The 288,358-nt window shown below is 36.6% G+C and overlaps 8 protein-coding genes and 2 pseudogenes across 15 annotated transcripts; 7 read left to right on the plus strand and 3 right to left on the minus strand.

Annotated features, from left to right (window-relative positions):
- Positions 1–15,528: 15,528 nt before the first annotated feature.
- On the minus strand, positions 15,529–17,041 carry LOC122011146. Its single transcript, XM_042567571.1, has 3 exons — positions 16,993–17,041; positions 16,238–16,669; positions 15,529–16,073 (listed from the first exon to the last, which is right to left on the minus strand). The coding sequence occupies exons 1-3, from the start codon at positions 17,039–17,041 to the stop codon at positions 15,529–15,531; spliced, it is 1,026 nt and encodes a 341-aa protein (XP_042423505.1).
- A 556-nt stretch (positions 17,042–17,597) lies between these two features.
- On the plus strand, positions 17,598–30,898 carry LOC122011147 (annotated as a pseudogene).
- Positions 30,899–33,215: 2,317 nt separating this feature from the next.
- LOC122012551 lies at positions 33,216–33,994 on the plus strand. The gene has a single exon (XM_042569125.1). It carries the CDS (start codon positions 33,274–33,276, stop codon positions 33,796–33,798), a length of 525 nt encoding a protein of 174 aa, XP_042425059.1. The 5' UTR covers positions 33,216–33,273; the 3' UTR covers positions 33,799–33,994.
- A 7,228-nt stretch (positions 33,995–41,222) lies between these two features.
- On the minus strand, positions 41,223–44,596 carry LOC122010014 (proteasome subunit beta type-4-like). Its single transcript, XM_042566357.1, has 7 exons — positions 44,513–44,596; positions 44,386–44,441; positions 43,452–43,528; positions 42,590–42,719; positions 42,241–42,400; positions 41,987–42,172; positions 41,223–41,540 (listed from the first exon to the last, which is right to left on the minus strand). The coding sequence occupies exons 2-7, from the start codon at positions 44,430–44,432 to the stop codon at positions 41,427–41,429; spliced, it is 714 nt and encodes a 237-aa protein (XP_042422291.1). The 5' UTR covers positions 44,433–44,441; positions 44,513–44,596; the 3' UTR covers positions 41,223–41,426.
- Positions 44,597–101,910: 57,314 nt separating this feature from the next.
- Positions 101,911–184,319, plus strand: LOC122010015 (protein CHROMATIN REMODELING 20-like). 8 transcript variants are annotated; one of them, XR_006119768.1, is made up of 28 exons: positions 101,911–102,197; positions 104,507–104,567; positions 105,341–105,766; positions 108,313–108,375; positions 108,453–108,548; positions 108,633–108,725; positions 119,975–120,165; positions 120,236–120,476; positions 121,523–121,627; positions 131,109–131,180; positions 131,386–131,916; positions 134,239–134,513; positions 134,899–134,989; positions 135,060–135,257; positions 136,949–137,068; positions 139,126–139,292; positions 144,327–144,468; positions 146,857–147,006; positions 147,092–147,147; positions 147,237–147,543; positions 147,657–147,792; positions 173,450–173,511; positions 179,376–179,608; positions 181,850–182,053; positions 182,134–182,212; positions 182,325–182,569; positions 183,486–183,937; positions 184,030–184,319. XR_006119768.1 is itself a non-coding variant. In XM_042566361.1 (28 exons), the coding sequence occupies exons 4-28, from the start codon at positions 105,428–105,430 to the stop codon at positions 183,865–183,867; spliced, it is 4,578 nt and encodes a 1,525-aa protein (XP_042422295.1). In that variant the 5' UTR covers positions 101,911–102,197; positions 103,058–103,196; positions 104,507–104,617; positions 105,341–105,427; the 3' UTR covers positions 183,868–184,319. The 8 variants fall into 8 exon arrangements, 7 of the variants coding, with proteins under 7 accessions (XP_042422295.1, XP_042422292.1, XP_042422296.1 ...); XM_042566361.1 differs by adding an exon at positions 103,058–103,196 and having other exon boundaries at positions 104,507–104,617; positions 183,486–184,319; XM_042566358.1 differs by adding an exon at positions 103,058–103,196 and having other exon boundaries at positions 183,486–184,319.
- Positions 184,320–185,775: 1,456 nt separating this feature from the next.
- LOC122011148 lies at positions 185,776–186,360 on the plus strand (annotated as a pseudogene).
- Positions 186,361–197,863: 11,503 nt separating this feature from the next.
- LOC122012552 (ras-related protein RABA5c-like) lies at positions 197,864–200,176 on the plus strand. Its single transcript, XM_042569126.1, has 2 exons — positions 197,864–198,326; positions 199,663–200,176. Exons 1-2 carry the CDS (start codon positions 197,993–197,995, stop codon positions 199,977–199,979), a joined length of 651 nt encoding a protein of 216 aa, XP_042425060.1. The 5' UTR covers positions 197,864–197,992; the 3' UTR covers positions 199,980–200,176.
- A 63,307-nt stretch (positions 200,177–263,483) lies between these two features.
- Positions 263,484–264,324, plus strand: LOC122011149 (auxin-induced in root cultures protein 12-like). The gene is made up of 2 exons (XM_042567572.1): positions 263,484–264,158; positions 264,259–264,324. Exons 1-2 carry the CDS (start codon positions 263,484–263,486, stop codon positions 264,322–264,324), a joined length of 741 nt encoding a protein of 246 aa, XP_042423506.1.
- A 5,974-nt stretch (positions 264,325–270,298) lies between these two features.
- On the minus strand, positions 270,299–277,620 carry LOC122010016 (RGG repeats nuclear RNA binding protein A-like). The gene is made up of 6 exons (XM_042566366.1): positions 277,272–277,620; positions 276,533–277,166; positions 272,497–272,611; positions 271,957–272,109; positions 271,805–271,864; positions 270,299–270,718 (listed from the first exon to the last, which is right to left on the minus strand). The coding sequence occupies exons 1-6, from the start codon at positions 277,453–277,455 to the stop codon at positions 270,503–270,505; spliced, it is 1,362 nt and encodes a 453-aa protein (XP_042422300.1). The 5' UTR covers positions 277,456–277,620; the 3' UTR covers positions 270,299–270,502.
- Positions 277,621–279,647: 2,027 nt separating this feature from the next.
- LOC122010017 (pentatricopeptide repeat-containing protein At5g18390, mitochondrial-like) lies at positions 279,648–281,193 on the plus strand. The gene has a single exon (XM_042566367.1). It carries the CDS (start codon positions 279,674–279,676, stop codon positions 281,012–281,014), a length of 1,341 nt encoding a protein of 446 aa, XP_042422301.1. The 5' UTR covers positions 279,648–279,673; the 3' UTR covers positions 281,015–281,193.
- Positions 281,194–288,358: the final 7,165 nt, after the last annotated feature.

Below are 288,358 nucleotides of genomic sequence, written 5' to 3' on the forward strand. Positions count from 1 at the left end.
CTTGCAATCTTAAGATGTTGATGCAGTGTATTAGCATAACATGTGTTGTTTGGGCAGTAACTTTGTGATCCCCAGCAGCGGCTCTGATCTTGTTTCAGCAGCCAACATCTTTGATTTTGGATCAACAGTGATACATACGAATTGAGGTAAGGAGTAGGGATTTGATGCATGATATAGAGGATTGTTAGATTTGGTAAATACATTGAATTAGGTTGGAATTGGATTATTATGATGATGAATATGAAATAGGTTTATGGGTTGATATTGGAATTAAGGATGAACTTATTACTTAATTGGATTAGAATTTAATTTGGCTAATTTTGTGGCATGATAGAATTAACTAAATTAAATATTGTGACACAGGATTTTGACATGAGACGAGTATCTCGGAGTCAGATTGGACCTTTCTATTTTCGGAGGCGGGTACTTTTGACTTATGTTATTTAATATACATAGTAGTGAATTTAACAAGTTGCATTAATTATGTCCTTTATTTGTTTCGGTTAGTCACTACCCAATATCTGATACATGATTGATTGATTGCTTGATTTGCATCCCATGTATACTTTATTTGTTATACATGCTTATAGGGGGTAGTGATATACCATGCTTCACCATGTTCAGGACCTAGGTTTTTATACCTTCTGTGTACCATTGATTCGATATGATTCGTTGACCTAGGGTGCACTTTTCTATACATATGGATTAGGTCAGGATGTTTTTATGGTTATTGCCATGCACCATTTGCATGATTCCATGATGTGCGATAGTCCGCTCCATTATTGTTGAGCACATCGCCAGTTACATGGATCTGCACATACCACCACTCATGGGTTAGTGGTCGATTCAGGCAGAGTGTGTTGCAGCAGGGACTCTGTTAGGCACCGTTGGTCCGCTCATGGGTAGTGTGACACAACGTGTTATCCGGCAGGGATTCCTCCCCGTCATCGTGTACCGGGAGTTGAGAGCATTGCGCTCCCCCATTTATGATTTGGGGTAGGAGGATAGGTGTACTCCGACAGCATCCCGTCCACTCGGTCACTCATCAGGAGTAGTGACGACAGAGTGCACGGTTGTCACAGCCCTACCCACTCGGCCTCACTATTGTGTGAGATGATCGACTGACGTCAGGGGTGACCAGGACGCATCATTGGCATCATATGCATGATGCATTTATTGCTTGTGTTTGCTGCATTTATATGCTGCATATTGTTTGGATACCTATGTTTGACATGCATACATGATTTCCCTATCCCTCGGACTGTTTGACCTTATACTCAGGTCCTGGTTAGTACAGTATCTCTCCTATTTACTTCATATGCATTTTTATCTTTCTTATATCAGGAGACTGTACGCATGATTAGTGCTAGGTGTTATTTCCCTACTTTGTATATCAATTGTACCTGCTGAGTGTTGGACTCACCCCGCCTCCATTGTTGATATTTTCAGGTTGATGCTGTCAGGAGAGAGTTCCAATTGCTGGTCCCTACAAACCTCGAGGATATGATTGGTTTTCTTTTGGTTTCTTTTCTGTTCTAGACTGTTTTGAACTTGATATGTTTTGGATTATTTTACTTATGGACATTGTATGGATTTTATTATGTCGATGGATTTGGATTTGGATTTATTCTACTACATGCCTGCCTGGACGGCAGAAGAGGTGAGTTCATCGGATTTGAGCTTTACGAGTGTAGTGGAGTAGGGTTGATTTCGAGTCAGGGTATTATCTTTCTGTTTACTTGTTATATAAACTGCGTGGAATGTGTGGTTGTATTTTTTATTATTTTTATTATTCCAGCCGCCTGTGGCTGAGGTATGTGAGGATGTAGAAAAGTTTCAGATTGTCCATCGTACAGGGGAGATGCTGCCGAAATTTTCTCGGGCAGGGACTCCTCTGGGGCGTGACAATTTATTTTTCGGGAATTTTTCCGAAAAATTCCCGAAAAATTTCCAAAAATTCCGGAAAAATTCCCTTATTAATATTCGCCTATTTCCGGTATTTTACAGCTGATATCGGGACGTGTACACAATATAGTGTACATTAAACTACCAATAGCACTGACATATGGTTTTTTATTCATCTCAGCTATTTCCTCTAGAGTTTTAGGACACATACTCTTGCTCAAAACAGTACCTTTCACAATAGGTGTATGTTCTACGTTGCAATTTGACATGCTGAAATGATGTAACATCTTATTTATATAAGACTCTTGCGATAGACCCAAAAGTCTTTTAGGACGATCTCTTATGATCTTCACTCCTAAGATGTATTCAGCTTCTCCCATATCCGTTGTATCAAATTGTGATGACAGTCACTTCTTGACTTCATTCACATCTCCTATGTTATTTCCAGCTATCAGCATATCATCAACATATAATGATAAAATGACATACTTTCCTTTTTCCCTTTTCAGGAAAACACAATAATCCTCATTGATCATCTTGAAACCATAATATAAAATGACTTTGTTAAATCTTATGTTTCATTGTTTTGACGCTTGCTTTAGCCCATATATAGAATTTCTAAGTCTATATACTTTCAGCTCTTGGCCTTCAGCAATGAAACCTTCTAGCTGAACCATATAAATTTCTTTATCAAGATCACCATTTAGGAAAGCAGTTTTTACATCCATTTGATGTAATTCTAAGTCATAATGTGCCACAAAGGCCAAAATAACTCGTATTGACACAAATTTTACTATGGGAGAAAATGTCTCTTTAAAGTCAATACCCTCCATTTGAGTATATCCTTTTGCAACTAAATAAGCTTTGTATCTATTAATCGATCCATTAGCTTTCCTCTTTATTTTGATAATTCACTTATTCCCAATAGCCCTTCGGCCCGGAGGAAGATCGACTAAGTCCCAAAACATGATTCTGAATCATGGACTCTATCTCTTCAACCATTGCAGCTTTCTATTTTTCTCTAACTCTACATCCCAATGCTTCCTCAATGGATTGAGGTTCGTCATTGTCAATTAGAAGTATAAGCAATGCCTTATTCTCAATATCAAACCTCTTCTTAGGTTTGATCTTACGAACACTTCTCCATAAATTGGATTGTTGAAAAGTCAACTCATGACTCGGCATATCATTCCCACTCGATTGACTAGACTCAGGTATCCCTTTTGACACCTCTCTTGTTGATAATATCTCATCCTCCTCAAATAGAGGAACATTTTTATCAACATCACCTCTAATTGGAAACTCTGTTTCGAGAAAAGTTGCATCTCTCGAATCTATTTCGGAGATGGTTCCATCCAGTTGCTCACCTATGAAAACATAACCTTTGGAGGTCTCATGATATCTTATAAAGATACATTTCTTACCCCTAGGTCTCAGTTTTCCATACTTGTGAGAACTATCATGAACATAAGCAGCTGACACCTAGGGTCTCAGATTACTTAAATTTGGTTTCCTGCCTATCCAACGTTCATATGGGGTAGATGGAACTAACTTTGAAGACACTTTATTAAGTATATAGGCTGCAGTTAATAATGCATCTCCCCGATAGGAGATTGGCAAATTAACCTACGCCATTATATACCTAACCATTTCAAGAAGAGTCCTATTTTTTCTTTCAGCTACCCCATTTTGCTGTGGAGTTCCAGGGATTGTCAGTTGTCTTATAATCCCTCTATCATTACATATTATTTTAAACATATCAGCCAAATATTCTCCTCCATGGTCAGTGCGTAAAGTCTTAACTTTACATTCCGTTTGATTCTCAACTTCGTTCATATAACGAATGAAGCAATCCAATGCTTCAGATTTGTGAGAAATCAAATACACATGACCGAACCGAGAGAAATCATCAATAAATGTAATGAAATAGGAAGCTCCATGTCTAGCCTTCACATTCATTGGACCACAAATATTCGAATGAATTAACTGCAATATTAATTCAGATCTAATAGCCTTACCAAATGATTTCCTAGTTGCTTTTCAAACAAGACAATGCTCACATATAGACAATTGAATCTTAGCCCGAGTGCCCAATAGATCCTCTCTAGCCAACCGATTTATACGTTCTTGTCCTATATGTCCTAATCTAGCGTGTCAAACCTCATCAGTTATATCTGTATCACTAGTTAGAGCAATGTTTGAAAAACAATCATCAATAGCATAATTGACATCTGGTTCTATATCAAGAATCATAAAATCATTTGTTAAAAAACCATGTCCGATTGACACTGAGTCAATCTTAAGTTCAACACACCGACTGTAAAAATTAATACAATACCCTAAATCAAGAAGACACGTAATGGAAATAAGATTGCGTCAAATTTCAGGAGCATACAGGACATCATGTAGAAACAAAACTCTACCACCATGGAGGTTGAGTTTGCAAGTGACGACTCCTTTGACTTCAACTCTTGTATTGTTTCCTACATAGATCCATTTGTTGCTAGTTGGTACCCGACGGTACTCTACAAATGTAACTCACTCTCGAGCTACATGGTTCGTTGCTCCCGAATCTATAATCCACAAAGGATAAGAATCAGCTAATAACACTGAGTTAGCAACAAAATGCTCAGAAAAAGAAGACATACTTGTATTTACCTTTTTTTCAGCTCAATGCACTCCCGAGCGAAGTGACCCTTCTTGTCGCAGTTAAAACAAGTCAATTTATTTTTAGGTTTCTTTTTAGTCTTCTTTACTATCTTCTTGATTGGGCTCTGGCCCACAGCAGCAACTTCCCTCTTCTTTCCCTTCCTTTTCTTGAACCATTTCTTTTCATGGATTCAGATGATCCAGCAGAACCTACAGCCATATAGGCTTATCCAAAAATCCTTGCAGATTCAACTCTCTCCGCCTCCAATTCTAGATAGCGTGAGACGTCAATGAAAGTCTTGATACTCTCACTATGAGTTAGGGTATGCTTCATAGTCTCCCAAGAATCTGGAAGTGAACAAATAACTGCTTGAACCTGTTATTCATCGATCAACTCATGACCAGTAGTTTTAAGCTCCCGAATCATGTTCAACATCTCCTTGAGGTGTTGAACCATTGATATATTCGAGCGCTTCTTGTAGCTATCAAATTTGATTGTCAGCTATCGAAGCTTGCTCAGACTTACTCCATTGTATTTTTCTTTAAGGGCTACCCAGACTGCATGAGCCGAAAGATACAACTCATACTCAAAAGCTAGGTCGTCTACCATTGAACTAATCAATATGCCTTCGTAGTGGAGTCCTTTTTCTTTCATGCCTTATAGACATCAAGATCTCGTCTGTGTTGTGCAGTGAGACCATCTACAGGTTCTATCATAACCTGATTTACAACCTCTAGAACTTCTTATTCCTCAAGTACATATTGTATCTTGAGGTGCTAGATCTTATAGTTATCCCCATTAAGTTTTTCACCCTTGTTGAGTTCAGCTATAATATTTTTGGTTGCCATAATTTATCATAAATAAACACATTATTTAGTATTCAATGTCATTCATACGCATGTAATTTATGATTGACTTAATATTAATTTCAGTTGGTTTACAAAATCAAGTGACAATAATATTTTCACTCATCATTTGTATGATCAATCAAATCAATATTGATCAATTCTATTATATACATCCCAACCATTGAACTAATCATTTAAAAAATCATAATTTCTTTAATTAAATGAACTAATCATTTAATAAATCATGATTATTTTAATTAAATGAACTGATCATTTAATAAAAGTGAACTAATCATGCATCATGTCAAATAAACAATATAAATAAATGAACATATCATTAATATAAAATTATGCTGCATATTGTTAACATATAACTGACTGACATGAACGAAATAGACTAAAATTGTTCACGCATAATGAAAATAACAATAACAGAACTCTAGTAAACTAGATAAGCTACCACCACTCCCACTAGGACAGATACTAGTGTAGTGGCCAACATTATCCCTTTCAGCCTGGACTCATTAGGGGTAATATCAGGCAGGACAACTTCAGGATTCTCTATAGGATCCTCAATTGGATCCTCTTATGGATCCTCCTCGATCATTTTCGGGTCCTCTTTGAACTCTTCTGGGTCCTCTTCAGTCATGTGGTGAAGCAGTTCCTCACATAATACTGAATATGTGACGCGTCCTTGATGACACCCCTAAATATAGTCTGCTATCATCCTAGGATTTTCTGGCAATGAACGCATCAAAGCACAGATCCTATAACTGTCCAGGACTGGAAACTCTTCTCGCACAAGTTTCCAAAATAGATCATCAAGTCGTCCAATGTGTTCGTCAACTCCATAAGTAGAGTTATACTCTATCTCCTGAATTTCCTCGCCTGAGTTGATTTCATCGTACTTCACGACGAGTCAATGTGGTAATCGTCCGTGCCATCTAAAAAATTGAAATTAAATAAGTCAGTACAAAACCGACTGACTAGTACAAAATCAGCTTAATTCAATTTATATAGGCATAGTACCAACATAATAAATCAAGAAAAATAAATCTTCTCGATTTTCAGGAATCTAAGTCGACTGATCCATTGGATCGCTTGATTTGGAATCCAGATCCTAAGCTTGGTCCATTATCCACAATTAGAACTGATCTAATTGGATAAGGATTTTCTGTACCTATGTTTTGTTATTTTACAATCTAAGTCTATTTTGGCCAATTTCAAACTTATTGATCAAAATCAGGTTCATTTGATCAAACCAATGCCCATTAGTTTAAGTCTAACTAATTAGAATAAATCTAATCAATTGATTAAATCTGACTCGATAGAACAAATCTGATCATTTGATCATATTTGATCCATGCCCAATATAATTAATGAACCCAAATTGATTCAGGTTTGGATCAAATTGGTTCGATTAAACTAACTAATAGTTTAATTTAAACCTGGTCTAATTGGATCAAAATTGGTCTCTATTTAATCGATTAAATTTAAAATTTAATCGATGGTGTAAAAAGTTTAATCGATTGAAGAAAAAAGAGCTTTAATCGATTAAATCCAGATTTAATCGACTAACTCAAAACCTTTAATCGATTAAAGTTTATATTTTTTTATTTGATTTTCTAAAATCAAACTTTTTCTCACGGAGACTGTGCTTCGTCATTTCACGTTTTCTTCGTTGATTTCTCCGTCGCACGCTGCCTACGTCCGCATGTTGCACCGCACGCTGCGCCGAACTCAATCGTCGGCCACATAGGTCGATCTCTAGCCTACTCGGACGACCGCTGATCCTCTTTGGCACTGGACGTCGGTCAACTTTAGGCCTGATGACTTCCCCAGTGCTTGTTCTGCCTCTCCCTAGTGCTTGTTCTACCTCTCCCAGCCACCAGCACATCGCCGGCTAACCAAGACATCATCGCAAGCCACGGAATGCCGTCGCGCGACATATCCCTGCGACCGAGCCTTGCTCCGATGGAAATCTCTATACTGTCGTGATTTTTCAAACTTGGCACAGTGCGTTGTCAAGCAACAACGCTAACGTCGACGGTGACTTTTACCAGCGACCCTACCGCTGGTGAGCGATGTTGTATGCTACGACACATTAGTCGTGCAAAACAGTGACGAGAAATGGCAAAGCGAAACAGAAAATATCCGAACAGCGGTTTCATAATTCGTCTTAAGCATTTAGAAATAACATCACTCTGATACATTGTTGATAATTCTAAATGCATGAATTAAAATGAATTAATACGGTAAAGACTTACAGGGATCTCCTGCAGATCTGTAATTGACGACGGCAAGACTCGTTGTCAGAAGAACGATCATAGGATCGGAAAGCTCTTCGCAATTCCACGAAACAAATCCCACTGCCTCATATGTTCTCTTTCTTATCTTTTTTCTTATCCTCAGAATGATCCTTGGACGCACCCTTTATAAAGGGAAATAACCTAGGGGTATAATGGACTTTTCCATTAAGAGTAGCGTAGAACGTGGGCATATTCCCATATTATCACTTTCCCCATTTCTTGCCCACTGCTTTTAATATATTAGGTCAAATTGATGTTTGATAATATTTTTACAATTAGGAGAACTAGACAAACATATAGAAACTGATTTCATGTCATTTCGAGATTTCTAAGTCCATCAGTCAGTTTTGACCAAAATCGGTTGATGAAATTTTTTAAACAGAAAGAAAAATATTTTAGATTTGGAGATGAGGATAAAGACAAAAATATTTAATAATTTTAAAATTATGATATGTGATTTGACTATTTTAGAAACTTATTTAATGGTTACTTTAAAAAAAAAAGTTGAAAAAATTTATAAGATATCATACACGTATAAGAATGATAAAAAGTTTACAAATATGCAATAGTCAAGAGAGGTTAAGAAAATAATGAACGAAGAGATGAAATTTTTAACAGTTTATATAAAATTGGATAAAAAAATTCATACAGAATAGTTAAAATGAGAACGAAAGAAAAAAAAATTATTTCAAATCTTATCAAAATAAGAGATAAAAGACGAAGATAATATGGTATTACAAAATGATGAGAAATAAATAAGTGATGGAAAATATATTATTTTATCAACTTTTAACGGGTATTTAGATATTCAATTTAATTTAATTTAGATAATTTAAATGGATAAAAATAAGTATATAAATTTAAATTTTTATTATAGAATTTAAACATTAGAAGTAAAATAAATTTTAAATTGGATGAATAATGAAAAAATAGTTAGATTAGATGATATTCCGATAGAGATATGAAAATATCAAGAAAAATAAAATATTAAATGATTTATAAAGTTATTCAATCTAAAAATCTATGAAGGGTAAGTAATTTAGTTCCATCGTATTTAGTTCACTCATATAAGAATAAAGAGGATTAGGAGTATTAAATTAATCAATTATATCATAAAATTTTAAAAAAGAGTAATAGAGAAAAAAAGGACAAGGAAGGAGAAAAGTGGTCAAAATCAATTTGAATTTATACCTAAAAGGTCGACAATAGAAGTTATATATATATCTTCTTAGACAATTAATTGAAAAAGTACGAGGAACAGAAGTAAAACTTACACATAGTATTCGTCGACCTAGAAAAAATTTATAATAGAATCTCAAAGAAAATTATATGAAGAATTCTAAAAAAGAGAGATGTTAGCATAGCGTATATTGAACTAATTAAGGATATATATAAGAATATAATGACAAAAATGAAGACTTTGGGTTGATTAACTGAAGTGATTCCCATAAGAATAGAATTACATCAAGGATCAGTTGTAAGTCTTTATTTTTTTATACTAATCATGGACGAATTTATTAGACACATCTAAAATACGATATCATGTTGTATGTTATTTGCAAATGATATTATTTTGATAGATGAGACATGTGAAGGATTAAATGCTAAACTCGAATCTTAGCTGAAAACGTTAGAGATGATTAAGATTTTAGACTTATTAGCGTAAAAACAGAATATATAAAATTTGAGTTTAGAAATATTAGACAATTGTTAAGATAAGAGATGACGAGTTGTGTAACTGATATTTAGTTCATTTTTGCAAAAAGATGAAGGAATTTAGAAAGATATCTTATATAGAATACAAGTAGGAATGTTGAAATGGAGGAGAATGTAAGTGTTTTTTGTGATCATAAAGTATCTTTAAAATTTAAAGAAAAGTTTTACAAAATGATAGTTAGACTGCTATATTATATGGAGCTAAATGTTGAGTTATGACTCAAGTACATGAGCAGAAAATACGAGTTGCAGAAATGACAATGTTAAAGTTAATATAAGAACATATATAGATAGACAGGATAAGAAATGTAAATATTAGAAAAAATTGAAAAAAAACTCTGAAAGATATATTTAAGATGGTATAAACATGTACTCATACAATTAATACATGCTCAAGTTAGGCAATGTCTGACAAATATGAACAACAAACGAAAAATAGAAATAACAAAAAGGACTTAATTAATAATAATAAAATAAGATAAAATTTATTTAAATATAAATAATGATATAATAAAAGATAAACTCAATGGTGTAAAAAAATTCATATTGTCAACTTCATCCCATGGAATAAGATTTAGTAGTTATCTTTGTATAAATATAAGAGGGGCTCATGTTAAAAAAATATATTAAAAAGCACTCGATCTGTTTTTTATTTTTAAAATAATTTTTTTTTCAATATTGTTGTTGTAATTTTTACTAAAATTATAAATGGCTACAAATGATTTTGATCAAAATTATCTTAATATTAGTTGAAACTATTTAAATAGTAATTAAAATTGGTTCTACTTGTCAAAGTTAGTTTAGTTCGGTTTAAATGCTGGAGTTAAAATTAGTCCCATGTTAAAATTGCTTCAATTTTATTTTTTTAATAAAGGTGATGAAAAATAAAATATTTTTTAAAAAAAAATCCTTTCTTATAAAAAATTTTATTTCCATTCCGTTTTGCATTAAAGTTAACAATTTTATTATAATTAAGAGATCAATTTTTGACCGACACATATTCTAAAAAAAAATTCTCCCATCTTTTAACCAATAAGAAATATCTGATATGAGCATAATAACTATTTTATTGAACTGATAAATAAAAAAAAGATTGTCTATCTCTATGATTAATAGGCAGTACAACTAAAATTTATTTTTTTTAAAAGAAAATTGAAACTCTTTTAATGTTTTAGAATCCTAACCATCTTTTGTTTAGAAATTTTTTTAAGTTAATTAAAATTTAAAAATATATCTATTTTTTATTTTATATTTATAATCATCAAGTTTTATATTTTTGTTAATTAACTTTTAGAAATTCATAAAAATTATATAAAAAAAATAAAACTCTCCATGAACTAAAATATTTTTTTTTTTTAAAAAAAAACATCTTTAAGAAATTGTATCATTTTTTTTTAGTGTTTAATGAAAAATATGGTCAAGATAAAATGTTCACTTAATTAATTCATCGGATTTGATTGACCTAGTAGATTTGTCTTGCCCACTCAACATGCTCAATTTAAGGTTAATTCAAATTAATTGACCTCTCTACATACAATAAATGAAAAAAAAAATTGAGTTTGACAAATATATCAGAGCACAAAATATAAATAGATAAAATAAGTTTTAGAAAACACGAATAACAAAAGTAATTTAATTAACTTTATTATTAATAATAGTATATAAATCTCAAAAAAAATTAGAGTAAAAAACAAAAAAAAACTCCCTTAATTATCCTTTCATCATTTTAAAAATAATAATAATAAAAACAATGGTATAATTTTTATCTCAAAATATTCTTTATTTTAGTATTATTGTAAATTTTTTTATCATCATCATTTTTCACCGAATTAAAATTGCTTTGCTTATATAATAATATTAAAATAAAAACATTTTTTGAATGAAAATTTTGTTGAGGTTTTTGCTCGTGACCCGCGAATCGCTGAATTGATTTGAATCCCTGCCGTCCAATCGTAATCAGACGGACCAGATAAAGCATAAAAAATAGTGCAACTCACCTCTTCCGAACCTTTTTGGCGTCTCCAACTAGAACAGGCAGCCTATTTCAGCGAGGACGACGAGAGCAAGGAGAGAAGGTCGCCTCTCGCCGTATCTGAATCCCGGGGGCAGAAGGTGTTTCTATGATGAGTAGCGGAGAGGAAGAACCCACACGGAACGACGTGGCCACCACCGTCGGCGGCAGTAGTGGCGGAGGAGGGATCCCCAGTTCTAATCCTGAATGGAGGTTCAACCAAACCCTCCGAAATGTTCAAGGGTTGGTGGCTGTTTTTACTCTCGATCCCCATTTTGTTAGGTCCCTTAACCAATTCTTGATCTTAGGTGCCAATGTTAATGGTGTATGGAATTTGGTACAGTTTTACTGTTGAATAGTGTGGTTACTCGAAAATTCTGAATCTTGAATGACTATTGTGCTTTATTCTCTTTATTTTTGATGGTGGGAGTGGGGAATTAATTTGGTTTGTGAATAATATTTTCCCTTGCTACGAAGATATTGAGATAGAGATTAGCTTCCACATCTGTTCATTTTAGTGGCTAGGTTTATGAGAATAAAGTTGCTTGATTGTTCCAATGTTGTTATTGTTTTGAACTTAGGACTTTGGACACAACATTAGGGTGGCAATTCTCCATTTAATAAAATCTACTATATCCCTACTAGGGGAGGGTGAATAGACGGCACACCCAAATCGTCGAATTCCTTCCACAAAACACAAAGAGCGACAATTTTAGTATCACAAGTGTTTGTGTGTGTTCGGTTGGTCGTGTCAAGTGTATAGACAATGGAAATAAAATGATAACTTGGGCCAATCCAAAGAGATTTCCACAAGGTTTAACAAGCTTGACCCTATATGGAAGTTTACTAAAACTAATTCTCACCTCTTCCTTCAGATGAAAATGAAAGGGAAGAGGTAAATTGCGAAGAGGTTGATACCTTCTTTAAGCTCTTGGATCCTTTTGGATACTCGTATCACTTGAGCAAGAGATTAAGAGAAGTATTCATGGTACTAAGTGCTCAAAAGCTTGCCAACAGCTTATATTCAAAGCACCTTTCAGCTGCTTATAGTTGATTGAAAAAGGACTCCACTTGAGACAGGAGTGCCAAAAGTAATTGTCAAAAGCTAACAACTCTATTGCTAGCTGTCTGCTAGAAGGATAGTCCACTGGCCAATATATACAGCTTATGTTCTGTTGAAAATCATATAAACCACCTAGGCAACTGATAAGATTCAGTCAACAGGAAACTGGGTAGTTCTTCATTTTACACCCAAATGTAAGCTTATACAAAGGTCTGAACTTGAGTGGGTCGACAAAACACAACTTGGGAAAATATCCCACAACCATTGAAGTCTCAAGCGCACATTTATGGTGTCCACAGCTTGATTTCATAGTCCATTGAGCTTCTTGCCCCACTCAACACAGGCCTCCAGCCCTTGAACACACAAATTTTCATGATCACCACATGCACAACTTAATTCCCTTGAGGCCATCGAGCTCCTTGCTCCACTTAATCCAAGCATCTACCCCTCAAACACACTGTTTCTACGATTGCATGTGCACTGTCCGAGTACCCACACACTTGATGCACTATATTAAATCATAATTTAGTACATAAACCATATTGTTAACACATAAAAAAAAACTTGGTGTAACCCAACCACAATGTAGGAGTCATTTCCCCAACACATTTTACTTGGAAATTTCTTGGCATTAGTGTTTCTAGGGCTTGGTCACTTAGTTTCGGCATTTGGTGCATGAAGAATGCATTTTATCTGTGGGTTTAGTGTTGTGATACTAGCTCAGATATAATGGGTTAACAATCATGTTTCAATAACATGTCTTTGTTAATTTCCTCCATGATATGTTAAAGATCTGATCTATTTTTTTTTTTAAAAAAAATAAATAAATAAACAAATAAAATGTTCCTCAAAATTTAAATATTAGGAATCTTGTAAAGATAACTGTGATGCTTTTAAAACAATGCGACCTCCGTATTGCTATAACTTTCGAACAGTATATATGTCAAAGACCTATGTGCCAATCTCATGGACAGAAATGATATTTGGCTTTATAAATTTATCTTGCAAATCTCCTTCATTCAGTTTGCTTAAAGGTCACAGTTTTCCTGGCAGTTTTGCTGACTAGGAAATCTGAGCCTCCAAATGTTCATGCGACTCACTCAAGAAATGGAAAGAAGCTACTCCCAAAATGATCCTGGAAATGAACACACAAGCAGTTTGTTTGAAGTAATTGTGAATATTGTATATGGATGTTCTAGAAGGACTTATCTCTTTACAGCTCCATCAAGGTAACAATAAAAGCTCCTTACTCCACAGACAGAGGTTAGAAGTTATGGAAGAACAGCAGACAATGCAAATCTACAGAAGACAAATATCTCGTTGTCAACTACTTCAAGTGCACCATCTGATGCTCAAGGTTCTATTTCTGGAGCTTGAGCCACAGATTCTGCAAGAGTTGCAAAGTTTACAAAGGAACTTTCTAGACAAGTTGGGTATAAAGATTTTTTTTTTCTCGGTCTTTGCACCCCTTTTGTTTTGATTTTGCCAATTTAAAAAGAACATCCCGATGTACGAAGCTCCCGTCAATGCGAGGTCCTGGAAAGGGTCTATTTTGGTTCTGCCAATTTCCTTATAAAAATTTATCTTACTAGCTCTTATTTTGTGTTAATAATTATTGAATTTTTCCCTTTTCACTCCTTAATTGTATTTTACTTGCTCAATGTTTAACCTTGTATTTGTTGAGAGCAATTGCAAGCATTTTTTATTAAAAAAAATATGTAAGCTAAGCATTTTAATTTTAAAGATTTGTGATGCATGTGCCAAGGTAAAAATTTCCTTGATTGTGTCAATTTTAATGAGTTATGACAGAATAGTAAACTAGAAGGGGAGAATTGACGCAACGGTAAAAGTCGGGGGGTTGGGGGGGGGGGGGCGAATTTAATAAATTAAAAAAACTAATACAACACAAAATGTATAATAAAAGTCATATATTAACTTCATATGTTTTTACAATATCACTCTCCGAGATTTCATACTTTGAAAATGCTGATTAATAGCTTCATTATCAACGTTATCAAACACATCTCGCTTAATATATGATATCAAACAATCATTTACCATATCATCTTCCAACCGATTTTGAAGTGAGGTTTTAATTATTTTCATTGTTGAAAACACTCTCTACAGTTGCAGTTGCAACTGGTAATAGCAATGCTAACTTTAAAAGTAAATATATCAAAGGATACAATTGATGTTTCTTCAATTGAGCCATCCTTTTAGCAAGTTGGCTAATCCCCACAACCTCAGAGAATTGATTGCTACTCCGCATATCAAAAATAAAGTTATCAAGTTGGTGCCAAGATGCATTAACTCTATCTGGGAAACATCAATTGGATAAAATTGAGCAAACTAAAGAAATTTTCTCTTATCATAAGTAGATAATGAATTTGATGGATCAAGACAAGTCATACATAACAACAACTCCGTGTTTATCTCGTTAAAGCGACTGTTCAACTCTTGAAGTTGCAAATCTATCATTTCATAAAACGTTTTTCAGCACAATAATAGTGAAGATTTGTCTTTCCTTCATTATTTCGTCGTGAACTTCCATAAAAGACGAACAAATCTTTCATGTGTGGAGTGACTACCTCATATTTAACATAAAATAAAAAAACTTCATTCAATAACAAATCCCAACCATCATAGTTTACAATTGATGTTTGCTGATCTTACAAGAATCATGGCATTTACGATGTCTTGATCTTTTCTTTGCAAAGCTTGCGACAAATCATTCGTGACTCCCAAGATATTCTTCATTAAGTGTATTTGAATATAAATTCATACTTTCCAATCAATTCCAACAGATTGTTTGCTTGCGCCCTTTGCTTGTGATCTTTTCCCTCCTCTTCAACAAATAAAAGGACATTAATAACGGAAGGATACAAGCATATCAAACTCAACAATGTATTTTAATGTAAACCCAACATGTGCTCCCAGCTGTTTTTAATGTCTTATCTTGATTCATACCTCGTCCAGTGAAGATACCACCATTACAAATTCCTTTAATTACTTTTTCAAATTGTTTTTCACGAAGTATGTCTCTTCGCTTGCATGACGCTCCAACAATATTGTTCAAAACAATGAACATAATAAGCAAACTTATTCTCCATCATAATTAAACTTTTTAAGCCATTGGGTTCTCCTCTCATATTGCTAGCTCCATTGTATCCTTGCCCTCGTAAATTAGATATAGATAATCCATATTGGCACAACAAAGAATCAATAGCAGTCTTAAGTGATAAGGCAGTAGTGTTGCTTACATGTATAATGCCTAGAAAGCGTTCAACAATATTTCCCCTTTCATCTACAAATCGTAAAGCAACTGTCATTTGTTCTTTAACAGATACATCACGAGCTTCATCAACTAATATAGTAAATAATTCATCACCAAGATCTTCAAGAATAGAATTTGTGGTTAAATATGCAATGGATCTGATAATATCTTGTTGAATATCAGGCGATGACATTTTGAGATTTGAGGGAGCATTGTCCAGTGCAACTTTATTGATATCCTCATTATGATCAGCCAGAAATCTTAACAGTTCAAGAAAATTACCATGATTGAGTAAGTCTGTTGATTCACAAAATGATAATCATTGCCACATAAGAAATCTTATGCAATCAATTGATGTTGTCAACGAACACAATAATTGGCAGCTATTTGACTAGACTAATTGACCAAACAAGTTTCAATATGTTGTTTTTGATTCATTAAGTCATAAGCTGTCATCATACACTTGTTGTGAAAACCACTTTGATTTCCAACATGTTTATGAAATTTTTCTTTCTTTCTCCAATTTTTAAATTTCTCAGTAACAAAAGAATCACCATCTGTTTGACTACCACGATCCACTTTGAATAAATAGCAATAAAGACAGAAGGTCGCATCTTTTGCAATGTTGTATTCTAGCCAATTAGGATAAAGACTAAACCATATAGCTCGAAATCTTCGTTTCTCCTTTGGATAAGAACGCCAAGGAAATTCATATTTCTTAGGCTGAAACGGATCTTTTTGCAAATAGTAACGTCGAACAATCTCTCTTTCATTCACATTATACTCGAGGATGTTCTTTCTTAGCCTAGGATCACTAGGATACTCATTTGAGTCAGCATAAGAAGGAGGTGGTGGAGGAGGCGGAGAAGGAGTAGGTGGTGGAGGGGAGATGCCTTTTTTGAAGTAGGTTCATCTTGTATTTTCTTAAAATACCTCAACATTGTTATTTCACCTAATTTATCATCAACATAATATTTTAGAAACATGATCACCTAATTTAATGACTATTTTTTTCCAACAATTCAAAAACAAATAACAAACGAAATTGATAGAACTTACTTGAGAGTTAATGATCTCTTATTTTTCACACATATTGGTAGAGGTACTAAGTCAAATGTTTACATTATAAAGGCATACTTTTCTAGTTATATGACTATCCAATTTTAATTCTTATTCTAAAGATGATTCGTTCCATATTGGTCCATAAGTTATTTACATATCTGCAGAAAAGTTGCCAGAGTTTTCTTGGAGTGGTGTACCGCCATCTATGAGACATAATATATGGAGACTTCTTCTGGTATTTGTTTACCCTTTTCAAGTTTTATCATAACTTTGCGTAATTATTTGTAGTATAATTTGAAATAGAATTCTGATTTTATCGGGGGAATACATATTTTTTAGTCAACAGAATAGGCAGGTTAACTTTTTTGAACAGCTAAAAAGACTATTCTGTTCCTTCAACTATTTATCATGGCTCATACCTGTTATTTGAACATTGTTCTTCTGATAAAAGGTGACTAAGCTATTGTTAAATTAGCATTCCTTAAGGATCACTTCTTGTTAATTCCTGATCATTGGTATGCAACATATTGTACTAGCCATCTCCTGCTTATTTAGTTTTATTGTAAGATTTTGCCACCGTCAACTTTGTCCCCAATGAATTTCATTTTAACCTTATTCTTGGACCTTGCATAATCAACCCATTATAGCTTGATCCTTCTGAAGTAGAAAATCTCAGGTGTATAATGTTTATCAGACTAGAATGTAGAATTGCACTAATCAAGAACATCTGCCATCTATAAACTTTTGTGTCTCGTGTAAATGATGTTCAATGAACATGCTGAACATGTAGATGTAATTTATGATAAGTAAAGGAAATCTCAAGATAATGCCAAGATGTTTAGCACTATATGTGCTTCTAATCTCTAATAAATAATTAAAATGAATAAAATAAGAAAATTTAGACAACCAAAAATGTTATGCAAGAAATTAAGCTTTGCACACAATCCCATGTGACAATAGGAGACAAGAGAGGAATGCAAGCTCGAGAATAGTTTTTAGTGATGTGTCTTCTGATTTATCCGCAACCTATTGGCTATTACAACAATTTTGAGGAGGGTCTCATTATATAATCCCTCAGCATGAAATAGATTAATAGTATTGTAAGGTACTCACTTTTAGATTAGTAGTATTGCGAGGTAATCATTTTCAGGAGCTCAAATTTAAACCTTTGTAATGCCTTCTGGCCTTAGGGGCATCTCTATTATAATCCCACATGGAATAAGCGTCCAAGGGATTAAGATAAACTCAACCATATGGATTTGGAGCAATCCTTTAAGGGTTAGTCTTGTAAGAATTCATCTTTTATTTATTCCTTGCTCTTATTCTGCCTTGCCCCTTGCAAGCCATGCCCCTGTAGGTCAGTGAACTTTCCACCCCTCTTCTTTTTCCTCCTCTTCCTCTTCTTTCCTTCTTGCTCTTTGTTGCAGTGACGAACACCATTTGTTGGCACTATATGAAATGACATGAAATTATTTCGTTTTGGCTGGGGACTGAAATTTCAACTCAAAACAAGATTTTAAACCTTGGCTTGGTCCCTAAAGATTGAAAGAAATTACTCATTTTCATAGAACTCTGTGATGCCTACTTTGAGCCTTGAATATTGAAAGGGATTATCAACCTTATTGTAAGAAGCCTACTAAGAACTCTAGCTAGTCAAGTTACGCTAAACATGCTCAATCAAGAAGTATTTCAGAGAGTTTAAAAAACTCTTCGCCTGTGCAATAACCTTGACCGTCACCTATGAGGTATATCATTTTATCTTCCAAGTTTCTGTTGGTGCAATCGATCTAGATTTTGATCGGTACGATCATAGTTTTGATGTGTGTGTTAAAAAGTTTAAGTTAGGTTCACCCTTGTATTTGATATGTGTATTTGAGTTGTGCAGGTTTGTAGGATACACATGCGACTCAGGTTGATGGCTTTGGGTCCGGTGAAGGATGAAGCATCCGAGGGACCGTGGACAAGGCATCGAGGACAAGGGCCGAGGGAAGTGACTTCGAGGCATACGCGAAGGATGACATTGGGGACGAGCCGCGGACTTAAATGCATCCAAGGGACGAGAGCCAAAGGAAGTAGGCTTGAAGGCAAGAGGTTAAAGCTACAAAGGAAGCGTCAAATGAGTCGTAAGGGTGAGAGTACGAGTGCATGAGAAATTGTACTCGAAGTAAAATCCTAGTTTTAGGGTTTTACTGTAGCAGTACTGTAGCAGTCGACTGCATGTTTTAGCAGTCGACTGGTAAATGACCGTTGGCATACTGTTGGTGCTCCGAAGTAGTCGTTGGCTACCTCCAACGGTAACACCAATCGACTGATGGTTTTGCCAGTCGACTGGTGCCGAGATGAGTTGATATGATGATCAACTCTCTCCTCTTATTTATAAGAAGCTTTGGGGCTTGAAGGAGGTTACTCATGCTTGTTGAATAACTCCTTAGCAATTGTCCAAAGCTTCCAAACCATTCTCTTCCTCCTAATCTAAGTCTTCATCTTGTAAGAGGAAGAGAGCTTTGTGAGAGGTTGTACTCCACCGAGAAGGAGTAAGAGCTAGCCGGAGATTGCCAGGGATTGATCCACCGAAGGATCAAGGGTTCGTCCACCTCAAGGACACGCCGTGGAGTAGGAGCAAGCAATCTCCGAACCACGTAAAGGATTTGTGTTAGTGTTTGTGCTTTCTTGCTTGTTTTTATTGTTTTTGTTTAGTATATTCCGCTACGCACTAACACCTTGTAGAGAAGAAAGTAAATTGGGGGTGACCTAGCTATCCAACCCCCCTTCTAGCCGGCCACCGATCCCTTACAATTCCAACTACTTGGACCCCGTGCTTAGAGTGCATTTAGAGATAAGGACACACTACCGAGAGTATCTACCAAGTGCAGCCCCATTGACATGTATATATATGCCCAAGACATGGGAACCTCAAATACCTCAGTTGTGATAGCCAACCAATAATTGAAGCTCACCACTAACTATTTAATGTTTAACCAACACGGAGATGGCCGAATGATGCACAAGGGGCCTCACCTTCGACTATGACAAATTGTTTTCACTTGGCTATGAGTGCAAGCAATTTTTTATGCTGGATTAAGTGGATAAAGATAAGGAGACAAAAGAATCTCCTAAATACTTGCTAATGGTCATCTAGGGACTAGGAATTCCGAGTCTCAAATATTTTAAGTTTTTGCCACTATCCACACACGTTTTAAAGCCTACATCGACTTAGGAAATATACAACTTCTTCAGTGAACAATTCGTCATCAACTAAAGCTAAGCTAACAGGAGATAAGGAGCTCAAATTCTCAGTTTTAATCGCTAATGAGAAATGACTACAAAGGATCACAAACTGCCCAAGTGTCCACACTACTATTAGATACTTCGATTTCCTTATTTTTCTTCATATAAAATTTGAAATTGTATTAGGAACTAGATGGCGAGCATATTGGGTCTCATCCTCTTCGATTTCAACACCATGACTGCTGCTAAAATTAATATCACAAGGAAGTCAAGATAAACTGAGGGACCCCGACAATGGCTAAAATCACTTTATGGAAGAGAAACAAAAATATATGCAACAAATGAAGACGTCTAATTACCTACTTCGAGAACCAAAGGGATCAATGTCAACCAAAGACATATCAAAGGAAGAAGGTAAGAAATCAAAATGGGAAGACAAACCTTGTGCTTAGGACAAGCAGAATCTCACAGGGAAGGAAATGTTATGATCCCATATATAAGTCTCCAAGGGATCAAGATAGATACAACAAGATAGACGTGGAATGATCTTCTAAGGGACCAATCCTAGGAGAATAAATCAAATAATGAATCACTGAATGATGAATTAGCCAATAAGTAGATTGAACCATTAGAGAAACTCCAGTTGAGAGTTTCTAAAAAGAGAGCAATTGCACCTTATAATCCGTATCAAATAGTAACAAGATTCTCTTCCCTCTTTTGCTTAATCTACCTCCCATGCCTTCTATCTTTTTCTCTGCGACTTTGATTCACTCCGACATTGCTCCACTGTTGCACCATTGTTTGTTGCTGAATCTTCCCTTCTTTCTCAGTACAGTTACTTTTCCTTGCAGTAGGTGTCTCCTGGAGGGAAAAAGAGAGCTCTCATAATCAACTTTAAACTAGACCTAAAGACATCTTGCCTTGGGACTCAATTCCTCACATATGCCCATAACTGTCTCCTCTTGAGATTACACTGTTAATCAATAGAGAAATCAACTCATCACTGTGCTGTGTTCTTTACCTTGATTTATAATGGATTATGCCAGGATTCACTTGGTTCCTTAATGGATACCGTGCACTTATAGGCAATTAGCATTCCTTAGCTTTCTCACATCATCATCCTGAAAATCCCTGGTTTTGCTATATGAGTCTTTTTCTATTGCATTTATCTATGAGATATCTATAATCATTCTCTGAAATATGTGAAATTTACACATCAGCTGAAAACAGGGATATGCACCGCCTAATTCTGATAGAAGGGATGGGATTTTGGCTAGAAAGGGACTTGAGTATGTTGAATGTGTCGCTCAATATTATGACATTCCTGACACTGAGAGGTCAGATGATGAGATCAACATGCTTCGCTAGGTTTTACATTCATTTTTTTTTTTTTCATATTTTTGGACATGGTTATCATGCTGTTTGCATTTGTAGTCTCAATCTTCATATTCTTTATTAACAGATCTATGTTGACTGCCCGAGAACGGTACCCAATTTTAGTTTCTTCCACCATGCTCAAATTCAGAAATCCTTGGAACGCATTCTTTATACATGGTTAGATTTAATGGTTGATTCTTTGTCAGAGTGGGACTTAAATTCCACATTCTTTCCTTTTATGTGATCATACCATTTATGATTCCCTGTGAATGTGCACATTTCTCCCGTGTTAAGTTGTAATAATTGTTTATGATCAACAATTTTTATTTGCTTCATGGTACACATTAACCTACCACTTTAGATGAACCTTGTTGACCAGTACTATCATACTTCATGGTAATATCTCTTGAATATGCTGCTAGGTTCATCTAATATCAGGATTAATTCTGACTCTTTATTGAAAAAATCTTTATTCACCAAGAAAATCATACTCGATGGTATGTCTTGAACATGTTTAGTTCATCTAATACTATGTGAATTTTATTGCTGTCACTTAAATTCTCTATATATACTTTAACCTTCCATGAAGCTAGTAGCTAGACTAGGATATGTATCAATTTGTCATATCACTTTCAACAACTTGATGCTCCTTTTGATATTCCACCAAAAAATCTAAGGTGACTACACTCTCCAATGGATCATATGTTTGTGGGGAATTATGAGGCCATTATAATAACAACTAATGAAACTCAGTGCTCATCACAAGCAGGGGTTGTGTGCCTCTGTGAGTGTTCTTCCATGCTTGCATGAATCACTTGGTTGTCACATAAGTTATTTGGATAACTAAAAATTTTATCAATTCATCAATGTTTAAAATAATAGGAGGGAAGTCTTTGTATATAGGTCGTACAATAACTCTTCTCCTAAGATACATGTCAAACTTTCAACAATGCTTTATTCAGACAGCCGGACTCTAAGACCAGATACCAACCTCTTAACTTATGGCTTGTCTACTTGAGAGGAAGGGAGCCAAAGTAAAGTTATGTTGAAAAGACTGATATAACCCTCCATCTCATAATAACAAAATCAAATGGCTAATTTTTCAATTTTCCTCATTTTCCCTCATTTCCTCTCTTATCAAGTAGACAAACAAGGGAAACTTCTCTCCTCTTCATTCCTTTCTGACGTAGCACAAACTATTGAATCCATTGATTTGTGCCCAAATACCGAAAGTAATCTTTTACAACCTATTAATTCGAAGAGGAATTCTAGGAAATAGGAAAAACTCGACGTTCCAAGTAGGAAACGACAGCTCAAAATAGTAATAATCAAAACAACTAAACAGGATGCTTATATAAACCCAAAAGCCTAATTGCAAGGCGAAAATCCCAAAAATATCCTAAAACCCAAAAATACAAAAATGACTAAAAATAGTAAAAAAGATGTTTGGAGCCTCCGAAAAGGCCCAAAACGATGTTTTTTGGATCCGAAAGTTGGCCAGTTATGGGTTCCACCCGATAACAAATCTAAGGTGGCGTTTGCTTTAGAGGTTTGGGAATGAAGGAATGGATTCATTCCCAAACCTTGTGTTTGGTTGATGGGAATTGAATCAAGATTTTTGAATGAAACCCAAAAACTTGGGTATGGATGAAACCCACCCCCTCCCTTGGGTTTTGATGGAATGAGAATGAGAATTAAGTTTTGGACGAAAATACCCTTAGTATATTTGTTCAATTTTTCTTTCATTTCACTCTCTCCTTATTCTCTCTCATCATACTTTCTCTCTCATTCTATCATCATATTTTCTCTCTCAATATGCTTTCTTTCTCCTCATTCTTTCTCATCACACATTCTCTACCATTTTCTCTCTCATCACCCACACTCTCTCATCATTTTCTTTCTCTTCATTCTCTCCTCATTTTTTTCATTATACTTTCTCTCTCATCGTACTTTCTCTCTCCTCATTTTCTCTCATCACAAATTCTCTACTATTTTCTCTCTGTATTCTCTCTCATCACACACACTCTCTTATCATTTTCTCTCTCTTCATTCTCTCCTCATTTTTTTCATCATACTTTCTCTCTCCTCAATCTCTCTTACCATACTCTCTCTACATTTTCTCTCATCATACTTTCTCTCTCTTCATTATCTTTCATCACACCATAGTTAGCAAAAGCGCTCGCTTCGTTCGCTTAAGCACAAAGCGAAGCGAGGCGCAGCCCTTGCGCTTCCGAGAACGTGGAAGCGCAGCAGGTTGAAGAAGCGCGTGCGTCGCTGCGCTTCGCGCAGAAACGAGCGAAGCGCAGCTCTTCTGCGCGACCCTAAGATTTCTTTTTTGTTTTACATTTTATTTAAAGCCCTAATTAATCTCTTTAAACCTGTCTCTTCGTCTCCCACGGCTGTTTGTTGCGTTCGCTGCTGCTGCAACTAGACGGATTTGCCGTGGCTGCTTCGCTGCTGCTTCTTCACGCGTTGCCTGCAGGTAAGTTTTCAATTTCTGTTACTTAAATTCAGTTTGAAGCATCCTGGCCATTCTGCGATCGCCTCCGGCGGCGTCGCGGGATGCCTTCGGCGGCGTCGGAGGCGTCGCGGGAGGCCTCCGACGCCTCCAGCTGCGTCGCGGGAGGGCCCCGACGCCTCCAGCGGCGTCGCGAGAGGGACCCGACGCCTCCAGCGGCGTCGCGGGAGTTCTCCGACGCCGGAGGCTTCTTGCGACGCCGTCGAAGGCATCCCGCGACGCCTCTGGTGACGTCGGTGGCCTCCGGCGACGGCTCTGGCGGCGTCGCGGGCATTGCGATGGCATCGCGGTCGGACTCGCGTGAAACAGTGGAGGAGAAAAAGTTTGATTTTATTAAATCAAATTTAAATATATAAACGAAATAAAAAAATTGATAAAGTTTATTAATTCATATAAATTTAATTTAAAGATATAAAAAATAAATTAAAAATTTAAAAAATTTAATAAATTGCATTAATTTATATAAATCAGATTTAAATATATAAAAATTATTTAAAATAAACAAAAATCTAATAAATATTATTAATTCTAATTTCTAAATCAGATTTAATTATTTAAATTTTAATTAAATGTATCAAAAATATTTTAAAAATCTAATAATCTTATTAATTTTAAACTAGATTTAATTATTTAAAATTTAACCTTAATATTTAAAAAAAAATCTAATAAACTTTATTAATTATAAATCAGATTTAATTATTTAAACATATAAAAAAATATATTTAAAATAAAAAATCTAATAAATTCAATTAATACATATAAATCAGATTTAAATATATAAAATATATATATAAAATAAAAATCTAATAAATATTATTAGCACATATACATCAGATTTAATCATTTAAAATTTAAATATATAAAAAATATATGTAAAATAAAAAATCTAATAAATTTTATTAAGACATATAAATCAGATTTAAATATATATATATTTAAAATTTAAAATTGTAATTAATTCGTATAAATCAGATTTATATTTTGATATTTTTTACTGTTTTATATTGTTTTACTTATTGATTGTTTATTACTAATTGCAGTGCTCTTGGCTCTTGATTCTTGAGTTAACCATGTCAAATATAACAATTTCATCCACTCGAAAAGATATTGCTTGGAATTATGCAACATGTTTAGATTCTAAAAATCCAAATGTTGTCAGTTGTATTTTTTGTGGTAAAATAACAAACGGTGGAATTTATCGACACAAGTTACATTTAGTCGGGGGCAATAGAAATGTGAAAGCTTGCCCGAAATGTCCTGAGCATGTTAAAGAAGAAATTAGAGAGTTTATGCAAAAAAAGAATAATTTGAAGAATCAAATGGATGAAATTCCTCATTCTGATAATGTTGATAATTTGGAAGATTTGGAAGAAGATGAAGAAGATGATCATCAAACTAAAGTGAAAGGGAAACGACCAATATCAGATTCAAGCAACCATCCTACGACCCAAGGTAAAAAGTGTAAACAAACCGGGCCTATTAATCTTTATTTTATGAAAGATGTCGATGAATTGTCAAACAAAGACGTGCAAAAAGCAAAGGACAATTTGATGAAAATAAAAAGAAGTTAAGAGATATTGCAGTTGAGAAATTTGCAAGATGGATGTATGATGCTGGGATTCCCTTCAATGCTGTTAAATATGATTCTTTTGAGCCTTTTATTGAAGCTATTGGACAATTTGGATCTGGGATGAAATCTCCATCATATCATGAAGTGAGGATTAAGTATTTGAAGAAGGAGTTGGCAAATACGAACTCACTTCTCAAATCCCATGAAGAAGATCATGCTAAGTTTGGGTGCACAATCATGGCAGATGGATGGACAGATAAAAAGGGTAGGACTCTTATAAATTTTTTGGTGAATGGTCCCAAAGGAAGTGTATTTGTCGAATTAGTTGATGCTTCAGGCTATTCTCACACAGCGGACAAAATGTTTGAGTTGCTTTCTAAATTTGTGTATCGCATTGGAGAAAAAAATGTGGTTCAAATTGTAACAGATAATGCAAGCTGCAATGTCAGTGCAGGTAATATTTTAAATTTTTGTTAAATATTAGTCTGTTATTTCCAAGTTCCAATTAATAATTGAATTATATTTTTAATTTTTTTGATTAAATATTTTTTTTTAGGTCGTCTTTTGGAAAACCGATTTCCACACTTATACTGGACTCCCTGTGCAGCTCATTGTTTAGATTTGTTGCTTGAGGATATATTCAAAATTCCTCATCTTAGAAAATTACATGAACGAGCATTGATGGTGAATGGTTATATTTACAACAGACCACAAGTATTGAGCATGATGAGAGAGTTTACTGGACAGAGAGACATGGTAAGAACCGCAAAGACACGTTTCGTAACCGCTTTTTTGACTTTAAAGCGGTTTCATGTACAACAAGCAAATCTGAGAAAAATGTTTACATATGAAAAGTGGGCAAATAGTCGATTTTTTAAAGAGGTTGCTGGAAAACGTGTAGCAGAAGTGATATTGATGCTTTCTTTTTGAAAAAATATGATTTTTGCATTAAAAGTTGGTTGTTTGTAAAAGTATTATGGATGGTAGACGGTTAAAAAAAGTCTCCTTTGAGTTATATTTGTGAGTCAATAGACAGAGCTAAAGAAGGTATTGCTGCGTCATTTAAAAATAAGGAAGAAAAATGTCGTAGCATTGACAAAAGATGGAATGTTTAACTCCATTGACCTTTGCATGGAGCCGGATATTTTTTGAATCTAGAGTGTTTTTATTCAAACCTTGATATAGAAAATGATATAGAAGTGATGGAGGGTTTGTACAAGTGCATATCTAGATTGGTGAGAGGTAAGGATTTACAGGATAAGATCACAAATCAATTAAAAAAATATAAGAAAACATAAGGACTTTTTGGTTTGCCAATGACTATTAGACAAAGAACTTCAAAATCACCAAGTAAATTCATAAATAATATATTATGCATTATAAATATTGGATGGTAATAAAGTTAATCTTATAATTTATATGTTTTGTTTTTCAGCTGATTGGTGGTCTTCTTATGGTGCATCAACGCCTGAATTAAAAACATTTGCAATGAAGATTTTAAACCTCACGTGCTCTTCTTCAGGATGTGAACGTAATTGGAGTGTTTTTGAACATGTAAGTTGAATTTTTTTTAATACATATTAAAATTTATATTATGAACTTAACCTTTTACTTTTTAATTTTTTTGTAGATACATTCTACGAAAAGAAATAGGTTGTCTCAACAACGATTGAATGATTTGGTATATATCAAGTACAATAGAGCTTTGAGGAGAAGATATGACATGCGAGATAAGATTGATCCTATTACTTTGTCAGAGATAGATGATAGTAATGAATGGTTGTTGGGAAAATTGGATGACAGTGATAAAGATGATGATAATGATTTTGTCTTTGAAGGTGAAGATTTGCGTTGGAGTGATGTAACACAAGCATCTGGGGTTGGTGAAAGTGCATATGACTTTCGATCTCGAAATGCGTCTTCTTCAAAAGGGACATCATCATCTGCATTAGCAAAAAGAAAGCAGTCTTCAGCTCAAACTAGTCTTGTAAATGAAGAAGAAACTAATCTTGATAATGAAACTGAAGAAGAAGATACTGATGGATACAAATCAAGCGATGGAGCTGATGACATAGATTTGGACAATGAAGATGAAGAAGATGATTATTTTGATATTTGATATTTCATGTATCATATTTTCAAAGACTTTTAATTTTCAGTAATCTGCAACTTCATCAAAGAATATTTTGTTTATGGTTATTTCGATTTTCAAAGACATTTTGAAAGTTTTTTTAATAGATATAATAGTCCTTTTGTTTATTATGTTCTTTTTCGTAAAGCTCGCGCTTCGCCTTGTGCTTTGCGCTTTAAGCCCCAAGACCCTTGAGCGCTTTTTTGCGCTTTTGACAACTATGCATCACACTCCCTCTCCTTATTTTCTCTCATCACACTTTCCCTCTCTTTATTTTTTCCCATCACACTTTCTCTCTCATCATACTTTCTCTCCTCAATCTCTCATTTTCTCTCATCATACTTTCTCTCTTTTCATTTCTTTCTCATCATTCTTTCTCTCTTAGCACACTTTCTCTTTCATCATACTTTTTCTCTTTTCAATCTCTCCTATCACGTTCTCTCATCACACGTTCTCTCTCTTCATTTTTTCTTATCACACTTTCTCTCTCATCATATGTTTCTCTCACATTCAACTTTCTCTTCCATCTAATTTTTTCTCTTATAAATATTATTTTTTAAGAATGATACCCAAGCTCATACACATTCCCATTCCACAATACTATGATACTCATTCCCATTTCGATTCCTAGGAGAGAACCAAACGCTACCTAAGTCTCTAAACGAGCTTCGATTCAAGCCAAATATCGCCTTGTTACCGAGTCAAAAGTTATGGCCTTCGCTTCCCTTCCTCCCTTCCCCACCACTGTTCTTTCCTTTCTCTGCTTCTTCGGCTCAAGCAGACATGTTGTTAGACTAGATTTGCTTGAAATAGTTCAACTACAAATAGTAAATATTATTATGTTTAATTTTTAGGTCATGTACCAGATTATTTTACCGGACCGTTTTATTTTTCTGAAACAAGTAAAAAGTCTTTAAACTACTTTTAATATTATCTGCATGATTGTCATTCCAAATTCTAAAATTTGTCACTCAAAAAGTTGTGATGTTATTTTTTCTCTTGGAAATTGTATCCAAATGGTGAAAGTGAGTGGCTTTATGGGCTTTTTTAACATTCCTTGTATTTCTTATATATTATTTTGTCAGAAGTGCACTAAAATTTAGTTTATTTGATTTATTTCTTTCCAGGGCTATTCGTCACCCAACAAGTGGATATGTTCAAGGAATAAATGATCTTCTCACACCATTTTTGATAGTGTTCTTATCTGAATATCTAAATGGCAGCATGGAGAGAGTTGGTCAATTTCAGATCTCTCTCCTCAGATAATATCTAACACTGAAGCTGATTGTTACTGGTGCCTCTCAAAATTGCTTGATGGCATGCAGGATCATTACACGTTTGCTCAACCAGGAATTCAGCACCTTGTTTTCAGATTGTGTGAACTGGTTTGTCGGATTGATGGTAATTCTAATCTTTTGTGATATTTCTTTTTTTTTATTATTATTCCACTAGATTAGTTTTATATCTTATGCTGATCTGTTTTCTGCATGAAGCTTTCTTCCTTTGTTCTTTGTATTAAGTCCTAATCACAGGTTGCTACACTGGAGCAATTGCTCTTTTCCCTCATACCAACTTTATATAATCTAATTCTAATCATACTCCTGCACCTATCAGGCAAATATGCACATGTTTCTTGTTTAATTGGAATCTAGTTTGATCTTTTAATGCTTCTTGTTTCAACTTCTCACATCTCTTGATAGGTGGTAATGTTGACCTGCAAATATGTTTAAATCAGTATGTAGATTTTTCTTCTATCATTCTATTACAGCACTAAAAGTTATAGTTGATTTATCAATTGTTATGGCCAACTAAATGAGTGGTTTTTTGGCCAGCAGTGTCATGCTTTTTTAGGCACTCCATTGACAAATTTGTTGTTTCCTTGCCACTCAACTATCTGATTCTTGAATCATGAATTTCTCTTATTAACATTTTGTGGTTGTAGGATTTGCCAATGAGCTTGCATGGTATGTAGAATCAGAACATATATATTGGACATATCATGTAATTATCATTATGTATGATACCAAAGACATTCACAAATAGTATTTTAGAATTTTGATGTCTCAGCTTAGTTGTCATAGCGCATCAAACCATTGTCTTTAGGGACTACTTAAATTTCAGTAATTTCTTTTGACAAATAATCTTGCAAATAGAAATAGTATTGTTAAATTGATCAGTGGCTATATGCTTTTTGGAGTGTGCTTCAGTTAATCTCAGAGAAGTTTTTTTACTTCCACTGTAGTTAGTTTTGTCATCATTTTTGGATTCAGAATTTTCCATCCTGATGGTTGACCTTCCTTTTTTGGTTCTAGAGCCTGTATCAAGACACATGGAAGAGCAAGGGCTTGAGTTCCTTCAATTTGCTTTTCGATGGTTCAATTGTCTCCTAATTCGTGAGGTTCGCTTTGTATTAAAGTTGTGTCCTTGATGAATATGATCATTTGAGTTGCAAATTAAGATTCATAACTTTCTAGATCCCTTTCCACCTTGTTACTCTTTTGCGGGATACTTATCTTGCTGAAGCAGATTCATTGCCAGATTTTCTGTGTATATGTGTATCTGCGAGTTTGCTACTCACAGTAAGTTTAAGTTCGTCAGTCACTATGCTGGATTCAGCTGAATGTTAACTAAATCTGTTTATTTTATTTTCATAATAATCATCCGAGAACCATCGTTCAAGTGGCAATAATTCTCTCCTTGACCATCCATTACTCTCGTTGTTTTAATACTCATCATCACTAGTAGAACAAAGCAGAAACATACACTAAAGCTAGACTCCACTAAGAATAATTCTGAGATAAAATGTTTTCACTTTCAGATATTAAAGTTTGTTTATCAAAAAATAGCAACTTCCATTTAGATTATAACCTGATAAGTTGATATGGCTGTCCTCCTGCTCGTCAGATTGTCAACTGTCATGAAAGAGAATTCCTTGATTGTGTTGGAAACAATTTGACAATGGCATACATGAACTCTGTTATCCTCTTTATTATTGTTGTACTTTGGATGTAATTTTTCTACTACATCTGTAACCTTCACGGTAACTAAAGGAGGAAACAGGAAATGACCAGATCCTGCATCTTCAACTAAGAAATGTCTCATGCTCCATCAAACATCATGCTAATTTTGTTTTTCTAATATGATTGCCTCTGATACCGCTTTCAATTTGATGTACCAACTTCTGAACTGTTGCTGGATAGCATATAACAGCTAATTCTAAAAGCATGATTTGAATGTTGTAGTGGTCGGATAAGCTTCAAAAGTTTGACTTCCAAGAAATGGTGATGTTCCTTCAACACCTTCCCACGGAGGACTGGAATCACCACGAGCTCGAGATGGTGCTCTCTTGGGCATTCATGTGGCACACCATTTCAGCAGCTCCCCGAGTCATTTAGCCAGCTAGAGTGAATTCTTTCCACTTTCAGGAATAGTCAATGAGGATAATTGAGATTATCATATTTTTTTTTCCCTCACCTCACTTTAAATCTCCCTCCATTTGTTTTATTACAGAATTGTTTTTTTTCCTAATTCTTTCTTTTCCTCTATCTTCCTTTGCTTCATGTTTCAATTGCTATTGAGTTTTAATCTGCGTTGCTGCTTGCATTTTTAATGTTCTAAACCTGTAAATTTTCTAATCACAATTACATGTATGTAAAATTTGACAAATCCATAAGTTAGAAGATTAAGTAGCATCCTGTCTTTTCCTGTTTATTATTGCATTATCCTTTGTACATAATGAAGTTAATAAGTTTCGATTTACTTTTTTTCCTTTTCGAACATCATAAAATATCAATAACAAGGCTTTTTAGCTCCCATTGTGCGAATAATTAAAAAGATTAAAGTTCCAATTCTACTATGGACAAATATTTTAGAGATTAATTTCTGATTGTACATAAATTGTGTTCTGGATTAATCTGGTAACTAAATCAGGAAATCGGAGGTAATGGTGTAATGATTCGGTCCTTCAAACGGTTAATCAAGTATTTAAAAGTTGAATTTTAATTGCGGCATACTATAGGGATTTTCCTCTAGTAGTATGATAACTTTAGTTGTTTGGATGCGCCTCTATAAGTGCTCAACGATTTATCCTAATTATTGGTGGAAATTTTTCACAAGATCAGATCGGTAATTAGTCGATTATCTATGTGTTAGTAATAATAATAATAATAATAATGCCCGAGAGATTGGTTGTTACATGACTTGTCTCGTCTCCTTTTCCCCTTAATTAAAATGTCTTTGTGATCCTTCATCAAGAAATTTTGTTGTCTTTTTTTCCTTAATTTCTCAATTGTAATTAATAGCCAGAGGCATACATCACAATCAACATTTGAAACCCATAAAAATATACCACTTACCACAAATATATCTAAACAATTCAACTAGTTCAAATCCATGATATAATGCAAACCCCTACTGATTGAAGTAAAGCTTAATTTCACACACAGATAGCACATGTATATATACAAAGACCACTCATGTAAAAAAACAATCAACTATAATTAATCAGATAACAAACTAATAATTTTACATGAATTCTTCTCTCGGACCATTGCGCTTGATTCCCCATAACACCACCACCTCTTTCAGCTGTTGCTTATCACATTTCAAAACCAGGAACAGAACAAGAAGAACAAGAATAAACAGCAACAGCCGCCGCCGCCGCCGCCGCCATGGCCAGGTGTGTTTTAAGAGCAAGAATGCAAGGCAAACCTAATTATGCCTTCTCTTCTGTATTTATATCCACGGATATCAAGTGCAATAACTCTTTTTCTTTTGTCTTTGAAAGAAGGCAAAAAAAAAAAAAGAGGGTGGTTGCCTAGTCAAAGCAAGGTTTAGCAAGTGACAATCATGCAGTTTAGAGATAGACTTCTTCTTTGTTTGCATTACAGAGAACAGTGGCCTAGAAGATACACAGCAACATTTCCAAAGTCAAATCAGGTCGGTTCAGTTGGTTCGATTTGTCTAAACTAGAACAGATTGCGAGTTCAATCAGCTTTCTCTAAAAAAAAGGATTGGATTTCAAGTTCTTTGCTATCAATTAGCTTGCTTGGTTCTTACTGCATCTTAATTATTAGTTAGTTAGCTTCCAGGTTTAAGATGGTACTTAGTCGACATATTGTTCTGATGATTAAAGGTTAGTACACGCTTGACATGGAAGGGACAGAGAGTGATGCTTGCATTCGAAGCTACAGCCGACCGTTAAAATGTCTCCAGCAACAAACTAGTTGATAAATATATAAATAGATAAATAATAAAGAAAATTTTATCATCGCATAACGATTGTTTACAACGATGTTCGTCTATTATTTATCTTTTTCGTGTTGATCCTGTGACGAATTAATAGGAGCACTGAGGATGAAGATATTCATCTTTTACCACAACGAAGATGTTACCTGTACGATCCAAAATGATATCCCGACAATAACCGGTGAGTCCGAGGCAAGTTGGTTGGACGAGTCGGGTCGCCCGGTCTGCTTGTTTTGGATTTCGAATCCTTATGATCGAACAGAATAATCCGATCCGTTAAGAACCGACTACATGTGATGTGACCCCACAGCGATCGCACTCCCCCCTCATTTCCCGATCTCGACGAGTTTGGGAAGCCCTAGAAATGGCGTTTGCGGCCCTTCGCCGGATACCTATCCACCTCGGCCGAACAAGCCCCTCCCACCTCCGACAGCCTCTTTCCCGCACCTTCGCGTCTTCGGCGCTCGTTGACGCCGTCTCGCCGCCCTCGGCTACTGGATCCAATAAGATTGCCGACCGGATCGTGAAGCTTTCCGCCATCGATCACCATGAGAACAAGCACGCGATCATCGGACTGGTCGGGCATACGCTCCTCCGTGCTCTGATCAACGGCGGCCTGATCGACCCGGCGTCCCATCGGCTTGAGGAAATCGACGCCTGCTCTGGTGAATGCGAGGTCCATATCGCCCAGGAGTGGCTTGACAAGCTTCCCCCCATGTCCTACGATGAGCGGTACATCCTCACCCATGAGCATTTAGTCCGCACCGCGAGACCCCAGAAACGTGTGTTTAACAAGCACGCAAGGCTTGCGTGTCAGATTGTTCTTCAGCACGAACTGCAAGGTATGGTCGTCGTTGTCCCTAAACCCAAGCCTTGGGACATCCCATAGGTGGGAAAAAAAACTCATCGTGCTCGTCGTTCTGTCGCTGGATCAAAGGCATTTGATGTTTTTCTGGTTTATTCGAATAATAATCTTCAATGATACTGTTTTGCATAATTCAACGCTTATGTTATTTGAAGAATGATGTAATCTGCGTGCAGTTGGTTTCCTATAATACTAGAGTTCTTGTTTCCTTATAATATTATTTATGGTGATTCATTTTTCTTGGATAATATCATGTAAGAAGAAAGTGCACATTCAAAGTCAGTTTTTTGTTGTTGTTGTTGTTAGAATTACTCTAATGAGTTACAGCATGATTTATTGTTTTTTTAAAAAAAAAACATATCATATAAGAATATGCTTATGATCAGTTTTCCTCATTTTCAGAAATTCATTGAAACTTTAAGGATTTAGATTAATTTGTAGTTGACATTAAATGTTTGCTCACATCTTTGACAGTGTGAGGTCAATATTTAGATCTTAATGTAGTATGGATAAACGTATATAGCAACTATGTATGAGTCAGATATTGAGGTATTGTTCAATACTGTTACTCAAAATGTTTAAGTCTAAGAGATCTTTGGTATGCATAATATCCTTACTAGATGTTAAAGTGAAAGAAGTATTAATGTTATGACTATAACATGATTGGAGGAAGACTTTCAGTGCATTGTTTTAGAATTAGTCCATACAGTCACATTCAATGGGTTCACTATATCACTACAATCGTGCTTCTGTATTGAGTGTGTATTTGGATGAGATTTTGTGAGACGGTGCAAATCATGTCTCAAAAAAGTAACCTAGGTGGCCGTCTGGTCGGTCTTGTTAGGGGACCACTTCACCTAGTGAATAAGTGATTCCTTTAGATGGATTTTTCAAAAGTAGTTCAAGAGACCCTCCTAATCTCCTAAGTGGTCCAGGTATCTTATCCAAATAAGATGTATTAAAGATGAATATAATATGATACTAATAAATGATGAGAAAATAAAAGAGTGATAGAAGAACTATTTTCTTCAACTTTTTATCGTAGAATTAAACTTCAATCTTAAGAAGTAGAAGAATCTTTAAAGGGAATGCAAAATAAAATAGTTGGACCAAATGATTATTCTGATAGAAGTATGGAAGCACCTAGGGAAACAAGGTATTAAATGACTTACAAAGTTATTCAACCTGATATTAAATATTTTAAAAAATATCTGATCAATATAGGGTATTTTAATTCTTTTATAAAAGAATAAAAGAGACGTATAAAATTGTGCAAACTATAAGGATATTAAACTAATGAGTTATACCATAAAATTTTGGAAAAGAGTGATAGAAAAAAGACTAAAGAAGAAGACCATGGCAGTCTAAAATCAATTTAGATTTATGTCGGGAAGGTCGACAATAAAAGTTATACATCTACTAATTGAAAAGTATCGAGAACAGAAGCAAGACTTACATATGATATTCGTCGACCTAGAAAAGGCTTATCATAATGTCCTAGAGGAAATTATATGGAGAATTCTAGAAAAGAGAAGTGTTAGCATAACATATATTGAACTAATTACGGATGTGTATGAGGATGTAACGACAAAACTAACCAAAGTGTTTCCTATAAATATAGGATTACATCAAGGATAGACTCTAAGTCTATCGTTGACCAATTCATTGGACACATCTAAGATAAAATACCGTGATGCATGTTGTTTACTGATGATATTATTTTGATAGATGAGATATGTGAAGAAGTAAATGCGAAACTCGAATTTTGGCGGGAAATATTAGAAGTGAAAAGTTTTAGATTTAGTAGAGTAAAGACGGAATATATGAAACTTAAGTTTAGCAATATTAAATATAATGAGACAATTGTTAAAATAGGAGATGGTGAGCTGCCTCTAATTGAAAACTTTATATATGTAGAATTATTTTTTAAAAAAATGGAGAGATTGAGAGAGAAGTTTTACATAGAATACAAGCAGGATGGTTGAAATGGAAAAAAGCGTCGGTGTTCTTTGTGATCGTAAAGTACTTCTAAGACTTAAAAGTAAAGTTTTACAAAATGATAGTTAAATCTGCTATGTTATATGGAGTTGAATGTTGAGTTATGACTTTTACACATAGTAGAAAATGAGAGTTGCAGAGATGAAGATATTAAAGTAGATGTACGGACATACAAGGATGGATAGGATAAGAAATAAAAAAAATTAGAAAGAAAGTGAAGTTGCATCTATTGAACAAAAACTCTTAGAGATATGATTAAGATGGTACAAACATATACTTAGACGATCAATAACTGCTCCAGTTAGGCGATGTGAAACTATGACAAATATGCAAATCAAATGAGGAAGACCAAAAAAGATTTGATTAGTAACAGTAAAATAAAATTTATTTAAATATAAATAATAATATAGTAGGGGATAGAGCCTAATGACATAGAAGAATTTATATAGCTGACTCCACCTACTAGGATAAGAGTTGGTTGTTGTTGTTAATTACTTATAATTGATTTGATGCGCATTGTTTTTCTTATGTGTTTTTGATGAGTTATGTGTTCTATGATTCAATGTGGAATAAGTTTGTTTTGTTGTTGTTAGGAGTTTGCCTGTCAATTATCACTTGTTTACTGGTGATAGTAATATTGTTTTAATTAATTCATATGCTTTGTTGGATATATAGGGTGGTAGGCATGTTTTAATATTAATATCAATCTATTTTATTTTAATATTATCTTAATATCAACTGCCTAAGCTTTCACTTTCTGCCTAGGTGGCTATACAGTGGGTTGATTGCCTATCTCCTAAAATGGCTTTTTAAAACATTAGCGCATATGCATACTCTATATTGGTTTATTTAATCTTTAATTGGCATATCTAGATTTTTATTAAGGGCTAATGCATACTGAGTCCACTACTAAAGGCTAGACACTGCCTCCTAGAGCAATTAGCAGTGGTAGACAGAGGTAGACCCCTGTGACTTCACCATTTATTTTTCCTACTTCCTGACCGTTCATTTTCCTATTTCCTCGTGTCCTGTAGCAGGAATGTGAGAAATTTAATGAAATTATGTTTTTCTATTTATGAAAAAACGCAATGAGTTCAAAGACGATGCTACTTTGTAACAATATTTTTTTGCTCACCTATATAAAATGTTTATATATGATCTGTATTTTTTACTTAATGACCGTTATTAAACATAAATACTTAGATTGCTTTTAGTCTGACTAAAGATAATATCAACCTGTACAGATTTTGATGATAGTAAATGATCCAAGTAATTACCATAAGTGTTCGGGACATTGTAATTCATTTTGTTGGGAGGCTGAGTCAGTTTAGTGTAAGTTGAAGCAATGCATAGATTTGTTTAGTTGTTTGGGAGCTTCTTAGCTTTTTCTATAACTATTTCGAAGGAAAATTATCCTATAAGTTCTCTTGTCAGTTGTTCACTTATCTGATAATGTGGTTTCTAGTCTGCTGGCATCCATTCTGAGATCTGTTTCTGCCTCCACAGGGTAGAACCTTATCTACTTTATGCAACTTTATGATCCTTGTGTTTGTTTAACTAAAAACATTCCTGAAATCATGGATCTCTCATACACTTTGGAACAGTTATTTATAGATTCAGGTTCTCTGTCTTGAAAAAAGATCTATAGGATTTTGCCATGTTCTTATAATGAAACAGAGCTACAAACTTCTCATATCTCTAGCACTGCCCTTCAACTTGTTTTTTATGATCGCAAAGTGTTTCAGTTTCTTTAAGTTTGAATCAAGGAATCCCTAGAAAAAGTATGCCTCGTACAACAGGGCTAGAGATGGATTTTTACTTGTCAAACTTGTGATTACCTATGTTACTCAGTATTGCAAATTGTTTAAACTGTGCACATAGTTCTATCCATTGAACTGGGTTTAGTACTCTATATGGAGCAAATTTCACAAAATCAATGCTAGGCATGAATATTTTTTAAAAAATTTCTATGAATTCGTCTTGACAAGGCTGTTTCTTGTTTGTTATTTTGGCATCTACAGGTGTCTCCATAACCTGTACTGCTTTCTATTGTTTTGTTGTGCGAAGTTTCTCCACAAACTCCATTTTTTTGCTGTTCTTACAAAGCTGAAACCATGCACATGCTATATATGTTCGGTTCCAGTGAAAATGCCATCCTTCGAGGTTTTTAATTTCTGTGGAAGATATTGTATAGGAATTTGGCTTTAATCAGCTTAAAGTTTACAATTTCCCTTTGTATTGGTTCTATGAATGTTTTGCATTTCTAGTATTTATCATGGCTGCACCTTTGTTCACGGGAGCAGGATCTCCTAGTCCACATTTTTGTGGAACAGGGGATGGATCACATGGAATTACGATCGGATCATGGTCGTAATCCGGCCACAATTGGTTGCGATCCCTCCTTGGGTTTACTGTCCCTCTCATGTTATAATTTGGTTCGAAGCGGGCGACCAAAGGCCGCCCAAAAGTCGCCTCCCGTTCGATGTCCAGAAATCTGGTCACTTGCCCACCACCGATGGCCTCTGAGCGACCTCTGATCGTTTGTTTCGAACTAAATTATAATATGGGAGGGACGATGAACTCAGGGAGGGATCGCAGTCAATTGCGGTCGGATCGCAACCATAATCCGATCATAATTTCATGTGGTCCATCTCCTGATTCATAAAAATATGGACCAAGAGATCCTTGCTCTGTTCATGGCCCCTTGATTTACTCCAATATGGTTGGAGGGTCTTGCATAGGACTTGAATTGAGAAAGGTTAGATCCAATTAAATAATTGGATATTTATTCTATATTTGTATGAGGTGAGGGAAGGTTTATTAACGAAAAGGAAGTAAAGTATTTAGTTTTCCCTTGTTTGGGAGGGAGGGAAGGTTAATTAACTTAACATTTATCTTGTTTAGGATAAAAGCGAAGAGAATGAAGGTTAAACATATAAAATTATCACGCTAATAAATCATCATAAATTTATTTTAGAATAAATTAAATTAAATTAATAATAATATTATTAATGATATTAATAATAATATAAAAATAATAAATATTTTCTTTATAATTTTAAAATAAATTTATATATCTCATTCAAATTAGAAATCAATTGAAATGTTAATCAAAGTTTTAATTCAAAATTTAATTTTGTCCTGCTTTTCTCTTCCCTCGCGCACGACACACTCCTCTAGCTTGCGTGATCCACTCGTCGCCTACTCCCATCTTCCCCATTGAGTAGAGAAAAGTCATCGTTGACATCTCCTCACCATTAACATCGGCTCCTCAAACATGCTCATGTCGCCATGAGTATGTTGCTACCCTTCTTTTTCATCAAGCAGTCGAAGAACAGTAGGTAGCGGTGTCTTCTCATCACCATCGTCGCCTCCTCAAGCACACTCTCACCGTCACACATCATCTCTACGGTTGCTACTTGTTGAAAGAGCCTCGGTCATCTCCTCCTCTCAAGCTCTGGCAGAGGATTATATTGAAAGAAATTTTAGTTGTGTTCTCCTTTCCCTTACACTCCGATTTGGGGTGTAAGAAATTCAGCTTCTTTGCCCTCTCACAAGGTTAAAGCTTACCTTTACTTCCCCTTCATCTATGAAACTCATTCATTCTCAAACGAGGTTAAAAGTTCTCCTTCCTTTCCCTCACCTCCCAAACAGAGTATTAGGTATAAGTATTTTTGGATTTGGATATGGAGGTGCATGTGATAAAATTCTACCTATATCCTACCCTATATATATATATTGTTTGGAAAGAAAAAACTTTAGTTTGCTTACTGCGAAAAAAAATTATTTTACCTCTTTCTAGGTTACCAACACGTATCTCATCTTCTTTTTCATGAGAAATCCTCATCTAATCGAAGGAGTGCAAGGAATATAAGAATTTAATAAATATTCATAAATTTATTAAAATAATTTATTTATTTTTTAAAAAAATAATTATATATAGTAATAGAATCATGGGTAAAATATGGATATCTGATCTTCCGATGGATATGAAGATGAATATAGGGATGTATTTAATAAATAGGGATGAGTACGAAATATATGAAATCCAATCCAAATCCTACTCGCTGTCATCCCTACCCATGGTGAGAGTTATCTCCTTTTGCAACAATCAATTTAAAATACAACGTTGTGGGGTCGACGGTGAAAGACAGTTAGGATGAGTGAGTTTTCCATAAGTATAGCCGAGTTGATACTTGAGTAGTAGATTGCCACATGAGAGCAGAGATCGAATTCCTGTGAGAATGATCTCTTAGGGAATAAAATTTCTCTCACGTAGAGAGGTCGCTTGGTCATCGTCAATTTAAAATATAACATTGTGGGACCAACGATGAGGAGTGCTTGGAATATGGGAGTTATTTTTTGTCATGTCAATTAAAATAGAAGCTCTCGGGGCTACAGTGAAGTGGTTAGACCTCCAGGGTGGATCTCAGGAATCTTAGGTTCGAGACTCAGCTATGGTAAACTACAAGAGAGATTTCTCTCTAGTGAGTAGCGGGTCTGAGAAAATGGACCGTCTGAATAGACCATCACAAACATCTTCCGATTGATCTTGTGGACCGGTGGGATTTTTATGGGATTGAATCGGTCATCTTCAGGATTAGTCAAATGTTGATCATCTCCAGGATTAGCCGATTCGAATAGCTAGATACATTGTGTCAACTAAAAAAATTAATTTTAAATGCAAACCCCTAGGGCTATGATATAATAGTTAGACCTTTCAAGTGGTTAACTAAATATCTAAGGTTTGAATCTCAATTGCGATACATTGTAGGAATTTTCCTCTAGTAGATGACAAATCTAAAAAGTTGACCGCTTGGTTGGCCTCTATGAACGTTTCTTAATTTATTCTGATAATCGATAAAAAATTTCATAACGCCGAGTCAGTCGGGATTAGACAGTTGAATACCTAGATTATTTTTTAAAAAAAATCAATTTAAAATAACACCCCCAACACACAATGTGATGAATGTTTTGCAAGGCATATTATATACCCACCGTATTAAAACCACTGAATCTATATGTACTTTCCGAATTTGGGTCGGTGGGACACTTTGGATCAATGGGATTAACGATCTAGATTTTTTTTAAAATAATTTAAAATATAATAAGCTTCGTTTCAAGGGATCTTTTTGAGGGAAAATAGTGACGTGACATGAATCAATTTTTTTTTTTTGGGTTCGTTCTCTTTGGTGAAAATAGAGACAAGGGAAGAAATGCCTTAGCCCTTTTTCAATTTCACCAAAATTTATTTGCATCTGATTCGACGGGGAAAAAACAATGATCAATAGCTCTGGCTAAAATAAACTAAACTTATTTTTTAAAACTTATTCTAGAAATAAATAAGTTTCGAAAGTTTATACTTTTCCTCCAAATGAAGCATAAGACAAAATAAATAACTCTATTTTTTCTCTTGCATTCAAGACATAAATTGGCAGGCAAAACATAAATTGGAACGAAGGACAAATTAAAATTTCTAAAACAAACTCCGGGGTGAGGCACAAAATAAATCTTTGGAACAAGTTCGCCAAAGTCAATCACAATGCATCCACATACAGTTTAACAAGTGCACGACATTGTCTCCATAATTTTAGATTTCTGCCCAAGAAACTAGAACGATATCATCACACCACTCCTTCGGTGCATAGCAATTTTTACCATGATCCCTCAGCTCCCTTGCTTGGGTTTTGGAAGGCAGAGAAACCCCAGTTGGTCTTCAGAGCATATGGCTGAGAGATGGTCACTCCTTCCTCTGTTATCTTGGCAATCTGCAATGTAATTGAAGTGTTAAGAAACCATGCTTTCCAAGTTTGACGGGGAGAATTATCGCACTTATTAAATAAGATCAACAATCATCACAGATCTTGCTGCATGGTAGAATACAAAGGAAATCATTGAGCTAGACAATGCAACACCCATTTGAGATTTTTTGAAGATTGCCATTAATAGGTATGCTAAGGTGAATGTCTTGTGCATTACGACAATTGTTTTAATCTCACTAAAATCCACATCCTTCTCCACCCATTTATTGTCAGGTAAACCCTTTTCTTTTTCGTTTGTCTATTTACTATCATTAAAGTGAATGGAGAATATATGTATCAACACATAACTGGAAGCTGAACATTACTCATTTAACATTACTCATTTTCCCCCTGTGTTTGTGTTGCATATCAATAATGACGAAAGGCAATCTAGGCCAGTTGGGAGATTATACCTGAAACTTGTTAATTGCTGATCTATCACGATATAAGAGCACAAGCAGGCACTTCTCCATCAGCTTAACAGCCTCTTCAAAGCTCAGGTCTTCACGCCATTCAGCACGAAGTAATGGCCTTGCAAGATGATTTCCAAATCCAGTGGCCACATGATTGTCCTCAAAATGTGTGCCAATCATACTCACCTATAATATGGGCATTCCATTCTTTAGTTAATTCAAACACAAACAAAGACAAGAAGGTATTTACATACCATCCCAAGATACTTTTGTCCGTTCTTCACTCCGCCAACAACAAGTGAGTTAAAAAGAGGGTCGAACTTATTGCGCCGATTGTACATAACTCGAGTTAGATAGTTGTGGATCTCCTTGGGACCAAGTGAATTCCCATCATCCCACATGTTGTCATTCAAGCTAGGGGAAAATAAATAATGCTTCTTGTTAATACATGAAAAGGTAAAAGAAAGATACATGAAATTCCAACACTACATGAGGTTAGCTCAACTTAAATTCAACCAGATATTCACCAACTAAGACTTGCTGACTATTTCAAAAGTAATAGGTGTAGCAACCCATACTTGAATATGCAAGCAAATTTCTTACATGAGCTCATCGAGATAGCGCAGGATCTCTTGAAAATCACTGATTTCACCACTTGCACCTAGGATAGAGTGTTTCCCAATAGGTTTTATACGTTCCACACTCTTGTATCTCAAAGTCGAACCATAGGAACCTGCAGATTTCCAATCAACAAATGTTGGCGAGAAAAAACATAGCAGCAATAGAACAATAAACTATATTTCTTATTTCATTTTCATCTTTCTGTTTTTTTTTTAAAAGTAATTCTTTATTGACACTGCTACTGCAAGAACTCAAATTTTTTTTTGTTCGTATTTGAGTTTCATCTCTTTCACTGTTGTCTCATTATCATTTGCATCTGCAAAGATTTCCAAGAGTTTAGTGTATCAGCTGTTTTCTAATTTTCCATCAAATTTAGATGGATTCCTCTGTTATTTCTGGTAATAAATTATATCCATCCTCTCATTTAGTGTGGTTACGACAATCCTTAGGCTTTGCTCACCTTTGAGCAAAGACAAAAAGGGGAGGGGAAGAAAAGGATCACAAAGTTAAAGGCCAATAGATCAAAAATTAATTAAACCAATTTCAGTTCTATGACCTTGTCTGCATATTTTACGTGTGTATAAATACATGCACAACCACTAGTTTGGTTATAAATTTGTTCAACTTCTGTTTATGCCTTCTTTAATTCCATCTAGACAAGTCACTGAGAAATATATTAAACCCAGTGTTAGCATTTTCGTAGAGAACAATCTACATCATATCAAAGTAACATCATCAGGAGGCTTCTTCAACTACTTTCTTGGTAAGGTTTTTCACTATGATATAATAGTGAAAACTGAAAAATACTACAAATAAAATAAAATAAAATCTCAAAGAAAACAACCTCCAGTATCAGCCGCAAAGATAACACCATCTTTATATTTCATTCCTATCACTGATGTTCCAGTCACATATGGATTCCTGTCAAAATATTTGACAAGTTTAATATTATGTTAGTTGGTATGAACAAATAAGATACTATTATTCAAAATTATAGAAAGTTGGGAAGACACTAAAAAGAATAGATTGAACACAATTACCATATAGATAATTATCTACAACACGGAATACTGATGAATCATAAATAATTACTAATGAAATTGAATAAACTTTCATATCAAAGACTGAGAAGTGTCATCCTATATGCGAGAATAGCAAGTGATACAGTTCAGTTTCAAATGAAATTCAGGTTAACCTATTTGCTTTAATGTTAGACTTGGTTCTCTTGTTTCTTATTGTTAGAAGCAAATTGTTGTCAGGTGTGCACAAAATGTTTGATAAACTTGGAGCAAAGATTTCCTCTGCCACAAGCTTTCTAGATGTGCATGATCTCTCAATTACATGCCTTGTTGGAAATTATCCAAGTGATTTCTACTAGCAAGTGATGCTATAGAGATAAACGACCTTAATCCCAGCACCTAGAAGTCCATGCGTAAAGGTACTTTCAAACGACATATTTACGCTCAAATTCAATCATCTGTTGCTATGGTACCCGAGCCCACATAAGCTTCCAGCATCTATAAATCAAACCGGTAAAAAACTGGACGAATTATTGCATTATAGTGTCAGCCTAAATTGCAGAAATCATCACATGAATTCTTGCTGCCCCAGATTCTAAAATAGCTAAATAAGAACTTCTTCGATAGTTTGATAGAATAAACCGCTAGATCGACGCTCGGAATCTCGAGATTAAATTGAAAGTGAGATCATTTCACTGAGGAACCAATCATGATCGTCAAAAAGTTACGAAAACGAGGAAGATACTACGAGATCCATACAAGGTCCTTTCAGTAGCACCATTATCTACGATTAGCGAAGCTTCCATGGCCAATGTCTGCAAACAAAAAGAAAACAAAGAATTGGTTTAACGAATTCCAAGAATCGAGTAAGCAGCAAACAACTAACCAGAAATTGTGAATCAAAGAGGAAGTCTCTAGGGTTCGTCGATAAGCAAGAAAAGCTCGATGCGGAAGAAACAAATACGCTAGCAATTCCGTTCTGACTTGTAGCCCAAGAAATACTATTTGGGCTGAATTGGTAGGGCCTAGGCCCAGATTCCTTTGTACTTTTACTGTATTAGAAGAATTAGGCTCATGACTCACGTCAATGAAAAGAGGAGATCCTCTAGACCGCTTTTACGGTCCCGAGGATGTTCCTTTTCTATGTATTGGTGGAGATGTATGGTCCCCATTTATTTTACAAGTGGGGACCATGTATCCCCATCAATATATACAAATGAAACATCCTCTAGACTACAAAACGGTTTAGAGGATCCGGCCTGATAACAAATCGAGTTACTTATTCCAAGTGATCAGAAAGAAAATATCATTATTTGACAGTTAGATCTAAGAACATCTTTTGATCAAGTTTTTGAAATTATCAAACCTTCTAGGTTAATTTTAAAATTATTAAATCTAGTAGTCTCTTGAATCGATTTGTTTTTATTTCAAAGTTGATTTTGGATAAAATTAATTGATGAATCATATGACTTAGAATTGGCATGAGCTAGTTACTATCTATTTGACTAATTCTCTTGATTATATTCATATCCTCAAACATTGACCTAATATATTGAGAGTAGTGATTGTGTTGAAAAAATTCAATTCATAATCTATAGTCAATTTTGGATAAAATCGACTGATGGAGCAAACGTTCTCGGATTGACATAAAACTAACTCCTATGCGTTTAACTAGTTCTTCTGATTATATTCATCCACTCAAACATCAATTTGACCTAACATATTGAGAGCAATAATTTTTTTAACACAAATATGTTCAAAAAATCTAATTCATATTTAAAAAATTATTGCTCTCAATATATTAAGTCAAATTAATATTTAAGATATGGATATAATAAGGATAACTAAATGAATACACAGGAACTAATTTCATGTCAATCCGAGGATATTTGGTCCATAAGCTAGTTTTGTCCAAACCCGGTTGATGGACCACGAATTGAATTCTTCGAATATATTCATGTCAAAAAATTACTACTCTCAATATATTTGGTCAAATTAATATTTGAGAGCATGAAGAAAATCAGGAGAATTACATGAACATATAGAAGCTAGTTTCATATGAATCTGAGGTCATTTGGTATATCAACCGATTTTGGACAAAATCAGTTGATAGACCAAACGACCTTGAATTCTTATAAAACTATCTTGTATGTGTTTGTCTGCTTCTTCTAACTGTATCTATGCTCTCAAATATTAATTTGACCAAATATATCAAGAGCAATAATTTTTTAAACACTAATTAAAATTTTTTAATAAATGTATATTTAAAAAATTATTGCTCTCAATATATTAAGTCAAATTAATGTTTAAGAATATAGATATAATTAGGAGAACTAGCTGAACAAATATGAATTAATTTTATGTCAATTCAAGATCATTTAGTTTATAAATCAATTTTGTCCAAAATTAACTTTAATACATAAACAAATCAATTCGATTGATTTTCAATCGATTGATTTGCTCAAAACTTCGTTACAGAGAGAAATTAATTAGGCTAGTGTTAAAAATCAATCGATTAATTATCAAATAGAAATCGATTCGATTGATTTTTTTTATCAATCTATTTATTAGGGGCAAAATGGAAAGTGTGTAATTTGATAATGTTGAAACTAACTTATACGATTTGGTAATTTCATGAACTTAGCTATGTGGTTCGCTAAAAAATTGAATTGAAGAGTTACTTGTTACAAGAGCTAATTTATTCCAGTGACTATGAAAAACATTTATACATTGGATTGATCACATGCAAAATTAATCGGCATAATAAAGATATGATCTCAACTAAAATAAATAAATAAATAATAATAAAATGAAACATCAATTATTCAAACCCAATCAATAGCATACAATTATTTATGTATACTTGATTAAATCAAATAACTCAATTTGAATGCCGGATATAATTTGGATATGATGTCATGTTTCGAGTTCAGACCGTTCTAATATTTTAATCTGCGCACATCAATTAAATAAAAAAACACTCCGAGAAAAAAAAATGATTGCATTTATCTTGTAGTATATTGATGGCTAACAACTTGTAATTAACTTCAGAATATAATGAAAAGTATTTTGAAAGTCTGGTTGTCTCTCTTCCAACTGTTGGTGCAAGAAACAATATATGATCGAACCTAAGTTTTGATATTAGTAAAAGGTCAAAGTTAAATCTTGTGGTATTCTAATATATTGATCAAGCTTACAGGAAAGTTTTATTTGGGGTTAGGCAAGGAAATCTTAATCAGTGGGACTAGGTAAGGAAATCCTAGTCTATGGGACTAGGTAAGAAAGTCCTAGTCTATGGAACTAGGCAAAAAGCCTTAGTGGATCGAGGACATCAAGCGGGAAATCCTAAGGTCATGGACACCAGGCGAAAAGTATAAACTAGTCGAGTGTTAGAGATTGAGTGGAAAGTTTCTAGGTCAATATCAACTAAGCCAAAGTCAAAAGAGCTTGGGGTGTACCAAGATTTAACATCAGGTAAACTCTCCCGAAAGGAGTGATGATGATACCCTCTTAGAAAGAGAGCAGTAAGTATCGGTCCAATTGAAGGCTTTACAGAAAACTTATCTTGAGATCTAATAGCTCGGAGCTATCAATCACACTTATTATTTTTGCTTGTGCTAACATTGTGTTCGAGGAAATTAAATATAAGAGCGGTCGGAAAAGGGACTCCAGGCGCCCAGAGGCCCAGATGTCGAAGTGGGTCCAAGTACGCGAAGGTCTAGACACCCTTATTGGCTTTAGGTGTCTGGAGTGGTTATAGATGCCCGAAGGTCCAGGCGCCCTATTGGTTCTCGAAGTATAGCTCCGCGTCTAGATGAGGTAGCACATTCTTATTGGTTAGCACACGTCAGCTTCAAGTGCCTTGAAAGATCCAAGCACTTGGGAAGAGATAAACTCACCACGATAAAAGCTAGATAAAGCTTTGACTAGAATTTGCCACGTCAACTACTAGGTGCCTTAAAGCGATCCAAGTGCCCTGAGTAGCTGAATCAGTGGATCAGATAGAGTTCGCTGAAGGCGCCCAAACTATGCTATAAAAGGAGGTCACAACTAGAGGCTTCAAGGTATTGATTCACACTCAATACTACCCTTCTGCAACTACGAGAAGTTGTTCCGCTCACGCTTCATCGACACAACAATTCCACGACGCCGCCACGAGTTTAAATGAGTAGCATCTTAGTGACGCTAGTTGTTTGCTTACTTTTCATTTCATTTCTTTGTATGCTTCATATTAAGGGTCAATAAAATTGTTACTAAACCCAATTTTTGTAAAAGAAACAGATTGATAGTGACTGCCTATGAAAGTGGTCAAACTAACTATGGGCCTTAGAGTAGTAGCCACTGAGTTGTGAACAAAGTAAAGTCATCGTGTATTCTGTCTTTGTTATTTTTGCTACACGACTTTGTGGTTCAAACAATTTTTAAAACGTGCATAAAGTGTGTTATTCACCCCCTCTAACACTTTCTCGATCCATCACTGGCGCCTTAGTAGCTTAGCGTATTGATGAAAGATTCATTCGTCATTGATTGATTCAAGGGAAATTCTCCACTTGGACCTATCAAGAGGTGGCGTCGAGAGATATGAATCCCACCACCTGGAGAGGGAATCAAGAAATTGACCTTGAGAAGATAAACATTCATCCCTGGCTAGGGGGAATGTTGAACCTTGAATTAGGCATGAGTCTTGTCCTGTTCTCTACAAGTTTACGCGTCATAATAAATATCACACAAACTTTTCCATATGCTCCCTCCCATGACTTGAGAAAAAGCTAGACACCAAAGTCATAGATCTCGACCCCGACTATATATGAGTCAGGAGAGTTTGGGTTTTGAAAAGGGCATTATCAATAGAGATATGATATGTGCTCAACCGTTGTATGCAGGGGAGGTTGACATCGTCGAGTTTAGGATCTCGACCCCAGCTATGCCTGAGTCGGGAGAGTTTGAATCTTAAAAAGGATGTAAGCTGCGATATGTGCTTGACCCTTTTATGAAAAAAAAGTTAATATTGTAACATAGATCTCGACCCCTACTATATTTGAGTTGAGAGAATTTGAGCCCTAAAAAGGAAGAGGACGATACAACATATGCTTGACCCTTATAGGAATGAGAGATTGATATTATAGTCTGGATCTTGACCCCAACTATATCCAAATTAAGAGATTTTGTGTCTTAAAGAGGACACTAGCGATATGATATCCACTTAATCCTTGTACGAAAGGGAGATTGATATTGCAGCTTAGATATTGACCTAATTATGTTCGAGTTAGAAAAGTTTTGGTCCTAAAATGAACATTGGTGATATAATATGAGCTTGACCCTTTTACAAAAGGGAAGTTGATATAATAGCCTAGATTTTAACCTCAACTATGTCAAAGTTGAAGGAGTTTGAGCTTTAAAAAGAACATTAGAGATGCGATATAGACTCGGCCCTTATATGAAGGAGAAGTTGATATCGCAGCCTAGATCTTAACCCCAACGATATTTGAGTCAGGAAAGTTTAGGTCCTGAAAAAGATATTGGCGATATGATATGCACCTGATCCTTACATGAAGGGGAGGTTGATATCGCAACCTAGATCTCTCCTTCGAATATACCCAAGTTGGGAGAGTTTGAGCTCGAAAAGGAGATGAGCGATATAATATGCTCTCGACCCATATATGAAGGGGAGGTAGATATCGCAACTTGGATCCAAACCCTGACTATGTTCGAGTCAGGAAGTTTGGGCCTTGAAAAGGACATTGACGATATGATATGTTCTTGACCCTTGTATAAAAGGGTGGTTGATATCACAGCTTGAATCTCAACCTTGATTATGCTTGAGTCGGGGAGTTCAGGCTTTTGAAATAGACACAGGTGATACGATATACACTCAACCCTTGTACCAAGAGTGGGTTGATATCACAACCTAGATCTTGACTTTGACTATATTTGAGTTGGAAGAGTTTGGGAGACAAGACCCAAGTTTGATGGAAATTCTCTTTCATTGATAATAAAAGGGAAATACAAAGCTTAGATAATGCTCAAAAGATAACCGAAGGATATGAGAGTTGCTTAGGAAGAATATGACAAAGTGATTGACGCTCCATGATCGGTCGAGTTTCTTGCTATTTGAGTCTTGCAAGTGATATATTCCAAAATTTAGCTTGCGAATCACCCAATAAGGCCCCCCCCAATCACATTTCCAATTTATTGACGTCTCTGATAGACTAACCTTCTTCCAGACCAAGTCTCTGACTTGGAAGGCATAAGAGATGACTTGCTTATTATAGATATGACACATCCTTTGCCGGTAGGTGATGTGTCAAGCGATTGCTTTTTTCTTGGTTTCCATAATCAAATCGAGGTCAAGGAGTCTTTGATCGGAGTTGTTCTGACCATATGTGCTTCTTCGAGTAGATTCTTCGCCAACTTCCATAGGAATAACTACTTCTCGAGCATAAACAAGATGAAAGTGTTGGTTGGTCCTAAGAAGATCGTACCGGTTCCACTGTACAAAAATATTGTACAAGTGTCAAACATTTCCTAACAACCTATTGTGTTCTTTAGAAATTAAATTCGGAATCACAAACGGAATTTAACATTATTGATTCCAAATTTAACTTATCTGATCTTAGTGATTTAGACTTGGATCGCAAACGATATTTAACATTATAGATCCAAATCCACCTAGGTTACAAATTTAATTAAATATTTATTTCAGAAATCGGCTCCCATGTCAAACATGGCGAGGTACTTGGCCTTCTTGGGTATGGAAACATCCACCACCGCCTCGACAAAGCCTCTTAACGAAATTCAATATTTAATTTTCTTATATAACTTTAGGTTTAACCAAAAAGAATAATCGAATCACAAGATCGACAAATAAAATAAAAGAAACAAAACTTCAAACTACAAATCCGAAAATCTAAAATCTCTAGCCTCTTGTGTTTGATATTTCAAAACTATACAAAGAAAACTAGTATGATGCGGAAAACAATTACTAGTTATACCTTTCTTTATAAACAACAACCTCTTGATCTTCTATCGTATTCCTCTTTTTATCTCGGACGTTGTGTGGGCAATGATCTACCGAGGTGAGAATCCACCAAGCCAGTTTCGGCCAAGCACCTTTCTCCAAGAGATAGCAATTCTCGGCCACCAACCAAGCTCCAAGAGATGCAAGAGCAAAGCCTCCTTTCTCTCCTCCTAACAAGAACCGACCACCAACAAGAACTCCAAGAGGGGGATGCACCGACCACTAAAGAAGAAGAGAAGAAGAGAAGAGGAGAAGAATAGGGTCGGCCACACAGCAAGGAAGAGCGGAGAAACTATAGAAGATATGTCGTGAGGTGAGGCACCTTTACCCTCTCTTTTATATTCCTTGGTCTTGGCAAATAAGGAAATTTAATTATAATTAAAATCTCCTTATATTCCTTGCCATTGGTTAATAAGGAAAATTTAATTAATTATTCCTTTTAACCCATGCTATGGTCGGCCACCACATGTGCTTCAAATAAAGCAAGTTTTAAACACAAAATTAAAACTTCCTTATTTGTTTCCGAAAATTTTAAAATAAAATTTCTCTAATAATTTTTTCCTTCATGGTTGGTTATAAAAGGAAATTTTATAAATTAAAATCTCTCTATTAAAACATGTGAATAAAATTTTATAAATATTAAGTATATGTGCTTGTTATTATATTAGGATTAAGAGCACACACTTCCATAATAACAGAGGTATTATTCTTTTATTTAGCCAGTATAAAAAGAAACTACCTCAAATATATTGGTCGGTCCTAGAAAGATCGTACCGGTTCCACTGTACAAAAATTTTGTACAAGTGTCGAACCTTTCCTAACAACCTATTGTGTTCTTTAGAAATTAAATTTGGAATCGCAAACGGAACTTAACATTATTAATTCCAAATTTAACTTATCTATTCTTAATGGTTTAGACTTGGACCGCAAGCGGAACTTAACACTATTGATCCAAATCTACCTATGTTACAAATTCAATTAAATATTTATTTCGAAAATCGGCTCCCAGGTCAAACATGGCGAGGCACATGACCTTCTTGGGTATGGGAGCATCCACCACTGCCTCGACAAAGCCTCTTAATGAAATTCAATATTTAATTTCCTAAAATAACATTAGGTTTAACCAAAAAGAACAATCGATTCACAAATTCGAAAAATAAAAAAAATACAAACTCGAATCACAAATTCGAAACTCTAAAATCATATGTCTTTTGTGTTTGGAATTCATATAAAGAAAAACTAGTATGATGCAGAAAATAATTACTAGTTATACCTTTCTTTGTATGCAACGACCTCTTGATCTTCTACCGTATTCCTCTTCTTATCTCGGACGTTGTGTGGGCAACGATCTACCGAGACGAGAACCACCCAAGCTCCTTCTTCTCCAAGCTAGTTTCAGCCACCACCAAGTCTTCAAGAGATGTAGAGGTTCGGCCACCACCACCAAGCTCCAAGGGATGCTAGAAACAAAGCCTCTTTTTCCTCCTTCTCCAAGCAAGATCTGGCCACCTTCCAAGCTCCAAAAGATGAAGAGGTTCGGCCAAGGATAAGAAAGAAAAGGAGAAGGGAAAACTAGAAGGGTCGGCCACACCACTAAGGAAGAGAGGGAGGAAAAATAAAATAGAGTTGTTAGCCATGAAGGCACCCCTACCCCCTCTTTTATAATCCTTGGTATTGGCAAATAAGGAAAATTTAAATAAAAAACTTCCTTATTACTTTGCCATGAAAAGGAAAATTTAGTTAATTAAAACCAATTTCCTTTTCTTAAATCAAGTGGTCGGCCACCTCATAGCTCCTAAGCAAGGAAAGTTTTAACACAAAATTAAAGCTTCATAATTTGTTTCCAGAAATTTTAAAATAAAAATTTCTCTAATAATTTTTTCCTTCAAGGTTAGTTATAAAAGGAATTTTATAAATTAAAATTTTTCTATTAAAACATGTGAATGATTTCCAAAAAGGAAAGTTATCTTTAAAATTAAAATCTTCTTACAATCTACAAATACGGAAAGATATCAAATCTTTTCTTAATCTTTTATAGAAACTTATAAAAGGGAATATTTAATTTTAAACTCTCTTTTTAAATCATGAACATGGTTACAAAAAAGGAAAGTTTTATCAAAATTAAAATCTTCCTTTCAATCTACAAATAAGGAAAGATATCAAATCTTTTCTTAATCTTTTGTAGAAAGCTATAAAAGGAAAGATTTAAATTTTAAACTCTTTTAAAACCATGAAATCCATATAAGAAAAATTAAAAAAAAATAAAATCCTTTTAATTTTATTGTGGTCAACCACCTAAGCTTGGACTCAAGCTACGGCCGGCCACCACTTGGTTCATCTAAGGATTAACTTGGTCTGTTAGGATGTATACTAAAAGCCTAGCTTTTGGTATAAAACATTTATCTAGAAATAAGAATCACATTGGTCAAATGTCTACATTTGTGATAAATGTAGTTGTTCAATTAATTTATATTGTAGATAACATGGTGTGTGGTGTCACACACAGAAGATCATGTTATCAGTACCTTATAAATTATAAACAGTAGCTCACGACCATGATGGAAAGGAACAAACCATTGGAAGGTCATAGTGTAATTAAGTGTTAGTTTATCTTAACTATATAATTACACTAGTACACTAAGAGTGTATTGAGTAGGACCATTAGAGGTCGTTTCTTTTATACTGACTTTATAAAGAAACAAAGACCTCAGTTATTATGGAAGTGTGTGCTCTTAATCCTAATATAATAACAAGCACATATATTTGATATTTATTTCTTTAATTTATCAATGGGTGAGATTTAGTTCGATAAATCAATAAGCCCGATAAGTTGGGAAATGATATCATTTATAGTGTGTGTTGTTGATTATAGAAGGAAACTGTGTCCTAGTAATCTAGGTTGAGAATGTCCCCAAGAGGAGCTCATAAGGATTGTCATGTTAAACCCTGCAGGTGGACTTAATCTGACATGACGATGAAGTTGAGTGGTACTACTCTTGGAGATAGATATTAATTAAGTGAGTTGTCAGTAACTTACTTAATTAATAGACATTTATTATCTTAAACACAAGGATACTAACACACTCATGATAAGAAGGAGCCCAAAATATAATTTGGGATTGGTGCGGTAGTTCAATAATAGTTCTCTAGTGGAATGAATTATTATTGATAAAATTAAGTTGTGTGTTCGGGGCGAGAACGGGATGCTTAATTTTATCGGGAGACCAAAACCAATTCCTCCTCTCGGTCCCTATCGTAGCCTCTAGTATATAGAGATTTATACTCACCGCATACCCACCTTCTTACCCATCCAATGGGGCCGGCCAAGCTAGCTTGGAACCCAAGCTAGGGCCGGCCAAGACCAAGTGGATGGGCCATGTAGGTGGCCGGCCACTAGAATATTAAAAAGGATTTTTATTAAAATTATTTCTTATGTGGATATCATGATTTTAAAAGAGAGTTTAAAAATTAAAAATTTCCTTTTATAGCTTTCTACAAAAGATTAAGAGAAGAGATTAATCTCTTTCCTTATTTGTAGTTTAAAAGGATGGTTTTAATTTTTGGTAAAAACTTTCCTAATTTGTAAATCATCTATATGTTTAAAAGAGAGTTTAAAATTTGAAATCTTTCCTTATTTGTGGATTAAAGGAGGATTTTAAATTTTAAGAAAACTTTCCTTTTTTAACCATGTTCATGATTTAAAAGAGAGTTTGAAATTAAATATTCTCTTTTATAAGTTTCTACAAAAGATTAAGAAAAGATTTGATATCTTTCCTTATTTGTAGATTAAAAGAGTTTTTAATTTATAGAGATAACTTTCTTTTTATCCACATGTTTAAAAGAAAGATTTTAATTTATTAAATTTTCTTTTTATAAACCAATCATGAAGGGATAAAAATTATTGGAGAAATTTTTATAAATTTCCGGAAGCAAATAAGGAAGTTTTAATTGGTGTTTAAAATTTTATTTGCTTGGAGATTTTATTTGTTATGGCCGGCCATTGTAATTTGAAAAGAGAAAATTATTTTAATTAAATAAATTTTCCTTTTCAATGGCAAAAGAATTAAGGAAGTTTTTATTAAATTTTCCTTATTTGCGAAGACCAAAGATTATAAAAGAGGGGGTAGAGGAGGCTTCAAGGCTAAGGACTCTATTCTATTTTTCTCCCTCTTTTCCTTGGTGTGGTGGCCGGCCCTTCCCTTTCTCTTCTTTCCTCTTGTTGTGGCCGAAATCTATCATCTCTTGGAGCTTGGAGGATGTGGCCGGATCAAGGAAGGAGAAGAAGGAGAGAAAGCATGCATCCCTTGGAGCTTGGCTGGTGGAAAATTCTTCATCCTTTGAAAGTTCTTGTGCTTGGCCGAAACTTGAAGGAAGAAGGAAGAAGGTGCCTAGGTGGTTTTCATCTCGGAAGATTGTTGCCCACACAACATCCGAGGTTAGAAGAGGAATACGGTAGAAGATCAAGAGGTCTTTTTAAAAGGTATAACTAGTAATTTTTCTTTCCGCATCATACTAGTTATTTTTGGAAATAATACTAAATACAAGAGGCATACGATTCTAGTGTTTCGAATTTGTTTTCGATATAGTGTTCTTTTGTTTTTCTTTTCCTTGTGATTTGATTGTTCTTTTCGGTTGACCTAAAGTTATTTTAGAAAATTAAATATTAGCTTTCCTTAAAAGGTTTTGTCTAGTCGGTGGTGGTTGCTCCCATATCCAAGAAGGTCATGTGCCTCGCCACGTCAGTACTGGGAACCAATTTTGGAAATTAATATTTAATAGAATTAATAACTTAGGTGATTTGGATCAAACGTGTTAAGTTCCACAGGAGATCCAAGTCAAAACCTAAAAGAACAAATAGATTAAGTTTTGGATCAAACGTGTTAAGTTCCGCAGGCGATCCAAAATTTAATTTAAAAGAACATATGGTAGCTAGGAAAAGGTTCAGACCTTTGTACAAAATTTTTGTACAGTGGAACCTCTAGGTTTTTCGAGTAGCAACCAACAATGGCCCCTTGCTTGGGCTCCAAGCAAGGCTGGGTCGGCCAACTTAGGATGGGTATAAAGGTGGGTATAGGTGAGTATAATACTTTATAAATAAGAGGCTATGATAGGGACCGAGAGGAGGAATTGGTTTTGATCTTCCGATGAAATTAAGCCTTCCGTGTTCGCCCCGAACACCCAACTTAATTTCATCAATAATAATTCATACCACTAAAGAATTATTATTGAACTACCGCACCAATCCCAAATTATATTTTGGGTTTCTTCTTATCATGAGTGTGTTAGTCTCCCTGCGTTTAAGATGTCGAATGTCCCTTAATTAAATGAGTTACTGACAACTCTCTTTAATCAATATCTTAGTCCAAGGGTAGTACCACTTAACTTTATCGTCATGTTGGACTAAGTCCATCTGCAGGGTTTAACATGACAATCCTTATGAGCTCCTCTTGGGGACATTATCAACCTAGATTACTAGGACACAGTTTCCTTCTATAATCAACAACACACACTATAAGTAATATCATTTCCCAACTTATCGGACCTATTGATTTATCGAGCTAAATCTCACCCTTTGATAAGTCAAAGAAACAAATACTAAATATATGTGCTTGTTATTATATTAGGATTAAGAGCACACACTTCCATAATAACTAAGGTCTTGTTCTTTTATTAAATCAGTATAAAAAGAACTTACCTTAAATGGTCATGCTCAATACATTTAGAGTGTACTAGTGTAATTTATTAGTCAAGATAAACTAATACCTAATTACACTACAACTATTCCAATGGTTTGTTCCTTTCCATCTCAGTCGTGAGCTACTGTTTATAATTTATAAGGAATTGATAACATGATCTTCTGTGTGTGACCCCACACACCATGTTATCTATAATATAAATTAATCGAACAACTATACTTAACTTATAAATGTAGATATTTAACCAATATGATTCTTATTTCTAAGTAAATATTTATACAAAAAGCTAGGCTTTTAGTATACATTCCAACAATCTCCCACTTATAATAAAAGTCTATGCTGCCATATATCCTGCTATACATTTGATTCCCAACCCTTCAACATGCCCATCAAAAGCTCTTGCCTTAAGGCCTTAGTGAAAGGATCTCTCAGGTTATCATCTGATGCAATCTAGGCGGCAACAACTTCTCCTCGTTATACGATGTCTCGTAGTGGGTGGTACTTGCGCTCTATTTTGTTTACTTGCCTTATGGACTTATGGTTTCTTTGAGTTTGCAACTGCACCACTATTATTACAATAAATTTTAATAATTTTTGGAGAAATCATATATAAGTCTATCATGAAGTTTCTGAGCCATTTAGCTTCTATGGTTGCCTCAGAGGCTGTCACATACTCAACTTCTATGATGGAGTCCGAAAAACATCTATGCTTAACACTTCTCCATTGTTATGGCTTTACTTCCTAAGGTAAACACAAAACTCTGAGGTCGACTTACTATTTTCCCTATCTGATTGAAAGTCACAATCTGTGTAACCCACAGGGATCAAATTATCTGTCTTGTAAACTAGCATATAATCTCTAGTCCCTCTGAGGTACTTTAATATATGCTTTACGGCAGTCTAGTGTCCCGGTCCTAGATTAATTTGGTATTTGCTAACTATGCCCTGGCCAAAACAGATATCTAGTCTCGTACACAGCATTACATACATTAGGCTTACGATAGCCGAAGCATAAGGAACTGTCTTCATGTCCTCTATCTATTTTGATGTCTTCGAAAACATCTCTTTAGATAAAGATTCTCCATGCCCAAAAGATAGAAAAACCTTTCATAGAGTCTTGCATGCTAAAAGGAGCTAGGATAGTATGAAGCTTGAGATAAGCACAACATTCTTTTCTAGTGATCCCTTTGATCCCGAGAATATGTGTGCATTCTCCCAAGTCCATCATATCGAATTTCTTGGACAACCATACCCTTACTTCCGACAACACTTTGATATTATTTCCAACTACCAAAAATGTCATCTACGTATAGTACAAGAAATATCACCACATTTCCATCACACTTCTTGTATACGCAAGACTTATCCGGTCACTGAATAAATCCATAGGTCTAGATTACTTCATTAAACCAGATGTTCCAAGACCTTGAAGCTTTGCTTCAGTCCATAAATAGACCGATTTAGCTTACATACTAAATGCTCTTTACCTTTTGCAATGAACCCCTCTGGTTACTTTATATGGATGCTTTCTTCAAGATTTCCATTAAGGAAAGCTGTCTCGACATCCACTTGTCAAATCTCATAATCCATATGAGCAACAATAGATAAAAGAATCTGGATAGACTTAAGCATGACTACCGGTAAAAGATTTTCCTTTTTCAACAAGTCTTGCTTTGAAAGTTTCCACTTTCCCGTCTGTCCCTCTTTTTCTATTGTAGACCTATTTTCACCCAATGACTTTTACACCATTTGGTGGTTCTATAAGCTCCTAGATTCTATTAGAATACATATATTCTAATTCTGTATTCATTGCTCTTTGCAAAGATGCTGGATCTTTATCTTGGAGCGCTTCGTCATATGTCCTGGAATTAGGTTCATATTCACCAGGGATCAAGTCCAAAGACTCTCCCAAAATATGAATATTTCAGGTTGCCTAACAACCCTCCTACTACGACGATGCACTTTCTATAATTATGTATCATCTGTGATACATGTTACAGTTTCTTGTGATATTTCATCTTGTACAGTTGGTACTAGATCAGATGTGTCCTTTATTATTTCCTTAAGAATAAATGAGCTTATGGTTTATTACATAGTCCACTTCTAAAAGTCAGTCATTGGTGCTAACAATGACCTTCTGATTTTTAGGACTATAAACCTCCTTTTGTTTCTCTGGGATAACCCATAAACAAGTGAACTCCTGTTTCAACTTATCAGTATCTCCCTTCAGCACATGTGCTAGACTACCCCAAATTCGAATATACTTTAGACTAGGCTTACACACATTCTACAATTCTATGGGAGTAGAGGGTTCTGACTTAGAAGGTACTATGTTTACTACCGTTTCCAAAGTATATCCTCAAAATTATTTTGGTAATTCTGAATAACTCATTATTGATCTAACTATTTCCATAAGAATCATATTCCTTCATTTTACTACACCATTCTGTTGGGGTATACCAGGTGTAGTCAGTTGGGATTGAATCCCGACTTCTGATAAGTGACTCCTAAACTCTCCTAAGAGGTACTCGCCACTACGATCTCACCATAGTGTCTTGATATTTTTACCTTGACATTTGTCCACATCAGCCTTGTACTCTTTGAACTTATCAAAGCACTTAGACTTGTGGCACATCAAGCAAATATACTCGTATCTCAAATAGTTATCTATAAAAGAGACGAAATATTCAAAATCACCTCTTGCCTAGATAGTCATAGGTCTACACAAATCAGAATGACCTTTGCTACGCTAGATACGAGAGTTTTTCCCTTAAGAGAGTCCTATGTGGAGTCTCTCTCGAAGATTCCCAGGAAGACTCCCTCACCGTCAATGTACAAATCTGAGTGGGGAATGCAACCTGAGGTAAACTATCCAGGTAGACCTATGATGATGTGCCTGCGACACAATTGTCTATCGGGATAGTATCTTAGTTGAAGGGTTGGGCGTAGGCGATGTTAATTATTGGGGTTATCCTTGCAAAACTGCCTGCACCTTCACAACAACCAACTCATCGAAATCCTCCGTTGCCATAGTAATGATGTTAGGTCTTCCGGTTGTAGGAAATGGAGAAAGTGGGGGTGTGGGAACATGCCCACGTTCTCCACTACTCTCGATGGAAAAGACCATTATACCCATAGGTTATTTTCCTTTATAAATAATCCGTCCAAGGATCATCAGGGGTGGAGAAACGCACAGGGAGGAAGGAGAATATTTGAGGCGGTGAGATTTGGTTTGTGGAATTGTTGAGAGCTTTCCGATCTTGTGATCTCTCTTCCGACAGTGAGTTTCGCCATTGCCGATTGCGGATCTGCAGGAGATCGTTGTAAGTTTTTACCGTTTTAATTAATTCATCTTTTATGCATTTAAAATAATCTACAATGTTATCAGAGCCAGGTTATTTATAAATGCTTAGAGACGAATTATGAAATCTCTGTTTGGAAATTTTCTGTATCGCTTTGTCTTTTCTCGTCGTTGTTTTGTACGACTAATGTGTCGTAGCATACACACTGTGCCAAATTTATAAAATCAAGATCGCTGGATTTGCAGACGACGACAGTCTGTGGTCGTCGATGGCGTCCTGGCTGGCTGACTATGTGTTGGTAGCTAGGACGGGCAGAACTACTGTCGGCGATCTCGTTGAGCCTAAAGATGACTGGTTTATGGTACCGGAAAGGATCGACTACCACGGGCAGAAGGCTGGCATAACCGGCCACCGTGTCCGTCGTGGCGTGGGTGGCTTGCGCGGTGTGTGCGATATGATTGAAGAAGGCAGCGTGGCAGCATGTGCGGCGTGCGCAGTGTGCACGATGTGCACGACGTGCCGATTTGGGGTAAGGCGGAGAAAACGGAGGCACGGTGTTCGTTTTTTTTAATAGGATAAGTTCTATTTAAAAAAAATGAAAACGAAATTTTTTGATTTCGAACAGAACAAAGAATTAGTTTCATGCATATATTTTAAAGCTTACGTGTTTTTAAAAAAGAAAATTATTTTTATATATTAATATATAAAATATGCATGATGGAATTAATTAAAATTATGATTATTAGTCTAATTTTAATTAATTAAGTGTGTTTAAACTGGTTAATCTAATTAGACCCAATTTAGATTAAATCATTAGTTGGATTAATCAAATTAATTTGATTCAAACCCGAATCAATTTGGGTTGATTAATTGGACTTGGACCAAATATGATCAAATGACCAGATTTGTTCTAATGGGTCAGATTTAATCAAAATGATTAGATTTGTTCTAATCAGTCAAACTTAAACCAATGGACATTGGTTTGATCAAACGGACCTGAGTTTGATCAATAAGTCTGAAATTGATAGAAATGGACTTAGATCAAATAGTAACAGAACATAGGTACAAAAATCTCTGTCCAATTAGATTAGTTCTCTAATTAAGAACAATGGACCGAGCTTAAGATCTGGATTCCTAATCAACCGATCCAATGGGTCTGACCAATTAGATCAGTTTTAATTGTCGACTTGAACTCCTAAAAATCGAGAAGATTTGTTTTTCTTGATTTATTATGTTGGTGATATGCCTATTTAAATTGAAATAAGCCGGTTTTATATTGGTTAGTCGATTTTGTACTGACTTATTTTAATTTCAATTTTTTAGATGGCTAGTTGTGATTTACGACAACATGAGCTTTGGGAGGAGATCAAGGAGCTTGATTTTGACCCGGTTCAAGGGCTCGGATGGCTTATTGGTAGGCTTGATCGGTTGTTCTGGAAACTCAAGTGAGAAGAGTTTCCAGTCCAAGACACACACACAAGATGGGCTCTAGTCTATTCACTGCCGGAAAATCTTAGGCAGATAGAATTCCAACTTTGGGATGACTATGATGGGCACTTCTCGTATTCAGAGATGTGCAGACAGTTACTTCATCTCTATTGGGGTCTTGAAGATCCAGAGGAGGATCCAGATGAATCTGAGGAGGATTCAGAAGATCCTGAAGAGGATTCAGAAGACCCTGAAGATCCAAAGGATGATCCAGATGAATCTAAAGAGGATCTGGGAGAGTGTGTGTGGGATCCAATTGAGGATCCTATAGAGAATCTTGAAGCTGCCATGCCTGAGATTACCCCAAATGAGTCCAGGATGAAAGGGATAATATTGGTCACTGCACTAATGTCTGTCCTAGTGGGAGTAGTAGTAGCCTATCTATTTTACTAGAGTTCTATTATTGCTATTGTCGTTATGTATGAACAATATTTAGTCCATTTTCATTCATATCAGTTAGTTATATGTTAACATTATGCAGCATAATTTTATGATATCTTCATTTATTTATGTTGTTTACTTGACATGATGCATGATTAGTTCATGATGTATTAAATGATTAATTCATTTAATTAAAGAAATCATGATATATTAAATGATTAGTTCATTAATTAAAGAATTCATGATATTAAAAATGATCAGTTCATTTGTTGGGATGTATGTAATGGAATTGATTAATATTAATTTGATTGGTCATACGAATGATGAGTGAAAACATAGTTGTCACTTGATTTTGTAAACCAACTCAAAGTAATATTGAGTCAATCATAAATTGCATGCATATGATTTACACTAAATACTAAATAATGTGTTTATTTATGATATATTATGGTAACCAAAAACATAATAGCTGAACTCAACAAGATGAAAAACTTAATGGGAATAACTATGAGATCTGGCACCACTACAAGAAAAAAAGCTAATAGACAACGCTTTTAAAGCGTTGTCTATATATCTGAAAAAGTGTTGTTAAAAGCAATGTTGTTAAAAGTCCGCTCAACGACAATGCTTTAAAAACGTTGTCATTTTTTGCAAAGACAATATTTTTTGCAACGTTTTAAAAGCATTGTCGTTGATAGCAAAGACAACACTTTTACAACGTTTTAAAAACGTTGTCGTTTTTTTGCAAAGATAATACTATTGCAACGCTTTTAAAGCGTTGTTGTTTTTTTTCCATAGATAACACTTTTTCAACATTTTTAAAGTGTTGTCTTTTTAAAATAAAAAAGTAAAAAAAAAATCTATTTACAAAATCAATTTTTTATATTTACAAAACCTTTTTTTCTTTTACCATGTTCAAATTTGAATTTGATATATACTAGCAATTAATCAGCTCAGCTAATGATTTCAAACTTATATCAAAACAATATAATTCAACTATAACAATAGAATTCACTACAAAGTATATATTAATATTTACAGGAGAAGCAAATATCAAATTAAAACCTAGCTATTTCAAAGTAGATAGTGACATTCAAATTTAAAACAAAAGAGTACAAAATAGTTAACCGACCTCAAAGCCAACAATTTGTTTACTTCTATTAGCTACACTAAAAAATGATTGTCAGCTTCAGACTGGAACAACAATTTGTCAACAGTTTGTTTAGGATCTTTGTGAGCTCCGAACAAATTGAACAGTTGACCTGAAATATAAAAAAAAAATTAGTCAACAGTTTGAATCAAAAAATTACTTCTACTAGCTATTGTCTATAAATAAACCAATACTCATTGCTCATAAATAGAGATTGTTGTTTTAACTACATGTCTACTTGTTGCCAGGTACCACCAATACATCTAGTCTTGTTGGAGAGAAAAAAACAAATGCTACATAAATAAGTAGAAATAGTAAAAATCAATTATATTACCAATACAATTGTCAATTTATGTTTCCAACCTACTGGATAATCCACTACTTTCATTTAGAGGATGCCCAGTTCAACAGCTTCTAACATCTAGCTAGTTTGCATGCTATTGTCAATTTTTTGATGGAAATAGTTTGCATGCTATTGTCAATTTTTTGATGTGTTTCCATTTACTGTTATATATAAATTTTATAAATAAACCTTTTATGTTTACCTAAAAAGAATCTGCAGTCCCAATTTGAACAAGCATGTGAGCAGTAGTATTCCACAGATATCTAAAATGTACAAGTCAAAAATCTCACTAACAGCATTAATAGGATATAAATCCGACACTAAAAAAATAAGAGAGGATTGCAATGTACAGCTACTTGAAATCCATAATTGAAATGTTAACCATCTTAAAGAAACATAAAGTAACTTATTACAGCTATCTAATGTGCTAGAGATTGCTTATGGGAATATAAGGTGAAAGTGAAGTACCATTAAGGAAAAAAGGGCAAGCAATGAAAACAATTTCTGAAAAAGGACCTTGATCTGACACTTTTAAGTTAAAACGTTAGAACATGAAGTACAAAAGTATTGATAAAAAAATGCAGTTTAGAAGAGTTCAGCATCATAATATCACTAGAACAAAGATGGAGCAAGCATGTACTAATAAATGCCTACAAACTAAAATAAGATGTTAATCAGAAATTAAAAGTGGGCAATGCCACAGTGAATAAAGCAGACCAGAGGTTTCAAAGTAGGCATACACCCATGATATTGATGTTTTCCAAGATCCACGATCCAAGATTTTGCCACCTCTGACTACCATCTTCAACATTTGAATGAAGACCAACAATGAAAATGGGTTCATATAATGACATAGGTTCTTTTTTTCCTATGATCCTATATCACAATTGTCAACTTCAAAAGACAAAGACTAGATGTATGAAATAAGTAATTCAAACAAAATAAGTCATTAGATCTGAAAGAAAATTGATGTTTTAATTTTTACTTACCCGATATTACATGGCACCAATACTAGTTGATCTACTAATGCACCACTCAGCCTGCATGCTAAATGACTTGCCCTTTGGTTCAACCTTTCAAACTTATCTTTTTTGTTGTGTGTAGTGTTTGTCATATGGGATATTGTGCGGATTCACAAATCTGAATTTATCTTTCTTGTTATATTTCAGCAATTTTTTATAAAGATGCCTGCCGTTGCAAGCACATCATGACTACAATCACTATCTTAGTATGAGCATAAATTGCTAAATCTAATTACTTATCATATGTAGCCAACTACACAATTGTCTGAAAATGGCTCCAAATGATACAAAGGGATGATGACCTCAAGGTGTAGAAGAAGTTCATAATCATCGTCAAACACATCATTATATAAACTCACTGATATATATCTGCCATCATCTAAAGCACGCTTACTATAACAATATAACATATGTACGGATCTTGGGACACTTGTTGACAAAGTATGTTTCTTTTTTGGTTGTTCAAAGTTCTTCCTTCGAGGCTTCTAATAATTTCAAATGTAAACAAGTTAGATAGGATGATTAATAAAAAAAGTTAAATTTAAATTAAAATATAATATAAGAAATACCTCATCTTGCGTCACTATCAAGTGTTTTGGCCAAGCTACATGGGTTCCTGCAGCATCACCAATTACTTCAAACTCGCTTGGAATTGGATATGGCAAAGGTGCTGATTTTTCCACTGCTTCATCAATGGAGACTCACATACAATTATTGGGAAATGGAACACCATGAAGTTTTTTATCAAGTCCATTGACACTAACAATTGTACCATGTGCAACAATATTTGTGCTAGATTCCAATGTCAATGCAACTGGTTTACCCTAAAATACAAAAGTTGCAAGTCACAAAATCTACAGGTCACAATTAATATAACTAAAACTAGTGTTATACTTGTAAAGCATTAGCTTGACACAAAATCTGTGGATCATCATCATCGATCTTCATGTCATCTTCAATCATAGGATGCAACTTCATTGAGCAACTGCCTTTGTCATCAATCAAGATGTTGCTTGCACCCTTTTTATAGACAATTACTTCAAGGTTTTGTATACGTGCATCTTATTCTAAAATTTTCTTCCTGGCCTCCATCAACTCCCTTTTATGCTCAACGATTACATCTTGGGCAACATCAGCACACTTCCATCTTCTACCAAAATTGAAATATATTGTTGGAGTGATATGACCTCCAATACCCCTCACACAACCATTATATTCTCCAGTCTCAAGTGCTTTGGTAAGTATATCCTCTTTGGTCCCTTCAATTTTCAGCTTACCCTCCCTCTTTTGTTGTATATAATCATCATGTCATGCACATTAAAAAGCATTATTATCAAAAAAGTTATTATTTCAATAAAATTGTTGATTTTATGTATTGTTATTTCGCTTACAATCTGATGTATTTTTTTCATCAAGTCCTCGCCTTTGAAGTCACCTTCTTTGGTGACTCGTCCTTTCTTCCACAAAATAGCTCTATTAATGTCATCATCATCACATAATTGTGTTGCCTACAATAAGAAAATTTCAATACCATATGTGAAATAATTTTACGTGAATAAATTGAAGGGTTCATAAGGAACTATGCAAAAAAAAAATACTTACTATTTCTTCTGTAAATCGTGCATATCCTTTACGTGAAAGTCGATGAGGATATATGTGTTGTTTTCTTCTCTCTTTTTGCTGATCACTTAGTTTCTAGTTATTTCAAACTTGAATATAAATAAACTAATTTTAAAAAATTAAATTAAGAATCTTACAATGAAATCTTCAGACATGCGACTAATCACAAACAACCTCCACGTATCTCTTGTAATACTATAGCCAGTAGGTGGATCATCCAACTCCTCTGGTTTATCAAGCTTACTTAAAATGAATGTCTTAGTCAGATGAGTTTTGTATTGACGCCGCTTATTATTTGCAGATTTCAAACAACCCTTCTTCCACTTTGTGTCAACATTGTACGTCAACTGTAAATCACAAAAGTGGAAATACGTTAAAAAGATTATCACGAACAATAAATGTCATAATAATTGTTAAAACATGCAAATTTACTTACATTAACTGATTCCCATATCAGTTCTTTAACATCACTTGGAACATATTTCCAAGTCTTGTAAGTAATTTTAACCTTTTCTCGAGCAAGCACACCAATATAACTTTGTATTGCAACAACTGCTTCTCCTATTGGCTGTCCAAGTTTATTGAATGCAACATCCATTCTAACTCCTTGAACCCTTTGCTTAGCTAGCTTATCTAGGTGTGTATGACCTCTAGACATTCTTGTGGTTTGGGTGTTTGTAGAATCCTCTATGTTACCATCCCAACTCTCGATAGTGACAGGAGTTGCAATTTTTTTCTTACCCTTACCTTTTTTCGTAGGCTTTCTATAGTCTTCCATAGAGTCCACACACCTTCTATTGATCACAGCAATATGATATATAAGCTTTCTAAATACCAAGTGATATAATAGCAACATGATAAACAAACTCACAGTAACATGAAAAAAGTTTACAGAAAAAGTGAACTGACAACAAAGTGATAAAAACTAACAACAACATGATTAAAAAAAACTCACAGCATATCAATAACTGACAGCAAAGTGATATTAACTGATAGCAACGTGACAACAACGTATTAAACAGATAGCAAAGTGATAAACTAACAACAAACTGATAAAAAACACCATAACATATCAATATTGTCCACAATATATCAATTTTCAAAGGTAAATAACTTATCAATTTAAATTGTTTACAAACTCATCTTGAAATGCAAAAAGAGTTTAGCAGTTAAATATTATCAACCCAATTCCCATCATAGTTGATCCTGTCGGAAAGCTGAGAAGACGAACCTACCGGAATGACGTGTCTGGAAGGTTGACCGCATCCCCATGACCCGGTTGATGAGCTGTCTCCTGTGTTGACCAAGTCGTCCGATGTCTTCTGGTCAACAACACCTGCAACTAGTGATTGGGTTGCCCCGATCCTTGGCACCTCGATGCTCGAGGTGGGTCCCGCGCACAGATAAGCATCCACATAATAACAGGACAATAAAATATGTACAAAGTGAATACGGCGACGTACCCTGGCCCCGGGGGGGCACCCTCAGATGGATGGATAAGCTGGTTGGGATATTGACCGCATCGTCGCAACCCTGAATAGTAGGTGAACGTCCGCCTGGTGAGTAGCTAGCTCCAGTGGCTCAGAGCCGGACGCGATATGGACTCATAGGATGATGCACTGTCCGACTACAACCTCGGCTCGCAGGCCGTAATGCAACAACGGCACGAAGGCCGAACACTCTACTGGCTTGCAGACCGGGATACAACAACGTCACGAAGGCCGGGCACTCTCTCGACTCGCAGGCCGGAATATAAGCATAATACGATACCTGAACCCTCGGACGATGGCTGCTCGGAGGGCGATGACAGTTGCTCGGAGGTGTCGACGGTGCTGGCCGCCAAAGGCGGCTGCGGCAGTCGGAGGTGACGGCGCTAGATGCCGGGTACGCTGGCCACCGAAGGCGGCTGCGACAGTGGCTGCCCGAGGTGGCGGTGGTGAACACTGAAGGCAGCGTCAAGAGGCGCTGGCTGTCGAGGGCAGCAGCGGGAGGCTCTGGTGGCCGCTGTAGGGAGGCGACGACATCCACCTGAGGCCGCGGCCGCCAGGCAAGGCGGCGGCGGCGGCTGAACTCAGCGGCAACGGCTGGACTCGATGACGGCTGGCGAAGGCAACAATGCTCATAGAGGAGGGCAACGTGCCTCACCCGTGGCTGTGTCTGCAAGGAGAATGGAGAGGAGGTGACGGCAGAAAAACACGAAGGTAGCCCCCTCTGTGCCTGGCGGTGGGTGGCGCCGGCTGGTAGGGGCGTCTACCGGCAGGAGGAGAGGTGGGAGGAAGAGGTAGCTCGTCGGCGGTCATCCTCGGAGGCGGCGGCGAGAGTTGAAGAATCGGAGCATGGCCCTCGCAGCAATGGGCTAAAGCCCGAACCAAAAACCTCCCCTCTTTCCCTGGGCAGAGATTCAACATCAACAAGCTGCTCTACGAAGGGGTACTATATATATTAGGACTGAGCCCGATCAGAACGAAGCTCCCGAGCAGCATGGGTAAGCATTTTCCTTGTCCCCCTTCCTTTTGGTCTAACTGATTTATTCTTCTTTTATGCAGCTGACATCATGTGACGCGCCAAGGTTGCCGATCGGCTAAAGTTGAAAGTTGCCGCAAGCATGGCATTATGTGAGAGGTTCAGCGATTTGACTTTGTTATCAAGAGTGATTCAGCCTTGGCAAATAGACTGTCTAGTCAGTCGGGCTCATGCCTCCTTCGACTAGACTTGAAGGGGAGGCTTGTGATCCAGTTAAGAGATGAATGGGAAGGGCATTTTCGTTTTGATAGGGTTTGTCTTAATATATATTGTACCCCATCGTGGAGCAGCTTGTTGTTTTGTTTCTGCCAGGGAAAGAGGGGAGGTTTTTGGTTCGGGCTTTAGCCCATTGCTGCGAGGGCCATGCTCCGATTCTTCGACTCTCGCCGCCGCCTCCGAGGATGACCGCCGACGAGCTACCTCTTCCTCCCACCTCTCCTCCTGCCGGCAGACGCCCCAAGCAGCCGGCGCCACCCGCCGCCAGGCACAGAGGGGGCTACCTTCGTGTTTTTCCGCCGTCACCTCCTCTCCGTTCTCCTTACAGACACAGCCACGGGTGAGGCACGTTGCCCTCCTCTATGAGCACTATTGCCTTCGCCAGCCGTCACCGAGTCCAGCCGTTGCCACTGAGTTCAGCCGCCGCCGCCGCCTAGCCTAGCGGCCGTGGCCTCCGGTGGATGCCGTCGCCTCCCTACAGCGGCCACCAGAGCCTCCCGCTGCTGCCCTCGACAGCCAGTGCCTCCTGACGCTGCCTCCGGCGTTCACCACCACCACCTTGGGCAGCCACTGTCGCAGCCGCCTTCGGTGGCTAGCGTACACGGCATCTAGCGCCGTCAACTCCAACTACCGCAGCCACCTTTGGCAGCCAGCGCCGTCGACACCTCCGAGCAACCGTCATCGCCCTCCGAGCAGCCACCGTCCGAGGATTCAGGTATCGTATTATGCTTATATTCCGGCCTGCGAGTCGAGAGAGTGCCCGGCCTTCGTGACGTTGTTGTATCCCGGTCTGCAAGCCAGTAGAGTGTTCGGCCTTCGTGCCGTTGTTGCATTACGGCCTGCGAGCCGAGGTTGTAGTCGGACAGTGCATCATCCTATGAGTCCATATCGCGTCCGGCTCTGAGCCACTGGAGCTAGCTACTCACCAGGCGGACGTTCACCTACTATTCAGGGTTGCGACGATGCGGTCAGTATCCCAACCAGCTTATCCATCCATCTGAGGGTGCCCCCCGGGGCCAGGGTACGTCGCCGTATTCACTTTGTACATATTTTATTGTCCTGTTATTATGTGGATGCTTATCTGTGTGCGGGACCTACCTCGAGCATCGAGGTGCCAGGGATCGGGGCAACCCGATCACTGGTTACAGGTGTTGTTGACCAGAAGACATCGGACGACTTGGTCAACACAGGAGACAGCTCATCAACCGGGTCATGGGGATGCGGTCAACCTTCCAAACACGTCATTTCGGCAAGTTCATCTTCTCAGCTTCCGGACAGGATCAACAGTCATCTCGAATGCATGGTGGTTCATTATCATCTTCTCCGTCAACATCCATTGATGGTAACCCTCTGCTAAAATATTGATAGAAGATTGCAGTTTCTTCAAACTCTTTACTATTTATATATTCAAAGTAGTCTCTACTTGGAGTTGCAAGTACAACACTCCATAAAGGATCTTCAGGATCTTCAATATAAAATACTTGCTTTGCTTGACTAGCCAAGATAAAAGTGTCAGATTTGAATCCAATTCGATTGAGGTTTACCAATGTGAAACCAAGATCATCTACTTTAATACCATTATTATTCTTCACCCAATTACATTTGAACATTGGAATTTGAAATTTGTGATAATCAACTGCCCATATTTCTTCTATAACTCCATAAAAAATCATATCTGACATAATAGGTTTTTTATCCTTTGCACTAGCAACCTGCATTGTCTTTGTGACTATGCTGACTCCGGAGTTTTGTACAACTCGTATATCATCACGCTCTTTTGTAGCATAAGTAACCCCATCAATCAAATAACTAGAGTACTTTAAGACTTGTTTATTGGGTCCGCGCGCTATCCACTTCAATCTTTCTGATACTTCATGAGTGGAATGGTCAACTACACGTGCAACCTATATTTTTTATGTGATAAATATTTAATTATGCATAAATATGATAATGAATGTATGTCAATACATAATACTAAAGGAACTTACATGATCATGTAACCAAGTAGTAATGTTCGGTTATGCTCATCTTGTAACCACTTCTTGGACTTAGCCCTATAAGGAAATCTTGCATCCAAATACGCCATATGTTCCCTAATCAAATTATTAGGAATAAATAATTTTAAATAGAATATAAGTAACGACATGAAAGTATTAAGTTAGAGAAATTACTCGATATAGGGATCAATCTCAGCATCATTTGCTAATACGTAACGATGTGCTTGCTGCAACTCATCGTGACTAGCAGAGTGCACCACAGCACCCGATAATGGCTTAGTAAGTTCTATTTGTCGATGACTTGATGGGATCCCAATTGTGTGCACATTACAAAGATAATCTGAGCAAAATTCAATAGTCTCTTCAGCAATATAACATTCGGTTATACACCCTTTAGGACGCTTGCGATTTCGCACATAACCTTTCAAAATCTTCATGTATCTTTCAAATGGGTACATGTACCTATACCAAATCGGTCCATATAATTTCACCTCTCGCACAAGATGAACAGTTAAATGAATCATGATATCAAAAAATGATGGGGGGAAATACTTTTCAAGTAAACACAATATTGTCACAATCTCTCTTTGCATATCATCCAACTTTGAGACATCTATCACTTTCTTATATAACCCATTGAAGAAGAAACACAAGCGAGTGATAGTCTGTTTGACATGTTTGGGCAAGACACCACGGATGGCCACTGGAAGTAATTGTTGTATTAAAGTATGGTAGTCGTGTGACTTAAGGCCAATGAGTTTCAAATCTTTCATCGACATAAGATTTTTAACATGGGATGAGTAACATGTCGAAAGTTGTATTCTAAACAAAGAATTCAATTTTTTTCTTTTCTCATCCTTACTAAGTGTATAACAAGCTGCTGGCAAAAACGTTCTCTTCTCCCCCATCCTTGGTGCTAAATTTGTCCTCACATTCATTTCCAAAAGGTCTAATCTCGCTGCTACTCCATCCTTTGTTTTTCCTGGAATGTCAAGTAACGTACTGAGGAGACTTTCACAGACGTTCTTTTCAATATGCATCACATCAAGAACATGTTGAACGTGTAGATGTTTCTAATATTGAAGTTCAAAGAATATTGATTTCTTTTTCCAGCATGATTTTACATCATCCTTCTTCGACCGAATCTTCCCACTGATTTTTCCCCAATGACAATTAATTCTTTTAACTCTTTCAAAAACTTCATCGCCACTCAATGGTTTTAGTGCAGGGGTAAACTCTTGATTACCATTAAATGCCTTCCTTTGCCTTCGATAAGGATGAGTTGCAGGTAGAAACCTTCTATGACCTGTATATGACATTTTCCTACTATGTTTCAACCTTGTTGAACAGGTTTCTTCACCACAAATAGGACATGCATGATATCCTTTTACAATACATCCTGACATGTTCCCATATGCAGGAAAATCATTAATGATCCATAGTAAGATAGCTCTAAGTGAGAACGTTTCTTGACGATATGCATCATATGTTTCAACACCTACATCCCATAAGTATTTTAAGTCATCAATTAGAGGTGTTAAGTAAACATCAATATCATTTCCCGGCTATTTGGGACCAGAAATCAACAATGTGAGTATCATAAATTTTCTCTTCATACACAACCATGGAGGAAGATTGTAAGTGATCATTAAAATTGGCCAACAACTATATGCAGAACTCATTGAACCATGGGGATTCATCCCGTCAGCTGATATGGTCAATCTAAGATTTCTCGCCTCAGTAGCAAAATCTGGCCACTTGCAATCAACTATTTTCCAAGATGGTGCATCAGCTGGATGACGTAAGTATCCATCATGAAGTCTTTTATCAGCATGTCAAGTCAACCCCTTGGATATCTCCTTATTTTGAAACATTCTTTGAAATCTTAGAATAGGGGGGAAGTACCATAAAACCTTTACAGGAACTCCTTCCTTTATCGTATTTGTTTGACCCAACTTCCACCTTGACATCCAGCAAGTAGGGAAATTGGTAAAATCCTCATACCTTTTCTGATATAAGATACAATCATTAGGGCAAGCATGAATTTCATGTAATCCATCCCTAATGCATATAAGCTTTTCTTTGCATCATAAGAAGATAAAGACAATTCATTGTCATCTGGAAGTATTTCTCTTAACAAACTGAGTAAGTCAGTGAAACTTTTATCGCTCCAATTATATTTGGCCTTCAAGTTGAATAGTGTTACAACTACAGATAACCTTGTAAATTTAGTACATCCAGAATATAAAGGTTTCTCGGTATCTTCAAGTAGCTTATTGAATTGGGTTGGATTCTCAGCATAACTATCATATGCAGCATGTACCATATCTATTGATTCCTCGGCAACATATTTTTGTTCATCTGTCCCTACTTGATCACTATCATTCTTTGTGTTCCCTATTGTAGCTCTTTCACCGTAACATATCCATGTATGATATGTCACATCAATACCATTATAATACATATGTGCCCTGATAGTTTGTACATTTTTCTTCTTTAGATTATCACATTTTGCATATGGGCAAGGTATTGCATTCAGATCATTAGCATTTTTCATTGCAAATTGCGAGAAAGACTCTACTCCAAACTCATATTCACGTGATAGTCTATCATTTGACATCCATTCTTTGTCCATTCTTGTAACAACTAAACAACCAACAATGAGCTAACACCTTCAAAATAGTTGTAAATAATATACCAAAATATTAATATAAACACAAGTTTAAAAATAGGATATAACAAAGGAAAAGTAGATAACAAAAAAAATTAGCAAATAACAACATATGTTAATTACAAATATTTTAGAATAACAAAAATAAAGGAAAATAACAAAAACAAAAACAAAATAAAATAGCAAATAACAACATATGTTAATTGTAAATATTTTAGAATAACAAAAATAAAGGGAAACAACAAATGATAGCAGATAACATAAGAAACTATTATAAGTAGAATAAAACTATCTATGTCTAGCTTATCACATGAACTGTAGAAACTTGCACATGCTAACTAAAATTAGACACACCAATAATGTAATAAGACATGCTATTCACATGTAGGAAAAGCACAAACAAAACTTATACAGTCAATGGGAAGTTCCTTTTGACCAAAATCAACAAAGTTTTAGAGAGAGTTGATGGAATATATAAATAATGATCCCCTTGTATTTAGATTGGCATGTCTTTAACCTAAAATCAACATCAATAAAGACCAAAAGATCTACAACTATATCATAAATAACAAAGCAAATCCTACATAAGGACACCAACTTGAACTAAGCAGGAAGAAGAAAAAGGATCAAAAGGATCAAAAGATGATCCCCTTGAACTAAGCAGGAATAAGCAAAAGGATAAAAAAATCTACGACTTTATCATAATTAACGAAGCAAATCCTACTAACATAAGAGATAATTACTTGGATTAAGATGATTGGTCCAACACAAGATCCTAATGAAGATCAATTCGGCGGAGATAGCTTCGACGGAGATGGTGTCGGCGGAGAGGGCTTCATCGGAGAGAGAATGAGATGAGATGTTGACGAAGACAGAGTTTAGGGTTGGTGTTTTCGGCGGAACACCGAGGGTGTTCGCGTGAGGAGATCGCGAGTCTAAGAGGAGCTCGTGATTTAGATTTGCGTCGTGAGAGTTTTCTGGTTTCTGTGCGCTCGCGACTTTATGATTTGTGGCGTGATGAGTTTGGCGGAATTAGTTCGCGGTTTGATGGAAGTGAAAAGTTTTAGTGTGATTTTTAATTTCGGTAAAAAAATATTTTAAGAGTTTGAAGGCTAATAAAATTGTTAATAGACAATGCTTTTAAAAAAATATTGTCTTTAGCCCATAAAACTCACTAATAGACAACGCTTTTTAAAAAAACGTTGTCTATTAGAAAGAAAATAATTTGATAGACAACGCTTTTCACTAAAAGCGTTGTTAAAAAAAGGCAACGTTTTTTTTTTTAAAACGTCGTCTTTTAAGTGTTGTAAAATCCCATTTTTCTTATAGTGCACCTCAGGATATAGTATGTACTTGAGGAATAAGAAGTTCTAGACACTGTAAATCAGGTTATGGAAGAACCTATAGATGGTCCTACTGCACAACAAATACGAGATCTTGATGCCTATAAGGCATGGAAGAAAAAGAACTCCACTGCAAAGGACATATTGATTAGTTCAATAGTAGATGACCTAACTTTTGAGTATGAGTCATATCTTACAGCTCATGCAGTCTGGGTAGCCCTTAAAGAAAAATACAGTGAAGTAAGTCTGAGTAAGCTTCGACAGCTGACAATCAAGTTTGACAGCTACAAAAAACGTCCAAATGTATCAATAGTTCAACACCTCAGGGAGATGTCGAACATGATTCGGGAGCTGAAAACTGCTGGTCATGAGTTGACTGATGAACAACAGGTTCAAGCAGTTATTCGTTCACTTCCAGACTCTTGGGAGACTATAAAGCAGACCCTAACTCACAGTGAGAGTATCAAGACTTTCACTGACATCTTACGCCATGTAGAATTAGAGGCAGAGAGAGTTGAATCCGCAAGGATTTCTAGACAAGCCTATGTGGCTATAGGTTCTGCTGGATCACAGGGATCCAAGAAAAAGAAATAGTTCAAGAAAGGGAAGGGCAAGAAGTTGGAAGCTGCTGCTATAGGGCAGGGCCTAATCAAGAAGACAGTACAGAAGACTGGAAAGAAACCTAAAAACAAGTTGACTTGTTTTAACTGCGGCAAGAAGGGTCACTTCACTCGGGAGTGCACGGAGCCGAAAAAGGTAAATCCAAGTGTGTCTTCTTTTCAAGAGCATTTTGTTGCTAGTTCAGTGTTGTTAGCTGATTCTTATCCTTTGTGGATTATAGATTCGGGAGCAACCAACCATGTAGCTCGGGAACGAGTTACATTTGTTGAGTATCGTCGGGTACCAGCTGGCAACAAGTGGATCTTTGTGGGAAACAATGCAAGAGTTAAAGTCAAAGGAGTCGGCACTTGCAAACTCAACCTCCGTGATGGTAGAGTTTTGTTTCTACATAATGTCCTGTGTGCTCCTGAAATTCGACGGAATCTTGTTTCCGTTACATGTCTTCTTGATTTAGGGTATTGTATTAATTTTTACAGTCAGTCTATTGAACTTAAGATTGACTCAGTGTCAATCGGATATGATTTTTTGATAAATAATTTTATGGTTCTTGATGTAGAACCAGATGTCAATTGTGCTATTGATGGTTATTTTTCAAACACTGCTCTAACTAGTGATGCAGATATAACTCATGAGATTTGGCATGCTAGATTAGACACATAGGACAAGAACGTATGAATCGGTTAGCTAGAGAGGGTCTATTGGGCACTCGGGCTAAGATTCAATTGTCTATATGTGAGCATTGTCTTACTGGAAAAGTAACTATAAAACCATTTGGTAAGGCTATTAGATCTGAATCAACATTACAGTTAATTCATTTAGATATTTGTGGTCCAATGAATATGAAGGCTAGACATGGAGTTTCCTATTTCATTATATTTATTGATGATTTCTTTAGGTTCGGTCATGTGTATTTGATTTCTCACAAATTTGAAGTATTGGATTGTTTCATTCGTTATATGAATGAAGTTGAGAATCAAACAGAACGTAAAGTTAAGACTTTACGCACTCACCATGGAGGGGAGTATTTGTCTGATATGTTCAAGATAATATGTAATGATAGAGGGATTATTAGACAGCTGACAATCCCTGGAACTCCACAGCAAAATGGGGTAGCTGAAAGAAGAAATAAGACTCTTCTTGAAATGGTTAGGTCTATGATGGTGTAAGCTAATTTGTCAATCTCCTATTGGGGAGATACATTACTAACTGCAGCATATATACTTAACAAAGTGCCTTTAAAGTCAGTTCCATCTACCCCATATGAACGTTGGATAGGCAAAAAACCATATTTGAGTAATCTAAGACCCTGGGGGTCAGCTGCTTATGCTCATGATAGTTCTCACAAATATAGAAAACTAGGGCCTAGAGGTAAGAAATGTATCTTTATAAGATATCATGAGACCTCCAAAGGTTATGTTTTCATAGGTGAGCAACTAAATGGAATCTGTAGGACCGTGATCGTTCGATAGAGGGGGGGGTGAATATCGATTCGAAAAGTCGAGTAAAAATACGCGGCGGAAAAGTAAATGAACACAGTTGTTTTTACTTCTTTCGGAGCCTGTGACGACTCCTACTCGAAGGCCCGTACTCCGTGAGTACTTTCGTTGGGCAATTCACTAGCAGTTCGAAATAATGATTACAAAAAATAGTACAATGAATGCTAATGAAAATAAAAAGCAAATACCGACAATAAAGACAAGAAAGGAGCGTAGTGTCGGAGCTTTGTTAGCGTCGCAGAAGTGCAGAGCAGTGGAAGACTTTTCTTTTTGTTGTTGTTCTGAAGCTCTCCTCTGACCCTTCTTTTATATGAGGCTCGGGCACCCTGAATGCCTTCCGGGCGCCCTGGTGAGACGTGGCAAGTCTAACCAGCGAGCTCCACGTGGCGACGCGTGATCAGGATGAAATTTCCCTCCCGGGCGCCCGGACCCTGTTTTCCCGCAGAATCCATCCTGCAAGACAAACGTTAGTCCGGAGGCAAATTTATCCTGCAACACAGATTGTTAGCAAAAGCAAAGTGAGTATGAATTAGCAAAAATGAGTATGAGTTAGATTCCGTTTTTCCGAGACCGGAATCTAGTCACGATCTCGACTTAGATATCCGAAATGGATCTAAGCCGGATCGACGCCTAATGTTCCCTTCCCGGGAACGCGTCCTCGCAGTCACTCCCCTCCAGTGACTTACCTTACTTACCTGCCAGACGTCCGGTCAGCCCTTCGACCCGTCTGGACTTCTCGCCAGCTATCCGGTCAGCCCGTCGACCTAGCTGGACTTCTCGCCAAGCGTCCGGTCAGCCCGTCGACCCGCTTGGACTTCTCGCCAGCTATCCGGTCAACCCGTCGACCTAGCTGGACTTCGTGCCAGATATCCGGTCAGCCCGTCGACCTGTCTGGACTTCTCCTGTACATTCGATCAAAGTGTCAGACAAAACAAACTAACTTAACCTGATTTGTTATTCATCAAAACCTGGGTTAAATCGTTAGTGCTAACCACACCAACAATCTCCCCGTTTTTGATGGAATGACAACTTGGTTAAGTTAGTGAAAACATATGCAAGAACCATGCATTTATGTGGTTTTTAAGTTAGTTAGAATTTTCAGTTTGGTTCAGCTAACTTAACCTAACTTAATCACCTAACCCTCCCCCTTTGGCATTCATCAAAAATAAGCATGGATTAAGTAATTATAGACTTCAGACAAAGTAAAAAAATGTCAAGTTAATCTGGGGGAGTTTAAGCTTTTGAAAATTTGTTTAAAGCATTAGCTTTTAGCTTTTAGAAAGCTAGCTAAGTTTAGATAGTTTCATTTTCAAACATAAGTTTTCAAAAACCAAAATTCCAAAACTAAGTTTGAAAATTTTATTTTTCCAAAAACTGATTTATTTTTCAACACTAAGTTTGTAAACGATTTAATTTAAAACTTAAGTTTTGACAATGATTTAAGTTTGAAAAATCTAACTTTCATAATTTTCAACACTGAGTTTTTGCAAATCAAATTTCAGTTTGCAAATATTGATTTTGAACTTTACTTTTAGTTTTCAAAGGAGTTTGGTAGAACTAATTTTGATAAAGTAAAATAATTAAATCTAATTTTCAAGAATCAAAGTACTAGTTTCAAAACCATGGTTTAAAATACTTGAAAAGTTGAGTTTTCAAAGATTAAGTAAAAAGGATAAAAAGTTTGTGATTTAAAACAAACAATTTTGAGTTGATTTAAAAAATTTTCACAATTTTAAGCAAGTTGATTTTGAAGATTGATTTTTAAACTTTGATTTTCAAAATTAGGGAAAATGATTTTGAGAAGCTTAGTTTGTAAACTTAAGTTTTGAAAAATCTAATTTCCATAATTTTCAAAACTAAGTTAAATCAATTTTCAATAAAAATTAAAACCCAATTCTTAAAAACAACTTAATTTTATAAGAGTTAGTTTTCAAAAGTAGGTTTAAGAAAATATTTTTCAAACAAAATTTAAAATATTTTATATAAAGGGAAACTTTTAATTAATTCCTCCCCCTGAACCTGACATAAAATTTGAGAATATTGCTAAAAATATTCAAAGTATAAATTTTTTTTTAAAAAAAATTGAGGTAGAATTTTTTAGAGAGATTTTAAAGAGAAGATTAAAAAATAATACTTAAGGAAATAATTAAAAAATAAACCTCCCCCTTAATTTGATACTCCTTTAATTTATTAATCCTCCTTATTTATTACTTCCCCTTAATATAAAATTTTACAACCGTAACATATTTTCGTACCTAAGTGTTTTAGACGATTGTATAATTATCTTTATTAAATTGTTCATTTAAATTTGACTAACCGTAATTAATGTTAGATTAAGTTGAAATAAATTAACCTTTAGTGTAATGTTAAGTAAGATAAGTTGTTATTAATTCAATAATTGATCAATATTAATAATTTATTGATTAAATTTTGCTATAATCTAAATTTTGTAATAATTGATGAAGGTGTTAGTTATAACTTAACTTTTCATTTACTTCCTTTTAAGTTGGATTGACTTAGTTTAAAGTTGGTGGTAATTTGAAGTTAAACTCGTTATTAAACAAGGTTAAGTAAGGTTCAATTTAAGTCAAACTTTAATTATGTTTTAATAAAAATAATTAATATTTTAAAGGTTGATTAAGAAAAATGACTTAGAGTAATTTTAATATTTTTAATAAGATTAAACTTAGGTTCTAATCAAATCAAGCTTAGTTCTCAAATAAGGTTAGATTTAAGGAATTAGTTATTTACTTATTAATTACTTGATTAAGTTTAAAGTCAAAATTTTAGTTTTAAGTTTTATCTTAGGTATGAATTTAAAGTTTTAATTCTAAGTTATATTAAGTCTTAAATTTAAGTTTTAAATGGATTTAAAAGAATTATTATTATTATTATTTTTAAGGGATTTCTAACAAAATTTCTAAAATAGCGTTTAAAAGGATTTTAAAATGATTTTTATAACTATTTAATGACAATTAACATACGTTCAATTCAGTTTTGATTTCAGATTTAAATTAATATTAGTGATTAATTTAGGTTTAAGTTTTAAGTTTAAGTTAAATTTTTTAAATTTTAATTGTAATTTCAATATTAAGTTTTAATATTCAGTTAGGTTAAATTAAGTTTTAAAATAATTTTAAGAAAAATAATGTTTAAGAAAAAAGTTTAAAATCTAAATAATTCTTTTTAAAGTTTAAGAAAAAAATTTACAATGGTTTAAAAGAAGTTTTAAATGGTTTTTTAAAAGATTTTTAAAAGAGTTTTTAAAATAATTTTTAAAATGTTTTAAAATAATTTTTAAAAGAATGTTTAAAGTTTTGAAAATGATTTTTAAGAGAGTTTTTAAAATAATTTTTAAAAGAATTTTTAAAGTTTTGAAAATGACTTTTAAAAGAGTCTTTTAAAATAATTTTTAAAAGGTTTTAAAATATTTTTTTTTTTTAAAAGAATTTTTTTTTAAGTTTTGAAAATGATTTTTAATAGAGTTTTTAAAATAATTTTTAAAAGAATTTTTAAAGTTTTGAAAACGACTTTTAAAAGAGTCTTTTAAAATAATTTTTAAAATGTTTTAAAAGAATTTTTTAAAAGAATTTTTTTTTTAAAGTTTTGAAAATGATTTTTAAGAGAGTTTTTAAAATAATTTTTAAAAGAATTTTTAAAGTTTTGAAAATGACTTTTAAAAGAGTTTTTAAAATAATTTTTAAAATGTTTTAAAAGAATATTTTAAAAGAATTTTTAAAATGCTTTTTAAGAGAGTTTTTAAAATGATTTTTAAAATGTTTTTTAAAAATAATTTTTAAAGGAATTTCATTTTTAAAATAATATTTGTAGTTAATTTCATTTTTGAAATAATTTTTTTTAAAGTTAATTTAATTTTTAAAAAATAATTTAGTTTGAATTCAAAATTTAATTAATTCGAAATTTAATTTTAATTTGAAATTCAATTTGAAATTTGAAATTTAATTTTAATTTGAAATTTGAAATTTAATTTTAATTTGAAATTCGAAATTTAATTTTAATTAATTTTAATTTGATTTGAAAATTAATTAATTTAATTCTTATTCATCTCACCCGATCTAGTTTATCAATCAGGGAATCCTATAATTTTGTGAGATGAAGTAGATTTAATTACAGAGTTTGGTTTAACTTGTGTTAGATTCAGGTTTAGCTTTGATCTCAACAAATAGGCATTTTTCGGATAAACTTCTAAGCTTGGTGAGTCACCTGGACATCATTAGAAGCAACCAACCCTTCGAGGTTTTCCGAATAGTCCTATCCATGGAGCTTAGTACTAAATCTTGGTCTAACCGGTTAGGATTCATTAAGGGTAGCTTCGGTCAGTTCCACTTAGCCAGATGCACCAGGTCGAAGTCATATCTTCCTAGACATGCATAGACTAAGCTTCCCTAACGTAGCATCATCCAAAACTTCACCAGTACCATTTTTCAAGTTAAACTTGAACCCTCTTTAACTAGTCCTAATTACCCTGTCAGGTAGGTTGGTTTGGGTTACCCTTTCGGGTAGGTTAGTTTTGGAGGTGCCAGCTATTCTGGAGCCTCCCCCTGAATTATTAGTCATTAATTTAGTTTTTTGGTTATGGGTTTATTATAGTTAAGTTTTGATTAAAATTTATAATTTAAATTTAAGTTTTTAATTTTGAATTAATTAAATTGGTCAAATTATCTTTCTTTAAGAGAGTGTATTTAATATTTGAATTTTCTTTCAATTTCAATTTTATTGAGTTAATTGAATTATCTTTCTTTAATAGCTTATTTTTAAAGTTTGTATTTATTTTTAAATTTGAATTAACTAAACTGTTTGAATTATATTTTCTTAACGGTTTATCTTTTAGCTTTTTATTAATTGTTAATTTTGAAATTTCTAGATTATTTTTGTTTAATATGTTATCTTTAACATTTAATTTTAAGTTTGTTAAATTTCGTTTTGATTTTATCAAAGTGCTTGATTTTATCCTTATATTTTCTTTGCCTTTTAAATTGATATGGTTAATTGAATTTATTAGATTAGTTTTATCTTTAAAGTTTAATTTTTTATTAATTAACTTATCTTGGTTTTGGATAGCATTTTCTAGACTAATTTTATCTTGATTATTAATATTTTATCAAGGTATTTATTGATTTTATCCATTTTCTTATTTTTAGCATTTAAATTCAAATTTATTTTAATGTTTGACTTATTTATGTCTAAATGCTCACCTAATTTTAAGTTTTCTAAATTAATTAAATTATTTGAATTGATTTGGTCATTGTTCTGTTTGACCAAGTCAAGATTGATGTCAAATTGATCAGAGTCTTGATTGACTTGATCAGAGTCTAGATTATTTTGTGATTTTGAATTTAAATCATTTAAATCTAGATTATCATGCACCATACTTGGACTAATTTCATATTTATCATCATGCTGATTATTTAAGCTACTATTAGCAGGGGTATTTTGGTAAATATTACTCACCTTGAGCGCAACCCCTAATTCAGTAGCCTTCTCCATTGGATTTGACTCGAACCCATATTTAACTTTAACTTGATCTTCTAGCTCCATCGACGTCTCGTGAAGCTTGATCAACTGGGTCCACAGCTCATATGCATTCTTGTACTTTTCTAATCTGCATAAAATATTGTTAGGTAAAACATTACAAATAATGCTACTTACCTTTTTGTTCAGTTCCGAGTTTTGAGAAGGTTTCCTCAAAATTAACATATAATCGATGTCTATGCTTCCTAAGAAGCATTCCATTAATCGCTTCCAGTAGTTGAAGTCTTCATGATCGTATGGTGGTGGTTCGCAGGGGTTCCGTCCTTCTAGAAGAGTCATTATTCTTGCACACAGAGAAACAGAAAAAAAATCCCAAGACTTGGTCTTCGATTAGCAGTGCTGAAAAAAATAATATTTCACGATTTTCAGAAAAAATAATAAAATATTATTAAAATATTAATAAAATATTTGAAAAAAATATTATTTAAAAATTTTGAAAATGTAATATTTTTTAAATACTAAACAATGGTGAAAAGATGGCGATGTATTTTTCAAAAATCGTTTTGGAGGGAAAAAACGAAAGGCGTAAGGTTTTATTTTAAAGACAAACGATATTTAATTTTTTCTTTAAAACGACCCCCCTTTGCTTGATTGGTGGTTGCACCAACTCAGAGCGGTACCTGCTCTGATACCACTTGTAGGACCGTGATCGTTCGATAGAGGGGGGGTGAATATCGATTCGAAAAGTTGAGTAAAAATACGCGACGGAAAAGTAAATGAACACAGTTGTTTTTACTTCGTTCGGAGCCTGTGACGACTCCTACTCGAAGGCCCGTACTCCGTGAGTACTTTCGTTGGGCAATTCACTAGCAGTTCGAAATAATGATTACAAAAAATAGTACAATGAATGCTAATGAAAATGAAAAGCAAATACCGACAATAAAGACAAGAAAGGAGCGTAGTGTCGGAGCTTTGTTAGCGTCGCAGAAGTGCAGAGCAGTGGAAGACTTTTCTTTTTGTTGTTGTTCTGAAGCTCTCCTCTGACCCTTCTTTTATATGAGGCTCGGGCACCCTGAATGCCTTCCGGGCGCCCTGGTGAGACGTGGCAAGTCCAACCAGCGAGCTCCACGTGGCGACGCGTGATCAGGATGAAATTTCCCACCCGGGCGCCCGGATCCCATACGGCCGCCCGGACCTCCGGGCTCCCGGACCCTGTTTTCCCGCAGAATCCGTCCTGCAAGACAAACGTTAGTCCGGAGGCAAATTTACCCTGCAACACATATTGTTAGCAAAAGCAAAGTGAGTATGAATTAGCAAAAATGAGTATAAGTTAGATTCCGTCTTTCCGAGACCGAAATCTAGTCACGATCTCGACTTAGATATCCGAAATGGATCTAAGCCGGATCAACGCCTAATGTTCCCTTCCCGGGAACGCGTCCTCGCAGTCACTCCCCTCCAGTGACTTACCTTACTTACCTGCCAGACGTCCGGTCAGCCCTTCGACCCGTTTGGACTTCTCGCCAGCTATCCGGTCAGCCCGTCGACCTAGCTGGACTTCTCGCCAAGCGTCCGGTCAGCCCGTCGACCCGCTTGGACTTCTCGCCAGCTATCCGGTCAGCCCGTCGACCTAGCTGGACTTCGTGCCAGACATCCGGTCAACCCGTCGACCTGTCTGGACTTCTCCTGTACACTCGATTAAAGTGTCAGACAAAAATAAACTAACTTAACCTGATTTGTCATTCATCAAAACCTGGGTTAAATCGTTAGTGCTAACCGCACCAACAGAATCATCTCCGAAATAGATTCCAGAGATGTAACTTTTCTTGAAATAGAGTTCTCAATCAGAGGTGATGTTGATAAAAATGTTCCTCAATTTGAGGAGGATGAGATATTATCAACTAGAGAGGTGTCAAAAGGAACACCTGAGTCAACCAAGTGGGAGTGATATGTCGAGTCATGAGTTGACTTCTCAACAACCCAACTTACGAAGAAGTGTTCGTAAGATCAAATCTAAGAAGAGGTTTGATATTGAGAATGAGGCATTGGTTACACTTCCAATTGACGATGACGAACCTCAATCCATTGAGGAAGTATTGGGATGTAGAGTTAGAGAAAAATGGAAAATTGCAATGGTTGAAGAGATGTAGTCCATGATTCATAATCATGTTTGGGACTTAGTCGATCTTCCTCCGGGCCGAAGGGCTATTGGGAATAAGTGGATTCTTAAAATAAAGAGGAAAGCTGATAGATCGATTAACAGATACAAAGCTCGTTTAGTTGCAAAAGGATATACCCAAATGGAGGGTATTGACTTTGAAGAGACCTTTTCTCCCGTAATGAAATTCGTGTCAATACGAGTTATTTTAGCCTTTGTGGCACATTATGACTTGGAATTACATCAAATAAATGTAAAAATTGCTTTCCTTAACGGTGATCTAGATGAAGAAATCTATATGGTTCAACCAGAAGGTTTCATTGTTGAAGGCCAAGAGCAGAAGGTATGTAGACTTAGAAAGTATATATATGGGCTAAAGCAAACGTCAAGACAATGGAACATAAGATTTAACGAAGTTATTTTATCTTATGGTTTCGAGATGATCAATGAGGATCATTATGTTTTCCTGAAAAGAGAAAAAGGAAAGTATGTCATTTTATCATTATATGTTGATGATATGCTGATAGCTGGAAATGACATAGGATATGTGAATGAAGTCAAGAAGTGGCGGTCATCACAATTTGATACAACTGATATGGGAGAAGCTGAATATATCTTAGGAGTAAAGGTCATAAGAGATCATCCTAAAAGACTTTTGGGTATGTCACAAGAGTCTTATATAAATAAGATGTTACATCATTTCAGCATGTCTAATTGCAACATAGAACATACACTTATTGTGAAAGATACTGTGCTGAGCAAGTGTATGTGTCCTAAAACTCCAGAGGAAATAGCTAAGATGAATAAAAAGTCATATGCCAGTGTTATTGGTAGTTTGATGTACACTATGTTGTGTACACGTCCCGATATCGGCTATGTTGTGGGCTTGGTCAGTCGCTTCCAGTCAAACCCAGGACCGAGACACTGGAAGATGGTAAAAAGGATATTTAGATATCTGAAGATGACAACAAATTATTATCTCTGTTTTCAAGGATCAGATATGAGTCTGAAAGGTATTCAGATGCAGATCGGGCTGGGGACCTGGATGATAGAAAATCCACATCAGGCTATGCATTCTTACTGAATGGTGGCGCCATCTCTTGGAACGACAAGAAACAAGCTTGTGTAGCTTTGTCAATTATGGAAGCTGAATATGTGGTATGTTCAGTGGTTGTACAAAAAGCAGTCTGGTTGAGAAGGTTCCTGAAGCATCTGAAAATTACTGAGGATAGTGGGAGTCCAGGAACTATCTACTGTGATAGTTAAGCTGCAATAGCTTTTTCTAAGGATCTCAAATATCATAGTAAAAGCAGCCATATAGAAATTAAATATAATTTTGTGAGGGATATTGTGACTAAAAGAAAAGTAATTCTTGAGTATGCCCCTACATATGCTATGCTTGCAGATCCTTTTACTAAGCCAACGACTAAAGAGTTATTTAAAGAACATGTAAAGTCTTTGGGACTTCGTAGAATGTAACAATATTGAAATAATAATCAAACTTTGTGTTATGATTGTGTCATTTGCCATAATTTATTCAGTGTATATGTTGTATTTGTTACATTCATATAAGATCTCGGTGAGCATGTTGGCAGGTGGAGATTGGTCCACTCACATGGACAATCATCTCTATTTGTTAAGTACAAATAGGGGGTAAGACCGTTACTTATGGAACAGCTTATATAGCTGAAATTAAAGACAGATCCATAAGTTAAGGTCACCTTGATAATTGTGTCAAAATGATATCATTTATGTGTTAATAATGATTGAAGTAAATGAACCCATCATTTACTGAACTTGTTGAAGGCCAGATTGGAATTTATATGTTGAATTCAAGATTAGACATTAGGTATGTCTAGATCAAAATTTGTATGATGTTAAATTTGAAGACAACATGCACTCTTTTTAGTAAAGAGAATAACATCGTAGCATGTGATTCATACCACATGTGCTATTGCGACAATAAAGGTAGTAGGAGAATGAATCTATGTTTCTCTACTATGTGAGACCTTTGAGATTATAAGTTAATCTCAATTTTTACCTTAGTGACTATCTAGTTGTTTACTTGAAGTTTTAATCAGTGTCTGTTACTTTAGTGTGTATCCTATGACTATGTATGATTCGGTCTATGGAGCATAACTAGGAAAGCGACTGATTAAAATAAATAAATTCTAGCTAAAAAGGAAAATTAAATGTATTTACATCTTTTGATGTTATTCACTGGTCGACCCATTTCTGTTATGTATAGAAATGAATGTGAATATTTGATATGGAACATGCTCTTGACATAATGGTCATTATAAGGGATTAAAGATGTTAATATTGATGTAAATAAAAATTATTTAATCTGGGTAAATAGCAAGACATGAATATCTTCAAGATAATAGCAGTGTGTCACTTGAAGATTGGATGAATCCTGGATAAAGGCTATGTGCCACCAGGAAAGAGGCTATGTGCCATGAAGAGTGAGTCTCTAATTTATTTGAGCAGCTAAGTAAAGTGTAACAGCTTTGTTAGTATTGATTGCTCAGAGAGCGGTTAAGTAAAGGTGTAACAATCATCTTAGTAACTATCGCTTAGTATGCTTGCTGTCACACGAATCATTTTCTGTAAGTATGGATCGGATGTTCTAATATGGTTTATGTGACCAAACTCTCAAATAGTCTATGTGGCTTATTAAGTCTTTGTGACTTACCTGAATAAACTAGTCTTAGTGACTTACCTTGGACAAGTGGGAGATGTAGGAAATGGAGAAAGTGGAGACGTGAGAACATGCCCACGTTCCCCACTACTCTTGATGGAAAAGACCATTATACCCGTAGGTCATTTCCCTTTATAAATAATGCGTCCAAGGATCATCAGGGGTGGAGAAACGCATAGAGAGGAATGAGAATATCTGAGGCAATCAGATTTGGTTTGTGAAATTGCAGAGAGCTTTCCGATCCTGTGATCGCTCTTCCGACAGTGAGTTTCGCCGCCATTGCCGATTGCGAATCTACGGGAGATCGTTGTAAGTTTTTACTGCTTTAATTAATTCATCTTTTATGCATTTAGAATAATCTACACTGGTATCATTCATCTCAACATATTAGTTCAGGTCTTAACTTAGTGTTCTCATAGACGACACTAATTTGATCCTGAGAATAATGACGAACAAGTCACCAGTGAGTTAGCGTGGATGCTAACTTTGTCGTCGTTCACCTTGGCACAACAAGGACTAGTGGAGAGATCCGCTAGAGCTTAGAGACAAAGTGCTAGAAAGAGAGAGTTAGAATGACGGTTGATGGTTCCCCAACGTAGCCGCTCCAACGCTCAAGCAAGTTTCCAATAGGGGAGAATAAAGAAGGGGAAGATAAACAGTGGTCTAGGGTTTTAGATGTGTGAGTGCACGTATTCACACCTGTAGGATCGAGCTACTTGTTATAGAGTTATGACTATACTCCACATGCTCTGAGTTCCACACTGGCGTTATCCACATTTTTTTGAAATAAATTACTACATTATCTAAGGGTGGATTTAAGATTTTAGATATGGAAAGACCATATATTAAGTAACGAAAATAATTATTATACATTAGATATAACTTTCAATAATAAAAGTATGATAATTAAAAAAAATAAATAGAATACTTAAAGTTAATATTAATATATTACCAAAACAGAAAAGTTAAAAGTTCTTTAAAAGATATATCTAACTATCAAATACAATTCTCTAACTAAAAGGAATTCGATGATCTTTTAAATTTTCGAAGTCTTCAATAATATCTTCTACACTCACATTTCTAGTAATTTATCTCTTAATATATATCATTAATGAGTCTAAGAGAAACACGTCCTCCATTTTCTCCGAAGTCTTGTTTTCATGATATTTATCGCATAAAATGATCGTTTTGTAGTAGCAGTGGAAACCATAAGAGTAAGCACAAGTACAATCACTCTAAAAAAAAAGTTCTGTGTAAGATACTTGTTAGTTTTCACCAACCATTGACATAACTTTGAAATGGCTGAAAGATTTTTGTAATCAGACCCTTTGACTATATTATACTCGTAATACTTCAATTGCATCTTCAATTGCTCTTTTTCAGCTCTTGTAAAATCTTGTGCATAAAACTTTTTAACTAATTTACATATATCCACAACTCTGAAAGGCTCTACTGCATTTTGAGGATTTAATGCATTACTAAAAATAAGCAATTCCATAGCATCATCACTAAAATGCCCGTTAATTTCTTTCAACTGTGAATCTATCGATGTATAAAAGAGGTCTACCTAATAATGAAGCTCAATGGTGAAATTATCTTGACGGGGTGGACTCGACCTCGTCTATTAATATATGGATCACTGAAATTAGGGATGTCAATATTTCAAAGTTCACAAAAAGAAACTCATCTCACTCATTATCGCTCATCTATTGAAGTAAATTCTCGGTAGATAATACAAGCTCTATTGCATTTATAATATTCTGAAACTTACTTTATAAATTATGACAAAGAATATCTGTGATCCCCATAATCTCTTTTATAAGATGCAAGATGAATATAAAATCAAAAGAAGTCATTTCATCATAAACTGATGTTGTATCTACTCGTTGAGAAGGAAGCTCATCCTCTATAACCTTGAGCAATAATATACACAATGTACTAAATATCTTAATTAGGCCTACTAACAATCTTAAATGAGAATTCCAGCACGTATTAGTAGCACGTTGTAAAGTATCTATCTGATTAAGTCCACGCCCTGTCTCGAGTTTATTAATAGTAATCAAATGTGCAATGTCATTCGCATGAGCATTCTTCAATACATCATAACGCTTATAAGAATAACCAACAATATTAACTATAAAAGTTAATCTATCAAAAAATTAATGAATAGGTGTGACATTTTTTTATGCTACAACAAAGATAATTGTGACTGATGAGCAAAACAATGAACATAATAAGTGTTAGTGTGTATTCTAAAAGTCTAGCTTTTGTAAACATTTATTTTGAAATAAAAGAATCATGTTAGTTAAATGTCTACATTTATTTGCAAAGTGTAGTTGTTCAATTAATTTATATTATAAATAATATGGTGTGTGGTGTCACACACAGAAGATCATGTTATCAGTTTTTTATAAATTATAAACAGTTGCTCATGACTAAGATGGAAAGGAACAAACCATTGGAATAGTCGAAGTGTAATTAGATATTAGTTTATCTTGACTAATAAATTACACTAGTACACTCTAAGTGTATTGAGTAGGACCACTTTAGGTAAGTTCTTTTTATAATGACTTAATAAAAGAACTAGACCTTAGTCATTATGGAAGTATGTGCTCTTAATCCTAATATAATAACAAACACATATATTTAGTATTTATTTCTTTAATTTATCAAAGGGTGAGATTTAGCTCGATAAATCAATAGGCCCGATAAGTTGGGAAATAATATTACTTATAGTGTGTTGTTGATTATAGAAAGAAACTGTGTCCTAGTAATCTAGGTTGAGAATGCCCCCAATAGGAGCTCATAAAGATTGTCATGTTAAACCCTGCAGGTGGACTTAGTCCGACATGACAATGAGGTTGAGTGGTACTACTCTTGGACTAAGACATTAATTAAAGTGAGTTATCAATAACTCAATTAAATTAATGGACATTCGATATCTTAAACACAGGGAGACTAACACACTCATGATAAGAAGGAGCCCATAATATAATTTGGGATTGGTGCGGTAGTGCAATAATAACTCTCTAGTGGAATGAGTTATTATTGATGAACTTGAGTTGTGTGTTCGGGGCGAACACATGATACTCGAGCTCATCGGGAGGCCAAAACCAATTTATCCTTTAGGTCCCTGTCGTAGCCTCATTAATGCCTCAAGTCCACTTGAGAAAACCCCTTCTTGGTGTCCAAGAGGGGGCCGACCCATGACTTGGTGACCAAGCCATAGGGGTCGGCCACAACCTTCTCTATAGGGGTCAGCCCTTTGCTTGGTGCCCAAGCATGAAGGGGTCAACCACACACATAATTCAAACTAGGAAGGGTGTTTTGAATTTTTAAAATCTTCTCTTTGTAGATATCTATAAGTTTTAAAAGAGAGTTTTTAAAATTATAAAACTTTCCTTATTTGAATTAGGTCACATGGTTTAAAAGAGAGTTTTAAAAGTTTTTAAAACTTTCCTTATTTAACCATCCTCATGGTTTTTTAAAAGAGAGTTTTAAATTTAAAACTTTCCTTTTTTGTAACCATATTTAAAAAAGAAAATTTTATAAGAGAAGTTTTAAATTTTAAAACTTGGTTTTAATTTTTAAAAAAACTTTCCTTTTTTAACATCCACAAAAGAAAAGAGAGCATGTAAAATTTTATAAGAGGATTTCTTCTTTTATAAAATTTTATAAAAAATTATTTCTCTTGATGATGATGTGGCCGGTCACCCTTGCTTGGTGTCCAAGCAAGGGGCTAGCCATTAAAAGCATCCAATCATCCATGATTCAATCAATTGAATCAATGATTGATGATTGAATCAATCAAGAGGAAAGAAAAGGGAAAATAAAAGGGAAAAAGGAAAACAAGAGGAAAATTTTAATTTTTGTAAAAATCTTTTCCTTATTTGCCTTGGGCAAGTAATATAAAAGAAGGGGAGGAGAGGTTATTGGTTAGTCCTAGGAAAACGTACCGGTTCCACTATACAAATTTTTTTTGTACAAGCGTCGAACCTTTCCTTAAATAACCTATTGTGTTCTTTAGAAGTTAAATTAGGAATCGCAGACGGAACTTAACATCATTGATTCCAAATTTAACTTATCTGTTCTTAATGGTTTAGACTTGAATCGCAAGCGGAACTTAACACTATTGATTCAAATCCACCTATGTTATTAATTCCATTAAATATTAATTTCTAAAATTGGCTTCCAGGACTGCATGGCGAGACACATGGCCTTCTTGGATATGGGAGCAACCACCACCGCCCAGACAAAGCCTTTTAAGGAAAGCTAATATTTAATTTCCTAAAATAACTCTAGGTTAACCAAAAAGAACAATCGAATCACAAATTCGAAAAAGAAGAAAACACAAACTCGAAAAACTAATTCAAAAAACTAGATCTAATTGCCTCTTATGTTTGGAATTCTTACAAAGAAAATAACTAGTATGATGCGGAAGAAAATTACTAGTTATACCTTCTCTTTACAAGCTGATGACCTCGAGATCTTCTGTCATATTCCTCACCTCGCCTTGGACGTCGTGTGGGCGACGATCTTCCAAGATGAACACCATCCAAAAGCTTCCTTCTCTTCTTCTAAAAATCGGCCACCAACACCACCAACGAGAAGAGAGCAAAAGGGAAAAGAGAAGGGAGAGGGAGGGTCGACCACTTGATGATCTCCAAACAAGAGAATAAGAATTGTATTTAATGAAGTCTCCTCATCCCTTCTTTTATATTAGTTTCCCAAGGCAAATAAGGGAATAATTTTTACAAAAATTAAAATCTTCCTCTAGTTTTTCCTTTTCCCTTTTAATTTCCCTTTTCTTTCCTCTTGATTGAATCAATCACCAAAAATAAATTTGATGATTTTATTTTTCATAATATGGCTGGCCACCTTGCTTGGGCACCAAGCAAGGGTGGGCAGCCCCCATAAGAGGAAAAGAATACTTTTTTTTATAAAATTTTACAAGAAGAAAAACTCTTATAAAATTTTACAAACTCTCTTTTCTAAAAGGAAAGTTCTAAAAATTAAAATCATATTTTAAAATTTAAAACTTCTCTTATAAAATTTCCTTTTTAAACATGGTGATAGAAAATTTAAATTTTAAAATTTATCCTCCTTTTTTTCTTAAACCATGAGGATGGTTAAAAAAGGAAAGTTTTAAAAACTTTTAAACTTTCTTTTAAAACATGTGACCTAATTCAAATAAGGAAAGTTTTAAAAATTAAAATCTCTCATTTAAAACTTATAGTTTTCTACAAAGAGAAGATTTTAAAAATTCAAAACAACCCTCCTTGTATGAATTATTGTGGTCGGCCCCTATAGAAGAGGATGTGGCCGGCCCTTGCTTGGTTACCAAGCATTGGACTAGCCCCCTTCTTGGACACCAAGAAGAGCCTTACATTTGGATGGACTTGAGGTTATAATGAGGCTATGACAGGGACCTAGAGGAGAAATTAGTTTTGACCTTCCGATGAGCTTGAGTATCTTGTGTTCGCCCTGAACACACAACTCAAGTTCATTGATAATAACTCATTCCACTAGAGAGTTATTATCGCACTACCGCATCAATCCCAAATTACATTATGGGCTCCTTCTTATCATGAGTGTGTTAGTCTCTCTGTATTTAAGATAACGAATGCCCACTAATTAAGTAAGTTACTGACAACTCACATAATTAATATCTAGCTCCAAGAGTAATACCACTCAACTTCATTGTCATGTCAGACTAAGTCCACCTGCAGGGTTTAACATGACAATCCTTATGAGCTCCTCTTGGGGACATTCTCAACCTAGATAACTAGGACACAGATTCCTTCTATAATCAACAACACACACTATAAGTAATATCATTTCCCAACTTATCGGGCCTATTGATTTATCGAGCTAAACCTCACCCTTTTATAAGTCAAAGAAATAAATATTAAATATATGTGCTTGTTATTATATTAGGATTAAGAGCACACACTTCCATAATAACTAAGGTCTAGTTCTTTTACTAAGTTAGTACAAAAAAAACTTACCTAAAGTGGTCTTACTCAATATACTTAGATTGTACCAGTGTAATTTATTAGTCAAGATAAACTAATACTTAATTACACTTCAACTATTCTAATGGTTTGTTCCTTTCCATCTTAGTTGTGAGTAACTATTTATAATTTATAAAGAACTGACAACATGATCTTCTGAGTGTGACACCACACTCTATGTTATCTACTATATAAATTAATTGAACTATTACATTTAACAAATAAATGTAGATATTAACCAAATGTGATTCTTTTATTTCAAAAATAAATATTTACAAAAGCTAGGCTTTTAGTATACACTCTAACAAAGGTCTCATGGTATATCAATTCTTATTCTCTTGTTGGTGCTCTGTATTGTGGTCAGCCCTCTCTCCCTTCCCTTTCCCCTTGTTCTCTTTGGTTCCTTGGTGGCGGTGGTGGTCGAATTCTAGAGAAGGAGGAAGAAGACTCTTGGGTGGTGTTCATCTTGGAGGATCATCGCCCACACGACGTCCAAGGCGAGGCAAGGAATGCGGCAGAAGATCTCGAGGTTATTAGCATACAAGGAAAATATATAACTAGTAATTATTTTCCACATCATGCTAGTTATTTTTCTTTGTATGAATTCCAAAATACAAGAGCCATTAGATTCTAGTTTTTCGAATTTGTAATTCGAGTTTGTGTTTTTTTTTTCAAATTTGTGATTTGATTGTTTCTTTTGGTTAAACCTAGAGTTATATAAGGAAATTAAATATTAGCTTTCTTTAAAAGGCTTTGTCTAGGCGGTGGTAGATGCTCCCATACCCAAGAAGGTCATGTGCCTCGCCATGCAGTCTTGGAAGTTAATTTTGGAAATTAATATTTAATTGAATTTATAACATAGGTGGATTCGGATCAATAGTGTTAAATTCCACTTACGATCCAAGTTTAAACCATTAAAAATAGATAAGTTAAATTTGGAATCAATAATATTAAGTTTCGTTTGCGATTCCTAATTTAACTTCTAAAGAACACAATAAGTTGTTTAGGAAAGACTCGACACTTGTAAAAAAAAATTTTTTACAGTGGAACCGGTACGATCTTCCTAGGACCAACCAACAATAAGCACTTTTATAATCTTTTATAACTAAAGCTTGTGATCCATTAAACTCGTCCCTCATATTACTAGCACCGTCATAATCTTGATCTCTAATATTTTGAACATCCAAATTATAGTGAGTCAAAGTAGAATATATAGCATCCTTTAAAGTCAAAGTCGCAATATCAAATACATGAACAAGAAATTTTTTTTTTGAATGAATCCATTAATATCCACAAACATCAATACTATAGACATTTCCTATCTTTTTGACTCATCTCAAGGTTCATCAACAATTATGCAATACTTGACAATTCTAATTTCTTCACGAATTGTATTTTTATTCTCAATAAAAGCATATGAAGTATTTGTTTCTGAATATCGTGACCTGTATATTTGTCATTTTTTGGAGATTTTGCAATTGCGCACCTTTGAAAGTTTATCAATTTATATGATTAATATATCAAAAAGTTCAAGAAAATTGCCATGATTAGATGAACTAGATTTCTCATCATGACCTCTAAATGGAATTTCTTGAAGTGCAAGCAATAACACCACATATATGTGAGCCTTTAACCGAAGATGACTAGTTGTGACTCGTTCATCATTAAAGTAAAATTGTCGAATCTCCTTGTTATATATTGTGGTTGGTTCATCAAACCCTCACATGCCTTTTCAACATTACGATAGGTGAAAATATATTATCTTTCCCTATATAGCCTAGGAAAGCACAAGCATTTTCCTTTCAAACTTTCTTCCAATTATCAAATCCATCAATGACAGATGTAGTTTGATTTGAACATCTTGATGGCTTATTGAAGATTAAATATGGAAAGGAATGTACTTTATCTTTACTCCAACCAAGAAAAATTGATCATATCAAGCATACTAAAATCTTCGAGGGTGCTTAATATTTTTATTTAATGGATATTCTTGAATAATAGGTTGTTATACCTTTAGATTCAAATAAGCTAAACAAATCTCCTCTTGTTGGTTAGGATGATATTCCTAAATTTATCGATGTAATCTTAGATCACGCTCTAAAGAATTCAGATAAACCTCTTCTGTTTTTGTATTTTTGATCTTTTAGGAGGAATTTCAGATGTAAGATTATTGTTATTTGATCTTGACGATGGGTTATAGGAGTAGTTGAATCTTGTTCATTTGTTCTCTTCCTTTGAAAAAATTTATCAATCATAACATATTTATTCATTTGAAAATATATGAAGCATGTAACAATGAAAAACTCAAATTAATTTAAATAAGTGAATAATAATAATAATAAACTAAACATTAAGTCACAAAAAATAATAATAATAATAACATCATAATTCATAAAAATACACCAAGATTGCAAAATAGGTGCCGACGGCTAGTCTCAAGATCGCGATATTATTTCAAAATTTTGATATCAAATTGCCAATAGAAAGCTTAGGTCATTGATTCTTCAAATATATAATAAATTTCAAATTTCGGCAATTAACGGTGGCACAATTAATGGTGAAAAAAAACTAAAGTTTAGAGATGAATTGGGTAAAATTTAGTTGGAGAATGTGAAAAGAGGAAAAATATAATCACACAAACCTAAATATTAATGTTATTAAACTTAATATTATTAAATGAATAAATCATACAGTACAGATCCTCTAAATCTAAATTCTAATAACATTTAATTAATAAATCTGGTCTGTAATCAACGATAATCTATGGAGGGAATAAATCCTATATTTACAGCTCCACGGATGGAGGGGGTCGTGACCCATCCATATATAAATCTGTCTCTGACGTTGTCTATCTTTTTCGGACTAAACAATTGTTAGAATGTATACTAAAAGCCTAACTTTTTGTAATCATTTATTTTGAAATAAACAATCATATTGGTCAAATGTCTACATTTATATGCTAAGTATAGGTGTTCAATTAATTTATATTATAGATAACATGGTGTGATTTGGTTATCTATTGTCAAATGTCTACACACAAAAGATCGTGTTATCAATTCCTTATAAATTATAAACAGTAGCTCACGACTAAGATGGAAAGGAACAAATCATTGGAAGAGTCGTAGTGTAATTTGGTATTAGCTTATCTTAACTATAAAATTACACTAGTACACTCTGAGTGTATTGAGTATGACCATTTGATGTAATTTTTTTTTATACTGACTAAATAAAAGAATAAGATCTCTGTTATTATGGAAGTGTATGCTCTTAATCCTAATATAATAACAATCACATATACTTAATATCTATTTCTTTAATTTATCAAAGGGTGCGATTTAGTTCGATAAATCAATAGGTCCGATAAGTTGGGAAATGATAGTATTTATAGTGTGTGTTGTTGATTATAGAAGAAAACTGTGTCATAGTAATCTAGGTTGATAATGTCCCCAAGAGGAGCTCATAAGAATTGTCATGTAAATCCTGCAGGTGGACTCAGTCCGACATGACGATAAAATTGAGTGGTATTACTCTTGAAGCTAAATATTAATTAAGTGAGTTGTCAGTAACTAATTAATTAGTGGACATTCGATATCTTAAATACAGGGAGACTAATACACTCATGATAAAAAGGATCTCATATAGTAATATGAGATTGGTGCAGTAGTTCAATAATAACTCTTTAGTGGTATGAGTTATTATTGATGAACTCAAGTTAGGTGTTTGGGGCGAACACGGGAAGCTCAAGTTCATCGGGAGACCAAAACCAATTCCTCCTCTCGGTCTCTGTAGTAGCCTCTTATTTATAAAGTGTTATACCCACTCATACCCACCTTCTTATTTACCTTAAGGTGGTCAGCCAAGCCTAGCTTGGAGCCCAAGCTAGGGCCGACCAAACCAAGGTGAGATGGTTTAAAGAGGTGGCTGGCCCTAGCTTGAACCCAAACTTAGGTGGCCGACCACAATAAAATAAAAGGAATTTTATTTTTTAAATATTTCCATATGTGGAAGCCATGATTTAAAAGAAATTTTTAAAATTAAATCTGTCCTTTTATAGCTTTCTACAAAAGATTAAAATAAAGATTTAATATCTTTCCTTATTTGTAGATTGAAAGGAAGATTTTAATTTTGGATAAAACTTTCCTTATTGTAATCATCCACATGTTTTAATAGAGAGATTTTAATTTATAAAAGTTCCATTTTATAGCCAACCATGAAGGGATTTTTTTAAAGAGAAATTTTTATTTTAAAAATTTCCGGAAACAAAATAGGAAGTTTTAATTTTGTGTTTAAAACTTTTCTTGTACGGAGGATTTGAGGTGGCCAGCCAATAGAAATAAGAAAAGGAAATTTTAATTAATTGTTCCTTTCATTGGCAAGGAAAATAAAGAAGTTTTTATTAAAACTTTCCTTATTTGCCAAGACTAAGGAATATAAAAGAGAGGGTAGAGGTGTCTCACCTCACAAGAATACTTCTATTATTCCTCTCTTCTCTTCCTTGGTGGTGCCCGACCCTCATCCCTCTTCTTCCTTCTATTCTTTTTCCTTGGTGGCCAGCGACATCTCATCTCAAGGAGTTCAAGGTGGTCGGATCTTGTTAGAGGAAGAAGGAGAGATAGGAGGCTTTGTTTCTTAACATCCCTCGGAGCTTGGTTGGTGGCCGAAAGTTCTTCATTCCTTGAAGATTGTTGGTGGCCGAAACTTGCTTGGAGAAAAAGGAAGTTTAGGTGGATTTTCATCTCGATAGATCGTCCCCCACACGACGTCCGAGATAAGAAGAGGCATACGACAAAAGATCGTGAGGTTTATAAGCTATAAAAGGTATAACTAGTTATTAGTTTTCGCATCATAACTAGTTCATCTTTTATTTAGATCTTGAAATATCAAACACAAGAGGCTAATGAATCTAGGTAATCAAATTTATGTTTTCGATTTTGTTTTTCGAACTTGTGATTCGATTGTTTTTTTTTTTTAAACCTAGGGTTAATATAAGGAAATTAAATATTAAATTTCGTTGAAAGGCTTTGTCTAGGAAGTAGTGGATGCTCTCATACCCAAGAAGGCCTAGTGCCTCGCCATATTTAACCTGGAAGCCAATCTCTGAAATTAATATTTAATTGAATTTATAACATGGGTAAATTTTGATCAATAATGTTAAGCATCGTTTGCGATCCAAGTCTAAACCACTAAGAACAGATAAATTGAATTTGGAATCAATAATATTAAGTTCCGTTTGTGATTCCAAATTTAATTTCTAAAGAACACAATATGTTATTAGGAAAGGTTCAGGACTTGTACAAAATTTTGTACAGGGGAACCGGTATGATATTCTGAATAGTAACCAACAATAATGATATTTTTTTCATTTTTCAAGAATAACGAGCAATAACTTATCGTCTTGGTTGTTCGCCATTAAAGGTGCCGCTCCAGTTGTCGGGGTGATCTGGAATGGAGAATGACATGAAATCAAATTCAACATAGAGTTAGGGTTGCACAGAGTCAGGATGATCTCCTGTTGACTTTGACCACCAGCTCTACTAGAGTGTTAACTTTTTTCTAATCATATTAGAGTATCTACATTCGCGTTCAATGGTGAATATTATAATTGCATGTTGACGTTAAAACCAATGTGATGTAGCGTTAATGCTGTCGTGGCATTGAACACGCTCAATTCAATGCTATATGCTAGTGGATTAAAAAAAAACAAAAAATATCACCAGCGCACCCGGTGAGAAACATGGGAGGGTCACATGGGTGTCTTTTCATGCATTTTTTATTTAAAAAATTTAAAATTTAAAATTTAAAATTAATAAATAAAATAAAATTAGTGGTGTATTTTTTATGAGATTAAAATAAAAAAATAAAATGGGTAGTTAACTGTTAGTAAATCTACACAAGGACTTGTAAACTTATATAACGGCTAATTAATAACTATCTTAATAAAAAAAAAATCAAATATTCATCTTATAAATACCCATCAATGAGTATGTGATATATGAACCCCATAATAATAAGTGTTGATGTTAAAATGAATACGAACAATCTGAATCTTCTGGACCGTAATCCTAGTCCACTCTTGGGTAGTTAGGGTCCATAGAAACCCACCTATAAGTGAGTTGGTCCATCCTTTGGACCATATTTTCATGCTATATATACTTTATATTTTTTTAGGAGATGATGATATTAAAACACCCATTAATACAGATATTGTGAGACTCTCTAATTACTTTTCGTAGCATCTAATTTGCTAACTGTGCAAATAACAAATCAAACATTAATAAAATTGATCACTTTATCAGAGTTACTCGTGTATATCGCATAAAAAGTTCTATAATAATTAAAAATAACTAAAATATTATGGACAATATCACTGAACAAAATCGTTCACTAAAAAATTTATTTTCACTCCTGTTTCTTTTTTCATTGATGTTATTTAAATTAAAGCTATAGATGGTATTCCAACACTTGAATTAGTCCTATTTTTGCTCTTAATCAACCTTTTGATCCAAGAAACAATGTGTGAGATGTCCCTTTCCATGTCATGCAATCTTATTAAAGTTTATTGTCTACTAAAAATCAGGGTGGTCAATGGATTGGTTGCCCTTCTTTACATATTTGTCTTCCATTTTCATTCATTTTTAAATTGCATCTATTTCGGGAAAAAAAAAAGAAAAATTCATCATGGCAGACATCAAGTCTTTATTTTTAGCTTTGTTTTGATCTTGATTATTGCATATGCATTGGCGGACTCTGCTCCTCTTCGTGGAGTGTTAGTAGTTCCGTGCCTAATGCCCTAATCCTGATCGCTAAATCACCTTTTTCGCTCGATGCTTATGTTCCTTCTAATGACAAGATCACCGACAATGATGCGTGAGGTGTCGGTGCTCCTCTACTTCCTTAAATAGAACAATTTACATGGCAACAGTTGTATTTTTTTTCTATTGTTAGTTATTTTGTGTTCTAAGTTCTTTCATTTAATTGAAAATGGTGTAATTTCAAATTAACATTTTACCGATCTCTTTTAATATTATCTTTAGTCCTCAGGAACGTGATACATTGATAAAATACTTAAAAAATAACAAAAGAAACAATATTTAAAGATCAATCTCTAGATATATATAAATTGTAGATCGAATTTATGAATTAAGAGAAGACTATCTCTCCCAGATTAATATCTGAATTTATTATTTTTTTTAATATTATCTCTATCATAATTTATTAACATAACTATAAAAATTTAAACGGTGAAAAGAAAATAATTAATACATACAAATATATATTTTATGAGGCTAGAGGAATCCAGAATTTTCTGGATCAGAAAAGACCCTATTTATTCATTGGATGGGTGGACTGGACTCCACCTATTAAATATGTGGGATTCAACCTATCTACTTAATGAATGAACAAGGGACCAAGATTGATTCAGGATCCGGGACCAGAAGATTTCTGTCTCTATTTTATGCATAGATGAATTGTAATCCTATAATCTCATCACATGTGTAACGAGTGACTCCAATGGAAATAGGTCGACATACGGATGAATATCCGATTAAAATTAAATTAAGTCGAATTAAATTTTTTTAATAAATTGAACCGAATATTCGATAAAAAATTAAATAGGTTGAACAAAATTTTTAATAAAATAAAACAAATTGAATTGAACAAATAGAATAAATCATTTTTTTTAAAAAAAATTAGTCGACTTAATAAAAATTCGGTTTAATCTAAATTTTAAAATTAGAAATTATTTTTAATTAAAAAATTCAGTCTATTTAATTTAACTAAATAAAAAATTTGAAATTTAAATCTAAATTAAATTAATCGATTTTTTTAAAACTAAATTTCTAAATAAATCAAATCAATTTTAAATTCGATCATATGATCCATTTAGTATAAAACTTTTGCAGCGAAGCGTAGTTCTGTAGTGTCATATACACGAGACAGGATTTAGTGTCATATACACGAGGCAGGATTTTTTTGACTATTTTTTATGGTTTAAGGGATGAACCATTTATATTTATGGCCGGATCGTGATTGCGATCCGGTCGTAATTGGTTGCGATCTCTTTTTTGGGTTTACCGTCTTCATCAGATTATAGTTTGGTTTGGAGCGGGCAGCCGAAGGCCACCGGTGGTCAGATTATTAGGCGTCGAGCGAGAGTGTCCTTCGAGCGGCCTCCGGCCGCCCGCCCGCTCCGAATTAAACTATAACTTGATAGGGACGATGAATCCAAGAAGGAATCACAACCAATTACGATCGAATCGCGATCACGATCCGACCGTAAATACGAATGATCCATCCCCTGGGCTAGGGCTGTAAATGAACCAAACGTTCATGAACAAGCTTGGTGTTCGGCTTGGTAAGAGCTTGTTTATGTTCGTTCAATATACATAAGATTAATTAAACAAATAAGATTGAACAGCTTGTTAAGGTAAACAAACAAGCTTGAACACATATGTGTTCAACTCGTTAACGTTTGTGAACAATATTGACGAACCATATTTATAAATAAAACTCTTTTCAATATCATAAATAAACAATAAAATAAATAAATAAATAAATAAATAAATAAACTTAAATTATCAATTTTAATAACCAATCAAACAATTAAAAGTTTCAAACAATCAAACAAACTTGAATTGAGACTTTGGTAACATCTAAACGAACCAAGCTCGAATCAAGCTTGAACCAAACTCAAGCCAAGTTGAACCAAGCTCAAGCCAAGCTTGAATTGAGAGCTTGATAACATCTAAATGAACCAAGCTCAAGCCAAGCTTCAAACAAGGTCAAGCTCATAAAAAATAAACTAAGTCAAGCTCATAAAAAATAAACTTAGTCAAGCTTGAACACTCATTTCAAAAGCTTGATTTATTTTAAGCTCGACTTAATTATCTTATTAAATAAGTTTGAATATCTCAAAATTCGATTCGACTCGATTCATTTACCATCCTACCCTGGACCACAAAAAAAAAAAATGGTACAGTAAATCTGCAAAAGTGGTGCAGTAAATCTGCTCTCCATATAGACACTTTGATATAGGCCGGAAAATATGGTAAAGAGATAGTAGAAGGCGACGACAAAATAAACCCTAGTTCGCGCGAAATTTGCTCGCCTGTTGGAGGAATCCGTCGGGCGACTGCAGATCGGCAGGGACCGTGCTGAAGTCCGATCCATCCGCCACGTTCTCCGCTCTGTTAGGGTTTGCATTCGCTACATTCTCTCGATCGTCCTCCATTTGTCTCGGAGCAACACGATTTAGGGCACAGCGACGGTGGAAGTTGGAGTAACGGGCAATTCCTCCATACTCGTACATCAATTTCTAAGGTGCTTCTTGTTATTTCTTATTATTGCTTCTTTTTTCCTCCCTCTCGTAGGCCATTTATTCAATTTAACAAACTAATCAAACATATGATACTGGTCTTCTTGAAGAAAAGCCCATACCCATGAGGTTGCGATGAACAAATAACAGGATGCTTCCTTCGCTAACCAATCTGCAGTGGAGTCGGCACAGCGTGGACAATGGGATGCTTTCACGCTCCGCTCCTTCTGGAGATTTTCCCCCAATATCCAGGATACTCTTGTAGGTTTGTAGGGAATTGCTTCTAAGATTAGGTGTTCCGAGCAAGATACAAGCCCATTTGGACTTCGCTGGTTCTGCTTCCAGAACCATCATCGGACTCATTGAGCGCCCGATTCTGCTCACCTATCACTCTCGCTGTCTCTTATAATGTCCTGAAAGGAGGAGAGGAAGCGTCTGTGTTGTGCCTGAGGATACCCGCTCTTGGCGGAGAACAACAGGCCAGTTCCCTTTCAGGCAGCTCTTGTGATAAAGTCGTGATACAAAGGAATTGGGTTCCACATTACTTTTGGAAATTGACCCACATCGATTTTACTAGTGAGCTGTTTCTAAGAACATGTAGGATGTCTTCATCATGGTCCTTGCAAAATCTACAAAGACCTTTGTCTGTTAAGTTGCTTTTGACCTTTTGCATCCCTGTTAGCAATCCATCATGAGCATCTTTCCAGAGAAAAACACAAACTTTTGAGGGGCCTAGAATGTACCAATTATCTTCTAGATAGCAGCGATTGGCGTGAACGTGGAGTACGGGGAAAATTAGTCAAGAAATTATAGGGCATATTGGTATTAAACATTATGAGAAAGCACTCATATTCCTTGTCTCCAGTGCAAGGTACCGAAAGCTGGGAGGATGCGAGTTGCGGCAATGCTGAGCTAGAGACACCGACATTAAATCTAGAATCTCCATGAAGAGCCACTTGAAGAAGCTCTGGCCATCGATTAATGCTGCAAGGCATTACAAATGAGTAAGAAAATTATCCAGATTTTGCTGTGTATTCATCTAGGTGTCTTACCAAAGGTTGGAGTGATGCCCATTCTCACCTTGAAGCGAAATCGTCTTTAATAGAATGCCATGTTTGGCATATTACTCGCCTTACATGAGAATCAGATGCCTTGTAAGTATAAGAAAGCTTGTTATGACCTACTTTCCTATATTTATCCTCAAGAAGTTTTACCCATAGAGGTTTTGCCCCAGGAAATAAAACTTGCTCATAGTTTGCCAAGAAGAGGCTAGTTTGCAGCTTCTATTTTCTGAATCACAAGGGTGCCTAAAATTTTTAGCATAGTAAGCTCATCCCACTGTATTAGATGGATTTTTCTTCCCCAGATTAAGGATCTGCATAATTTCTCCAATTCATCAAATACATATGTAGGAAATTTGAACACCTGAAAGTGATATGTCAGAATAGCAGTAAGGAATGGTTGTGTTAGATGTGACTCGCCATTGAAAGTGTACACCCAATCCAACCTGAGAGTTTCCTCTTTGTTTTTTTTCCAATAACTTCTAAGAGGTATTCCTTAGTACCTGCTAACAACCAGTTTGAACCCTAGATATTTACCAATGCAAGCCGTAGCTTTGAAACCTAAAGCCACTTCAATTCTTTACTGGATGGAGGTGAGGCATTTCTAGAGAAGAGTATTGCAGATTTCTTCTTGCCCAACTTCTGCTCCGTTGATGCAGAAAATAACCCGAGCACCTTAATGATGATGTTCATTTGGGATCATGTAGCCTTGGCAAAAACCAACAACAAAAAGATTGTCTGTGAAAAAAATGAGAGATAGTATGGCTACATTTCCTAAGCTTAATGCCATGCCATTCCAACTTTCTCTTTAAGATTTGGGAAAGCTTTTCAATACATAAAATGAAGATGTAAGGTGAAACGGGCAACCATTGCTCAACCTTGATTTAGATAAGGTTTATCATCTAGTACAAATCATTCTAGTTTGTTATATTCCATTGTATCCCAAACTTTGTGTTACGTTGCCTTCACTTATACATTACCAATGATAGTAATTTTTGAAATATTCTCTAATAGAATTAGAACCTTTTTGGTCTGGTTTATTATTCTTTCAACTTTTTGGACTTATGGATTCCTTGAGAATAATAATATCTACAACACAATTGGAAGTATATGCTAATCACTTATCTTTAGAAATCTTGTCTACTTTGTTGTATAAATACTTAACATGATTAATCAGATTACCATCGCTATCATTGAATCCATGATTTGCCATTTTTGCATTTAAGTAGGCTCACTGGTATTATCTCTGACAGGTACTAGCGTCTGAGATTAGAAGCTGATAAGCTATCTTAGGAGTATTTGTAATGACATGAGGTGTGTGTCTTAGTCCTCTATCCAATGAGCAAGTGATTGTATGAAGAATGGTATGAAATTGAAATCAATAGAAATGATTGCATGGATGTTTTTTTTTTGCCGATACATGCATTCCTAAATGTTTAAAAAGTTATGGACACAAAAGATTGCTCCCTAACCTCATAACAATTTTTGATCGATCTTATATAGCAATGTTGCACAGTTTTCCTCCCATTTGCTTGATTCTTTTTCATTTGATTTTATTTTCCAATTTCCCCTTCAGTAAGTGCAATAAGAACACCAGAAGCAAATATATTTAGCAAGATTGGCAAAGTTGCATGTATTTTACTGACAGTAGAATTTGTTTTGGGGAAGCTTCGTGCATCTTTGGCTATGCTAAAATTTACATATCTATTAAATGTTTACATAAATATAATATTTGATTCTTATATGTACGGAAATTGAGAATATTACACTGTTTCTTTTGATGCAGTTTAGATGAGTTAACTCACTAATTGAGTTGATTTTTGTTGATATCTTGTTTTCATGTTATATTTTGCATGATGTTCAACTGAATTGGGCTTAATATCACTTTAATCAAAGTTTAGATTTTGCATAGTGAAACTGTATCAACATGTTAGAACTATATACTTATGAATTGTAGCTTATTATTATTATTATTTTTCAAATTTAGGTTTCTGGTATATTATTGAAAGTTTGTGTTGATAGGATTATAGTTCTAATATCCATAGCTTTGTCTGAGAGTTATTAATTTATCATTTTGTATTTTGTAGCATGGTGCACATTTTTTTAGGTAAAATAAGGATGAATTACCAGAATGAATGATTAATGCCATACTGAAGTGAAAGTAAAATACGAAGATGGATGACCTTATAGAAAAAGAAACAGAACTGAGGAAAGTGGAAGTAATAATAATAGAAGAAAATGATCCAGAAGACATAATCAATGAACATGAGGAAAAGGCAAAAGATGACAATATTCATCAAGGAGAGAAAGGAAAGGGAGGTCTTGATGCTGTGAAACATGGAAAAGATGATAATAGCATTGAGTCAAAAGTTCATATTGAACCAGAGGCAGATGTGATTGCTGAGGACTACAGTGATGAGGATGATGAAAATGTCTCCTTTGAAATGCTTCTTGATGGCTCAGATAATGAGATAACATCAGCCTCTGACAATGATTGTGAACCAAAATCTGAGGTGAGTGATGTTGCTTACTGCCAATCACTAGTTCATTTTATCTTATCTTAGATTTCTTTTTTCTGCATTTACATTCTGACTTAAAACAACACTACACTTTGACTTTTTCCACATGCACGTATAAATATTTTTTTTCTTGCATGCACTATGAACAATAAATATTGTAAAATTTCAAACCTTTTCACTCTTCTTTTACTGTCTCTCTTATTTTCTTTTACACTCTTGTCTAATCTATTATAACCATTCTGTCAGTTCAATTTGGTCGGGATATGTTGGTTCAATAACTTTTTTTTACTCAGCTAAATTTTGACAATTCCTTTTCATTCTCAATAACAACTTTCTAAGTATGAGTTGGCCTTGTGATGATACTTGGTTATGCAGTTATTCCAATCTGGATTTTCTTGCAAGATGGATTGATATAAAGGGCAATATGATAGTGATTGTTCCAGATAAGCTAATTCTTGTGCATTAGTTATGATTAAGCTGAGTGATTGTTATTTATGTTGAGGAATGTAATCATGTTCGTAGGCTCTAACAAGTTGGAACATATATTAAAACTACACATTTGTCCCCAAATCAATCCCTCAACAAATCAGTACAGTACGATATGTAGGACTGAAAGGTGGGGCTAGAGGGGGTGGGTGAATAGTTGAATGTTTGTTTGTCTACACTTATTGTTAGTCGTGGAAAAAAAAATACAAAATAAAGATGATGAGGAATGTTGAGATGGAAAACTTTATTGCATTGGAATCCCTAACTTTTATTCCATAGCCAATTATTTTTGGGTGAGTCACTCCTCGAGAACCACTATATTTTCTTTTTCTCAACACCTTTGGAGGTGGAGAAACCTCTTATAATCTCCTCTTACAAAAGAAAACTGACACAAAGGAAAGACAAAAATAGAACAAGTGAAATCACAAGATAGCTGAGACAAAATAAAGACTCTGAGCATTTTTTGTTAGACTCTCGTTGCTCCTTTTCCCATATTTATTAGCCATTAACTGACCTTCATTCAAACTTCATTTTGTTTTCCCAGTGTGAATATAGTTGACTACTTCAAGCTTCTAGTCGATTATTATTGTGTTCATACCAATTCTACTGGTAGCTCTAATGATTGAGTCTGCCATCAGTCATGTTTATACCACCTTCAACTGGAGCTCCAATTGATTGAGTTTGCTATAGCCAACTAAATTTTTTGAAGCTTTTAGACCAAAAATTGTTGTAGCAAAATAATCATTTCGTTGTGTTTTTTTTAGTCTACTTAATCTGCCATCAGTTGTTGACTAGACTTGCAAAAGCTTTGAAATCATCAACCTTGTAACAAAGTAGGCATTCTTTAGTTTGCAGAAGCTTTGAGATCATCAACCTTGTAACAAAGTAAGCATGCTTTAGTTGGATGAATCCACTATTAGTCAACTGCTCATGCACTAGTCGATTGACTAGTTGGCTGTACTTTTTTCAAACAGAGACGAACACAGACATTTTATTCTCTTTTCAACTTAGACCACTTCTAAGGTCTAATCCGTGCGTAAGTCTAGTTTCACAAATAACCTTTTATACAAGTACACTCAACTTCACCTTTACCAAAGTTAAATGCCATGAGGATCCTCCTCTAGGGCATGTACTAAAAAGTTTTGCTTCCAAGTCTTCTTTGTTTGTCAAGCAACTTGCCACCCTCGATATGCTGGGACTTCAATTTGCCAAGCATCTACCTGGATTTTCTTTATTGTACCTGAAATATCTATGAGTAATCTGCAGTTACAAACTTAATACATCATATCGGTATTCACAATAACCTCTAACTTAAATCTTTTCTCAAACAACAAAACTACAAACTTAAGGAGGGCATTGATTACACCAACACAGATGTTTTTAAACCTCCTACTGTATATCCCTTGTACAATTGTGATTGACTAGTCGAAATGTGGACTTGTAGGGAGTCAATCCATTTATGTGTTCTTTAATGAACATTAATATAATGTCTATACATTACAGTATAAAACTGATTTTATTTATCTTTTTATTTGTTTTTATCAGTTTTTTTTTGTTGCAGGAATGAGATCTACAATATGATACCAGTATTGTATTTGTTTAATGAATCCTTGAGTTCTGCAGTAGATTAAAATTTCAAACACTAGACATTGTACGAGCCAATACAATCACAAACACAAACTGGCTGGTTAGTTGTTGGTCCATGCAATTTTCCCCTGTTTCATCACAAATTGTCTCTTTGACATCACAATGTAACAGATACATGCTTATACTAAAAGTTTTCATATTCATAGGTCCAGATAATACTTACCATGTAGTTTATTGACCCTTTCAATGCATCCTGTTCCTTTGGTTCCTCTTGTCGTCTAGAAAGACCAATCACCTATTTTGTTGCATCCTTTAAATTGTCAAGAAGCTCAAATTACTAAAAAAAACTATCCTTTTTGTGTCTGATTAGTTCATATCTATTCATTTCTCATATTAAGATCGTTTGCCAATATGATTTTTTTTTGTTTTTCTTCAACAAATAATCAGATGATGGAAATGTTTTATAGGCACCTTTAACTGATGCTGAAATTGAAGAACTTATTGCAGAGTTTCTTGAAGTTGAGAGTAAGGTATGCATTGTTTGCCTACTTTTCCTAATGTTCTTTTCCATCCTATCAGGTCTGGTACCAACCAATGCTTTTTTTAGGCTGCAGAAGCACAAGAATCACTTGAACATGAGTCACTAGCTAATGTGGAAAGTGAAGTAAGAGCTGAGCTAGCTGAAAATCTCCATGGAGATGAGGTAGTTTCCTTTTTGCTTCTTGTTTGGAATTGCACTAAGTCTCTTGTTTTTTTAGCAGTTAATGATGTTTCTCTTTCTCTTCAGTTAGAATTGGCTGTATCAAAGGAAATGAAAGTACTTGTAGAAATGTGGACAGATACTCTTGACAATTTAGAGACTCAAAGTGCTATATTGTTGGTAAGTTCTCCCTATACGTTACACTGCTTAGGGAGGTGCTGTAAACTCTTCATCATACTTGATTAGCAGTTATCATCTTTATATAGGATGTTTATTTTAACTGACAATATCTTCTTCCCAAAGATTGAATAATTTATTCTTCTCTCTTCTTTGTTATTCCATGCTCCCTAAGGATGACTTCTACCTGCTATAATATTAGTCACCTCAATGTTTGAGGTTTCCATTTGGTGCTAGTTTTGGTGCCTGGCTGGACTAAAACCATTTCTATGTTGTTCATACTGTGGTTGCTATGAGATTGTGCTGATCAACACCAAGGGAGAATAAGGAATACTAAGAAGAATTAGGGGAGGTGGATAGCTATGGGTCCTTTTGAAGTTCCTCCACATTTGCTGCTTTTAAAATTCAATAATTTTACTCTTAAGGGTCCACGCACCCAAGTTGCTAGGATTGCACACTCAACCTTTGTCCATTTTCCAAGGTTTGAAATCTCATTGTACATTCAACCTTCGTATTTTTCAATGTTTGAAATTTCATTTCATACTGGAGATTCTAGTCCTTGTATGAAACAAGATGTGCCAGACATGCTATTGTTGGTGCATGCCATTATTGGTGGGTGTACTGAATATTAGAAGAGGAGAAGAAGGGTAAATGAGCAGAGGAGAGGGAAAGAGTGAGCTTCCTAGGTTAAACACAACAGCATTGATCATGGAAACTTCACATATAGCAAACCATGCATCAATCATGAAAAACTTTGCTTGTTGACGTATAGACGGAAGAAATACCTTAGATGAGTTTATGTACCAATTCTCTAGGCTTAGCACAAATGAAATGCATCACATAAAACACCTTACATCATCGCCAACGCCTCTATGGGGCGTAATCAAGCATCCTGCCTTTATCGCCCACCTGGCTGTGCCTTGCTGAAGCTTTGTGGCCTCTTACCATGTCAAGGAAGCTTTACTGATTTCTCACCACATCGTGGAAGCTTCATTGACCTCTCACCACATCACAATAACTTGGCTGACCTGTCACCACGTCTCACAAACTTTGTTGGCCTCTCACCATGTCACAGAAGTTTTACTGACTGTAGAGGACTTGTGTCATTTGTGGTCTTCTGAAATAGCTCGCCTCGATCAAGCCATAGAAGCTTTGCTGATCTCGCATCACATAGTGGAAGCTTGCTGAGACTTTGCATCGTTGAAGTTTCACTAACTCTGGTAGAATCTTTTGCTGTGTTGGATTTGATGTTCTTGTTGTCTCGAGCAATTTTGCATGCTAGTTGGCTGATGGGATGAGAATTTTTGCTCATGACAACTGACTCAAAATGAGATTTTAATCCATGCCATTTTCCTCTACTCAGTTATACAATTGCCACATCTGGTCTACTACTTACATCTCAACATGGTTTTACTTTTATTTCTGTGAGTGCTGCTTGTTTCAGGTGCAGGGACTGAAACTTTAAACCTCAAATATTGTCATCGAGTTTAATATTAGATGTGTAGTGATTTACTGAAATTTGCACATATGTTGTTCTAGCTTTTGTTGAATGTCATTTTAAAGTTCATTGTGCCAACCAGTGTTGTAAAAGGCGGTAGATGGTGGCGGGACGATGACCGCCTACCGCCTTGGCCGCCTAGGCGGTTGAATTTTTTTTTAGAGTTCCTACAATACAAAAAACTTCCTACATGGCTATTTTTTATGATATTTATGCATAAATAAGTTCCTACAATATAATACAATTTATATAAAGTACAAACAAATATATAAGGTGAGGTTTGGTTTAGGTGTTTGAGAATGAGAGAATGGATTCATTTTCAAATCTTGTGTTTGGTTGATAGGAATGAATTTAAAATTTTGGAATGAAATCCAAAAACTTGGGTATTGATGAAACCCACCTCCTCCCTTGGGTTTTGATGAGAATGAGAATGAGAATTAAGTTTTGGATGAAAATACTCTTAATATATTTGTTCAATTTTTCTTTCATATCATTTTCTCTTTTCTTATTCTCTCTCATCATACTTTCTCTCTCCTCATTCTATCATTACACATTATCTTTTATCATATTTTCTCTCTCCTCAATCTCTCCCATCATAGACTTTCTCTCCTTATTTTCTCTCATCACACTCTCTCTTCATTCTTTCTCATCACACGTTCTCCCTTATCACACTTTCTTTCTCCTCATCCTCTCTCATCATGCTTTCTCTTCCATCACTCTCTTTATTTTTCTCTCATTACACTTTCTCTCTCATAATGTTCTCTCTCAATCTCTCCCATCACACACTCTCTCTCCTCATTTTCTCTTATCATACTTTCTCTCTCTTCATTCTCTCCCATCGCGCTCTCATCACATTTTCTCTCTCCTTATCCTCTCTCATCATACTCTTTTTTTTTATTTTCTCATATCACATTTTCTCTCTCATTCTTTTACATCACATTTTCTCTTTCATCATATGTTTCTCTCACATCCAACTTTCTCTCACATTTATTTTTTTCTCTAAGGTAAATTTTTTTTTTTTAGTTTATTCCGATAGAAAATATTTAACTAACCAAACACAGGGTTTAATAGTGATATCCATGCTTATACCCATTTTCATTTCACAATTCTATGATTCCTATTCCGATTCCTAGGAAAGAACCAAACATCACCTAAATGTAACTAACAAGATAATTAATAAAAATTTATACCATGTTAATAATAAAAAAAGTAGTATCACTATTTATACCAAAAGTCAAGTTTAAAATTCAAAGTTTCAATCCAATATAATAAGTCAGCAATGACTAGACTAAACAGAACTAATCTTTTAATTCATCTACACATGCACATCATTTGTGAACTTTAACTTATTGCATCATTTATGTTTTGTTGTCTTGTCTTTGTTGGATCGATTGCGGATGTCCACTTTTCAATAGACCCGGGGTGCTTTGACTTCTTTTTAGAAGAATCTCCTTCCACTTGAGAGTCTTCATTCCTTACATCAACACCTATATTTACTTCCACCCTCTCTTCTTTTATTTCTTCCACCTTTTCTCTTCTTATTCTAGTTATTTTCAAGATAAGCTCTTATTCTTTTTTGTCTTCATCAGATGCTTTAGGATATGCTTCAACTTGTCCTACAATACTTGCAATATGATGCTTCATCCGATAAACTCCCCCCGTAATAAGCCTCTTACATAATTTACATTTGATCCAATCTCTTTTTCTTTGCAATACAAAACCTCATAATCCCAATCAATATCACTAGACTTCCGCTTCAATTCTACCTCCGGTTGTTTATCATTTTCCATCATTAATCTTCAATAATTAAATAAAAGATAAAAAATTAGAAGCTAGGACAAAAATTTACTATAAAATATATAACTTATAATAAAAAATTTAATATAAATATTTAAATATATATATATATATATATATATATATTAAATAAATAAGATAATTTAATTAAGTTTTAATTAAGTCTATTTAAATTATCCCAATCATAATTAGAAGTTTAAATTATTAATATAAAGTATTTGATTAAACCTAAGTTTAAAAAAAGGAAAAACCTAGTTTTGATTTCGAAGGCTTTGTTTCTTTGGAGGCTCGCGCGACGGACGCCTTGCAAGACCCGTTGTCGGGCTTGGGTGATGCGTTGGGCCCATCGCCATGCTGGGGTGACATGTCGCAGTGCCCGGGTCAGGTGAGGCGTCCGTCGCGCGAACCTCTAAAAGAAGTCGAAACTTCAAAATCGAAATTAGGTTTTTTGAAAGGCTGACCTAATGACGGCAACAGACGATGATCGATGACGACATGGCGGCAGCTGTTGCAAGACGGAAGGGGAAGGAGGTGAGTTTTTTTGATATCAAAGTAACGAAGGTTTTTTTAACCTACATGTTTGACCTTGCCTTAAAAGGCCGCCTCCGACAAAAGCGAGACGGGTGAGGTCTGCCTCCTGCCTAGGTGCCTTAAGCGCCATTTATAACATTGTTGCCAATTTAGTCTCGATTTATTTTAAGATTTGCTATCTTGCCAATAGCTCCCAATAAATTTTCGCTTAAAAGAGAGATTATTCATAATTATCAATAATTAGAAAAGGATATTCTATGGACATTATAAATATGTGCACATATATATCAATTGCCTATAAGAGGACCAGAGTTCGAATCTCAATAGGAATGATTCTAGAGGTTGGCTTCTGAGTATGCGTAAGCGATGCTTCAGATTTACTCGGCAAGCAGTAATTAGAAAAGGATATTCTATGGACATTATAAATATGTGCACATATATATCAATTGCCTACAAGAGGACCAGAGTTCGAATCTCAATGGTAATGATTCTAGAGGTTGGCTTCTGAGTATGCATAAGCGATGCTTCGGATTTACCCGGCAAGCAATAATTAGAAAAGGATATTCTATGGACATTATAAATATGTACACATATATATCAATTGCCTATAAGATGTCCAGAGTTCGAATCTCAATGGGAATGATTCTAGAGGTTGGCTTCTGATTATGCGTAAGCGATGCTTCGGATTTACCCGACAAGCGAATGGGGGGAAGGCTGGTCAGGCGAAGCCCAGATACCTGGATTACTCTAAAAAATTATAGCATACCAACCAGATGGCTTTTGAGGCATTCTTGTTCAAAAGATATCGATGATTTTAGTAGAAACATTGTTGTTTCCAAGGATATTAATCTTTTTCTAGTGTGCCTAGAGGATACAAGTAGTGAGGGACTAGACGACACGTGGAGACGCATGGAGTCGTGCAACTATAGTTTGGAAGTGAGAATACATGTGGTGCAAATTTGGAATGAAATATGGGTTTTAATTTTGTTCTACAGTTATTTGATAATCTCTTCAATTTAGGAGAAACTTTTAGTGTTAGGGTTGTTTTGGAAGTATTTTATATGCCTAAATTTGTTTCCTAAGTTATTTGAGTTGTATTAGGTAAGCGGACATTTCTTACCCATTTAGTTATGAAATGTGGAATGAACCGACCAGTTAGATTGGGAAAGATGAGACCTAGCTCCTTATTCGTCTAGTTGCATGAGTGGATCAGATGTGCAATTGAACGGGTAAACTAATTATTTTTTTTTTTCAAAATGACACATTGACTAGGTTGGCAAAACTCTTAAAGCTACATTTTTTTTGAAGAATATCCTTCAATTGCCATTTGATACTAAAGGGCAAAACCACCTTTATATAATTAAAATCATAAATCCTTAACATACATTCTCTTTGCAGAATCGAAACATCCAAGCCCTAAGTCAGTCTTCGTCGCTTCGTGTTTATTCTCTTGCTAATCAGTGCAACATTCACGGCTTAGCCAAAGTGCTATCAATATGTATCATTTCGACCGCAATATTTTAATAGAATTTATAAACCAAAGTGCTTGGTGTTTCATGTTCATTTTCTTGTGCTATGTAAAGTGGTAGTAGAGTGAAAGCCAAATGGTTCAATTTTGATATAGTTTTTGCTCATCCTTGTTGCCTTGATTTGTCTCCTTATAGCCTTGGATCATCTCTTTATAGCCTCTACTCATCTCCTTATAGCCTTGACTCGCCTCCTTCAACTTTGCTCTTGAGAAGCTGTAGTTGTGCTTATTCCTCCATGTCCCTGCAAACTCACTAATTGCTACTGCTGCATCCCACCATGTGACTTCACCATCAACTATCACTGCTCGCCTCATAACCACTGCGCCAATCACTGATTGATGCCAACGATTGCAATCATAACTGATGTCGACCTCATGACAGGACACCCAACAACATCCCAACTCCAACTAAGCCCCGTGATCAACATGGTTTGATCGCTCTCCCTATTACATCAACATCCAACGATGCAACCTCACCATCAACCTTTGCTGCTTATCTTGTGACCATTGCATTCATCACCAATTGATGCAGACCGTTGCGATCATAGACACCCAACAATATCCTCCAACACCAATCATGTTCCACAATCTACGTCGTTGACCACCCTCGTAGCATCAACATCTGATGATGTGACCTACAAAATTGCCTATTATTGTTTCTTGCTCTCATGTTGTCTGTAGTGTTTGCTTCCTCTGGATGCCCGACATCAGCTAACACCACCAACCAAGCATCATATTCTCCACTTACATGGATTATTGTGACTTTGTGACCTCACCTTGCGACCTCCATTTCCGCTTGATTTTGCTTGTTGTCACCATTTTTGGCTCCCTACACTAAACGCATTGTCCTTATCCTCTGTCTGCTGTTGCGATGCTGGATAGCTATGCAATGACGCCTTGCCCTTTTGATCTCCAATGCCTGTTGGCTAGTGCGAACTGTGGCTTTACCGGCTTTGTCCACATGAAGATTGAGTTTGGATCGCAATTAGGGATCAATTTATTTAGTCCATGTAAGAAGGGGCAAAAGCTTTTTTTGTTACACTAATGAGTAAGGAGTGTCTGAGCAGATTGTACAATGAGACTCTGCTTCTTTGAGGACCATGTTTTGCAAATTCTTTGGGGAAAAAGCTCACATCAATTTGGTAATATTCATTCCTCACTTGAAATTTACTTTGTTTAACTTGGTTTGTTAATTTGCACATAGACCTAGCTTTCTCACAATTCTACTTTTGTCCACGCATGCTTGCCCTAATTGTTTTGGTTATTGTGTTTCCTTGTTATATGATCCTTTATTTTAATTAATTACTTAATTCAAGTTCATTATTCTGTGTTATATTCTTCTTTACTTGATGACTTACATTAGTCACGACAAGAGGAATTCCTGTTGTAAAATATGTAGATTCTTGGTGTGATAGCATGGAAGACGAGTTTGAGATCTTACAAATGAAGATCTCGAACAATTCAAACAATATGCCATGGAAATACTTAGAAAATTGACCAAAGAAAAGAGTCTTGAAATAGTGGAGCCATCATCTCATTTAACTCCACCAACTTCACCTATGAATAATATTCAACGTGATCAATATTTTACTTTTGAAGAGGATCTCCTCCCTTAGCATGATACCCACTTTAGACTTATGCATGAGTTGGGAGATGTTATTTGTCTGGTCAAAATTGAAGCACCTAACTTTATGGTGTACCCTACTGCATTTCCAATTGGTTAACTGAGATAGAAGACTACTTTGATTAGTTTAACCTGACTCCAACCGATTTAGCACAACCTTTTGAAGTCAAGTTTGTAGGAGCTGCCAAGAAGTATTGTTCAAAATCACTATAATACCATAGGGGCAACACTCATACTCATCACGGAAAGGTGAGTATCTTCTTATTCATATTTGTCTGAATGTTGCCTTAAAAATTCGTTTAAGAAACTTCACTCATGATCCACTGATTTTGATCCTCTGATTCTTTCTATAGTGTGAGAAAGATTGATACCAATGCTCATGAAATTTATTGACTTGTTTTTTAAGCATTACTAAAATTTTCAATTAATTATATTGAGTGACATTCAAACCTTTTATTGTTTGTTGATTTAGTTATAGGCCATGCTCTAGTGGCTTCAGTACCTACACTTTCTTCTACAGTTAGTTGTCCCCTTGGATTAAAGGCATTGTTGATACACAAACAATCATAGCTCCACATAGAAGTAACTGAAGATACCTAACTTTTGAAAGGGCTTCTAGATATTAATGATGCTTGGATCACAAAGGATGAACTTCAAAACTTGCTCTTGACTTCAGATGCACTACAAATCACTGCTATGTACCTATTCTTGATGACTTAAAGCTTAATTGAGCCTTTAATCTCCCGCTCGAATGAGTATGAGTTGAAATCTTCTTGGTGGGTGAGAATCTGTGGGGGAGAATGATGCAATTTTGGAATTAATTATGGGTGTTAATTTGTTTCTAGAGTCATTAATAGTCGGAGAAAGAGTTTTTGTATTAGGGTTGTTTTGATAGTATCTTATATCTGCAAGATGTGTAGACAATTTGTTTCCTAAGTTATCAAGTCAGATTAGGTAAGTGGGTATTTCTTACGTCATTGACTTTATTTTGTTTTCTAAGTTTACTTGGATAAAACCTTTAAAAAACCTTAACTCTCCCTTTGTAATTTATCTTTTGAATTAATAAATTTTCTATTTGGTAATTTATTCGTTGAGAAGTCCATTGTATCAACATGTAGATCTGTCCTAGAAGAACATGTTGTGGTCACAAATCTGGGATCAAGCTAGAAGAAGACTCATTTATTACTTTGTGCTAGATTTTGAGTTGAGAAAGCGTGGAAGAATGTGCAATTTTCTGTTGGTAGAATAATCACAAACCAACTAAGGAGATGAGCACATGCGACAATGTCTTTAGCTAGATCTGGAGGACGATGATCCTGAACTCCTTGTTTCTCAAATGAACCAGACACACAGGCTGAACTTGCTAGACAAAGACAAGTCATGGCAAGAGAAAGAGGCACAAGTGGTTGAGACATAGATGATTCATGATGCTCTCTATGGCCTTTCTCCAATAAGCAAGGAGATAGCACCCTTCTACAGAATGAAGTAGTTCGCCTATATGGCATACAATTTGGTGGAAGATCTGAGCAAAAGTTAGACAAACAGCAAACTACTGAATTGGGCAAGAATGAGCAGAAGTAGGAAAGAAACATGACTGGATGGAAAGGCTGTCTCGATCACTTTGAAATCGACGGTTCCCTCCAAGGGGATTACTTTTTAAAACTCCTATGCTAAACCAGTGTTCTACATACCATGGTAAGTCTGGAGAATTATATTAAATTGATTGTTCTCTTGAGGAACAATTGTTTCATGGTATATATAAGGCACAACATAAACAATAAATCTAAAACATCCGAATGTGAGACTAAACCCACCACATATAGCTACTCCATTAACTTAATGACTCATAATAGCTCCAATAGGAAGCATGCCAACCTTAGTGAGTTTCAAATTCTATTAATTGATCAGAGTTAGGCCAATATGGCTTTAATTTCAACTGGTATAATGATCTAACAAAGGATAGGTATGTAACAATTTGTTATGTTCCCCTACCTTTGAGCAGATCTATTATCTTTATAAATATTTCTCTGACTCTATTAGGCATGTTGAAGTGAAAAATGAAGAGTATGATAGGGTGCATAGGGGTGTTATGGGTTTGAAACAAGAAATGAAGAAAGGAAAATTATATTGGATTTTGTGATAGCATACGACCTTATACTAATAAGCAAATACGCTTTTTCAAGAAAAGAGAACACTTGGTCACGTTCAAAAGTGGAAATAATAAATTACAAATTAACTTTCTTATGGTTAGGAAGTAGGACAAAGATTTGTAAAGATCGTAAGGTCATTCTCGGAGAAAACTTATCTACCCAACATAGATAGTAGTGTTAGATATGAGTCTCAAATATAGTACTAATAGAAGACAAATGTGCATGACTCCTAAAATTAAATGATGGAAGTTAAAGGATGAAAAACAAAATATATTTAAGAAAATGGCAGAAGAACATGTATTAGGAGAAATACACGATGACTTGAATATGACATGGGATAAAATTAGAAACAAAAGAAGGATAAAAGGATATTTATAGAATAGCTAAAGTGAGAGAGAGGAAGATAAGAGATATCATCCAAATAAAATATATTAAAGATGAATACAACATGGTACTATTGAATAATGAGGAAATAAAAGGGCAATGGAAGATGTATTTTTATTAACATTTTAATGAAGATTTAGGTGAACAACATAACGGATTAACCAAAATATTTTCATTAAGAATAAGATTACATCAAAAATTAATTCTAAGTTTTTATCTTTGTACACTAATCATTGGCAAATTCAGGACACATCCAATATATGGTACCATGGTGCTTGTTGTTTATATATAATATTGTTTTAGTAGTTGAGATAGAGTAGATGCTAAACTCTAATCATGGCGGAAAAAGTTAGAAGTGAAAGGTTTTGAGTTTAGTAGAGTAAAGACATAATATATTGAATTTAAGTTTAGTAATATTAGACGTAATAAGACAATTGTTAAGATAAGAGATGACGAGTTATCTGTAACGGATAGCTTTAACTATTTAAGATTATTTTTACAAAAGGACTGAGGATTGAGAGATGTCTTACATAGAATACAAGCATGATTGTTGAAATGGAGGAGAGTGTGTAATTTTCTCTGTGATTGTAAAATACCTTTACGACTAAAAGGAAAATTTTATAAAATAATAGCTAGACATATTATGTTATATGGAACTGAATGTTGGGCATGCCTTAAGCACATTAGTAGAAGATGAAAATTTTAGAAATGAGAATGTTAAGTTGGATGTGCGGACATACAAGGATGAACAAGATAAGAAATAAAAATATTAGAGAGTAAGTCGGGTTGCACCTATTGAGGAAAAATTGGGAGATACATTTAAGATTATACGAACATGTATGTAGATGAATAATAGATGCTCTAGTTAGGCGATGTGAAACTATGAGAGATGTGTACATCAAATGGGGATCAAAGAAAATTTGATTAATAACAATAAAATAAGATAAAATTTATTTAAATATAAATGATGATATAGTAGGGGATAAAACTCATTAGCGTAGAAGGATCTATATAGCTGATCCCACCTAATGGGATAAAACTTGGTTGTTGTTGTTGTAGTACAGTACAACTTGGTAAATTGTCATACTGGCTCAATTTATGCTATTGGTCCAGTATAGATTTGAAGCATAACAATAATTAGTGCTGATCCACCCTATGCTATTAGTGGGCAGACCTGACTGAGGATTGGATGCCATGCCCCTGCACAAGACATTCTATCAATCACTGTAATGAAAGCAATCTTGTCTTCCAATAAATATAATGTTCGTACATGGAAATAACATAAACCATTAATGGTTACTTGTTATTTCCATCAAAATTGTGTCTTCTTGTGTTTATGGTTGGGAAATACCGAATATTTCCAATTATCTCTCATAACTCTAGTTGTGGTGGCAGTTTTCCCTTTCTATTTCTATTCGGGATTGACTTTAGCAGCAACCACTTCCTTTTTAGAAGCTAAGTAATTTTGAACTTTGCACTTTGGTAATATAAAAATGTCAATGATCAGATTGCTGATAATTCTGTTACTTTTGTTTTAATGACAATTTAAATCAAGTTTCCTTAGTGATTTGATGATAACTTGATATCAGTTAATCAGATCTTTCTTGGAGTTCATGCCGCAAAGGTCTTGACAGTTTTAGAATTTCTGAATTGTGATTGTTGGAACTCTGATTTCAATTCCACCACTCTTTATGTTTGTCATGCATCTAGTTAGCTCTTTAGAATATGTTCCTGTAACAGGAACAACTTGATGGAGCAGGAATTGAGCTTCCAAGTCTTTACAAATATATAGAGAGTCAAGTTCCAGATTGCTGTAGAACTGAAGCTTGGAGGAAACGAGCTCACTGGGTCGGTACTCAGGCACCTGCTGAACTTAACCAATCAATTAGAGATGCTGAACATTATCTACAATCCCATCAACCTGTAAGGAGGTGAGACTTAATTCTTTGTGCTTCTTCATGTTGCAAGTTGCTAAATTAACTTAAAGTATTATTCTACTAGGAAACATGGCCGCGTCTATGAGATAGGCTCTGGTGGCTATTTAGCCAAAAATCTTTCTGTCAAGGACAGTGACAACTTCAGGGAATATTCTGAGCAAGATTGGCATACATTTGATGAGATTATTCATTCTAATCAGTGGTCAGACATTAACTCACTTAGCAATAATTGGGCAGCTGTTTACCTGGCTAGTACTCCTCAACAAGCTGCAAATTTAGGACTTAATTTGCCTGGAGTTAATGAGGTACAAATTCTCACCTGTGTGTTAAACCTTATACTCCAGATTCGTGCATTCTCATTCGATGCTTCCATGCAAAATATATTTTCCTTTCTGAATCAGTCAGAATTCTCTTGCATAATTTCCTATTTCTTTGGAGGTTGGAGATAGTGATGAGATACATACATTATGAAAATAAAGTAGTAGTTTCAGAATTTGAGAAAAGTGAAGCTTGACAGGAAGTTGAGGAATGAGTAAAATATGCATGTATCATGCGCTACACAAATGATTATACATGACATTTTACGCTCCATTTTTCTGTTTTTAATGCTTTTCCTTGTAAGCTTATTGGTAAGTTCATTTTCTGCATATTGGCTAGACTGGTGAACCAAGTTTCTGTTGAATGTTGATAGTGAAAGTTTTCTGGTTTTATCGTTTTCATTTACTCAAAAGGTAGAAGGGGAGCCTTGGTGCAATGATCAAGTTGTTGTCGTGTGACCTCTAGGTCATATGCTCGAGTCTTAGAAACAACCTCTTGCAAATGTTGCGTACAATAAACCAGAGAGTTGGGGTTAAGTATAGATAAGCAATGTTAAAATTAATAAGCTATGCAACATAAATCTTGATCTTTTTAATTACAAGGTTAGGCTGTCGCTCCTAAGTGATGTGACTTGTGATATACCCTTGCATAGAGCTTCATAGATCTAGTGATAAAGTTCATGAAATCAACACCAAATAGCTGGGGCGTAACTGATGTTGGTGATACATTGATATTAACTAGTTTCTGTTAGTTTTTTCTTTATTCAAGGAGTACTCAGTGTGCACATATGGTGATGCCAATGACCGATAGATGTTTGCTAGCCTTATTATTCAAGGAGTGCCTAGTATGTTATGCTTCTAAAACACACTCTTCTCTTCCATAATGCTTGGCTATGCCATTTTGAAGTTTGACATTTTTTTTTGTTTCAATTTGCAGTTGTCTCCTCGGAAGCATGCTTTACTTTTTTATTTTTATTTTTTCCGTCCCAAACGCTTGCATCTCAATCAGCTATTTCTGTTTTGGCCTTTCATAGGTAGAGGAGATTGGTGAAATTGAAGGTAATCCATTGTACGCTGAAGCAATCCAAAATGAAAAGGAGATCGGATTTTCGGAAGAACAAAAGAGAAACTACAGAAAGGTGTGGTGCCATTTTCAGAGTTATAAGTTACCACATTTTTTTTTGTAGTATGCTTTAATTTCAGTCATTGAGCTTTAAGTATCATGGTAGTCTTTTTGGGTTGTCTGTTACTTTTTTTTTTTAAAAAAATTACATTCTATATTATGTCAAATTATTATTGCTCATCTAGTTGCCTGCCATGATTCTTTACTTCTATTTTTCCTATATATTGTATTTCTCATATAATATCAGTTTGTCTAGTTTTTTTGTTGCTTAATAACATGTGCATGTAAAGTTTAACTTTTCTAAATAACTGGTTCAACACCTGATATGCACTTAAAATAACAACAATAACCAAGCCTTATCCCACTATGTGAGATCGGCTATATGGATCCTTTTACGCCATTGAGCTCTATCTCCTACTATGTTATCATCTATTATACTTAAATAAATTTTATCTTATTTTATTGTTGCTAACTAAGTCTTTTTTGACCTTCCTCTTCTTCGTTTGATATGTGTGTTTGTCATAATTTCACATCGCCTAACTCGAGCATTTATTGATCGCCTAAGTACATGCCCGTATCATCTTAAATGTGCCTTTTGGAGTTTTCCCTTAATAGATGTAACTCTGACTTTTTCTCTAATGCTCTCATTTCTTATTCTGTTCATCCTCGTATGTCCACACATCCACCTTAATATCCTCATTTCTGCAACTCTCATCATCTGCTCATGTGCTCGAGTCATGACTCGACATTCAGCTCCATATAACATTACAATCTAACTATGGTTTTGTAGAACTTTCCTTTAAGTTTTAGAGGTACTTTATGGTCATGTAAAACACCCGACGCTCTCCTTTATTTTTTTCATGCTTGTATTCTTGTAAGACATCTCTCTCAATCTCTCCATCGTTTTGCAAAAATGATCTTAAATATTTAAAGCTCTCAGTTTTAGGCATTTTGTCATCTCATATCTTAACAATTATCTCATTACGTTTAATATTGCTAAACTTAAATTTCATATATTCTGTCTTTATTCTACTAAGCCTAAAACCTTTCCCTTCTAGTGTTTCCCGCTAATATTCTAATTTAGCATTTACTCCTTCACGTGTTTTATCTACCAAAATAATATTATCTGCAAACAACATACACTACAGTAATGTGTCTTGAATGTGTGTGGTGAGTTCGTTCATAATTAGTGTAAAAAGATAGGGAGCTGATCCTTATGTAACCCTATCTTTAATGGAAATGCTTCAGTTACTCCGCCTGAAGCATTTACTTTGGTCGTTACATCCTCGTACATATTTTTAATTAGTTCAATATATGTTACACTAACATATCTCTTTTCTAGAATTCTCTATATAATTTCTCTTGAGATTCTATCATATGTTTTTTCTAAGTTAATGAATACAATGTGTAAATCTTGTTTTTGCTTCGATATTTTTCAATTAATTGTGAAGATGTATAACTTCTATTGTCTAGGCATGAACTCAAATTCATTTTCGGACATCGTGGTCTCCTTAATTTTTTTTCTGTTAATTTTTTCTAAAGTTTTATGGTATGACTTATTAGTTTAATACTCCTATAGTTTGCATAATTTTGTACATCTCCCTTATTCTTATATAAGGGAATTAGAGTACTTACCCTTCATTGATCAAATATTTTTTTTCCTTTTCAATATCATGTTAAATAATTTTATAAGTCATTCAATACTTTATTTTCATAGGCACTTCCATACCTGTATCTGAATATCATCTGGTCACTTTTCCATTGTGCATCCCATTTAAAACTTGTTTTACTTCTGAAGTTTGAATTCTAGGATAAAAATTTAAATTTCTATATTTATTTGACCTATTTAAATTACCTAAGTTAAGTTGGTTACCTAAACCTTCATTAAAAAGTTGATAAAAATACCTCTTTCACCACTCTTTTATTTCTCCATCGTTTACTAGTACTCTATTACATTCATCTTTAATATATTTTATTTGGATAAGATATCTTGTGTTCCTTTTTCTCACTTTAGCTATTCTATAAGTGTCTCTTTTCCTTTCTTTTGTATCTAAATTTTGATATAATCGTTCAAAAGTTTCATTCATTGCTTCATTCATTACTTTCTTAGCCTCTTTCTTGGCTATTGTATATTTTTTTAAGTTTTCTTCATTCTTACAAATATATAATTCCTTATAAGTTGTTCGTTTTCCCTTCACTTTCTTTTGTACTTTCTCATTCCATCCCAAGATTCCTTACTTAGTGGTGCATATCCCTTTGACTCATTGAGTACACTCTTAACTACTATTTTCAACTTTGATACTATCTTATCTCATGTCGTATTAGAGTCACCATATATTTCACTTAATACTTGACTTCTACCTTCTTCTTAAATATATTTTGCTTCCAATCCTTTAACTTTCACCACTTAATTCTAGGAGTCATATATATATATATATATATATATATATATATATATATTTATTTATTAATATGCACTTAAAACAAAGGTTCAAAATCCATATTGGAATTTCGGTCTTTGACTACAACTATATTGTTTAGACACATGATGCTGGTATGGAATTAGATGTAGAAGGAGGAAGGAGAAAAGAAGAATAAGAAAAGGACACATCTATATTTCTAACTCCCAAATAGAATAGTGCAATTTTAACATTGTATTGGATGAATAAATGCTTAAAAAAAACAAACATCATTTCAATTCATATTGACGTAGATTGTAACATATCAAAGGGAGTTGAATGTTTATGATACAATAATCACTAACATGACCATTGAAGGGGAGCCTTGACGCAACGGTAAAGTTGTTGCTTTGTGACCAAAAGGTCACGGGTTTGAATCCTAAAAACAACCTCTTGCAAAAGGCAGGGTAAGGCTGCGTAAAATGGATCCTTCCTCGGGACCCCGCATGACGGGAGCTTCATGCACTGAGCTGTCCTTTATGACCGACATAACAACAAGCAACAACAACCATAACCATGGCCAAGCCTTTATCTCTTATATAGATCCTTATATGTCATTGAGCTTGATTCCCTACTATATCCTCATCTATATTTAAATATTTTTTTTATCTTGTTTAAATTATTGACACAACAACACGAGATAAATTACTTATGCCAAGTATCTAGTTTTGGTTTTTTTGGGGGGGATGATATGTTTCGATCATGTTGCATGACACAATATGAGATTTAAAAGCATGCTAAAAACTTACACGAGTATTGAAGAGTCATCACCTTTCCAATATCCAACAGTTTGTTTGTTTGGTGATGTAAAATCATTAGATATTTGAAATGGAAGTGTAACAAAATCACCCATAATTCAACATACATAAACCAATTTATCCAAGGCAGTATCATCCTCCAATTGCTTTAGAAGTGGACTGGTAGATTATCTATGTTCTAAATCTTCTTTCTCTAAAACCCATAAGTAATTATTTCATCGAGTATGGGGATCCCTAAATATCCATGAAGAAGAAGAGGAATGAAATTGAAGGCAAATAATTGGATTCACATGGAAACCAAAACAAAATGCTAATATGTGAGTATTGAAGGGATGAAATATTGGGGTAGACCCTAGATGGCTCTAATGACCTCGAAAATAAAAGCATGCCATTTTTAGCATTGCAATCTGGACATGGTTATTTAAATTGCGAGGCACCCAAAAGCGCATAGGTGTTGGACCTGAGATGCATGGCGCAAGGTAGGGCGCACACCTTACCAAAGTATGACATTCTGGATATAAATTTTTACAATTCAAACATATATAGGGAATTTCTCTTAAAATATTTTGCTAACAAAATTATAGTCCATAAAATATTAAATAATAATGTAAATATAAAATTTAGTAACAAATAAATACATTATGCACATAATTCACATTAAAAAAAATTCAAACATCTAAATTTTTGAATCTAGAGTTGGCTCTCATAAGGCACATGCTTGAGGGGCACAAGTGGCTCACTTGGCTGTGCCTTGCACTTAGGCTCAACCTTTAGTAACTATGAATCTAGAGTTGAAATGCAAGTTAATTTTGAAAGGCACAATCTGTTGGGTTTCACTCTTCATACTCAAGTGCTTGATAACAAGCTAATAAAGGAAAGGGCGTCATTGTCTTTGCTTCATTCATATTTTACTCAATTTTGTATTTCTATCTCATTGTTTTTGGAGTTGAAACATTCAATTTTTTGACATCTGTTGCTGGACCAGTTGGGCTGCTGTGTGAGGATTTGTTTCACGTGTTGGTATGCATGGTGCAGGTTATGTAACTGTCTTTACTTGTATGAATACTAGTAAAAAAATTATAACATTCATAGAAGAACTTGACATGCTTATGTGAGACAAAAGCTTATTCTTTCTTTAGGTCCAGTTTCCTACTAAGATCACATATGAACTGTGGGAGAAAAGATGCCGGGGAGAAGTTTCTATAGGGGCTCTTTTTCTCCATTTCTTTTGGCAGAGATAGTGGGAGGAAAGGCAGAGGCTGAGAAAACATTTCCCTAACTTATTTGCATATTGCTTTTATAAGATTTGTGCAGAAGCAATACTGTTGGTAATTTCTAGTCAAAATCAAATTTATTATTCAAAATTATTATATTCATAATTCTTTTTATATATTTTTTTAAATAACCATTCATATAGATTTAAACTATTGAAGGGGAGTCTTGGCATAATTATAAAATTGTTGCCGTGTGACCTTATGATCATGAGTTCGAGTTGCGGAAACAATTTCTTGCAATGTACGGTAAGACTGCGTACAATAGATCCAATGTGGTATGACCCTTTCATGGGATCCCATATTGGCAGGAGCTTCGTGTATCGAGATGTCCTTTATAGTTTAAAACATTTCTTCCTCGTTCTTTTCTTCCAAGGAATCCTAAACAGAGAAATCTATCCCTATTTGATTCCTCTAGATGTTTTTCCTACTGTTTTTTTTGTAGATATTTGCTTCCCATTGGAAATTGACCCTTGGTATTTTTTGTTTGCGTGTGTTTCTCTCTTGGCTTCTCACATTGAACTTTGTGTCTTGCTTGAGGTCTTTTTCTCATTCCATTTTCCTTCTGTTTCTTCGGTATTGTTTCTTCGTACTTATCTTGATGTCTCCCCTATCATTATGCTTTTAAAAAGGTGTTTGGACATAAAATTACCAAAGAGAGCCAAAGAGGTTGCAAGAAAGGATTTGATGGCGTTTAGGATGCTAAGAGAGAATTCAGTGATGTCAGAAGATGGTGCTACTAGAGGCATTGTTTTAAAGTATTTTTCCAATTTTGACCATATTTTAGTCCAGGCTTCAACTAACCATATTTTTTTTATAATTCTTTACCATTCACTTTTTTTGGGGGAAAGAATTAATGAAATATTTTACACCAATCATTATTCAATCTTTGGTTGCCTAATTCATCAAAAGCAACTCACCCTCTTAATCAAATAGTTTTTCATGATTTGAACCCCGGTCATCTGGATTGCTATGGTGCAGTCTCACCATCTTGCAAAAGGCCTGTGCTTTGGATCTTTTATTGTTAATGCTTATTCATGTACAATTCTTGTTGAGCTTTAGAAGGGTTTAGGAGATCAAGGTATAGTTGTTTAATAAGTTATTCCATAAACTTTTGAGAATTAAAGTATGTCCTAGTAATGGAGGAAAAAGCTTTTTCTATCTCAATGTTAGAGTCTAATTATAGAGGGATTAGCTTGATAAATTCGACCTGGAACTCTGGTAAAGTGTTATACAGATTGAGGATAAGAGATCCGACAAACATTTTTTCGAATCAATTTGGTCATGCATTTAGGATATACACTACAAGTTCTATTTATTTAATAAGACAACTAATGGAAAAGCACAGAGAAAAGGATGATTTGTACCTGATTTTTATTGACACAGAAAAAGCTTAAATAGATTAAATTTGAAGTTTACATCAAGGCTTAACTTGAAGTCCCTATCTCTTTTATTAGCACTAGATAAACTGATATATTACATTAAAGATAAACCTTTCCTTAGTGTATTATAGTCATAGTTATTTAAGGTGTGAGACGCCTAAAAGCGCATAAATGCTCTAGGACTTGAGGCACAATGAACAAGGTGAGGCGCACGTATTACCAAAGTAAGGCGCTCGAGATATAATTTTTTACAATTCAAACATATATAGACAATTTCTACTAAAATATTTCATTAACAAAATTATAGTGGATAAAATATTAAACAATAATGTAAATATAAAATTCACTAATAAATAAATATGTTATATACATAATTCAAATTAAAAAAAACTTCAAATATCTAAATCATCAAAATCTTCATCGTCTTTCTCAATTATATCATTATCATCATCACCAGATGCTTTAGATTTGCATAGTTGAATCTTCATCGGTTTCGTAAGACCAAGCGCCTTAAGCGCGCCAGGTGCCTGGTATAGTATTACAAGCGATTGTCACTCGCTCACATCAAATTAATTCATTTTTACTCATCCGAACTCCTTAACCTACGCTAAGGTAGTATAGTAGAGAACCGGATTGCTTCTCTCGTGAAACTCGTGATAGGACATTTGTTTTTAGACAAAATTGAACTAGGGGTTTGTTTTGAGGTTTTCTAAACCTAATACAATAAATAAAATCCTAACTAATCAACAAAAATGAACTCACAGTGCAATGTCACTCTACGCTATAAGGATCCTTTCTGCAAAAGAAACATACGTAAAGAAATTAACCAAATATCCTATCTAACCATTGAAGATTTCCCTGCACCGCATTGTCACGCTACGATACAAGAACATCTATCAATGAGCATAACATGAAACATAACAAAGAATTCAAACATGCATAAAGGAATCAACAATTAAACAAAAGCAATTAAACTAAACAACCATAACAACAATTAACCAAAGCCTAATTATGCATAAAAACTAAACCTGTATCACATTGTCACGTTATGATACAAGATCAACAATCATATATAATTGAAACTAAATAAAGTACGAAGCTAAACAATTAAACTGGCATCATAACGAAAAAATAAGATCAAACATGCAAATAAGCCAACAACTAAACATGAACAATCAAACACAAAGGTAAACTAAGCTATCCAAACCACTCTCCCGCGATCAAACACCAATCGACTACTCCCGCCGTCACACGGAGACCTAGATCTGGAATGCCAAAGCCGGTGGACAGCAACACACACGACCACTGATCTTGCTGGAATTAATACACACTAAATTTGAGCTTGCTTTTGCCGGAGAGGGATACACCACTGAGGTTGCTGGAATTATGCCCACATTCGGAACGCTGTCCGTGGGAAGTACACAGCAGAACTAGTGATGGAAGAAGAAAAGCTTCCGCCGGAGAAGATGGTGCACAGTTGACTTCCTCCTTTGTTGAGATCTCTGTTTTCGGAATGCCGTCCATAGGAAATCTCCACTGAGGAAAGGATGGAGAGGAAATCACCTGAGCAAAACCTCTCTGGTGAAAATCCTAGCTTTGAGTTCAACCGCCGTCACTGAGTTGGAATAGGAAAGAAGGGAGCTCGTCGCGCTGGAGCCGAACCCAACCACCGGAAGAGGACACCAAGATGAAGTCGTCGCCGCTCACAAAGGCCGCCGGAGTTGCTGTCGTTGCCGCCGGATTGGAGAAGATCGCGCGAAGAGGGAAAGGGGGCTGCGGGCATCGGGAGAAGAAAACGCGAGAGAAAACAGAGAAGAAAACCCAAACCACTATGATGAACCGGTGCTATTCCCTTTTAAAGCCATGGACTGAACCGGATTTGCTGAACCGGCCTGAACCGAACTGATCTGAATCTATTGAACTGGACCAAAGAGAAGGTTTAAGGTGATTTCTTGGGCTTTTGAAATTGGGCTCTGGATTGGGCTTCTTCCTTCATTTAATCTCCCTCAAACATGTAGAAATTGAACCAAATCGTGATTGGATCAACCCGGTGTTCCTCCTCTGAATTGTTGTCTCCCTCAATTCCTGCAAAACACATTATAATCAAATAATATTCAAAATACCCATAAAATGTACAGGAATTGAGATGAAGACTAACAAAGATCCAATCTAATAAAACATACTAAAAGCACAGATTTGGATACATGAGAGGATAAAAACACTGATAAATATACTAAAATAATAGGTCCAAATGCTAGTTATCAGTGCCTCTCACAAGGCACACGCTTAAGACGATGAGGCGCAAGAGGCTTGCCTCGCTGCGCCTTGCGCCTAGGCGCAGCGAGGCAAGCACTTTTAATAACTATGATTATAGTCAATACCATTTTGCCCTAGCTGATGAGCTTGTAAATACATAATTTGGAGTTTGAAATATCCAGAAAAACTAACACCTTTTTCTATGGAAAAAGTTTTCTGTCTTCATTTTCTTCGACTTTTTATTTCTTTTATTCTTGTTTTTTTGGAAACATCAACAAGAAATAAAATTTCATATATGATGGATCTATTATATAGCGGAAAGTAGATATTGATAAAGATTTCGTTAATTAGAGAAAGAATGGTTGATTGAATAGAGCCTAATTTGTAGAGGTTTTTTTTGGTTGTCGTATACCCTTTAGGGTAACAAGAAAATTTGATTAACTGTGGTATGACTTACCATACCTTATGGATCATGTTGAGTTGTAGAGAAGCAATATGTGCAAAAAATTATGGTAACATAGATGGGAAAGCTAAGATGGACATGTGGCTTTACTAAAAAGGACAAAATAAAAAAGTTAATTTGTGAGAGTAATTAGGTGCAATTTCAGTAGATGATATAATGACTGAAGATGATACAGACATATTCAAATCTAACTCATATATTCTATAGTTAAAATGGTTGAAACAAATAGAGTGAAAGGTGCCAGTGATAGAGGGAGACTACATGAATATTAATAGTGATATACTCTTCCTTGCAAAGAGTTCGATGGACAGAGGGATAAACATGGTTTGATAGTAAAGATAATGATGTTTTCTTTCTGTATAACTATTGTTTGTTGCCCTAAATAGTTGTGCACTTTGTTTTTGTTATTTTTTTACAACACCCAAATTCCCAGGCCAATGATGGAAGAAAAACAGAAATTGAAGGGTGATCCTGCCCCTATGGAAGATGGAACATTAAAATGCTTACCTTCCAAACTTTTTTCTACTGGATCACTAATCTTGATGGCGTAGCACTATATGGTTAACTGGATCTAAGGGAACTCATGCTCACAATTTTCTTCTAGTATGATTTCCCTCGTTGAGTTGTCATGTATGTGCCCATCCTTTCCTGAGACACAAGTATTGCACTTATAGGACTACCAGACTGAGCAGGAAGCCAGCCATAGGAGGGCTTGTTTTACTTGTTCTTTGATTACAGATTTCATGATATAGTAAGAAAGTGGATTAACTTCAGCTTTGCAGTAGTTCTCGTTACATTGTATGGCATAATTGGCATGTAATTACTGTATGATACATTTTGAGATTTTTCATTGCTCTTATTCTTGTTTATTCTTCATGAAATGAAACAGTTATCCTCAACTTTTGCAGGTTAGAGAAGAAGATGACATGAAAGTATCAAAGAAACTTCAACTTCGTCTGAAACAAAAAAGAAAAAGAAAAGTAAAATATCAGTCTGTGTCCTTTTCCAGATGGGTCTAATCTTTTGTAGTTTAAGTGTTTTCCCCATAACCTGTTAACTTATTATATACACATTCAATTGGTGGTATCGCTAGATTTCTTCTGCTAGGTCTGAAAAGATTTTCCTATGAACCCCATTACTTTGTTTGGCCACGACCATATTTCACATGTTCAATAAATTCTGCAGGAACACATTCAGAATGACATATTGGATGGCACTGCAAACACAGGTGAGTTTCAGTCAGATTTCATTGATCAAATTTCCCCCTGTCCATTTGCTGGCCATACCACAAATACTGCTCAAGATTTGAAGCTTGAAAATTCTATGGATGAAAAGCTGATTCTGCATGGTATAATCAAGAAGAGGTTACTCGAAAGTGTGGATGCAGATGGACATGACAGTAAAAGGTGTAGGGCAGTTGTCATAGAGAGTGACGACGAAGTAATAAATGTCGTCAAAGACAAGGTTGCGGTGCAAGATTTGCCGATGCATCTGAGTCCATCTGAAAGAGTTAGAGAAGTTGATGTGATAGATGTTGATGTTCTTTGTTCACCAACTTCAGCTAATTATTGTAGTGGTTCAAATGTTCCCCTGACATTCCATTGTACAGCTTGTTCTGAAGTACTTAAAGCCTCTGAAGTGCAAGGACATCCATTGATTGAAGTAATTATTTGTGGGAATTGTAAGCTTCTGGTAGAAGATAAAATGAAAACAAAGGTACTGTTTATGATTCATTGTTGAATAATGGTCCCATGCAATCTTTCTAGTTTTTTTTGTTTATTTATTTTGATATTTACAATTGATGAAGGTTGTATGTGCTACCGGTGATATCCACAGACCACCGGAAGTCCTTTCAGCGTGCTTTGTCCTCACTCGCACGCACTCTGGAAAACTTTACAGGAGGTTACCCATCCACAGATTTCTCCAAGACAAGCACACTTAACTTTGGAGCTCTTAAGTTTGGGCTTCCGAAAAGGAAGGTGCACCTTGGTGATATGGATAGTACCATCTAACCTTTTAAGCCATAATTAATCAGAATCTCAGAATCGGGGTATTACAATCACCCCCACTTAAAGACACAACGTCCTTGTTGTGTAACCACGAATCACACCACAGACAAATCCTAGAATCTCCCTCGCTAGGTGGTGCCCTGGGTGCTCCTGCCACAGGCGCATTCACGGTCGCAAGGTCGCTCTGATACCATCTGTAACGCCCCGGCCCGGGCGACCCCCACCCGGACTGAACCGGGAACGCCACCAGAATTGCCTATCGGGTTGACGACTAGCTCCACAGACCACCGGAAGTCCTTTCAGCGTACTTTGTCCTCACTCGCACGCACCCTGGAAAACTTCCCAGGAGGTAGCCAAAACAACTAGCTATGTTCATTGATGAACATAAAAAAAACATGGGAGAGATTATAGTGAAAGATAGTGTGTGGGTGATTGGGGGAGGGGGGGGGGCATTTGGGTTTGGTTGTGCTCTCGAAAGTATTTTTGATGGCCAAAGCACATTGGGAGAGTTAATTAAGGTGTTTATAAATTTATGATTCAAGTTCTTTTACTCAAAGCGTTGCATTTTGAGGGGGTGGTGGAATACAAAATTTTCTTAAGAAGATAGAAAGATGTAAATAAATCTTTTATATATTTTCCTTTTCCTCTATATCTCTCTTCTCCCACCAATTACGTTTGGTAGTGCTTTCCTAAGTTTTCTTGAGAGGCAAAACACATTGGGAGAGTTAATTTATGGTTCAAGCTCTTTTTACTCAATGCCCTGCATTCTGAAGCTACTTTTCTATTGCAGGCCGGAGAAGGCTTTCTAAAGCTACTTTGGAAAAGGCAGTTTTAGATAGAAAATAATCTAAAACTTAAATAAATAATATTTTATTAGTATTTAATATTACAAAATTAATATTAAATACTAAAATAATATAAATATTGATTTATATTCTATTGTTAATTTACTATCTTTTTTTTCAAAAATTAAAATCAAAGGTATTTATATTTAAATAGTAATGAAGCATAAATATTCCATATTAATAATAACTAAACAAACAAGATGTTATAATTTAAATTGTACTAAATATGTTTTTTATTCTAATTATTTATTCTATTATCTTTATTGGGACAAAGACAACCCCACTTGGTGGGATAAAAACTTGTTTTTTGTTGTTGTCGTATCTTTGTTTCTCTCCAAGAGTAAGTGCTTTTTTGGTTTACTTTTACTGAACACAATGTATAGTAAAATTGCTTTCCAGAGCAATTTTGAGATTTAATTTGCTAACCAGGAAGCTATTTTTTACACAATGTACTTTTGCACAAGGTGTACTCTAAATGTGTCTTTGAATTGCAAATGCATGCGAACCTCAGCCTCAGAAGAAGAAAAGGGAGAGGAGAAAATTAAGGATGAAGAAAAAAAAAAGTTGGTAGGTGAGAAAAGGAGGAAAAAACTAAGAAGATTTTAATGTTTCCACTTTTGTGAAAGAAAAGATCTAATTTTATCTCTATGCATCTGTTTACTTAATTTTCTTCCCAAGTAAGCAACAGTTTTTAGTGATCCATCCCTTTTCTTGTTCTGCCTTACAATTTTCTCTTCACATAAATAGGCCTTATAGGGCCCTCATACATTGCTTTTTTCCTCATACTTGTCAGAATTTTCTATTGAAGTTTATAATTTTACTATTATAGTTTAATGGAAAGATGATAAAGTCGATTATCAAAACTCTAATAGTAGGTGGTAGCTAATTGATTTAACCAATACTTGACCAAATTTAACCGAACAAAGGTACTCCGATTTGATTTAGTTTGTTCTAAAGGTGTTTGGTTAATAAAGAAAAATAAAACTTAACATTGCAGTTTAGCTTAAACCTTGTGGAGGATTCATATTATTATAAAGCTACTTGTGTAATATCTTCATGATATTATTGCACTTATTGCATGTTAAAAACACCTTCAAATCAGAGAAAGATCATTTCCTGCTGTTTCTATTCTATAAATCTCAAATGCTTTAGTTATTCCAAGATTGATGCATTTTTGGTTGCAGGACCCTGATGATTTCTGTAGATGGTGTGGTAAGCCTGATGATCTCATAGGGTGTAATTCTTGTAAGATGCTGTTTTGTGCTATGTGTATATCAAGGAATTTTGGTGAAACACGATTATTGGAAGTTAAAGCAAATGGTTGGGATTGCTGTTGCTGTTTACCGATGCTGTTGGAACCGTTTATCTTGGAATTTAAGAAAGCTGTAAAAGGATTCTCAGTTTCTAGCTCTGAAAGTGAGTTTGAGCTTCCAGATGGTGAAATGGATGTCAGACTAGGGTAAGTATTACCATCTTTTTATTTCTGATTTCTGGCTTGATGATATGCGACTTAGTATTTGCATCAGTTGTATTCCTTAAAGCATCTACAATCAAATTGTTTTGGTGTATAACAATGATTAATTGTATGATGAGCCTGCAAATTCAATTCATACATCATAGAAATTCATGATTGCATAAACATTGAGGAAATTAAAGAATATACCAACTAAGCCAACCAAATTTCTTCTAGCTATTCCCTATTTTGGCCGGACTTTGGCTGAGTGTGCTTGACAGATAAGCATTCTTGGTAATAATTGTCTTCATCCATTTAATTATTCTGTAAATCTACTTCTTTTTTCTTGTTATAAATTGAATCTTTCGTTTGTAATCTGTTCTTTTTCCAGTCACAAGAAAAGAAGAAAAAGGAGGATTAGGAGAATTATGGATGATGCAGAACTTGGAGAAGAAACGAAGAGAAAAATTGCAATGGAGAAGGTCTCTGATTATCTAAATATGTTTTTTTTGAGAAGTCATAAATATGCTAAATTATTATTTATTTCTGCAGGCTAGGCAAGATCATTTGAAATCAATGCAGGCATCATCTTTCAGTAAATTAAGTACTATTAGAAGTAGTAATGAAAGTGCAACAGAAGGCATTATGACTGATGCAACTGAGGGTTTCATTATTAATGTTGCTAGAGAAACTGATGAGGAGCCTGTGAGAATTCCACAAAGCATTTGTGCAAAGTTGAAGCCCCATCAGGTATCCTCTCAGTTTCTTTGTTTATCGATCTTTTACTATTCTAATATGATTGTCAACTTGACTAGTTGTTTTATATCTTTTTTTCTAGTCCTTGCTTCCACTTTTTTATGTCATTGATGATGGATGTGCAGTTATTCGAGAAATAAACTAAAATAATATTTTTTTGAAGCAGTAATTAAGTCTAGCTTTAGTAGAAAATTAGATGGAAGAAGATACATTAAGATGGTATGACATGTTTAAGGATGATAAAGCCAATATTTAAACAAGTTGAACCGACAAGAGGTGATGGTGTCAAGAAGTGGAGAATAAGATCCTTGTAGCTAACCTTAAATTGTTGGGACTAACACATCAATTAGACTTGTTATTGTTGTTGTAACTTATTTTAGTTGGTTTCATTGGTCTTATTATATTGAATCCAAAGTTACTCTCAATCTTTTTTTCTTCAAAGTAGAAGGCTTCACACTATATTCAAGTTTCTTGTGATAAGGGATTTTGGTTTTAGATACTTGTATCTTGTGCTATAGACCAATATATGTAGTCTTGTCAAAAGTAGTGGTACAATATTCTAAATCTTAGGAGTTGTAAATATGTATCCTACAACGCTGAATTCAAAGTAACCACAGGAAGCAAAAATCATACAGTTAATTTTTACTTAGTGCTTTATTGAGGTATCTATGCTTGTTAGTAGCTTCATACTAGATCTTGCTCATGAATGCCTGCATGTTTAAAAAAAAACACTATTCAAGAGCAATTAGGCACTCTGATAACATGAGAAAAATATAATAAGACGATTGGATGATTCAAGGATGACTAAAAGTAGATTCTGTAGTTAGACAAGTTAATTCAATTAGAATTGAAGGTGTAAGGGGTAGAGACGGTTAAAATAAAACTCTAGTTCTACCATTGGAAGTTTTTCAAGATTTTTGAATATTGCTAATGATATAACTCTACATAAAGTTAACTAGAGGGATAAGATTCCATGGCCAAGCTAAATAGTTAGGAGTTAGAACTAATATGGCTGACTATGATTTTACTATACCAAGTTACATTGGTAGCCATTGGTCGCTAGTCGTGGACCATTACTTAATCACTCAGGTCCATGTGCTTTGAGTTTGAACAAATATAAAATCTGGTACATGCACTGAATTTGATGTCCATCCCCAGTAGACTGCTTTAGCTTTGCTTCATCCTCAATAGAGGGAGAAGATTGATGTAGCCAAAACTAAATAGTTGGGATAAATACAAATTGATGGTGGTGATTGTATATGCTATTGTGTTGGTAGAAATATTATAAGATAATTTAATAAGAGTGAACAATTTCTTCTTCAGTTTCCAACCTTGTAGAGGATATGGTGTATTCACTGCATGTTCTGGTCTAGGATTTTTGTGCATCATTTCCTTATTTATTTCTTTGGTTTTTTTTTCTTATTCTGATTTTAGTGATTTGATATATTTTCCCAGTTTTTCGACTTTTGTTTGTTTTGTGTCCAGGTTCTTTATTTGCTTTCATTTGCTTTAGTCATCCAATATTTCTACCTAAGTTTGACTGGTAATCCAATTAGAATGACCGAGTCCAATCTAAACCATCCTAATGATGTCTGAACTGGACATTATTGATTATACATCTTGTTTCAGTATGTATATGCTTATGTACTTTCCTTATTTAGGTTTTATCTTGATGATGAATGCAGATTTCAGGAATACGATTTATGTGGGAAAACATTATACAATCTGTCAGAAAGGTCAAATCTGGGGATAAAGGACTAGGATGTATTTTAGCCCACACAATGGGCCTGGGGAAAACTTTCCAGGTGTGGTCTTTTGACTTTCATTGCTCAAAATTTCCTTGGTTTTGGTTTTATTTAATCATTAAAATTCTTTATGTTTCTCTGGAAACCAATCAATATTAAAATTTGTACTTTGAAAGTGTGTTTGTTTTCTCTCTGTTGCTAAAAATTTTCATCATTGATTATGTTGGAAATTCAGCAAGGAGAGTCATGAGCTCTGGTTCTGTTGCTGGATTGCATTGCCATTCACGTGAAAACTTGTTCATATTATTTTTTTTTATTATCTGTTTGATCTTTTTTTTAAGAACTCATGATCAGTTTCCCGATGCTTTAATGTGAAGCTTTCTGCTAACCAAGGTAACAGTTCTTTGGAGCATGTCTTTTGAGCTTGAAATGTTTGGTCCAAGTGTCAGAAACTACCTAATAGTGTGATCATGCTAATCTTTCATGTTGTTGTCAAAATTTTAATTAATGAATACCTAGGATAAAAGAAACAACAATTGAGATTTCCAATGCAATCAGTTTAAAAGTGCAATAAACTTGGTTCTTTATTTTCACGTGCAGTATCTGTAGCTTAGACAGTTCCTAGATTTACATGCATAAATGCTTCAAACTATGTTTCTGCCTAGTGGTTGATAGTATGGAGTCCATGCAATTGTGCTCTCATTTGTTATAGCATTTATATTCTGAGGTTTCAATTGTTGTATACTCCCTGTGGTTAAATATCCTATAACGATATTTCAGTTACTGATTATTTCTATTGTTTGAAGTCAATCCAATTTAGGTGTTGAATTTTGACATCAAGGGTGTTGTGAATTTGTCATTTCTAGGATAGTTTGTTAATGTTTTACCTGTATTCCTTAATGGCTAAATGATATTAAAAGTAATATTTTAACTCATGCCACTGGTGGTTTACTTTCAGGTTATTGTACATAATACCGGAAATTCTTTAGTGCTTTAGTTCTGATGATCCAACTAAATTCTCTAATTTGTTAACTTGCATTTAGTGACTTCATAAAATTGATTGATCATTGTTAAGCATTGGTATTAGTAATAATGAAATTATACTTGATAGAATAAGTTATATCAAACATTATCATTAGATGGTTGTGCATAACATTCCTATAAATAAGACATCTTTCCCATTTTTTATTCAACAAGAAGAATTTAGTGACAAAGATATTTAGATGATTGAAATGAACTTCTTTTGTATTCGTGTGATAGTTGTGTGTGTATGTTTTTTTAATGGGTATGATATGACAACACAGGCTATAATTTATGAATCAGAGTGTTGGACAATTAGAAAATGACACGTCCAAAGAAGTAGTGCATAGGAGATGAGATATGAAGATGGATGCATTGGGGTACTAGAGAAGACTATCGTTCATGAGCAATTAAATGAAACTCCAGTAGACAATAAAAGTAGAGAAAATAGGCTGAGATGGTATAAACATGTTCAAATGCAACCAATTGATTTTGTATCTAGACAAGTTGAATTGATTAGAGTCGAAGTTTTTATGGTAAAGGCCACCAAAATATTCTCTAGTTGTAATACTAAGTGATTTGGTTGATCCTTTAAATGCCTGCCTGTGTGTTTTCAGCAATCTAACTTCTTATATTTTTCCTTTTGGGAGGAGAAAGGAATGCATAAACTCCATCTGAGTGATGGAGGTGAGATTTGATCCCAGGATTTCCTTCAACATGACCAAGGCTCTTACTACTAGTTAGTTGTATCTAGTTAGTGATTCTCATCTAATATGAAAATTTTTATTTTCATTAAAAGAAATTCTCAATGTAAATACTCTCTAAAGTGAATATGCGAAGGAATTTAGTGATATGACTGGTTGGATAAATGCTAATAACTAAAGTACCCAGTCACACATTTTCATAACTTGTATAAAACAAACAGATCATTTGACTTATCTTGCTATAACTGCTTGTTTACTTTACAAAAAAGATTTCATGAGAAGAAAGAATTCTGCTTTGCCTCCATAAATGTGTTTCGATCACACTCACACATTCTGGAGGTTCCTCACTTGTGTCATGTTAATTTCAATTGGATTGGTGATTTCGGTTGCCAGGTCATTGCATTCCTGTACACTGCTTTGAGAAAAGCTGATTTAGGTTTAAGAACAGCACTTGTAGTTACGCCTGTTAATGTGCTTCATAACTGGCGCCGAGAATTTGCAAAGTGGCAACCAACAGAGTTAAAGCCCCTTCGTGTGTTCATGTTGGAAGATGTTGCCAGGTTTGCAATTCATTCCATCCTATACCTTTAAGTAACTTTGCTATTTATGTTATGAGCTACACTTTTGTCAAAAAACATGCTTGATGGTTTTATGCTCTTAGTTTTCTTCTAAATTACATAAAATTTGCTCTGGGATGTACTTGATCCTTTTAGATAGAAATTTTATTGTCATTTGCACATGTTTGACTACGATTTACACCATTTAAGTGTTATTCTTGGTCATTTACGCTTATCTTGTGATTTTTGATTGGAATAGTGTCAATTTCTGTTTTAGCTATAAACTTTGCAAATAGAATATATATAAACTTCAACTGTGACAATTCTTATTTCTAGGGCCTTTTTTAGTCTTCCGAGCTAATTTTCATATGAGAAATATGAGTAATCAAATTGAATCTGGTGTTGTTGAGAACGGAAAAGTAGAAGATATTATGAAGACAATCAATAGTCAATCTGTTTATTAAAGAGGCAGATTAGTCTAGTTTCTTATTTGGAATTCTTCTTTGAAATAAAGTGGTTTTATCATTTTTTTTTTGGATAAGTAGAAGTGGTATATCATGTATTCAAAAGGTACAAAATGAGGTTTTAGGGTCTATTCATGTATGATATAGTATCAAATCTCAATAGATACCTAAAGACATGTATACATGTATCTGCATGCTTCTAAATATCTTTGCTACATCTAACTAATCTTCAAAAACAAAACAAAAAAAAACTACGATTCCGGGCCTTCCACACTTAATGTATCAGAGATGATAAAGTTAAATGACGAGCCTTTGTCACCATCCTACTTCCTCTATAATATTGTCCAAGGACACGAATTATCCAACGATAGGTGGACATCTCTGGACTCATATGCACCCAATCTCGAATCCTCCGCCATAGGTTCGCAATCGGGGGATGGGAAGAACAGATGCTTCCGTGTCTCTAGCACTTGTCCGCAAAACGTGCACGTTCGATCCTCCTGATAAATAGACAAGTTCTTAAATTATAAGTGGAGAGAATAATTGTTTTCTTGAATTCGGTGGTTTCATATTATCTCTTTATATAGGTATATGTTAGAATGCCTTGTCAACAAAAAATTAATAATAAATCTAACGACCTATTTTAACGGAAAAAAGATCAATAGTAATAAACCTAACAACCTATCAAATATTTAAATAAATCGTATAGGATTTTTTTTTATCTTAATCTACACTCCCCTTAAGCTTGACTCTTGATATTGATGAGTCCAAACTTGCCAATAAGAAATTCACGAGTTTATTCTGACAGTCCTTTTGTGAGTAAATCAGTTGATTGTTGAGAAGCAGGAACATATTCAACACTTAGGCTTCCTTCCTCTAGCTTTTCTTTAATGAAGTGTTGATCAACTTCAACATATTTGGCTCTATCATTGTGAACATGATTTTGAACTACACTGATAGTTAATTTATTGTTACAAAATAGTTGTGGAGGACCTTCAAACTCTATCTTCAATTCTTTCATTACTTTTCTTATCTAGATGAATTCACACAATCCATGGGCCATAGCTCTGCACTCGGCTTCTACACTCCTTTCAACAATCAATTGTTTTTTGCTGCACTAGGTTACCGAATTTCCCCTTACTTCTGTACAATAGCCCGATGTTGACTTTCAATAAGTCATGGATCAAAATCAATGTGCATCCACTTTTCGATCATTAATTTTTTTTTTTTAAAAAAAAAACCCTTTCTTTGGAATTTGTTTCAAGTACCTTAGAATTCTATATACTGCATTAAGATAATCGTGGCATGGTGAGTGCACACATTGACTTGCTAAACTTACTACAAAAACAATGGGGGAGTATACAAGAGATAAGTAAGATTTCCAACAAGATGCTGATATCTTTCTTTATCCACAGGTCCTCTCTAAAAAAATCTTTCTTTATTCTCTAGTTCAATTAGTGTATTATTTGGCTTACATCCCAACATGCCGTTTTTACAAAAAATGATGTAATGTGTATTTTCTTTGAGAGACAGAGATGCCCTTTTTGCATCTAGCAATTTCTTAGTAAGTACTTTAGTGCTCCAAGGTCTTTGACTTCAAATTCTTTTCCATCATCAATTTAATCTCCTTCATTTCCTTGTTGTCATTCTCAATGACTATGATATCATCAACTTATACTTCCTTTCTTAGAATGTTTAACAAGGAGTGTGTAATTTGTTTGCCCTTGAACATACCCCAAAAAATTTGTTATCTTAAGAGAATTTTTCAAACAAGGCACGTGGGGACTTTTCAATCCATAAAGAGATCTGTTAACTTTGTAGACAGTTTAACTTCCCAATTTATTTTCAAATCCCGAAGGTTGACTTATATAGATTTGCTCTTCAAGTTTGTCATTCAGGAATGTTAATGCATATTTTATATCAAACTGTTGTAGTGGCCAGTCAAGGTTGGCTTGGCTAACAATGATAGAAGAATCCGAACAATATTGATTTTAGCAACAACAGAAAAGGTTTCAGTGTCATCAATGCCATAGGTTTGAGTAAAGAACATAGGCTATCTTTCAATTGAATTATCTGCCTTATATGTACTTAACCTTGAATATCCATTTGCACCCTACTATATTTTTTCCTTTTGGCAATTCCACTAGACTCCAGGTATTACTCAACCTTAAGTCATGCATTTCCTCAAGAATATCCTCTTTTAAATTCGGGAATAGGGAGTGTTTATAGAATAGACCTGGAAATTACTACACCAGATAATTTCGAAGTAAAGGCACAAAATGACAAAATGACGAAGATAAATTAGAATAGGAGACAGTTAGAAATGGGATATCGAGCACAGGATCTCACACCCTTTCTAATTGCTATTGGTATATTGAGATTAAGAGTAGTACGTGATTGAGGATCGATTGTCGGTTCATTCTCTTGTCTGTGGTTAGGATTCACATTGTCTTTAGTCGTTTGATGTTCTTTCTAGTCTTGAGTATACTTGTAACTCTTGTTGTGGTGACATGTTGTGGAGGGTTTGTTCCAGGTATTTGTGGGTTACTTGGATTGAAGTAAGCGTGGGAAGAGGTGGAATGTCCCAATAAGCTTTATGTGGATTCCCCCCTGAAGCAAAGTTGGGAAGGAGTATCTTCGTAGGTGACATTGTGAGTAGCATACATTTTTCTAGTTTGAGGCCAATAACAATGGTGACCCTTTTAGTCAGAGAAAATCCAACAAAAACTGTTTTGATGGCCCGAGGACCAAGCTTACTTTGATGGTGGTCATGAACATGGATAAAGGTTGTACATTCAAAGGTTTTTGAAGGAATATTATTGGATGTAGACACATGTGGATATATTTTTTTTTGATAAGAAGGGATAAAGATGTTACAAACTCGAGGGGTCGATTTAGTAAGTGATTATTGAGATAAGCAGCAGTGAGAATGACACCCCCATAGGTACTTAGGGGCATTCATGGTGTACATTAGAGCATGAGCTACTTCCAAAAAATGACGATTCTTCATTTCTAACACTCTTTTGGTGAGGGGTATCAGCACATGAACTTTGGTGGATAATCCCATTTTCCAATAGATAGTCACCTAAAATGGTATTGAAGTATTCTTTACCATTGACAATTAGAGTTTGAATATGGGTGTGAAATTTAGTTTGAATCATTTTGTGAAAATCTTTGAAGATTTTACTTGTATCAAATTTGTTATGAAGAAGGGAAACCCAACCAACCCATGTGTGGTCATCACTAAAGGTTAGAAGCCATTTTTTGCCCTAAGAGGAAGTGATTGGTAAGGGACCCAAATATCACTATGAATTTGGGAAAATGGGGTGGATGGTGTATATGGTTTTGGAGAGAAATAGTAGTGTGTGCTCAGCTAAATGACAAATTTCAGTCTAAGAAAGTAGGATATTTATTATTGAATAGAGACTGAAGCAAATGTTTCAAATATGAGAAATTGGGATGACCAAGTCTACGATGTCATACCATTATTTCCCTAGCGCTAGAAATAGGTGTAGATGCAACATTAGATGCTCAAGTTTGATGATCTTCTGAAGTAGGAATGTCAAGGTAGTAAAGTCCATTGTGAATCCTAGCATTGTCGATCGACTTCCCCGATAGTAGGTTTTGAAATGGACAGGATAATGGATGTTAGCAATTACTAACAGAAATTATGTTTCATGTTAAGGAAGGGACATGAGACCTGGATTTAGGATAATATCTTGAGATAGTTGAATACTACCAATACCAGCAACTGGAGTAATGGAACCATTAACAATTTTAACAGTAGTGCAATTTGAGCAAGGAGGATAAGTGCAAAATAAACTAGGTTATTGGAATCATTAGCAATTTTAACAATAGTACGATTTGAACAAGGAGTATTAGTGCAAAATAAACTAGGGTCTCCTGTCATATGATCGAAGGCTCCAAAATTAACAATCCAGGAGTCAATAGAATAAGAATTGAAGGTTAAAAGGAAAATACCAGATTGGGTCATAGAACAAGACCCTACAGTAGTGTTTGGGAGGGAAGAAATGTCACTTCAAGAAAGAAAAGTGGCATATGCAAGGGTATCCTTGGCTGTAGTTTCGCTGAAGGAAAGTGGAGGATTCCTTCAATATTTTTGCATTGTTTGTATTGAGAACCTTTCTGCTTTCTTCTCTGGCACCATGTTAAATTATAAGTGGAGAAAATAATTGATTTTCTTGAATCCAAATGTTACATAATATCTCTTTATACAGGTATGTTAGAATGCCTTATCAACAGAAAATTTATAATAAATCTAATGACCTATTCTAGCAGAAAATAAATTAATAGTAATAAACCTGATGACTTATCAAATATTTAATTTTTTTTATCTTAATCTACACAGGTGATTATCAGCTTGGTTCTGTATTTTCTGACTGAACTTTTATGCTGGTGGAATTTGAAATCCTTTTTCTTTGAAATTTCTTAAAGTTATATCACAACATATTTGCTTTCAAGAAAGCATTTAAATTAGGCACATGCTGTTGCAGCTTGTATATTGTTTGAGATTTTGTTGCTCGTATCAGTAAGATCCAGTTGCACTTGTCAGGGAGAGAAGATTAGATTTGCTTTTAAAATGGAGAATGAAAGGCGGAGTATTTCTGGTTGGCTATGCTGCTTTTCGGAACTTGTCTCTTGGAAGGCATGCGAAGGATAGGAATACAGCCAGTGAAATTTCACATGCCTTGCGTGTAAGTCATCAAACTGCAGTACTTTGAATTCTCTTAATACTTATTTGTTTCAGTGTCTATTTTCGAGTATAGATAACATACTTGTCAAAGGGTATGAGGTATGAATATTTTTACAAGTTAGAAACTGTAGTTTGTAAACTACTGGATATGATGCAGTTTTATTTACTTTAAAAATTCCAAATTTTTTATGTAATCATTGCTTTGGCTTGTCTGTTCTGCCTACCAACTACTTTCCTTTGCATCTGAAATGGTTTAGTGGTCCATATGCAGCTCTGGAAAGCCTCAGTGAATAGCGAGAAATAAACGGCAACTAAGTGATATTTTCTTTTTTTTTAAGAACATATTTTTCATATTAGAAAATATAAAATATGAAGCATAATTATATGCAAATGAGAATCTTGTTCCTTTAGGGATGTATTGTTTGGCACCAACAGCATCAAAATTGTCGAAGATCAATTGGAAATCATATCACAATTCAAGATGATCTCAAGCATCCTTTATACTGAATTCTTCCACAGCACTAGCTCATCCATTATTGTATCATTTGCCACAAATGCACACAACACTGTCCTTGTCATGCTGTAGGGACAAAGAATCAAATAGATCTGTTTTAGATTTTTAGCATCCATTTGGAAAGCCAGCAAGTGTAGTAACATAGTCTATGGAATATGGATGATCAACTTCTCCAAGCACTCTTCTCAATTATAAGTTAGCATGTCAAAGTCTTTCGTAATGAGGTTAATACAGTGGGTCCTCTGTATTTTTGTATAACCTATGGAAAATTTGGTGCAGTTCAATAGCTCTCTTGAATCAATGCCTTTGGTAATGATGACTTGAATAATGTTGCCGATTGCCCTCTTCTAACCTTTGTGTAATCCTGAGAAGCAATTAGCTTCAAACCCCATCAACACCACCTTGGAGGCTTTGTTGCAATTATTACTGCCACTCTCATGTTGGATGCGACCTCCATTTTACTTGTAATAGGAGGAGGTTCCACAAGGATACTTCTCTCATTGCTCAGCTCATCTACCAGCTTGTTTATTGAAACCTGTTGATGCTTGGCTTTCAGTCCTTTGTTAGCTGACCAGCAGTTGATTATTTTTCTTGTGGTTCTGACAAACTTCTAGTAACACAATAGATTGTTCCAGAGCTTCACATAGCTGCCAACAAGATGGAAATTCAATTGCATATGCATATCCATAGTGGTTATGTTTCCACTGTTTTCATTGCTCCAATCACACATGCAAGATCAGCAAGGGATAGGGTTGAAGTTGATAAAAAGATGTAGGAGCTGAAGGAATTTGGAGAGGATGGAAGAGGGTAGATGATTTGTGGATAGAAATACGCTGAACCAGATAAAAGCAACAAGAGGGGAACAAATTGTAGTAGGGCATGTTACCTCTCAGATCCCTGATCAAGTCAATAGATGTTTTCATTGTATCAAATGGTACGTCCAGTATATGAAATCATGATCTAAACTACAAATTTTCAACTGCCAATTATAAGAATAAAGCTTAGGATTGATATATTTAGGTTGAGATAAAAAAATAATATACAATTTCTTCATTATTGGATTTAAAATTGGTTGAATCTGCATCCAAATATGTGTTTTTTCCTGATTTGCTATTTTGTTGTCTAAGGTTGTCAAATCAACAACAACAAACTACCTACCCTCCTTGCTTATGGATTTTAATCTTTCATTGAACTCGAAAACTTAATCCTATTTAACACCCAAATCTCGTAATTCATTTATATCTCTCCAAGTAGAACTTTCTATGATCTCCTTGTCCTTGTACCTTATACATTAATTGAACCTATTTTTGCAACTATATAATCTATTGCTTGTCTTTGAAATGTCCGTACCATCTACACCTATTTTCTCAAATTTTGTTACCTGTTGGTTTCTGCTGTTTTGGTCTTGGAGGCCATTGTTAAAAATATCTGCTACAATAACTTTTAAAATTGAACTCTTGGATGTTGGTTTCCTCATGTGTAATTTCTGAAGTTGCATTGTTCATGTCTACACCTGTGCCAATACCAAAACAAATTTTGTTGTTGTAAAATTAGTAGTTTATTTACCTAGTCACCATGGTGGATAAAAATAGCATAAAGATCATGCAAGACTGATTCATTAGGTTGTCTTCTTTTACTTCATATTTGAAGCATTATTCCATTTATTTGTGCTGATTTGAGGCCATTCCTATGCTCATCCAATGATGTCTTGCTTTAGTTTTGTCTCTTGATTCATTTCACATTTCAAAGAAGATAATGCATCATGTGGAAATATCAAATAATGTGATGCATTTGCAATTCTTTTCATCATAGGAATTACTATTAAAAAAAATACGATTTTGATAATCAAAGAATACATCATAAATCCTTTTTCAGCTTGTGCCTGACATTCTAGTTTGTGATGAGGCTCATATGATCAAAAATACTAAGGCTGACATAACACAAGCGTTAAAAAGTGTAAAGACACAAAGAAGAATTGCCTTAACAGGGTCACCCTTGCAAAACAATCTGATGGAGTATTATTGTGTAAGACGTTTTTGTTTCTTTTTCTTTTAACATGCAGGATGATAATCGTTGCACATTACAGTAATGACTTGTTATTTTTAAACAGATGGTTGATTTTGTGAGGGAAGGGTTCCTTGGCAGTAGTCAGGAATTCAGAAATCGGTACATACTTTTGTCATCTCTCTTTTTTTTTCTAGTAGTTATTGAACATTCATTAGCAGGGAAAAATGTCTAATTTAATTTCTATATAGGTTCCAGAATCCCATAGAAAATGGTCAGCACACAAATTCTACTATGAATGATGTCAGAACTATGAATCAAAGATCACACATTCTGTATGAACAACTGAAAGGTTTTGTCCAGCGAGTGGATATGAATGTAGTGAAAAAGGATCTCCCTGCTAAAACAGTTTTTGTTATAACTGTAAAACTTTCTCCTTTGCAAAGAAAGCTATATAAAAAGTTCTTAGAAGTTCATGGTTTCACCAGAGAGAGTATTTCTTCTGAAAAGATGATTAGGAAACGCTGTTTCTTTGCTGGTTATCAGGCATTAGCACAGGTACAATCACATTCTTATCCATGGTTCTTGCCACATGATACAAACTTTGCTTATGCCAGTCAAAATCATTTCCCCCCATGCTGATCATGAGACCAATTTCTTTGATCTTTTAGATATGGAATCATCCTGGTCTGTTGCAAATGGCTAAAGAACATAAGAATTTCTCAAGGAAAGAAGATGCTGTTGAGAACTTCTTGGTGGAAGACAGTTCCAGTGATGATAATATGGAAAGTGTCTTCATGAATGGAGGTAGTTAGACCTGCGTGTACAAGTTGGTTTTTGTGCCTATAAGTTTGGCAGTTATTCAGCTTTATTTATTCAATGATCCTTGATTATTAGATATTACTTGTAGAGGTGATCACTTGGCTGACCTAGGAATGTTAAAATGAGTAAATAAATCATAGATAAGAACCATTTCCCCTCCATATTACCAGATACTAAAAGGCGCTGTAAAAAAGCAGTCTTTTATTGTTCTAAAGTTTTAGGAGTTGATACGGTGCAAACAAACTCACAAAAAATGAACAATTGTGTTAATGAGTTAGAATAGTGCTGAACGCGAGTTACCATTGTTTTACACTATTTGTGACAGACAAATTTTATATTGTAGATTTGCATTAGTTTCTATCCTGGCATGATACATTGGTTCATGACTGTGTTGTTCAATTGTGATTCTCAAGAGTGGTAGAAACCTGGCATAAGGCTTTATGTGATGCTCATTAAGAGTGGTAGGCACCAAGCATAACGTATTAAGTTAAGAATCTATCATGGACAATATGCTGCTTGATCACCACATATATGCTGAGTTTTTAGTTAAAAACAATCGTAAAAAGAAAATTTCTATGATAAATGTTTACATAAAATTATGGAGCTTATTCGTAAGTTTAACCTTATGGCATGCATAACCAATGGAAAAATAAGTGTAAATTATGATGAATTATCTGGCTAAGGCTTAAAATTCCCCTCTTAAGTTACAATCTTCCACATAGTATCCCTTTATAAGTTTCATTGTTGCACATAGTATTCTCATGATTGGTAGCTGTGCTACTTGTTAGTAAACTAATACTTTTCTATGAACTCAACAGAATTAACTCAATTTTTCCCTAGTAAGCCTATTTTGGTCTCAATTGTTCTATAGATTTACTTGAATCTCTTCCTCACTTGCCAATCCGTCACTGGTTACAAATAGACTGCCAAAACATGTTTGTGTACATTCATGGTGTTCCACTGTCAAGGCATCATAGGAGTGTCATCATAGTTCTAATTGGGCTGTGCTCATGTCAATTAGACCTGATTAAACTAAAATACTCCAATTAGATGGGAAAAATAAAAACGGGAAAAAGGCCAATGTGAAGACAGCCTAGTTCAACCAAAAAGTGATTACTAGAGGAAAAAAACATCTTTGCTAACAGGACATGTTTAGAGGTAGTATGTGCAATTTTAGAACCCAAAAGGGATCAATTAGTAAGTTCTTGGTATTGGTTTGTTACCCTAAGGCCTCATTTAGCATGAGAATTTTCTTTTTTATTCCATGGAATTTGATAGGCGAAAAAAATAGTATCTTTTAATGTATGATGGCCCATCCGATTTGTTGGGATTTAAAATCTCACGAAGAGATGACACTGTACGTTTCTGATGGCTCAGATCTAAGCTTCTAAATAAGTTTCAAAGCATTACAATCTTGTGAACTGATAATTTAATCTTCATACTTAGGAGTGACTTGATTACGCTGAATTCTGAACTCCTGCCAGAAGTGGCCTAAAATCAATGATGAGGACATGCAACAAAGATGGAAATAGAAAGCTAAACTGAGCACAAGGAAAGATCCATTGAAAGAAGGGATGGGAAGAGAATGGGATGGATAAAAGTAACTAGTGAGTGTTATGGGAGTGAGTGCTCAGATGTAATAAGATTGTTATTGCAAAGTATATGAGCATGGTTGTCAATGTTAGTATTAGTGTCGGTCATCCCAAAAATTTGAGTATCATACAAGTCATAGGATTAATAAGATTGGAATTGCTAAAAAATGTTCACAAAATTTGGGCGGGGGTGGGGAATCAAGGAAATATGAAAAAAATACTAATAATGCATCTCGTTTATTAAATATTAGTACTAGTGGTAGCAGTAATCCAAACAAATAAACTAAGATAATATATTAGTATGTTAGTTAATCTGATATTATTAGGGGATTAGGAATATAACATAGGACATTGCAATTTTTTTAAACACGTTATATTATAAAAAAACAATGTTAATACGTATTGTTTAGGTTATATGACTTCCAAATTGATCCAGTATATTATCATTCCTTTTTGTCAATATTTTTTAATCATATTATTTAGTTAAACTATTAATATTTATAATTTATAATTAATGATATTATTTCTAATATTAATTACGAAAATAATTTAGTTGATATGATTACCTAATAATTTAATTCTTTAGATTTTACATTTATTCTAATTTTGATCAACCTTTGTCTTATTTAGTTGCGGTAGATAACAAAGAATAGATTGTTATCCTGTGGCCAACTTCAGTTATAGTGGGCTTTCCAAGTTACTTTGGTTTTGACGAGCGTTTTTCTAGATGGTGCAGATCCTCTCCCTCTAGAATCAGAGCATGATCTTCTTCAACTGTTGAAGGCTCAGTAGCAGATTCGGGAACCACACCATTGTATGATAACTCAATAAAATCTCAAAGCATGCTTCAATAATCATAAAGGTTTCTAATAATAAGTAAATGAACGAACTAAGCGTATTCCCTCTGTCTCACAACGAGAGACATTCTTGGCAGCAAATGTTGTTTCATATTATGTCATTTTCAGTGTTGTAAATGGCGGTAGGCGTTGGCAAGCCAGTAAGTAGCCGCCTACTTCCGCGCCTGTGTAGGCCATTGAATTTTTTTACATAATATTATAAATAGTCATAATTCTTTATGTAATATATGTAATTAAATAATGTCTATGCATAAATAAGCTTCTTATATAAAGTACAAATTGTTTAAAGTAAAACCTAAAATCTCGTGTTATAGGAACCCCACGAGTTAGGCCTTTATATAGAAAAGAAGATATACACCAAAAGACATAAATACCCTTTTACTTATTCTAACACTCCCCCTCAAGCTTGAGAATATAAATCATATATACCAAGCTTGTTACATATGTAGTCAATCCGGGGACCTCTAAGTGATTTAGTGAATATATCTGCTAGCTGATCATTTGAGTTGACAAAACTAGTAGATATTTCTCCAGATATGACTTTCTCTCTGACAAAGTGACAGGCAACTTCAATATGCTTTGTTCTCTCATTGAAGACTGGATTTGAGGCAATATGCATAGCGGCTTGGTTGTCACATGAGTGACATATGTGTAACCTCTCCAAACCTTAGTTCTTGAAGCAACTGTTTTAACCATATAAGTTCTTGACTAGCAATAGCCATAGCTCGATATTCTGCCTCTGCACTGGATCTTGCCACAACATTTTGTTTTTTGCTTTTCCAAGAAATAAGGTTACCTCCGACAAAAGTGGACCTTCTATCAGAGGGAGATCCTGCCCAATCTGCATCAGAATATCCTACGACTTTAGTATGTCCTTTGTCTTCATATAAAAGACCCTTTCCTGGTGCTCCCCTGATATATCGAACAATGCGAGTCACTGCATCTCAATGTTCTTTGCATGGAGAGCTAAGAAACCGACTTACTACACTCACTGCAAATGAGATATCCGGACGAGTGACAGTAAGGTAGCTTAGTTTCCTTACCAATCGCTTGTACCGTTCAGGATCTGAAAGAGGCTCCCCCTGATTTGGTAGGAGCTTGACATTAGGATCCATGGGATTGTCGACTGTCTTTGAGTTTAACATTCCTGTTTCTTCCAGAATATTCATTGCATACTTCCTTTGGGATATAATGATCCCATCTTTAGACTGTGCCACTTCTATTCCTAGAAAGTATTTGAGTTTGCCGAGATCTTTTGCCTGGAAATGTTTGAAAAGATGTTTTACTTGTGAAATTCCAAGATGATCATTACCTGTGATGACAATATCATCAACATAAACCACTACATAGATGCAACCAGTAGATGAGTGGCGATAAAAAACAGAGTGATCAGCCTCGCTTCTAGTCATGCCAAATTGTTGAATTATGGTACTAAATCTATTGAACCATGCTCTGGGGTTGCTTGAGACCGTATAAAGATTTTCCATAGTGAACAGAAGACTCCCCCGAGCAACAAAACACGGAGGTTGCTCCATGACTTTCGAGCGGTCACCATGTAAGAATGCATTTTGATGTCCAGTGATGAAGGGGCGATGGCGAATGCAGTGATGAAAAAGACGCGAAGACATCTTAGCACAGGAGAAAAGGTGTCGCCGTAATCCAAATACCTGAGTATAGCCTTTAGCGACAAGACGAGACTTAAGCCGATCAACCGTGCCGTCTACACCAACTTTCACCGTAAACACCCATCGACAACCAACCACTGACTTCCCAGGAGGTAGAGGAACGAGGTCCCAAGTCCCATTGCTCTGTAGGGCACTCATTTCATCAAGCATAGCCTGTTTCCATCCTGGATGGGCAAAGGCATCACTTGCAGTCTTTGGAACAGAAACCGACGACAAGGAAGACAGACAATAATAATAGGATGGGGAAAGACAATGATAGCTTAAAGAAACATAGTGAGGAGAAGGATTACGAGTGAAACGCATACCCTTTCGAAGTGCAATAGGAACATCAGAGTCAGGAGATGGGACTGGAGGAAACGACGAAGGACTTGGCTCCGGATGTGCCACAAGCCTGTCGGTGTTGGTCGGCGAGCGAACGAGGACGGATAAACTGCAAAGGAGGAGGCGGGGGAGGTGATGAGGCGCCTCGGAGGATAAAAAATAGTCATTGGTGCGGTGGAGGGAGAAACCTCGGCTGTGGCGGAAGGACCAAAAAAGGAAACCGACTCAAAGAATGTGGCATCAGTAGAGTGACGAAGAGTAGGGGAATAACACTTGTACCCTTTACGAGACCGTGGGTACCCAGGAAGACACACTTATGAGGAGGGAGAGTTTGTCGATCGGGATCAAGAGCGAGCAAAATAAATAGAACCAGACCCAGGGTGGTAGAGGATGAAGGGTGATGTGGATAAAGCACGATGAGGTATTTTACCTAGAGAGTGGATGAAGGCATGCGATTGATGAGATAACACGCGGTAAGTACAAAACTGATGAGGGACATGAGAATGGAGAAGAAGAGTCCGAGTGGTTTCAAGGAGATGACGATTCTTGTGTTCTGCAACCCCATTCTGTTGAGGGGTATGAGGGCAAGACGTGCGATGCAGCACACCATGAGATGTCAAGAAGGTACGAAACTGAGTAGACAAATACTCGCGTGCATTATCACTTTGCAAAGTTCGAAGGGAAGTACCAAATTGAGTTTTTATTTCAAGGAAAAAGGATTCAAAAATAGAAAACAATTCTGAACGATCCTTCATTAGATATAACCATGTACAACGGAAAAAATCGTCTATAAAAGTAACAAAATACCTTGACCCCATTGTAGAAGAAACACGACTCGGATCCCAAACATCAGAATGAACCAAAGAAAAAGGAGACATAGCCCGACTCTCAATACGAGGAGAAAAAGAACTACGAACATGCTTACCTAATTGACACGACGCACAAGATAAAGACTCTAAGTGAGAAAGACTAGGATGTAACTGTTTCAACTTATTAAGACCTGGATGTCCCAACTGAGCATGAATAAGAAGTGGAGATGTCGCCGCCGAACCAACAAAGGAGGGTTGGTGAAGTCGATATAGGCCATGAGATTCACATCCGAAGCCAATCATCCTCCCCGTACTCCGGTCTTGTAAGGAAACAGACGTGTTAGTAAAAGAAATGACACAATCAAGAGATCGAGTAAGTTGACTTATCGACAATAAATTAAAAGGAGCGCCGGGAACATAAAGAACATTATGAACTGAAAGAGATGAAGAAGGATGAACAATACCAATACCCTGAGATTGAGTTTGGGAACCATTGGCCATGGTGACCATTGGTAAATTACCAGAAGTAGTGAGAGAGGAAAAAAGGGATTTATTACCAGTGATATGATCGGTGGCCCCAGAATCAAGAATCCAAGAACTCGAAGAACGAGATATGCCAGCAAAGGAAGTACCAGCGTCTGCAATGGTAGCAGTGGAGTCCGAAGCCTGTCGATCCTCAAACCATTTCAGAAAGTCAGTATAGGAAGGTGTTGAAGTCGAATCAGGTGTTGGAAGCTGAAGGAGCAACAAAACTCTGAACAATCTGAGCAGCACGAGGAGGACAACCATGTAGACTCCAACATTTATCAATCGTGTGTCCCGGTCGGTGGCAATGATCACACCAAGGGCGTCCTTTGCCACCCAGCAGGAACTTTGCAAAGCTTGCTGATGGATGGGAAGAGGGCACCTTGTGCTAGATGGGAAGAAACTGGAACGCCACTGCCGGAGTAGAGGATGTACGGAACCTCACTGTCGCCACCGATTCTTCTCCTGCCGCCGAAGAGTTGAGCTTGAACAGGGAACGTCGCCGCTGTCACTTTCAGCCCGCAGCACTCGTCGCCGTCCGTCGCCGCTGGAGAAATCGCAGAAGAGAGATTCTGGCGTCGGGCGTCGGGGAGAAGAAGAGAGAACAGTGCAAGGAGAAATGAAATGCCCGAGCTAGTAGTGCTTCTTCTGACGTCCACGAAACAGCAGGCGAAGCTCGGCATCGTTGGAGAACTTGCGGAAGAAAGGCGCACTCGCGCGGCTGGAGAACTCGCCGCGGCAGAAAGGCGCTTGCGGAAGAGAAAGGCGCCGTTGGAGATCTCGGCAGAAAGAGACGGCGCGGGTAGAGAAAGAGACGGCGCGGGTAGAGGAAAGAAATTAGGGTTTTAACCTCGCTCTGATACCATGTTTAAAGTAAAACCTAAAATCTCGTGTTATAGGAACCCCATGAGTTAGGCTTTTATATAGAAAAGAAGATATACACTAAAAGACATAAATACCCTTTTACTTATTCTAACACAAATAAATATATAAATGCAACTAACAAGATAATTAATAAAGATTCATCATCATATTAATATTAAAAAAATAATATCATTATTTTTACCAAAAACCTAAGTTTAAAATTCAAAGTTTCTATCCAATATGACAATAAGCCAACAAGGACTTAGACTAAACATAACTAATAATTTAAATCATCTACACGTACCATCAACTGCATTCGTAATCCTCTCATCATTGGACTTAAAATCAACATCATCATTCTCCTCCTCCAATGTGTCTAAATCCTCATCAAGTTCTCTAATGGGGATGTACCTTGCACTCCTCGTTGGTTGTAGCACTTCATCTGCTCCTGAGGTCTCTGCCACCATTCTCCAAATAAGTCCCTAACCCAGCACCACCTCATCTTCATCACCATCAACAAGCCAACCTTGAGCTTCACTAGCTTGAGAGGATAGAAGCAAATCTCCTCCTATTTCTCTTTTATTCTTCTTTTTCATAAGATTGACGTTGAATTTGACATATACAAGTTCATTCAATCTTGATGTCTCAAGCCTATTCCTCTTCTTAGTATGTATTTAAACAATTAAAAAATTATTAAAAACTAAAAAAAAGAAAGGATAGATAACATATTTTTTGAATTACTACTTACCCTTTCAAATTGACTTCAAGAGAGAAATCTCGTTGCCATATTTTTTTTTTAAGTTTTGAAGTGTCACCATCATAATTGACCACCATCCAACTTAAAAAAAAAAAAGTAAAGAGGTGTAAGAAATAAAGGAAAGAGATGTACAAAGATTAAAGTCATGGTACATATTCACCTTCTCATATGTCGCGACCGTCATATTTCTTCCAAGGTTTTCGGATTGACTTTTATACTAAAACAATTCATTATTAGAAATGGCGGATTGCATGCCCTTGGTGGGAAATATTCTTTCAACACAATTCAAGAACTAATTCATAACATTTGTGTCATTTTGTATGCTTGGATCTTTGAAGTAAAAAATTGAATTCAACAAGCAAGCGACATAATGCAAAGGATTCTCAAGTCTACCTTTAGACTTATCATCAATAATCTTCAAAACTACGTGTGACATTTTTTTTTTTTTTTTGAAAGTCTTTGCAATCACTTCCTTGATTGTTTAAGTGCACCCAATAAAAATGCCATCGAGGGCTTTTTGTCAACATCAACAAGGCGTAAAACTTTCACTAAAGGGGTGAAAACTTTCAAAGCCAAAGAAACATCATTCTAAAAAGTGATATTTGTTACTGTCGCCTCCGCCGCTTTACCCTTCACACTACTTGATCTTGTTTGCTTCACTTGGATGTAAACATGTCTCAATTGATCTTTCTTGCCATTGAGATTTTCCAAGATCATAAATGAAGTAGTAAATCTAGTAACCCTGAGCCTCACAATATCTCGCTTCTTGGTATATTTCTTCGTAATATCCAAAGTTTTATGATATGCATAGATGAATATTATTAGGGCCTTTGCTTTCTTAAGCATTCTGCTAAACTTGGGTAGCTTTCCAATTACTTCATGCATGAGATTGATTGTATAAGTCACACAGAAGGTCCAAAAAATTTGAGGTTGTGTAACCTTCAACACCTCCGCCGCTGCCATATTGTTTGTCGCATTGCTCGCCACTACTTGAACAATATATCGAAGGCCAATTGCATTGATATATTTTTCCACAAACTCGAAGATATAAGCCTCGGTGTGTACCTCCATGGATTCTTTAATAGAAACAAGGAATGAAATGTCTAGTTTGCAATTAACACATAAATTCATAATGCTTCTTCTTTTGCGCCATCCATGTATCGGTCATAATTGAGCATATGTTTTTAATCCACCCTTTTTTATGTTTTTTTAGAGATAATTTGGTTCTCTCAACTTCTTGCTTCAAAAGTAGCTCTCTTAGAAGATATTGACTTGGAGGTTTATAGCCCAGACCCAAATTGGCCGACCACCTCTACAAATTGTCTAAAAATTTGATTGTCAATTGCTCGAAAAGGAATCCCCACCTCATAAATCCATCTTGCAAGGTACTCATATACATCATTTGTAAACTTTAACTTCAATGCATCATTTATGTTTTGTTGTCTTGCCTTTGTTGGATCGATTACGGATGTCCACTTATTAATAGGCCCAAGGTGCTTTGATTTCTTTTTAGAAGAGTTTCCCTCCATTATAATCATCATCCTCTACATCAACATCTATATTTACTTCGGCCATTGCTTCTTTTAGTTCTTCCACCATTTCTCGCTTTTTATTCTTGTTGTTTTCAAGATAAGCTCTTACTCTTTTTGTCTTCTTCAAATGCTTTAGGACATGCTTCAACTTGTCCAACAATACCCGCAATATGATGTTTCATCCGATAAACTCCTCCCTTAATAAGCCTCTTACATAATTTGCATGTGAATCATTCTCTTTTTTCTTAGGAATACAACACCCCATAATCCCAAACAATATAACTTTCGCTTCAATTCCACCTCCGGTTGTTTCTCATATTCCGCTATTAATCTCCAATAATTAAATTACAGCAATAACAACCAAGCCTTATCCCATAGGGTTGGCTATATGGATCCTTTTATGCTATTGAGCTCTATCTCCTACTATATCTTCATCTAAATTTAAATAAATTTTATTGTATTTTATTGTTACTAATCAAGTCTTTTTTGATCTTCCTTTTCCTCATTTGATATGTTGCTTGTCATAGTTTCACATCGCCTAACTGGAGCATTTATTGGTCGTTTAAGTATATGCTCGTACCATAACTCAATATTCAGCTTTATATAACATGGCAGGTCTAACTGCGGTTTTGTAGAATTTATCTTTTAAGTTTTAAAGGTACTTTACGACCACATAAAACATCTTACGCTCTCCTCTATTTCAACCATCTTGTTTGTATTCTATATAAGACATCTCTCTCAATCCTTCCATCATTTTAAAAAAAATGATCTTAAATATCTAAAGCTCTCGGTTTTGGGCAACTCATCATCTTCTATCTTAACAATTTCTCATTATGTCTAATATTGCTAAACTTAAATTCCATATATTCTGTTTTTATTCTATTAAGCCTAAAGCCTTTCCCTTCTAGTGTTTCCTGCTAAGATTCTAGTTTTAGTATTTACTCCTTAACGTGTTCCATCTATCAATATTGAATCATCTGCAAACAACATGCACCACGGTTCTGTGTCTTGAATGTGAGCAATTCGTCCTTAATTAGTATAAAAAAATAGGGACTTAGAGTTGATCCTTGATGTAATACTATCTTTATTGGAAATGCTTCAGTTACTTCACATGAAATATTTACTTTAGTTGTTACATCCTCATACATATCCTTAATACCTCTCTTTTCTAGAATTCTTCATATAATTTTTCTTGGGACTCTATCATAAGCTTTTTCTAAGTCAATGAATATCATGTGTAGATCTTATTTTTGCTCCTGATATTTTTCAATTAATTGTCTAAGAACTTACTAGAAATATATAAAAGCTAACCTAGTCTTGCTTGAAATTATTTAAGAATGACAAACTCAAAATTTTACCCCTAAACTAAAATGTTGGTTGCCCAAATCAAAAAGGAAAAAAGATCATTGAGACATTGTCAACCTTAATTAGGTAGTCTCACATTGTTGATTGCTACAATATCGAACATGTAGCACTAGATTATGGCTAGGGAAAGGGGTTACGCACACCGAAAGTAATTGTCATCGTCTTTAGTAGGAGGACTACCAAATCACCCGCACCAAGAGTAGGGAGGGTGCTGCTCCTCCGCGCAGATCCTACTCCACAATTGATCCATCGGTGGATCACTCTCAACACCTATTTTGCTAACCTTAGAATTCTTCACCACTCCTTTTATAGCTTTCGAAATAAGTATGTATGCCGCCCAATAGTCGTTTAGTTTGCGTCATCAATTGGTTGCTCTGTCATGATTTGACTTTGTTGCAGTAACAACTCTTTTTTATTTCCATATTAGGAAATAAAAATTTATTATTGTTGGCAGATGCTCAGTCGACTCAGCCACAAATAGAACTATTCTATTCATTGGCTCCTTGAACCAAGTCGACTGTACCAATTGACTAAGGCAACTCGATTCCACACCAGTCAATTGGTCCTAACCATAACTACAACTTTAGGAGTTTGACTTTTCAATTGATTGCGTGTTTCATTAGTTGATTCAACTAGTAGTTTTCTAGATTCCATACTAGTCAACTCGTCAAATCCCAAACCCTGTAACACTTCGGGATATTGGGTTTTTCAACCACTAATCAATTGATCTCCAATATTAGTCGACTTAAAACAATGACTACGACCACTTCTAAGATCGAGTTCGCCTATGTTAAGTTGTATCTTAAGTTTTTTTTGGGTACATGACTCAAGACTCACAACTCATCAAAAGTTAATCATCGTAGCTTGATTTCATCCCTCAACAATCTAACATTAGGTTGCTTGTTCCCTAGGATGCGCTCAAGCTCTCAACTCCTCCACATGCCATCCTTCATCCAATTATCCATGGAGTTCGCCTCTATCGGCTATCATCCTTGTCTCGATGCTCCTTGTCCTGTGATCCCTCAGTTTGCTACATGCAACCTTCTTCAATCTCTTAAGGACCGCTACCCATCAAGCTGTTGACCTGGTGTGGCAGGTCATTGCTCTAGAGATACTCCAACACCACCTCAGTGCTCCTCGTGTGGTTCTTTGTGTTGGTTGTTACTCTGAATATCGTACTGGTTCCCTTGTACAAAAATTTTGTACAAGTCCTGAATCATTCCTAACAACTTATTGTGTTCTTTAGAAATTAAATTTGGAATCGCAAACAGAACTTAACATTATTGATTCCAAATTCAACTTATCTGTTCTTAGAGGTTTAGACTTGGATTGCAAACGATGCTTAATATTATTAATCCAAATCCACCCATGTTACAAATTTGATTAAATATTAATTTCAGAGATCGGCTTCCAGGTTAAATATGGTGAGACACTAGGCCTTCTTGGTTATGAGAGCATCCACCACTTCCTAGACAAAGTCTTTTAACGAAATTCAATATTTAATCTCCTTATAGTAACCCTAGGTTTAACCATTAAAAATAATCGAATCACAAGATCGAAAAAACAAAAGAAACACAAACTCGAATCAAAATCTAGAATCACTAGCCTTTTGTGTTTGATATTTCAAGATCTAAACAAAAGGATGAACTAGTTATGATGCGGAAACTAATAACTAGTTGTACCTTTTGTACCTTATAGACCTCACGATCTTCTGTCATATTCCTCTTCTTATTTCGGACGTCGTGTGGGCGACGATCTACCGAGATGAGAATTCACCCAAGCTTCCTTCTTCTCCAAGCAAGTTTCGGCCACCAACAATCTTCAAGAGATGAAGAACTTTCGGCCACCAACTAAACTCCAAGGGATGCTAAGAAACAAAGCCTCCTATCTCCCCTTCCTCTAACAAGATCCGACCACCACCAAGCTCCTCGAGATGAAGATGCCGCTGGCCACAAGGAAGAAGAATAGGAGAAAAGGAGGAAGAGAGAGTCGGCCACCACCAAGGAAGAGAAGAGAGGAATACTAGATGATATGTTGTGAGGTGAGACACCTTTACCTTCTCTTTTATATTCCTTGGTCTTGGCAAATAAGGAAAGTTTTATAAATAAAACTTCCTTATATTCCTTGCCAATGTTTAAGAAGGAAAATTTAATTAAAAATTTCCTTATAAACCCTTAATGGTCGGCCACCACCATCTCCTCTAAACAAGGAAAGTTTTAAACACAAAATTAAAACTTCCTAATTTGTTTCCGGAAATTTTTAAAATAAAAATTTCTCTTTTAAAATTCCCTTCATGGTTGGTTATAAAAGGAAACTTTTATAAATTAAAATCTCTCTATTGAAACATGTGGATGATTTACAAAAAGGAAAGTTTTATCTAAAATTAAAATCTTCCTTTTATCTACAAATAAGAAAAGATATTAAATCTTTCTCTTAATCTTTTGTAGAAAGATAGGAAAGATTTAATTTTAAAACTCTCTTTCAAAATCATGAGGATGGTTACAAAAAAAGGAAATTTTTATCAAAAATTAAAATCCTCTTTTTAACTACTGATCCTGTCCGAAAGCTGAATCAACGGACGCTGGGCACGTGGCGCTCTCCGAGTCACTGATGTAGATCTCCGACGGGTCGTACGAACTTCCAACGAACCTGCACAGAAGTCGGGCCGGGAAGGGGTTCCCGGCGGCGACCCTCCGACGCTCAAGTCAGGCAAGCTAACAGTGAAGAAGTGGCTCCAAGAATTGTAGAACGCGTACCTCCGACAAATTATAAGGCTCCTTATATAGAGCGGTGAAAGGGCTCACGCACACCTACCGAGGCAAATACGTGTCCTTAGCCCATACCTAGGTATGTGTTTGTCAGAAAGCTTACCTGATACCATACTGCTACAGTCCAGACACGTCTTCGATGGGACAGCAGAACACCTTGCCGCCAGATTTGGAGTATGGCCTAGTCATAGGACTTGACAGCTGTCATAAGATGTTCCTTGTCCTTTTCTCCCTACTCCATGCCGGGGCGTCCGGCCGGCACTCATCTCCCGTCCGGCTGGCCGGCACTCATCTCCCGTCCGGCCAGCCGACACTCATTTCACGTTCGGCCGGCCGGCACTCACCTCACGTCCGGCCCTCCGTAAGCATCGGTATGCTGGGGAGATCCTCGGTAAGGTGCTATGTGGGGACTGCTAGCTTACCTTATGTCTACGGCCGAGCATGACTTCCGCTCGGCCCTTCGTTACTGTTCAATCGAGCGCCGGAACCCCGACCCCTGTCGGGGCGCCTTTTGCCATCGGTTATTCACCGATCGACCGGCCGGGAGGTCGGCCCATCCTTCTCCGGTCGGCCAACCGGTCCGCCCTTCTCCGGTCGGCTACCTGGCCCATTGACTTCCAGGTGGCGCTGACCCCTCAAATTGTGGGTCCCCTGTTCTAACCGCCGGATCACTTGCCTCCCCCTCAAGTCTAGTCGAAGGAGGCGAAGTCCGACTGACTGGACTGCCGATCAGATTGAGTAATGGCCGCTGCATTAGTCCGCTCGGCCAGGCTTAGGGATGCACATCCGTTCGGCGGTGTCTTGCTCTTGCCTTGTACTCCCTTGGAATCCATGCAGAATCCTCTCACCTACTGCCAATCACGTGCGCTGCGCGCGGTAAGGGGCACTCATTAAATGCGACCCGTGTCATGCTGACACGTGGCGATCTCGCTTCTGTCAGCGTATGGTGGTGGCGTTACGTCCGATGGGACAGCCGCCGTTTGAAATGAACGGCTGGATGATGGCCTCGTTCTTTACGACCTGAATCGGACGGTGGAGGCTGCTCGAAGCCGACGTTATAAAGCTCGGGACCTCTCTTCTCCGCCGCATTTTTGCTTAATCGATCCCCGACGCCCCGTTGCTCTTTCTTCTCCGGCGACCTCGCTTCTCAACTCTCCGACGACCCCGAGGCCCCTTGCAACCATCCTTTTGCTCGTAAGCCTTTCTTCTCCTCGCTTTCTCCTCCCTTTTCTTTCTGTCGGTTGCCTCTTTCATTCTGCCACCTTCATTCTTTGTTTTATTTTCCTTTCCTTTTCGTCCTACATTTCTTTTTTACTTTCGACCATGACTAGTACTTCCCAATCGACCGCCGGCGCTCCTGGTCTCTGGTACATGACCATGGAGAGTCGGTTTGACGAGGAGGACGCACTGCGCCTCGCTCGGACCTATGAAATCCTTGCCGACCACCACATAGTATTAGCCACTCCCGCCGACCGGCCTTATGAACCGCCGCCCGGCACCGTTCTTTTCTTCCGAGACCAATTTTTGGTCGGGCTACGCTTTTCACCCCATAAGTTTTTCTTGCAAGTTTGCAATTACTTTTGCATCCCGCTCGGCCAGCTAGTTCCGAATTCAATCATGCTGCTGAGCGGGGTGGTAGTTCTGTTTAAGCTGAACAACATCCCGTTGGACCCCAAAGTGTTCCACTACTTCTACTACCCTAAGCAAGCCGAGTGGGGTACTTTTGTTTTCTAATATAGGATAGGTTTCGTCCTTTTTGATAATATGCCGAGCTCCAACAAATACTGGAAGGAGCATTTTTTCTATATGCGCTTTCCCGAGCCACCGGCCTTCCGAATCAAATGGCAGACGGCGATGCCAGCGCAACCGGAGCTCGGCAAGTTTAGGGGCGATCCGGCCTACCTTCATGCAGCCGACCGGCTGGTCGGCCAGTGCTATCACATCGACAAGCTGCTCCTTCCGGGAGTACTGTATATATTCGGCTTATCTTCTATCCCAGCCGATCTGCCTTGCAGCATGAGTAAGTTCTCTTATCTTCCCGTTTCTTTTGTTATAACTTATTTATTCTTTGTTTCTGCAGTCGAAGTTATGTGGCGCGCAAAGGCTACCGAGCGGCTGAAACTGCGAGCCGCTGAGATCGAGGCGGCCAAGAATAGGGAGATCGCCGAGCGGAGCTTGGCCTCAGCTGGTCCGGCCAGCGGCGAGGATGAGGGGACTCTGAGTGTCCCCGAAGCCTTAGACGCTTCTGCCTCTCTCGGCGAGGCTGCAGGCGATATAGAGCCTTCTACTCAAGTCGGGATAGAGGGCCGTTCGGTTGATGAAGCTCCCCTGGCAACTCGGAAGCGAAGATGGCCAGAACCAGCCTCTCAACCAACTCCATCTGATGAACCACAGTCCGAGCGGGGCGATGAAGCTCCAGTGCTGTCCGGGACGGTCTCTATAGAGAGTACCCCCACGCCGCGCGGCTCTCCAAGGGCTACCTCTGAGGTGCCGCCCGCCAGTCCTCCGCGAACCATGCGTCGCCTTAGGCGATTGGGCGACCTTCCTTCCGCAAGTGGTGAGCCGTCCGGTAAAGCAGCTGCGCCATAGGGTGATCCGAGTGGCCCGAGATTGATAAAAACTATCCTACGCCTTCCGTCGGAGGAATATATGGCGGCTGCTGATCGGCCAGTGGTCCCCGAGCAGCAGATCACCCTCACGGGTCCTCTTGCCAAAGCCTGAGAGGATGCTCGGCTCCGAATTACAATGATGACTCCCGGTCAGCTAGGCGACAACAATCTACAACAGGCGACCGGGGTATGTTCTTTGCCTTGTTAGTTATTTGGATTTAGTTTCTAACTTGCTCCTGTCCGTTTGCAGAATTGGGTGGAGCAGATTGCTATCAGCAATCGCCTAGCCGAACTGGAGGACGAGCTGAAAAAGCTCAGAGCCGCGGGAGAAAGCAGACAGTCAACGACCGCTCTGGAGAAGGCCAAAAAACTGCTGGAAGCCGAGCGGGGTAAGTCCTCCGATCTGTCGAGTGAGGTGGCTCGACTCGAAGCTTTGGTCAAGCAGCGGGACAAGGAAATAAAGACCGCGACCACTCGGAAACTTAAAGCCATCGAAGACATGGATATGATGAAGGTAGAGAACCGGGGGCTAGAGCAGAGAGTGAAGGAATTAGACGCCCTGCTCAAGACTGAACGGGAGGGCCGTTCGGCCGACCAAGCTAAAGCGGAAGGGGCTCGGAAAGATCTTCAAGCTGCCCTCGACGCTTCTAAAGCTACTTTTAAAGAATATCAGGATGGGGAGCCTGGTCGGTCGGCGGAGGTGCGTAAAGCATTCGTACGAATTTGGCGAAAGGTTTAGCGACAAGCTATCCTTAACTTTAAGAGGCGATCAAAGTGGCGGTGGAATATCCAAGACCAAAGGCTACATACCGCCGAGCCGTCCATCCCCTCAAGATTCATGCCATGATGGGCTCCATCCCGACTCTCTTTAACTTGATGATAGTGAATGAGGGTTTATGTAATTTCTCTAAGTGTGCATCAGATGCCGCTGCTCGGCGAATATTATAAATTTTCGGTCCTCGCGTAAACGAATCCTCTTCTTTGTTATTTGTTTGTTCGACCAGATTAAATCTTCAACTTTGCCTCGGTCCTAATTTTCGCGCCAAGTATATTTTATAGGAGCCGCCACACGCCGCTTTTATTCTCGCTTTATCGGCAGTCGATCGTAGGTCGACCTTTACAACCGAAAGCAGACTCGCGAAGTTATCCGTCCGAGGATTTATAGACCGGTTGCCGCTTTTAACGCCGAATTTATAATACCGACAACCTTCCGCCGGCAGTTTATGTACGCCCAGACGCCTCGATATTTAACGCTGAGCTCGACGGCTTCCGCTCGGCGGGTTTATAAACGCCGCACGCCTCTCGATATTTAACGCCTGAGTTCGACGGTCTTCCGCCGGAGGGTTTATATACGCCTGCCTCGATTTTTGGCCGGAGCTCGGCGGCCTTCGCCGGTGGGTTTATAGATGCGACGCGCCTCGATATTTAACGCCGGAGCTCGACGCCTTCCGCCGGTGGGTTTATAGACGCCAGAACGCCTCGATATTTAACGCCTGAGCTCGACGGTCTCCGCCGAGGGTTTATGACGCCTCTGCCTCGATTTTAACGCCTGAGTCGATGCCTCTCGCCGGCGAGTTTATGACGCCGACACGCCCTCGATATTTAACGCTCTGAGCTCGACGGTCTTCGCCGGGCGGGTTTATGACGCAGACGCCTCGATATTTAACGCCTGAGCTCGATCCGCTCGGCGGGTTTATGAGCCGGCACGCCTCTCGATATTTAACGCCGGAGCTCGACCTTCCGCTCGGAGGGTTTATATCCCCTGTCTCGATTTTAACGCCGAGCTCGACGGCCTTCGGCGGGTTTATGACGCCAAGATCGCCTCGATATTTAACGCCTGAGCTCGACGATCTTCCGCCGGAGGGTTTATGACGCCCGCCTCTCGATTTTAACGCCTGAGCTCGACGCCTTTCCGTCCCGGGTTTATGACGCCGCCTCAATTTTAACGCCTGAGCTCGACAACTTCCGCCGGCGGGTTTATCACGACACGCCTCGATATTTAACGCCTGAGCTCGACGGCCTTCGCCGGAGGGTTTATGAGACCGGCTCGTCTCGATTTTTAACGCCTGAGCTCGACGGCCTTCCGCCGGCGGGTTTATGACGCACGCCTCGATATTTAACGTTAGAGCTCGACGGTTTCTACTCGGCGGGTTTATGTATCACCAGACGCCTCTCGATTTTTAACGTCTGAGCTCGACGGCTTATTAAGGCTAATCTTAATCGCTGGCTAAGCTGTTTTCCCTTTAATCATTTTTGCTTCCCGCATTACAAGTACATAGCGCCAAAATATATACGATTGGGTTGAAGATGATTCGCACTCCATGGTCGCTCGAGTCATTTCCCGATTTCGTCCTCCAAGTAGTAGACTCCCGAACAAAGTTTCTGCACGATTTGTAAGGTCCTCCTCATGGCGCCTCGAGCTTGATGACACTGTCGACCGGCTTAATTTTCTTCCATACAAGATCACCGACCTGAAACGATCTCAGGATCATCCTTCGGTTGTAATTTTGCCTCATTCGCTACCAGTATGCTGCTAGTCAAACGACAGTTTTATCCCGCGCTTCATCCACGAAGTCCAGCTCCATTAGCCTCCACTCAGCGTTTTCCTCATCGTATAGCAGTACCCGGTCGGATTCTACTCCGACCTCCACGGGGACCACCACTTCTGCTCCATATACCATATGGAAGAGTGTGACGCTGGTCGCCTCTTTTGGGGTCATGCAGAGTGCCCACAACACACTTGGGAGCTCATTGACCCAACTGCCCCCAGCGTGGTCGAGTCGAGCGCGTAAACCTCTGAGGATTTATCGATTTGTGACTTTCACTTGGCCATTGCTTTGGGGATAGGCTACTGAGGTAAAGGTTTGCTGAATGTCATAGTCATCGCACCACTCTTTGAGCCTCCGACCAGTGAACTGCCTCCCGTTATCCGAGACGAGTCGATGGGGGATGCCAAACCGACATAGGATGTTCTGCCAAATGAATTTGATGACCATCTGCTCGCTTATCGTTGCTAACGGCTCAGTTTCCACCCATTTGGAGAAATAATCCACCGCAATGAGCAAAACCTTTGCTGATTTGTCTCCATGGGGAGCGAGCCGACGATGTCCATGCCCCATTGGTCGAATGGGCAAAACACAGTAGATACTTTCATCTCCTTGACTGGTCGGCGCAAGATGCTGTGATACTTATGGCAGGCTAGACATGTAGTCACCGTCTGAGCGGCATCTTCTTGAAGAGTTGGTCAAAAATATCCGACCAGGAGAATCTTTCTAGACAATGAACAGCCGCTCGGATGGCTCCCACAAGAACCTTCATGTACCTCTTGCAAAATATACTCTGTGTCTTCTGTCCCCACACACTTGAGCAAGGGTCGAGAGAAGACTCTCTTATATAGCTTCTCATCCACCAAAGTGAACCGTCCAACCCTCTTTTTTAATAGCCGCGCTGCTCCTGGTCAGACGGTATGCTACCCAATCGGAGAAATTCAACCAATGACGTTCTCAAGTCGTTCAGGAAGACTACTCCACCCATCCAATCGATGTGTGCCACCAATAAAACCTGTTTGATCGGCTGGCTGATCACGACCAGAGATAATGAGCTGGCTAATTTAGTTAGTTCATCCACTGCTTAATTGTCCGACCGGAGGATCTTTCGTACAGTGACCTCTTTAAAATGGGCCTTCAGCTTCTCGAAGGCTTCTGCATATAGCTTGAGTCGGGTGTTATTAATTTTGAATGTCCCTGATAACTACTAATAGCTAGTTAGGAGTCCGAGTGAATGAGAACTTTTGTTGCATCAACATGTTGTGCTGCCTGTAGGTCGGCTATTAAGGCTTCATACTTAGCTTCATTGTTGGTCGCTCGATAATCCAATCAAACGGAGAGTTGCATCTGGTCTTCCCTTGGTGAGATGAGCAGAAGGTCAATCCCACTGTCTTGCCGGGTGGATGATTCATCGACATTATTTTCCAAAAAGAGTCTGGTTCGGCATTCTGGACCTTAGTCAAAAAGTCAGTCAAGGTCTGAGCTTTTATGGCTGATCGGAGCTGATATTGAACGTCGAATTCACTCAGTTCAATTGTTCACTTGCTTAGCCGTCCGGATGCTTCTAGATTAAGAAGTACTCTCCCCAAGGCGCTATTGGTCATCACTATGATTGGATGAGCGAGGAAGTACGGTCGAAGTCTCCGAGTGGCAAGCATTAATGCATAAGCTAACTTCTCGAGCCCAGTGTAGCGAGATTCAGTATCTTTTAAAATATGGCTCAGAAAATATACAGGCTCTTCTCCGCTCACCCTCACTAATGCCGAGCCGACTGCTTGCTCATTTGAAGATAAATAGATACAAAGAGGCCCACCTACGGCTGGCTTGGTTAGCACAGGCAGATAATTCAGATATGCCTTCAGTTCTTCGAACGCCCGATCGCATTCTTCGTCCTAGTGAAATTTAGTGGCCTTGCGCAATATTTTGAAAAAGGGCAGGCTCCGGTCGGCGGTCTTGGAGATGAATCTAGAATCAAGCGCTGCACTTCCCTCAGATTTCTTGGAGGCGGCATATCTTGTAGAGCTTTCACCTTGCTGGGATTTGCTTCGATACCCCGCTCGATCACTATGTAACCCAAGAAACGCCCTCCTTTTGCTCCGAAAAGACACTTCTGGGGGTTTAGCTTTACTCCATATTTCCGTAGCGTTCGGAAAGTTTCCTTCATGTCTTCGAAGAGATTGGCCGCTCGGACGGACTTGATAAGAACGTCGCCCACGATACTTCCAGATTTACCGATCCGCTCCTCGAACATTGTTCATCACCACCGATATGTGGCTCCGCTCTTCAATCAACGACATCACATTATAGAACGGTCGACTTTTTCTTGATTTTCACGGGCGAGCGGCACGATAGCCTTGGTAAGCGCCGAGCATACATATCGATTCGCAGCCTGCGTGGAGTCCATCGATTCGTGATAGAGGATAAAAGTCTTTCTGCAAGCTTTGTTGAGATCCCGAAAATCTATGCACACTCTCCATTTGCCCTTCGAGACTAATACTACGTTCACACCACTGAACCGAACCTCACAGATACGGCCGGCTCCAAAGCTTCTCAACTTCCGCCCGATGATGACATTCTGCTCGCGCCGAAATCCTTTTCTCCGCTTCACCGCCGAAGGTCCCGGCCGGACACGTAGCTCAGGCCGCGCTTAAATTCGGCAGCTGCACGACGAAGACATCATAGTTTCTCCTGAGGCATTTGATCACTTCTTCTCAGCCGCAATGAAGCTGCCAGCCTCCGCTCGGCCGGGTGAACTGCACTTCCTCTTTCTTCATAAACCAGAGGAGGAGGTTTCATAGCGCTCACCTCGATCCGTGGCGACTTCCGAGCGGAATTGGCTTCTGCTCGGACCATCTCGACGTGCTAGTCGATCTTCCCGCACTTCTCCCACTTTGTCTCGACGGGAACTCGATCCGTGGAAGGCGGAGACGGCCGCCTCGAACTCACGGCCGGTCGTCCCAAAACGACGCCATGACGAGGGAGAGTCAACCACCATAAAGTTTGTCCGCGTCCTCCCGAGCGGCTCTTCTCCTAGTGAGATACCAATGGATCCGTCTGACCGGTAACTTCATCGCCGAAACCCATGAGGGGTCACATGGGCGCAGGGTCAATTGCAGCCGATCGAACACCTCAATACGATGTCGACCGAGCCTCAGTGTCAATAAAAACGCGTGAATAGCAGAGTCTATTACCGCTGACGAAGCAGAGCGTCACGCGAGGCACTTCAACTCCTTCAGTACCCGGCCCGAATCGATTTCGGGTCCACTCGCCCGCCTTGGTCAGCAACCATCGCATGGATCCGAGTCGCCGGACGCCGCCTTCCTCGCTTTGGTTGAGTCTCTCCGGCCGCCCACCACCATGATGTTGATCTCGCCTCGAAATATTGCTTATTTTCTTCTTCCCAAGCGGACGGTCGGGACGGCCCTAGACATCCGGAGATTCTCCCGCCGAGAGCGACGCCCGGAGTCATTGTTGCCCGCCCATCGTCCGATCGGGTTTCACGAGGCTCGTCACTGGCTACCGATGGCAACCGACGCCGCCGCCTGGAACGGGTGGGCGACAGAGGAAGACTACGATAATCCTCGGTATTACGTGTGTCCGCCCAGGTGGAAGGAGCGAACATCGGGGACCATCTCTTCGCTTCGGGCGGCAGCCTACCTCGTGACGGGACCCAGCGTGGGGAGCGGATGCGCCCGTCCTCGGGTGGTCACGAGCGTGCGACTTCGTTCGGCAGGAGGAGCCCGCTCGGTTCTTTTTCCCGCCAGGGCTTCCTCCACGCTGATGTATTCGTTGGCCCGGAGCGTGTGGTCGTAGTCTCGGGCGGTTTCCGAATGAGTGATCGGAAGAAATCCCCATCCACGAGGCCTTGCGAAAGCATTCATCACGGTCTCCGAGGTGGCTGAACGCCCACGGCCACTGCTGAACCGCTGACGAGGCTCGAGCGATTCGCGGCTTCCTCGCTCACGGCAAATGACTAACACCGGTTTTTCGATACCGACCGTCATGGGCGGTGGAGGAAGGCCGCACAAGTCTTCAAGCTTGTGATAGATCCGTCCCAAGAACCTCCGAAACCACCGCTGAGCCGATCCCGAGAGGGTGGTGAGGAAAACTCACACTTCACCCCATCTCGTATCACGCAGGGTCATAGCAGTTATCAATTTACCCAAATGATCGTCCGGGTCATCGTTCCATCAGACCGCCGATCGTCGGAGGCACATAGGCTTCAGGCGAGGGTCTCAGAATAAAGATCCGAAAATCGCGGTTGATCCGCCGGCGACGCGCTCGCCGGGGCTTTTTTTCGCTATCTCGCTCGCATTTCATCCAAGACGATCCCCGTTCTCGATTAGTCAGGAGTGCGGAATAGAGCTCGATGGAACGGAACTGTGGCTCGCGGTGCCTCCGCTCGGCCACCCGACGCCGAGGTCTTCTGTTGCTCCACAAGCTTAGTGGCCCTCAACTCGATCGAGCGCCAAGTTCCTTCGCGAAGCGCCACCGCGGCCGCCGTCCACCGCCCATTGCTTCCGCTCGGACGCAGGAGCGCTCCCACGACGGCGCCAAATCGATCCCGCCCAAAGGTGAATCAACGGACACGGGCACGTGGTGCCTCCGAGTCACCGATGTAGATCTCCGACGGTCGTACGAACTTCCGACGAACCTCAAGACAAGTCGGGCCGAAGGGGTTCCCTGCGACCTCCGACGCCCAAGTCGTGCAAGCTAACATCAAGAAGTGGCTCCAAGAATCAGAGAACGCGTCCTGCGAAGTATAAGGCTCCTTATATAGAGTGAAAGGGCTCACGACATCTACCGAGGCAAATACGTGTCCTTAGCCCATACCTAGGTATGTGTTTGTAAAGCTTACCCGACACCACACCGCCATCCTGCACGCTGATGGGACGTGAACACCCCGCCAGATTGGAGTACGGCCTAGTAATAGGACTCGACAAATTGCCATAAGATGTTCCTTCGTCCTTCTCTCCTACTCCACGCCGGGCGGCCCGGCTAAGACTCATCTCCCGGCGGCCGACACTCATCTCCGTCGGCCACCAAGACTCATCTCACGTCCGGTCGGCCACCACCTCACGTCCCCTCCGATGATTCCAGATTGGGAGATCCTTGCAGGTGCATGGGGAAGCTTATTTTATGTCTACTACCGAGTACGACTTCCGCCGCCCTTCACATCGCTCAATCGAGCGCCGGAACCCCGACCCCTGTCGGGGCGCCTTTTGCCATCGGTTATTCACCGATCGACCGGCCGAGAGGTCGGCCCATCCTTCTTCGGTCGGCCGACCGGTCCGCCCTTCTCCGGTCGGCTACCTGACCCTTTGACTTCCATGTGGCGTTGACCCCTCAAAATGAGAGTCCCCTGTTCTAACCGCCGGATCAACTACAAATAAGGAAAGATATCAAACCTTTCTCTTAATCTTTTGTAAAAAACTATAAAAGGAAATATTTAAATTTTAAACTCTCTTTTAAAACTATGGCTTCCACATAAGGAAAGATTTTTAAAAAATAAAATCCTTTTAATTTATTGTGGCCGACCACCTAAGCTTGGGTTCAAGCTAGGGTCGCCACCTATTTGACCCATCTAACCTTGGTTTGGCCGGCCCTAGCTTGGGCTCCAAGCTAAGCTTGGCCGACCACCTTAAGGTTGGTAGGAAGGTGGGTATGGATAGGTATAACACTTTATAATTAAGAGGCTACGACAAGGACCGAGAGGAGGAATTGGTTTTGGTCTCCCGATGAACTTAGCTTCCCGTGTTCGCCCCGAACACCCAATTCGAGTTCATCAATAATAACTCATACCACTAAAGAGTTGTTATTGAACTACCGCACCAAACCCATATTACTATATGAGCTTCTTCTTATCATGAGTGTGTTAGTCTCCCTGTGTTTAAGATATAGAATGTCCACTAATTAAATGAGTTACTGACAACTCACTTAATTAATATCTAGCTCCAAGAGTAGTACCACTCAACCTTATCATTATGTCAGACTAAGTCCACCTGCAGGGTTTATATGACAATCCAACTCATAAGGGGACATCAACCTAGATTACTAGGACACAGTTTCATTCTATAATCAACAACACACCATATAAATAATATCATTTCCCAACTTATCGGGCCTATTGATTTAACGAGCTAAATCACACCCTTTGATAAATTAAAGAAATAAGTATTAAGTATATGTGCTTGTTATTATATCATGATTAAGAGTACACACTTCCATAATAACAAAGGTATTATTCTTTTATATAGTCAGTATAAAAGAAACTAACTCAAATGATCTTGCTCAATACACTCAGAGTGTAATAGTATAACTTTATAGTTAAGATAAACTAATATCAAATTACACTACGACTATTCCAATGGTTTGTTCCTTTTCATCTTAGTCGTGAGCAACTTTTTATAACTTATAAGGAACTAATAACATGATCTTCTGTGTATGACACTGCACTCCATGTTATCTACAATATAAATTAATTGAACAACTACAATTAGCATATAAATATAGATATTTGACCTGATTCTTTATTTCAAAATAAATGTTTACAAAAAGTTAGGCTTTTAGTATATACTCTAACACTTTGGATGTTCCATGTCATCCTTCTTCGATTTCATTGGTCAAGTCACCAAGTGTGCCATCGTGGCCCCGACAAGCCAACATCCATCACTTGACCTCGTGGAGCCATGAGTTCTCTATGTTCTGTGTGTTTATGCAAGACCTTGTACACTCAAATACATATATCAAATACACAAGGTAAGGCCTAACTTTAACCCTTTGCACAAACATTGAATCTAAGATCATACTGGACCACTTGGGGAATGATCGCATCAATAATTTTGTATCACATCTGGGCATTGATGTGATAGGCCACTTTTGGTGATCTCTTATCTCACCCTTTGCCTATCAAGGTATTCAGGTGGTGAAGGCCCCATGTCTTAAAATAGATTGATTCATGCTCATAGATTTAAACGCATTGTGGCACTAGCTATCTATACCTAATGCAAGCCTCAACATTTTTCATCCTGGCTTGCATCCTAGATTAGTTGTTTTTGGAACTCTTATAGGTCACAGGTAAACTTCTTTAGAAACAACTGTAGCAGACATCCATATTTGTGTGACTCACTGTTAGATCCAAGTAACCTAGTGTAGCCAATGGTTAGCGTGGTTCTATATTATGTGCTTAAATAGTCTTAGCATGTTCTGATTAAGGTGAACTATGCAATACATTCTGCTAATTTTATTATTTCCTTGGATTTTGCTACATACCTTTGCCTTCATTGCATGTGATTTTTCCTGAGTTGTATAATTTTACTAGTCTGATCATTTTTTTTGGATGTTAAATAAGCTTTATAGTTGAGCTATTCTAGCTAGATAGGTGAAGCTTTTGACATTTTCCATATGGACAGACAAGCAAAGGTCAAAGGACGACTTACCGTGCAAGGGAAATGATAACATTTTTGTTCCGCAGGTGGTATACTTCTTGTATTAATGGTTCTGTATAATTCCGCTTGTTAGTTTTCACTAGAGAAGTTCTCTATTTATAGTTCTGTAAAACCTATTGTCTTGATAATTTTTATTGGTTTTAGTTAATATGTATCTCGTCCTATTCTCTTGAAATCTATAATTTATTCAAATTCTTGATATCTTTGTTGAATTTTTACTTTTGTGGGAAAAGAACATCTAACATAGTTAATATAGCTATCTAGGTTCTAGGTAATGTTGAGTTCGAGCATGGTTGTCCTCCAGAAACAATCTTTTTTTCTAGTGTTTTATATTTTACTTTTTGACCAATATTGATATCCGTTAGCTACTAGCCACTATAGCTTCTCTTTTTACTACAAAAATAGTTAATTATGAAAGAAATGAGATGATACTCAATCTTATTCTCCCGCTTCACTAGCCGATGTCAACTTGCTTTTCTTGGAATGGAAAGAAGGCTGTGGTTCCAAGTACTGGTTTTGAGGGGCGCCTTTTGTTGGCAAACTGCTCATTAACTTTATTTATACTGCTGGTGATTCCTAGCCTACTAAACATCAGACCAAATACATACTATCCTATATAACAACATTTGCTTGCTCAAGAAACACTAACACTAGATGATCCTTCACAAAATTAATTGTACCAACATTATGCTGCTTTGGTTCTTTAGTAGGATCTATTTGAATGTTAAAGAATAACAGAGAGTATTTTGTCTGTGAGAATTAGAGCATAAGTGAGAAAAGTGTTGAGAGAATAAATAAGCATCTGGTCTTTTGTGCTTTCTTTTTTCCCATTGGAGCTGAGCCCAATGGTTAGTTGGTTGGTGTATCCAGAAAGAGCACATAAACTATCCGCTTATTAACTTGTTGGATAGTACTTCATGCTCGTGCAGAGTCTATCTGCTTGTGAAAAGATCCCTAGTGGGGATTCCTTAACTAGAAAGAACAGGCATGAGAAGTGAGTAGTCCTCTGGCATTTCCACTTCTCAATATCCAAATGGAAACACCAAACTTGTTTTTAGCTGTACATAAATGGATGAAGAGGGTGAAAATATTTCATAATGTCTTTACATCTAGGAAAGCCATAAATAAAGATTACAAATTGATCGCTAGTTATCTTAAATGGTTTCCTGATTAACAAAATTCAGATTCAAGATCCCAAAGACATGACAAATTGGGAACTCTCTTCTATAGATTTTGCACAAGGAGAGACCTCAACTAGCAAGGGGGATGAATTAGGAACCACAACCAGCTGATATAGTCTATATGTGCACTATGGTGATCATCCTTCTCACTTGTGGATGTGGATAAAAGCATAGTTGATAGTGGATATTATAAAACAATTCAGTACAGTATGTTTGTTAATAGATAGTAAGCAGAAGGATAAAGATGGGGAGAGAGACCTTCAAAAAGTGAGAAACATGGATTGCCCACGTAGGGCCATGTGGGCAGGGAAAGTACCTTAATGGGCCAAGGGGCTAGATGCTACAATGATGCACTCTCTCAAGACTGTAACTGAAGCAAACATGAATCTTCAGTTCTTCACTCAATACACTAATACAGTAGGTTTGTTGTTGAGGGCCTACTTCTAAGAAGATCATCCTTGAGGGTTGATCAGGATGAGCTTGGTTGGAAAATGTGAAGGACTGACTTGGTGGAAGCTTGTTGATGACACTTTACTTCACATGTCTCATTTTTTTCACAGTGAGTGTCATTCAACAACCTCACCATCTTCCATGACCACTATGATGATCTACACTATCTCTCAACCTCCTGTAATGCTAGGAGGATAATAATAGGGAGAGTGGGTTGGGAAAGAATGAAAATTTTTGGAGATGAAACTTCCAGTTCGTTGTTACTTTGGAGAAGAAAAGTAAAAAAAAGGACAGCCCGGTGCACGAAGCTCCCGCCATGCGGGGTCCCGGGGAAGGATCCATTGTACGCAGTCTTACCTTGCTTTTTGCAAGAGGTTATTTCCAGGATTCGAACCCGTGACCTTTTGGTCACATGGCAATTACTTTACTGTTACGCCAAGGCTCCCCTTCACTTTGGAGAAGAAAAGTAAGAAATATAAATTGTTAAACAGATAAAATAATTTCTTTGCCTTAAAAGGAACTCCTAAAATTAATAAGAGGAGAAAGGTGCTCTCAAGGCGAACATCTTCTGAGAAAAGCTCTCCTAAAAGCATTCTTTTGACATTATAATCATTGGAAGATGCACAGTTGACGAGGCAACTCAAGCTTTGGCAAATGGGTAGGATAGCAGATAACCTCCTTGATTTCAAACAAAACTGCTCCAATGCCACACATTATATCTTTGCTGGACAATATGGACTATGGAGTACCAATTATGGTTTAATTTAAATGCCTAGAAAGACTGTGGACTGCTGATGATAACCAAGTTGTATAATCAAAGATGGTCAGATGAAACAATGCCAATTAAAACTGGTTTCCTAATCCAGGTGGTACCTTCAAATTCAAGAATACATGAGAATGGTGAATGAAAGAGACCATCTAGTGGAATTCAAAATCCTTCCAAAGGTGCCCACTCTCGTCTGGATCATTCCTAAAGAAAACTTTTTAAGGAATACTTAGACTGAAGATTATAAATAATGATATATGCACTTTTTTATGATTCTAGAATCCTAACCTCAATTCATCTTCAATTTCATTTTGTCTTTGCTATGGTTGTCACTATGACATTGGTATTTTTAAACGATTACTACTTTTGTTATTGCATTGTTATCATACACTACTACTAGCACAATCTTGTAATATTGATTGAACTATTAATATAACTAATCAAATAATGTGGTAAGAAGATGCAGAAAATATTATTAAGTATTATGAATGAGATTTAATAGCATTGAGATATTATATATTTATAAAAAGTTCAGATTAATGATGCTTGAACACTACTGGATTATAATTAATATAATTAATCGTAGAGTCATCAATTTATATCTGATAAATAAGGACGCATATAATTGTATTATTCCCCTCCATAGCTCAGCAATAAGGGGGCACCCACAAAAGAGAGTAATCAAATATTATAATGTTAATGAAGATATTTTATTAAGTACTATTATTATAATAATTAGTACTATCATTAAATATTTATCAAATGCTTGCTTATCTTATGTATTAGTAATTTGTAACAAATATATCATTTATTAATAATATGGTTCATAATATCAAATTATTAATAATTGCATCTCATATATTAGCTCAGGTTGCTGTTTTGCATACTAATACGCACAATTTATGATACATTCGCTGTTGATCATGAGTGAAATTCATCACTCTACCAATTGACCGCCATGTGATAATCCCTAACATCATTTGAACATCTTATCTCTTAGTGGTTGTTATTCTTTCCTCCATGTTCGACAAGGGCAACAACTGCAATGAAATGAGGGCATGAAACAACAACACGGTTACACGGCTAATGATGCTAACCACTATCACATATGAATGTCATTCGCGGCGCCATCACTTACAAATCTCACCCGATGACACCTACGTCATTCAGAAAACATTGAATGACTTTGACTTCGACTTCTCTACTTGTGATTGATTAGGGGTATCACAGGTTAGTGTTATCCCTTCCTTTCCTGTCTTTCTCGTCTTCTTAATCTTCTTTATCTTCTACTCTTCCTTCTTTTCCACTTCCTTTTACTCCTCCATGGCTAAAGGCACAATGCATCAGTATGCTTGATACACATGACACTGTTTAATTCCGACTAATTCCGACTTGAAATGTATGTACACCTTGTCATTGGTGTTATTACCTTATCTGCTATTATATAATACCTTGTATAATTAACTTTTTATATCAAGTTAACTAATATTATTACAGCAAACTTTACATATCAAAAAAGCTAATATTACAACAAACCTTACATAATTTATATTACAACAAACTGATATTATATACATATTTAATAAGATCTAATTACTGCTTTCCCCTGCTGCAACAATGCATCCTCCCCAAGCCAGCTTGCCACAGAGAAGAAATTTGGAGGTGAGTAATGACTAGGAAATTGTCTTTTGAGTTGTGTCCTTGAACTTATGGAGATGGAGAGGATGATTCACTTCCTAAAATTGACAAGTGTTCATTAAATTCTGTCTGAGACGGAGTTATGAAGGATGTATGCTTAAATTTATCTCTTCGAATATGTCTTTCTCCTTCATCAAATCCCTTGAACTTATCTCTTGCTCCCATCATCCTTCAGCTTATCTCTTCAAGGACCCTTGGTTTTCTTCTCTCACATATTCTCCTCTTTTTTTACAGTACCTTGGTGCTGTGGTGCATGTTGTTTGCAGATGATATTATTTTGGTAGATGAAACACGTGAAGGAGTAAATGCTAAACTAGAATCTTGAAGGAAACACTAGAAGGAAAATGTTTTAAGCTTAGTAGATTAAAGACAGAATATATGAAATTTAAGTTTAGCAATATTAGAAATAATGAAACAATTGTTAAGATAGGAGATGACGAGTTGTCCGGAACCGAGAAATTTAAATATTTAGGATCATTTTTGCAAAACGATGGAGGGATTGAAAGAGATGTTTTACATAGAATACAAGCAGGATGAGTGAAATGGAGGGGAGCGTCAAGTGTTTTATGTGACCGTAAAGTATCTCTTAAACTTAAAGGTAAGTTTTATAAAATCGTAGTTAGATCTGCTATGTTATATGGAGCTGAATGTTATGCCATGACTCGAGCACATGAGCAGAAGATGAGAGTTGCAGTGATGAGGATGTTAAGGTGGATGTGTGGACATACGAGGATGGACAAAATAAGAAATGAGAGCATTAGAGAGAAAGTCGGAGTTGCGTCTATTGAGGAAAAACTCCGAGAGACACGTTTAAGATGGTACAGACATGTACTTAGACGACCAATAAATGCTCCTGTTAGGCGATGTGAAACTATGATAAACATGCATATCAAACGAGGAAGAGGAAGACCAAAAAAGACTTGGTTAGCAACAATAAAACAAGATAAAATTTATTTAAATATAGATGATGATATAATAGGAGATAGAGCTCAATGGCGTAAAAGGATTCATATAGCCGACCCCACCTAGTGGGAAAAGGCTTGGTGGTTGTTGTTGTCGTCGTCATTGTTCTCATCGACTTTCAATTTACGTTTTAAATTGGGCAGATTTCAGTCAATTCAAAGATGTATTCTGATTCCAATTGAATAATTCCATTTTTTTGATTGAATCAAACAATTTCTTGTTTTTTATTTCAATTTTCATGGGATTATGATGTTTCATCTGAGATCTATGAGATTGGGATTGGATTTGGCCAACCCCATCCAACTCAGCTCAGCTGGTTGCCTCTGTTTTCATCAGAAGCGCAAGCAGCAACCCTGGAGAACCCGTTAACCAAATTCGACCCTACAAAAGTTGTATTTGTTGCTATTATTTGGAGCTGGCTACATGAATCTTATCATTCTCCATTGAGATCAACACAAGACTTTGTCACTAGTAATATTCAATCCATTAAATCATTTTTGTTACATTGACTAATATTTTCTTTGGTCGCCTTACAAATTCCCGCTCTCATTGATTGATGGCTTCGGCCATGTTGCTTGAAAAACATATATTAGACTGTGGTACTGCAATTGAGTGGATTTAGACCTTTTGATTGGTAACAATGAATTTCTTTGGGACCACAGTCCACAAAATTGCCTGAAGTTTGGAGGGAACACTACATTTTATTCTACATTTTCTTACACTCTTTTTCTGTTCACTTCCTTTAAATATACACCTCATTTACATTTCTCATAATGTATTCATGGTAATGATCAACCTTTATTTTCCTCTAAAAAGGTTTTAACGGTTACAGGAAATTGGTTGGTGGGAAGATCTTATAGATGATAAAATTTACCAAGAAGTTGATTACAGCGGAAAAATGGTTTTGCTATTAGATATCCTTACAATGAGTTCTGAAATAGGTGACAAGGTTCTAATTTTCAGCCAAAGTTTGACTACTCTAGATTTGATAGAAATGTATCTGTCAAAATTACCACGCAAGGGGTGCGAAGGGAAGTTTTGGAAGCAAGGCAAGGATTGGTATAGGTATGGCATGACTATTTACAGGATTTTATATTGGAAATGCTGCTAATTCTGAATAATTGAGTTACTTTTTTCTTAATAAAAGATAGATACTTTTGCCATTTTTGTTTACAATGTTAACCGTGCACAAGCTTCAATTATCCTATACTTCTAGTGTTGTAACATATGTATCATATTCTCTATACTTTTCATTGATGATATATGTAGCCCATTTAAAATTTCATCTTATATTAAGTTGATGGCATGGCAACCTAAATACTCTATACATGCTTAAAAGCAATGTGTAACAGGTATTTATCAATTTAGTTATGACCTAGGGTGTTGAGCTACTCTGTAAATAATCGATTATCTATAGCCAAGCACACTATTATAGTGCCAAGTGTAATGTTTTTGGTTTCCTCTCTAATCTTATGTTGCTAAGTGTATCTATCTAATGTCGAGTGTGTAGTCTCTTGATTTCTCTTTACCATAAGGTAATAAATGCTATATTTAAGTTTAATAAATTGTATAATGTTTCTTATTTTATATTTATCAATGATTATGATAATGATAATTACATATCTCAATAATTTATTATGATAATATTTATATCTCTTTATGAATTTATTATTATTTTTTTACTTGCCTTCACAATAATTAATTAGTAGTAGTCAATCCAAGGAAAATCAACTTAACATAGTTTCTTACATGGTCATTTCCCAATATATGCTCATTGATATTTAAGTCTCATTTTAATTTGTTATAAATAGGAAACATTAAAAAGAGACACAAGATCCAATTAGATAATAAGTGTTGGATAACTTTAACTTGTCAATTGTAAAATTCATGGATTATTTTAATAAAAAATTGAACGATGATAGAATGATTTTGTTTTTTTATAAATATTATTAAGTTAAATTACAATTATATTTAAGTTGTGAATGCCTAAGTTAAATGGTTGATTTGAAAATGTGGAATTACTTAATTTACTTTTTTTTTCTTTCTATCTTTAGCTTAGTACATTAGTTTTTTTATTTTTATTGTTTGGATATGTTTCATATTATGTTTTTCAATTGATATGAAACCTGAAACCTAGGGTTGTCAATGAGCTTGAGCCCTAGGGTTGTAAATCAGCCAAATGTTCATGAGTAAGTTTGGTCTTCCACTAGGTAGAGCTTGTTTATGTTCACTCAATATGTATAAGGTCATTTAGATGATTAAGCTTGAGCACCTTATTGAACTAAATGAAGTTTGAATACATGTGTTAACTTTGTATGCTCGTGAAGAGAGATTGTGAATTGTTCATGAATAATTCCCATAGACAAAGCTTGTGAACTATTTTCGTCAATAAAGAACTTATCAAATAGTTTGGTAAATAAATGAAGATTCAAAATGAACAACAAAAGCTAGTAATATGAAGCTCACTAACTAATAAAAAAAATTTAAAAATATAAAAGTTTGATAACATCTAAAAGAACCAAGCTTAATTTAAGCTCAAATCAAGCTCAAGTGCCCTCATGGGCATAACTGAGTTGGTATTGGGTGGTAGATTATCAGAAGGGATCGAATCCTCCCGGAGAACAATCTCTTGGGAAATAAAATTCCTCCCACCTAAAGAGGCCACTCGGTCAACATGATTTACTCCATCTCATTGTCAGGCCAGCGGTGAGGGGCACTTGGGGTAAGCAAGTTACCTTTTGCCACATCAAATCAAGCTCAAAAAGAAAAGAAAAAAAATCAAACCAATTCTTTAAACAAATTTTAGGTTTGATTTGGCTTTGCTCGATTAATCTTGAACAACAAAAATTTTGGTTCGCTTAGCTCGTTTACAGCCCTACTGAAACCTGGATATATTATTGGAAATTTTTTAAAACTTCAAAAAATAATAAATTTCAAACAAAGGAAATTATGAGACTTCATTTGGTCCCATTAAATAAACAAAATTATAATAAAATAAAAATCAAATGTATCAAAAAGGAATGTTTTGAAAGTACAAATAATATATATATAATCTTTTGGTAAAAAATATCTGATAAATTTCTTATTATGCTAATAATACTGAAAAATTTTAGTTATTAACCCTTTAGTAATAAAGAACTTCAGTAAAGAAAGTGCTTTAGGGCTCAGGTTATTTTCACGGAAGAGGAAAGAGTATTATTATTATGATCATGTAACCTGTGTTTATCTTCATGCATGCAAGTTCCTTATAGTACCATAACTCTGCTGTTATCATTTTATGATACAAGTTATGCCTTCTCTACACAGGCTTGATGGTAGCACACAGCCTTCTGAAAGGCAGAAGCTGGTGGAGATATTCAATGAACCGTCCAATAGGCGAGTGAAATGCACATTGATATCCACACGTGCTGGATCATTAGGCATCAATCTTCATTCTGCTAACCGTGTGATCCTTGTTGATGGTTCATGGAATCCAACATACGACCTACAAGCAATATATCGAGTTTGGAGGCATGACTATTGTAGAGAACTTTATTTCTACAGTTAAATATTTTATAGATTTGGTTATTTTCTGTATCACTTTCATACAGATATGGGCAAAACAAGCCTGTCTATGCCTACCGCTTGATGGCACACGGAACCATGGAAGAAAAGATATACAAGAGACAGGTAATCTTGGATGGATAATTAATGAAGTTTTGTTTTTTACTTAAGTAATAAGTTACAGTAGGGATTATTCTTTGAACAACGGACTCGGCTCAGCTATTGACATTTCGAACAGGTCACTAAAGAAGGACTTGCAGCTAGGGTAGTAGATAGACAACAAGTACATAGAACAATGTCAAAAGAGGAGATGCTTCATCTTTTTGACTTTGGCGATGATGAAAATGTAGATGTGACTGAGCCAGCAGATATTAGTCTAGTAAATTCAGATTATGAAAGAACCAATGGAATTGGATGTTCGAGGAACTCTCTTGTTAATACTGACAACCTCATGGACAGATTACTTAGAAGACATCATCCACGGTAGTAATGTCTTTCTGCTTTCCCTACTTTGCCACATTTTTCCTTGCCTATAAATATGTTTTAGAGTTGATAATCCAACATAGCTTGTAATTTGAAGGCTTTAATGAATTTAGTTTGAACTTTTGACTAAATAGCTTGGAAAGTTCAACGGCCTACCATAAATATGTCAGTTATCATTCAGGTTTTGGTTTATGTATCCTAATCAGGTTTTTAGTACCTCTATATTATAGTATATTAAAATAAAGATTTCAAATATTCTGTTTAATTATTGTTATTTAGGAGTGGCAATTCATGTTGGTTCATGGCATGTCATCCAGCGTTTTCAACATGGGAATCCTTTCATGCAACAGGTTGGTTTGCAAAAGGTTAAGGGGCAAAAAAACAAAAAAATGAAGAGTAGATTTATGGAGAGGAGAATGAGAATTTGTAGAAGAAAGAAGACTATGCTTTACCAAAATAGGCTTTGTGCCTGCCCAGCGAATTTGCTAATATTCTTGCTTGGTTATGCTTGAGAAGCATTTGCGCTTCACTTTTTTTTTTGAAAAAGGTTATTTTGTAGACTGTAAAATTTGCATCATGTATGCTTGTGCTTGAAAGTTGATGTACAGTATGTATCTAGTGTCATAGATGTTCAATACTTATTTATCTGAGGGTTAATTATTAGATTTTACTAATTCATAGAAGTTTACTATTCTTCATTTTGATTTCCTTATTTGAGTCCACGGTCCTTTGTCCAATCCTTCATAGGAAAGTGAGCTTGATTATTTTCCACTTATATCATCCCATCAAAAAAGTGTTGTTGCGTGGCAATGATGTTAGGACAACTATTTGCACTTTATAGTCTCCGTTTTAATTCCTTGATCCTTCAGGTAAAAATAGCTGAAACTCTAAATTGTTTGTGTTAATCTTAATACAGATGGATCTCGAATTACCATGAGCATGAGACACTTCTTCAAGAGAACGAGGCTGAGAGATTAACTAAAGAGGAGCAAGATATGGCTTGGCAGATTTATCAGAGATCACTGGAGTGGGAGGAAGTTAGTAGAGCCGAGATCGATGATACTCGGAGAGTTCTCAACAAGAATTCTCTTCGTGAAAATACTGTGCCCCAGTCAGTTCCACAACTAGCCAAGAGCAGTTCAAGGAGTCGGCTCACAAACCAAAGGAAATGCACCAATCTGGCCCACTTGCTAACCTTAAGGTGCCAGGGCATAAAGTCTGGATCCAGCACAATATGTAAAGAATGCTCACAGGAGATTAGCTGGGAGAACCTGAATAGAGATGGGAGGTCTAGGTAACTACATTACCAATCCTATGTGTCTAATTTTCCTCTTCCTCTTTGATGCATATGGAGATGGGTTCCTAAAGGTCAGTTCGTATCCTCTTCATGCTGCTATATTTTGTCGGATCCTCCCTTGACTACTTTATTTTAAATTCTCATCTCACACATTGAATCCTAGCCATTGTTTGGATTCCTGCGATTGCCCCAGCCAAAGCCCTGAAACAAAAACCTGCCTTCTGACAAGCCTGCTTCGTTGTCTACTGAAAGTGTTTATGTTCCTGATATTTGGTTATGTTCCTGATATTTGGTTTGAATATTTCTCATTTTGAATTGCTAATTAATTTGCATCAACATCATGTAAATCGAGATGCATTTACGTAGCTTACAGAGTGATAACTTTGTAAATATAAGTACAATGTAAACTTTGGTATCACATATAGTTGTCCCTTCTTTTGTGGTTTCGTTCAATTAAGTTCATGCGTTATAGGCTCAGAAACTTAACATCCAAGTCGACAGTACTCGATTGGAATCTTCGATTCAAATTTGAATTTGATCATACGCTTTCAATTTAAGATGTATGAATTCTGGCTCTGGAGGAGGATTATTGTGGAAAAATTGACTGCAATAAGGTGAATTCTGGTCGACTTATATTTGAATTTTGAGCAATGCCATGCAGGTTTCTTGATTCTCGTGACTGGAATAAGTGCATTTTACTTGATTTAAGTTTATAAATGCTCAAGTATGGAATTAATAATGTTGATAAATATTGATTTCGTAAAAGAAAAATCGATGAAGAAAAGGATGCTACATGACACTTCCACGGCAACTAAGAAGCTAACTCTAGAAAATTTATTTATTTTATCATTATATAATAGATTCTATAGGTCTAATTTTTTTACTGGCAATACAACTGTTCATCACGAGAACAATCTTTCTTAATGTTTTTTTTCCTGTTAAAGTGAATTTTGAAAATTCAAATTTTCAAGTCAGAAGTGATTTTTCTTTTTTTCTCAATACAAGTTACATTGAAATTTATCAGGCTAGCCATATTTGAATCTTGATACCAGATTGTCGAGCTTCAGTTGAAAACTACATATTTAATTTGGTTTGGTGGTCGGTTGGTAGAATGTTAATTTATTATATTTTTCTCCTCTTATTATATTACGGTTCAGTTTGAAATTAATTGTGAACGGACGGTTTGATAACTATTGGAACTGCTGGATAATGGTTAGAGCCGCCAGCTAATTGGTCATTTTCACTGTTGTATTTTTTTTTAAGGTTGAGACTAACTCTTCTACTTTTGTTCTAATCTCGATTGTTTTTTATTTCAATTTTTTTTCAAAGGGAAGGAAGTTTATTTTGATCCGTTATAATAGTGTGCTGTAAAGTATTATTTCTTGTAGCCGTCTATAATTTATCTCTTATGTATTGATTTTAGGATGAATTGACAGGATGTTGGGACGAATATATCTTTTGTTATTATGTAAAATATTACTTTTTGTTTTTTCAAAAAATAGTCCAAAAATTTTCAGCTCTATTATTTCGTCACGGTCCGTCTGATTGGGATCCACCACCCCCGCCCCTGCGGGCTGGATCAACCGGTTAAGGCGTGACATTTTTGCACAATGGGTTGTAGGGTCGAAGGTCCACGGACGCACACTGGATGAATAATCTGGGCTAGCTGTGTTAAATTCCGGAGACACCACGCTTTAACCGAGCCAACATTCACCGCTGATTTACTTCCTCCTAGGATTCCTGTGGGGCCAGGCCTAGGGGGCCGCTGGGCGGCGGGACCCTCCTTTTTGCACAATGGGATCCACCACCCCCACTCCTTTTCTTCCCCCTCCCACTCCGCCCTCCTTTTGCCTCTCTCTCTCTATCTCTCTCTATAGCGGAGTTCAATTGGCCAAATCGAACCCGCAACATGTTCCGCCACCTCTCCGTCCTCCTCCTCGTCTCCGCCTCCTCCACTGTTGCCGAAGACGGCGGCGACGCCTACGAGGTGCTCTGCTCCCACGGGCTCCCCATCGGCCTCCTCCCCAAGGGCGTCCAGGAATTCCGCATCGACGGAGACAGTCGCTTCGAGGTCCGCCTCCCCTCGCCCTGCACCGCCAAGTTCGATGGCGAGGTCCTCTACAACGCCACCGTCTCCGGTACCATCTCCCCTGGTCAGATCGCCTCCCTCTCCGGCATCTCCGCTCAGGACCTCTTCCTCTGGTTCCTCGTCCGCGCCATCCGCCTCGACGACCAGGCCTCGGGCATCATCCATTTCGACGTCGGGGTCGTCGACAAGTGATTCGCCCTCTCCCTGTTCGAGACCCCGCCGGACTGCTCCCCCGTCTATACCGCCTACGTCGTCGAGGTACCCTCGCAATCTCACCACGCGTTCTATTCAACTGGACATTCCGTCAAACGCTTCTCATGCGCATATCCTTTTGACCAACAGAGCCAATCACCAGAACTCCGCAACAAGCTCGACCAACTCGACTCTTTGAAGACGACCATGTGAAACGAGCAACGCCATCTTCGCCAGTAAAAGGGTCACATTTGCTTGGTTTTGGCTTGCTGATCTGTAGTACTTCGCAGTCTCAAGCTGAAAGGCCGAACCTTTTTACAAACTTAAATTCAACTTATCCATTGAAATGACCTGATGTCTGCCGACCGTCGACCGAGCTGCAGGGCTTCTGTTGAGGTCTGCGATGAACGTAATTTCCTTGAAACAAATTCGCCTCACCTCTGGCTATGCTTCGAGGCTTTCTTGGGTCCTTGAAATTAATAATCATTACGCATCAAGCTACGAGCGTTTCTCTCGGCCGTTTTAATTCTATATTAACTTCCTTTAATGCATCTGTTACTTTACGTTGCAAAATATTGGTTGTTCCATTTGGATAAATTTTATCCCGACCGATTTGACATTCAACGCGCGTAGGTCGTGCCCACACACAAGTCAAATGGTCCAGTGTAATCTGGGCCCTAGATTTGCACCCTCTGTGCATCCACGTGTGAAAGAGAGTCTCTCCTCATGTATTTGTTCACATCCTCAATACATGTGAATCCATATAAACCAACCAACATGTCATAAAACTCAATATTGAATTAGTCTCATTCACAATGAAACTTTTACTCTCTTCCACCTTTTTTCAATTCACACATATTCAACCGGAACACTGCATTGACTTTTTTTTTTCTTTTCTAATTATATGTATGACAATCTTACTCTTTATTTAATAGATAAATGGAAAATTATTGGATTAAAAATTGTTAAATTTAAAATTCAGACTTATCTAGTCGGTCGAGATGGGCTGGACTTACTAGCGAGCTGGGCTAGGTTGGTCGAATTGCTAAGGAAGGTTAAGCTGTTTGGTATGGTCGAGTTGCCAAGGAAGGCTCAATTGCCTAGGAAGGTCGAGTTGCTAAGATGGCTAAGTTGATGAGGGATCGAGCAACTGGGTAGTTGAGTGTCGAGTGGTTGAATAGTCCGAGTGGCCAAGCGGTCTACCTACCGAGCTAGAAGGTAGAGTAGAGAGTTTTTGAATTGTCGAGTTTGGAGGCTGTCGAATGGGAGGCCGTGCAGAGCTGTCGAACTGTCGTGCCGAGAGGTGTGGCAAGAAGTAGTTCAGATTTTCTGTCCCCATTTCTCTCTGTCCTTGTGTCTCATTATCGATCGGATGGATCAGATTAAATTTTAAGAATATTTTACACATCACGAGGATACTGTATATATTTTAAAGATGTCATGATGCCTTGAGATTTAATCTGATCCGTCCGATTGATAATGAAACACAGGGATAGAAAAAAATGAAGACAGAGGATCCGAACTAGACAGGAAGGTGCCGAGTGGGAAGGCAAGGCCACTTAGCAAGCTGGGCTGCCAGGCAAGAAGTCAGGCTGCAGGCCTAGGAGGCAAGGTTGCCAGGTAGGAAGCAGGACTGTTAGGCGAGGTGTTGAGCATCGTTGAGGCTTGTGTTAGACATAATTTTTTTAAAAACAGATTCAACCACGTTAACAACTGACTACTTGTAGCAAATTGAACTGTACCTGAGCTTGAACGTTATCATCAGGAAAACAAAGGAAGAATTGTCGAGTAGGACTACCCAACAAGGTGGAGAACGTGGGGTATGAAGTTGGATGAAATTTTCACTATGTGCTCTATGCACTTTGGACTCTACATTCTGCCTAAGAGCCTCCGAACCTTGTCAGCATTAAGTTTGTCCATCAATGACTGAGTAATAGTTATTCACTATCTCTATCTGCTTGGACAATTTGGGCAAGTCCCAGTAAGGATGTAAATAAATTAAGTCGTTCATGAGTTATTTGAACCTCGATTCGATAAAAGCTCGTTTAAGCTTGTTTAATGAGACTCGTTAAGATAAAAAATCAAGTTCAAGTTTCATAATATTTGGTTCGTTGGCTCGTGAATATGTTCGTTAGTAAGTCCATGAATTAATTTTTAAATGAAAAAAATAATAGTTTTGATATTGAATTATCTACGTATCAAAAATATAGACAAATATATTAACTTTATTAGAATAAAATTATAAATTTTAATAAGAATATTATAATTTTCTCTCAATATATAATTTAATTTTTAATAAATATTTAAATTTATATTTATTAAGTTTGTTTAGACTCGATAAAAGTTCGAATAAGCTCATGAGCCATGAATATATTCGTTAGCTCCAGCTTTGCTCGATTATAAACGAGTCATATTCAAACATTCAAGAGTTCGGCTCGATACTAGTACACTCCTAATCCTTAGGAAAGGGTTGAGTTGGTTAGTACAAGACAGAGTTGCTACCATAGCATAAGAGTTCAAATCTCGATAAAATTGAGAAAAAAAATCATCCTATTGATCAACTACAATTTCTTGATTTATCTCCTATGAAAGATTTCAACTTTTACTACTATTACTATCATCAGACAATTTGGACAATTTTTACTCTAATCGATCTAACCCAAGGCAACTAAGTTTAATGTAATATTGGAGAGTCTCCCATCCATACATGTTCGCAATTAAAAGTTGCGATTTAATATAAATCTAAATATTCCAAAGCGAGACTAAACTTCTATTCATCTAAATCAAATTCACAGAGCATAAAGACAACTGAGGAGAAGCCCAAGTCTCATTAGCAGCATTAACAAGCAGTAACACTGCTTTAACAGAACGAGTTGAGCAATTGTTCTTGTGCAATTGACTTTGGTTACCTCTGAACCTCTCAAAGGACAGCCAACTGAAATATCATTTTTTTTTCATAAGTATTTAGTTTTTCGAATCGACTACATTTTGAAAATGACCGGTATGATCCTTGGAAAACTTCCACCAACCAACCATCAGCTAAATCTAAAGTGAGCGCACGACTCTCCTCTTAAGACCATCCACACCAATTTTCCTATCCAAAATATATAATTTAGGGTAAAAAAGTTACTTTATTAAATTTGGATATCCACTTTTCAATACATCATATATCAGCTTCCCTATTTCTTCTCTCCTCTATAATGTTTAGGGAATGGAATTCATTCCCTAAATTTAAAGAAGTACTATTAATAAATGAATAATTTAGGAAATTGATAGGATAGCTGATGTAAAGATTTTTTAGCTACCCTATCTAAAATTTAAGATAAAATTTTTGAATAAGATATCTGATATGGATGCTCTAACAATCAACATTCCAAATTTTTCATCCGAATCTGAAATATCACTTTCACTTTTGGTAAAGGAGACTGGATACTGGAATTCACTTGTGAATATAAAGATGCAATTCATTTGGAACTCCAAGTCTGTCTCTGAGTAACCCAACTATCATGGCGAGCAACACCAGTAACGAGTGCCCACCTGAATGCTTCATGTCAACTTCAAAAAATTAATAGGTTATCGTCTCGAGTACCTGTCCATGTTGCTTTTGTGTAATTGAACTGAAAAAAACCGAACATTTTGATATTGATGAGTAGGGGATGAGCAATGAATTTTATTATAAAAATTGAATCGATGAAAAGATCAATTAATTCGATCAATTATATCTGATCCTATCTAAAAAGCTGAGCTGAGTAGGGGAGCCGGGGATGAGGGTGAGCACTTTGACAAGGCAAAGACTTTGAACTGGGGTTGGAGGACGCACCGTGAGTAACACGAGCCTGCGCACACAAATACAGATCACTCAAGAACATTAAAGTCAAAACTAGAGAAGAAGTCTCTAATGTAGACCCTCCAACGCTCAAGTCAAGAGCAGCGCAAAGCGAAGAATGCGAAAAGAAGATGAACAATATTATTATAGTAGATGTGTGTATGTGCGTGTATCGGGTCAATAGAGAGGTCCTTCCTTTTTATATTGTCTCTCGTAACTTCTGCAATCATGAAGCATCAAAAAATATCAAGTGTCAGAGTATGTCGGGTGATGGATGAAGCGCAGCGAACTCCTATTGGGTAGAGAAAGGTTCTACGTTATGCCTGTTGTACAGTATCAGAATATTATCTAACAGATAATTGTTATTATTTGACAAATGGTTGTAATTCCCTGACAGGATTCTCTCCTGCCCATAGTCCGACCGACGCTTGGACCGTCCGGGAGTATACTGGGAGCCATACTCATGGGAAGTGAAGGTTGAGCTCTAGGGGCCTGACCAACTAAGAAGCTGACTGGGAGTAGATTGAGGTGATGCCCAGGAGAAATGAGGGGACTAAGCTCTGGGGCCCGACCATCTAAGAAGTCGACCGAGAGTAGACTGGGCAGTGCCCAGGAAAAATGAGGTGACTGAGCCTTGGGGCCCGACCAGCTAAGAAGCCTACCGGGGATAGACTGGGACGGTGCCTAGAAGAAATAAAATGTAACGCCTGAAAATTCCCAAAACTATTTTAGAAATATTCTACAATTTTTCTGGAATTTTAGAATATTTTTATGGAATTTTTAGAGTAGCGGAAGTAGTAAAAATAAATAGAAAACGAAAATAGCTTCAGCGGGAATTAAACCCGACACCTATGGGTCCTATGACTTATGGTGAACCTTAGTAACCAAGTGAACCCAGCAGGGCCGTGCTGAAAGGAAAGGGAAACAATTAAATTTATATTCAAGTTGGACCGAGATTACCACTTGATATAAATAGGGAATTAATTAGTGAGGAGATAACTTTTTAACGAGACTTCTCCTTTCCTCAACCTAATCCCGCCGACCCCTCTCCCTTCTCTTCCTCTCTCAGCGCCAACCACAAGGAAGCTAGGGTTCCGTCCCAAGGGTTCCAAGGACACCTCCCGGCGATGACTTCGACACGAGGACGCTCCCCTCTGCAAGAGGAACGCATAGACGCAAGAAGATCGTCGAAAGGATCGTCTCCTCCGGAAATCTAGCGATTAGAATCGTAAGAAAATCCAAACAGGAGGTATGAAACCCCTCACCTGCAGTATAAGTAGCTTTCGTGTGAATTCCATGTATTAGTTTAGTAATATGTAGACTATCGACACAAGGGATGCGAGTTAACGCATACTAAGTGTTCGATTAAATTATTTAGCACAGAAAAATGCAACTTAGGCATTTTAGTAGCTTAGATAAATGCAATAGAAGCATTTTATAGCTTATTTAGTCTTGCTTCAGCTTTTACAGGACTAGATGTCCAATGGGTGGGCTCCCACAGTCGCCTCTAGGTTTAGATAACCTAGTTCTAGGTTTAGACAACCTAGTAAAAGCAAGACAAGAATTTATTAGCTTATGTTCAGTATTTTACTTTTCAGTGGCACTGTACTGGATTAGATATCCATTGGGTTGGGCTCCCACAGTCGTCCCTAGGTTCAGATAACCTAGTAGCCCTACTAAATTCGGGACTTACAAACCCGGGTCTAGTTAGGGATGCGCGCATAGCACGTACAGTTGTCGGGCACATTAGCAGCATGATTATATATTTTCATCTATTATATGTATAGTTTTTAAACTCTCACAAATCAGTTGTGTATACGGTTTAAATTCAGTACTAGCTTAGTTTAGTTTAGCTCAGTTCATGCTTCAGCTCAACTCACTCTTATGATTATGTATGATAGCTCTATGTTCAGTTCATGTTACACATGCTTGGATGATAGTATGCTATGACTGTTAGCTAGAGCCCTAGAGCCAATCATTTAATGATTGTATTTTGGACTTATTGTATCATATTCTATATAAATAAAGGCATTTGGTTATTATACTTACTTGTATTGGTGCCAAATAAACTAAGTATAATAATGTCCTTGAGTAGATGGTTCTCACCTATATCAATCGGTTAGTTGAACCGATAGTGAGATGATATATGAAACACTACTCTTAATCATTCCTAGTCGAGTATTAACATTCAGGGACAATGTTAATGCAATAAGACTAGCATGTAGGTCAACTCGATGACTTGATCTCACAAGTCATGGATTTAGAGATATCAAGTTGACACATGGGTATACATTAGAGAATGTATACTGAATGACCCGCCATGAGAAAGTATCATGGATCGTTATATGAGTGTCATATACTTTCTCATGTGGCTATTAGTATGACTACTTGTCCTTAGACTTGAAGTCACCATGGTTCCCTACATAAGGAGTTATGTACTTTGGTTTCGTCAAACGTCACCCGTAACTGGTGGACTATAAAGGCGATTACTGGGTATGTAACGAATTATGCAGAGGGATGTGAGTGATGTAGATGGGATCTATCCCTCCTATATGACGGGAGAGACATCGGTATTCTTGATAAAGTGAGACCACGAAGTGCATGACCATGCCCAAATGAGTCAATATAGGATATTGAGCTCATTTGATTTAGTGAGTCTACTTGGAGTTCAAGATTTAGATTGGTCAGAGGATGACACGGTCTATGCCTCACATTGATCAATCTAGATGTCTAGGATAGAAGGGCACTTGTCATATATTGTGAGGAGTCACAATTAGTAGTCACAAGGTGATGTTGGATCTCGACATTCTTGTAACTTGGGTAGTAATGATGTGTTGCTAGATATTGCTCATTACTTATGCTCCTAAATGGGTTTAGGGCATTGCCAACGTTACAAGAACCTATAGGGTCACACACTTAGGACAATTAGATGGAGATTAGGTTCATATGATGAACCAAGAGGACTTGATTCATTTGATGGATCCAATTGGATTAAGAGTAATCCAAATTGGGCTAATTGAGTTAGACTCAAGTTGATTCATGTATACAATGAGTCTAATTTAGATTATGACTCATTAGATCAATTTAATTTAATAAATTAGATTCATTATATTAAGTTGGCTTGAATCAAATGGTTAGATTAGATCAACCATGGAAGAGATTTGGTCAAGTTTGACTTGATTTGAGAGGAAGATGAAAAGTCAAGTTAGACTTGACTTTATGCCACCTCATTGGTGAGTTGGCATTGAAGTGGACTAATGATGTTACTCCACATCATCATGGGTGCCACCTCATGGAAGTTACAAAGCCATTTTCTTAATAACTTCACATTAATTGCATTTAATGGGGGGTTACACTATGGGAAGTGGCCGACCACTTTTGGTTTTGAATGGGAATTCAATTTTTCATTCAAGTGGGCATTTTCTTCCTTCTTCCTCTTGGAGCTCTCTTCCTCTCCTTCTCCTCCTCATCTTGGCCGAACCACAAATAGGTGCTAGCACACCTCTTTGTGTGTTTTTCTCCACCCACGTGTTCGTGTGGATACTTCTAGAGGGGTATCTATCTTGATACTCTCGAGATCCGGCGTTTTGGACGAGCGGGATACGCGAAAGGCACGCTTCGAAGGTATAATTCTTCTTCATGTAGATCTAGGAGTAGATCTAAGTTGTAAACTCGTACTCGTATTGTTTTCGAAAGTTTTTCTTCACACGGATCCAATGGCTAGGGTGATTCGGGGTTTCCGCGACGCGAAAAAGCGATTTTCGTGGCCCGAAAAACCCAACAGTGACTAGCTTTTGATTGCTATGTATTGTATGATAGCATGCCATGTATTAGTTCAATCAGTACATGTTTTAAATATCATGTTTTCAAAGCATGATTTGCATCGATTGCATGTTTTAGTGAGGTAAATGGTTTCTTACTAAGCGAAAGCTTACAGATACTTTCTTTTCCTTATACTGCAGATAAAGGTAAAGGAAAGATGGACTAGCGGAGGCTGGAGGGCAATGCTACAAAGATGTGTGTGGACGGAACTTGGGATAGAGATCTTAGGGAATTTCAGCAAGCTTGTTTAAGCACTAGAACCTTTTAACATTTTGTTATCTTGCACCTTAGCATGTTAAATGTTATGAATTAGTTAATTAAGCATCCTATCATATTTAGAATACTATTTTTGTGATGTTAGAATGTCTTGGCACGAGCAAGTGCTGAAATCAGACCATTGGCACGAAATCAGAAACTCGAATCGATCAGCTGATCGATTCGAGGGTTTCCAATCGATCGAAGGATCGACTGGGCAATTCGCCTTGCGAACAGTAGGCCTCTGGATCGATCAGCCGATCGATCCGAACGCTCTCTGTCGCGAACAGAAGGCCCTAGGATCGATCACTGGATCGATTGACCAGACTGGATCGATCAGCCGATCGATCCAGAATATCGGCAGAGCACAGTAGCCTGCTGAATCGATCACTGGATCGATTCGACCATTCCAATCGATTCGTGGATCGATTGGGAGGCCTGATATTAGTTAGAAACCCTTAGTTAAGTTCCTTGACCATAAGGGGAGGTAATAATGACATGAATAGCTTAGATTACACCCTCTTAGCACATGTAGAACCAAGAAATGATAATAATTTAGCACAAATTTTAATTAGTACAGCTTCCGCAATTAGACTTAATGATGGTCATGGATTAGTTAGCACAGCATAATGTGATGATCAGCCTTATAACTTAGTTAGTAGAAGGCGGGTCGTTACATAAAATGACTGAGTCCTAGGACCCGATCAACTCTATACTCGGCCGGAAGTTATATCGAGAGTTGTACTTATAAGGTGGGAAGGGTGTCCTAGAAGAACTTCTTGGTATTAATTATTGCTTCCCTTTTTGGACCAGGCTAGGGATTTCTCGACCTCGACTGTCACATGTTTTTGACTTTTGACCATAATATCCCCTTGATTATTGACCTCTCAATATTACCGGGACCCTCCATTATACACTATATCAATCTCCTATCGGACATCATTGTAAATCTAGAAAGAGCTCACATCATGCATGGAATGTCAGATGTTCACCATCCATAATTCCATTATAGTTCGCCCCCTCATCCCTGGGGTCATGGTGCCACGGTAGGACATCCAGATTATCTCCCAGGCACCCACGGTTTGAACCCCAACTACGACGTATTTGTAAGAATTTTTTCTCCAAATGGGGGCGTAATCAAAGGATGCTGGGCTTCTGGGCTGGCCGCCATGTGCGCTTCCCGATTTATCCTAGTGGCCGGTGGGAAACTTCCGTGGGACCGGGCCGGTCACCCCAGAGATAGTCAATGAGGCTAACTGGGATTATCATTTTTTTTATTATAGTTCGTCCCCTCGGATGAGTCTAGTGACTAGCGCATGAGGTGTTACCACCATGAGATCTGGGGTTCGAATCTCGGCAAAGCCGAGATAAATGTCTCCCTTATGTGCTAGTCATTATTTCAAAGGCTAGTAGCTGTCCGTGATTTATCTCCTCCGTATTGACTCTGGGACGGATTGACAGGGGCGCTGGGACGAACGTATTCACCTTTTGCCACTATTATAGGCCAAAATTTTTTGGACAGGATTTGAACTGTGATACTCCTGCTTGTCACTAAAGTATTTTACTTTTGCACTATTTCTACACTAGTACTAGGTATTCAGTCCTTCACGCTAATTAATCTTGATGATTATCATTTCGGTCCTATAGAAATTTTTCAATGGTGATTATGATAAATCTAAAAGTGCTAGTGCCTAATAACTATAGTAAGAAACCAAACGGTGAATACTTAAAAAAATTACATGGGCACTCTGTCATTGCACAGTAGAGTTTGTGCCGGGTATAAATGATAAGTGTGTGAGATTAATAAAGAGAAACCTACTGTGCAAATCATATTAGGCCGCAACCCAGCCCAATTGGGCCTGTCAACAACACGACCAGAACAATGGAACCATCGAAGGAAGCCCAGCTTAAAGGTAGGCTAACTTCGATGACAAGGTCAAGTGGCAATTGGTGGTGACTTGCAAGGAAGCCGACTGTTGTGGCATTTAGGTTGAGGAGTTCTGTCCTCCATATGGGATCCTGGAATATTAGATTTCTGAGCCGTTTATGATGAGTACTTTTTTATTTATCTTACTAGCCGATGAAAAATTTTTGTACAATCGAATCGATCGTCTCAAATTCGATGTTACTTGGTTCAATATTTTTTTTTATAAGTTGAGTTCCAATGATTTTATGAGAGAGTTAGAACGGAAAATGTAAGGGGATGATCAAAAGCCACAACAATATAGGAAGGGCTCAACTTGCAAGCGAAATAAGTGAGGAGTTGTATTAAATTGATGAAGGAGTTAACTTATGCACACTTAGAAGCTGACTCAAAAATATTCATTGCATTTGAAATTCAAATACTGATTTTTTAATTGCTCGTCTAAATGTTTAACCATTGTATTATAGCCGTGGAATGAACATTATCCTTTCTTATTGATAAAGTTGATTATGTGTTACCTTATAATTAGTCATGTTAGTTTAACCCCTTCTATTATATCGATGAGACATTATTGGCGCTTTCTACATAATGAAAGGAATGGAGATAATCAATGAAGTAATTAGTGATGTAGGTGAGAAAGTAGAAGTATGTGATATAAATGGTTCAAACTTGCAACAACAAGCAAAATCTAACCTTTTCTTCGTTATTTTCCTTGTCCACTTCTCAGTTTGAGGACTACAATCCCACCTTTCTAATTTCCCAATTCATGTCTTTCTTTAGATCTTTTGAAATCGATAGAATTGGAGTTATCAACCAATAAACAAGATTGGATCGAGTGGAGCTTAGATTACAAAGGATGAGATAGGTAGATTGAGATTTAGAACTTATTATCCTTCTATCACAATAATAATGTGATATTTATATCAAGCTCCATCAATACGGTCCCAGAGAAAGGTTAAATCATATTAGACCTATTATACATAGTTTTATCATACATTGAAAGAGATTATTTTTATAATTTGAACCCGTGACTCCAAGTCGATTAAAATTAGAACATGTCATGAACTTATTGTCCATTACTAGGATGAAGTAGGTCAGTTGAGATTTGGCACATCTCATGAACTTATTGTTCTTCTATCACAATAATCCGGAAGATAGATTGGACTTAGGTATATTATATATGGTCTTATCCTATGTTACAAGATATTATTTCCGTGACTCCAATCCTAACCTCAAAGTTGATTGAGTTTTTTTTTTCCTTTAAAAGAGATTGCCTCTCGGATGCATCCGCCGAGACGGTTACCCCTGCGACACAAAGTCATGGGCAAACCTTAGGACGAATGATTAACACTAAGGGGGTGCTTGGTTCGGGTAAGGAAAACGGAATGAGAATAGGAATGATTGTCAATAATAATGAAATGGGAATGATTCCCATACCACCAATTCCTATGGGTAATGGCCCATTCCTATGTTTAGAGGAATGAATCCGTGGGACCTACCATTATTTCCCCAAACCAAACACCATGTTTCATTCCATTCCCATTCCAAACCCCCCAAACAAGCAGCCCATAAGTCTGAAGATCCGATTGACCAAATTAGTATCTATATGAGTGTTTTCTTTAATGATTTTTTAACTTCAATTCTCAACCGATGTAAACTATTTTAGTAGATCTATTAGGCCAATGATACTAAATTGCTTGGGATTGTTGTTTACTATTTCAAAGGCTAGTAGTCATTCATGATTTACCTATTCCGTATTGATCTTGGGACGAATTGACAGAGACGCTAAGGCGAGTATATTCGCCTTTTGACACCTTAGGGATTATTGATACCAAGTAGGTTGTGCAGTCACGTCCACAAATACACTGCCAAATTTCAAACATGGCACCACCCCTGCTACCTTTCTGCTACATCTCTTCTGCTTTCTCGCCTCCTCCCACCTCTCTCCTTGTCTTCTTCTCCATTCCGCACCTCCCGTTAATTGCCGCCCAGAACCGCCTCGTTCAGGCATTCCTTCGATGGAGGAAGAGGAGGGGGAGGGGGAGGAGTACTTGTTCAAGGTAGTGATCATCGGGGACTCGGCGGTGGGGAAGTCGAATCTGCTGTCGCGGTACGCGCGCAACGAGTTCAACCCCCACTCCAAGGCCACCATCGGGGTCGAGTTCCAGACGCAGAGCATGGACATCGACGGCAAGGAGGTGAAGGCCCAGATCTGGGACACCGCCGGCCAGGAACGCTTTCGCGCCGTCACTTCCGCCTACTACCGTGGCGCCTTCGGCACCCTCCTCGTCTACGACATCTCCCGCCGCTCCAGCTTCGACAGCATCGCCCGCTGGCTCGACGAGCTCAACAGTATGTGTAAAACCCTCAAATTTCTTCAAAGATCTTTCGCATTCTTCTTTCTCCTCTTTCAATTTTGCTAATTGAGCTTTTATTCTTATCTGGAGTAATTGAATCTCTAGTAACTGGAAATGATGGAAAATTATGCAGATTTAGCTAGAGATAAACAAAATGTCATAAATCTAAACCAGAAATCTGGAAGTTTGATCTCCATGTGAATTCGAGCTTTTAGGACAATCGAAATGCAACCCGGTTTTTGGCATTAATTAGGTTTTAGCATTACCTGGATCTATGATTCCTGGGGTAAAATCTTACTTCTTATGAATGTATGATTCCGCAGAGGAAGAAGCCATTTTCTTGACTTGAATAGTTGATGAGTATCGAGTAAAATCCATTCTCTTGCTATATTTATTAGAGAAGCAACAAACTATGGCAAGAATTGAGGTATAGCTGAATTTGACTGTTAATTATAGATTTTTAATCACCAAAAGAATCATCCTCAACAAATTTTTTTTTTTCAATCAAGAGCTCTCAAAGAGAAAAAAACAAAAAGGCTTTTAGTTTATGGTTACGATTCTGGCCAACCCAAATGTGATCTTGTTTTGTAGTATTTCATCCACTTTTTTCTAATACTAACTAGTAGGATAGTTTATTGGCACTTGCTATGTTATTGATTCATGAACATGACCCTGAACTAGGTATCTACATGTAGGAACTGCAAAATTATTAGACATTCTTAAAGCCCAAGTCGCGTTGATCGATCTGTTTAATGCATTATACTGATTAGAAATCATTTACAAACCCAACATATTAGTTAATTTCATCATTGAAGAGTAGAAATAAACTTGCAATGATATTTTACTTTGTTGATTACAAGAAGCCTTTCATCTAATAACCAACTTTATCATCAAAATTAGAAAATGTTTTTTTGGTAGTTTTAAGTTTTTTTTGTTAGTTGTTAAAGTTCTACACAAGCAACAAAATATATGCATATTGTTACACAAAGTAGTTCCTTGCCTAATAAACCTAGGCGGTCGCATGTATAGTCGACTAGTCCGCATTTTAAAACCTTGATTCTCCACTTAGTGATAACTAGTCGTAAACTTTCTTTCCTTTTCTCATCTCTAGTCGTAGACTCCATTTGAGATGAGGAGTATCAGTTGATACATTCTTCTCTATCTTTGTTCTGATACTTCGATACTTCCCAAATTCCTGGTTGGAAATTATAATTCCAAAAGCATGGAAGTGATTCTATCACTCTCCATAATTAAACTAAACTCTTTTTAGCATGCCACTCTAGAGTGACAAACTAAACACCTAAACTTATTTCTCGGGTCTTTATCTGCAGCACATTCTGATACAACAATCGTGAGGATGCTAGTGGGTAACAAATGTGATCTAGAAACTCTGAGGGAGGTTTCCATCGAGGAGGGAAAAGCGCTTGCTGAAGCAGAGGGTCTTTTCTTCATCGAGACTTCTGCACTCGACTCGACCAATGTGAAGACAGCCTTTGAGATTGTCATCAAGGAGATCTACAATAATGTGAGCAGGAAGGTACTGAACTCTGATTCATATAAAGCAGCGCTATCGGTGCACCGGGTGAGTCTTAATAGAACTGCAGAAGAGGCACAAAAGCAAGGAATGAGCAAGTCTTCATGTTGTTAGATGCACTTGTAAGCAGTGTTGTGACCATTCTTATGTTTATTAAAGAGATTGCAGAATTCAAATAGGAAATTTCAGTTTCTAACATTATGTGAGTCTCTTCATGTTGTGATTCACTATGTTGTTGTGCCACCCAACTTGAGTAATGTTCTAGTTTGTGCAGTGCAATTTGGGATAATGTATAAAATTTACCTTTTCAGGAAAGTTAAAATGGCGAACTAGTCGACTGTGAAGGAAATCATGGACTACTTAGCATTTTTAGAAAGTATATTAAATTCTTAAAAAATCAAAGGGTAAAATTGAAAAACTATGTTAAATTTGTTAAAATTCAAAAAAAAAAAAAAATATGGTTATTTTTGCAATTCGATAATCATTTATTATTGCTTTGGTTGTACACCTGCTCATGGGCTAGGTTCTAACTAGACCTGGCCTGGGTGCATAACCGAGCCAATGAACCAATTACCCATTGATGTGGGTTGTTGGGCATGAACCACAATCGGCTCAGTAGGGGCAAAGCTGATTATAATTCAGAGGCCTAATTAACCACTTGTTCAGTGGATTTTTTTCTTTTTTTTGGCTACATTTTTTCTTTATTTTGTCTGTAGCCGTTGAAACCACCGGTTAACATGTGGTTCCGATCGTTGGGATAACCAGTGGTTATTACTGTTGGATCGAGATAGGGGGGGGGGGTGAATAGTGATTAAAAAATTTTCATATAGAGTAAGCAGCGGAAAGCCGAAAACACAACGCTAACACAAGTTGTTTTACTTGGTTCGGAGCCTTTGTCGACTCCTACTCCGAGGCCCGCACTTGTTGAGTGCTTTCGTTGGACAATTCACTAGCAATTCGAAATGATTGTTACAATTAAAGTACAAGAATGCTAATAGAAAAACAATACTGACAAAAAGGAAGAAATAAAAGAATAGCGCGTTGTCGGAGTTGCTTCGCAGCGTCGCAGGAGCGTAGCACGGCAGAGCAAGCGTTGGAGGATCTTGTCATTGTTGATTGTTTGCTTCAGCCTTCACCCTCCTTATATAGGAGGTTTGGGGCGTCCGGATACCTTCAGGGCACCCTGAATATGACGTAGCCAAGCCAACCAGGGTGCTCCACGTGGCGAAGCTCGTTGGGGATAAACTTTGCATTCCGGGCGCCTGGATCCCTTCCGGGCGCCCGGACCTCCACTTTCAGCAACCTACAAAAAAGAGTTAGTTCGAGGCAAAATGCAAACTACCCTGCAAAATAAAGTGTTAGCACAGTTAAAGAATAGAGTAATAATTAGATTTCGTCTCATCGAGACCGGAATGTAGTCACGATCTCGGTTTAGATATTGGAAATGGATCTGTCAGATCGACGCCTAATGTTCCCTTCCTGAGAATGTGTCTTCACAGCCACTCCCCTGCAGTGACTTACCTTCACTTATCTGCCAGACGTCTGGTCAGCCCTTCGACCCGTCTGGGCTTCGTGCCAGCTATCCGGTCAGTCCGTCGACCTAGCTGAACTTCGTCCCAAACGTCCAGTCAGCCCATCGACCCGTTTGAACTTCGTGCCAACTATCCGGTCGGCCCATCGACCTAGCTGGGCTTCGTGTCAGATATCAAGTCGGCCCGTTGACCTGTCTGGGCTTCTCCTGCACACTCGGTCAGAGTGTTAGATAACAACAAAACTAACTTAACCTATTTTGTCATTCATCAAAACTTGAGTTAGACCGTTAGTGCTAACTGCACCAACAATCTCCCCCTTTTTGATGCAATGACAACCTGATTAAGTTAGTGAAAAACATATGTAAGTAAAAGCAAGCATGTATAAGGTTGTGAAGTTAGCTTTGTTTTAAATTTTGTTGTTTAACTAACTTAAACCACTTAACTCTCCCTCTTTGACATTCATCAAAAATAAATGCAGAGCAAATTATAACTTCAAATGCAAGGAAGACTACAAATGTAAGTCAGATTAATTTAGGGGAGTTTTAAGTTTTTATCTTTTATCTTTTCCAAAAAGTGTTAAAAAATAGTTAACTGTAGAAAGATAAAAAAAAAAATAGTCAACTTTAAAATTTGTAATCTTAACTTAATCTTTCGAAAAGAGTTTTACAATTTGAAAACATAATTTTCAAATATAGCATTTTTACAAAAAAAATTTTTATTAGGATTAAGTCCAATTTTCAAATTAAGTTTTCAAAACTAAGTAAAATCTATTTTCAAACCTAAGTTTGTAACCTTCAATTTTTAAAATAAATTTCCAAAAATATGTTTTTAAAATCAAGTAGAATATAATTTTCAGTATCTAAGTTACAAACCCGAATAAAGTTTATTTTTCAAAATCAACTTTTTAAACCTAAATTTTGAAGATCATAATTTCAAAAACTAAGTTTAAAAGAATATGGATTTCAAAATTAAATTTGAAAAGTTTAGAGTTTGAAAATAAAATCAATTTTCAAACATAAGTTTAAAACAATCCAATTAAGGAGATCTAACTTTTAAAACTAAGTTTAAAAAAAATCCAAACAAAATTTTAAAACACTTAGTTAGTGTTAAATTGATTTAAAAAGAGATATTTTTCAAAAATTAATTTCAAAATAAAAATAATTAATCCTCCCCCTGAACCTGACATTACAAGAACTGTCTAACCAGTTAGCTACTTACTGACTATTAGAGGATAACAACTTTCACTTGGCTAGTCAGGTTAAGTCTAACTGTAATCAGTTAGTGTTTGACTAAACTGAATGGCTTAACCTGATTAATGTCCGTTTGGTATTTAATGCCCAAACTTATGTCGATGCACTGAAATAAGCATCTTAAGTTCAGGCAATTTACCTATGCATCTCACCCCTTTCTATGTTTGACAATCACAAACAAAAGAATCCTAGGGTGTTGGTGAGATGCTCAAGTACTAGCCCTAAGGGAACATGCTTTCTAAGGAATTTTTCTAGTCTAACACTAAAATTGATTTAAAACTCTAGAAATAGAAGATTTTACAAAAATATAAAGATTTTATCCTAGAATTTGAGAGCACTCTTTTTGAAAAATCATTTTTGTAATTTTAGTATCCTAGTCTATTAAACATATCCCTAATTTTCTACGTAGATTACTAAACTCACTTTCAGGGAGGGGTTTAGTAAATATGTCAGCTAAATTAGATTTGGACTCAATATACTTGAGTTCAATGTCTCCTTTAGTGACATGATCCCTGATAAAGTGGTGCCTAATTTCAATATTTTTGGTTCCGGAATGATGCATAGGATTTTTTGTTAAATTAATTGAGCTAATATTGTCAATTAGTACTTTTACATTTGTAATGTTTAAGTTGAAGTCTTTTAAAGTGTGCATCATTCATAATAGTTGGGCAACACATTCTCTTATGGCTATATATTCTGACTCAGTTGTAGACAGAGCAACACAGTGTTACTTTTTACTATACCAGCTGACAAGTGATAGACCTAGTAGTTGACATCCACCACTTATGCTTTTGCGGTCTAATTTGCACCCAGCATAATCCGAGTCAGAATACCCTATTAATTCAAAATTGTTAGTTCTAGGATACCAAATTCCTACATTTGTTGTTCCTTTAAGGTATCTAAAGATTCTTTTGACTTAAGTCAAATGAGATTCTTTAGCACAGGTTTGGTATCTATCACACATACTCACTGCAAATAAATTATCAGGTCGACTTGCAGTTAAGTACAGTAGACTACCTATGGCACTCCTATAGTATTTTAAGTCAATTGGTTTTCCATTTGGGTCGTCATCTAGAATAGTGCTAACTGCCATAGGTGTTTTTATTTCTTTAGTATTTTCTATCCCAAATTTTTTAAGTAATTCTTTGGTATATTTTTGCTGATAAATATAATTTCCCTCATTTGTTTGTTTGATTTGCAATCCTAAAAAGTAAGTTAATTTTCCTACTAAACTCATTTCAAATTCTTGTTCCATTAAGTTTGCGAATTCTTCTAAAAATTCTGAATTAGTTGAGCCAAAAATTATATCATCTACATAGATTTGGGCTATAAATATGTCCTCTTTTATTAATTTAACGAATAGGGTTGGGTCAATTTGACTCTGGTTAAATCCTTTGGATATTAGGTAAGAGACCTTTCATACCAAGCCCTGGGTGCTTGCTTAAGTCCGTATAAGGCTTTTTTAAATTTAAAGACATAGTTAGGGTGTTCTAGACATTCAAACCCAAGTGGTTGGCCTACATAAATTTCTTCTTTTATCAGGCCATTTAGAAAGGCAGATCTGACGCCCATTTAATACAGTCTGAACCCTTTATGGGCTGCATAACTTAGTAACATTCTAATGGACTCTAACCTAGCTACTGGGGCATAAGTTTCATCATAGTCAAGTCCTTCAACTTGACTAAACCCCTTAGCGACTAGCCTAGCTTTATTTCTAGTAAATTCCCCAGTTTTACTTAATTTATTTCTAAATACCCATTTTGTTTCTATTATTTTCTTATTTTTGGGTGGTGGTACTAAGTCCCAAACTTCATTATGCTCAAATTGAGCTAGTTCCTCTTGCATAACTATGACCCAGTCTGGATCAAGTAATGATTCAGCTACGGGTTTGGGTTTAATTTTTGAAATTAGAGAAATTTGACTTAGGTTTCTAAAAGATGACCTAGTCTAAACCCTTAAGTCTGGATTACCAATTATCTGATCAATTGGATGATTTGGGTTGACTCTTATGGTTCTAGGAGGTTGATTCTCTGGAGGTTCTTCTTCTTCTTTGTGACCATGGGTCCTTCTTGATTATTATTTTCTTGAATAAATTCAATTGGTTGAAGTTGAGTTTGTTCTAGGTTTTGTTTGGATTCCTCAAATTTTACATTAGTAGTTTATTCAATTCTTAGTGTAACCCTATTATATATTCTGTACCCCCTACTGTTTAGGGAGTATCCTACAAAGATTCCATCTTCTACTTTAGAAGTGAATTTTCCTAAGTTTCTCTTGTGTTTAAGATAAATGCTAGGCACCCAAATACTTTAAAATATTTATATTTGGTTGTTTATTATAATAAATTTTGAAAAAGGTTTTATTTAGTGTTGTTCTATTTTGCACATAGCAGGTTGTACTGACAGCTTCTGCCCAAAAATACTTAGGTGGATTATATTCATTCAGCATAGTTCTAGAGACTTCAAGTAGAGTTCTATTTTTTTCTTTCCATAACTTCATTTTGTTGGGGAGTTTTAGGACACGAAAATTCATGATGATATCTGTTTTCGAGACAGGATTTATCAAACTTATGATTTTTAAATTCTCCCCCGTTGTCTCTTCTAATTCTTTTAATTTTAAGGTTTTTTTTATTTTCAATTTGTTTACAAAAGTTTGTAAAAATTTCAAAAGTTTCATCCTTATTTTTTAAAAATTTGACCCAAGTGAACCTAGAATAATCATCTATTATTACTAGACAATATAAACTTCCATTTATTGATTTGAACCCATGGGAGTCAAATAAGTCTAAATGTAGAAGTTCTAGTATTGAGTTGGTTTGAGTTTGATTAGTTGGTTTGTGAGTAGATTTTGTTTGTTTGTGAGTAGATTTTGTTTGTTTACCTTGTTGGCAAACATTACATATTGTTGAGTCTAAGTTAGGTAATTTTGGTAAACTTCTAACTAATCCATTTAATTTATTTATATTTCTGAAATTAGTGTGTGACATTCTCCTATGCCATAACCAAGTTTATTCTTCTCATGTTAAATAACACTTAATTGAAGAGGTGGTTAAGTTAATCGCATAGATGTTATCTTTTCTAAACCCTTTTAGATTTATCGTAGGATTATCTAGGTGCTTGATTAGACATTCTGAAGATAAAAACTTGACCTTATATCTGGTGTCACACAATTGACTTATATTAAGGAGATTGTACTTGAAATTTTCAACAAGGAAAATATTTGTAATAATGAAATCAATTTTAAGCTCAATGTTACCTATACCAATTACCTTGAGTTTGCCATTGTTACCAAAGACAACTGTTACTAAACTTTTATAGGTAAGTTGAGTGAATTTGATGTGATCCCCAGTCATATGTTTGGAGCAACCACTGTCTAAGATCCACTTAGTTTCCTACAATAAGTAGGGGTTGAAAATAAGTCTATGCTTTGATTTCAATTTTGTTTAGATAAGAATAATCGTAAAATAATTATCATTATTATTATTAATATTATTATTTTAAATAATTTTTAAAAGTTTTTTAAAAGGATTTTTAAGATAATTTTTAAAAGTTTTTAATTTTAAAAGGATTTTTAAGATAATTTTTTAAAAGTTTTTTTTAAAAGAATTTTTAAAAGTTTTTAAGATAATTTTTAAAAGTTTTCAAAAGAAATTTTAAAATAATTTTTAAAAGTTTTTAAAAGGATTTTTAAAATAATTTTTAAAAGTTTTTTAAAAGAAATTTTTAAAATAATTTTTAAAAGTTTTTAAAAGAATTTTTAAAAGTTTTTAAAAGAATTTTTAAAAGTTTTAAAAGATTTTTTAAAATAATTTTTAAAAGTTTTTAAAAGGATTTTTAAAATAATTTTGAAAGTTTTTAAAAGGATTTTTAAAAGTTTTTAAAAGAATTTTTAAAAGAATTTTAAAGTTTTTAAATAATTTTTAAAAGTTTTCAAAAGAATTTTTAAAATAATTTTAAAAGTTTTTAAAAGAATTTTTTAAATAATTTTTATAGTTTTTAAAATAATTTTTAAAGGTTTTTAAAAGAAATTTTAAAATAATTGTTAAAAGTTTTTAAAATAATTTTTAAAGTTTTTAAAAGAATTTTCAAAATAATTTTTAAAGTTTTTAAAATTATTTTTAAAGTAATTTTTAAAAGTTTTTAAATGAATTTTTAAAGTTTTTAAAATAATTTTTAAAGTAATTTTTTTAAAAAGTTTTAAATTTTATTTAATTTAATTAATTTTATTTTATTTTTAATTTAATTTACTTTAATTTTGTTTAATTAATTTTATTTAATTAAATTTTATTTAATTCCTTAGTGATATCACCCGATCTATGTTTTCAATCAAGGAATCGTATAATTTTGTGAGATGAGTTAGGTTCAGTTTTAGGGTTTAGTTTAACTTTGTGTTAGATTTAGGTTTAGCCTTGGGCTCAACAAATAGACATTTTTCGGCTAAACTTCTGAGCTATGGTGAGTCACTTGGACATCATTAGAGTAACCATACCTTCGAGGTTTTCCAAATAGTCCTATCCACTGAATTTAATACAAAATCTTGGTCTAACTGGTTAAGATCCGTAAAGGGTAGATTCGGTTAGTTTCACTAAGCCAAATGCACCAGGTCAAAGTCATATATTCTTAAACATGCATAGACATAGTTTTCCTAACGTACTATCATCCAAAACTTCACCAGTACCATAGGTCAAGTTAAACTGTTGTCCCTTTTTAACTAGTTCTAATTACCCTACCGGGTAGGTTAGTTTGGTTACCCTGTCGGGTAGATTATTTTTGGAGGTGCCAGCTATTATTGAGGCCCCCCTTGAATTATTGGTCTTTTTGTTTTTAATTCTTGGTTTATGTCTGTTATTTTTATAGTTATAATTAACTTGATGATATTCTAAGTTTTGAGGGGTTTTAAAATATTTAGATTTTAAATTTGTTGGTCTAGGTTTGTATTTTGGTTTTTGATTTGATTTATTCCACTTTACATAATATATTTTTTCTTTGCGTATGTAATATTGGTTGAGTCCTACTTGAGTGGTTAAGCACGCTTTCAGAACCCATGCTTTACTTGATTTTTTGTGTTGAGTTATTAACAATTTAAATGTTTTATTTAAACTTGACTTGTAGTCAAGTCCGGTTTTGTTGTAAATTACTTTTTGATTATTTAAAATTAGATCTAAATTTTTAGATCTTGTTGTAAATTTTTCTAAGAGATCTTTTAATTTATTAATTTCTATTTTTAGTGATAAATTTTCCTCCTCAAGTGTTAGGTCTTGAGTTGGATTTGGATTTGTGATTTGTTCCTTGAGGTTTTGATTCTCCTCAAGGAGCAATCTGTTTTCATTTTCTATCGCAATTAATTTCCTATTTAAACATGCAATAATTTTAAAGAACTTTCTATTCAAATTAAGGTATACCTCTTCGGGACCTTCGGAAACGAGTACGGACTCGTGGCTCGATTCGGGTTTGGACCCGTCTTCTGATTCGTCCTCCGACTCTGCTTCGAGGACCATCAATACGAGGTGACTCTGGTGCTTCTGGTCTTCGGCCTCTGATTCTTCTGAGGACGAGTCGTCCCACGTTGCTTTGAGAACCTTCTTTTTGGTTGTCTTCGTCTTGTCGCTTTTCAATCTCGGACACTCGTTCTTGTAGTGACCCCTCTTGTTGCACCTGAAGCAGGTCATGTTCCTTGGTCAGTTAGGGAGTTGATCTTCTGTAGGTCCTTTTTGTTGAAGGTCTTCTTCCTCCTGGTGAACATTTTCCTTACTAGGTTCATCAGGTACTCTTTGTCTTCATAATCCTGGTCAGACTCATCTTCATGTTTAGACTTGGTCTTTGTTCTTTCCTTGGAGGAACCTGCAAATAAGGCAATACCTTTCTCGGTCCCGACATTAGTTTGCTCGTGTAATTCTAATTCATAAAATAATTCGTCTAACTTTAACTTAGAGAATTTTTTTTAAATTTTGTAGGCATCCACGATAGATGCCCACAAAGTATTACGCGGAAAAACATTTAACGCATACCTGATTAAATCGTGATTCTCCATTTGATGTCCTATCGCGTGGAGTCCGTTGAGGATGTCTTTGATCCTCGCGTGAAAATGACTCGCTGTTTCTCCTTCCCGCATTTTAATATTAAATAATCTGTTTAAAAGAAGGTCGTGTTTCGTTACCTTGACGTCGCTTGTTCCTTCGTGTAGTTTGATCAGCTTGTCTCATAACTCTTTAGCGTTTTGATGCGGTTCTACCCGTTTCAACTCTTCCTTAGTCAGTCCGCATTGTAGCGTATTTAGTGCTTTGAAGTCCATTGACGATTTTTTCTTCATTTCCGGAGTCCATTATTCTGGGTCCAGTGGAATTCCGGAGTTGTCGACCGACACCTTGTAGCCTCTGGTGACGCTGAACCATTGGTTGAAATCTGTCTTCAAGTAGACCTCCATCCGCTTCTTCTAGTACGGAAAAGTGCCCCCGTTGAATAGGGGAGGATGTACTGTACTGAACCCTTCAACTTGAGACATTTTTTAATCTGCACACAATTAAATAAATAGACGAGGGGTCCCAAGACTTGGTCTTGGATTAGTAGTGCGGAATGAGAAATTAACCGAATTGGTGTTGCACCAAATTCAGATTAAATTGCAACGGAAAAAAAAATCCAAAGGGTAACAATACCAGTTTGGAATATTACGAAAAATTGAAAAAGAAGAGAAAAGAATGAACAAACAAATAGAAAAGAGTTTCACCCCTGTCTGATTGGTGGTTGCACCAAATCAGAGTGGTGCATGCTCTGATACCACTTGTTGGATCGAGATATTCGCTAGAGGGGGGGGGAGGTGAATAGCGATTAAAAAATTTTCGTATAGAGTAAGCAGCGGAAAGTCAAAAACACAATGCTAACACAAGTTGTTTTACTTGGTTCGGAGCCTTTGTCGACTTCTACTCCAATGCCTGCACTCGTTGAGTGTTTTCATTGGGCAATTCACTAGCAATTCGAAATGATTGTTATAATTAAAGTACAAGAATGCTAATAGAAAAACAATACTGACAAAAATGAAGAAATAAAAGAACAGCGCGTTGTCAGAGTAGCTTCGTAGCGTCGCAGAAGCGTAGCACGGCAGAGCAAGCGTTGGAGGATCTTGTCGTTGTTGATTGTTTGCTTCAGCCTTCACCCCTCCTTATATAGGAGGTTTGGGGCACCCGGATACCTTCAAGGCGCCCTGAATATAACGTAGCCGAGACAACTAGGGTGCTCCACGCGGCGAAGCTCGTTGGGGATAAACTTTGCATTTCGGGCGCTCGGACCTCCACTTTTTAGCAACCTGCAAAAAAGAGTTAGTCCGAGGTAAAATGCAAACTACCCTGTAAAATAAAGTGTTAGCACAGTTAAAGAATAGAGTAGTAATTAGATTCCGTCTCCTCAAGACTAGAATCTAGTCATGATCTCGACTTAGATATCCGAAATGGATCTAAGTTGGATCGACACTTAATGTTCCCTTCCTAGGAATGCGTCCTCACAGTCACTCCCCTCCAGTGACTTACCTTCACTTACCTGTCAGACGTCCGGTCAGCCCTTCGACCCATCTAGGCTTCGTGCCAGCTATCCGATCAGTCCGTCGACCTAGCTGGACTTCGTGTCAAACGTCCGGTCAGCCCATTGACCCGTTTAGACTTCGTGGCAGCTATCTGGTCGACCCATCGACCTAGCTGGGCTTCGTTCCAAACATCAGGTCGGCCCGTCGACCTGTCTGGGCTTCTCCTACACACTTAGTCAGAATGTTAGATAACAACGAAACTAACTTAACCTATTTTGTCATTCATCAAAACTTGAGTTAGACCGTTAGCGCTAACTGCACCAACAATTACCATTTAGAGGGAGGGTAGATTTTTATGTAATTGTTTTTAACGGTTGAGATTATTTGATCAATGATTATGATTTAGTGTTTGTTACTTTCCAAAATTTATAAATAAGGAATTCATTTCATTATTTCCACACCATCTTTTCTACTCTCATTCTCAATTCCAAAATCTCGATCACTTTTGATTTTAATTCTAGAATTATAATGGAAGGAAGAGGTTACCATCTTGATCTCGGAGGGACAAGGGAATAATCAATCCGAATGAGGATCGTGATATTCAATTTACAGATGATGAGATCGAGCAACTTCTGACACTCGACACATAAGTATCGATGGCAATAATGTTGATGCAGAGAGCACCAAATGATCGAACCTGTGTTTTGATAATGGAAAAGGGTTTAAAGTTAAAGTTACTTGTTATTTAACAAGTGTGAATGAGTTTGCAGAAAAGTCCTAAGTGTTCTTAGACAAAAAGTCTCAGTGGATTCTAGGCAGATGGAAAACCCTAGGGGGAGGTAACCCTAGGTCTATGGGTGGTAGCCCTAGGTTATGGAAAGGTCTAACAGCAGTTAGGAAACGAAGTCTTGGCAGGTCAAGGACTTTGTGCAAAATCCTAGAGTCTAGGACTCTAAGTGAAAATCCCGGGGGTCATGGACACCAGGTGGAAGACTGGACGGATTAGGGATCGAACGTTCAGCATGAAGTCCTGACGTCTCCATTGTTGAGCAAAAGTCCAGTCGATTTGAAGGACCGGTTTGGAAAAAGATAATTTTTCTTAAGAGAAGTAGGTGAGGGTGCATTTCCCGTTGAGGGAACAGTAGATGTCAGTTCGAATTAGGGTTTTCGAAAAATCTGAAAGTCAAAATTGGATAATATAGAGACTGTCAAATAGTTCTATTAATCATATTTTATCGTGCTAATTTTGTTTTGCAGGATATGTTTGGTATTTTGGACTAACGTACCTTGCAGAGAGTGAAAAGCACACAAAAGGCTCGAATGAATAGTGTTTAAGGCGCCTCCGGGGTTGTTGGAGGAACCTCGGGTGGCTTGGCCAAAGGCCCTCGCGGAAGAGGTGTGGAGGCTCCTTCGAAGCATCTGAAGGCTAGTTGGATGGAAGGCGCCTTCTGTAACGACCCGCCTTCTACTACTAAGCTGTAAGGCCGATCGTCACATTATGCTGTGCTAAACTATTCCCTGACCATTACTAAAGACATAATGCGGAAGCTGTACTAATTAAAATTTTACTAAACTACTGACATTTCTTGGTTCTATACCTGCTAAGGGAGGTAAACTAACTACTCATAACATGTTTTACCTTCCCCATGGCCAAGGAACTGAACTTAGACACTCCCCCACTGATACCAGACCTCCCAATCAATCCACGGATCGATTGGAATGGTCTGGTATCAGTGGGGGAGTGTCTAAGTTCAGTTCCTTGGCCATGGGGAAGGTAAAACATGTTATGAGTAGTTAGTTTACCTCCCTTAGCAGGTATAGAACCAAGAAATGTCAGTAGTTTAGTAAAATTTTAATTAGTACAGCTTCCGCATTATGTCTTTAGTAATGGTCAGGGAATAGTTTAGCACAGCATAATGTGACGATCGGCCTTACAGCTTAGTAGTAGAAGGCGGGTCGTTACAGAGTGGTATCAGAGCAGTGTTCCATACTTTCTACACACACATCAGCATTGAACCTGCAGCTTCCAAGTAAGAATACCTCTACTTTATTTATGCTTTCTGTTCCTTGCTATAGTTCATGATTATAAATAAACTGTTGCATGATAGTATATGATGGTATATAACATGATAACGATAGTAATACAATTATGATTGTAATAGTTATGCATGTTCTGTCCTCTATGTCTTTAGAAATGACACGAGGACGCCCAGCTAGAAGGGCACTAGCTACTGAGCCCCAGCAAGAGGCAGGCAGTTCAGTGCCTCCTCCTGACCTTACAGCATTAGTGGCTCAGTTACAGCAGCAACAGGAAATAGCCACCTTAAAGGCTAATCAGCAGAGTACCCCCACAGTCACCCCGGAACCAAACCTGACGACTCCAGAAGTCTTAGAGGTTCCACCAGCCCAGCCTACAGCACCAGCGCCAGCACCAGTACCAGCACCAACAGTCCCAGCAGCTGAGCCAAGAAAGGAAGCATATCTGATCCAGTGGCAGCGAGTCAAGCCAGAGAACTTCTCAGGCACTAGTGAACCATGGGATGCACAAGCCTGGTTCAAAACACTGGAGAGCACGATGGAGCTTCTGGACTGGCCAGAACACGAGAAGGTGAAGTGTGCCTCCTTCTGCCTGACAGGAGACGCACGCATGTGGTGGGAAAGAATCAGAACGAAGCGCCCAGTGAACCAGATGTCATGGGCTGACTTCGAGAAAGAATTCTTCGAGGAGTTCTTTCACATACGGGTTACGAACCACCACTACGACGAGTTCACTGAGTTTCGTCAGGGCAACCTTTCAGTTGAGGAAGCCGTGAAGAAATTCAACAGGTTGGCTCGTCTATGCCCAGAGCTAGTCAGCACAGAGAAGGAACGAATCCGGTTGATGCTCAAGATGCTGAGGCCAGAGATAGCAGTGAACGTGGCTGGTGGCATACATAGAGCAGTGCCTTGACCACAGAGCATTACCAGAACAGCATAAAGCAGCAGAAGCAAGTCTCCTCAGAGTCCAAAGGCCAAGGAAACCCTCACACTCAGAAACAACAAGGCCACAGCTCTAACTGGAAAGGGAACTCCAGCGGCAAGCGCAAGTCAGGGAGTGAACCAAAAGGAGGATCATCTAGCAAGCGACCCAGTTATCCAAAGTGTGCTACTTGTGGGAAATTCCACCCAGGGGTTTGTCGCAAGGGCACACGAGGATGCTTTGAATATGGACAAGAAGGGCACATGGCCAAGCAGTGCCCGAACAAGACCGGTCTTCCTCAGCCACAGCAGATTCAGTATGCAGGCCAGCCAGCTCAGTTATATCAGATGCAGGCCGCTCTAGAAGGTCCACTTATCAGCTAGGGCAGATTAGAAGCCCCTCCAGCTATGGCGAATGCGAGGATCTACTCACTTACCAGAGAGGACGTAGCCAATGCCTCGACAGTTGTCACAGGTCAGATTAGTATTTTTCAGTATAGTGCTACTATTCTATTTGATACTGGGGTAACCCATTCATATATAGCCAGGATGTTCTCCGAAAAGTTAGAAATACCCTCAGAGGTACTCAGTGGTCAGTTTATGACGACACTACTTTCAGGAGAGATCATGGCATCCACGCACTGGCTCAAAGCAGTGCCGGTCATTATAGCAGACAGAGAGCTCTTTTGTGATCTGATAGTGCTAGAGATGACCGACTATGACGTGATCTTTGGAATGGACTTTCTGATCAGATACGGTGCTACCATAGAGTGCCGTAAACAGAAAGTCATCTTCCAACCTGAAGCGGCAGTGCAGTTTGAATACAGTGGAGAACCAAAGAGAAAGGCCAAGAAGTTTCTCTCAGCTATGAAAGCACAGAAGCTACTAGATTCAGGATGTACAGGATTCCTAGCACACGTAGTCAACGCCAGCCAGGACAAGAACCAACAGCTAGCAGAGGTTCGAGTCGTATGTGACTACCAATAGTCTTCCCTGAAGAGTTAGCACCGGACAGGGAGATTGACTTTGAGATAGAGCTCATTCCCGGTACAAATCCTATCTCCAAAGCGCCTTATCGCATGGCTCCAGCAGAACTGAAGGAACTTCAGGAGCAACTACAGGAGCTGCTTGACAAGGGTTTCATACGCCCGAGTCACTCACCGTGGGGAGCGCTTGTATTGTTCGTGAAGAAGAAGGATGGAAGCATGCGACTGTGCATAGACTACAGGTCACTGAACCAAGTCACGATCAAGAACATGTATCCCCTTCCCAGAATCGATGACCTGTTCGACCAGCTGAAGGGAGCAGCAGTGTTCTCTAAGATAGATCTCAGATCAAGTTATCATCAGGTGAAGGTTAAAGAAGGGGATATACCAAAGACAGCATTCAGAACCAGATACGGACACTACGAGTTCGTAGTCATGCCCTTTGGCGTGACCAATGCTCCAGCTACATTCATGGATCTCATGAACAGAGTATTCAGGGAGTATTTGGATAAGTTTGTTATTGTGTTTATCGATGACATCCTTATCTACTCAGGAACTCAGGAAGAACACTCAGAGCACCTGAAACTGGTGTCGCAGACCCTTCAACAAAACCAGTTATATGCCAAGTTCACGAAATGTGAATTTTGGCTAGATCAGGTGTCCTTCCTGGGTCATATCATCTCGAAGGATGGTATTATGGTAGATCCCAGCAAGATAGAAGTAGTAAGTAACTGGAAGAGACCTAAGAACGCCAGCGAAATCAGGAGCTTTCTGGGATTAGCAGGATATTATAGAAAGTTTGTAGAGGACTTCTCCAGGATAGCCTCCCCACTGACAGCTCTCACCAGAAAGAACAGGAAATTTCAGTGGACAAAGGACTGCGAGAACAGCTTCAGCGAGCTAAAAAGGAGATTGACCAGTGCTCCCATTTTGGCTCTACCAGACAACACCAGCAGCTTTGACATCTATAGTGATGCCTCTAAGTTGGGACTAGGAGCAGTACTGATGCAAAACGGCAAGGTGATCGCCTATGCCTCCAGACAACTCAAGGATTATGAGAAGAATTACCCTACTCATGACCTTGAGCTTGCAGCAGTAGTGTTCGCTCTCAAAATTTGGAGACATTACTTATATGGAGCTCAGTGCAGAGTGTATACAGATCATCAGAGTCTGAAGTACTTCTTCACTCAGAAGGATCTAAACATGCGGCAGCGCAGATGGCTTGAGTTGGTCAAAGACTACGATATAGACATCCTCTACCATCCAGGGAAAGCCAATAAGGTAGCCGACGCACTTAGCAGAAAATCCAGTGCTACCTTATTATCTCTTACAGCCATGTCACCGCCCCTACAGAAGGAGATCGTAGATTTCGGTCTCGAACTCATCGTTGGACAGCTCTCTACTATGACCTTAGAGTCTACCTTGCTTGGTGATATTCAGTCAGCTCAGGAGCAGGACCCTGAAATTCAGCAAGGGCTAGCAGAATCAGAAAGTAGAGAATTCAGAGTGTCCGATAGCGGGGTGTTGTATTTTGGTGACCGACTCTGTGTTCCAGATCAGGAGGAGCTACGGAGACGGATTTTAGATGAGACTCACAAGACTCCCTATGCGATGCATCCAGGTTCCACCAAAATGTATCAAGACCTGAAGAACCATTTTTGGTGGCCCGGGATGAAGCGAGACATCGCCAGATATGTTAGCATCTGCCTCACCTGTCAGAGGGTCAAGGTAGAACATCAGCGACCAGGAGGAGTTCTGCAGCCTATACAGATTCCAGAATGGAAGTGGGAGGATATCTCTATGGATTTCATAGTGGGACTGCCCAGAACCACGAATGGTTTTGACGCCATCTGGGTAATAGTCGACAGGTTGACTAAATCAGCCCACTTCTTAGCTATCAAGATATCCTACTCCATGGAGAAGCTAGCTCAGTTGTATCTCCAGGAGATCGTCAGACTACATGGAGTCCCACGAGCCATCATTTCAGACAGAGACAGCAGATTCACATCACACTTCTGGGAGTGTGTACAGTCAGCGTTGGGCACTAAGTTAAAGTTCAGCACAGCATTCCATCCTCAGACAGATGGTCAGACGGAGCGAGTAAATCAGGTACTCGAAGATATGCTCCGAGCATGTGCCCTAGATTTCAAAGGAAGTTGGTGCAAATATCTGAGTCTAGCAGAATTTGCATACAACAACAGCTATCAGGCCACTATCGGTATGGCACCTTATGAGGCTCTCTATGGGCAGAGGTGTAGATCTCCAATCTGCTGGTATGAGAGTGGTAAACAGAAAGATCTAGTAGCATCAGACAGATCTAGTAGCAGATACCATAGCAGCTATACAACAGATCCGCCAGAGGATAGAGACAGCTCAGAGCCGCCAGAAAAGCTATGCTGATACACGGCGCAGACCCTTAGAGTTTTCAGTCGGGGATACAGTGTACAGTGTTCCTCAGAGTAGCTCCCATGAAGGGAGTGATGCGTTTTGGGAAGAAGGGCAAGCTTAGTCCCAGATATGTGGGACCATACCTTATCAGCAAAAGAGTGGGCAAGGTAGCATATGAGCTAGAGCTAACCCAGGAAATGTCAGCTGTCCACAACGTATTTCATGTCTTTATGCTGAAGAAGCATACCCCAGATGCCACCCAGGTGATTGAGGCCCAGTCGGTACAGATCCGCGAAGACCTCAGCTATGATAGTCGGCCTATTCGGATAATAGACCGAGCAGTTAAGAAATTGCGGAACAAGGAAGTACCATTAGTCAAAGTCATTTGGCACAGCAGAGAGACAGAAGCCAGCATGAGACAGAAGTACTCAGAATTATTCTAAGTTCGAGGATGAACTTTTTATAAGGTATGGGGGATTGTAACGCCCGAAAATTCTCAAAACTATTTTAGAAATATTCTATAATTATTCTGGAATTTTTAGATATTTTTCCGAAATTTTTAGAGCAGCAGAAGTAGCAAAAATAAATAGAAAACGAAAACGGCCTAAGCGGGGATTGAACCCGAGACCTATGGCTTAGGGATAATGCTAGTAACCAGTTGAACCCAGCAGGGCCGTGCTGAAAGGAAAGGGAGGCAATTAAATTTATATTAGAGTTGGGCTGAAATTACCCACTTAATATAAATAAGAGAAAAATAATTAGGTGAAGAGTTATTTTGGGTTTTAACGTGATCTCTTCTCCTCACCCTAGCCCTCACGCCGCCCCCTTCTCTTCTCCTTCCTTCTCTCGGCACCAACACCCAAGCAAGCCTAGGGTTTCATCCCTAGGGCCATAGGAGTGCCTTCCGGTGACATCTCGGACACGAGGACGCTCTCCTTTGCGAGGGGAACGTTTAGATGCGAGAAGATCGTCGAGAAGTCGTCTCCACCGGAATTCTAGCGAATAGAATTGTAAGGAAATTAGTGTACGAGGTAAGAAACCCCTCACCTGCAGTATAAGTAGCTCCGTTTGGTTTTATACGCACTAGTTTAGCTATATGCTGTTTTTATCGACGCATAGGGTGAATTTGACCCTCCTCGCAGATTTAGGGATTTAGTGAGTACTTCTAGATGAGCCGGACACGTATTCCCTCTTCAGTGGGGGTTCCTAGACGTTGTCGGGTGCCTAGAAGTAGTCTCCCTAATAGAGGGGAGAGTTGGGGCACACTAGGTGTTCGATAAAATAGCTAGTTAAGTTAAAATGCAAATTAGGCATTTTAAATATCTCAGTTAAACGCATTAGAAGCATTTAAATCAGTAAATCAGTTTATTTTAGTTTATATGGGACTACGGTCCAATGGGTGGGCTCCCACAGTCGCCTCTAGGTTCAGACAACCTAGCTCTAGGTTCATATAACCTAGAAACAGCAAGTTAAAACAGTTAGCTATATTCAGTATTTTACTTTCAGTGGCACTGTACTGGATCAGATATCCATTGGGTTGGACTCCCATAGTCGTCCCTAGGTTTAGATAACCTAGTTAACCCTACTAAATTCGGGACTTGCAAACCCGGGTCTAGTTAGGGATGCACGCACAGCAAGTACAGTTGCCGGGCCCAAACAGCATGTTTAGTATTTTCACTTACTATATGTATATGGTTTTCAACCTTTCACAAAGTAGTTCGTGAATTCAGTACAGTCCTAGCAGTAGCTCAGTTTTAGTATCAGCTTAGTTCTTCATTGATACCATGTGATTGATATCATGATCAACTTTAGATATGCCATGATTGTATGCTTATATGCCATGCCATGTTAGTTTATTCAGTATACTTAGCTTAACCTTTTAAACAGCATGATTTAAAAACATATTTGCATCGTATGCATGTTTTAGTGAGGTAGATGGTTTCTTACTAAGCTTTAAGCTTACAGATACTTTTTTTCCTTATACTGCAGATAAAGGTAAAGGAAAGATGGATTAGCGGAGGCTGGAGGGCAATGCTACGAAGATGTGTGTGGGCAGGAACTTGGAGTAGAGATCTTAGGGAACCTTAGCAAGCTTGTTTCAAACATTAGAACTTTTCAGTGGTTTTTATCATCTTACACTTTAGTATGTTAATCGCTATGAATTAGTTAACCATGCACCTTATTATGCTTAGAACCCCTCTTTTATGTTGTTAGAATGTTAGTTGTTGTCGTTAGAGTGTTTCTTAGTCATTTTAGCACTTGTAATGTGATTGAAGCCCGAAACAGTGCTGAAATCAGACCTTTGGCACGGAATCAGAAACTCGAATCGATCAGCTGATCGATTCGAGAGTTTCCAATCGATCGAAGGATCGACTGGGCACCTGATTTCGCGAACAGTAGGCTTCTGGATCGATCGGTCGATCGATCCAGCCAATTCCGTCGCGAACAGAAGGCTCTGGGATCGATCACTGGATCGATTGATCAGTCTGGATCGATCAGCCGATCGATCCAGAATATTGCCCGAGCACAGTAGCATGCTGGATCGATCACTGGATCGATCCAACCTATGTCCCGCATACAGTAGCCGGCTGGATCGATCACTGGATCGATCCGACCATTCCAATCGATCCGTGGATCGATTGGGAGGTCTGGTATCATTGGGGGAGTGTCTAAGTTCAGTTCCTTGGCCATGGGGAAGGTAAAACATGTTATGAGTAGTTAGTTTACCTCCCTTAGCAGGTATAGAATCAAGAAATGTCAATAGTTTAGTAAAATTTTAATTAGTACAGCTTCCGCATTATGTCTTTAGTAATGGTCAGGGAATAGTTTAGCACAGCATAATGTGACGCTCGGCCTTACAGCTTAGTAGTAGAAGGCGGGTCGTTACACCTTCTATGAGCTTTAAGGTGCCTTCGAAGGGATAAAGTTCACAGAATACGGGAGTTACCGTCTACATGGATTCGGGGATAAGGATCCGAGCTAGAGGCGCCTTCAACAACCCATAAAAGGGGTACCTGGCCCGATGCTTAATAACAACTCCAATTTATGGTCATTTTCTTGTAGGCTGCTCTAAAAGACTTTCTTGCGACTCCATGACACGACTTCTATAATCGAGCGACACGACTCCGACTATCGAAAGTACAACCCTCCAGATCCTTAAAAGTCGTCGGTATTGTAGCACTTAAATTACTTGTATTTGTCATTTCTGTATTCAATTTTTGTAAAGATTTTCAAAACTATAGTGATTGCCCAATGAAACGATCAATGATTGCGGGCCTTAGAGTAGGAGTTGTCACAGGCTCCGAACCAAGTAAAACTCGATGGTATTAGCTTGGTTGGTTTCTCCTTCCTTCCTTATTCCTTTCGATTGCACGTACTCTTTACACAAACATTTTTCAAAAGTGTGAAAAAACCATGAGCACTATTCACCCATCCTCTCGCGTATCTCGATCTTACACGAAAGGTTTAGTCGACTGAACATAGAGGTTTGATCAATTGATCCAAAAAAGATAAGCACAACCAGACTACGATCAAGTCCAAAATTGAAATAAAGATCCAGTGACTAATTAGGAGGATCAGTCGACCAAATAAGTATGGAAAGCGAAGATCAAATATGATCGGATCAAACAATAAAGAAAATTTTGAGGTCCAATTGCTTGAACAGGTGTTCAATCGACCGAAAAAGTGAATTTCTTGGGATTGATCTCATCAAATCTAAGCGAACAAGGAAAGAGGAGGGACCGGTCGCTTGATAAGAGGTTCAATTGACCAGATGGTTTATGTGAGTGCAATTGACCTAGGTTTGATTAAATATTATCATGGTTTTGATGTATGTATCAAAAAGTCTAAGTTAGATTTTCATATGGATTTGATATGTGTGTGTGAGTCGTATAGGACTTGGTGAACCACATATGAGAAACTTGGTGCAGCCAAGTTTGGTAAAGAATCATCCTAAGTCTCGGGTCCCTGTGATTGGTGAAGGATGGTGCATCCAAGAGACCACCGGATAAGGAGAAATGGAGTGGAGCTGAGGGAAGCGGACTTCAAGACAACGCGAAAGATGGCATGGAGAGAAGCTGCGGGCTCGAGTACATCTTAGGGATGAAGGTCGAGGAAGAGGGCTTCAAGCGTGACTCCAGAGAAGATGAGTGTGAGTGAATGTAGGGAATCAGTCGACTAGTACTAAGGCCAGTCGACTAGTCCAAATTCACGAGAGCACATAATGATTCTGTGCCCAACGGTTGTGAAGACCAGTCGACTGATGGAAGTGTTAGTTGACTGGTAAAGAGCCGTTGAATAGAATCACGGATTCTGTGGAGTATCGTTGGTTATGTCCAACTGTCACACCAGTCGACTAATGTTAATGTTAGTCGGTTGGGCAAGAAATGAGTTAACACGGGATCAAATCTTTCCTCTCTATTTAAAGGAAGCTTGGGGCATGAAGGAGGTTACTGATTCTTGTTGAATACTCTTTAGTCATTGCCCTCAAGCTTTCAAGCTCATTCTCTTCCTCCTAAATCCAAGTCTCCATCTTGTAAAGAGGAAAAGAGCTTTGTGAGAGGTTCTACTCCACCAAGAACAAGTTTTAGTTGAAGTTTGTCAGGGAATCATCCATCAATGATAGGGATTATATACCTTACGGACACGTCGTATAGTAGAAGTTTTATCTCCGAGCCACGTAAATGAAAATGTAGTGTGGTTTGATTTCTTGTCTTGCAGTCTTTAGATTAACTGCTTTTATATTGCTTGTATATCCACTACGCAACTAACTTTATAGGAAGTTAACAATTTGGGATGATCGTTTATTCAACCCCCTTTTAGCCTGGCCACGATCCTCAACAAGTAGTATCAGAGCGAGGTTGCCCTTCAATAGACTCATTGCCAAGAAGAGCTTCATCATCAAGATGGTCAGTTCAAGCATTCATCCATCCAAATTCGAAGGAGATTTTTCTTGGTGGAAAAAGAGAATGAAGGTACTTTTCGAAATCGATTTCGACATTATGATAATCATGAAAAATGATTCTGAGATGCCTAAGGATAAAAACAACACAATAATCGACAAATCAAGATAGAGCTAGAAGTGAAGGGAAGAACATTTAGCAAACTTAAGGGTTATGCATCATTTACTAAATGTGTTTCCCCAACAAGAAGTAACTCATATTGGAGACTACACAAGTGCCAAAGACTTGTGGGAAAAGCTAGTAGAGCTTCATAAAAGAACATCGGAAGTAAAATTGACAAGAAGAGACCTTCTCCGAACTTAACTCAACAATGTCAAACTTGAAAAAGGAGAAAAGGTATCATTACTTCATTCTAAAATTAAGGAAATTATAAATTATAAGTGTAGGTGAGAAACTATCCAATCGGGATGTGATGATGAAAGCTATCAATGCTTTTCTAAGAACCACCACTTGGATGTCAATTGTAGACTCATTCTACATTTTAAAGGATTTAGAGAAGTATACTCTGAATGAGTTCTTCTCAACCATGAAGCTTCATGAGACTCGAATTGAAGGTTTAGATGGAGAAGTCTATAGATAAAGGGGAGTAGCTTTTGTGGCTACCAAGGAGAAGGGTAAAAAGAAGAAGCCTCCATCCCCACCATCCTTCAATTTTGAGGAGTAAAATGTTTCAATGGATAGCGATCCAAAGGCGTATATGGTAAGAAGAATGAGAAAAATATTTATAAATTTTAATTCTAATAAATTACATGCTAGGAGAAGTTCAGGGGCAAAAGTAGAACAAGAAGGACCATATGCTACAATTACAAAAAAGAAGGGCACAATGAGGGATCAATGCCCTCTCTTGAAGAAAAAGGAGGAAAAGAAGAAGGAAGAAAAGAAGAAGACAAAAGAAAAGGGGAAGAAGACTCAAAATTTAAAAGCAACATGGAATGATCTATTCTCATCGGAAGAAGAAGAAGAACATCACATATCCCACTTTGTTCTAACGGGAGTTGTTGACCTTGCCTCCACTTCATTGGAAAATGAAGAAGAAAAGAGCTCAAGTGAAGAAGAAGGGAGCTCAAGTGAAGGGGGAAACAATCTTCCGATTCAAACTTCTCGATAAGTGAGGTATATAAACTTCTCACTCACGAATTAGTTAAAATTATTTCAAGTACAAATGAAAATTTATTTTAGGATAAAAAGAAAAATAAATTCTTAAAAAAATGATATTAGTATTCTAAAGGAAAAAATTAGAATTCATGTCTTCTAAGGTAAATGATTCCTCTAGTATGCATGCTTCTTCTAGTTCAAATGTTTCATGTTTAGAAGAAGGAACCAAGGAACTAAAGGAAAAGGTATAATACCTTAGTAAAGCCCTTGAGAAATTCACAATTGGTTCCAATAGCTTAAATATGATCATAGGGAGTCAAAGAGCAAGTTTTAACAAAAAAGGATTAGGATATAAGGAATCAAATAATGAGAAATCCTATCATTGTCTAATTGCTAGGAGCAATCAAAGACAAAAATCGTAGATAGAAAATGGATTTCTAAAGAATATTTGGTTAACCCAATTAGAAAGAATTTTTATTGAGTGCTAAAGTCAATCCTCAAGGGTTAGAGGATTTTTGGATAGTTAATCATAAAAGACTTAATTCAAATTCTCTATGAATGATTGACTTAAGGCTTAAGGGGGAAAATTAAACTATTACCTTCATTACATCTCACAACAAACTTAAGCATGACTTGCTTTATGATTCTAGACATTGATGTGAGATGATAGGATGATATATTTAATTCACTCATGCTTATGACATTTGATGAGTTATGAAATGTATCAAAATAGTGATCATTGACCAACTATGGGGAAAATAAATATTTAATTAATGGACATTTTGCCTTAGCCACCTGTATTAATGGCTAGTAGCCACCCGTGATTTACCTCATCCATATTGGCCTAGGGGCAGGTTGACAATGGGGGCAAGCGAATTGCCTTTTGCCGCATAGTTGGACATGTTAAATGTTTCGAAAACAATTATATGTTTTGTAAATTGAGGATTTATCTTTTTAAAGCATAAGAATTCAACACAAGGGTTTAAAGTTGATACAAAATTGAATGGTGTTAAAAGTTTTTGAGATTTTCGGTGTCATATGGTAAGGAGCTTCGATGCCGGTGCAGTCCTCGAAATTAGCTCAATAGCAAACTCCACCTGCCTTTGGAGAGGCAAGCCAGGTAGCTCATCTGGAAATACATCCGGATACTCTCGGACCACTGGAATGTCTGAGAGCTAAGATCTACTGCTGTCGTTCGCATTAATTAATGACAATAGAAATCCTTGACAGCCATGTGACAACAGCTTCTGAGCTTGAATCACAGAAATGGTCGATATACCGTCATCCCTGATGCCAGTGAAATTCCACGAGGGTTGGTTTGGAGGTCGAAATGTGACCACCTTCGTCTGGCAATCCACAGTGACATGATATGCTGACAGCCAATACGTGCCAAGGATAATGTCGAACTCAACCATTTCCAATACTAATAAATCTACAGTGAGTATAATGTTGCCAAAATCTAATGGGCATCCTCTAACCTCTTGGGTGATGCCCAAAGTATCACCGGACGGTAGGGAAACGGTCAATCGCTCTATCAACATCAAACACCAAATAATAGATCATCAAGTCAAATATTCACGATAAAAGAATGGCAGCCCAAAATTCAAAGGGTCACTCAACCTACTAACTAAGAGTTTACCCATCAAGAGTTTATCACCACAACCCTCAAAATCGTACCCATAAGTGTCCTCCGACAAATATCGAACACCCTGATCTAACCTATAGACTACAAGACATTGGAGTAAATAATCATGTGGTCAAGGACTTAAACTATTTAATAAGGACAATGCTAGTTGAGTCAACTAATTATTGTCTTGTAACATATCCTACTACTATGGCTCCACCTAAGCTTCAGGATCCTCTAGAGACGAGCCATGGGCGCACAAGGGTAGAGGAGCAATATCACTAGGTAGCTTGTCGAAATAAAGGTCAATCGAAGCTTTTCCCCTCGAAGATCATCATATGATGTTTCCACTCAAAAATAGTGAATCTCATAGGTGTTAATCAACTAACACCACCTTCTCCACATCCTTGCGGTTCGTAAATATCTAGGTACATCAAGGATATCTAATCATATCCAATAGTTCCATGAGTCAGGATCCCTCATGGAACAACGTTAGGTGAATTGACTTATTATCCTCTTATAAACCATCATACTACCAAATGAGGTAGAGGATTACTCTCTCTCCAAACACCTCAAAGTAATCACCAAGTGATGCCTAGATCTCTAGTATCATCATCTGCTTCCTTCACGTGGTACCTGATCACGTATAGGTTAAGCAACTATCTTCAACTTTCTTACGCTAGTACAAATCATGTAACTGAATGTACTTTCCAAGTTATACACTCTAGTAATGTTTGTATCTCATAAGTGTTTCACAGGTAGCTCTACACCTTCCCACATCAGTGGGGTCACCTAGCCTGTTGTACCTTTTAAGTCATCTGACCAGGTACAAACAATCCATGGTCAAATTCCCCATGAAATAGGATACATCGATCCTTTATAGACTGACCAAGCCGACATTAAATATATGGCTAATTCAGTCTTTTCCACGTCAGTACAAGACATGTGCTCAAGATACCTAACTAAGCACAAATAACTCAAAGATTCGAACCTCTAGAAATAGAGTATGATAGTCCCCTACTGATCGGACCAACAAAACTAAATTGATCATCTACTGACTTATCTAATAAGAGTACATTAATCCTCCATAAGCAACTAAGGTAAATCGATCCATGACTACCCAAGTTGACAAGTGTAAATCAGACTTCTACTGACCGATCAAACAAGAGTAAATCAATCATCTACTGATGAAACTAACTAAGATAAATCGGTACTCTACTACTGTGTCAACATAAATATGTAGGTACTATCCACTATAAGCTAACAATAGTAGAATCTGATATGTGCCTCCAACTCCTAACCAACTAGTAGTAACAGAAGCTAAAACTACTGGTGGTATGATATGAAAAATCACTTGAGACTGTAATCCTTGATCGCTATTAAGGTCGACCATGATCAATGGTTGACCCATCACATGTAATATATGCTACAACAACCAGACAAGTACTAAATAAAAAAATGCTAATACATGTCATAACTATCATAGTCAACAATGCATATACGAACAGAAATGTATGATAACAATATACTAACATACCTCCTATAGCTCAGAGATGTCCCGCTGCTGCCTGGTCTCTAAACTCAAAAAAGTCACATCAAGAAAACCAAAACACGAAATCCAAAACTCAAGAAATAAGACTCGAAAATCTGTGGCTCTGATACCAATAAATTGGCATGCCCCAGAGGAGTTCCTGCCAGAGAAAAATCCGACAGCATCTCCCCTGTACCGGTAGCAATCTGAAGCATATATACATCCATAAGAATACATCAGCCCATACGGTTGGAATATATACACAACCACGCAGTTATATACTCAGCATACTCGGTTGGAACAAAATATCATAACCATACAGTTATAAATATTAAACAGTCCATTCAGTTGTACTAAAATAAAAGGAAAACACATAGCGGAAAAACAAAAGGAAAGAAAGCTCATACAAATCATAAACAGCAAAAACTGCTAGTCGGCTAGGCTTACACAACCATAACAAAATAAATACTACTCCACATAGCAAACTCCAAAACAAAAACTAGCTTATACTACACCAAGTCCACAAATTCGTAAAGCGGGTAAAGTAAGAAACAAAACCATCCTCAGATGTGCCATAGGACCGACAGGTAGGATACTCTAACCTGAAATAGGAATAAATCAACGGTGTGAGTTCGACAACTCAGCGGATACCAGATAGACATGCATAATAAGATATAACTAACAGTAAAAATTATGTGGTACAGTTTCCTGAACAAAAGTAGGAAATGCAGACTGAAAGGGCTGAAGAAACTGTACTCACCAAAACCTCCTATCTAAAAATAAGGGTCGTCAGACCAGATACAAAATGTCACCTGTATGTATGTCAATCATATGCAACCACCAAAATCCATATGCAGCAAGCTCAAACAATCAATGCAATCCATGTATATGATGCAAAAATAACATGTGTCACCCCTAACGCCAGTCAGCCATCTCACTCGCGATGGTGAGACTGAGTGGGTAGGACTATGATAACTGTGCACTCTGCCATCACTACTCCTAGTGACCGAGTGGACAAGATGTTGTCAGAGTACACCTATCCTCCTACCTTAATAGAGTGGGGGAGCTCAATGCTTTCATCTCCCTGAGACGGTCCTAAGGAGGAATCTCTGTCCGCTACCACGCTGCAGTCAACACTACCCATGAGCGGATAAGCGGAGCCTGACAGAGCAAATTACACACACCCTGTCTGATATACCACTAACTCATGAGTGGTTGTGTGTGCAGATCATGTAACTGGCGATGTGCTCAACAACAATGGAGCTGACACTCGCACAGCATGCAATCATGCAAGATGATGCATGACACTAAACATGTAGATACTGACAGTATACACCTCTATATAAAATGCACCAAAAAGGAAATAAATCATATCATGATCTAGGAATCATAAATCTAAGTACACAAATCAGATATGACAAATAATGAGTCTACTACAAAGTAGGTCAATGTATGTCATTATTTCTAAGAACAGGAGTACACATGGCAACAATTAAGATGATATAAGCATGAATGTATAACAGATAAGAATATAGGCATACTACAAGAACCAAATAGTGACATACCCAAGCAAACACAAACATAATCATTGCTACTAGCTATATACTATTATACATATCTAAAATGATTATATCAAAGAGATAAGTCAGAAGTACCCGCCTTAAAACGAAGATCGTAACCGAAATAGATCCCACGTCGAGATGCTCATTTCGAATCCAAGTCCTGCATCAATCAATATATATATTTTATCTAGCTAAATGTATATGAATTAAATAACTAAATAAAATCCTCAAAACTAGTTAGAAAAAACCCTAATCGATATAATCATTATCCTAACTATCCTTTAATCAATTTGTATCGTTAAGACAAAACATTGAATTGACCTCCAACACCTCATATCAAGCTAAACTTAAATCAATTCTACTAACAATTCATTCTTCAACTTAACTACCAGATAACCCAACTACCACAAGAAATCTAAAATCAAACTCCATCAACCACACATAAACAACCAACTACAATATTCAAATCAATCCATAATCTAGAGCTAAGCACAGTTTAACCCACTAAAATCCCAACTCCAAACACATCTCGGTTTTATCAACTAGCTAATCAAACAAATACAGAAATGATTACAAATATGCAGCAATTTGAAGCTGAACAAAACTTACCTTATTCTCATATGCAAATCTATAAAAACTTGGTGAAGACATCCGAGTGCAGCCACAAGAAACCATCAGCGTTGACATATGCTTGCGGAAAGATCCAACCGGCAAGCTACAAGAAGTGGTGGTGATAGATCAAGAAGAGGGAGAGCTCAACTGAAGAAGGACCGAGGCTAGGGCACAAGATGTACCTCAAGCGTTGGCGGTGGCATCGGCAAGATCAAGAGGAAGTCCGACAGCTCACCCTCGCAACAACGACGACTATAGCATTGTCGATCTGGCCTCTTGTGGAGGAGCAGTAGCGTCGACCGTTGGCGCGAGGAGACGTGACGATGTCAGCGCGGTCAGTGATCTAGGGCAACGACACAAAAAGGGAGCTCGGGTTCCAACTAATGCCGAATGTTCGTGGCCAAGAAAAGGAAGTCGACGGTGGTGTCAGGTGGGCCCTCGAATGTCGGCGACAGTGGATCAGCGATCCGTCGGTGTCAATCGGGATGATCCAGGGCTCCTTGCTCAATTTCCGACAAGCTCCGAGTGTCTGCGGCCCGGAGAAGAAAGGTGTCGGCCAGATCGGAGCTCAGGGGTGTTGATGCCGGCAATCGGGAGCGTGGTGGGAACGAATCGGGAGAAGAACGACAGCGGTGGCTTGGCGTCGCGAGAGAGGAGAAGTGGCGTCAGGCGAAGAAGGGATTCAGCGGATGAGAGGAAGAGAAGAGAAGAAATGGAATGTTATAAACTTAGGGTTTTTAATTAAACACTAGGTTAAATTACTCAATCAACTCCCATTTGTTTGGGTATTCCAAACAAGCTTGTCCCAAGCCTATATATGCATCCTCTTAAACTTGTCATACGAGTTCCAAAAAATTCCTAGAAAATTTCTAAAAATTTCTATAAATTCTGTTAAGGTTATTCCTCAAATAACCTTATTATTTTTATTATTATTTGGGTGTCGTATTTTACAGGACTTATTGAGTTAGACTCAATTGGATCTAATTGTTGGATTAAGTCCAATTCAAACTAGACTCAAGGAGTCAATTCAAATTAATGAAATATGATTCATTAAATTTGAAATTGCATGAGATTAATTGAGTAAGACTCGATTGAATTAGACTTGAGTTAAACTCAAGTGAATTAGACTTGAGTTAGACTCAAATGAAGATTAATGGAGATATTCATTGAATTTTAAAATTCAATGAATTATTTCATTCAATTTTCGAAATTGAATTTAAAATGAGGAGTTTCAAGTGGGGTCCTTAATGGAGTGTAAATATTCATTAAGGCTCATTAATTGAATTAATGCTCATTAAGTCTTTTTATTGGATGAAAATACTTAAGCATTTTTCTCTTCATTTTTGGGTAGATCTTTATTCTGTTGGTGCAGGAAGCATCCGACGATCGAACCTATGTTTTGATTATGTTAAAGGGTTCAAAGTTAAGGTGTTTTGTTATCTGATATGTTGAATGAGCTTTGCAGTAAAAACCTAAGGTTTCTTAGGCAAAAGTCCTAGTTACGGTTAGGCAAGTGGAAAACTCTAGGGGGTGGTAACCCTAGGCAGAAAGTCTTGGCGGGTCGGAGCTTCGGGCAAAAATCGTAGGGGACGGTAACCCTAGGTTGGAATCCTGGTGTCGCGAATCAGGTGGAAGTCTGGATGGATCGTGGACCGGACGTCCAACATGAAGACCGAAAGCATCGGACGCTAAGCAAAAGTCCAGTTAGTCTAGAGGACTGAACTGGCAAAAGGTAACTTCTCCTGAGTGGAGTAGGTGAGGATGCGTTCCCCGGAAGAGGGAACAGTAATCGTCGGTTCGACCTAGGGTTCCCGGATGAAAATCCGAAGTCAGAACCGGACAGTCCGAAGACTGTCAAACTTTTATTTATATATATTTTGCTATGTTCTAACTCTATTTTGTAGGAGACTAACATTTTTGTGTAGGGGTAGAACTGATCGAGATCGGTCGACCGAACGTTTGGATCGGTCGACCGAACCCCCAAGCAGCAAATCAGATTTCCAACGAGTGGATCTGGCTCGACCAGGGGATTGGTCAACCGAACGTTTGGATCGGTCGACCGAACCGGAGATAGGGGTTGACCAGATCGAAGCGGAGCGAGTGGATCGGGAGGATCAGATGAGAAGGAGACCATCTGATCGGTCGACCAAACGTGGGGATCGGTCGATCGTTCGGTCGATCGATCCGCTTCGGGTCAAACCTGATCCTGAGTTTCGAGGATCTGGATCAGATCTGTAAAGGCTATAAAAGGAGCCTCATGTTGTAGCTTCCATGGAACGACAGACAAAATTCAAGCAATCCTTTAAAGTTGTGCATTGCTCTGAATCACTTCGACACTCCGACGATTGACGACTAGCTTCTTCATCTTTTTATATTGTCGGTATAAATTCCTTTTTTACTCTAAAGTTGTAAAAAGATTTACGGATTGATAGTGATTACCCACCGAAAGTGATCAACGATCGTGAGCCTTGGAGTAGGAGTCGCCCAAGGCTCCAAACCAAGTAAAAAATACTTAAGGGGGTGTTTGGTTTAGGGGAATAGGAGTGGAGAATGGGAATGAGAATCATTGATTGCCATTTTTAGGTGGCGTTTGGTTTAGAGGTTTGGGAATGAGGGAATGGATTCATTCTCAAACCTTATGTTTGGTTGATGACAATGGAATCAAGATTTTGGAATGAAACCTAAAAATTTGGATATGGATGAAACTCACCCCCTCCCTTGGGTTTGATAGAATGGGAATAAAAATTAAGTTTTGGACGAAAATACCCTTCGTATATTTGTTTAATTTTTTTTTCATTTCACTCTCTCTCCTTGTTCTCTCTCATCATACTTTTTCTCTCCTTATTCTATCATCGCATTTTCTCTCTCCTCATTCTCTCTCATCACACATTCTCTACCATTTTCTCTCTGTATTCTCTCTCCTCATTCTCTCTCATCACATATTCTCTATCATTTTCTCTCTCTTCATTCTCTCCTCATTTTTTCATCATACTTTCTCTCTTATCATTCTTTCTCTCTCTTCAATCTCTCTTACCATACTCTCTCTCCATATTTTATCTCATCACACTTTCTCTCTCTTCATTCTCTTTCATCACACTCTCTCCTCATTCTCTCTCATCACACATTATCTACTATATTCTCTCTCATCACACACACTCTCTCTCATTATTTTCTCTCTCTTCATTCTCTCCTTATTTTTTCATCATACTTTCTCTCTCCTCAATTTCTTTTACCATATTCTCTCTCCATATTTTCTCTCATCATACTTTCTCTCTCTTCATTCTCTTTTATCACACTCTATCTCCTCATTTTCTCTCATCATAGTTTCTCTCTCTTCATTTTTTTCTATCATACTTTCTCTCTCATCACATTTTCTCATCATACTTTCTCTTCTCAATCTCTCATTTTCTCTCATCACACATTCTCTCTCTTCATTTTTTCCCATCACTCTTTCTCTCTCAACACACTTTCTATCTCATTATATTTTTTCTCTTCTCAATCTCTCCTATCACACTCTCCCTCCTCATTTTCTCATCACACTTTCCCTCTCTTCATTTTCTCCCATCACACTTTCTCTCTCATCATTCTCTCTCATCATATATTTCTCTCACATTCAACTTTATCTTCCATCTATTTTTTTCTCTTATTTTCCTCTAAGGTAAAAAAAAAATTTAAGTTCATTCTGATTGAAAATATTCAACTAACCAAACATTATTTTTAGGAATGATACCTAAGCTCATACCATTCTCATTCCACAATACTATGATACTCATTCCCATTCTGATTCCTTGGAGAGAACCAAACACCACCTTAATGTTTGGATTATAGGAATAGGAATACAAATAAGGGAATGAATCATTGAAATTGGGTAATAACTCATTCTCATGTATCTCTCCTTCAATGAGTCATTACCCTATTTTCATCAATCAAAATATTCCCTTATTCCAAAAATACCCTTGACCTAAAACTAAAATATTCTCCCTTAATATCAAATATTAAAATATATTTATTTATTTTTTCTTTCATATCACTTCTCTCTCATCATTCTCTCTCATCATATTTTTTCTCTCATCATTTTATCACACACTTTCTCTCTCCTTAATCTCTCCTATCACTCTCTTTCCTCTTTTTTTTCTCATTACACTTTCTCTCTCATCATACTTTCTCTCTCCTCAATCTCTTCCATCGCACTCTCTTCCGTCTTTTTTTCTCATTATACTTTCTCTCTCATCATATTTTCTCTCTCCTCAATCTCTCCCATCACACTCTCTTTTCTCTTTTTTTTTTAATCACACTTTCGCTCTCATCATATTTTTCTCTCTTCAATCTCTCTTGTCACACTCCCTCTTTTTTTTCCTCAACACACTTTCTCTCTCATCATACTTTCTCCTTCCTCAATCTCTCCCATCACACTCATTGTTCTCTTTTTTTCTCATCACACTTGCTCTCTCACCAAACTTTCTCTCTCCTTAATCTCTCTCATCACACTCTCTCTCCTTATTTTTTCTCATTATATTTTCTCTCTCTTCATCCTCTCCCATCATACTTTCTCTCACATCATATTTTCTCTCTCATCTTCTCTCATCATGCTCTCTCCTATCACACTCTCTTTTCTCATTTTCTCTCATCATACTTTCTCTCTCATCATACTTTCTCTCTCATCATTCTCTTTCATTATATTTTTCTCTCACATTCATCTTTCTCTCACATCTAATTTTTTATTTTATTTTCCTTTAAGGATAAAAAAGGAAATTTTGATTCATTCTGATAGAAAATATGCAACTAACCAAACATTGCTTTTAAAAGTGATATCCATGCTCATATTCATTCTCATTCCACAATACAATGATTCCCATTCCGATTCTTATTCCTAGGAAAGAACAAAACGTCCCCTGAGTCTTCTTTCTGTGTTGTGCTTTTAATTTCCACTGCTTAACTCGAGAATACGAAAAGTGTGAAAGCCATGAGCGCTATTCACCCCCCCCCCCCTCTAGCACTTCTTGATCCTATAATTGGTATCAGAGCGGGGTAGCTTCGATTTGGTGCAACCACCAATCAAGCACTTTTTCATGGTATTTTTCAATTTTTTTCGGAGTCGATCAGAATCAGTATGCTTACCGTCTTCCGATCTAGTTTTCTTTCGTAATCGGATTTGTCTCGAAGTTGGTGCAACACCACTCAAGATTGTAATTTATCTTTATTTTAATACCACACTGTAAATCCAGGATCAAGTCCTAGGACTTGTTTCTTCTTTTGTGTGCAAGATTTTATGGCTCTTCAAGAAGGATTTAGCATTTTCCGCCCGTCGCTCTTTTCTGGCGAGGACTTTAGCTATTGGAAGAACTGGATGGAATACCACCTCAAGACACAAGTCGAGATGTGGATCATTATTCAAACCGATCTCGAGCTTCCACGTGAGGGCACTAGAGAACTAGTCTCATGCATCAACTGGGATGCTAGCATAATGAAGAAAGTTGAAGCTGATGCCAAAGCAACCTATATGTTATAGTGCGGGTTAACAAAAGAAGAACTGAATAGAGTCGGACCCTTCTCAAGTGCTAAAGAGTTGTGAAAAAATTGATCGAGTTGCACGAGGGCACCTCCAACACTAAGGTAAGCAAGCGTGATTTAATTCTCAATAAATTATATAACATAAAAATGCAATAAGGAGAGACAGCGAGCCAACTTCACGCACGCATCCAAGACCTGCTGAATGGTCTTCACGCAATCGGCCAGAGAATAGAAAATCGCGACGTAATAAGGTACGCGCTTAACACTTTTCCGAGGAACTCTTTGTAGGCATCCATGGTTGATGCTTACAAAGTTTCCAAGGATTTATCTTTAATTAAACTAGATGAACTTTTTTCCGAATTCGAATTGCATGAACAGACTGTTGGTGCAATATTCCCTAGGTCAAGGTTGATCTGGTTGACTGAGCTTGAATTGGTTTAAGCTCGAGTCTTGATGTTTGGGTTTAGATGTTTGACAATACATGGAGAGTGCAGGTGCAATTGCTCATGTGGGGAGATTGTCGGTACAATTCCCTTTTTGGTCAAGGTTGACCAGTTCAGATGCGAATGAGAGTCAAGTAGGTCAAGGTTGACTGGATACTTGACTGGAGAATGCTGGTGAGTGAAGCCAGGTGAAAGTCCTGGTGAGTGAAGCCAGGCAGTTGTGGAAAGTCCTAGTGAGTGAAGCTAGGCAGAAGAAAATCCTGGTGAGTGAAGCCAGGTGAAAGACCTAGTGAGTGAAGCTAGGCAGTATGGAAAATCCTGGTGAGTGAAGCCAGGTGAAAGTCCTAGTGAGTGAAGCTAGGCAAGTGAAAGTCCTGGTGAGTGAAGCTAGGCAGAAGGGAAGTCCTGGTGAGTGAAGGTAGGCAAAAGGGAAGTCCTGGTGAGTGAAGCCAGGCATGGGAAATCCAGGTGGATCAAGGTTGATCGGACACCTGGTGGAGATAAGTCTAAGTGGTCAAGGATGACTGGACACTTGGCATGAGGAGGAAAGTCCAAGTGGGTCAAAGGGATTGACCGGACACTTGGTGAGGGAGTCCTAGTAGGTCAAGGGTGGTCGGATGCTAGGCATGATGTACCAACAGGTCATGGTTGACTGGATGTTGATTTAGGGGACTTTGGACTTGGTTTTGGGCAAAAACCATGAGCTGGATCGATCAGCCGATCGATTGGCTCTTGCCCAATCGATCGGCTGATCGATTGGGTGAGTCTCTGCGACAAGCCTCCTCCCAATCGATTAGTGGATCGATTGGGAGAAGCTCACGATTGCACAGAACAGCTCTGGATCGATCGACCGATCGATTCAGAGCCTCCAATCGATCAGCCGATCGATTGGGAGCTGCGATTTCACGTGATAAGCCTTGGATCAATTGGTCGATCGATCTAGGCAATTCTCGAGAGCACAGAGGCACTCTAGATCGATTAGCCGATCGATCCAAAGCCTCCCCAATTGATTGGGAGCAATTCAATCGATTGGGATTCGACCGTTGGCGTTGGATAAAGACGTTGGCGTGCGATTTCGTCGGAAGAACTCTCGGCTTTCTTCTCTAAAGACACTAGCGATTCCACAGCTTCTCCACAGAGTTCTCACTGCAAGTTCTTGAAGATTCTTGGAGGCTTGTGCTGGTGCACGTCCAAGTCATGAGGCGAGGAAGAAGTTAGGGTTAGGGTTTCTTGTGCAAACTTGTAAGATCTTATTGTATTTTGTTCCCCTTTCCTTTCTTCTTGTACTGAGAGCTTATAAGGCTTCTCCACGTTCAATAGTTACCGAAAAAGAGTGTTTACATAGTGGAGGGTATGTGAGTGTGTGGATCATTGGACTAGTCACCTCTTCTTGAGGTGGATACCAAGTAAATCCTTAGAGTTAGCGTTGTATTGTTTCTTGTATTTCCCGCTGCTATCATCTTGAAGAAACAAGCAACGACGAGCACGAGATTGCGCCGAGCTATTCCCCCCCCCCCCCCCCCCCCCTTGAGCTACATTTTTGGTCCCAACACAGACTAATGCACGTCCAACCGGAAAAGGGTATTGCCTTGATTGTGGGTACAAGCAGAACTCGGGAAGCTAAGACAAAGGACAAAACCAAACTCGAATCTAAAGACGAATCAGAATCAGAAGACGACAACGAGGTGATTTTCGAACTAGTAAGGCTTGTACGAAAGATTTACAGAAAGAAAAAGGTAACTCAAACAAACATGAAAGTCAAGACTGGAGTCACCTGCTATGGTTGTAACCAGAAAGGGCACTACCAGCCAGACTTGCCAAATCAGAAGCAACGAAGAAAGAAAGCGTTAAAGGAAACTTGGTCCGAGTCATCAGATGAATCCGAGTTCGACGAAGAAGAACCGGCAAGCTTCCTTGCTTTACCAGTGCAAGCATATGTTATTGAAACCGAGCCTGATTCAGAATCCAAGAGCGAAGCAGAAACCGAGTCCGAGCGAAGCTATGAATCCATATCCATTTCCGAATGACCTAACCCCACTGTAAGTTCTCTGCTCGCCAAGACTCAATTAGACGAGTTACAAAACCTAGTTCCTTACTTGTTAAAGAAACTAGCTAAATCCAATGTCCGGGTCAAGACACTCCAAAAGGAGGTAACATCCCTTAAGGAAGTGACCGACTCGAGTTCTGACTGAGCCGGTTCAAATTGAAAATTTAACTCAAGTCCAACAACTTGAGGAAGAAAATTCTAATTTGAAAACTCAAGTTAAAGAACTCAAGGACACGTTGGAACGGTTTACCCTAGGTTCCAAGAATCTTGATCTGATTCTTGGAAAACAGTGAGTCGTTTACAACAAATCCGGGCTTGGATTTAAAACTAAAAGAAAATACAAATCATATTTATCCCAAGTCAATAGAAATAACAGAAACATAGTCCAAGCATGGGTCCCCAAGTCGAACTTGCTTGATGAAGTTGGACTTGGACTATATTGGGTCCCCAAGGATCAAATCCATTACCTTGATAGACCATATCGAGGCTATGATCTAGGGGGAGCAAATAGAAAAACAATCTTAATAAATAGATAAAATTGTTTGATGCTTGTTTATTTTTTTGCAATAACATGCTTAGATTAGGATAGCTTAAGGACCTTGGTGTAATTTACACTTGTTTAGTTAAACCTAGGGGTTTAAAAATAAAAATAAATATATATTTTCTTTGAAAGGCTCTGTCTAAAAGTGGTGGATGATCTTATAGCCAAGAAGGCCTAGTGCATCGCCACAGCCTGGGAGCCAATCTTCGAAATGCATATTTAATTAACCAATTGGAAAACCTAAGTTTAACTCAAATGTAAACTAATCCTTAGAAAGAATCTTAATCAAAGATAACCATCTCACAAAACTACATAAGGTTCCCAGATTGATAACTTAGAATTGGGTGAGATGGATCTAGGATAAAAATTTAAAAAAATAATAAAAATCTTTTAAAAATTATTTCAAAATCTTTTAAAAATAATTTCAAAATCTTTTAAAAATTATTTCAAAATCTTTTAAAAATTATTTCAAAATCTTCAAATAATTATTTAAAAATTATTTAAAAATCTTTTAAAAATTATTTAATTTTTTTAAAAATTATTTTAAAATCATTTAAAAATTATTTAAAATTTTTAAAAAATTATTTCAAAATCTTTTAAACATTATTTAAAAATCTTTTAAAAATTATTTCAAAATCTTTTAAAAATTATTTAAAAATTAATTCAAAATCCTTTAAAAATTATTTAAGAATATTTTTAAAATCAGTTAAAAATTATTTAAAAATATTTTAAAAACTATTTTAAAATCTTTTAAAAATTATTTTTAAATCTTTTAAAAATCTTTAAAAAAAAATTTCAAAATCTTTTAAAAGTTATTTAAAAATATTTTAAAAATTATTTCAAAATCTTTTAAAAATTATTTCAAAAATCGCTTAAAAATTATTTCAAAATCTTTAAAAAATTATTCAAAAATCTTTTAAAAATTATTTCAAAATCTTTTAAAAATATTTTAAAAATATTTTAAAAATTATTTCAAAATCTTTTAAAAATTATTTAAAAATTATCTCAAAAATTATTTAAAAATCATTTAAAAATTATTTCAAAAATGTTTTAAAAATTATTTAAAAATCTTTTAAAGATTATTTAAAAATCTTTTAAAAATTATTTTAAAATCCTTTAAAAATTATTTAAAAATCTTTTAAAAATTGTTTCAAAAATCTTTTTAAAATAATTATTTGAAAAATCTTTTTTAAAAAAATTATTTTAAAATCATTTTAAAATTCTTTTAAATTATATTTCAAAACATCAAATGATATTCAATAATAATTATTTTCAAATCACTAAGGCATTAATCAAGGGGGAATGACGGGAGTCAAGCTAAGTTTTTTTATTCTTCAAAATATTTCCAAAAATTTCAATTTATCTACAAAAACTAAGTATTTGCTCAAGTATCCTTCAAATCACTTACTTAATTAAGTAGTTTTTCAAGAAAATAATTTTTGGTTAAGTTTCTAACTTTACATCTAAGATTCTATTGTTTAAAACTAAGGCTTTTTAAAGCTAAGTCTTTTTAGACTATATATTTGACAAAACAATTATCTTCAAAATTTTGGCTAAGTTTGTTTGAAAAATCAAGTTAAAATGCTTTAGAAAATGTTATGTTATTCAAGCCAAGTTTTTTAGATAAGCACTTAACTAAGTTTTCTCAAAAATAATTATTTTCAAAACAAAAAATTTAGCTAAGTGCTACCCTTTAGGGGAGCTTAGATTTAAATAAAATATTTTTCTATTTTTTTTCTTTCTCTCTACTTATTCTTTTTGAGTTATGTCAAAGGGAAAGAGAAAAGTCAAAGTTAAGCTAAGAATTAAAAATTTAAACATAATGAAAGGGGGAGCATAAGATTTTAAATTTAAATTATTTCGTTTATGCTTATGTTTAAATTTCTACATTAACTGTCACATTTTGACTTAACTTTGAACCATGTTGCCATAATCAAAAAATAGGAGATTGTTGGTGCAGGAAGCATCCGACGATCGAACCTATGTTTTGATTATGTCAAAAGGTTCAAAGTTATGATGTTTTGTTATCTGATATGTTGAATGAGCTTTCCTGGGTGGTAGAGGATGTCTATATCGTAGTCCTTGACCAGCTCTAACCATCTGCGCTGTCGCATATTCAGATCCTTCTGAGTGAAGAAGTACTTCAGACTCTGATGATCTGTATACACTCTGCACTGAACTCCATACAAGTAATGTCTCCAAATTTTGATAGCGAACACCACTGCTGCAAGCTCAAGGTCATGAGTAGGATAGTTCTTCTCATAATCCTTGAGTTGTCTGGAGGCATAGGCTATCACCTTGCCATTTTGCATCAGTACTGCTCCTAATCCCAATTTAGAGGCATCACTATATATATCAAAGCTGTCTGTATTTTCTGGTAGAGTCAGAATAGGTGCACTGGTCAATCTTCTATTCTCGCAGTCCTCTGTCCACTGAAATTTTCTGTTCTTTCTGGTAAGAGCTGTCAGTGGGGAGGCTATCCTGGAGAAGTCCTCTACGAATTTTCTGTAATAGCCTGCTAATCCCAGAAAGCTTCTGATCTCACTGGCGTTCTTGGGTCTTTTCCAGTTGCTCACAGCTTCTATCTTACTGGGGTCTACCATGATACCATCCTCTGAGATGATGTGACCCAGGAAGGACACCTGATCTAACCAAAATTCACATTTTGTGAACTTGGCGTACAACTGGTTCTGCTGAAGGGTCTGCAATACTGTTTTCAGGTGCTCTGCGTGTTCTTCCTGAGTTCTGGAATAGATAAGAATGTCGTCGATGAACACGATAACAAACTTATCTAAGTATTCTCTGAATACCCTATTCATGAGGTCCATGAAAGTAGCTGGAGCATTTGTCACGCCAAAGGGCATGACTACGAACTCATAATGTCCGTATCTGGTCCTGAATGCTGTCTTGGGTATATCCCCTTCTTTAACATTCACCTGATGATAACCTGATCTGAGGTCTATCTTAGAGAACACTGCTGCTCCCTTTAGCTGATCGAACAGGTCATCAATTCTGGGAAGAGGATACCTGTTCTTGATGGTAACTTGGTTCAACGCTCTGTAATCTATACACAGGCGCATGCTCCCGTCCTTCTTCTTCACGAACAACACTGACGCTCCCCATGGTGAGTGACTAGGACGTATGAAGCCCTTGTCAAGCAGCTCCTGTAGTTGCTCATGAAGTTCCTTCAGTTCTGCTGGAGTCATGCGGTAAGGTGCTTTGGAGATAGGATTTGTACCGGGAATGAGCTCTATCTCAAATTCGATCTCCCTGTCTGGTGCTAGGCCTGGTAACTCTTCAGGGAAGACTGCTGGGTAGTCACATACGACTCGGACCTCTGCTAGCTGTTGGTCCTTGTCCTGACTGGTACCGACTACGTGTGCTAAGAACCCCGTACATCCTGAATCCATCAACCTCTGTGCCTTCAGAGCTGAGAGAAACTTCTTGGCCTTTCTTCTTGGTTCCCCGATGTATTCAAATTGTGCTTCTGCTTCGGGTTGGAATATGACTTTCTGTTTACGGCACTCTATGGAAGCACCGTATCTAATCAGGAAGTCCATTCCAAAGATGACATCGTAGTCAGTCATATCTAGCACTATCAGATCACAAAAGAGTTCTCTGTCTGCTATAATAACTGATACTGCTCTGAGCCAGTGTGTAGATGTCATAATTTCTCCCGAAGGTAATGTCGTCAGAAACTGACTACTGAGTACCTCTGGAGGTATTGCTAACTTGTTTGCGAATGCCCTGGCTATATAAGAATGGGTTGCCCCCGTATCGAATAAGACAGTTGCTATTTGCTGAAAAATATTAATCTGACCTGTAACAACTGTCGAAGCATTTGCTACGTCCTCTCTGGTGAGTGAGTAGATCCTCGCATTAGTCATAGCTGGAGCGGCTTCTAATCTGCCCTGGCTGATGTGTGGACCATCTAAAGCGGCCTGCATATGATGTAACTGAGCTGGCTGGCCTCCGTACTGAATCGGCTGTGGCTGAGGAAGACTGGTCTTGTTTGGGCACTGCTTAGCTATGTGCCCCTCTTGTCCACATTCAAAGCATCCTCGTGTGCCCTTACGACAAACTCCAGGATGGAATTTCCCACAAGTAGCACACTTTGGATAACTGGGCTGCTTGCTGGCTGGTCCTCCTTTTGGGTAACTCCCTGATTTGCGCTTGTTGCTAGAGTTCCCTTTCCAGTTAGAGCCATGAGAGCTGTGGCCCTGCTGTTTCTGGGTACCTGAGCCTCCTTGACCCTTAGGTTCTGAGAGGATTTGCTTCTGCTGCTTGATATTATTCTGGTAGTGCTCAGTGGTCAAGGCGCTGCTGACTAGTTCTTCGGTGGTTTGCGGCCTGTGGATGCCGCCATCCACGTTCATTGCTATTTCCGGCCTCAGCATTTTGAGCATCAACCGGACTCGTTCTTTTTCTGTGCTGACTAGTTCTGGGCATAGACGAGCCAACCTGTTGAATTTCTTCACGGCTTCCTCCACTGAAAGGTTGCCCTGACGAAACTCTGTGAACTCGTCGTAGTGGCGATTCGTGACCCGCATGTGAAAGAATTCCTCAAAGAACTCCTTCTCGAAGTCAGCCCACAACATCTGGTTCACTGGGCGCTTCGCTCTGATTCTCTCCCACCACATGCGTGCATCCCCTGTCAGGCAGAAGGAGGCACACTTCACCTTCTCGTGTTCTGGCCAGTCCAGAAGCTCCATCGTACTCTCCAATGTTTTGAACCAGGCTTGTGCATCCCATGGTTCACTAGTGCCTGAGAAGTTCTCTGGCTTGACTCTCTGCCACTGGATCAGATAGGCTTCACTCCTTGCCTCACTGCTGCTGGGGCTTCCAGTCTGATTATTGACTCTAAGACTAGTGGTACGTCATTCACTGGCAAGTGAGTGTTTTCTGGTTCTTATTTTAGATGGCTATTTCTGCTGCTGCACATCATCAATTGAGTATTTGTGGTCTAGAATGGTACTGAACTCCTCATCTTGGGGCTCAGGTGGCCTTGTTAGCTGGACGTCCTCGTGTCATTTCTAAAGACATGGAGGACAGGACATGCATAACTAATACAATTATAATTGTATAACTATTGCTATCATGTTATCTACTATCACATACTAACATGCATCAGTTATCTATAAACATGAACTATAACAAGAAAGAAAGAAACATAATTAAAGCAGAGGTATTCTTACTTGGAAGCTGCAGGTTCAATGATGATGTGTGTGTAGGAAGTATGGAACACTGCTCTGATACCACTCTGTAACGGCCCGCTTTCTACTGACTAGGCTGTAAGGCCGATCGTTACGTAATGCTGTGCTAAATTACTATTGCGAAAATCTGGATTGATTAAATTTTTTTTTTTACTAAACTGATTACTGTAAAATCTGAACTTAATATTCTGGATGTACCTAGGAGTTGTACACATGCTAGGGAAGATAATCTATGCCTCCCGGATGTCCTGCTAGCTGTAATCAGGCATTTCAATCGATCCATGGATCGATTGGGCTGTCGGATCGATCCCGTGATCGATCCAGCTTGATACTGGCACGGAAAAAGGCTCTGGATCGGTCGGCTGACCGATCCATAAGCTATAAAGCTTCTGTATGCGGCTGGATCGGTCTACCGACCGATCCAGGAGCACACTGATCGGTCGGCTTGACCGATCCAGTGGCTCACTGATCGGTCGGCTGACCGATCAGTGAGCGTCTGTGCTCTCTGTTCGCCTCTGGATCGGTCAGCGGACCGATCCAGTGCAGACGCGAACTCTCTGTTCGCATCTGGATCGGTCGGCTGACCGATCCAGCGGCACAACTCGACTCTGATCGGTCTGTAGACCGATCTGGGTTCTGATTTCACCCTGGAACTCTGATTTCAGCACTCTGGCGTGCCAAAACCTCACACAACAATTCTAAAATCAATTGGAATATATTCTAGCAACTATTAACCAGCATTCTAACATAATTACTAACAAACTAAATAAATCTCCCATGGTTTAAACATTCTAAGGTCTAAAAACTGCATGAAAGAAGAAATACTAAGAATTCAACTATTTAAGCTTGCTAAAATCCCTGAGGATCTTTTATTCCAGTTCCTGCCACACACACCATCTTTGCATTGAACTCCAGCCTCCTTTGCTAGTCCATTTTCCCTTTACCTCTATCTGCAGTATAAGGAAAGTAGAATCTGTAAGCTTAAAGCTTAGTAAGAAACCAACTATCTCACTAAAACATGCAACGATGCAAACATGTTTTTAAAGAATGCTATTTGAAAACATATACTGGCATGGCATACTATGGTTGCAAGCATAAACTGAAATAACTGAACATGTAAGCTGAAACATGGCATAGCAAGCTAATCACATAGAACAATAATAGAGAACTAAGCTAACTGAAGCTAACCTGAAGCTGAGATCAACTCAACTAACATAACTGATTTTATGAGTTTTGAAAACTAATAGTATAGTAGATCAAAATAATAATCATGTGTTGTTGGGCCCGGCAACTGTACTTACTGTGCGTGCATCCCTAACTAAACCCGGGTTTGCAAGTCCCGAATTCAGTAGGGTTTACTAGGTTATCTGAACCTAGGGATGACTGTGGGAGTCCAACCCAATGGATATCTAATCCGGTACAGTGCCAACTGAAAAGTAAAATACTGAATATAGCTAAACTGTCCTAAATTGCTGTTTCTAGGTTATCTGAACCTAGAGCTAGGTTGTCTGAACCCAGAGGCGACTGTGGGAGCCCACCCATTGGACCGTAGTCCCATATAAGCTAGAATAAACTGATTTACTGATTTAGATGCTTCTAATGCATTCAACTGAGCTATTAAAATGCCTAATTTGCATTTTTACTTAACTAGCTATTTTATCGAACACCTAGTGTGCTTTAACTCCCCTCTCTATTAGGGAGACTACCTTTAGGCACCCAACAGCATCTAAACCTCCAACTGAAGGGGGAAAGACGTGTCCGGCCCATCTAAAGGTACTCACTAAATCTCTAAACCTGCGAGGAGGGTTAAATACACCCTATATGTCGAAAAATCTGCATATAACTAAACTAATGCATAGAAAACCAAACGGAAGCTACTTATACTGCAGGTGAGGGGTTTCTTACCTCGTACGCTAATTTCCTTACAATTCTATTCGCTAGAATTCCGGTGGAGACGACTTCTCGACGATCTTCTCGCGTCTAAGCATTCCCCTCGCGAAGGAGAGCGTCCTCGTGCCGGAGTTATCGCCGGAAGATATCCTTGGGGCCCTAGGGAGAGAACCCTAGGTCTTCCTTGTGGTTGGCGCCGAGAGAAGGAGAGAAGAAGGGGAGTCGGCGTGAGGTTAGGGTGAGGAGGAGAAAGTCACGAATAACTCATAACTCCTCTTCTAATTTCCGATTTATATTAAGTGGGTAATTTTGGCCCAACTTAAACTTAAATATAAATGTTTCCCTTCTCTTTCAGCACGACCCTGCTGGGTTCAACTGGTTACTAACATTATCCCTAAGCCATAGGTCTCGGGTTCAATCCCCGCTTAGGCTATTTTGCTTTTCTAATTATTTTTGCTACTTCCGCTACTCTAAAAATTCCGGAAAAATATCTAAAAATTCCAGAATAATTATACTATATTTCTAAAATAGTTTTGAGAATTTTTGGGCGTTACATTTATCTTAATTACTTCTTCTTTAAATGTCTTGGCATTTTAATAAGCACCTTGTGTGCCAAAATCCCTAAAGTCTTGACTTTGGGATCTACTTAAGGCCTTGGCCTTTTTCTTTCTTTTCTTTATCTTTCTTATACTTGTTAATAGCTCTAATAAAAGAATGCTTCTTTAAAAACTGAAATGTTTAAACAAATTCTAACTTTGAAATGCATAAACAAAAATCTGCATACTATGCTAATCAAAATTCTGCATACTATACTAACAAAATTCTGCACTTGTAAGCTTAATAAAATTCTGCACTTGTAAACTTAATAAAATCTGCACTTGTAAGCTTAATAAAATCTGCACTTGTAAACTTAATAAAATCTGCACTTATAAGCTTAATAAAATCTGCAAATCTAATTAAGCTACTAGAGATCTAATTGGATCTTCCAATGCTAAACCATCAAAACTGCAATGCTAAACAATTCAAAATCTGTAATGCTACACATAGCTATTCCACACAAAAAATCTGTTAAAGCTTGATACCTATGTAAAGCTTCTACTTTTATAGAGCAATAGAGATCTTTAAGCATGTTACAACATGATCTAAACTGGAATACTAAGCCAAAATCACAAACTGAAAACTAAATCTGCATACTCTACTAATCAAGATTCTGCATTCTATGCTACACAATTTCTGCATACTATGCAAACATAAATCCTGCACTATAATATTCAACCAAACTGCACTATAATCTTTTTTTTAAAAAAAAAAACTACACTATAAGTTCCACCAAAAATCTGCACTACAAGTTCCACCAAAAATCTGCACTATAAGTTCCACTAAAAATCTGCACTATAAACTTAATTAAAATCTGCACTATAAGCTTAATTAAAATCTGCACTACAAGCTTAATTAAAATCTGCACTATAAGCTTAAATAAAAATCTGCACTATAAGCTTAATTAAAATCTGTATAAAAATCCAAATTTCTAATTTCAAGGAAAAAAATAAATCTTGGATCTACTCTAAATTCCCAAGCAAGTAAGCAACCACAATCCTTTACAACATATTCCGAAAACTAAAAGAAACAGCTCGAAACTACCCTTACCGCAGGTGAGTAGCACTTACCTTGGCGTTCTTGGACTCATTACCGAAGAAGAAGGCTCCTAGGGCTTTGGCAAAACTCAAGCTCTCGGCAACTTCTTCGCATCTACTTGTTCTCCTCGCCAAGGTGATCACGATGGTGGAGGAAGCCCTCGGATTTGGTCCTTGGCCGGCCACCGGAAACGATGCCCTAACCTTCCTTGCTCTCTGCCCGAGCATAACCGTCGCACGCACAAAGAAGGGGAGAGGAGAATGGTTTTAGGTCACGGGAAAACAGAACATCAACTTATCCCTTTTTATAACTTAGTATTTCTGCTATGTCTTAAGATTAATTCATTATTAATTTGTTCACAAAATACCTGGTGAACGCTTGGTTATCGCGCTTCGCCTAAATCTCTGACCGGGTCAAAGTTCGCGGGTTCAAATCTCGGTCGTATCTCTTTTATACTTAATTATTTTCTATTATTAACTACTACTTAAATAAATTTCGTTCTTCCTTTAATCAGCTCCGCTCGCTTGGGCACTTGGCTATTGCACTCCGCTTAAGTTGCGGACTGGGTCGGAGGTTGCGGGTTCGTATCTCGGCCGAATCCCTTTTATTCCTATTTATTTTCTGTTTATTAACTACTACTTAAATAAATTTCACTCTTCCTTTAATCAGTAATGCCCGCTTGGGCACTTGGTCAGCCGAGACAACTTAAGGCTTTGCTTGACCGGAGGTCTCCGGTTCGAACCTTGGCTTAATTTTTTTATTTTTTTGCAACTTATTTCTTTTGGTAAAAATATCAAACGAACTCCAAAAATTACATAAAAATACTCTAAAAATTTCTAAAAATCTCTAGAATATTTCTAAAGCATTTCTAAATATTTTTAAGTGTTATTAGGACTCAAAATGAGGAAATTTGGGTCATTACAAATCTCCCATACCTTATAAAAAGTTCATCCTCGAACTTAGAATAATTCTGGATAATTCTGGATATTTCTACCTCATGCTGTCCTCACGCTCCCAAGTAATTTCCTCGTGCTTCTGGTTCTGTCAGATGACCTTTACTAGTGGTACTTCTTTGTCTCTTAGTCATCTTAACTTCTCGGTCCACCATCACTCATATCGCATCGTACCCATTAGTGGTCCTTGGAAGACCTGTTATAAAGTCCCTAGAGACCGCAGGTGCATTAGTCACACCAAATGGCATGACTACAAATTTGTAGTGTCCATATCTGGTCCTGGAAACTGTTCTGGGTGTATCACTTCTTTTCACTTCCAACTGATGGTACCCAGAGCGCAGGTCTATTTTAGAGCACGTTGTTGCCCCCCCCCCCTTTAGCTGATCAAATAGATCATCTATTCTGGGAAGAGGGTACTTGTCCTTAACTGTTACTTTGTTCAGTGCTCTAAAATCTATGCACATCCGCATAGATCTGTCTTTCTTCTTAACATCTAATTATGTAGAGAGAGAAAATCTGAAATTGTCTCTATACTCTCTAGACATATTAAAAAAAATATAGAAAGACAAACAAGAACTTTTATCTAGCTTAAGCACATATAAACAAATATTTCTAAGAATTTCTCTATACTACAAATAATAAGGAAAAGCATACTAAATAAAAGAATTTTAAATACTTTCTTACTTGAAGACGTCAAGGCTGTTGGAGTGTATACTGAAAGCCTAAGCTTTGTAAACATTCATTATGAATAAAGAATCACATTTGGTCTAATTATCTACATTTGTTTGTAGTTGTTCATTTAATTTATATTGTAGATAACATAGTATGTGGTGTCACATACAGAAGATGATGTTATCAGTACCTTATAAATTATAAACAGTAGCTCACGACCAGAATGGAAAGGAACAAACCATTAGAAGGTCGTAGTGTAATTAGGTATTAGTTTATCTTGACTATATAATTACACTAGTACACTCAGAGTGTATTGAGTAGGACCATTTGAGGTCGTTCCTTTTATACTGACTTTATAAAGGAACAAAGACCTCAGTTATTATGGAAGTGTGTGCTCTTAATCCTAATATAATAACAAGCACACATATTTGATATTTATTTCTTTAATTTATCAATGAGTGAGATTTAGTTCGTTCAATCAATAAACCCGATAAGTTGGGAAATGGTATTACTTATAGTGTGTGTTGTTGATTATAGAAGGAAACTGTGTCCTAGAGATACTAGGTTGATAATGTCCTCAAGAGGAGCTCATAAAGATTGTCATGTTAAACCCTGCAGGTGGACTTAGTCCGACATGATAATAAGGTTGAGTGGTACTACTCTTGGACTTAGATATTAATTAAATGAGTTGTCAGTAACTCACTTAATTAGTGGACATTCGATATCTTAAACACAGGGAGACTAACACACTCATAATAAGAAGGAGCCCAAAAATGTAATTTGGGATTGGTGCGGTAGTTCAATGATAGTTCTCTAGTGGAATGAATTATCATTGATAAAATTAAGTTGTGTGTTCGGGCGAACATGGGATGCTTAATTTTATCGGAGACCAAAACCAATTCCTCCTCTCGGTCCCTATCGTAGCCTCTTATTTATAGAGTACTATACCCACATATACCCACCTTCATACCCACCTAAGGGGCCGGCCAAGCTAGCTTGGGAACCAAGCTAGGGCCGGCCTAAGCTTGAGTTTAAGGTGGCCGGCCCTAGCTCAAGCTAGTAGGGCCGGCCATAATTAATTAAAAGAAAATTTAATTTTAATGTTTATTATTATGTGGAAGATTTAATTTAAAAGAGAATTAAAATTAAAATATCTCTCTTGTAAAAGATTTACAAAGATTAAAGAAAGAGATTAGATCTCTTTCCTTATTTGTAGATTGAGAGATGTTTTATTTTCTCTTTAAAATTATTCACATGTTAATAAAATTAAAATTATAGATATTTCCTTTTATTAACCATGAAGAGATTTTAAAGAGAAATTTTATTTTTTAAAATTTCCGGAAACAAATAAGGAAAGTTTTAATTGTTGATTGAAACTTGTCCAACTTGCTTCCTATTGATTTGGCCGGCCATCATTGTTTAATTGGGGAAATATTATTTTATTTTTCTCAATTAAATCATGTCAAGGAAATTAAGGAAAATTTATTGTAATTAAATTTCCTAATTTACCTAGGCCAAGGAATATAAAAGAAGGGGTGAGGGTGCCTTCATAAGACACAACATCTATTATTCCTCTCCCTCTTTTGTTCCTTGGTGTGGCCGGCCATCATCTCCTTCTCTTCCTCTTGTGGTGGCCGAACCTCTCCCTCTCCCTTGGAGTTCTTGTGGTGGCCGGATACTACTCGGAGAAGAAGAAGAAGAAGGAGAGAAAGCTAGCATCTCTTGGAGCTTGGTTAGTATTTTGGTTTTTCTCCTTGGTAAAGCTTTTCTTTTGTGGCTGAACCTTGCTTGGAGGAGAAGAAGGTGGTTGGTGGTTTCTCATCTTGGAAGATCATTGTCCACACAACGTCCGAGGTTTGAAGAGGAATACGGTAGAAGATCAAGAGGTTTTTTCTACAAGGTATAACTAGTAATTTCTATTTCCGCATCATGCTAGTTATTTATGGAAATAATACCAAATACAAGAGGCTTACGTTCTAGTATTTCGAATATATTTTTTTCGAAGTTGTGTTCTTTTGTTTCTTTCTTTTCCTTGTGATTTGATTGTTCTCTTTGGTTAACCTAAAGTTATTTTAGGAAATTAAATATTAGCTTTCTATTAAAGGTTTTGTCTAGTCGGTGGTGGTTGCTCCCATATCCAAGAAGGCCATGTGCCTCGCCACGTCAGTACTGGGAACCTTTTATGGAAATTAATATTTAATGGAATTAATAACTTAAGGAGACTTGGGTCGAACGTGTTAAGTTCCGCAGGAGATCCAAGTCAAAACCTAAAAGAACAAATAGATTAAGTTTTGGATCAAACGTGTTAAGTTCCGCAGGCGATCCAAAATTTAATTTAAAAGAACACATGGTAGCTAGGAAAAGGTTCAGACCTTTGTACAAAATTTTTGTACAGTGGAACCTATAGGTTTTCCGAGTAGCAACCAACAAAGGCTGGTGCTGATGTGTGATGCTGGAGAATAGGAACTGCTCTGATACCAACTTGTAACACCCCACCCTCCTCGCTACTTGTCTGTGAGGGTGGAGCGCTACTGGACTACTAACTTATCTTAACTAACATTGCACACATGTGAATATCTAAACATGCAATTAGTGGCAGCGGAAAACATAAATAACTAATCTACGCATAATTCCCAAGGACAACTAAGAGTCCAGCACGGTGCTACTGATAAAAATAAAATACTGATTCATAAGCTGATTTATCTTAATTACTTCTTCTTTAAATGTCTTGGCATTTTAACAAACACCTTGTGTGCCAAAATCCCTAAAGCCTTGACTTTGGGATCTACTTAAGGCCTTGGCCTTTTTCTTTCATTTCTTTATCTTTCTTATATTTGTTAATACCTCTAATAAAGAATGCTTCTTTAAAAACTGAAATGTTTAAACAAATTCTAACTTTGAAATGCATAAACAAAAATTTGCATACTATGTTAATCAAAATTCTGCATACTATACTAACAAAATTCTGCACTTGTAAGCTTAATAAAATTCTGCACTTGTAAACTTAATAAAATCTGCACTTGTAAGCTTAATAAAATCTACACTTGTAAACTTAATAAAATCTGCACTTGTAAGCTTAATAAAATCTGTAAATCTAATTAAGCTACTAGAGATCTAATTGGATCTTCCAATGCTAAACCATCAAAACTGCAATGCTAAACAATTCAAAATCTGTAATGCTACACATAGCTATTCCACACTAAAAATCTGTTAAAACTTGATACCTATGTAAAGCTTCTACTTTTATAGAGCAATAGAGATCTTTAAGCATGTTACAACATGATCTAAACTAGAATACTAAGCCAAAATCACAAACTGAAAACTAAATCTGCATACTCTACTAATCAAGATTCTGCATTCTATGCTACACAATTTCTGCATACTATGCAAACATAAATCTTGCACTATAATACTCAACCAAACTGCACTATAATCTTTTTTTTTAAAAAAACTGCACTATAAGTTCCACCAAAAATCTGCACTACAAGTTCCACCAAAAATCTGCACTACAAGTTCCACCAAAAATCTGCACTATAAATTTCACCAAAAATCTGCACTACAAGTTCCACCTAAAATCTGCACTATAAACTTAATTAAAATCTGCACTATAAGCTTAATTAAAATCTGCACTACAGGCTTAATTAAAATCTGCACTATAAGCTTAAATAAAAATCTGCACTATAAGCTTAATTAAAATCTGTATAAAAATCTGAATTTCTAATTTTAAGGAAAAAAACAAATCTTGGATCTACTCTAAATTCCCAAGCAAGTAAGCAACCACAATCCTTTACAGCATATTCCGAAAACTAAAAGAAACACTAAATCAAAGCTCGAAACTACCCTTACCGCAGGTGAGTAGCACTTACCTTGGCGTTCTTGGACTCACTACCGAAGAAGAAGGCTCCTAGGGCTTCGGCAAAACTCAAGCTCTCGGCAACTTCTTCGCATCTACTTGTTCTCCTCGCCAAGATGATCACGATGGTGGAGGAAGCCCTCGGATTTGGTCCTTGGCCGGCCACCGGAAACGATGCCCTAACCTTCCTTGCTCTCCGCCCGAGCACAACTGTCGCACGCTCAAAGAAGGGGAGAGGAGAATGGTTTTAGGTCACGGGAAAACAGAACATCAACTTATCCCTTTTTATAACTTAGTATTTCTGTTATGGCTTAAGATTAATTCGTTATTAATTTGTTCACAAAATACCTGGTGAACGCTTGGCTATCGCGCTTCGCCTAAATCTCTGACCGGGTCAAAGTTCGCGGGTTCGAATCTCGGTCGCATCTCTTTTATACTTAATTATTTTCTATTATTAACTACTACTTAAATAAATTTCGTTCTTCCTTTAATCAGCTCCGCCCGCTTGGGCACTTGGCTATTGCGCTCCGCTTAAGTTGTGGACTGGGTCGGACGTTGCGGGTTCGAATCTTGGCCGAATCCCTTTTATTCCTATTTATTTTCTGTTTATTAACTAGTACTTAAATAAATTTCACTCTTCCTTTAATCAGCAACGCCCGCTTGGGCACTTGGTCAGCCGAGACAACTTAAGGCTTTGCTTGACCGGAGGTCTCCGGTTCGAACCTTGGCTTATTTTTTTTATTTTTTTGCAACTTGTTTCTTTTGGTAAAAATACCAAACGAACTCCAAAAATTACATAAAAATACTCTAAAAATTTCTAAAAATCTCTAGAATATTTATAAAGCATTTCTAAATATTTTTAAGTGCTATTAGGACTCGGAATGAGGAAATTTGGGTTGTTACATGCGAACCAGGTGGAAGTCTGGACGGGTCGTGGATCGGACGTCCAACATGAAGACCGGAAGCCTCGGACGCTCAGCAAAAGTCCAGTCGGTCTGGAGGACCGAACTGGAAAAAGGTAACTTCTCCTGAGTGGAGTAGGTGAGGATGCGTTCCCCGGAAGAGGGAACAGTAGGCGTCGGTTCAACCTAGGGTTTCCGGGCGGAAATCCGAAGTCAGAACCGGACAGTCCGAAGACTGTCAAATTAAACTTTTATTTATATATATTCTGTTATATTCTAACTCTGTTTTGCAGGAGACTAACATTTTTGTGCAGGGGTAGAACTGACCGGGATCGGTCGACCGAACCCCCAAGCAGCAGATCAGATTTCCAGCTAGTGGATCGGGCTTGACCAGGGGATCGGTCGACCTAACCTGGTTATCGGTCGACTGAACCAGAGATAGGAGTTGACCAGATCGAAGCGGAGCGAGCGGATCGGGCGGATCGGATGAGAAGGAGACCATCTGATCGGTCGGCCGAACGTGGGGATCGGTCGATCGATTCGCTTCGGGTCAAATCTGATCCTGAGTTTCGAGGATCTGGATCAGATCTGTAAAGGCTATAAAAGGAGCCTCGGGCTGCAGCTTCCATGGAACGACAGACAGAATTCAAGTGATCCTTTAAAGTTGTGCACTGCTCCGAATCACTTCGACACTCCGACATTGACGACTAGCTTCTTCATCTTTTTGTATTGTCGGTATAAATTCTTTTGTACTCTAAAGTTGTAAAAAGATTTACGGATTGATAGTGATTGCCCACCAAAAGCGATCAACAATCGCGGACCTTGGAGTAGGAGTCGCCCAAGGCTCCGAACCAAGTAAACAATACTTAAGTCTTCTTTCTGTGTTGTGCTTTTAATTTCCACTGCTTAACTCGATTTTCCAAATATGAAAAGTGTGAAAGTCATGAGCGCTATTCCCCCCCCCCCCCCCCCTCTAGCGCTTCTCGATCCTACATATTCTCTCCTTCCTCTTCTCTCTTCTTGGCCGAAACACCTACTCTAGGTTGCTAGCACAACCTTAGGTGTTTTCCTTCTCCTACTTGTGAGTTTGTGAGACAAACGAAGGCAAGACTTATTTGTGCGGATACCATAGAGGTGTGAACGTGTGATCATGCTGTGATCCAAGCTATCTGGCGTCCGTGTGCACGCATCAAAGGTATAACTTTTTTCATGTTCTTTTAGAAAACTTAGTATATTTTTCTTTTCCCTTCCCATAGATCTCCTAGAGGAACTAGATGGTTTCCGCTCCACATAAGTGTGTTTAGCGCTCTAGTTCCTTACAGGGGCCTCTATACCTATTGAGTCCAACTGTTAGTTGTCAAGTCCTCGACCTACTTGGACTTTTCTACCTGACTTCCACGATCTGCTAAGACTTCCCTGCCTAGTCGCGACTAGATCTTTTCCGATTGAGTAAATAGCATGCACATTTAGTCAATATATCATGTCACAACAAGACTTAACTTGAACCTTTGACAATATCAAAACTCAAGTTCAATTCTGGTGCACTTTGCACCAACATAAATAAGTATAAGCTCTTTTGTCAACCTATCAGGAATCGTTGAACCTGCGGCTCCAAATCGTCGATTTTGAATCGTGGTGGGATCTACTTGATTGAAACATTTTTATTTTAAAAATTGATAATTTTAAAAAATATGATCATTATAAAATGCACCATGTATAAACTTTTAATCAATTACAAATATAAATAAGAAGTTTTTTTTAATTGCAAATATAGTTAACAATCTTTAAGCTTATGCAATTGATTAAAGAAGTTAATTTGTTTCATATATAAATAAAAGTCATGTTTCTATTCTTTCAAAATTTTTAGAGAATAAGTGTTTTTATATTTATATTTATTAGGAATTATTATTTGTTATCAAATAATTATTTGATCTTTAAATAGTATATTCAATATATTTAATTGGACTAATGTGCTTGGGAAGACGAATTTAAAAATACAGAAAAATTTTCCTAGCTATTTATTCCATACTATTTACTTCTTATTAAATAATTTTCATAGCTATTTATTCCATACTATTTACTTCTTATTAAATAATAGAGGGAGGGATTCATGAATATATTTGTGGATCATTTTTTTTATCCTTCTAAATTGGACGGAAAGCCAACGTAAGTTGCAAAATTTTTTTTCCTAGCTATTTATTCCATACTATTTTTTTTTATCGTAGATATAAAAAAAAATTATTATTTTAGTCGTCAAATTTGTTACAAATTTGGAAGGAAAAACTTATTTTCGTTGCAATTTGGCCAATGATAATTTTGTCATGAATTTCATGTTTGTTGTAGAATTTGTAACAAATTTGATGACAAATTTATAATTTATTGTCGATTTTGTTGCCAAATTCGTCCCTAATTTTACAGGACGAATATTATTTTTGTTACAAATTTGGCAATGAATTTGGTGACAAGTTGTCAACGAGAATTTTGGGATGAAAATTTTTTCGTCATAAAATTCGTTCCAAAAATTTTCATGATGAAAATTTTTTAAAAATTCATCCCAAAATTCATCCTGAGTGAGTTCATCCTTTACCGCATCTTTGCCTCAACTATGTGCGCTAACAAGCACCGAGCGAGGCTGTTGTGCGTCGTGAATGTGGCACCGCTTGAGGTGACTGTGCTAGAGGCACCGCGTGAGGCTGCTATGCCTTGCGTAGGTTGGCACCGCACAAGGCGGTTGCACCTTGCGCGAGTTGGCTTCATCTTCACCACCACCTTGTCGACCTGATGACGCCGCTGATATCGAGGACGATGTCGATCCATCCATCTAGGAGATTGGACACTCTAGAGAAGACAGAGGATGCATATCTGATCAGTTGATGAGGATGTCAGACGGGGTCAATCAGTGGTGGGACGGGTTGGTCTATGATAGACTAATCATTTGGTGGAACAGGACGGGTCAATTCGTCAACTTAGCGGATTAGCAAATTTCCAATCCAATCCAATCCAAAGCGGATTGCAGGTTTGACGGACCAACCCACGAGCCCATCAAATTTAAAAAAAAATATTTCATATCTTCAACGTTTTACATCAAAAAGATTTCATCAATCAAATATTTCATAAATATGTATTTTAAATATAAATGGACACTAACGACAACTTATGTGGGATGAAAAATATTATTTTTTATTTTAAAATTATAACAAAGAAAGATAATAAATTGACATAAAACTTAGTTTATATGTATTTCTCAACCTATGGAGTCCAACCCAAGCCCGTCACGGGTCGATTTGAGAGAGTCACGAGCCTAGGCAGGTCGACCCACAACGGACTTTGGTTGAAAATTTTCAACTCAACCTGCTTAAATTGTTTGACGGAGTGGGTCAACCCGACGGACCCACCCCAAATTAACGGCTCTACTTGATAATCCGACAACCTTTGTCCTCTTCGTCGGGCCAGATTTGATCTCTACGCGTTGGCAAGGGGTGAAGCTAAGAATATAGCGGAAGTAAATAATATATAATTTCAAAATAGTCAATAAATATATCTCAAAAAAAATTACACTGAAATTATGAGGGCAATTATAAACTAAAATAATACTAATAAAAAAAATTTAGGAGGGTTCGTCCGAAGTAGGGTTCATGGCGTACAAGATAGTGACAATGTTTCCATCAATGATGGAGCAGGTGGTGTTCCGCTGCACCGGCAAGTGGCCCGACGAGTGATATCTTGCCGAGGGCATCTTTCTGGTGTCCAACCTGGAAGACACAGCAGAGATCCTGCTTCTGTTGGTTTTTAACTATTCGATGTGCAACGGAAGATGTGAAAAATAGATTAAACATCTTTTAAAAAATTTTCACAACAAAATAATTTTGTTTAGATCGAACAAGTGGTCTTGTTTAATTATAAGAACTTTTATAAATTCTCTTATAATTTAACATACAAATATTATAATATTTTGTTTACAATTTTCTAAAAAAAAATTAGAATCATTACCTTGAGTTCGTGTCTACGATTTGCAGGTCGCCGAAGTTCTTTCAACTCCATGATCTTCCTCGCCAATTCTTCAAATCAACCGATGGACAAAAGTGTGGGCTAACTCTCCTAACTTTTCTTACAAAAATCAACTATAGAATTTTTATCAAAAATTCTCTTCCACTTTCAGAGAGAGAGAGAGAGAGAGAGACATGTATTATGCATATAAAAGTGGGAGAGAAAGAGAGAAATGTGTATTATAAAGTGAGAGAGAAAAAAGGGTAACGGTGTATTATATTTTGTGAGAATATTTATAATATTGTCAAATATTTGATTTTTCTCTTTTATATTTTATTTGTAATCAAATTACAAATAGAATATCTAAATATTTGATTTCTTTATCATATATATTTTATTTGTAATCAAATTACAATTATAGAATATTCCCTTTAGTTAAAATAATAAATAATTTTTTTAGTTAATAAATTTTATGAGAATAAATAATTAATCAAATTAATTATTAAGAGTATTATACGAAGATGGTTTAGGGACCATGGACCCATAATTTAAAGCTCCAATAAATTTAGATAAAATTAATTAAAGCTCTTTAATTAATTATCTAATTTATTAACTCCAAGATTATTCCACTAAAATCCGGAATTGTACTCTTGAGAATTATGGAACTTATTTACTCAAAAGATTTGAACAGTCCATTGATATATTTATTACCTATCGATCAACCCTCCATTCATGATTCACAAATAGAGCTCGGTGAAATTACCGTTTTACCTCTCTGTTTGTATCTAAAACCTTAAGTACCATTGATTCACTGGTGAACAATTAATTCATAATCTAATTATGAATTAAAGCGCTCAAACTATTCAGTGCTAGAATCGATACTCAAAAGAATCATTTTAGCATCCTTTCGGAAGTTACGGATTCCGTATCTATAAATCATATTTCTATCTGAATGTATAACTGAGTCTCCAAAATGTAAGTGTTACACTTATTATTTAAAATAGGTTTTAACAAACAAATCAAGAAACATGTTAATACAAACAAGGAGTCTATGACAACTCATGATTTAGATTGATCTACATATGATCATCTTAGCGATGTTGATTCGAGTCTTTGTAATGGTACTTAAACATACACTTAAATCACATTTGGTCCTTGTCCTATATAATCATATTATATAAAATACCTCTGTTTAGTGTCATTACACTGACTGTCCGGATAAGACTATCATATTCATAATATCAGCAGACTGCATTTATGATTACCAATTAAATATCCATACTTTAATTAATCATGGACATTTTAAATATATTATCTATGATTTTAACCCTCTTGTATATAACAATCTTATATACTAAAATCATAATTACAATAATATATTATGGATTTTAAGATATTCATTTTTATATAAATAAACATAAAACAATCAAACAATAAAATAAATATTTATTTTATTTAATTAACAATTAATAATAAATATCTGTTTTATGGGCATCTTCCCAACAGCTTCCCCAACTATCGAAGAAGCTATGCCAGCTAGCATGATTTTTACTTAGTCATTTTTCTTTCTCTTTTCCTTTTCCTTTCCACAGATATTCTTTTCTTTCCTTTTCCTTCCATCTTTTTTTCTTTCCCAACCCTCTATGGATTTTTTATCTGTAATTCCTTCGTCAATCCACGCCTCTAAGCAAATAGAGCATACGAGTTTGAAAAATCAAATTAGGTAGTTAATCCAAATGGCTGGGTTTTTTTAGATAGTTGGTTGGAACAATGATTTTGGATGAAACTCTTTCGATGGGTCAATTTCGCCATGTCTGGATGAAGTTAGGAGTTTCATAGGGAGAGAAAGATGTGTGTTTATATTTAGAGATTGTCATTCACCTTACATTTTTATACTGTTACACTTTTTGTACTAAAAAATTGAGGGAGGGCCGTTGCCATCGTCCCGAGCTCCCTCCGATCGTCATGGGTTAGGTGGTACATATTGGTTGACCGATTTAAATTAATAAAAAGATGGAAATTAAAAGGATGTATCTGATTATTAGAATTATTAAAAATATATGTTTTTTAAAAAACATGAATAAAAAGGATATTTTATCATATAAAAATAATCTTATTTTAATATTAGTGTACCAATTACAATGGAATAATTTAATTTGATGTGAAGAATTATAAAAAAAATTATTAAATTAATTAAAATTATTTTAACTTAATTTAAATTATTTCAATGCGATTAAAAATATCATAATATTATTCACTAGGGAAAAGTTGGGTTTACCGGCGAAATAAAATGGCCGGTAATATGGATTACCGGCTAAATATGTTTCGCTAGGGTTTGGCCGGTAATCCATGGTCGTTAAATAAGGGTACCCGACTATTATGTTGGCTGGTATTTTTTTAAACAATTACCGACCAAACAAATGGTCAGTAAACATTTTCAAAAATAACGGCCAAATATATATTTGGCTGGTATTTTTGTCCAAACAAATGGTCGATAATTTTTTTAAAAAAATCAGTCAAATATATATTTGGTCATAATTTTTGCCCAAATAAATGGTCAATAAATTTTGTTAATAATATCAGCCAAATGTACATTTGGCCGGTAAAATTTAAAAAATAAATGGATGATAAAATTTTACAAATAACGTCCAAATACAAATTTATTCGACGAATAATTTTTTTAAAATAACTACCAAATATATATAGCTGATAATATATTAAAAAAATTATCAACCCACATATATTTGGTCGGTATTTTCAATTCAATTACCAGCCAAAATACATTTAGTTGCTAAATTTTAAAAAATTATTTTTATTAATTTAATTATGAAGTGTTTCCACATAATAATAATTGATAAATTTCAAAACACTAATTAAATAACTGATAAAAAGATAAATTTTACCATACTATTAAATTATCTAAAAATGACAAAAGAAAGTAATGACAAAGTAAATTATAAAAGTATGTTACAATAAAATATCTAACTAAACATCAACTATTTATAGATAATCTTCTCCTTCGTAGGTAGGAGTTGACTCAGACTCGAGTAATCCACTATCTTGTTGTTGCATGAGGAGATGTTGTAATATTTTTTATGTCTTGACTTGTTGGGCCTTCAGTTTAGATATCTGCGCATCTTGTGCAACAATTATCTCTCGCATAACATCAATCTATGCTTATATATTAGATGATGTAGGAGTAGCAGATGTCGAAATCTTGTATGTCTTTGGTGGTGGTTTGGGTCCCAATCCTAATCCACGAATATAATAAAATTTGCGACCAAGTACTTCCTGATAACATTCAAAAGCTAAATTCTTAAAATCATCGAGGTGAGTGGAGAAATATCATCTTTTGTTGTTGTTGCTAAAAGTGAGGCCTTCTTATCATTATAGAGGGTGATCATCATTTCCTATATATTAAACAAATATATTTGAATATAAAAAACTTATCATACCAAAAATAAAATACAAATATGACAAAAATAATTATTAAATTATAACTTAATTACATATTGCTCTCGTGCAAGCATGCTCGTCACCCAACCTCCTCTGTGCAATAATATCGATGTCAAGCCTCAATTGCATCATGCCCCTTGCAATTTTATTAAAAAAATAAACATCATGTCATTAGTAAAAAAACAATAAAAAAAATATTTATATACCTTGTCGTGAAAATGTTGGAGTCATAGTTGGTGAATCTGGATGACTGATAGATGGAGGAACAACTAATGTGGTTGTAGCATTTGGTGTTGTTTGCGAAAGTCTAACATCAATAGAAATAGAGGATTGCTCAGTTGATATGGTTAAACTAGTTTGTAAGTGAAGTGGTTTGGATGACATCTGCATTTTTTTTAAAAAAAAAAGACTTAGTAAGTTAATAATTTAAATAAAAATATGGAAAAATGGTATATAGATATAAACATGCTTAACAATTCTTGATGCATATCCAAATAATAATATTCATGAATGAGACTAGACATGCTCAACAATCCGTGACTATTAATTATACACTAGATCAACTTATAATACTAAATTTGGTTTCAGTTTATATTTCAATTTCCTCAACTAGCATTTATTCCTCTCATATCTCTCACATAATGATAATGTTGTCTCATTATCTCATTCTAAAAGTATTGATAAGTAATAAAATAACACCTTCATCATCATCATATAAATATATATATAGAGAGAGTTTTGATCTCCTGCGCGACGCGCACAGTGCACGACTATGTGCATCGCGCAGGAGATCAATTAATAGCTTTTTTTAATTTTTTTAATTTTTTTAATATTTTAAATTAAAAAATTAGCATTTCCTTATATAAATTTTTAATATATTAATATATCCCCTCAACATATTACAATACTCAATAAATACTTAAATTAATTTTATTTTAATTTTTTTTTAAACCAAACACTATAACCTAATTGGGAAGTTTGAACCCTAGAGGTAAAATCTAAGCTTTGATACTATAACCCAAAGCCTGAACCCTAGAGGTAAAATCTAAAAAAAAAAAAAAGATTTGAAACTATAACTCAAAGCCTGAACCCTAAAGGTAAAATCTAAAAAAAAAATAACTTTGATATATAACCCAAAGTCTGAACCCTAGAGGTAAAATCTAAAAAAAAATAGCTTTGATACTATAATCCAAAGCCTGAACCCTAAATAGCTTTGATACTATAACCCAAAGCCTGAACCCTAGAGGTAAAATCTAAAAAAAAAAATAGCTTTGATACTATAACCCAAAGCTTGAACCCTAAAAATAAAATCTTAAAAAAAAAATTATTTTTTTAATTCAAAATTAAAAAAAAATAACAAAACACAGTTAATTAAAAAAAATAATATTTCTTTATATAAGTAGCTAATACATTACGATATCCCCTTAACATATTACAATACTCTGTAAATACTTAAATTTATTTCATTTTTAATTTTTTTTAACTAAATATTATAATCCAATTGGAAAATCTAAACCCTAGAGGTAAAATCTTTTTTAAAAAAATTAACTGGAAAATTATATCCCAATTAGGATGCCTGAACCCTACCAATAAAATCATAAAAAAATATATTTTATTTATTTTTTTAATCAAAAAAAAATCATGCTCGACGCATGTCGCACAATATATCAAAATCATATATATATATATATATATATATATATATATATATATATATATATATATATATATATATATATATATATATATATATATATATATATATATATATATATATATATATATTGTTGTTGTTGTTTTTACATGATAAATGATGGTTAAATTATGCATAAACAAAGTTATTTTGAATAATGAGTTTATCAATAAGATGGATGATGAACTAGATGACATGATACGCAAACCTTTTGTAGGAAATCAATATAGGCCAATCTTGATCAAATAAGTGGCATACTAAAATCTAAGCTTGGAATGTCCTGCTAAAAGGGATTTAGCCATGAGCCATACTCAAAATTTAGAAAAAAAAATTGTCACCTTGGTTCTAGCAGAGGGAAGATCGCCTGATTTTTTTAGAATAATCTGGAGACTAAGTTGTCGCTTAAATGACAAAAGGGATGAAGCAAATCTGTGATATATTTTTTCAAGGGGCAAATAATAAGACTAAAAGGTGAAAGACGTCTACTTGTAAGAGAGGTGGATGTTGTAGAAGCATAGAGGGTGAAGCGGGTGATTAAATAGATATGCAAGTCAAATTGACTAGCAATATGAAACTTGATACAGTAAGATTATTAGACAAGTGTTGGGATCGCCAACTAACATTGCGAGAAAAAAACAAAGTATGATGAAGTGCAGTATTGTGAGAGGAATGTGGCATCATCGTCAGCAGTTGGTATAGATGGAGGTGTGGCGACAGAGGTTAGGCGGCTACTGCGGACGCGCGTGAGGAAGAGAAGAGGAAGGAGAGTAGCGGCGGAAATAAAAACTCAGGTTTTTTTGAAGAATATGAAGGGTTTTCGTTGAGAAGCCGCAAAAAGGTGTAAATAAAGACATGGAATTAAAAGTTTGTATTTTGATGAGGAAGATGAAGGGTTTTTCAAAGGGGCGTGTAAACAAAGATAAAATAAGGCTATGTTTAGTTGGGTGTAATATAATCTAGTTTATAATGTAATTAAATTTGTAATGTAATGTAATGTAATCTTGATTACATTATTATGTTTGGTAATGTAATGTATGTAATCTTTGATTACAATTACAAGGATGATTACATTCTTTTGTTTGGTGTCCATTATTTTTTATACAGAATGTAATTCGTATTATTATAAGATGAAAAAAAAATCCTGCGACCTCTACTGACGGTCGCCGCACCTCTGCCGGAGCTTGTGGAAACCAACAGTCGCCGCCATTGGCCTCCGCCGCCACCAGCAACCGTCGGCCGCCGGCAACCTACAACCGGCGACGGCAACGACCGCCGCCTACGGAGGCGGCCGAAGGCGGCAACGGCCAGCGGTGGGCGATGACGACCGACGACGGTGGGCGACGGCAGTCACGATGGACTAGGGGAAAAGCCAATTATTTTAAATGCAAAAAATTCTTCAGCGTAGGGAAAAACCAATCAAACCGAGCTCGAATCTCTTATTGTTCAACTCAGCTCGGTTCAATTACACCTCTAGTTGACAAATATAACTTTGGTTAATAAAATATAACTTTGGTCATAACAAATATAACTTAAAAAAATGGCTGATAAATCTAATTTTGATTAGTATAAAAATTAAATATTATCAGTTTAATTTTGGCCAGTAAAAATTTACACATCATCGACCAAATAAATTTGGTTAGTACAAAAAATTAAATATTACTGACCAATCTAACTTTTGTCAATAATAAACTAAATATACTAGCCAATTTTAATTTTGGCCAGTAAACTTATTATCGGCCAAATAGATTTGGTAAGTAAATTACTAACCAAATATAACACTATGGTCTGTAAAAAATTAAATATTATTAGCCAAATTTAATTTTTACTCGTAGAAAACTACACATTACCAGTCAAATATATTTGATTAGTAAAAAATTAAATATTACCGACCAAATTTAACTTTAGTCGGTCAAAACTTAAATATTAACAGTCAAATCAAACTTTGGACAATAAAAAAATATACATTACCAGTCAAATTTAACTTTGACCGGTAATAATTAAAATTATTTGTCAAAATAAATTTTAGCCGGTAATTATAATTATTTACCAGCTAAATTCATTAATTCAATTTGGACAGAAAATATTGGCCGAAAAACCTAACTTTTCCAGTAGTGATTGTAGCAACCTCTAACTACCATAAATATTTGATCCATTTAAAATTTAAATTTAGCAATTTCCTAATGAACCCGGTAGCATTTAACATAGGGCGATCAATAAGATCGATCATTTGAAAATTTTTCATTGATCATCTAGATAAATTATAGGCAAATTTTAACTATTCATTGCCATAATATCGGAATAAGATTATTTCCATAATGCAAAATATAATAGAAAGTAATTTTAATTTTTTTTATATATATCTCAAAAGGGATTCTAATAAAAGGAAATGAATCGCAAAACGTTAGAAACTAATAAAATGTTACTTTTTTACTAAATATTTTATTTACCCTGGTCCTCAAATTTTAGAAACAACGTATGCTAATAATATTATTTAAATATTTTAAGATTCGTTTTAATAGGCTTATATTCTAAAAAGAGCTATCTATACACGCAATTGCAAATTTATATGTCATGAATTCAATTTTACTTTATTTGACGCGTATTATTTACCAAATTGCAATATCGAATTATGTAACCAACTTCTAGAAATTAATCCATCGTCCCAATTCTCTCAACGAATGCATACTCACCACGTGTACTATTCGAATTAAAATTATGATATTATTCCTTATTTATTCCCGCCCAATTTCCTATAAATTCCATCACCGCCTTAGAAACAGGGCAAGCCCTTGCCTGTGAATTCTGATTGAAGCCATGGCGGCCGGATCTCACAACTTTGCCCTCCTCTGCGCCCTCCTCTTCGCCGCTTCCGCCTCCGTCTCCGCCGCCGGTGGTTGCTCCTCCGACAAATTCTCCTCGAACCGCACCTTCGCCCACTGCCTCGACCTCCCCCAACTCAACTCCTCTTTGCACTTCACCTATGATTCCGCCGCCCGCAGCTTGTCGATCGCTTTCGTGGCTCCACCGGATAAGCCCGAGGGGTGGGTCGCGTGGGCCATCAACCCGACCGGAGGCGGCATGAGGGGGAGCCAGACCTTGATCGGGTTCCACCAGGCCGACGGGACGCTGGCGGTGAAGACCTACAACATCTCTGGGTACGGCCCGATCTCGGAGGCCCCGATCGCGTTCGATACTTCGGATCTCGCGGCGGAGTTGTCCGGAGGCACGATGAGGATCTTCGGGAAGTTGGTGCTGCCCAAGGAGATGACGACGACGACGGTGGAGCAGGTGTGGCAGGTCGGAGAGACCGTGGCCAACGGCGTGCCTCAGAAGCACAGGTTCGACAAAGAGAACCTGGAGTCCAAGGGGTTTGTGGATCTCAGCAATGGCGTGATCGTTCCATCTCCGGCTCCCGCTCCGGCTCCGGCCGCAAACTGTACCTCTCCCCCTGCCCCTGCCCCCTCCGCTTCAGGAAGCAACAAAATCAATGTGAGTGAAATTAAATTAAATTTGAAAACAATGATTTTTTTTTTCAAATTAATTTTTTTATATATTTTATAAAATAATTTTTTTTTGTATTTATTTGCAGGTGAATGGAATTGGTACCGCTGTGGCTTTGATGGTTTCGCTTGCTGCTGGATTTCTATTTTATTAAAATAATTGCGACTCTTTAATTTTATCATGTTTTTGAAATTGTTTGATTTTTCGTTAACTTTGGATCCAATAATTAGTCGTGTAGTATTATGAATAAATTTGGAATTTGAATATTATTTGGTTGGAATATATATACTTTCCATTATCGTTAATTATTATCGCAAGATAATTGTTGCTTGGGTCTTTTACCTCTGATAAGAAAGCATGTCTTGTTCCCGTGAGTGTGGTATAATAATAAAACACTTAAATAAAAACAAAAACAAAAAATCAAACTCGGTTGAATATTTTAAAAGTCAATCTTTAAATGTAATTTTAGTATCAGTAAATTACAAGAAATATTTTACTCTAGCACCTCATGCAAAACTGCGTTGATATGTGGAAGCTTTTGAATTTAATTATTGACAGTAAAAAATAAAATCATCACCTCGATAAAGTAACGCATGTAAAGAGGGGTAAGACATTCTGTTTTCGTCGCAATATCTTTACCTTAACCAATTGTGCTAACTCGTGGTTACTTGCAGGGGTGAAACCCATCGTATTATATAACAAGTCTTTCATAAGATATATAAATCCCAGAAAATTTATTATTATTATTATGTTTTGCTTTATAAGATTTCTCATCAAATTTGGATAATTTTAGATATGGAGAAGAGGACATACTAAACTAGTTAGAAAATTTATAATTGACTTTGGGTATTTAGATTAGATAATATATTTCTATAAAGAGGGCTAAAGCTGAGACTATCCCGTCTTATAGCTCACCTCTTGTTCAATAAAGTCTACCAAAATTTAAATGATATATTGTTATAAAAAAATTTAATATAATAAAAATTTATACTGATATCATGATACAAATTTCATTCGATATATCAATTTTGATAGATGCATGGCAACGAGCAGCAAACTGTAAAAAATATTTTAAGTGCATATTTAGGTATGTTTTTTACCGCACTCTCGTTTCTGAAGTTCTCTTATTATTTCATAATATTTATTTATTTATAGTATTTTACCAAAGGTCTAGCACACTTCTTTCCCGCACTTTTTATTAAAAAAAATAAAATAAATCCGCTGGTTCCCCATCTTTCTTGACTTTTCTTCCGGCGCCGAGTCGACTTAATGTCAGCCATTTCTTTCGCCCCTTTGCCTCCGGCCGATAAATAGGAACACTGACATGTTTTTAGATATATTTTTAGGAGACGGTACTGTCAACATGGAATACGGTCAGTATTGGATAGTACAACGGATAAATCGAAGGATGTGATCATGATTAATTGGAGAACATATCTATGATCATGTATCTATGATCAATTAAAGAATATATCCATGACTAATAGGAGAGTGTGCCAATACCTTGAAAAGTGCGCACGTCGTCACCAGGGTATTATATAAAGGGGGTTCGGATATGGGAGAGTCATATCCCCAGCTTTTCGTCTCCACGATTTTTAGACGAAATCATATTAGCGTGGTCTGCGGGCTGATGTTATATGTCGAACTCACTCAGCTCCGTTGTCCATTTGATCAGTTGTCCAGATGCCTCTAGGTTAAGAAGGACTCTTCCCAAGGGATTATTGGTCATCACAACGACCGGATGTGAAACGAAGTACGGACGAAGTCTCCAAACGGTGAGTACTAGTGTGCAAGCCAATTTTTGAGACAGGTATAGCGGGATTCTGCATCTTTTAATATATGACTCAAAAAATATACAAGTTGTTGCTCAGAGTCGTTCTGGCGTACCAACGCTGAGTCAACTGCATACTCGGTGAATGACAAGTAAATTATTAGCGGCTCGCCAGCGATGGGATTGGTCAATACAAGCAAGGAGGTTAGGTACTCCTTGAGCTCTTCCAGTGCCTTGTCGCATTCCGCGTTCTACTAAAACTTAGTCGTTCGACGCAAGATCTTGAAGAACGGATGACTCTCTGACTTGACACTGACTTGCTTATGCTTTTAAATCAGAGTGTGGTATACATTCAATCAACGTAACAGTCATATCCCCAACTTTCTATCTCCATGATTTTCGGATATGATCATATTTAATATGATCATATCCGAAAATCGTGGAGATGAAAAACTAGGGATGTAGTTGTTGCGTTGACTGATGTAGACCACGCTTCGATCTGCAAGCACAAGAAATATCAATGTCAAGTTAGGGAAGGGGTTCCCGGCGTTGACCCTCCGACACTCAAGTCAGTCACCGGCAAGAAGAAGAAGACAAAACAACAGTAGCACAAACACAAACGGTGAATAATGCGTACCTCCGCCAGTGTACGGACCCCCCCTTTATATAATACCCTAGTGGGTGACGTGTGTGCTTTTCAATGCATTGGCACACTCTCCCATTGGTTATGGACATATTCTCCAATTGGTCATAGACATATGGTCATGGGCACGTTCTCCAATTGGTCGTGGGTGCGTCCTTCGATTTGTCTGTCATACGATCCGCCTATTGACCTTACCCCGTGTCGCCGGCATCATCTCCCAAAAGTATATCCAAAGACACGTTAGTGCTCCCGCTGATCAGCCAAGCGGGATAGTCGCTCGGTCAAGTACTCCTCCTCTCGGAAGGACTCGGCTACTTTTCCATGCGACGATGGTTTCGATGGTATGTTCTTGCCCAATCGGGATAACGCTTTGGTCATATTCACGCTTCTCCGCTTAGTGACGACCATCTGATGATCTTGGCTGAACTGGCGCTTCGCTTGGACCGACCCTTTGCTGGTCGGGCAATACATGCCTGATCGACCACTGTAGGAGATATCCGCTCGGCCCCTTCGCGTCTAGCCCTTTGCCGTTGACTTCATTGACTTTGACCTCCACGTTGACTACTGCGTTTGACCCGTACTTAGTGGACTCCTCTTTATCACCACATCATGTGTCATTGGTGAATTAAATTTGATCAGATGACCCAATCTACGTCTCTAGCATTGCCAGAGAATTTGATGCTCGAAGGTGACCTCCGCATCCCGGAGCTGGTCAATAGGTGGGTGGATCTGGAGTGCTCGGAGATGGAGACGAAGTCGTCCTTGTTCTTGGAGATAATCATCGAGATCGCCCACTGCCGCCCCTGATTCGCTAGGCTGAAGGTGCACGGGCTGACGGGGGTGAGGACGACAAGGCCATGGAGCAGTGGTTGTCAGAGCAGTGCCACCAGGAGCTACCTAACCAAGGATGAGCTAGTGGTGGTCATCAACGCAGCGGAAATCGGAGACGTTGACCATGAGGGACTGCCTAGGATTCCAACTGGACAAAGAGATTCTCAAACTAGACGCACACGTCGGGCGATTCGAGAAAGAGGGCTCAAAGCTGTTAGATGAAATGAGTCAGAGTTGCAGAGCACTGAAACATTCTACTTGTGATCGGAAGATCCATCCAGCTTAGGGCTGCAAACGAATCAAGCCGGCTCGCGAGCTTTTCGAACCGGCTCGAAAAATATTCAATTCGTATTCGAATTTATCGAATTCGAGCCGAACTCGAACATGTTCGAACTTTTTTCGAGTCGAACTCGAGCCCAAATTATATTGTTCGAGCCGCTCGCGAACCGCTAGTGAGCCTTAATATTTATTAATATAAGTTAAATATATATTAAATAAATAAATTTCGAACCTTTCGAACTTATTTTTGAGTAATAATTCAAATAGTTCGTGAACATGTTCAAATATTCTGAGTCGAACTCGAACCCGAGCCCTAATTCGAATTGAACTCAAATCAAACATTTTGAATTTTTCAAGCTTTGAATCGAGCTCGAACTCGAATATACCTATTTCGAGCCGAATTCGAACCTTAAATTTTTCTACATATTCGACTTGATTTGATTCGTTTACACCCTTACTCTAGCCAGCTGTCCCGAGCAGTAGATTTACAGCATCTCCAATGCAAGGTTTTTAAAGAGATTTGTAAAATGAAAAAACTAAATAAAAAAGTTCTAACTATTGTGGATGTAAGGTTTGAAGTTTGTTGTTAAAGAACAGTAGTGAAATTTCAAAGCTGCTTTTTTGTGTTGAAATTGATATAGTATGCATGTAGTCATGCAATTACATATTATAAAATGAATAGTACTAAATGGTCAAAATCTGGCTTGTCAGAATACATATATGCATACATATATATGAATATTTTAATAATATCATATGTATATATTAATTATATGCATGTACATGCATACATTATAATTGGAAGATAGATATTTCTAGCTGGTCAGATTCTGACCAACAAAATTTACTATTATAAAATAGAGCGCACACAAAATCATTTAAAGCTCTAACTATTTGAGATGTTTCAATAAATTTTTAGAATATTGATGTGACATGATGTGATATATTAAGATCATTAAAAAAGTTTTATAAAACTTTAATTATTGAAGATGTCGTTGTTTTTAAAAATAAAAAGGGCATTTTGATTTTGGGAAGTGTGTTGTTTGAGACATGTATATAAGTGCAGTGCGCGTTTTGGGAATTTCAAAAACTTAAATGCATGCTCATTTTTTTTTAACATGAACCAAGTTGAACCATGAAAAAAAAAATCTTCATAAAAAATAAACTCTAACACTAGCTAATAAACTCTAACACTAGCTCCAGTGGCCCGTGAACAATATTCATAAATAATACTATAAATTTATACTATTAATAAAATTTTTATCAACACATTAAATAAATAAATTTAAATTATTAAATTTAATAATCAATCAAATAAATAAAACTTTCAAACAATTAAAATAAATTTGAATTGAGAACTTGACAATATCTAAACGAAAATACACTCAAGTCAAACTTAAATTAAAAACTTGACAATATCTAAATAAATCAAACTTAAACTCATTAAAATAAATTAAATCAAATTTAAATAATTATTTTAAATATTTAATTTATTTTAACCTCAATTTTATTAAATTACTTTATCAAATGAATTTTAACACAACTCGGCATGACTTGTTTATAGCCTTATATGTACTTGTCCAGAAAAGCAATGGACAGGTGCAGCTGTAAAATCACAGCCAGATGAGATGATCATGGAATCATTCCTCGGTCACATCCACTTAGTCATATGCTCGGAATGGCAATCCTAAGCCGGATTAATTTGAGATCGGATAATTTTTAGAACATGCCGGAAATATTTTTTTAAAAACTTGTTCATTCAGCATAATACAAAATAAATATTCAAAACTCAAAATTTTGGAACAAAACTGTCCAATATGAACTAAACAAATATTTTAAATGATTTTAATGACAAATCATTCGGAGTCTTTCGAAAAAATTTTAAACAATATTTTTTAAAATTAAGAATGAGTGATTATGTATTAAATAAACTTCAATTTAATATATTATACATTCGATTTAATATATTATACATCCATGATAAGACTGAATTAAAAAATTACGACATATCAAAGTGTAAAATCGTAAGATCATAAAATTTAATATATTATACATCCATGATAAGACCGAATTAAAAAATTATGACATATCAAAGTGTAGAATCGTAGATCATAAAATCATACTGATCCCATTGATCTTTTATGATCCCAACAGTCCTGAGCTCCGATTCTACTAAAAAACCAATCCATGCCTAATTGATTTAGTGCTTCCAGATCATACAAATCCAGATTATGATTTTGCAAACCATGGTTGAATCCATAATATAATAAATTACAATTATTCATGTACTCCCTCCATGGCCTCATATCCCTTTACTTCGACGAAAAGTTAGGAGGTAAAAAAAGTTTATTAGAATAAAAAGTAATACCACTCGCTCCAAACAGTCAATACTGCCAACTTCATGACAAAATACAAACAAATATATCACAGAGAATATTTTACAAGTACAGCGGCCAAATTACATAGATCTAATCTGTAACGAAGTCCATTATATATTTGTGTTATTTTTACTACACCCTTTTCTATTTTTCATCCAAGTAGACAGACCCCTCTACTATCTACATCTGTGCTAAAAATATCGTATGCAATAAGACACCAACAGCGAAATCAAACAAAAGAGCACAAACTTCTATTCCAAACAATTAGTATGTCCCAAGTCTTTTAAAAACAACTCTTTACAAAGTACTGTGAACGCCAAGTTAACCAACCAAAATAGTCTTTTACCACACAAAACATTAGCAACATGGCAATGCAAAACAGGTATAAACCGTCGGGAGTAGAGCAGAAAGGTCTACCTACTGAGCGAAATCATACCTTGGCTGCAGCACCCAACACAGGAAACTGGGCAGGATCATCGAAATGGAGGGAAGGAATGCCAGGGCCTCTGTGCCCTGCATACCCACCTCCGATGCTGTCACGGCCTCCACGGCCTCGACCTCCTCTCCCACCACGGCCACGACCCAGATATGGCCGAACATAGCTCCCTCCATCAGCAGGTTTTAGAAACTCCGTTATGCTTAATGACTGCAAGAACAGAGAAAATATCATTAAATTTTGTGCATGGATATATGAAATAAAGTTGACATGACTAAGTAATTGGAGATGTGTTTGATAGAACTACCTTAAACTAGTAGGAAAGGGCATAATCTACATGTTCTCAACAAATGAGGACATGGGCGATAAAGCCCCAATGCAACATGACACATCATTTTCAGTTTTAATAGGTATGGAGAAATAATCTATATGTCAAGACTAAACAAAGCAGGATACAGAGTTCCAGATAACTTGAATAATTCAAGAAAAAAGAAAGATTGATTTGCAAAGTAAAAGAATAGTTGGGTTGTGCAAGAACTGTAGTGCCAAAGCCAATATATAAAATCCAACATTTGTGGTAGAACACTTTGGAATGGAAATAATTCCAGAACTGATTAGGCGATAAACAAGTTATTAATGGGAATACCCATACCAATTCATGTATGTAAATTTACAAATTGAATAGTCAAATGATAAATAGCTAATTTATTCTTATCTAAAATATTAACAAAATGGAAATTTTAAATACTAACTGTCAGGAACCAAGTTGTAGATAGATTTGCAAAATGTCAAATTCTGCCACAAAACCTCATTTCCTACTCTCTATCGCTCACCTCCACCAAAAGAAATAGCAGGACTATAAAAGCTTCTGAATTTTCACATCACTTGTCTATCTTTTTGGTATGCCTCTCCGCTTTTATTTTCCTTTTCTCTTTTATCTACATGAATCAAGCATGAATGCATTGCATATGCAGACTATATGGCCTCGAGAAGGAATGCATTGGCAGTTGGGGAAATTTGGTAAGAATGAAATTTTCATTTTCTTGACCAATACAAGTTTTGATGCTGATTAGAACTGGGAGACAGTGACACACGGTGTGATTTTAATCCATGGATAACAATTGAACTAGCATGACTGCCAGGAGTGTTTCCTCTGCATAAATACGGAGATTAATCAGTGACTAATGATAGTAATTATAATTCACTATAAAATCGTCAGCAGACTTGCATGTGCAGAACAAAATAACAGAGAGATAGAATAAACAATAGATATTATATCACAATTACAGATGTGACCTTACGAACTCTTTCTTCCTTCTCCAAACTATCCTTCTTCAGCTTTTCTCTCTCAATTTTCTGACAACCAGTAAAGTTAGTTGTTTACTTGGAATCTCTACATGTCAAAGAAAAAAAATAAAAATGCTATAGGGAAGTCTCCAAGAGCTAACCAGTTTAACAAAATTTTCTTCTTGCTTTTTCTCAACAAGCTGCATGCTTTCAAAATCCTGGTCAACAACCACCTTCCTCTCCTCGATTTTCAGAGGCTGTAATGCCTTTCGTTTCTCTTGAAGGACCTTCTCATATTCATCAAGGGTCATTTCCTATAACGAAAAAGAAGCTTTTAGACATGAAGTATCATGTTCAACTCAAATTTCAATGAATAACTTAAAATCTACTAGTGCAGTAATCCAGTAATCATATTGCTACACTTGAAAGAAGAAAGGGGACGCTCTAAGGATTGCTCAATGGAAAATCAATCTAAATAGATGTGAGCACCCTACACCTCCAAATAAAGAGACTTATTTTGTGGTTGAAACCTTGTTTTAGTGAGGATTGCTAACTATTTTCAATTATCCTGGAATTGATGTAACCCACATCTTGACACAATACAACAACAACTAAGTCTTATCCCACTAAATGGGATCGGCTACCATCTTGACACAATAATTTTATATATAGTTTTTAAAAATTATGAAAAATTGTAATACATTGTCCTCTTCCTTGGGATCCTTCTCATCAGAAACCTCTCTGTCAACCAATTGGTTTTGATCTGTAATCACTGCTTCTTCACCATTTGACACATTGGCAGTTGCAAGCATATCCCTGCTCCAGAAAGTTTTTAGTTCAATCAGTTCAACTATTAATAAAACTAATACATGTTACTGAATTTCTATTAATAAACACAAGATATCCATTTTCTAGTTTTCTAAAATAAAGAAAAAATATGATAATAAGAGAACAGGTAAGAGCTTTAGCACAAGACATCTACCTGTGGAATGCTCCCTCTGGTGCTTTATTAAACAACCAAAATTTATACCAGAACAAGAATTTACAAGCCTACATAGGGTAAAATGCATACAAAATAATCTTGAGAAAAAAAGACCTAAGAATATTAACCAAGCCTAAAAATGTTTTCAGTCAGTTATTCTATTATAATTAACTATATTCAGTCTATAAGAAAATAAATCAAACGGCCACCAAAATATAAAAAAGTGTCATTTGATGTAAACAAAGAGTGGTAGCACATTTGATTTTTTTTTTTTTGATTTTTTCCACTAGTACCGGAATGGTACTAGTACTTTGTGCAATAAATATACTCTTTTGCTTTTGCCAAATTTGCAATAGAGCAAACAACAGGGAACCAACAAACAACAACAACAACCAAACATTTTCCCACTAAGTGGGGTCGGCTGTATGAATCCTTTTATGCCATTGAGCTCTATCTCCTATTATATCATCATCTATATTTAAATAAATTTTATCTTATTTTATTGTTGCTAACCAAGTCTTTTTTGGTCCTCCTCTTCCTCGTTTGATATGCATGTTTATCATAGTTTCACATAGCTTAACTGGAGCATGTATTGGTCGTCTAAGTACCTGTCTGTACCATCTTAAACGTGTCTCTCGAAGTTTTTCCTCAATAGATGCAACTCCGACTTTCTCTCAAATGCTTTCATTTCTTATTTTGTCCATCCTCGTATGTCTACACATCCACCTTAACATCCGCATCTCTGCAACTCTCATCTTCTGCTCATGTGCTCGAGTCATAGCCCAACATTCAGCTCCATATAACATAGCCGGTCTAACTGCGGTTTTATAGAACTTACCTTTAAATTTAAGAGGTACTTTATGGTCACATAAAACACTCGACGCTCCCCTCCATTTCACTCATCCTGCTTGTATTCTATGTAAGACATCGCTCTCAATCCCTCCATCGTTTTGCAAAAATAATTCTAAATAGTTAAATCTATCGGTTCCGGGCAACTCGTCCTCTCCTATCTTAACAGTTGTTTCATTACTTTATGGTCGTCTAAGTACCTGTCTGTACCATCTTAAACGTGTCTCTCGAAGTTTTTCCTCAATAGATGCAACTCCGACTTTCTCTCAAATGCTTTCATTTCTTATTTTGTCCATCCTCGTATGTCTACACATCCACCTTAACATCCGCATCTCTGCAACTCTCAACATTCAGCTCCATATAACATAGCCGGTCTAACTGCGGTTTTATAGAACTTACCTTTAAATTTAAGAGGTACTTTATGGTCACATAAAACACTCGACGCTCCCCTCCATTTCACTCATCCTGCTTGTATTCTATGTAAGACATCGCTCTCAATCCCTCCATCGTTTTGCAAAAATAATTCTAAATAGTTAAATCTATCGGTTCCGGGCAACTCGTCCTCTCCTATCTTAACAGTTGTTTCATTACTTTTAATATTGCTAAACTTAAATTCCATCTATTCTGTCTTTAATCTACTAAACTTAAAATATTTCCCTTCTAGTGTTTCCCTCCAAGATTCTAGTTTACCATTTATTCTTTCACGTGTTTCATCTACCAAAATAATATCATCTGCAAACAACATGCACCACGGTATTGTATCTTGAATGTGCGTAGTGAGTTCGTCCATAATTAGCGTAAAAAGATATGGACTTAGAGTTGATCCTTGATGTAACCCTATCTTTATTGGAAATACTTCAGTTACTCCACCTGAAGTCTTAACTCTGGTCGTTACATCCTCATACATATCCTTAATTAGTTCAATATATGTTACGCTAACATCTCTCTTTTCTAAAATTCTTCATATAATTTCTCTTGGGACTCTATCATAATACCATGTGTAGATCTTGTCTTTACTCCCGATACTTTTCAATTAATTACCTAAGAAGATGTATAGCTTCTATTGTCGACCTTCCAGGCATGAACCCAAATTGATTTTCTGTCTCCTTCCTTAATCTTTTTTTCTATTACTTTTTCCCAAAATTTTATAGTATGACTCATTAGTTTAATACCTATATAGTTTGCACAATTTTGTATGTCTCCCTTGTTCTTATATAAGGGAACTAGAGTACTTATCCTCCATTGATCAGGTATTTTTTTCGTTCTCAATATCATGTTAAATAATTTTGTAAGTCATTCAATACCTTATTTCCCTAAGCACTTTCATACCTCTATCGGAATATCATCTGGTCCAACGACTTTTCCATTATGCATCTCATTTAAAATTTGTTTTACTTCTGAAATTTGAATTCTACGATAAAAATTAAATTTCTATGCTCATTTGACATACTTAAATTACCTAAGTTAAGTTAGTCACCTAAACCGTCATTAAAAAGGTGATGAAAATACCTCTTCCACCGCTCTTTTATTTCTCCATCGTTTACTAATACCCTATTATATTCATCTTTAATATATTTTATTTGGCTAAGATCTCTTGTTTTCCTTTCTCTCACTTTAACTATTCTATAAATGTCTCTTTCCCCTTTTTTTATATCCAATTTTTGATATAATCGTTCAAAAATTTTATTTTTTTCTTCACTCACTACTTTCTTAGCTTCTTTCTTGGCTATTATATATTTTTTTAAATTTTTCTCGTTCTTACAAATATATAATTCCTTATAATTAATTCGTTTTTCCTTCACTTTCTCTTGTACTTTCTCATTCCACCACCAAGATTCTTTACTTAGTGGTGCATGTCCCTTTGACTCACCGAGTACACTCTTAGCTACTATTTTCAACTTTGATACCATCTTATCCCATGTTATATTAGAGTTATCGTATATTTCACCTAATGCTTGTACTTCTACCTTCTCCTTGAATATATTTTGCTTCCCATCATTTAACTTCCACCACTTAATTCTAGGAATCGTATATATTTTCTTTCTATTGATACTATGTTTGAGGCGTATATCCAACACTACTAACCTATGTTGGGTAGTTAAGCTTTCTCCAAGGATGACTTTGCAATCTTTACAAATCTTTCTATCCTTCTTCCTAACCATAAGAAAGTCAATTTGCGATTTATTATTCCCACTTTTGAATATGACTAAGTGTTCTTCTCTTTTTTAAAAAAACGTATTAGCTAATATAAGGTCATATGCTATCGCAAAATCTAATATAGTTTTCCCTTCCTCATTCCTCGTTCCAAACCCATAACTCTCATGTACTCTCTCATATTCCTCATTTTTCACTCCGACATGCTCATTTAGATCACCTCCTATTAAAATCATTTCATTTGGTGGAATATTTTGTAATATTTCATCTAAGTCCTCCCAAAACCTTGATTTGGTAGCTTCATCTAATCCTACCTATGGTGCATACACGCTAATTATGTTCATAATTTCTTTCGACACTATTAGCTTAAGGGCTATAATTCTATCCCCTTTTCTAACTACTCCTACAACTTCATCTTTTAACAAACTATCTACAATAATACCCACCTCATTTCTTGCTTTACTCTTTCCAGTGTACCAGAGAACCAAAATGAAATTAAATTGAGCATGAAATAACCTTTCCAATGAAGGTAGTCAAGTGTTCTATGAAACAACAATCATGATCCTCAGCAAATAATGATTCAACCAATCTAGTAATCATCTGATGAACTAATATGAGTAGCCAAAATGAAAGAGAACAGGATCAGATCGTTGCTTCTCATTCTATTTATACCCAAACCATTCACAGATATAGCATATAACAATTGTATCATTTTACTAACAAAGCAATCTAATTTATAAGTAAAATCATACCATCCAGATGCACCATCAGCAGGAAGGGTAATGCTATTGACTTGTTCCATTCCAGTAGGAACATCCTCTTTATTCTTAGGCTCATTCCATTGGTCGCTTTTCCTTTCAAGAACAGGCTCCTTCTCAATATACCTCTGACCAATGCCACCTCTGCTTCCTTGTCTGCCTCCACCAAATCCTCTCCTTCCTCGGCCCTCACCACCTCTGAAATGTTGGTTATCATGGTCATAGTCTTTTCCCTCCCAACCTGAATTCCTGTGCTGATCACCAAACTTGCTCTCAACTATAGGTCCATGGTTCTCCACATGTTCATTGGTTTTTCCCTGCACCTCAGCCTCCACATCCACCCAATCTACACTCTTTCCTTGGTTTTCCAACTCGACGCCATATTGATTCACACCATCAAATCCCTGATGCTCGTAGAAGCCCCTTTCTATCCAACGCCCCCTTGCTCCTCTGCCTCCACTCCGCCCACGGCCACGCCCTCCAGAATCACTTCCAAAGCCCCTTGAGTACCCATAATCTACCTTCTCGTTAGTATCGAGATCAGCACCTTCCCCGCTGCCAGATCGAAGCCCACCTCTGCCAAGTCCGCGGCCACGATCGCCTCTTCCTCTACCCCGCTTAGCCCGCGCTGAATTAAAACAAAATCGAAACAAATCCTTTAACAGAAATCAAAGTTCAACGATACCAAGACAACCACCACTTTGAAAGTGAAGACGAAGTTAAGAAGCCGTACCGAACTCCGCTGTAGGAAGAGGCTTGGGAGGAAAACCATCATCTCGGAGCTTGGGCGTGGCCTTGGGCTGGGGTTTTTCTCCCGCAACCGAGCTCTTAGACTCGACCTTCGCAAGGAGGACCATGACATCACCACCATCGTCGTCTTCGCCTAGAAGCGCAAAAGGATTGTCCTGCCGAGCCATTGGGATACTGGAGGGCGATAAAATCGCCTCCTACTCTTCTTCTTCCTCCACCTCAAACCCTAGCCTCAACTGCCAGAGGCTCCATAGCGGCAGCCACCGAAGTCGTCGAAACCCAAAATCGCATTATTGTTCAACGTCTCTTCGGCCGAGATTCCATCGATTGCTGCAAAAACAAAAGGGAAATGTTCAATTTCCCCCATAGTTTAATCACTTTTTGTAAAATGCTCCTTAGACTTAATTTATTTAATTACTTTGAAAGCTTGCTTAAACTCCCATAGCCTCTTAAAATAATATTTATTTTTTTAAAAAATAATATTTATTTTTTAAAAAAATATTTACAATTATTTCAAGTTTTTGAGATCTATTTAAAAATTAATAATAAAATAATTCAAAAATAATTGTATAATAATTTTGACTAAATTATTAAAAAAATGTTTTCTTTTATAAAAAAAAAAATCAAAAAAGAGGTTCCAACTTAAAGAAATAACTTATTGCTGTCCATTTTTCTAAAAAAAAAAAAAAAAAAAGTCAAATGAGCCGTCCTTATTTAAAAAATAATGTGTTTGATTGGAAGTTAGCCTCCATAATTTTGATTATTTATTCAAAATTATTAATAAAAATTTTATTTGGTTTAAGTAATCGATGATTCTCAAGTAATGTTCCATATCCGACACGTCAGTAAAAGGGAAATATAATTCGGAATTAGAAAATTTCGAAAAACTGAGGTTTTTCTTGATTCCGGAATTAACGAATTTTCTTTACCAAAAATACTTTTCGATAAGAGAAAAACATAAAAAAAATAAAAAAAAAATAGAACAAAATGTTTAAAAAAATAATAAAAATTAGAAAAAATATAAAAATAAAAAATGTTAGAAAATAAAAAAATAGAATAAATGTAAAAAAATAAAAAAAAGACGTAAAAAACTTTTAAAAATAGAAAAAAATGAAAAAAATAAAATATTTTAAAAATTAAAAAACGCAAAAATAAAAATAAAAGTAAAAAAAAGGAAAAAGTAACAAAAACACATAAAAGAAATAAAGAAAAATGTGAAAAAAAAGGTAAAAAAATTTAAAAAAAAAATCTAGAGTTTAAATAATAATAATAATATTATTATTATTATTATTATGTATAGGTTGTTTTGTAACCGACGATAATACAGTAAAATATTAAACTAGGTTATTTATTAAAACCTTCAAAAAATAAGTTTTTATTACATTACCTAGGGTAAACTAAACAACATTTGATTATATTTTATTCCCCATAATTTTGACTATGTGATTACCTGATAGAAGTTATTCGTTATTTTCTTTAACCATTAGCTTCCACAATATATAGAAGCTAACCAATAGTTGTTTCACGTCGTAAAAATTATTTGGTAGTTTCTACATAGTTAATCATAATTAAATTATGTTTATTTAAAATGTAATAAGTGTCATGGAGTCTTCATCGTTTGATTTGGAGTCTTCATCGTTTGATTTGCTCATTAAAATATTATATTAATTAGATTAGCATTAAAAAATTAAAATGGTATAAAATTATCATGGTAAAAGTTAGATGTTAGGTTCTATAATGGTAGAAACTAACAACCTAATTTTTACATGATCGAATGATCAAATAATCTATTGTAAAAATTAATTGCTAATTTTTACACGTTATAGAAATATTGTGATCAAATGATCAAATAATATAAAAATATTGTGAGGAGCTCACTTTAAAAAGAGTATAGAAGGATCCTCATTTGACTTTAATAAAAAAATAATAATAAGATACTCATCTAACAACAATGTAAATAACGAGCATCCATTGAATTTTTACCTATTTTTATTAGAAAACAGCTACTTAGTCAATTTTAATAAGCATTATAATATTTGTTTTTATATTTTACGTTAAAATTTTAATAGCAATTATTGTTTTAATGTATTTATTAATTTATTAGGATTTAAAAAAATCACCATCATTGTTATTGTCAGTTGGGTGGGGAAATAGTTTTACTAAATACAATCTTAAAAACAAAAGTTATTTAAAATCCAAAAATTAAAACTAAAATAATTTTAAAAATTATGATTTTTTTCATCCTTGGTAAGATAAAGATATTAAGGGTGATTTGTTAAATCTTTTAAACGTTTAGACCATGTTGAAAATAACCGTAACATCAAACCCGGTTCAGCTTGAGCTCATACCTAGCATTTGGTCCACTCACGAGTCACGAGCTCGCCGATGCTCCGCTCACCCGCCGCTTTGCTCCTCCGCCGCTGCTGCCTCCACTCGTTCGCCCCTCCGGCTCCGGCTCTCCATTCCTCTTCGAAGGATGCCTACTTCGCTGCGGTCAGCCACATCGCTGGCGTCGTTCGCCGCGATTTCTACCTTGAGCGTACCCTCGGACGCATGCGCCTTCCCCCTCCCACCTCCGACCTCGTCCTCCGCGTCCTCCGAGAAGCCGCCCACAGCGCCCCCCTCTCCGCCCTCCGCTTCTTCGCCTGGGCTCGCAGCTCCTCCTCCTACCGCCCCTCCGGCCCCGAGTTCGACGCCCTCATCCTCCCTCTTGCCCGTCACCGCCACTGGTCTCAGATGTGGAAGCTCGCCGAGGACATGCGCTCCCTTTCCCTCCCACTCCTACCCTCCACCTTTTCCGCCGTAATCGAAGCTTACGGTGATGCCTCCCACGTTGATCTCGCCGTCGACGTCTTCAATCGCCTCCCCAAGTTTGATTGCCCCCAGACCACCGCCGTCTATAATGCTCTCCTCTCCGCCCTTTGCCGCGTTGGGAACTTCCATGGTGCATACGCCCTTATTCGCCGGATGGCCCGCAAGCAGGTCCTCCCTGACCGCCAAACCTTCTCCATCCTCGTCAATGCCTGGTGCGCCGCTGGCAAACTACGAGAAGCGCAGGACTTCCTTGAGGAGATGAACCGTCGGGGCTTCAAGCCTCCAGTCCGCGGTCGTGACATCCTCATTGACGGCCTCGTCGACGCTGGTTACCTCGAGTCCGCCAAGTCGATGGTGCTGCGGATGACCAAGGAAGGCGTGTTGCCGGACATCACCACCTTCAATTCACTCCTTCAGGCGCTCTGTGATTCCGGGGAGACGGATTTCTGCGTGGGGCTACTCCAGGAGGCAAGCGACATGGGGCTCTGCCCGGACATCTCAACCTACAAGGTCTTGATCCCGGCAGTCTCCAAGTCAGGGAAGATTGAAAAAGCCTTTAAGCTGTTTTACAGCGCAGTGGACGATGGAAATAAGCCATTTCCAAGTTTATATGCAACCATAATCAAGGCATTGTGCAAGGCAGGGAGATTCTGTGATGCATTTAGTTTCTTTAATGACATGAAAGGCAAGGGGCATCCACCCAACCGGCCAGTATTCACAATGCTTGTGAAATTGTGTGTCCGTGGTGGGAAGTTTGTGGAGGCTGCAAACTATTTGGTGGAGATGACAGAGATGGGAATGGTGCCGATGTCACAGAGCTTTGATATGGTAGTTGACGGATTGAAGCATTGTGGGAAACATGAACTTGCAATGAGGATGGAGCAGATGGAAGTATCACTCAGAAGCTACTAGTGAAACAATCATTCTTGGGTGGATGTTTTCTTTCCAAAGGAAGATCAATTTTTATCAGGGATTTTTTCATGTCATATGGTCGACCATGAAGTCCATATGAAGGAGGCCCTTCAACTTGCAATCATGTACACTATCTCTTTTCAAAAGCTCAGGTATAAATTATGAATTGCTTTCTTCTAGTAAAATTTCTTTATTTTTTAGCAAATTGCTTGCTTTGGGGGTAAAAAGAGTTTTTGTGCTTTTGATCACAATCTAATTTTAGTTTTGAAAGGAATATTTAGTGTTTGTGTAGCATACTATGACCTAGTTTTATTCCAAACTGCTTAGGTATAGAGTTTACGTGGGTAGCTAATTGAGCCAATAGAGGCTGGGATACTTTGTGAACTGTTGTTTTCTCTTACGTATCTAATTAAGCTGATTCTGGAAGTATGCATGTAACTTCACTTTTAATAGTTGAACTAGTATTAACTTAATAATTCATCTTTTTGGCAAATGTTGATATTTCAATTGATTATCCATGAGAGAAAATAGGTTAGATGGAATGGACAAGTTCAATTGTGGCTAATAGACAATGAATTACAGTGCAAGGTGTAAGGAGTAGAAGAAGAACACAGAAAATAATACTCAAATAGTTGGGGCAAATGCCTTTGATGATGATGACACATCATGGTGGATGATGGTCTGTAGATTTATGATAATAACCAAATTTACATTTGAATAAATAAAAAAAACTACTATATGAATTCATACAGACATTAGTTTTGTGGTTCATCCATTGTGAATGAAAACAAAATTTTAGAGATACGTGTACCAAAATTATATTCAATATAATTCGAGTGCATGCACCCATGGATTGCTAGTTAGGATATAAAATTAGCACTAGCACTGAGGATGAAATAAATCCAAACTTTTTCTATCCAATCGTGCACTACATATCATAAATACAACTGTTGAATTCACCACCATCAGCAAAACATATAACTTTTATTGACTACTTTAAACCAGTTTAGAATAGTTCAATCCCATTTAAAATAGAATAATCATTGTATGTTTGGTTTAAGACTTTCCAACAACTTTCATTTCATGTGAATAGATTAATAAACTGGTATTTTGCAAATAAGAGTCATATAAAAGAACTGTCTGAAGCCAGCCCATGCATTCAGTGCATCAGTCTACATATGTTCCTTTCTCTCTCTTCCCTCATCCATCCTAGTCATCCACCAAAGTAAATCATTATATATATTTTTATCAATGTATTTGAGAAATCTTGACACTCAATGCGCAATCTTCATGCATTGCCTAGGGACCAGATTTTGTCCTCCATTGCACTTGTTGTCTGACTTAGATATCAACACATATAGATTCAGTTTACTGATATATTAGGGATTTATGGGGTGCAGTTGCCTGATCCTGTCTAGTGGATACACCCCTGATTATACACCTTCACTACTTGTGTATGCCGTCCACATTCCTTGGATATTTTTAGAAATCTTGACACTCAATAAGCAAGTAAAAATTTAAAATAAAATAAAATAGAGGAGACTGCTTCAAAAGAAATGAAAATTCATTATCAATTTTTTTTTTGATATCATGTGCAATCTTCTTGCACTGCCTAGCATCCAGATTTTGTCCTCCATTGCATTTGCTTTATGACTTAGATATCAACACATAGATCCAGTTCACTGATATATTAGGGATTTATGGGATTATAACTCATGGATGATGCAACCAAAAAAGGGTACTTACCCCTGATTATCCACCTTCGCTACCTGTGTATGTCATCCATGTTCTTGTTACTATCTGTTGCCATCTTGCAGTTCACCTTTCTTAGAACAGTTGTTTCTCGTGCCTTTGATTTGTGTGTGTGTGTGTGTGTGTGTGTGTGTGTGTTTCTCTGTCTCTCATGGTAGTTCTTTACTTCTTCCTCTCCTTGATCCAAGGTAAATGCCCAGGATAATAGTTTGCCATATGACAAGTCAGAAATTGCATTGGCAAATAAAGTTTGCAATGTGATGAAATCTTGGTACTCTAGTCAATTCCTAGAAAACTTGCTTTAGGTTATTGTCATCTATACTTCTCTGCTTGATTTTTCTATCTGCCTTGAAGGATCATTGACATGGAATTCAAATAAGCTAGTAACACCAGAGGAATAGGGATTCAATTCCATGATATTTCAAAGAACAACCTTGTTTGTCTTTTCAGTGTATAATGCCCTGTCTTGTTCCTGAATTCTCTTCTTTTTCTTCTCTTTTGAGGATGTCAATTCTCTTCTTTACCATCAAAATCAAACAAGTAAATATTGGCATCAGATCGTTTTGATTAATATGGGATTAAATAGAGATAATCTCTCTGAAAGAAACATCATCTAGTGCCAACTTTTTGCCAGATGGTTTTTTTCATGCCTCTGAGACATTTGTAGCTGCAATGATCCACACACCAATAATGCTAAAGACTTCAGTGGCTTCCCTTTTTGTAGATTTCTTTTCATTTACCTGTAGAAGTGATCTTCATTAGTATTAGTAGGTAATTCAAATATCCTCCTAATTTTTAAGCATCTCAAGACACTCATAATTTATTGTTTTGATAGATAATATGGTCAAAATATCTCTATTTCAAAGTTCCCCAGACGCTGCACTCCTCGAAATGCCTTTTTTTAATATTTTTGATAATTCAATTATAGAAAAAAAAAAATGATTACGCTTCTCATGGTCTATCTCTAAATTATATGAATGGAAGTAAATCACGGGATTAATTTATAGTTGATCGTCAAATTAGCTAGGAGGTGGAGTTTTCTTTTCCCTAGGGCATGTTTCTATCGGGAATTAATTTTTTATCCTATTATAGTAAATTTATAATTCTCTAATCAATTGGGTATTATGTCGAAACTAATATCATTTGTAACCTCGTAGTCTTTTTTAATATTTTTTGATAATTCAAATGTCAAGGCTTTCGTCTCACCAATCTTAGAAGTTGACGTAGATGTAGACATCTCCATGAAAGTTTTCCACCGATCATCAAGGTAAATCAGAAAGCGCACGCGACGATCAGTCCAGAAGCTCAACATCCTTTGGTTACGTCTTTTATTAAAAAAAAAATCTACAAATGCATCGTAGTTGAGGTTCGAATCTTAGATTCCTGGATGATAATTTAAATATCTTATCACGGTATCATAACCCGGGGACATCAATAATGCACGTTCAGATATCAATCTTTAGGATAGTCATTTTGATATGAATTAGAATTCTTCTAGTCTATCCACTTAAGGGTGCGTTTGGTTCGGGGTTATTCTTGATAACCTTGGTTATCTATCCAAGGTTATCAACAAAAACCTTGTTTGGTTTAGGTATTCGATCATTCCTAAATAATATTCCATTCCCGACACGTCAGCAAAAGGGTCATGCAACCCGGAATTGGAAAACCTCAGAAAACTAAGGTTTTTCTTAATTCCGGGGTTAACGAATTTTTTTTTATCAAAAATACCCTCCGATAAGAAAAAACATGAAATAAAAAGAAAAAATGTAAAAAAATATTAAAAAATGTAAAAAAAATAAAAAATGTTTTAAAAAATTTAAAATTTTAAAATATATTTTTTAAAAAATTAAAAAATTTAAAAAATAAAAATTTTAAAATAAAAAATAAAAATTTTAAAATAAAAAATAAAAATTTTAAAATAAAAAATAAAAATTTTAAAAAAATTTTATTTTTTTTAAATTTTTTTTTAAAAAATAAAAAATTTTAAAATTTTAAAAAAATTTAAAAATAAATAATATTAAAAAATGTAAAAATAATATAAATGATATAAAAATATAAAAACTATAAAAAAAATAAAAAAAACACATAAAAAAATAAAAAAATATACAGGAAAAAGAAAAGTAATAAATATTAAAAAAAAATAAATAAATAATAATAATAATATTATGTATAATTGATTTTGTAATTGAGGGTAATACGGTAAAATATTAAATTAGGGTATTCATTAAAACCTTCAAACAAACAAGTTTTTGTTGTATTATCTAGGTTGAACCAAACAACATTTGGTTATGTTTTATTCCCCATAATTTTAGTTATGTGATTACCTGATAATCACATAATCAAGGTCATACATGATGACTTGAACTAAACACACCCTAGGTTGAACCAAGTGTTTTTACCAATGCACTACACCTGCTAGGATCTCGAAATGCCTTTTATATAATGTTAATTACTTTTTTACCCCAGTAATGGTGTAATGAATTAATGATTAGGTTTTTTAATGGCATTTAAGATTTGAATTTAAATTGTAATGTAGTATAAGATTTTTTTCCTCCGGATCAAAGAACGTTAGTTATTTGAATGACCCTCCTTGGGCCGAGTGGATAATCTTTTTGAAAATAAATTTGATTTGAAAAATTAGATACCGATTCCGATTTTAAAAAAAAGCCGGTCTTTTTTATTTACTAAAGTTAAAATGTCTCCCCTACAATTATCTTGCCCTTCGTCCACGTCCCTCCTTCTTCTATCTCCCCTCTCTCTCCTGGTCAAAATACGCATGTAGTCTCTTCTTTATTTTTTTATTTTTTTATTTCATTTAATTCTTATTTAGTTTTAGTTTTTTAATTAATTTTATTTAAAAATAACCCTCATACAATTATATTTTAAATTTTATTTTTTAATTAATTTAATTTTTTATTTTTTATCAATATTTTATTTTTCAATTTTATATAAATTTTATTTAGTTTTTATTTTAAATTAATTTAATTTATTATTTTTTCATAATACTTATATTTTTCAATTGATTTTTTAAAATTTTATTTTTTTAATAATTTTTTAATCAATTTTTTATCAATTTTATTTTTTTCAATAATTTTTTTATATATTTATAATCTTTTATTTATTTTTAGTTTATATTTAAAACTAAAAAAAAATACTACCAATTAATAATGAACACATTCATAATTTAGGAACAAACATATTTTTCCAAATGAAGAGTACATGTAATAATACAAAAAAAAACATAAAAACATATAAAAATAGAAATCTTAATCAATATTGCCTCCAAATTCTGCTCCCGATACATTTGGTGGTGCACGTATTACTTCGTACCACAAATGAGCGCGTGTCCTGTAACGAGTGACCCATCCTTTAGCTTCATACAATGAATGTTGTCACCACCAAGTTGGAATGAGTGGTACAGGATAATGAGGATATAAGAAAACTTGTCAATATGAGCAATAGCTATTTCTCGACGCTCTTGGTTTGGAACTGGAGGAGTTCTTAATGGCAAGTGAGTAAAACAACTCCCAATATTCTCACCAAATGTATGAAGTACAAGATTGTACCTTGATGCGATGACAATTCCCAAAGGCATAGCGTCCATCCAATATATTTCTGGTGCCCACTACTCGAAATAATTCAATGAGAATAATAGATTGGTTACCAAATTTGGATCTGGATAAAGTTGATCATATAGATCCTTATTTTGTTGAATCTCTTCTATAAGCTCAAATCGTACTTGAACCCAACCTTCTTCACCATACCCAATTAGTGCAGCTATTGCCCTGAATCCACAATGACCATCAGGTTGAACATCAACAGTGTGAGAAATATAACGCTGCAGAGGCACAGGTAATTTCTCAATATAAGTATCACGGATGGGTGGAACTGGAGAGTGATCATGGGTCGTTTGAGTATTGCGAACCTTCGACCCTCTTCCACGTCTTCCTCTCCCTTGAGATGTTGCAATCGGTTGAGAGACCCTAGATCCTGAAGTGGATGCTTCTCCGAAAGAAGATATGCGGCGTCCACTTTGCTCATCTCTACCCGTAGGTCGACCTCTATGTTCTATGTTGTATGAAGGAGCTCGCAATGTACTTTGAGATGGATCAATCATATCAAGAAACTTGTTTATCATATGCTCTCGCATATATGGATCCATCCCATCTAATATCTCAACAACGTGGGATGTCCTGTTAGGTTCTGATCCCTCGTCATTAAACTGATGTGCGTGCATCGACAATCTCCTCCAATGAGCGTTGATACTCTGAAGCGGAATTGGAATGGAAAAGTACTGGTAATGTGCAAGATCATGCTCGTATGGCAATCCATATATAATTTTGATAGAACAGTTGCATCTGCCGGATAGCTGGTGAGATGTTTCCTCAATACATTTTAGCTGACCAGAAATCAACTCCATTGCCTCTAATGAAATCCGACACCTTATTTGACTGAAAATGTCATCATGTAAATATTGATGGCGTAGAATGTTCAGAGATTTTTCGAATGACTTCTTAATATCCCCGAACTGAATTCTCAACATCTTATGTATTTTTTCAAAAGATGTCTGTACGGATGACATGGTATCACCCAAATATAACTTCAATCTCGCATGTACAGATTCTGCCCTGTAATAAAAAAAATGTATTGTGTTTAAATACTGAAAAGAATTGAAATACTACAATAATGAACAAAATTTAAATAATAAAACTATAAAATGACTATACCTTTTATTTGAATTGCTCCCGAGGTGCATACATGTATCAACCCATGCTGAAACAAACCGCTCTTTGTAAGGGTGTAACCATGTATCCCAAAGATAATTTAGAGCACCCTCAAATCGTTGATACTCTTTGCGCATGACATCCCACTTATGCTGATAAGACCATTGTGTCGATGAATTAATGAGTGAGTGTCATGATGCATAAAAATGTTGCCACTCCAGACCAAGCATAGAGGCGCATTTCTTCATTACGCACTGGTTTATGTGTCAAATACAAAGGATATGACGTGTGATCCGGCGGTTAGAACAGGGGACCCCCATTTTGAGGGGTCAACGCCACGTGGAAGTCAAAGGGCCAGGTAGCCGACCGGAGAAGGATCGGCCGACCTCCTGGCCGGTCGATCGGTGAATAACCGATGGCAAAAGGCACCCCGACAGGGGTCGAGGTTCCGGTGCTCAATTGAACAGTAAAAAAGGCCGAGCGGAAGTCATGCTCGGCCGTAGACATAAGGTAACATACTGCTAGCAGTCCCCACATAGCACCTTACCGAGGATCTCCCCAGCATACCGATGCATACGGAGGGCCGGACGTGAGGTGAGTGCCGGCCGGCCGGACGTGAGGTGAGTGCCGGCCGGCCGGACGGGAGATGAGTGCCGGCCGGCCGGACGGGAGATGAGTGTCGGCCGGCCGGACGCCCCGGCATGGAGTAGGGAGAGAAGGACAAGGAACATCTTATGACAACTGTCAAGTCCTATGACTAAGCCATACTCCAAATCTAGCGGCAAGGTGTTCTGCTGTCCCATCGAAGACGTGCCTGGACTGTAGCAGTATGGTGTCAGGTAAGCTTTCTGACAAACACATACTGAGG

This window comes from Zingiber officinale, chromosome 8A (genome assembly GCF_018446385.1).
Source record: "Zingiber officinale cultivar Zhangliang chromosome 8A, Zo_v1.1, whole genome shotgun sequence".
Classification (NCBI taxonomy): Eukaryota; Viridiplantae; Streptophyta; class Magnoliopsida; order Zingiberales; family Zingiberaceae; genus Zingiber; species Zingiber officinale.

Coding starts and splice junctions, on each gene's coding strand:
- LOC122011146 (XM_042567571.1), bottom strand. CDS start 17,041: ATGGCGGTACACCACTCCAAGAAAACTCTGGCAACTTTTCTGCAGATA. Junction 16,670..16,992: donor GGCAACTTTTCTGCAGATAT/GTAAATAACTTA, acceptor ACTTCAAAAAAG/GCATCTCCCCTCCACCACCT. Junction 16,074..16,237: donor AAGTGGTTTTCACAACAAGT/GTATGATGACAG, acceptor GTGAATCAACAG/ACTTACTCAATCATGGTAAT.
- LOC122012551 (XM_042569125.1), top strand. CDS start 33,274: ATGGCGTTTGCGGCCCTTCGCCGGATACCTATCCACCTCGGCCGAACA.
- LOC122010014 (XM_042566357.1), bottom strand. CDS start 44,432: ATGGAAGCTTCGCTAATCGTAGATAATGGTGCTACTGAAAGGACCTT. Junction 42,720..43,451: donor CTTTGCGGCTGATACTGGAG/GTTGTTTTCTTT, acceptor GGAAATCTGCAG/GTTCCTATGGTTCGACTTTG. Junction 42,401..42,589: donor CGCTATCTCGATGAGCTCAT/GTAAGAAATTTG, acceptor ATTTTCCCCTAG/CTTGAATGACAACATGTGGG.
- LOC122010015 (XM_042566361.1), top strand. CDS start 105,428: ATGGATGACCTTATAGAAAAAGAAACAGAACTGAGGAAAGTGGAAGTA. Junction 135,258..136,948: donor CAAAGTTGAAGCCCCATCAG/GTATCCTCTCAG, acceptor TGATGAATGCAG/ATTTCAGGAATACGATTTAT. Junction 173,512..179,375: donor ATAACATTTTTGTTCCGCAG/GTGGTATACTTC, acceptor TAACGGTTACAG/GAAATTGGTTGGTGGGAAGA.
- LOC122012552 (XM_042569126.1), top strand. CDS start 197,993: ATGGAGGAAGAGGAGGGGGAGGGGGAGGAGTACTTGTTCAAGGTAGTG. Junction 198,327..199,662: donor CTGGCTCGACGAGCTCAACA/GTATGTGTAAAA, acceptor CTTTATCTGCAG/CACATTCTGATACAACAATC.
- LOC122011149 (XM_042567572.1), top strand. CDS start 263,484: ATGGCGGCCGGATCTCACAACTTTGCCCTCCTCTGCGCCCTCCTCTTC. Junction 264,159..264,258: donor CAGGAAGCAACAAAATCAAT/GTGAGTGAAATT, acceptor ATTTATTTGCAG/GTGAATGGAATTGGTACCGC.
- LOC122010016 (XM_042566366.1), bottom strand. CDS start 277,455: ATGGCTCGGCAGGACAATCCTTTTGCGCTTCTAGGCGAAGACGACGAT. Junction 277,167..277,271: donor TCTTCCTACAGCGGAGTTCG/GTACGGCTTCTT, acceptor GTTTTAATTCAG/CGCGGGCTAAGCGGGGTAGA. Junction 272,612..276,532: donor GCTGATGGTGCATCTGGATG/GTATGATTTTAC, acceptor TTTCTGGAGCAG/GGATATGCTTGCAACTGCCA.
- LOC122010017 (XM_042566367.1), top strand. CDS start 279,674: ATGCTCCGCTCACCCGCCGCTTTGCTCCTCCGCCGCTGCTGCCTCCAC.